We start from the raw sequence: 243,116 nt of genomic DNA, 5'->3' as shown, positions 1-243,116 counted from the left end.
TGTTAATATTATCAATATTCAATATCATGAATTATGATGAATGATGTGATGATCAATGATCATTGATTCATCATTTTTTATTTTATTTTAATTTTTATCATAATTATTTTTGGCCATCACCGATGAACGCGCTCCTAGCGACCATTTCTTGAACCCCTATTGAAGATAAACATCGATAAACTGGTTCGATCAGGTTCGATCTTTCGATTTTTGACGGTATTTCGGTCGAAAACAACTTGATGATTCTTCATTATCAATTAATTCGTGCGCAATTTTATCAAAAGTTTTACTTTTTACTTACGTTCTCATTCAAGTTTTAATTACTCGCGTGTATCTTTTTTACATCTGATGTGATTAATTATCGTAAAGATGACATAATCCGCGATTTTAATCATCACCCAAACTGTCTGCGATGGTGAATTAATTGGTGTTTTTTTCACGAATATGAATGTTAATTGTATTCGGTAATATGTTCGGTGGAATCAGATGATGGATGCCCTAGATGAAGAACAAGTGGTCAATGCGTTGATGAGCTTGCAGAGTGTCGATGGTGAGTGATTTTAATAGAGAAAATCAACGTCATTAAAGTTTACCTATACTCTACCATGCAACCCCAATTTTCTAGTACAGTACTAGACTAATAGAAATACTGTAATAGTAGGTAAAATGAAACGCTACATAGAAGCAGTAAATTTCATCGTGTCAAATTGTACGCATCGAATTTTTTTCCCTCAAGTATTAAATTAATTTTCAACCGCTCTCCATCGTCTATTGGAAACACGCGAGACTATGTTTTTTATATTCCTAGCCCCGAGTGGAAATGCCATCGATGTTCAAGGGTGTTTTAAAGACGACCAATAGAATTTTTCCCACGTTTTCCCATTCGCAGATATGCTTAGGGGGTTGAAATAGTAAATTCCTACGTTCCTATGGTAACTGGTAAACAAACCATGAAGTGAATAAATTGCTTTTTTGCTGACGACACGCATTTCAAATTAATAATGGTTATTAAAATGATAATATCTTAATTGTGTATCCTATTATTTTCCTCGATTTTTTTACCCGGTCGTATTGGAAAATTTTCCGAAGAAAATACATTATAATTTGTAGGCTATTAGGTTTACATAGCTACGATGTACATAAATGAAATGCCAATGCACGTAAACAGGTTGCTTCGAAAAGGATGGGATTATGTTTACTTTACAAATAGATAGATACTTATTCCACGTGGAAATAGTTTCATGTGCCCTAGAAACAACGAATGAAATGTAAAATTGAACATGTACGTAGTTACCTACCTAGTAGGTATTTCTTTGGGTGGAATTTGAAATATATTGGAAAATATTTTGGATTTTGATCCTATGATGGACCTGTACTGAATAAAGTTTTTTAGTACTCGAACGGAAAATGTACTCATTTGTTTTGCAATTTTATTGCTATTTATTAGGTTTGCATTTTGATAGGTATAGGGGGTAGGTGCATTGAAATGCTCTGTGATTGGCATTCAGCCTGCATCCAAATCCAAGTATTTATTCCATAGAAGGAAAAAATTGCTATGGAAGAGATGCCTATCGTGTAATTTGAAGGCGCGGTGGCTTATCAACGCTGTCTTAATGCTTTTAAGCGCATCAAAGGCCATTTTATATTTTTGGTTTTATTTTACAGTGACTTGACGGAGTTGAAAAACCAAAAACTGATAAAACTTATTGATTTTCATAGAAAACTTTATTAAGTGATATTCAAATGCAAATTTTGCACCAACCTTGAAAGTAAAAACCACTACAAGTGACATTTTTGGATGCAGGGTGTCAAATTACCCTCTAAAGTGCAAAAATCTCAAAATTGATTTTTTTGAGATTAATGTTATTACTCCGAAGGTGCGATGCAATGTCTTTATTTTTAAATCATTAAGAATTGACTTTTTACTTTTGGCTTGCTCAAACTATATTTTACAGCTTTTCACAAATCATCAAAAATCACAATCTCCCAATTCTTTCAAAATCTCGGTATTGTAATCTCAAATCTCGATACTCTGCGCATTATTGTTTCATCTCTGATCCATGCAGAGGGGCCATTCCACGTTAATTGGACCAAGAAGTAGTGGGGGGGTTCGGCGATTTTTTTGAAATTTTTCCTGTGGAAAGACCTTTTGAAGGGATGACCAATGGCACAAATCGTAGTCCTCTAGCCCATTTTTAAAGGCAGCCAGGGGGTGTCAAAGTTTTCAGTGAACCTAAAATATCATCCATTTCAGCAGTGGATTACTCGATAACCGCGATACCTACCAAAATGGAACATTTTCTCATAGTTAGGGGTTTTGAAAGGCTTTTTGGTAATATCTTAAAAATCAGTGTTGCCACTTTTTTTCGTACAAAAAATTGGCTCAAAAAGTTTCAAAATGTAGTTTTTATATCGTTCCGACTCTCAAAAATTCTGAAAAAAATATATTACACACAACTTTTCATGCTGAACAACATATCAAAAAATTGGGATGGTACCATGTTGCAAAGTTGATTCAAAAAAATTTAAAATTTGCGAAAAAAATGCGATTTTTAAATTTAAAACATGAAAAAAAGTTTTGATAGGTGAAGTTGACCCATTTGACCCCTATTTTTACGTATCTGTTGAAAAAGTTGAAAAAACCCTTTCACTCGATGAAATGAACTCCTCACAAAAAAATCAAAATTCGAAAAGATTCAAAAAATGAACGAAATTTTATTTTTTTGTTGTGATTGTAATTTTTATCAACTTTTGCACGAAATACGTCAGAAAGAGGTCAAAATAAGACAACTGAATAAATTTAAACTTTTTTTGATGTTTGAAATTGAAAATTGAATTTTTTCAAATTTTGACTTTTTTGTGAGGAGTTTATTTCAACGAGTGAAAGGGTTTTTTCAACTTTTTCAACAGATACGGTAAAATAGGGGTCAAATGAGTCAACTTCACCTATCAAAACTTTTTTTCATGTTTTAATTTTAAAAATTGCATTTTTTCTCAAACTTTAAATTTTTTAAAATCAACTTTGCGACATGGTACCATCGCTATTTTTCAATGTGTTGTTCAGCATGAAAAGTTGTCCATAATATATTTTTTTCAGAATTTTTGAGAGTCTGAACGATATGAAAATTACGTTTTGAAACTTTTTGAGCCAATTTTTTGTACGAAAGGTATCGCGGTTATCGAGTAATCCACTGCTGAAATGGATGATATTTTAGGTTCACTGAAAACTTTGACACCCCCTGGCTGCCTTTAAAAATGGGCTAGAGGGCTGCGATTTGCGCCATTGGTCATCCCTTCGAAAAGTCTTTCCACAGGAAAAATTTCAAAAAAATCGCCGAACCCCCCTACCACTTCTTTGTCCAATTGACGTGTAGTGACCCTATATCCAAATCCACGTATCTATTCAATAGAACGAAAAAATTGCTATGGAAGAATGGAATGTCTATCGTGTAATTTGAAGGGGTGGTGGCCTGGTGGCTTATCAACGCTGTCCAATTCTTTTAAACTCATCAAAGGCCATTTTGTACTTTTGTTTTTTTTTTACAGTAACTTGATAGAGTAAAAAACCCAAAAACTGATGAAACTTATTGATTTTCAATTAACTTTTTATTTTTGGCTTGCTCAAACTACTTTCACAGCTTTTCACGAAGCATCTAAAATCACAATCTCTCAATTCTTCCAAAATCTCGGTATTGTAATCTTGAATCTTGATATTCTGCGCATTGTCTCATCTCTGATCCATGCAGAGGCAACTTGAAAAAAATACTGACAGAATTAAATAATTTTTGGAATTTTTTCAAAAATATTGCTTTCTTCTTTGAACTTGATCATTTTCTGAAATCTTTGTTCTATTGAAGAGATCCACAGTGAAAAATTACAAATTCTTCATTCCTTTTGTTTAGTTGCAAATTTTTAATTGAGTGGATATTTCGCTTTGTTTGAATTCTTACGTCAGTTACGCATAATATACATGTATAAAACTTACTTGAAGTTTCAACAATTGGTGAAGAAGTTAAACTCACGAAGAGTTATTGTTTGGCGATAAGATAAATAATTACGATGAATTCTTTGAAGAGCTCTTAAATGCTTAGAGGCTTGATCGGTCTGACCAAGCGTAGGCTATACATATGACAACTTATCACAGTGATAAGTGTATGACACATTCTAGCTTTTTAAAACAGGAAAAAAATTCAGCCATTTTTCTCTAAATGAAGTAGGTATAGAAGTGGTGGTTCTTAGAATTTGAGTGAAAGCATTGCATTAGGTATTCGAAAAATTGCAATTGCAGGAACCAAAAAAATGAAACGACGATTTGTGAACAGCAGTTCTTCAATATTTTCAAATTAGGCAATTTAATTTTCAATCAAATAATAATTTTTTTAAATAATTGATTCTTGAGCTCCATGATGATTTTCCAACAAGATTGCAACTCTACGAAATACTCTTCATTGAATTAATTCTGAATCCTCCCACAGACAAAAAAGATTTCCCAGCAAGTATAAAATAACAAAATTAAAGTTTCGCCAACGACGCAAAACTCACGTGGAACAGCGCAGCATAAAAGCTTTTTCGACAACATGCCTCGTAAAGAGAACCATTAGTATACAAAAAGGAAGGTTAGGTAACGAAATGTTTGATCAATTTGGTTGTTAAGCAAAGTAATTTGGGAAAAATGAGAGAAAAAAAAGACATTCACAACGAATGATAGAGGGATTGAGTATTATTTACGCGAACACGTTAAATCGCAATATTTCCTCGTTCGATGCATAAAAATTTTTCGCTACTGCGCAACAATATAGAAACTCGAGAAATTGGAAAATTACCTACAACTTACCTACACTATCGTCAATCGTGTATGTATATCACGAGAGTAGGGGATACTTACTCAAAATATTTAAACACGATGTGGTTCCCCTTTTGTTAATATTTAACCTCTCGAGTAAATCGTCAACTTGTACACGTAAAGCTCTTGAGATTTACTAATAAACATGTCAACTTTGATACTCACTGATCCACGTATACACAGATACCTAAAGCTTTTTATTAGAATTACTGAAAAACAATACGACCGTGGTAATTTGCACGAAATGAATGTAGGTACCTATAAAAGAAAAGTTGAAACACCTCTTAATATTTCAGTATTTCGTGATACCTATACCGAAGGCGTTTAGTGTTTAAAGGGGATTGACATAGAAGCAAATTCGCATCGTAGAGCTAATAAATTTGAATTTAATCGTAAAATTTATCCTTTCATAACGATGCACGAAAATGTACAAAAATGAAAACACATTTTTATAACATTATGTGTATGTAAATGAAATCATTCGAAGAAATGTGATTTTTTTTTACAGCGTAAATATTGACAAATTTCAGCACAACGTGATTTATATTCTGGATATAGGGATCAATATATCAGATGGAACAGATTTCTCAAATAATAAATCACGAGTTTGCATGTTCATTGTTCATGGCTGATCTCGATACTCTTCAATCATTGATGACTGGGCACTGGGCAGACACTCAATAGTGACTTGAGTTAGAAGCCCATCCACTGATTTGCTTAGTATTTTGGGAGAATTGGACCTTGATGGATACATGCGAGTTTTACGTACTGTGCATTCTCTCGATTTTTTAGGTCCAAGCGAGCATCGAAAACAGAACGAAAATTGGTTTCGGTGCCGGATTTTCAAACGTTTTGATTTTAGTTTGAATTTTGGTTTTGATTTTCTCATTTTAGAGGTTTCAACCGTGAGTTAGATATTCGGTTTGCTTGATTGGGGTTTTCGTTTTTATAAAAATGATTTGGTTTCATCAGTTTTCGATTTTAAGGTCTTAGAGAAACGCAAACGTTACAACTCAAAATTTCAAGCAACATTGTGTTTGGAGTTTAAAATGTTATATCTCAAAAAATATTTTTTTTCTTTTTCTCTTTAGTGATTTTTATACAAGAAAAATTGCAAACAATTTTGATTGTTTTGAAAATTTTCAAAATAGAAAATAGTCACAAGAAGTGTATTGTTCAAAAAGGTTTGTAACCAAACCAAAAAAATGTAAAAATAAAGCATTTTTCAAAAAAATGCAATTTACACTTATCTAAATTAGGTACAAAAATTTGAAATTGGATGAAATATTCTCTAATAACGTGAAAAATTCTCTCAAAAATGCCCAAGTAATATGCTTTTTTATGCTTCTATAGGTACATAGAATATGCAAAAAAAAAAATACTCTAATAAATTAGGCTCATTTTACTGGAAATTTTATAAATTGTGGAGATGATTAAAAAATTCCATGCGGATAAAAAAAATGGGTATGCTGTATCATAAAATATTACATCGCAAATTTCCAAGTCCAAATGAGTATTCAAAAAGAAATGGAGGAAATATATATTTAATCAAATTATTATGACCTATAAGACATTTGCGTTGCATTGAGCAAAATCTTCTCAATAACCCAAAATTACGTCAAAATTGTTCAATTTTTTATAACATTTTGAAAAATTTGGGTTTGAAAAACTTTTAAAATTTTTTTTTATTTGTAATAACTGTATGAAGATAGAGATACCTACGGCTGGTTCTTCTTTCTATACTTACATATACCTACTTATCAGTTCGCTGAAAATTCTGTAGGTATCAAAAAAGTATCAATACTAGAGCATTAATATGTATTATCAAGTATCAATATCACAAATTGTTTTACAGGGTATTCTACCAAAATTTGATATTCAAAAATCGTGACTTTTCGCGACCTTCTTTTCGCGATCTTTTTTTGCGACTTTTTCTTCAATACCATCCCTCCCTTTTTTATCGAAAAAAACTGGGTTTCCAATAAAGTTCACACTTTTTTTTAGGGAGTTTTTGGCCAACTTTCAATAGTTCCCATGTGACATATAAAAGTGTTACCATTGAATAGTAATAAGAGAAGTTTTTAAAATTTGAAGTCGGGACGATTTTTAGCGACCTTTAGTTTTGTGATTTAATGTAATTTGCAGGCTTACAAGAACAGGGCATAAAAGCCAAATGAATATCACTCTCGGTTTTGGTTTTATGTTTTTTGAAAAAATAAAGGTTTTGGTTTCGGTTTTGGTTCAAGGTTTTGATTTCTAAGAAGTTGGTTTCGGTTTTGTTTTAGGTTTTAGGTTTTGATTCTTCAGCTTTTTTTTAAATAAAATGCTTGATTAATTAGTTTTTAAGCATAATCATGACCATACCAGGGGTGAAAATTGTTTTTTTTTTTTGACACAGGGAATCCAATGGTACGATTATTTTTAACCTATAGAATGCATTGTTTTTACTTTATTTTTACCAAATATACAGAATTAATGCATTCGTTACCCAATAATTAGGAAAATTACCTGAGAAATTCTAAACCCAAACCAATTCAGTTTTCAATTGGTTTCGGTTTCGGTTTCGGTTTTGAATTTGAGAAATAACGCTTCCAGTTTTGGTTTTGGTCTTGATTGTGGGAAAATAACGCTCCTGATTTCGGTTTTGAGCAATTTTAATCGGTTTTTGGGGGGTTCGGTTTCGGTTTCGGTTTCGGTTTTAATGCTCTGCACAGGAAGCAAGTAAGTAACCAAGTCCTGCACACATTAGCACTGGGCTGAGTGGGCTGGCCCTGTGTTACTCAAATGAAGTTGTTGGAGACTTGGAAAGTACGCCTGTCCTGTTTGAGAATACTCAGTCCTTACTGATAATGGTGTACGTGTCTTTAAACAACGCCTCTTGACAAATTTTATAAGAAGTGAGTGGAATTCTTTCACAGCAATTTCTGTGCAAGATCATATCATATTCATATCCAAGGCTGAAAAAAAAACAAAAACGGCAAACGACCCTCTGTACTGGATGTATGGATATTGGGACACAGCAAACTGTCGCAATTAAGACTCGAATACAGGCACAGCTTCATAATATCAGTTCAGGAATTTGAAGAGCTTTAATGTGGTGGGAAAATATGAGGCTTGGAACCTGTGGTGTAGTCAGTGATGTGAAAAAATACTTCACATCCCTGGCTATAGTGGAAGAATCATGCAGAAGTTATTTCAATGTGGCATGGAGTGGCCTCCATTATGGACAGTGAAAAACACTTAATAGACACAGGATTGACAAAATGCAAATACAACCTGCATGAATGTTTCCTGAATAAGACAAGTCTCAAATAATGACAAGTGCCTCACCACCTCTTAAGAGTGTGAATCTCTTGGAAAATTTGATCTTGATGATTGGTTAAACAGAATCATTGACGAAAGGTCATCGAATTCCTGAAATATTGGCATGAGAACTGAGAAGAGATTACAAAATATTTTTTTGCCAACCTGATATGCCAACAAAAAAAATTAATTTTCAAATGTTTAAAAATTTACAGATTATACGAAATTTAGAGTGGTTTCATCAATTTTTGAACATACTTCCTTTCTTAAAAAGAACACCAGACGTTGATAGTTTGGGTAGTTCTGTGCAAGCTTTTTGTTCACATCTGTTACCTATGTTTATACATTCTAATATGTATCTAAGGCTGAGGACGGTGAAGACTGCATCAGTATTTTGTTCATTCGAGAACAGCTTTTGTTGAACTTATTTTGAGTTTTGTTTGAATGTTGTAATGATGCTTATACTTTTTCATCAATGATGAGTGAACATTTCTGTAACGTTGTGGTAAGAAAATTCTGGTAAATGGCAAAAAACAATTTCTTAGCGTCAACTCTAGAAATTCGGTGTCGTTTAATACAGGGTTAGGTAAAAGTATACCTTTAATCGATTAGACTCGAAGCGTTAAAAAAAATGATGAAAAAGTGCGTTACCCTTGGATATTTTTCAACGAAAAATCTAGAGGCCGCGTGTGCCTTTAGACGAGCAGTAAATAAAGGGGGACATGCACACGTCGTCGTATATACCATCCGATCATTTATTACCAGCGTTTATTCAAAAGGAAATAGGACAAGGGAGAAGAGAAAGTAGAGGGTAGTGGATTTGGATGGGTGGGTGTTCGGTTGTTGATGTCGTTTTGCGACCGCGAATCGAAAGCACACTTAATATGGACATCCGAAGTATTGAGCTGCTTGTGCGCCGGGACAGCTTTCATTTTTCTATACCTACACAGTACACATGAAGAATCGTTGCAGTATACGTAAGGTGAAAATAAGGTATAAAATAAGGCTGGCCATTAAAGGGTGGCAACCGAATCAGGACGGGCGAACGATGAGGGATGAGGCGAAGGATTCATAAAACACGTACACGCGATCGTCCAAATACATCGTTTAGGAAAGTTGGAAATACGTGAAAATACATTTTATTAATATCCTCAGACCATGACATAGCAGGGTTTCTATATACCCAAAGTTATACATTCGCGTCGCGTCGTCGGTAAAAGTAGGATTTACTAGGTTTCGTGTGGGTTATTTTATTGGCTGAAGTGAAAAGCTGAAAAGCATGGGGGATGGTTTGTCGAGAGTTCGCCGTTGGCTAAAATATTCGCTCCGCTTACTCTCCCCAGTTATATTCACTTTCCTCGTACATTTTTCTAGTCTACCCTTCTGTGTGATTTTTACCATCGTATTGGCGGTTCGCGTTTTAATTACAATTTTAGCCGCGAAGTGCACTTGAAAAAAAAATTCGTGTTTTTTTCTCGCCCGATTACTTAATTTGGTCGAAAGTGTGACGATATTATTTTCGAGATAATTATACAATTTGTTTAACGTAAAATGAGTCGACGGAGGTGTTGTAAATTACGTAACATGTAGTGGAAATTTTATCGTGTAACTAGTTCGACGGACTTATTCTTGGGGCCTAGGTGTTTTTTTTTCTTCGTTAATACGTCATGTGTTTTGTGACGATTTTTCGATGGCGTTTGATCAAGTGTCGAATAAATTAACGCCCGTTTGAAGAAAAAAAATGGAGTTGAACGCTTGGACCCTTGTCGAGCAAGATGGCGAACACGTTTTGCATAATTCAAATAACATGCTACACGGTAACCTAATGCATTCTGTGCAAAATCCAGCTTCCGAGTGTAATCTTATGTCGATGGATGTTTGTCAAGAGGCTTCGTCCAGGAGTATCAATCGTATTGTGATTGACAGAAGATTACATGGTCAAGGTTTGTAGTTTTTATAGGCCTTCTTAGCCTTATACCTACATGATGGGCACCTAGTTTGTAGGTATGTTTTTTTTTCTAAAACACTTCACTTCGAGTATAGGTATTAGTATTCATTTCTAGTACGTGTGCTTGTAATTTTTTACATTTATTATCAACTTGATAAGCAAACTGGGTTTACTTTGTACTTAGACTTATTCGAAACGGTTTGATAATTGTTTGCATCCTCGTCGTATCACATAACAGAGAAGTTCTTCTACGTTTTCCTCTCTCTCCCCTCTTTGTCCTGGTACAAAATGGTACCGATTTGTACGAAAATCATGAAAATTTTTACCTATCTGCACCTCGAGTGTTTTTGCTCATTTTAACGGTAATTATTATTTCATCATCTTAGTAGCTAGTGTCTTGCCTATGGTAATATGTTGATGTGATGTGGTTGGTGTTTGTGATAAGATCGTGATGTATAATTGTACGTACCTAATTTGCGATGAGATTATTTTATATTTTATGTGGTCAAGATACGGCTATGTACTTTGATAAAAGATACGTGCGCTTTATGCATCAGGTAGGTTCAAAGGAAGCTTATAATTAGCCTATGAAAATTTTGGATCAGGCCTACGTGATGTACTTCCCTATCAGGATCCCTGTCACCCTGTTGAATTTAACTTCAATTTCAGAATTCTGTTCTGAAGGCCATATCAATTATCAAGTATGAAAATTGATTAGGAAGGGAATTCAAAATTTGAAGAAAATCTTCAAGCAAAGATATTCAAAACAAAAGTTGTAAAAAATGAGGAATTTTTGGAATTTTATCAAGCCTAAATAATGAACTTGCAGTAGAGAAGTGAATACAACGATTTTTTTGATTTCGAAAATAAATTTTGATAGTTTTTCGGCATCTACTGCTTCTGTTCTGGTCTGATGAAATAATCTGGTAAAAAGATAAAGGTGTCGTAAAAATTATGTAAAAACAATTACCTAATTACAAGAGAAAATGTTTAGTTCTGGTGACGAATTTTCGCCAAAAATTTCTAATATTTTGCGAAAATATTTCCCTATTTAGGTACATCTACATACCTACCAAAGATTTTTCTTTTTTTTTCAATGAAAAATTGATATCAATCATTTCGAGAGAAATTTGTAAAAAACAAAATGAAAATATTTTCGCATGTATTTATGATCTTGTTCCTAGTTCTTAAGTACCCACGTAAGAGTTTTTTTTTTTTTTTTTTTTGTCTTGAATTTACAAGAATGAGAATTTTTTCAAAAGTTGTGATACAAATTGTGGATGTTTTAGAAATTTAATTTCTCTCATTTTTTGAGGAAGTCTTCTGTGACACAGGAAGTAGGATGTTGTAAAGAGATTTCGACCAATCGCCTGTTTTGTTTTTTTTTTGCAACTTTTTATTTCTCCCAAAGCAATTTTTTTAATTTCAATATTTTGAAGAAAAGGTTTGTTGTGAAACTTTATTTTTCATTGAACATTTTGGGAAAAAAATGTTGACAGTTTTTTGTTGGAATTTTAAACCTATCTGTATTGACTACATTCTTTATAGGATGTATGGTACCTACTTTGCTTGCATCATAGTGAAGTATTTGAGATTTTGTTGTAGGCTGTTTGATTTTTGTGCTCAGCCTAAATAATAATACTAGTATGTAGATCGTGAATTCGAACGAAAATACTGTTTCACCCTTTTTTCCCCCTTGGTTCGGACTACGTGATCCATCAATCATGCTTTTGATCTAAAATTGATAGGTTAGGTACATGTATCGTCAACTTGATGATTTTTCACCTCAATTTTCCTGTTAAGCGCAATTTTTAGGCTTTTACCGGGTGACCCAAAAGTTACGCAACCCACAATTTTTTTTTAAAATAAAAAATACGTTTATGAGCAGGCTTTTTCAATTGCGTTGTTATTAATAGTAGGAGGGTACTCCCCCAAGTAATTAAAGTTTCACCCCCCATTCGAATTGCATAGCGCACATTTTGCAGGGGCAGACCAGGCATACTTGAATTATATTACCAAGCAGACAATTATCATAGGTGTACGAAAGGTTGCCTACGTCGGATTATTTTAAGGTGGCTTATGCAACGCTACACGATGGTCTTCACCAGATGATGCACCCCCCGCCATTCGCCGATCGTTATTTAATTTTTCAGGAAAAAAAACTTTAAAAATTTTTTCGTGAAAAATCAAAAATTTTTACTTTATACTAAAAATGTTGTGGAAGAATCATTACAAGGGAACAAGTTTATTAGCTGTGAATCACTTGGAGTCTCTGCTATGCAACGACTGCCATTTCATTTCTTTTTGGCTGTTGATATTTTTTCAAGGAACCAATTTTTCGGTTGCAGGACTTTTAAGTCACCCGGTAGTATACCATTTCTGTTGTGGTATCTTTGTTTGAGTGTGCACAAAACACGACCTGGCATATTATCATTCTTATCCAAATGGCATAAGTGCTTTAGTTGAATTATATACCTTAATTTTAGGTAGAAGTCTGCATTGAACGTAGATTTGCATTATTAAACAACACTGATTTGTCCCGTTTTTAGCCAATCACAAATCACCAAATGTCTTTTCGACGCGTGTTATCAAGTATTTTTGGGCGTTCCTGGTCCATCAGGAAAAGTAATACCTATATGCTACGCTATTAATGCAAAATATTCGTTACTGACATGAAATTTAAAAGTAGATAGTATGTTTTTGGAATTTTGTGATCCTCACAGCTGGATGACTGCATTTTTTATGCCGTTGAGTTTTTTGTATTCTGATAATTAGACCTTGAGATGAAAGGAGACACGTATGACTACTTTACTAGTAAGTTGGTCAATTTCATAAATTGTACTTAATATTATTTGTTAAGAAGTGCAGATCCAAGCATTCTGGCTGGGAAAAAAATGCTCAGAATTGGATATTTATGTATTTTAAAATAATTGAAATCAAACCATTTTAAGTTGGATCTTCACGATCGAATGTACATATTTGAGAAACGCGTGGACACGCTGATAACCCTTCAAATTTGATTTGAAACGATTGGACGTAGCAATTTGTTTTGTAGATTTGTTTGTTTTCTATCTAGCTCTGAATAATTTCGTCCTATATTTCATCGTATAGGTAATTCATCTGTGTCTGCATAGAAATGTAAATAAGGAATTAACAAATTCAGTAAATGGGAATTGGGAATAATACGAGTACCTATATAGTACTGATTTTATTCATGCGTCAATAATTTCGGTACCTACCTAATCAATCATTTGCCTAGATCTCCCAATAATAATTTAATGAGTCGCATGTGCGATATCAGATAAGTTCTTCCCAACTCCCGCCTACAATCTTTTCACCCACATTTTTTGATACCTAAAACTAGAATCTTTTAAAAATTTTATCAAGAAAATAACCGACTTCATTAAAAAAATTTTCATGAAAAAAAGAAAAGAAAATTCGATTCGATTTTTGGCAATTTTAGCAAAAAACCACAACTTTTTAAAAATTACCTAATTGGCAAAAAAGTGAGAATCTTTATTATTTCGCAATGTTTTGGCAAAAAAATGAGACTTTTAAAAAAATATTTGGGGTAAATAAAATTAATTTTTTTGGAACTTCTTGCAAAAAAGCAACATTGACAATGTAAACAAAAAGCTGGACTTTTTAGAAATGTTTGGCAAAATAGCAAGACTTTTTTAATTTATGAAAGAAAATGCACATTTTTCACAACGTCAAATGAAAAACAGAGACTTTTAGCAATTTTGGTAAAAATAAGCGAGAAGTTGTCTAATTTTTCATAAAAAGCTGGTCTTTTTAGAAGTCCGCTGGAGTGTAGAAATTTAAACAGGTTGGCAATAGTCTCTCTGATAATATATTTGTATTTGGTAACTTGAACTTATTTTTAATTCGCAATATTTCGGACAGTCAATTAAAAATGGAGGTTTTTTTTCTCGGAGATAGGCATGTGTGACTTTCAAGTGTCCAATATGCATTTTACGCAGAGCTGTTTCCTCTTGGAGGTTGATTTGGTAGGAGGTGGGCCAGAATTTAACTGAAAGTTTAATGATGCAATTTCGATTCAATTTTGAAGTCAGCACTATATAGACTGGTATGTTTGGTACTAGTTGAAGTGAGGCTGCTTCTTTTGCCATTTTGTCAACTGATTTGTTTCATTCAATGCCTTTATGTCCTGGAATCCATGTCATTGTGACCTAACTGAAAGGAAGTGTTCTTTAGCCAGTGGATGTTGAGAATGATGATGCTGATTCAATAGGCAAAGAAGTGCACTAGCTGAGTCAGTAAGAATGAGAGATTTATTTTGCTTGCTTGAAGTTTGTTGAACTACTAATTTGATTGCAAATAATTCAGCTGAGAGAATTGAGTGGAATGATACATACTAAAGAATATTGAATGATACCAAACTTGTCACTAAGCACTGTCCAATGGACATGTAACAAATGAGCCATATTTTGATCCATCTGTGAATATTTTAACACAATTTTGGTATAATTATGCAGGTATCAATTCTTGATAAGCTCTTTTAATTACATCACTATGTTGGTTTTCCCAAAATTGTGGTAGTTTCACTACTATTTTTGGCAATTTTTGAAATTTGTGGTAAAAAGCGAGGGTGGGACAATTTAAATTTTTGAGAATTTTTTTCCCTTATGTCAGAGCTGTGGGTCTGAAACGATCCTGAAACTGGAACAATTAAATCCAAATTCAAATCCAATCCCAAAACTGAAATCAATTATTCTTCTTGATCCTGAAAGCAATAAAGTCCTGGAACTGATATAATTTTGAATCCAAAACAATCCCAGAACTGAAACAAAATCATTTACTTAGGTTTTGGGATTTCAATTTTTGATTTTTCCTCCAATTTTATTTTGATAAATTGTAATTTTACATCATTTTAGCTATCAAACATTTAGTTATATAGATGGCTGCTCCAACGCAAAATTCTCCTGCTTTTGTCGCAAACTCTGTTGATTTCAAATTGGAAACAAATGCATCTGTGCATGCATGCATGCCTCAGGAATTGATGTAAGGTGCACCCTGGTAAGTCCGAATGAGTTTTTGACAATTTCAACTTTGATCAGCTGTTACTCTCCTACAAATGAACCAATATAGCTCAAATTTATTATGTAGGTTTCCATAAGGGTTTTTTACTTATGGTAAAAATTTGAGCGCGATCGACACAGTAGCTTTTGCTCAGTGGAATAAAATACATATAAAGTGTTTGGTGAGTCAGAACAGGCTCAACTTTGCGGACATGTGGTTCAAAGACAGGAATTTAATTCTCTTTGAGATCACTCTCATCAGATTTTCACTAGAACGTACGGTTCTTCCCATATATGTGACCCCGCCTGACAAAATCGCAGGCTTGTTCACCAAAAAAAATTTCCGGTCAAGGTTACGGTTAAAAATTAAACAAGAAATTCAAAATTTCGGTTAAAGGTTACGTTAAGGTTATTCATTTTTTAAAGTTACGGTTAAGGTCCAGGTTACGGTTATTGATGACCATTTTTTTCAGTTAATGGTTAAGGTTAAGGTTACAGTTTTTGGTGGTTCGGTTAATGGTTAAAATTACAGTTGAAAATTTGAAAATTTCCAAAAAATCTTTCGGAGTTTGAAATTTTGAAGTTTAAAAAATTGAAAAACTGGTAATATTTCATCTTTTGATCATTTTTTAAATTAAAATTTCAAATCACTACAAATCACATTGAAAAAAAACTCAGATAAAAAGAAATGAAGGGCTAATTGTGAAAGTTGCCTTAGTCAGCAGTGATTTTTGTACATAATCAATGAATACATTGTTGTCCTGCTTCAGTGATAATGTAAAAACTTCATGGTCAAGTATTAAAAAAACATGTTCAACTATCCCAGAATGCATTACAATACTCATTTTTCCCTTTAAAATTGATGAAATATGAAAAAAAAATATTTAAAGTTGTGTAAACAAAAAAATGACTAAGGTGACTTTCACAATTAGCCCTTCAAATGAATTTTAAAATTTTGTAACAGGTTTTTTTCTAAACATTTTTCGGTTAAGGTTATGGTTACGGTTTATTTTGATCTCAGAAAACGGTTATGGTTAGTGATATTTCAAAAAAAAAGGTTTTTTGGTTACGGTTAATTTTTTTTTTTGGTCAATTTACCGGTTAATTTGCGATTACGGTTAATGGTTAAAAACTGGTTAACAAGCCTGCAAAATCAACAGTTTCGACAAAATTTCAAAAAATGTTTTTTTTTTTCAAAAATCTGATCTTTCAACCCTTAAGATTCATTTTAAACGTAATTATTTTGGACACTTTTTTTGTCAAAATGGTCGATTTTGTCTGGCGGGGTCACATATGCAAAAAACTAAAAGATAGAAAATCTGTATTTGAAAACAAATTCAAAACAACAACAAAATACAATTAAACCAAAAACATGTGAAATGGAACTGAATTCCAAAAAATTTCATGTCATGGTGAAGAAGGGGTAGTACCCTTAAGTCACTGCTGGGTAGTGCTTCGGAATTTGCAAACCTCTAGGCACTAGAGCAGGAATTTGGACTTACCCCAAATTTGGACTTACCCAGGTGCATCTTATGTAAACAGTAAACATACCACTACCACCACTAATCCGTTCCATTATTTTCTGACACATGCGCACTGCGCAGATGCATTTGTTTCCAATTAGAAATCAACAGAGTTGGCGACAAAAGCAGTGGGAAAATTTCACGTTAGAGTAGCCGTCTATATAGCTAAAAGGTTGATGATTTTATCATCATTCATTCAGATTGTAATAGAAATTCCTAGACAAATTGAGCAAAATATGCATTTAAAACATTGAACTAATTACACCATCAGATTCCTCATGTCAAAACCTCTCATTTTTAGACCCTTTGCAGGGTTCATTAGTCAATTTTGGCTTAAAATTGGTTGAAATGAAAATCCCAAAACTGGAACCAATTCATCCTGGAACCAAAACAATTTTTTCAATTCTGAAACCAATCCTGAAACCAAAATAAAAATTTAGAAGAACAAACTAAACAAATCCAATCCTAAAATGAATAAATTTTGATCCCAAAACCAAAACCCAATCCCAAAATCATTAGGGACTCACAGCTCTGGTACATATAAGTAGACAACTTTAATTCTAAAATTTTGGAAAAGTAAGTTGGTACCCAAAAGTTTAATCAGTCACTTAGTACGAGCTCTGTGATACCATCTCATGTACTTACACAGTTTTTTATTTTGAAAAAAACTGCCCCATGGCAAGAAGTTTGACGTATCGCAAAAAAACTGGCATACACCTTCTGCCGCCTCTGAGCTGAGAGCTCGAGCTATAAAGCTTTCAGAAAAAATGATCTTTTCTTTTAATCTTGAGATCTGTAAGAGAGGCTAGTTTCAGGAGCTCTTATATATGTGTTTCGATCGAGGTCCTCAAAGACAAATTTATTATTACGAATATATTTTTCTTCCAATTCATCGGGCAAAGGAGCGGCACACGAATACACGCCTGAAACAGACGACGATACTACATTGTCCTTTGTATTCAAAATCCACGTATCGTTACGGTCCAGGTATTCATATGAAAATAAAATCTTCCGTTTAGTGTCAATATCTGACCACATTGGTTTGGGCATATTACTTTCGTCAAGAACCGTCGTACTGATCTTACAACTCTCCAAGTTCACAATATGCCGCAGACGTGCAACAGTCCCTATTGGAATTTTCAACACTCGCAAGTTATTCTTATAAGTATCGTCAATCACATGAGGATCTACTTCGACTAAACTATATCGAATACGCAATTCTTTATCCCCTTGACGATTATCAATTTCTAAATTTATGACTACTTGTTTTGCAACATGATGCGCATAACGAATATACTCGTAGACACGATATTTGCCGTACTCATTTATCGAATAATTTTGTCGCAGAAACTCTTGCCTATCCGCAGCGTTCCAACCAAAGCTCCCAACCAAACACCACGAATCATTGGTGGGATAGTAAATGTCTGTAGTTGTTGCTCGAGATTTCAGTTGGATGTAATCTTCGTGATCTGTGGAAAATATTAAACCGTACGCGTATTTAAATTCCGGAATTCGGCTGCTGGAATTCACATGGTATGGAATGCGCGATTGAACCCAGTATTGAGAATACAAGTCGCTACTTTTATCTGCCTCGAAGAAACCAAGACCAGCAGTTACACCCCGCGCAAAGAATCTGCACTGGTGCGCATTGACACGTAAAATTCGAGCTAGTGGCATTATTTTACAACCCAGCAATGCTGCTGAATTAGTTTCAGAAATGAAACTACTACCTCGATTGAGTATACCAGGAGGGCCACGAGCAACGTGTTGATGAAGTAGCAGCGCCGCAGCTCGATTCCAATGCCGTGGAGGTGTATACTCGTATTTCAACGTTTTGTCAAATGCGTACGCGTACAAGGTAATCCTCGACGATAATAATTTCAAATAACCAAAGCCAAGAACAGTTGCGTGCGATATATATGTTCCATCGCGATGAAGTCCTTTCTCCAAGTGTTTTTGACGGTAACGCAAACTAATATCCGATGTAATGTTATCATACACCGCTGATCTTTCGAGTATATTTGTCTTGAATTCTTTTTCATCACAATTGAAAGTATAGATTTGCCCAATGAGCCATGGTCCGAACATACTTATGGCATTTGCGCCATCACGATTAGCCGATAAACTTCTGTACGGTGTCTTAATTATTTTGTGTATATTGGTGAGGATTTCACTAGATTTTATTTGGCGTACTTTAAAAGGAACCATCATATAATAAGCCAGCACATTAGGAAAATTGATTGATAATCCATACCAGTTATTCCAGCTGTGGTTCCATTTAGACATTTGGATATATTCATTAGAAGCTGTGTCGTATGGTATGGTATCGTTCAAAAATTCAAACACCAGCCAGATGAATTCTTCAGCATTACGTAAATTAGTTAATGCTGCAGGTGTTTCAATAGTTGGGTTTTTATCCAAGATGGATATCGTTCGTCGTATATCTTCGGCTGCAAAATGGCAGCAGAAGGAGAAATCCTCAACATTTGTTCGCCATTTGTATACTCGTACGATTTGTTGTGTATCAGGAGTGATCGTATTGTAAGTACCATTACTAAATGTGTAAGATTGTTGATCAATAATTTTTGCAAATCTAGGATCATAATCGCCGTCATATTTCATTATAACTTTTCGTGCTTCTTGTACCGACCAATATTTATTCGATTCATTTTCAAATCTTTCGTTCAGTGCTGCTTCAATAAACGTCTCGAGATATGCCTTACCTGATGTAGTTGTTTCATTGAAGTCCTCTGCTTCTGGCGGAACTTCAACTTTTTGTCCTTGACCATCTTGAAAGTGATCGAAGCTCGAAACTACGAGTACTGGTATTATTATGGTGAGCAGTAATTTTTGGTATAGATACATTTCTTGATGAAAAAGAAGTATACAAGAATAATTTGTAAGGAATTAGTGTGAGCTGAGTTTGCATAAATACTGAATCAATGATTCGTTTGAAGTTAACGTACTCGTAGGTAGGTATATTTCTTACTATGATTGATGTTTGGAAGAGTAGTCCGATTCTGTGGAAGAAAGTTTGTTTATTTAGAAAAAGCGTGTGTGGTTTTAAATTTCATCTAGGTAATCTATAAAAGTTGCAGACATCTTTTCTCAAATGATTTTTTTTGAACTCCCCTTTAAGAGTGTCATTAGACCATTCAGTACCCCCCCCCAGGCCCAATGTGACCCTTAAGAGGGTCCAACTGCAAATCCAACTTCATATTCAGCGGGTTTGATTCATATGATAACGATATTGTCAATCTTCTTTCGTCCCGAAATGGGGGAGGGGGTGCCTAACTGCTTTTATGGGCCCAAAATTGAGTTTTCAAGAAGTTGTTTGGTTTTCTATTGGTTTTGGAGGCTCGCATGCAGAATTTTAGAATTATATCACTGGCAGTCTCGCTTTTCTTGATGGTGCCATGACACAAAAAACTCATTTTTGAGTTTTCAAAGATGACCCACCTGAAGGAAAATCAGATATATTTTTGAAAGGAAAAAAACATTCGTGTGCTTGAATTAGGTTTTGAGATATGGTGGTTTCAAATTTTCTTTTATCAATATCTTCCCCCTGAGGGGACAGAAAATCTTGAAAAAAATCATGTGATTAGGCTCATGTCTCTTCTATAGTATTATGTACTATTCTGAGCGAATTCAAAATTTTTTATTCCAAACTCGATTGAAGTATTTTTTTTCGAAACAAAGCGATTTTTCGCCATAGTAGGCAAAGGGGTGAAGTAGGGGATTTGTTGGCTGCAACATTTTTTTAAAGGTACCTACTACCTACCCAACAATGTCTTATCAAAAATGTAAATCCGAGGACAGGGGCATTTCACCAATTTTACCGGGAATACCCGGTCATAATTTGTAAACAAAACAGGCATCTCATTGAGTAAAAATTGGTATTTCAAAATTCAAACAGTCACAATTTTTTTGTGAAAAAAATAAATAATAAAATAGACTTTTTGATGCACTTATCTGAAATTGAAAAAAGGAATAAAAATACTTACTGAAATCATGCTGCAGATAAAATTCAAATTATTGATCAATAATTTATATAGGTAGCGAGGTAATTATTCGAACTAGGAATTTTATGCACCTACTTTTAAAAAGTCTAGTTACTACTCGAGCTTGTCATAAAATTATGGGTAGGTATATATCAGACTTTTGCATATGCTACCCATTTTTTTTCACTTGCATAATAGCTTGTGAATATGTACTAATACTTTCTTATAAATTTCAGTACATGAGAAATTTCAATTGAATACATTCAATGATTATTAAATTAAAATAATTAAGGAAAAATTATTATTTAATTGAAGCATATATGCAAACGTTGCCTTATACGTAAGCATGTAGTTTAATTACGATTACTCGATTGTGCTTTTACTTTCACAAATTTTTCAAAAATGAGTTCGAAAGGGTTGTTGGCCGTACTCGCTTACATTGCAACATTATTTGAAAATTTATGCAAGCCTTTGGACTTTCCATTGCAATTTTTGCATTATTTATTAGCATTTGGAAACACAATGGAACAAACAAATTTGCATAAGAACACATTTTATTGTTTAACTACTTCGAATGCGAATGCCTAATCTTAAATTGAAAGGGAAGTGATCGAATATTTCACAAAAATACTCGTTTATGGTTTGCGATGTAATTATAATAAATTTTATGAGACCAAATATGTAGTGCCTATTTGAAAAGTGATTAACTTTGAGTACATACAGTAAAGCCAAATTTGTCAGGGTGTTTGACTTCATTAATAGAATTTCACCACTCCAGTACTGCAGCTCACTAGACAGTAGATATGCTGAATACCAACTTTGTCCCCCAAAACGGGCGATTGGAAAAATTTTATTCCGCAAGTTTTCAGAACTGCCTTACTCACGAGTTAACGGAAATCACCCTGACCTCAGAACCAAATTTTCAGCTGCCGAAATTGATGTATCGAAAATAAAGATGAAAATTATACTGATTTATAAACGCTCACTGTCAGCTATATAGTCATACTTTTCTCCAGCAATATTACATCGTTCCAGAAGACGTCGTCAATAATGTCTGTACCTGAAACTTTAATCCATGTCATGAGTTCTTTACTGCAAATAGATAAATTGAGGTGGATAAATCGCAAATCTGGGATGGCGAGTTGAAAAGTGTATTTTTTTACTGGTTGAAAAATTTCAAATTGAAAAAAAATTCCGATATTGTAAATTTTTAAACGGCTGACAAATTACTCAAAACTGTTTCTATCCCCTGAAATCGATTCCTCCGAATCAATTGCAACGATTTTTTGGTCGATCAAAAGCCTCCAGCATGAATTTACTTTCTCTAGCACATAGCTCTATTTTAGGGGGAGGGGGGGTGAATCGGGCTATAATCACTCCACAGGGTCAAAGAAATCCGCAGATTAGAAAAATTTCTCTCTATTTCTTGCATTACAAATTTTCAAAAGGTACCTAAACCTACTTCTTACTTGTTTCGTTGGCCAAATTGTGTTTTACAGCAGTTTTTTCAAATTTTAAGAGTGGAAATATCGAATCACATGAAAAAAATAACGTTGTTTTTTTGTTTCTTGAATAATTATGAATTTCTAATGCTTTTGACCACGCTTCGCTCGGCCAAATTTTTTGAAATTGAAATTTCTGAAAAGTTCTTATTCAAATCCGAGGAGTGATAAATCCAGGAAAATCAATTTCACAATCAAAAATGATATTCTTTTAACCCTCTGGAATGAAAAATTTCGAAAATTTTTGCCCTCACTCCGCTCGTTCCTGTTTAAATTTCATGAAAAATATAACCTATTTTCTGGAGAAATTCCAAAAACCTCACTTAAATCAATACGTTTTTAAGCTGGTAGAAGATGTCAGTGGTTGATTGAAAAAATTTGACATGGAAATTTCTAAAAAAAATCGCCTACTGCGAGTATCTACAGTATACCTACAATCTATAGGTAGGTACTAGGTACAGGGTGGCCAGAAATATCGGGTACCCCTACAAAAGTTTTCTGCTAAAATACTTCGGTTGGTCACAGTGAATGATAATAATGATAGCACATGATTGGTTGTTTGACTGGAGAGATAACATTCCACCAATCATATGCATCTATTTCGCGTTGCCAACCTATATTTTTAATGAAAAACTTTCTTAGGGGTACCCGATATTTCTGGCCACCCTGTAACTAAGTTTGCATTTTTTTTGATACTTTGGAATTTTTAGAGGAGACAATTGGGAGTGTTATCTTTTTGTCCCTTGGAAAAAAGTTCTCCGCTACCTGACTGTACCTAACTTATGACTCATTTATAACCCCCCCCCCCCCGCAAAAACTCCTGGAAACTGGCTGCTCCAGCAGTTTCAAATCGCTCACAATGCTGCGCCAAAAACTACTGAGGGTAATTCCATCCCCTCGACGTTCATTTTTTGATTCAGTAAAAAAATGTTCTTGAGTTGTGCCATGATTGAAGGTGGTCGACTTTCAAGGGTAGAAGAAGTTTTGATACACACCCACTGATTCAAAATGGTGTCTGTTTCTACCACTGGTTTTTTACATGGGTTTGAACACTACCACTGATTTAAATGGTGTCTGTCACTCCCACTGGCTTTCTTCCTACTTGGGTTTGAACACTACCACTGATTTAAATAGTTTCTGTCACTACCACTGGTTTTTTACTTGGGTTTGAACACAAACCCACTGATTCAAATGGTGTCTGTCACTACCACTGGGTTTTTACATGTGTCCACTGATTTAAATGGTGTCTGTCAATACCACTGGTTTTTTACATGGGTTTGAACACTACCACTGATTTAAATGGCGTCTGTCACTACCACTGTTTTTACTTGGGTTTGAACACTACCACTACTTTAAATGGCGTCTGTCACTCCCACTGGTTTTCTTCCTACTTGGGTTTGAACACTACCACTGATTTAAATGGTGTCTGTCACTACCACTGGTTTTTTCCTTGGGTTTGAACACAAACCCACTGATTCAAATGGTGTCTGTCACTACCACTGGGTTTTTACATGTGTCCACTAATTTAAATGGTGTCTGTCAATACCACTGGTTTTTTACATGGGTTTGAACACTACCACTGATTTAAATTGTGTCTGTCACTACCACCGTTTTTACTTGGGTTTGAACACTACCACTACTTTAAATGGTGTCTGTCACTCCCACTGGTTTTCTTCCTACTTGGGTTTGAACAATACCACTGATTTAAATGGTGTCTGTCACTACAACTGGTTTTTTCCTTGGGTTTGAACACAAACCCACTGATTCAAATGGTGTCTGTCACTACCACTGGGTTTTTACATGTGTCCACTGATTTAAATGGTGTCTGTCAATACCACTGGTTTTTTACTTGGGTTTGAACACACACTCACTGATTTAAATGGTATCTGTATTACTCAGGTTTGAACACAAACCCACTGATTCAAATGGTGTCTGTCACTACCACTGGATTTTTACATGTGTCCACTTATTTAAATGGTGTCTGTCACTACCACTGGTTTTTTACTTGGGTTTGAACACACACCCACTGGTTCAGATGGTGTCTGTCACTACCACTGGATTTTTACATCTGTCCACTGATTTAAATGGTGTCTGTAACTACCACTGGTTTTTACATGGGTTGTAATGTAACACTATCTCTGATTTAAATGGTGTCTGTCACTACCACTGGTTTTTTACATGGGTTTGAAAATGAAAACTACCACTGATTTAAATGGTGTCAGTCACTACTACTGGTTTTTTTTTACATGGGTTTGAAAATGAAAACTACCACTGATTTAAATGGTGTGTGTGACAACCACTGGTTTTCTACTTGGGTTTGAACACGCGCCCACTGATTTAAATCGTGTCTGTCGCTACCAGTGGTTTTTTACTTGGGTTTGAACACTACCACTGACTTAAATGGCGTCTGTCACTAACACTGGTTTTTTACAAGGTCGAACTTATGACAAGATCAACTTTTTCCAACGCCTTCTGGAGCCATTTAAAATTGCTGAAAAGAAATCAACTTTAGCTAGAAGCTCAAGATCGGTCTGCAAATGGTTGCAATCGATTCGGGGTGTCAATTTTAGTGGGCAGACGATGTTTTGAGTAACTTGTTGCAGAAAATTACGATTTTGGAATTTTTCAAATTTGAAATTTGTCAACTTGGAAAAAAAATACACTTTTCAATTCATCTCTTCAGATTTGCGATTCAGCTGCCTTAATCGATTCAGAAGGTCTAACTTATACAATTTGATTGGGTTTTCAGCTGCCTAGGTTGAGAACAACTCCTTCATGGAGCGATCTGAAATCTGCTATCGAAAAGTTAGCTTATGCCGGAAAGTCCAAATCGGCTTGAAAATGATGATAATTGTTTCAGGGAAGGGGGGAGGGGTAGAATTTTGTGTATAAACTGAGTTTCTGATTTTCATCTCTATACCGTATTTAATCTTTTTGTAGAAAATTAATATACCTACACGTACCTAGGATACCTATAAGTATAGGCTATTTCCTCCATTTTCAAGAATTCGTCTAAAAATGAAAAATCAACTTTTGCAGCTGAGAAATTTCGTTCTGAGATGTGGGTGACATACTGTTTCAGTGAGCTAAATTTCAACTTGATCGGAGCTGACAATAAATTTTAGAAATTCCCCAGCTATGTTTTTCTAAGCAGTTTTTATTTATCAGAACATAAATCAAGGCATTCAATGTTTTTTCTTGATTCAATTTTACCCCATTTCATGACAATTCTGTGGATCTGCTGCCTAGTTGATGTTGAAGCGATCTGTTTTTGAATTTTTTGGATGTCCTAGCATCAGGAAAAGTTGAAGAGAGAAACATATCAGGCATAGGGGGCGAGTCCCTCTTTTTCTAAAATACTTGGAAGAATTTATTTTAAAACGAGACGTAATAAATTAATATTTTCAGCACATTCAAATTTTAAAGTTTGAAAATGAGTTAGATACCTAAGGTAGGAACCCATCGATGAAAAAGTTGAGAAGTTTCACATGTTTGATATTTCTTGTCTAAAATTGAACAATGAACATATTATAAAGAATGAAACAGTAAAGATTTTCTTGAACATGATTAATACGCAAATATATGAGAAAATAATTTGTTGAAGGCTTGAGAGCTCATGAGTTGTTAGAAGCTGTAAAAAGAACTTTTTTTTGAGCTTGACATTCCAATGTACATGATAGTAAAACTCAAAAATTGGGATGGGACTTCGTTCAGTTTAATGCAAAAGACATCAAATGCACCCTTTTGGCTTGTAGAGCCATGATAACCATCTAAGTAAATGGCACTTAGCGCTGGATTTTTTATACGTGTAAATGTTTTGATTTTTGTCAAAAACAAATTTATCATCGCGAATCGACTCGTTTTCCATTTCATTAGGCAAAGGAGCAGCGCACGAATGAATACCAGAAACAGAGGACGATATTACATTGTCGACTGTATTCAAAGTCCACACATCGTTACGGTCCTGGTATTTATGCAAAATTAAAGTCGTCTGTTTGGTATCGATATTTGGCCACATAGCTTCGGGCAAATTCTTCTCCTCGAGAATTGTCTTGATTGTGCATTTCGCCAAGTTCACGTCATGCTGTAATCTCGCGATTTTCCCTTTTTCAATTTTCATCACTCGCAAGTTATTCTTATAATTATCATCCATTTTATTAGGATCTACTTCGACTGAACTATACCGGATACCCAATTCTTTATCTCCTTGGCGATTATCGATTTCTAAATCTACGACTACTCGGTTTGCATCACGATGCGCATAACGAATGTACTCGTAGACACGATATTTGCCGTAATGAAGTATCGCGTAATTTTGTCTCAGAAATTCTTGTTGGGTTTCTTCGTTGGTACCTAAACTTCCAACAATACTCCACGAATCATCGGTGGGGTAATAAATATCGGTGGTTTCAGTGCGGGATTTTAGTTGAGTATAATTATCGTGATCTGTGGAAAATATCAAACCATAGGCGTGTTTGAATTCGGGAATATCAGTTATGGAATCTCCTCTGAATGGTATACGAGATTGAACCCAGTACTGGGAGTACAAGTCGCTGGAGTGATCTGCCTCGTAGAATCCGATACCAGCGGTAACACCGCGCACGAAAAATCTGCAGTTGGCCGTATTGACTCGTAAAACTCGAGCTAGTGGCATAATTTTACTACCCTGAGTTGCTTTCGGATTTGTATCAGTTCTGAAGTTATTACCTCGATTAAGTATTCCCGGAGGACCACGAGCAACGCTCTGATGAAGTATCAGAGCTAGGACTCGATTACATTGCGGTGCCGGTGTATCTTTCAAAGTTTTGTCAAACGAGTACACGTACATGGTGTACTTCGAACACATCATTTTCAAATACCCGAACCCTAGAACTGTCTCATGCGATATGTATGTTCCATCGCGATGAAGTCCTTTGCCGAAACGTTTTACGCTATAGGGTAAAGTCAACTCTTTAACAACGTTCTTATACTCTTGGCTGCCATCGAGTATCGTCCTCTTGTAAACTTCTTCGTCGCAATCCGAAGAATAGACTGTCGCTATGAGCCATGGTCCAAACATGGCGACGGCATTTGCCCCATCACGATTGTAGGATAAACTTTGATACGGTGTTTTGATTATTTTCAATATAAGTGGAATGATTACATCGGTAGATGATAACGAGCGTGATCCAGAAGGAACCATCATATAATAAGCCAGTACATTAGGAAACACGATCGACAATTGATACCAATTCTTCCATTTATTTCTCCATTTGTTCATCCGGGCATATTCTCGGGTCTTGGTGTCAAATGGTATAGTTTGTTTGATAAAATTTAACACGAGTAGGATAAAGCTCTCAACTTGTTTCAAAAGCATAAATGTTGTGTCCGCAGTTGGTGTTTTTGTTTGCTCTTCTATCCTCCTACGCAGATCTTCGGCTGCTAAGTGACAGCAAGTGCCGAAATCTTGAACATTCTCTTTCCAATTATATTTTTTCGGTGTAGTTCCTGTCGTGTAGTAAGTGCCATCTTTGAACTCGTACGATCTATTTTTAACAATTTGTTGTAATTCGAAATCATAATCGCCGTCTTGGTCTATTATAGCTTTTCTTGCCTCTTGAACCGACCAATACTTGTTTGATTCGCGTTCAAATATTTCATCCAGGTTTCTCGTATCGGATCTTAATTCATTGCGTGGTGCAGGAGGTTCGCAGAAGTCCGCTGATTCTGGTGGGACTTCGACTTTTATTCCTTGATCATTTTGAGGCTGATTTAAGCTCGAAATTACTGGTATTATGATGGTGATCAGTAATTTTTGAGATAGGTACATTTTACAACGAAAAAGAAATCAGAATGGTTCGTTGTTTCTTTCAATGATGGATGTTGGGAAGAGGAGTCCAGTTCTGCGGAAAAAGTTTGATTTTTAGAAAAAAATTGTGCGATTTAAAATCTTAACTAGGCAACGTCTCAATATTACCAAATTCTCTGTTGAAAAAGGCTTTTTGATTTTAGAATTACCTCCATATTTCAAAACAATAAAAATGAAGAATTATTGAGGGAAAAGGATGACGGATTAATTTGAAATTTTGAAGTGAAAAAAAGGATTAGTATCTTTAAAAAATAGCAGAGAACCTTTTTGAATTGAATTTGATGAAAGTACCTACCTACATACGTATTTAAAATTTACTTAAAAGTAAAATAGAAATACTTACTGAAATCATGCTGCAGAATTAATTCAAAATATACTTGAACCAAAAATGTTAATCCATAATTATTTAAATTAGAAACTCAATACTCAGCATCTATTTGCCATAAACTTATGAGCTGATGCCTATCAATTCAGTCTTATACAGCAAACCTAACCACATGTAAGAGACTAAGAGTATACTTCCAATTTTCTTCACTTGCATAATAGCCTGTGAATACTTTCTTATGAATTATTTGGATACATTCAGTAATCATTTAATTAAAATAATTATGGAAAAATCATTGTTCAATTGAAGCATAATTTCGTGATGAAAAATGCAAAAATCATACGTACATATGCAAACGTTGCCTCATACATATAATTGAATTATGCCTACTTAATTACAGTCAGATATCGATTGTGTTTCTATTTTTATACGTTTTTTAAAATCGTGTATAAAAGGGTTGTTGGCCAAATAGGTACCTACTCGCTTAAATTGCAACATCATTTGAAAGTTGATGCAAGCCTTTGTACTTTCCATTGCAATTTTTGCATCATTTATGTGCATTTGGGAACACAATGTAAACGAAAAATTTAGCATAAGAACACATTTCAATATTTAACTATATGTACTTGGAATGCGAATGACTCGTACCACCTGATTTAAATTGAAAGTGAAGTGATCGAATATTTCACAAAAATAATCATTTATAGTTTGCGATTTAATTAAGTATAATAAATTTTATGAGACCAAAAAATAATGATTCTTATTTGAAAAACGATTAACTAGGCAGATTTAAATATGTGTAGGTACAGTAAAACCAAATTTTCAGGGTGATTGGCTTCATTAATAGAATTTTGCCACTCGAGTACTGAGCACGCTAGATCTGATGAAATACAAAGTTTGCCCTTCGAAACGGGTGCAAAAAAATGCTTATTTTTGCATGTTTTAACACATTTTCAGGTCCTACGCTACAGGAAAATTTTCTTCGTCATTTCCATTGACCACACCATTGCATTAGATCATTTACTTGTAGATGAACTAACATCAAAAGCACAAAAAATAAAAGACATTTTTTTGAAATTCATTGCCTAGGGAGCGATCCTAACCGTCTCAAAAAAATTTATACCGGACAAAGAGAATCAAAAAATAATCTCAATGTATCCCATCAGCCTAAATTTCAACTGCCTAAATTCATTGCTCGATTTTTGGCAAATTTTTAAAATTTTGCAAAGGCTTATATTTCCGGAAAAATCAAAATTTGATCGATAAAGGTAATTACAATCTTCCGAATCGACTGGCGAGTGTTTCAAGGTATTCTAGAGCCTCTATCAAATTTCCAAAAAAATAAAAAGAACAGGGTGTCTGTCTACAGGTACTGAAAGTAGTGAAAGTGTAAAAAGGCGGTGATTTTGAAAGTCGGTAGTGAAAGTAGTGATTTTCAGCAATTTTGCTTAAAAGGTAGTGAAAAATAAAAAAAAAAAGATGGAAAATCCAGTTGATTGATAATTTGAAAAAGTAAGTGCCAAAGTTCATTTCATTGAACTGTTCTTAATAAAATCTTGTGGAAATCTGATATTTCCAAAAAAAAATGTCTGGAGGTTTAAAAACAGCTTAAACCCATTTCTAGTTGAATCGGGTTCCTAAAAATTTCTCCGCGTGCACTTTCCCGGATGAAAAAATCTCAAATTTCCATTTTTCCGAATGATGAATTTCACGAATTAAAAAACGACAATGGACGAGAAAGTCATGTTTTTTTTGGAGAAAATTGCCAAAACTGTCTACTTTTTTGTCAAAATTTACAAAAAATGTATGTTTTGTAGATCAAAAAAAAATGCTGTTTTTTTTACCAAAACTACTTAAAAATGCTGTTTTTATTGAATTTATGAAAATGTTTACTTCAGTATAAAAAATTACAAAGTCCAACACGAAACAAAAATGAAAAAATTATTCGGGGCCGGGGGGGGGGGGGTTGAAAAAATTTTTAAAAATTTGAAAGGTAGTGATTTTTTTGAAAGGTAGTGAAAAAGTAGTGATTTTCGGTCAACAATTTCCTGTACCTACACACCCTGAAGGGAGAAAACGTGAATAGATCATTTTATCCATAAAAATTTTAACGCTGTAGGAATTTGGACGGGCACAAATAGTATTCTGAAAGTATGGACTAAAGTCAATCGAAACGCATAGAAAGACAGTAAATCATGATTTTGAAGATTACTGAATTTTTAATTTTAACCCTCCAAGGGGAAAGATTGAATCTGATGATCTGAACTGTTTTGAACCGATGCAATCCGATCAAAACTCTGGTCTGATTAAATGTGACTTGATCTAATTGGATCCAGCGGCCGTCCAGATTTAATAAAATCTGATCAGATCCAATTTTCCGCTATAGGTAGGTAACTGGTACCTAAATATGTAAATTATTTATGGCATTTTTTCCAAAACAAGAATCTAAAACTCGACTTGAGCCTTCAGAACGGTTCAAAACTATCCCATCATCAATAAATTCGTATAGCCAAAGATTTAAATTCTGAAAAATTACTCCAAAAAATATTTTTAAAAAACCATTTTTCTTCCTGAAAATTCTTTTAAAATTTACGAAAACTCAAATCTTTTTTGAAAAAAAAATTCTAACCCCAAAAATAATTTTCAATGGTCACTGCAAGTCGGAAGTGGTCGCAATATATAACCTTTGCGATTGAATGTGTGGCCAACTATCTATAATTTTAACGGATGTTTCCATATCAGCGACTAGAATAATCGGGGAAAAGTAAACACCTGGCGCAGAACTCCAGTCTTACAAGTACTAGATTTACATTCGAAAAATGTACTCGTAGGTATTCAAAAATGAAATGTCGCTAACGCATCAATGAGTTTTGAAGTTTAAAAATAAAGTAGGAAGGTATTTATAGGTAGATTTTTTTTTTAATTTTTGGAAATTGATGTGATATAAAAAGCACTGTAGGTAAATAATCTGAATATATTTTTTCTTTTTTTTTTGAGTACTGCCTGCAATGAATTATTTTCCTGTCAGTTGCTGAAAATGCTAGTATTAGGCCTTCCTTCGGGGTTTATTCCGGATTTTTGGTGAAATATGCGAAAATTATTTAGGTAGGTAGTAGGTACGAAATAGAATAGGTAAATTATAGGACAGTTATTAATTATGCTGGATTTTCTTGTTTTCCAAATTGTTTATAACCAAAAATTGTAGGGAGGCTATTAATTTAATTTGAAATGAGTGGGTACGTATAAAATAAATATTTATTCGTTGTGAATAGATATTTCTTCTATCTGTGTTTGTGACTGACTATAGTGTGTTTTATTTAAATTTTTAAATTTTTTTAATACATTCTAGATCAAACCATTATCACTCACAGAATATACTCGTACTTATAACGAAAATAAATATCCCTAGAATAAATTGTCTAGAGCGAATCAATCCAAATGGAACCAGACAACGGTACCATCGGCTATTGCTGTAAGGGTGTTTTAGGGCTATTACCATCTCGGTATATGTATATGTGCAAAAGCGTGATCCAGCAGTTAATTCAAATTGTCATTACATGGGCAAATTACCCTTTGCGTGCGTTTCGGTCTGTTTATCACGTAAACGTTTTTTTCAAGCTTGAAATACGATAAATTTCGTACCCTAGTTTCCCCTTATCTTCACCTTATTTTGTAATAGTATTTTTATGCTATCTATGTAGTTGTTTCAACCACGCGTCGTGTACATACACACCCTCCCTTTAAAAGCACCTGTATTATAATACCTACCTACTGTGTACACCTTTCGTTAATGCACGGTTAACCTTTGTAAACATGTAGCTCATTTAAAGCTCGATTTGTAAACTAATTCGATCACCACGAATGTGTACATAGATAAGGGAAATATTTAAATAATCCGCCAAAGACATGAGAAAAAATTTGTTAAGTAGGTGAATATAATATGGTACCTATTACCTATAGTAACTAACTTATGGGTATTTTTTGTTCGCAGAGGAACGAAATGATTATGTTGGAGGAATCGATAACGAATCTTTGGATTTTAGCCAGTTGGAAGATTTCATCAATAATGAAACTGATTCGGATCCGTCGTAAGTGTAGCAAATATATTATTCTAATTGCTATTGAATTAAGGTATAGATAAGGGGGTGTAATAAAATACAGTTAGCTTTAAAGCCATTGTTTCTGAATTTTTTAAAGGTATTTTGGAGACACATTATCCCATGATAATACAGCTTCCTCTCATTTGCCAACAAATGTGAATGGAATTCCTGGGAATGTTGATCAGAATCCTGCTAATCGTACTTTGCATCCGCATCATTTGGCTCAGTCGTCCCATCAGTCTCATTTATTGAATAAAAATCAAGTGGTTTCTGCCAACATATCAGCTGTTGCGTATAATACCACAGTACCCAATATATCACTGGATTCAACGTATACCTACGCGCATTCACAGTAAGTCAAAAGCCTAAATCAGATTTTTTGTTTGAGAATAATAATGAGTGAAATTTGTTCTAATGGATAACATTTTTGAAAAAAAAAAAAAAAAAAATTATAAACTGTTTGGCTGATTCAAAGTCTTGTCATGATGACATCTTTGCCTATAGTGATTGATATGATTGGCTTATTTTTGGCATTGCCTAAAACATACTTATCAATGTGTTTATGTTTTTTTAATGCATTACAGTCACAGTTTACCAGAAAGTCCTCCTGATTCGGGATCAGAACCTCCATACTCGCCTCCTGATGGTAATTATGAAATGTTTCAATTTTTATTATTGGTATCTCTAGGAATAGTAGGTATAAGCTTCAATTCTAACTTCATCGAATAATTTTTTTTCAAAAGGAATCACATTCTGATGAAATTGATTGATGCATTTTGGATTTTAGAATTGGTCTACTGAAAACCGGATCCTTAAAACTAAAAAATTGATAAACTGTCTTTTTACTTTCAGTACAAAAAACGACAAATAATGCCAACATTCAAGAAATTCTCTTACAAACTAATGGTTCGACGACTCCGAATGGTTTAGTCAGCTTACCATATGTCAAATCTCCTCTACAACATGCCATCCAAATGCAAAATTCCTGTGGAGAAACCATTCTACTTCAACATTCTACCATTCTTACTCCATTACTTACCCAACAACAGCAACAGCAACAACAACAGCATCAGAATGTATTGGCTTCACCGATATCTCCAGGTAAGAATCATTACAAAATAGTACATACCTAATTACCTACCTAATTAAAAATGATTAGATCTGATCAAATCCGGGCATTTATTGGATTAAATAAGATCTCTTCACACATGTTAGATCCAATAGAAGAGACCTGATTGGATCTTGCCAGATCTGAATAGTTGGATATGAATGAACAGACTTGAATAGAGCTGATCTCAATCAGATCAGATCTGACCATGATGCGATTAGATTTGTCAGACCTGATTAGATCTGATCATTTTTTCCCCTCTGGATATGGCAAATAAAACGTAGACTATTCGCTTTCGTTAACTATACGAATTTATTAAATGCTCAAAAATCACGTCCATTTTCAGGTTTATCGAATAGGGAAGGCACTACTCCTACTCAGCTTAGTAATTTATCTAACGGCGACACGTCACCCTACTTGAACCCTCATAATCGTGCCAAAAAGAGGAAACTGTCACAAGATTCTTCAAACGTGCATGTTAAACAGGAACCAGGTACTTGAATAATATTGATTAAAGAATTATTCATTACAAATTTACAATATTGTATAACCAAAGTACGGTATTTGAATTGCAAAGAATTACCATCAGATGCTGCATCTAGTCATGCTTCTGCGTTAGCAGCTGCCTCAGCGATAGCCACCTCTAAGGATGACGATTATGGATACCAAGATAGCAATAGTAACGGCCCTGGGTCGGTTAATAATGATTCTGGAGTTTACCTTGATTCCAGTTTTCAGTGCATACGATTTCAACCATTCCAACAAAGCTCGTGGCATGCATTATGTGACCAAAATCTGAAAGAATTGTAAGCATTTTGATAAGAAGATTTGATTTACAGAAATTATTGTAGTTAGATGTGAAGTGAAGATGATTTAACTGGATTTTCATTCTTTTAACAGGCCAGTTCCTCATTATCGTGTAGATGCTGATAAAGGATTCAATTTTTCCAACGCCGACGATGCGTTTGTGTGCCAGAAAAAGAACCATTTTCAGGTACACATTGTAACGTCATCTTCTGTCCTGATATTTCTGATTTGCTGACGTGGAGTTTTGGCTAACATGTTGGGGATTTTTTTTTCAGATTACTTGCCACGCTCAGTTAGAAGGCGAAGCGCAATTTGTAAAAACTAGTAAAGGTATTCGTAAGATTTCAAGTTTTCATTTGCATTTTTATGGCGTCAAAGTGGAATCACCTTCGCAGACGATTAAAGTAGAACAATCGCAAAGTGACCGCAGTAAAAAAGCGTTTCATCCTGTGCTGTTAGTGGCGTTTTTTTCTTAATCAAGTTTCAACTCATATTTTCGTAGCAATAATCTTCTAATTCTTTTTTGAGCGATTGCAGGATTGATTTGAGATCCGATCAAGTAACTAAGGTAACCGTAGGACGGCTGCATTTCAGTGAAACTACCTCGAATAATATGAGGAAAAAAGGAAAACCTAATCCGGACCAGCGGTATTTCTACTTAGTCGTTGGCCTACACGCTCATTGCAACGACAGTAGTGATTATCCAATTGTTTCGCATTCTTCGGAAAAAATTATCGTCAGGGTAAGCTAATTCAAAAGTTGTGCCTATTTTGAAACTGAATCCTCACAGTGAACATGACTAATTAATGATTAAATGGTTTAGGCATCAAATCCTGGCCAGTTTGAAAATGATGTTGAATTATGTTGGCAACGAGGCAGTTCCCCTGAATCAGTGTTTCATGCTGGCAGAGTCGGTATTAATACAGATCGCCCCGATGAAGCTCTCGTCGTTCATGGCAACGTTAAAGTCACTGGTCACATCATGAAACCCAGTGACACTCGAATCAAAACCAATATACAGAAAGTAAATGGCAATAATATGATTCCGTAACTTTTCAATGATATTTTCTTGCATGGTGTAATAAATTGTTTATTCTGTTCTGCTGCAGTGTGACCACAAAGAACAACTTCGCAATATTCAGCAACTTAACGTGGTCAGATTCACTTACTCTCCTGAATTCTCGACCCATTTTGGACTTGTAAATACTCAAGATACTGGTGTCATTGCTCAAGAAGTACAAAAGGTTTTACCAGAGGCAGTAACTAGTGCTGGAAGCATCGTGTTGCCTGATGGAACCAAATTCGAGAATTTCTTGTTGGTTGATAAAGTAAGTTCATTAGAGCAAGGAAAAATGTGTATGTTTGATACATAGATACCTGCCTATGTGCTTTACAAAATGGCATTTAAACAGATTTAGGTATTCAAGTACAAAACTGAGAATTTTATTTTGTGTAGGAACGAATTTATATGGAGAATGTTGGTGCAGTTAAAGAATTGTGTAAAGTAACTGATAATCTCGAGACTAGAATTGACGAACTGGAACGTATGAATAGAAAATTAGTTAGACTAAGAAGACATGACAGCACAAAGTCGACATCGTCTTATTCCACTGGTAATTTTTTTATCTGCATTATATTAAACTGTTAAACGAGTTGGAAAATCCAACGTAGAACTTAATTGATAGGTTGCCTTTAATGAGTTAGCGCCCGTTTTTTGTGAATTCTGTTCAAGTGATGCTACAACCTACTTACCTATATCTACATAATATTCTTTAAAAGATCTAGAGACCGTTTACTTTTATCATTCTGTTAGAAGCTTTGAATATTATCTTGTACAAAATCTGTTTTATGATACAAAATCTAATTCCTATCAATTTTTTGCAGTGTTGAGTGGTAAAAGTAGAAGTAATTCCAATATTTCCGGAAAACACAAGATATCATCTTGTGCTGATATCAATTTGTGCTCAAATCACTACTTGCAAGTAATAATTATCGGCCTTGTCTTTGTCATTGCTGGATGGTTGGTATTTTTTCTTGTAAATTTTATTTACACCATTTTCGCAGCTGAATTTATCCCCATTCTTTTTTGTAATTTTATAGCCTAGCTTCCATAGCAACCTTGTATTTCTTGGAGTTCCGAAATGCGTATACTGCAAATTTATCGTCTTATTGGAACAAGTGAGTTGAGAGTTGGTCCTCCAATTTATTGAAATATCATCTCGCCTCATTGCGTTATTTGAATACTGGATGAAATTTTCAGTGAAAAAATAAATCGTCTGAGAAGCGAGTGGTCAGCGAGTACACCACCTCAATGGAGTTCGATAATGCAATCGAATGAATTCGGAAGACACAATATTACAGACTTGAAATTGATCCATCATATGCCGAATAAATTACGCAGCAAGGATCGTCAAACTTCGTCATTCAGTTATCAACCCAGCGTCAGTGATTATCCTTTAGATTCAGATTCTGTAATGACTAATTTCAATCAAAAAATCACCAAACAGTATGTCTCATTAAAATTTCATGTATTTCTTGAACGATATTTCTTCTCGAGATTAATTTCGATGGCATTTTTTAGTAAATTGAAACCATCTTTGCAAGTTAACAATTTACCACATAATTTAAACCCAGAAGATAAAGTCGGAGACAGTTACGCGGTGAATGACCTTTTACCTACAGCTCTTGGTAGACCGTCGCATTGTAATACCATATTTTCATCGCATAATTCGTTACTTCATTATTGGGATACGCCTTCTCCTTGTCAGGTATACCTACTTGTTTTGACATTCGATGAAACAGTTAGAATCAAGTCTTGAATAGGTATATAATTTGTAAACGTTTTTTCGACAGTCGTTTTGTTGCTTTCCTGGAGTTTTTCATAATTCCGGAGATGAAAATGATCAAGCTTCACAAGATTCGTTAAAAGCCAAAGTACAGGATCAAGGACAAGCTTCAACCGATTTCATCGGTGGGTGAAATGGCATCATTTTATTTTATTTTTTTTTCGATTCTCATCAAATGCTAATTGGGTTTATTTACCTATAGCAAATATTGGGCAAATGACTCCTGCTGCTAACACCCTCGAAGATACGCAAATTATATCAGCTCTAGGTTATACTTCAAAAGATTCCATTTCCGGATTGGGACAAGAACAACATTTTATTAGAAAAGTAAATCGTCGTTTTTATTTTTAAATTTTCTCGATGAATATTGTGTTATAATTCAATCCTTTTTTCCATTTTTCTTTCCAGGAATCTAAAATAAAACCTTTACCAGGTAATAAGAATTCCATAGAATTATTAGGCGTTCAAAGACGACGACGATACGCAGCCGAACCATGGTCAAGTAACGGATATTCAAATACAGATCAATATCAAAGTAATCAAGGATTTGCATTTGAAAAATAATAATTTATTCGAACGAATTCGTAATTCAATTTTCAAATTGAATTTTACAGAAGGTATCAACGATGGAATCACTGTCAGCGTTCATGGTTCCAATTTCAACCAAACGATCAACTCTTCGTACTGCAATATTGACAAACCTCATTTTATTCAATGCAAACATGGATCAGCAGCCAACATCAGTTACATTATACCTCTTAGCAAATATTTATCAGACAATCACATTTATCTTATTTTTCAGTAAGTTTATCCACCACAACTTACAAATTTAAAAAAAAATGATTTGATGCGAACCTTTTTTTGAATGTTTACAGATTTTCAAAAGTATCCAAGTATCAAAAAGTGACACGTTGTTTGAATGTACCGAAAACAGCCAATGTAGAATGTCCGGCTAAAAATCTGGACGTATATTGGATGAAAAGCGAACAAGATGGTCCTAAAGTGCCTAACGAAACAATGAAAAATTTCTCCCGCACCGACGCTTACTTCCACGTAGATATATCCAATTCACTGGTGCTGTTGGAAAAGTATCGTGTATACACCGATAATTCTTCGAATTTGGTGAGTAGTCCATAAATGTGATTTTGAGGAAGTGTTCTCGATGAGATAGGTAAAATTTCCAGAGTCCTCAAATTTTGAAATAATTCTTGAAATATGTTTAGTTACTCAAAAAAATTCCCATTTTGTATTTATGAATTATTTCATAATTCGAGAACTCCAACTCATCGCAGTTATTTTTTGTCGAAGAAGATGAAATAACAGAGAAAATTTATTTTCAGGATATCTGCGAAGCTTCATCAGAGAAGTTGGGGGTTTCATACTTGGAGTATAATTTCTATTTCTTGCGCCATTGTGAAGAGTGAAAATCATCTTGATGGTTGTCCCCTCAACACGTGTTTTGTTATTGTTGTTGTTTTTAGTCAAGTTCTTAGTTGATAGATGTTGTAGTGAATTTTTTTTTTTACAGTATTACGTTTAATGAATTGTGAATAGTATTTTATTTGCTTTTAAAAAAGTGTAATACCCGTTTGGCAGCTCCAAAATGTAAATCCCGGGCCATTTGAAACATGTTTTTGTTATTATTATTTTTTTTTCTAATTTTAAATCTGTAAGTTGTACCTTTACATTATTGAACAATATATTTTCATATAGTATGAGTTGGTTTATTTCAGAAATTTAATGTTTTTTAGGACGAGTATTTCGCTGCTCAAGTTATCTTTTGATGAAAAAAAAAAGCGTGATAATAATGAGGAAATTATTACAATTATTTCACAATAACTAGGTAAAATTCTTACCACACCTGACTACCGCTCTTCAGAAAGAGTAGGTACTTAGCTGATACTTTTTTTACACTTCGAGTTCCATCAAAAAAAAAATATTTGATAATAATAATAAAAAAACAATTTATTAGAACAAACTTAAAAATACATAAATGCTGACATTTTATACTACTCAACGAACTAAATACATTGCACAAACATCATAAAGACTATTTGGTCAAACAGAACTTGGGACAAATGAAAATCGTAGGAAGCAAATGTTCAATTATGGTCAATATTTCACTGACATATTTTGTCGCTTCAGGTTTGTTAGTACACGTTATAAAATGAAGTAGATGATCATGTTTTGTTCGATGATACATCCTCAATGCTACGTTGAAAAATACTTAAAATAAATTAAAAAATTAACAATTCATACAAGTGCTTAGTTAAAAAAAAAAAAAAAAAATACAAAACAAAATTGCGCTTGTGGTGTGATTTTGAGGTAATTTTCGTATTGTATAAAATCACTGATGTGGTTTTGATTAATTTTCTGTATCAAAATCACTAACACTTATATATGAGGAACATATTTCGAAAAGAAAAAAGATGCGTCTTCGATGTGAAAACAAATTCAATAAGTACCTATACTTGTACAATTGTACGTACATAGGTAAGCAAGCGATCAATCATTCTTCGAAATTAATACATTTTTGAAACGTAATACTGTTCGAAATATCTTCTAAGTATAGCAATAGGAACAATTTTATAACGTTAACTTTACATAAGATATCGACCTACAAAAGTTCTACAATGCCTACATTCTTATACTTCGGGAAGGAAAGAATAAACCATGTAAGTGAACATTTTCTTCCAGAATACGAGCGTTTTACAAAGCGTAAAGAATCACTGGACAGTCATTACTGAGCCTTGGAAAGGGCAGACGAACTTTGCCCTGTTAACAAAACAATTACATAGATAACAAACTCGTCATCGTGAATTTCTAAACTAAAGAATATTAAAAGCACGACGCGACGTACCTGTGGTCTTAAATTCTCATATACTCTTTTCATTTTTGATTTTCTACCCTCTTTGACTTCAACATAAAATTCGTGAGCTAAATCGCCATCTTCGTCGAAAAACATTGACCTGGAATAAAATTATCATCAATTTCGGAATTTGCGTTTAATTTTATTGTGTGACGTAATACAGCAGACAAGTAGATAATTTTAATATTCATCTATATGGAAATTATTTGCGTATGGGTAAATTGAAGCTAAAAGATACTGAAGGAGAGTTTACGTAGGTAGTATTGTAAAGATTTTAAAAACTATGTACCCTTGTCTGTACATAACTAGCGAAGATCCCAACGAAGGAGGTATCCTGGCAACGACATTCTCCATGCCATCGAAATCTTCTTCGCTCAGTGCTGACGAGAAACTCGGCCTTCTGCGAGATTCTTTGGTGTTACTGGAGGGTCCGAAAATTTTTTTCACTAGTTTTGAGCCACTCGAACCCATTTAGGTAGAATATTCAGGAAGCTTGAACACTGGTTTACATTAAAATGATATCCAAGAAACACCTGTTTCTTTTGAGCATAATTCACAAACAGAACTTTGAAAGTGGAAAAAACTGGTGGGAATAACTAAGCTCTGAAGTTCGAGGTAAATGGAACTTTACATCATTTTTTTGTTCCTAAATACAATTTTTCTTGAGCTGGGAATTTGTGAATTTGGAGTGAAAGTAGTGAAAGAAGACGAAGTTGTAGATAAGAAAATTCACAATTTTGATAACACAACGCAGCTTTATTTTTTCCTGATAGGTGGCGCTGCGGAATTTCAGAAAAATGTTGCCAAAACAGGATTCTTTTCTCTTTTATTTTACCAAGTTCGTACAGTACAATTTTTCATTTTCAAAATTTAGAAGTTTTCTAATTTTATTTTGGGCATATTTTTGCGTAAAAATGCAAGTTTCTAACTTTCAAATTTTTATAAAGGAGTTTCATCTGGTGAAAACCTTCAGTAGCTAATAATCATTTTTCCGATTTTCATCCTCTAAGAGAAAATTCTTGCAGTGTTGCTTCCCACGCGGTGATCTGATTCAATTGATTGCCATCGCATCGCATACGCCAAATTTTTTTCATTTGCGAAAGTCAACAAGAATTTGAAGCAATTTCCACTTATTTTGGGTGTTTTCCTGTTTTCTTAATTTTTTTCTAGCGTAGTTATTCAATTGTATCGATTCTCTTATTACTCATCTTACAAAAAAGTGATCTCTGTGAAGTATAATCTACGCAAGTTTCTGAGTATAAATTTTTTATCAAAATTGACAGGTCAAAAATCCTCTATTAGTGATATTATCATTAGATACACACGAACGAACGCTATCGCCGCATTATTCATAGCTATCGATTAAATTGTGAGTAATTCTTTAATTTATTATCTTTTTCTGCAAAGTTATGTCCACGAATTTATTCCAGTAAACAACTCGAAATTGGTTGCAGGATTGAAGCTCGAAGAAATGGCTTACTCAAGTCATCTTATATACAATGGTTAAATCAGTCCGTGTTTGCGTCAAATCTGACGTAAATACAACGAATTCATGAGTCTGTGCGTGTTCCTGAAACTGTCTATATACTCGTGCTTGTGATAAAGCTCGTCAAAATGAACGAAACGTTTAATCCGGAGGATAGATCAAGGTAACAAAATGGAGCTACTCCCTTCGTTTTTAGTATAATATCAGCCTCTCAAACTGTGTCTTTTACAGTTGGTACGTTGGCGCAATGTCCAGAGACGAAGCAACGGATATATTAAATAATGAAAGAGAAGGCGGAGTGTTCCTAGTCAGAGATAGTTCTAGCATTCGCGGTGATTACGTTCTATGTGTCAAGTAAGCATTCCCACTCGCAAAATAGACCATCGGTCGAATCTATATTTCACTTATCGACGATTATTTTACAGAGAAGATTGTAAAGTTAGTCATTACATCATAAATAGAGTACCTAAAGATAACCAGATCAGGTACCGCATCGGAGATCAGTTCTTCGACGATCTTCCTTCGTTGATCAAATTTTATAAATTACATTATTTAAATACAACTCCGTTAATTAGACCAGCTCTAAGAACATCGCAAACAGTAATCGCTAAGTATGATTTTAATGGCAATGTAAGTCACTATTTGCATATGAAATTTACACAATTTTTCGTATAATTTCCTCATTAACTGTTTCGGTGTTCATTTTTTAAAAGGATCCGGATGATTTACCCTTCAGGAAAGGTGACGTACTGACCATTGTGTCCAAAGACGAAGAACAATGGTGGACAGCTAAAAATAGTCAAGGAAAAACAGGATCTATTCCAGTTCCTTACGTACAAAGAGTAAATATCGAGTTTCATTCATCATATTCTGTCTCGATACACTGACACGCGATATGTTCATATGGTATGATATCGTGTTATTTTTATTTCCAGTACGAAGGTCCAATGCAAGTAGCCGAACTAAGAGAAACTACCATCCAAACAGCACCAGTTATTCCTGTATCAGAAAATACTACCAAAAAAACCACTCTTCAGGTAAATTTGATAATTCGATTCCATTGTATAAATTTATCCCAATATTAGTCATTATTTTCATATCAACGTTTTTGTTTTATTTAACAGAAAAAATTACCAGCGTTTGCTCGAGTGAAACAACCGCGCGTACCAAACGCATACGATAAGACCGCTTTAAAACTGGATGTAGGTGACATAATAAAAGTAACTAAAACAAATATCAACGGTCAATGGGAAGGCGAACTCAACGGTAAAGTAGGTCATTTTCCATTCACGCACGTTGAATTTTTGAATTCCGATTCCAATGAAGGAGAAGAAGAAATTTGAAAATCGTCGACGTATGTCGCTCTATCCAGCTTACAAAAAAATTCACTTTTTCCTATCGTTGTTAACTGGTTTATGCCTATATAAATATGTAGATAATTACTACTCTTTCCCCCCTTCCCCATCAGTATGTAATTATCGACTCGAAAAACTGGTTTAACAATCACAATGATAACATAAATCTTTATTACATGAGTGAGTATATAAGATTGTATATAATGAGACAAAACCATATTTATTTATTAATTTTCTCCTCGCGTAGTAAGTTGCAATCGAGGTTGTATAAATCAGCTGATTCGGTTAATGGCGAATTTTCAGCAGTCTTTGCTGGAAGGGGCTGTGATCGGTACATTTATAAATCCGATTAAGTCTGGTAATCTGGAGATTATTTTTTCAAGATTTTTTTTTCTCAATGAACAAATTTTCAGGTGCGTTTTTTCTCGTTCGTAAACGTAAATACTCATCTTGACGATGAAGACAAAAAGGTGGATGAATTTCAATATTTATATTTGTTTAATTACGTAGTAGATTTTATTTTAAATGTAAGTAATTCGGTTATGATCGTAATTTTTTTCTACGTGACGTATTTAATTGGACTGGTACCAAATTCGCGTTTGAAAATATCTTCAAGTCGAATAATTTCGTCGTATGGTTAATCCAGGGTGTCTAACAGGTACTGCAGGTACTGCAAGTACTGTAAAAGTACTGCATTGAAATCCTCGGTACTGCAAGTACTGTAAAGTACTGCATTTTGCCTGAAAAGTACTGCATTTTTTCTCAAACTCATTTCAGTTTTTGGTGAAAATTGTGCTTAAAATGGTTAAAAACCACTATTTTTCAAACAAAATTCCACAAAATTTTTTTTCGCCCTCACTTTGCTCGGGCAATATTTTGGTTTTCTTTTCATATTTCTCAATTTTAAAAAAACTCATAAAAATCACATTATGTTTGGTCAGTTTTCATCTATGTATACCTTTTAATTTTTCCAACGGACCACCTACCCAAAGTTGTCAAATTATAAAAAGTCAGCAAATTTGCCCAAATGTGCTGATCGTGTTGGGACTCGTCAATGTCAATAAATTTTGAAAATTTTTAGTCTTAATAAAGAGGTTTAATTACCAACTTTTGTGAGACTTGAATAGTACATTTTAAGAATTTTTCGCCCTCGCTTCGCTCGGGCTGACGAATGCGGTTTCTCTTTTTCTGAATTTCTAGGTCTATTGGTTTTTTTTTTTTACAAAATCAAACTTTCTAAAAATCCATCATTCAAACTCAAAAAGATGTTTGAAACAAAAATAAACTCCTCACATGAAAAAAATTTTTTTTTATTGCTCGAAATACGAAAATTTTGAGAGCTTATGCCCTTACTTCGTTCGGGCTTTTTTTGCTTTTCTTTTTTGGAACTGAAATTTATTAAAAAAAATTGTTCAAATTCTGAAATTTTTAAGCCAAAAAAAATCAATCTCTTCCTATAAAAAACCGTGTTCTTTCATTTATCAAAACAGGAATTTTCAACTTGTTTACTTTTATGGTTATTATTTTATTTTTTTTCAAAATGATAAAGTTTTTATGTTTAAGGCCTCTAAAAATTGAAAAATGAAAACGATTTTTTTTCAGTCATGATAGGCTATGAATATATACCCTTATTACAAATTATAAAATTCAACTTATTCGGATTTCTTCATAATTTTAGCGTTTGAAATTTCAAGTTTTTGCTGCCAAGTAGCAAATTAGTGTTTGAAAACTCCTGAAAAAATGGAATTCTTTTTAAAAAAAATTTTGGAACCTCAAGATATGAAAGCTGAAACTGAATACTGAAAACTGAAAACAAACTGAAATTAACAAGTTTTTCCATGTAAACTAAAAAATTACTGCTTAATTCCAACTGTTTCAAAAAGATTTTTTTTGGGGGGGGGGGGGGTCGGTGTAAGCTGGATTAAAAAAACAAGGTACTGCAAAAAGTACTGCAAAAAGTACTGCAAAAGTACTGCATTTCTTCCGAGAAATTTTGTTAGCAACCCTGGTTAATCTCAGGTTGTTTGCTTTTCCTTTTTTCTAACGCGTCTGTGTTTTACTGATGTTTGTGAATAATTCACATCGTCAGAAGAATTAGAAAAATGAAAATTAGTCGTGGAATCGAATATTGCTGTAGGTAGTTATTTCATGACATTATAATTTCATCGAGGAATATAAACGTGAAAATTCATCTTTTTAAACATTGGTTGTTGGTTACTTACTTTTATGTTTTGTTATTGAAAAATTATTTGATTTTTTAAAAATATCAGTTTCAATAACATCGAAATTTAATTTCTTAATTCTAGGGGTTATGGTGCCTTTCTGGGTAGAATCCAATAATGGAGCTTAGAAGCACGATAATTTATAAAATTATCATGTTTTTCAATTTTCGTAGCAGAAAGAGCTCTAAAGTTGACCTAACTGACGAAAAAGCATGAAAATTAAAACATGAATTTTCAAAAAATTCCATGTCATGGTTGTAATACAAAATTTACTTTTTAAATTAATTATTATGTCACTGGAACATTCCGGGAGTGAATTCTTACATTTTTTTTTCTAATTCAACTCCGAAAAAAGGATTAGTAACGTCGTATCAACATACTTTAGCCTTTTAGTAATTTAATTCGCGACCAAAGTTACAATTTACCAAATAATTGTACCCTCCTATTAGCTATTCATTTCTTCGAGTACCTATTTAAAAAAGACATTAGTATCATTTTTATGTAAATAATTGTACAGATAAACAATCTTGTACGTATGTGAATTGTATACAGCTTTATTATTTGTTTTTTGTTTTTGTTTAAAATCAACAATAGAACACCATCCGATAACTATATAGTTTATGACAAGAGATGGAAGACTTTGGACTCGAGTGATTTTTGATTTTTTTTTTGTACTTTTGTATCGTTTAGAAAATATAATAAGAATAGCATTGTATTATTCTTCGTACAAGAGAAATGATCGAATTTCGGCGTGTACTTATAATATTGAATGTCTTTCCATAATTTGTATAATTTTTCTATCAAAAATCGAGCTGATGTGATCAAATTTTACTGAAATCAGAAGACAACGAATAAACTAAGAGCTTAGTTATCGTATGATAATTTTATAAACAATCAATATAGATGTAATGTGTATTTAATTTGAATACAATTTTTTACACGATACCTAATAATAATTATTGTTTAAAACGAAAACTTCAACAAAATATCCGTTAAAATGAGAATTTTATACAAACGACGCATGTAAGATGAGTTTTTCTGGTACTCGCGCATAATTCTTCGTGACTAGTATCGTATTTTTATTACTTTTTTTTTTATTTTTGAAATATATTTTAAATACTGTTAAAACTAGGGTAAACGTAAATAGAAAATTGAATTGTAAGCGAAACGATGAAATAACTACAGAGTAACACGATATGGGAACTTGACGTAAGGATGATGAACAACGTTGGTCGTGTAACCCATGGATGCGTTCTTTTTCGGGCTGAAACATCAAAATAGTTCGATTAGTGATGGAATAAGACTGAAACACGTACTCCAATCGATTCGAAATAATCACATAGACAATGCATGATTGACGAGTGCATTTATTCTCCCCGAGTGTCTTACGAAACTTGTGAAATATCGAAATCGAAATTGTTTCACTCGATACTTATCAAATGTGAGTTTTTAATCCTGTATAAGGTAAAGTGCCCAAATGTGAACACATTAGGATTTTTTTATCATACTTACTGGCTTCAAAAATCATATTAATCGAAAGTAAAGAGAATCTTGCATTTTTTGAACACCTTACTTTTGAAAAATAAATCAAAATTTTCTGTCGAAATTTCGTTTAGAAAATTTTTTTTTTTACTCAACAAATACGATTTTAGGATAGATGGTCATATTTGGGTACTTCACCTTACAATAATTAAAGAACTTTAGCTTTGAAAGTGAAACATTCTCGACTAACGTGAGGTGCAGTAATAAGAAGTGATAAAATTATATTAATTGGTATAGGTTAGTTCACGAACTACTTTTTACTCGAACACAAAACTACACACCATCATTCGTGAACATGCAAAATAAAGAAAGATTCTAGTTTTCGGAAATGGAATTTTGACTTCTACATATGTAAATAAAGAGAAGAGGGAAAAGTTGAATCGAAAAATTGAACTTGAAATCTCTATTATAATTGCACGCTCACAATTAGGCTACATTAGGTAATCTATCACCGCATCTACTACTGCCAAGCATGATCAGTGAATTGTTAAACAGATACGGATAAATAATGCTAGCAAATGCTTCAAAGCAGCACATCACTGAGATTAGTACACAGCACTCGGGGTATACATAAGTACTTACTCGATACTGAACCGTAATTCGCAATCAGCATCGTAAAATCGCGACAGTTCTGTAAAATTATAAAAGCAACGTGTATTTTGGAACTCGTATTCTATTCGTATCAAGTCCAAATTCCAAAATAAAAATCAACTCTACGGGGGGAAGGAAGACCTAAGCTAAGCAACTAAGACCTATTTGCCTACTCGAAGGATTAAAGACAACTTAGTACTTACAGATCCTAAAGATGAACACTGTAATCAAAGTACCAATAATGAATATTTTTTTACTTTAAAGAGACACTCAAGTTGTAGATTGAAATAAGAAAATTTTTCCATATCAAAAACCCCATCCGAACGTACTATCATTCAATGATTTCGTGACATGTTTTAACTTACCAATTGGCAGATAAGGTTTGAACATGTTTGATGATGTTCTGGACAACATCGAGACTGGTAGCGCTTCCTTTCAGGTCTGTTGGAAAGAAATCCACTCCATTATAAAGGTACACTGTACAGGTATCGATGTACAAATAAAATGAAATTAGTATTACCTGAAGTATGAAGTAAATCCTCGTTCATGGTTTTTTCAATGGCCATTTGAATTGTCTCAGCGTAACTTCTCAATCCTAAATGGTATAACATATCGACCGAAGCACTCAGCATTGCGACAGGATTAGCTATATTTTTACCAGCAATGGCAGTTCCTGTATTTCTGGTACCAGGTTCGAAAACTGCGTACTGCGGATGAAGATTTATTTTAAAAATATTTCCTCCGGTAATAGAAATTTTCTATGTTGGTACTTACGTAATCTCCGTAATTACGACCAGATAATAATCCAGCACCTCCGATTAAACCACAAATCACATTGGAAACAATAGAACCGTATAAATTAGGCATAACCATGACGTCGAATTGGCGAGGGTTTGATACAAGCTGCATGCAAGTGTTATCGATAATCATATCGTTGTGTTGAATTTCTGGATAATCTTTGGCTACTTCGCGGGATACCTCTAAGAATAAGCCATCCGATAGTTTCCTTGAAAAATAAATAATTATAAAAATGAAAAATTAAGTAGATATGGAAATTGAAATTTTTAAAGTTCAACTGAGTCAGGAGATGGAAACTTACATGATGTTGGCTTTGTGAACAGTTGTAACCTTCTTGCGACCATTCTGTCTAGCGAATTCAAAAGCATATCGAGCAACTCGTTCCGAATTTTGGGCAGTGATAACTTTCATCGATTCTACGATACCTTGAGCGCTCTATAAAATATCGTTAATTAGGTTACGAATTCGCTTTAGGTTGCGCAAATAGAGGTGTAGGTATACTTCGTGTTCCAACATGGCGTATTCGCCTTCGGTATTCTGTCGCACTATTACGATATCTATGCCTTTTTGACGGCCATCTATTCCAGAATACGATTTGCAGTGAACCACGTTGACGTATAAGTCGAGTTCGTTTCGAATGGCAACGTTACGAGAGATTACTCCGGTATCCAAACTTTTCGTTTCAATGTTGCCTATCACAAGGTGGAATTATTGTAAGAATCTAGCAGTAGAAATGAAAGAAAATCGTAATAAAATATAATATAAAACCTTTGATCGCTACACCGTTTCTTCTAATAGATGTAATGGCGTATTCTAAATCTTCGTTGCTATCGCTAGTAGGGTCAATTTGGACGATTTCAAAATCAACAGGTACACCGCCGTATCTTTGAAAAGAATCAGTCGAAGTAGTAATGGAAATTCGGAGTAGTTTTTAAATGAAATTAGAATGGTCTTACTTGAAAACTTCTTTCACATAGCTCATGAGTTCGGGGCCAATGCCACCTCCTGGTAACATTGTAACCGCATGTCGACCACCATAACGGGCTTTGGGTAATACAGCCTTTAAAATAAAAACAGGTAGGTATTAGTATTTTCGTATTGCAAGACATTAACTAAGTTGGATATTTTGTGGAATTTTTTCAATTTTTAAAAGTCAAATTTGGACTAAAATGTAAAATAAAAAAATAAAAATTTGACCAAGTTGACCTAAAAATGAAAAATCAAAATTTGACCAAGTTGACCTCAAAATCAAAAATCAAAATTTAACCAAGTATACCTAGAAAGCTAAAATTTGGTATGCACCCTATTTTCGAACCTCCGAATTGAATGAGAACAGTTTCGATTCGAACCGTTGTTGTGAGCAGGTCTGGAGCTTCCAGCAGATTTTTGATAGGTACAGGGTGCCCAGAAATATCGTGAACCCCAAAGAAAGTTTTTTATTAAAAATGTAGGTTGTCAACGTGAAATAGATGCATATGATTGGTGGAATGTTATCATCTCAGTCTAACAACCAATCATGTGCTATCATTATTATCATTCACTGTGACCAACCGAAATATTCAGCAGAAATCTTTGTTAGGGGTTCACGATATTTCTAAGCACCCTGTACTTGAAATTTCAACAAAGTTGCAAAGCTAAAATTCACTTTATATCGTAATTAAAACATGCTCAATCTACTGAAATGGTTTTAGGCCACTTTGGAGTTTGGAGCTGCCAACAACTTTTTTTTTGTTGCAAATTTCAGTGCTTCAAATCTATCGGAATGAAGTTAAACACCTATGAACGTGTTCAACGCACGTTAGTAACCCATTTGACCGATTACACATCATTCTTCCTAGCTTCACCTTCCACCAATAGTACTCACCTGTTTCTTATGTTGAGGATGCTTAATTAGCTCATGGGAGACCACTTCATGAGAAAGTGTTGTTTCCTGAAACACAACAGAAACATGCTCGAATACTCATTTGCCTTATATTCAATAGTAATTCTCTGCATAAAGTTAATCGACGCAATGAACACCCAGAAAGGAATGTTATTATAGAAGTGTAGCTAAATCGTGCAAGTGAACAAATCCGGATTTTAAAACCAGATATTCGGGATAAGGAACGATTAATTTGATTATCTGACATCTTAACTACAGGAAAATTATCGTAGAATTGTTATACCTGCCGAATACACTGAAATATCACCTCCTTCCTGCCTAAATTACCGAGGAGCTTCAATTTGCTGTACCCGAACATGATTGAAGTTTATTTGAATAACAGGAACGACTGTATAGTACGTGTTGAAAGTTGTATTGCTTAAAATCAAGTTGTACGTGCAATTGCAGTAACCAAAGGACGAATTTTAGTTCTAATTTTAGTAATTCATCACCTTATCAGTCGACGAGCTGAACTGAAAACACAGCAAATTTGATAAAATTTATGGATGTCCTTGAAATTTTTGTCCCGGACTCAGTGTGCATGTCTTTACAGCGCGAAGTTTCTCTTTACCGGATTTGCATTTATTTTTGGTTTTTAAAATTTAAATTCGAACAACTTGATCAATAATTTCTTTCTTTTGCAATTAAAATCAGAATCAAATTCAAATTCTGCTTCTGCGGCTCCATATTAATATTTTCGTGCCTGAGAATTCGATTATTTATTACTTAATTTTTTTCCTTTAGTGGCAACAATGAAAAATTTTCGTTGATAACAAAAACATAAACAAGTCAAAAAATTTATGAATTCGTTACGAGACGAAGTGAATTGTAAAATTTCTACAAGTTGATTTCGATTTGATTTTACATACAATGAAGATTCAAGAAAAATTGAATGTTTTTTTCATTAAGATACTTCACTCTGTAAACTTGTAATCGCGATAAAATTCTTGCAGTCTTCCGCCTGCTGCTGGTATGTTTTTGTTGATGCATTAATCGAACCGTGTTTGTCTATTAGATACATCTTTCGAGCTTATCATCATGGGTGCTATAATATCAAGATTTCGAGTAAGTTTTAGTTGTACTTATGGTCAATTTTTCATTCGAAATATCTCTTACATAATATTATAACAAAGTATCGTATTATTTCAGAAAAAGAAAACTACAATCGAGCAGTTGGATGATATCGAACAGGTATGTTAAAGTACCAAGTTTCGAGTGTTACGTCGATGGATCTATCTTTATCTTTTGTTCTCAGAACTGTTAGTCACTTGACATGTATAATTATTATTCGTTTGTTTTCGCAGAAAATCAAAAGTATTGAAAAATTTCAAAAAGAGACTGAGCAACAATTTCGTAGAGTTATTGGAAAATTAGTTTTATCGTCTATATTAGTGTACATAGCCGCATTAGCCGTATATTATTATTATTTCTCACCGGATACGTTCAAAGAGAACATCTTTAAATTTATGCCACTTTTAATATTCCCAGTAGCGTAAGTATATTCAAAATAATTCATTCTCAATAGTTCTTCTTGGCGATAAAATTAATATCAACATGTTTATGTATCTATTGACAGGATATATTTAACGAGAAGAATTTTATCTTGGTATTATAAAAGAAAATTAGCCAAGAATGAGACTTCATTGAAATCACTGAAGGTGACAAAAAAGAAAATGCTCGATGAAGTAATGGATAAAGAAGTTTACAAAGTAGCCAAAGAAATACTTGAGAAATTCGCTCCCGAGCAGTTGAATAAAGACTCGGTGGTAAGTAATATAAATATGGCTCGAGAATGTAATTTCGATTTGGGAACATTTATCACAATAAAAATCAAACTCGGGAATACTCACCGAGGATGTGATAATGAGTTTCAAATTACACGCTCTGATGCTTTTGATGCTGGTTTCACAGAATGTTTAACCTTGTTGAGACGATATAAATTACCTACTTTCTTTTTAATTAATCATCTTTAATTAAATACCTTGTTATTACTTTTTTTTTATTTGGTTTGCCATTTTTTCCTGTTTGAGTCGTTTCAATGTTCAGCAAATATTATTTATGTTGTCAGAAAATAATTGTTCGATTATCTAATCAATGTTTTATTTTTAAAATGACAATTTCCATTCAAACGAATTGATGTTTACTGTAGATTTTGATTTTTTTTCATCATTGCAGAAACCTATAATTAAAAATGAGAAAAGTATTGTACCGATAAATTCAAGAAGCGATATGGTTGCGCGTCAAAGAATAGTTCCAACACCAGTGAACCGGTTCAATGGCACGACGCCTCTTCCAGACGTCGCTTTTCAAGCAGTTCCGAATTCCAATCAGTTACAACCAAGTACATAAATGAATTACCATATTTGGTTTAAAACCGAGACATGTAATTTAAATTTCGAAAATTAATTTTCAGGATTATCTCTACCGAGACCTGTATTACCACGTAACAGAGGAGCATTCGATAAATTAATTGATATGGTGATCGGAGATGGGCCTGGGAATAGGTATGCTTTAATTTGTCGCATGTGCAGTTCACATAACGGTATGGCTCTAAAACACGAATTTGAATACCTAGGTAGGTAGTTTACAACACGTCTTATGGTAATTTTGTCCTTAAACGTACACGTTCTGTGTGCATGTTAATTTCATCTATGAAGAATAAACATAAAACATGATGTCTTTTAGCATTTCGATGTGCGTATTGCCTGCAGTGGAATCCGGCTAGAAAGCAAAGACCTCACGCTCCTAATTTACGTTCGGATACAGGCTCCCAAGATGAATCCGATGCTAATAATTCTGAAATAGGTGAGTAATTAAAATGGTTCGTTTGAACTTACAATTAGAATCTCTCATTTAAATTTTAATAGGATTTTAAAATTCAGTTTCAATTCATCTTTAAGGTTTAGAAAACGTTAAATTGCCCGAATGATGTTTTTAAATAGAAAATTACCATTGATGAAAAAAAAAAAATGGTTTCAAATCTATATTTTGTGCACTTAACACGTTGGTTTATTTTTATTTTTTTCAGACCTAGTGGATACCAGCGGCGTGAGCTCTGTACTAAAATCTGATCGTAAGCTTTATAATCATTGATATCTTACACATTGTTCATTTTGTCAACTTACAAGCTCATCATTATCACGTTATCATAATTTTGCAGATGATGAGAAATCAGTTCCGCAATCTGATGAAGGCACAATAAATCAAGATCAGTTGTTAGATAATTCGGAAAAACCTGAAAACAGTCCCACCGACGCCGAAAAAGAAACCGTCGAAAGTGTACCAGATCTTATTGGTTCTTTCGACATGACCACTTTGAAAGCAGCAGTTGATGAGGCAGACAAATCCCCACTAGAATCAGAAAATGAGTCCCAAGCAATCGAATCGGATAGCAATACTTCGCCTGATTCCAAGCCAAGTCTAAGATAGCACGTAACTCGTCCTTGGATATTCAAATTAAACCTTTTTATTTATTTTGTGTTACTAATGGTTTGAAATTCCTTTTGAATCACTAAAAATGTTTTTTCTCCGATGTTCACGCTTGATTAATGCTAACAAAATTGGCCCATATTTGTTTTACAACTAATTCTTTTTTCTTTTTCTTTTTTTTTTAAATTTGCAATACGATTTAATTATCAGTCATAATAATTGCGATAATGCTGGTGAGAGATATAGTTGTAAGTCTCTAGTCTTCTTTTTAATGATCTTCCAAGCGAACTTTCTTTTTTTTTAACCGATATTTTAATTGCTAGTCGGTATAGGTATTTGATTTGTAATTTTTACTCATCGCGATTTTAATGGAATTACTATCTTGTGTGTTGATACATTAATTTACTGTGTTATTTTATATCTCAAAAGAGAATTGTATCATCCAAAATTATTTATCATTTTAAATGTGTTATTCATGTACGTAAAAAAAAGGATCTTAAGTAAGTATGTATCTGTGTTGCTGATAATGGATTATAATATTTTAATGTTTATTAAATGCGGTTTTTACAATTTGGCTTTTTAATACATAACTTATTCTTGAAGATGAGTAGGAGTACATATTGCGCATAGGTATGAAGCTGGATACTTATTATAGTATTGTACCAACTGAATCTGAATGGAACCACTGAATATAAAAATTACAATCTTGCTGGTTCATTTTTTCATATTTTGAACGCAATAGGTAATGTGGTTTCTCACAAAGGAAATTCTGAGGACCACGATTTTTGGAAAAAGCAAGGTCTGAAATCCTCGTAACCAAAATTTCAGCTGCTAAAATTCATTCCTCAATTTTTGAAGAATTCTTAAAAATCCAAAATTTGATCTGATGTTTCAAAATCCAGTTTGTAATTACATTGAAACTCCAACATGATTGGCCCCTTCAAATTTAAAGCTAGGCAACACCTTCACACAGTGATAGCAAATCTTTTGCATTTCAGTTTCAGGCTTCAGCTCTTAGTTTTTAATTTCAGTTTTGCTCATTGAATCTTGTCAAGTAAAATTACGAGTTTCTAAAATGAAATAGGACTTGGGAGCTGATGAAATGAAAATTTAAAATTTTACCAATTGATGTAATACCCAAATTAATGGTTTTTTTTTTTTTGAATTTATGTAAGTTTCAAATATGGAATTTTTTTAGTTTAAAAAATACATAGAAACTGCCCCGAGTGAAACGAGTGCAAAAGCGTTAAAAATTCGTACCTATTTCAAGAGTTGAAAAATGTTGTGTTTTTAAAAAATTTGTTCATTTTTTTGGCTCCCAAATTTTAGCAGTTGAATGTTGAGTTTTCAAAAATTTCAATTTTGAAAATGGAAAGCGAACAGACCTGAGCAACGCGAGGGCAAAAGCTTGCTTTGAGAAGTAATAAAAAGTGTATTTTGTTTGGTTTGAGCATTTTTTTAAATTTGAAAGATGGATTTTTTTCAAAGTTCAATTTGTAAAAAAAACACAAGAGGGCCAAGCCAAGCTAGAGCAAAGCTAATCGGTAATTAAAAATTTCAATTTTCAAACAAAAGACAATGCAAATAGGCCCGAGCAAAGCGAGAGCAAAAGCTCGCAAAAAAAGACCACGAAATAAGATAGGTAGGTACTCGTATTAAAAAATAATAATTTTTCGTTCACAAACGTTTTACAACACCTGAAAAATATTATACAGGAATCCGGCAAAACTGTATAGGTACGATGATTGATGATTCACAAGATTAACTAATCACATGCTCAGATATCAATTTCCTTTCATCTCAATGAACCATGCGTTAGTTTGATTAAATAATTCAGCTAATCTAACCTACAAAGTGATTTTCGGTCAGTTCCACATTCTCAAGACGGTCTGACCTGAATTTGTGAGCAAAAATACCAGTAATTTTCTCTCTATGTAATCCGATCCGATTGACATTCCCGAGGCCTTGCACAACGTTCGGGTAAGATTAGCGAAATATTTACTGTTTTCCGAATCTATTCAATAAAACTCTCTAATCACATACCATTCGTAGGTAGGTATAATATTCTTATTGAATATGCTCAGAATGAGGATACATTTCGGATGCGACCATAGTCATTTTCTCTCTAATGTAAATTGATCCAAGCTGATCTACCTTTGAAGGCGAAATAACAAGATTCGGCAGGACCTTATCCAGCATCCTGTGAGATTTCATCGAATACCTACGTAACAAGAAATACAGAAGCGTAAAGATATATCTACTCGTATGATTTTAAAATCTCATAATAATGGGTAGGTACTCATAACCTACTTATAAAAATTATTGAGTGATGAAAGCAACGAAGGAGAAGAAAGCAAGTGCGAATTTCAAAGGTTGGTAGCGCTTTAAATTAGGTAGGTAACCAGCTAGTAACAGATTTCAAAATGCTGACTATAATTTCGGCGATATCATGTATTCTACATCTCCTACCCGCAACATTGGGCGATCCGAAGTTCGACATGGATTTTGTAAAATCGCCTTCGTTCGTCGACAAATCAGCCTTACTAGAAGCATTTTTCGAAGAACGTTCGGGCCATTATAATTTCATCTGTTGTCCTCGATTTTTCGGCAAAACGATAAACATGCAAATGCTGAAGACGTTCTTCAACATCGAAGTGGACTCGACGGGCACAACGATAGATCCGATAGGATCATCGGCTTTTAAGATAATCCAACAACTAGAAATCTATAAAAACAGACCATTTATGAGACAGCATTTTGGCCGACATCCGGTAGTACTACTAGATTTGAAATACACCATTACAGGAACTCCAACGGAGGATGTGGTGTTACCTTGGTTGATCTCTCGTGTACAAGAATCATATCAAGAATACCACTGGCTGTTGAAAAAAATTCGAAACGATTACGCTAATTGGAAAACATCGGTTAGCGAATACGAACTTCAGTATTTCGAACAAGTGCTGCACGGCGATCTCAACACCACTCAGATTTTCGAAGCTTTAATGGTGCTGCCGAAACTCTTGTATAGATATAACAAGTATTCTAAAGCTATAATATTGATCGATCATTACGATCATTTTCAGTTACATGCTGATCATTTATCACAATCTGTCGTCGATTATGCGTATTCTTTGATAAACGAAATGCTCATGTACCCTTTCAATCAACCCTATCACTACTTCTGGTACGGTTTTGGAACAATAACCAGCTCGCAGAAGTTACCTACCGGACCGAATGTCGAAGGTCGTTTACGTAACTACGTTTTCTTGGACGATCACATATACAGCGATCATTTCGGTTTCACTGCGGAAGATATGGAAGGTCTGTATACCAAATACAATTGTTCTAAAGAAGAACGAACATCGATCAAGAAATGGTATAACGGGTACAGCACCTGGGTAAAACCTAAAACATTCTATCAGCCTTACTCGGTTACGCAATACTTCCGTAATCGAAATACGTCCAACGCTTTACGATGCTATTGGCCCAAGACTATACCATCGCATAACTTACTTCCATTCCTCAAAGTGCCCGAATTCCGCGAAAAAATAATCCAACTGGTTACTTTTCGAAGAGCTTCCATTTTCATACGTAAATCACGCTTCGAATCCAGACACTTGCCACGGTTCGATTCGCTTTCGGTGAAATTCGATCAGGTCGTAGAGACTACCGAATTGCACGAAATGTATTCGTTCTTTTTCGAAAACGGATATTTGGGTCAAACCGCCAAACAGACAGAATTCAAAATACCAAATATGGAATTAAGACAGTATTTCGGTAAAGTATTAGCTCACGTTTATAGAACCAAAGGTATTCCGATCGACGCCCTCAGAGATTTATTTATTAGAACTTTCCAATCGACTGATCGCGATCCGACAGTAATCGAAGAGGAATTCAGGATACAATTCGAACAAGCGTACAGTTTGGCTCGTTTACCCAAGTTTCGCTCCGCTGCCAAATTCGAATACTATTGCATACTGCATATTTCTGCTCTGGAGATCAGATCTATTTTACCTCAGATTAACGTCAATTTCAAAGCCACCGTAGGATTCAGAGGCGATGTGCTGATAATTGAAAATAATAAAGTGTTAATTGTTAGTTTGCATCGCGTTAAGAAACTAGAAGAAGAAAAGGAACTGCCATCGACGTTGAATTACTCTCTGCCTGTGAAAGGTATCAGTCGAGTGATATTTATAAACGTGATGATTACAGACTACGGCGATGTCAGGGCTTCGTTAAGGGATTACGGATCGGATTCGGCCGGCGAAGAAGACAAACAAGTTTATCGTAATCAATGGGATGAGAATACAGAACACGAACATTCGCATTCGGGTAATACAGCAGAACTGCAACAAAGTGATCAGTATGAGCTGAAACAGAAAGAGGAACAGGGATATCAACAAAATCAAGAAGCTTCTTTCGAGGATTTCGAAAATAATCAGGTCTCGTCTAAAGAATCAAATTCGTTGTATTCACTTCCTGAAATTGAATGAGAACTTAGATCTGCTAAATCCTACGAACTTGAAACGAAATACCTATCTGTCCTTTGGAATTCGATCACAAATCGTTATTTCGTTATCGTTGGTAGGTGAAGCATTCCCTTCAAACCAGTGCGTAGGCATCTCATTTCTACAACGTATCCACGTAGGTTGCCTATCCCTGAAATCTCAAGGATACATTATGATGCTCAATGGATTTTTTTTCATCTCACCAACTCGTAATTTTAGACTTAATTACAAGCGTGGTTTCTTTTAGTCATGTTGACAATGTAAATATGAATTTTACTTTTTAATAAAAAAATACGTAGATATAAGTCTTTATGAATCAAATGTAAATGTTTTCTTCCTTTTAAATCAAATAATACCTACGTGATAATAAATTATTAATATGCATAAATATGGTATGTAGCATGTACTTGTACATAATTATTAAATCTTGTTTTCTTTTTTACAATGAATTAGTTTTCATTTCATTACACTCGTTTCTGTAATCTGATGAACGATGGGTTCAAATTTAGATTAATTATGTAGGTACCGAGTACCTATTTTTACCAGTAGGTAATTGAGAAAAAATGGTCACTGCATTCGATTTATTTTTTTATAGGTACCCATAGGAAAAAAGTTACAAAATATTTTAATACAAAAAAAATCACCGAAAAAAAACTGATTGAGACATTGACAAATTCAGTTAAAACTTAAAAGTATTAGGATCTCTTGAAAATTTATTCGCAAAAAACTGATACTTCGAGGTAAGGAAATTTTTGTCAAAAAAGTTGGCTTTTTGCAATTTTTTGGTAAAATACATACGTAGAGAGACTTTTTGGCAACTTATAGCAGAAATGTACACATTTTTGGCAATCCCTGACAAAAAAAAAAAAAAATGATACTTGAACCACTTTTGGAAAAAAGTAAGACTTCAGGAGCTTTCTAGCAATTTTTTGGAAAAAAGTGAGAAATTTTAGCAATTTCTGACAGAAAGCCGGACTTTGATTATTTTAGCACAGAGCTGGGATATTTGTCAATTTTTGGCAAAAAAAAGCGAGACTTTGGGACATTTGGAGGGGCTACAGGCTGTCTGAAATATTGAAAAAACATGTAAAAATCCACTTTTTTGACCCTGGAGAGAGGTCAAATAGGTTTGGAAGATTGAAACCTACAATTATCACTAATGGGGCACCCTCCCATTGTATGCTGAAAGTTTGGACCCCCTAGTTCAATTTTAGGGGTGAGGGGGTCAAAAATTGTGGTCAAATGTGGTTTTTCCCACCTCAAGTGGGGTGGGGATGACCTGACCTAGGAAGTTGAAATTTAGATATGTTCATCACAATGAAGGTACTGACCAGTGGTATGATTTTGGACCTTTTTCATTTATTTGGGGTCATATTATGCCCCTTCAAAAAAATGACCTTTCTGTAAAAATGGGGGTGGAAGGTTGAAACATGCCAAAGGCACTTTGGGTACATCCTTCCATTGTACTGTGAAAATTTGGACCCTCTAGGTCAATTTGGAGGGGGTGTAGGCTGTCTGAAAAATTTAAAAACACGTAAAATAGACCAAAAATCCACTTTTTTGACCCTGGAGAGAGGTCAAATAGGGTTGGAAGATTGAAACCTGCAATTATCACTTGTGGGGCACCCTCCCACTGTATGCTGAACATTTGAACCACCTAGATCAATTTTAGAGGTAAGGGGGTCATTCCCCACCTTAAATGGGGTGGGGATGACCTAGGAAGCTGAAATTTGGATATGTTGGTCACAAAGGAGATACTGACCAATGGTATGATTTTGGACTCTTTTCACTTATTTGGGACCTTTTTATGCACCTCCAAAAAAATGACCTATCTGTAATTTTCAACCTTGACCCTCCCCGCTGCAGGGGTCAACTCTAGTCCCCAAAAGAACCCCATTTCCTAAGTTTGACTTTATTTGATCAATTAGAACAGGTTTCAAGTAATAAAATGTAAAAATGAAAAAAATTTCCATTGTGCTGAAACTTATAAAGTTATTGTTGATAAAACTAAAATTACCGTTGCCTGATTCAGATTTTTTAAAATTTTATTCTACTAGATAATCGTGCCAATCGATCAGCAGAAATATCCATTAATAAATAAACACTTGGAATCGTTGGAATCGCAGCTGAAAAGTTATGAAGAAATTAACGAAAAAGGACTCAAAAGTGTGTACTGCAATTTTGAAAAAGGCCAATTTCGAATTTTTAAAATAATAAAAATGTGTCATATTTTAAACATTACATGATTGCAGTTTAATTTATTCAATAACTTTTTTTTTGCATCCACATCATCATTAGAAAATTGATAAAATAAAAAAATTCGTGTGGGAATATTTTGAAAAATTTCAACAAAAACAAGAAGAAATAATTAATTTAGTAAGTAGGTAGGTAATTACCTAGAATTTTGAAAAAGTAACCAAGTTATTTATTCCTTGTTTTGAAGAAGCAGAAGCAAAAACCTAACGGCAAGGCAATTCAAGAAAGTACTTTCATTCATTTCTTTCTTCGAAAGTGAAGGTAAGCTATAGTTATTCGTTATTCTCACACCGAGTTTCACGATTCTAGTATACCACCTATCATGTTCATTCAGGCTGTCAAATTAAGTGATACCTATTGGAATAATTTTAGAACAATTAAAATTACCCCAGAGTTTATAAATGGAAAATCTCACTTTCGTCACATTGGATTCGACGTTCTGACATTTCAGCTGACCCATCAAACGAAAATTATTCCACACGACCTTCTGCTCTTATCATAGATACCTTCTCAATGAGCTGGATCCGATCGTTATAGATAATCTGACAGGCTTTTCATTTCACCTAAATTAAGGCAAAAAAATTTAGGCAGCTGTTTTAATGAAAATAAGTCAGTTAATAACGCTATCCGTTCTGATAAGTGTAATACTAATATCCATCCAATATTATAGGCACCTACCCAAATTAAATAATTAATAGATATGGCTGTTTCAGTTATATTCTTTACTTATTCGCTCAATGTTTCGTTCGTTTGGTTCAGACTGAATATACTTCAACGTGAGAAATCATTTTCGTAAGTATTATTTATTTTTTTGAATATTTTTTGTGAATGGAAATCGATAAGAGGTTCATCTCAATTAAAAGCAAGTAATGCATGGGTCAAATGATGGGCCAGAGGTCCTCAAGCAGCCTACTTCATAAATCTCTATCTCACAGAGGTTAAGGTCATTATGTTAACGGTTCTGAAAGGGAAAAAATGAAATGATCTGGGCGAAAAGATAATACCTACTAAATAAGGAAAGGAATCGTCTGCTTACTTAATCTAGAAACAAATTAGGTACAAATAGAGAAAGTAGTACTCTTAAAAACTTTACTTTTATTTTCAGCTCCACGACAGACTCCTGCAGATGGCGATCTCGATCTCGATATTTCTCCTATTCTTGATCTCCTCTATTAAGACCGAAACGCTGGCCATCTTAGACTACAATGTCGACTTCATCAAAACTCCTTACTTCGTCGATAAAAGCGAACTATTTTTGGAAATATTTCGATCGCGTTGTGGCAAAATCGCCTTCATTACAATTCCTCCGAAATTTGGTAAAACCACAAACCTGCAAATGTTGAAAAAACTAATACAGTTTGAATTAGATTTTGACTATCGACCTAAACCAATGAGAAGAACTAGCGCTTATCACTTGGTACATTATTTAAAACTTTCCCAGCACGAAGAAGCATATTCGGCTCATTTGGCTCAACATCCGGTTATCCTGTTCGATTTAAAGTACGACGTTGATGGAGAAGTTACACATGAAAAACTAGTCACTGGTTTGGCTAGCAAAGTGCAGCAAACATTTAAAGAGTACGATTGGTTGACTGATAAGCTTCAAAGTACTGTTCTTCATCACGGCGACTTATTTCAGAAAGCTTTACAAGCTAACCTATCTGAAAAAGAATTACTAGATAGTTTAGTCGTATTAAGCGAGATATTATACAAATATTTCAACGAATCTAAAGTGGTTCTTTTGGTCGACAATTTCGATTACACTAGTAAATATGATTTCGTCAAACCTTACGTAACAGATCCGTTATATTTCATGATCCATTCGATAATACTGAACGTCACCAAAAGTCCGTATTGCGTTAAACGTTCCTTGATTTTAAGCGTAAGTGATCGAAAAGTAAGCGCTCCACTGTATGGAAACATTCGTCAATTCCCTTTCCTGGAAGAAGATTATTACGCTCCTTTTTTTGGAATACTCCCGACGGAACTGGATCTGCTATTTGAACGATACCGATGTTCAGAGCAAGAAAAAATTAACGTTAAGAAATGGTACGCTGGGTACGAAACTAATCTCATATACAGACCAATTTACAATACTTACTCAATAGTGGAATATTATCGCCATCGAAACGAATCGAACGCTTTACGACCGTACTGGGCTTCTGCTTTTGTTCAGAATACCGCATTCATAACGCAATTCCTTCGTGTAACCTTTTTCCGAACAGCGTTCAATGAACTTCTGCGATACGGGACCATCTGCAGCAGGTTCAGGAAGCGTCGTTTACTCAATGATAAGAAATTCTTACCCAATATGACCAAAGATAACACAGACGTATACATAAGAGATGATAAAATTAAAGATCTAGTAGGTCTATTGTTTGAACAAGGCTACCTCTGTCACAGAAATTACATCAAGGAAGAGAGTTACAAGATACCAAATTTGGAAATAGAAAACTTACTAGTATCCTTGGCGATACAGTTCTATCAAAGTCGCGATATTCCGGTGACGAATGTGAGCTTTTATCTACTATCTGTACTAGAGGAAACCGAGAGCTCGACAGCCAGTTCTGAATGGAATGTACTTTCGATGATAATACCAATACAAAGGGCTAGATTCAATTCATCGACGGAGTTCGAGTATTTCAACATTATTCACTTGGCATCGTTGCATATCAAATTGACCGTCCCTGGAACTGAAATAATTATCAAGTGGTTAACGAGCACAGCACAAGAAGACATCGTATTTATAAGTAATGGTAAGGCTATGATGATCAATATGGATTCAGATTCGAGCCGTATTGTTCATGTTCCTCCGGATCCGTACGTGTGCGGATGCATTCAGGGAAGAAATATTTCAACAGTGAGACTCCTATCGGTGAGAATTAAGGGACCGAATCTAGTTAAATGTCAAGTACGTACCGTCAAATGTGATTCTAAGTCAATCGGACGTGGAAGTTGATGGAAAATCTTCTGTACCTGTTGTTTTCAAGTCCAAAGCTGATAAAAGACATTAATAATTCTATTCTAATGATAAGTACACACTTACACAAGGATGAAGGACAGGGTGTTCCAGGAATCGTCTTTCCAACGAAACGAACGTAGAGAATACTAATTGTGGAGACGGAGACTGGAGACGTAGCCGACGTAGAAAGACGAAGACGTCGAAGACGATGACGAACAAAAAACATGTATGACTGGTTGACTGGTTGACTGGTTGCCTGGTTGCTTATCTTGTGAATTGAAGGAGCCACGTGCTTCGCATACTCGAAATTTACCAATTTTGGAAAAAAAAATCCTAAAAAAGAAGGAAAAGTTTTGGATTACTTAGATCATCAGTTGACGAACAAAAAAATGTTGCTATGATAAATTGCATACCTTCAAAATTGAAGGGGAACACTTGATTCAAAAACCAATTTGGGATGATTCAAATTTTGACGATTTCATACTTTCAAATTGTGTTTGCTTTTTATTCGTCAATTTGAGCACTGTGGGTTATTGACGACATTTTAAAGATGCAAACATTTTCTTACTATCTGTGAATATAAAAAGTTACACCGTTTGAAGGGCTAATGGTGAAAGTCTGAAAGTCGCCTTAGTCGAAAGTGATTCTTGTACAAATCAATGAAAACGTTGTTGTCCTATGGTCCTACTTCAATGGCAGGCCTAATGTAAAAACTTTATGGTCAAGTATTTAAAAAAAACATCTTCAACTATCCCAGAATGCATTACAATACTCATTTTTCCTTTAAAATAGGTAAATGAAATATGAAAAAAAAATGTTTAATGTTGTGTGAACAAAAAAATGACTAAGGCGGTTTTCATCATTTTTGTGCAAAAATTTACCAATTTTGGAAAATTTGCCAAAAATGAGAAAATGTTTGCATGTGGAGTGTTTACTGTTTTATTTTGACTTTTGATTCACCTACCTAATTCAGGAGTTTTTATTCATTTATTTATTTTTAATAAATGTAAAAACAAAGAATGGTTTCTTAGTTTGTTTATTGTTTTCCCTGTGTTTTTTCCGAAGCTTTTTACGACCATTATACTTAAATGAAGCAAGGAGAGACTTAATTGTTCAAAATTAAATAAAGTGTATCACTATTTTCTTCGTTTTTTAAAATTAAAAAAATAAATAAATTTTGAATATCAATGGTATAATAGTTAGTATTTTTACTCACTAAGGTTGATTTTTAATAAACATACTTAATACTTGCTGAAGCTCAGACAAAATTATTATTGTTAATAAAATTCAATCTTATTTTTGTTTTTTTTTGTTTTCATAAAATTACTATAAAATCTTTGGTTTTGAAAAACTTGATTTGCCCCTATAAAGATATGCTGAGGAACATCGAACATCTGGATGAGTATGAAACGAATCTAAACGAAACTAAATGCCAGGCGAGTTGAATTTTGGGAAATGTTCTTTACTATGGGTCGTTCTAATAACTATGTATGTACGTATAATAAACTGGCATTCAGCAGGTATGCCAATAGAGCCTACACTTGTTAGTTGTTGGTAATGATTGAATAGTCACCTATTTGTGAGTACATAGGTAGTTTAATTAATGAGGCAAAATCGCCCTCGAATTGAGGACTAGGTATTATAAGTAGCTATAGGTACTAAAAATTTTGTTCTTTTTTCTCATGTGTAGTACCAGATTTATATTTTAGCGTTAAATTGGTCATAAGCCAAATCCATTACCCACTAATTAAAATAGTTAGACTTTATCACTCCTACAAATAGAAACATTATTGTATTCCATGAAATGTAATAAGTTATTTCGTACATAAAATGCAAGTTGATTAAATAATAATTTAAGTAATTAAAGATACCTACATTGCTAAATTTACCTACTTAATGCAAAGTTATACATCGGTTACATTTCCGTCAATTTTTCTGTGTTGTATTTGTATACACGCGCATAATTCAAACAGTGAATTAGGTATGTATTTTTATACAACTTTTTTCATTGGAATCTTTCTGATTTTGCAAACTTCGTTCGTGATTTCAATACCTTTACCGCAAGAAAAACCGCCCAACAGCGACTTACGAAAATTATTTCAGCTAGCAGACACAAACAGAGATAATAAAATAAGTATTTACGAATGGGCAAACATCTTGGGAAGATTGGGCCTTCCGCTTCCCGAGTCATTTGAACAAACGTTCAAGGAGATTGATCAAGATAAGGATGGATATTTAAGCTTCGATGACTTAACGCGGTTGACGCTTGACGGAAATGCCTTCAGTTAGCAGACACCTACGGGGACAATAAAATCAACATATTTGGCGAATGGGCGAACGTCTTGAGAAGATTGGGCCATCCGCTTCCCGAGACATTTCACACACGTTCAAGGAAATTGATCACGATAAGGATGATCAATTATGATATTTTTCAAACATTCCTTTTTGAAAATGTGACAATTGATTTTTCTCAACTTCCAAAAATGATGAAACAAACAACTTTACAAAAACATTTTACCTCGGTAATAAATAAAAACAAACATACATCAAATAATTATTATAATACACTCTTGTTGAAAGTAGGTACCTATTTTACGGTTTAAAAACATCTACCGGATTGACGATGAAACTCTTTTTCTTCATTGTAGAGCATGATATTTGAACATTTCTCAACTTTCAGGATTGCTCAAGGACAATAAGAAAATTTCCTCTGCGATTGTAGCATTCGTAATTATATAGTCTTCTATCATCATATTATATAGTCTTTTAACGTCCTCCATTTTTCCGAACATCTCAGACCACAAAATTCTTTCACTTAAAATCCGGAATTTTAATATACCCTATAAATAAATTTAAAATATCCATGAAATCATTTTTTGGTAAACAATAATTTGAAAATTGAAGATGGATTTTATACAAACTAACCAGTCGTTGATCTCTAATCGAGCAACGAAATTTTTCGAATTTCTTTAAAATTGTTTCAATTAAGGAGACGACTCTGTCAGTGTAATCCATCACGAGATGTAATTTTACCACTAAAGTGAAACCATTCGCGTATTGTTTCTTTAACGCGGAGATACTACCTATTCGTTTCAAAACTCCGTTATGTAGGACAGTCACACGGTCACATAATATTTCACATTCCCTCATGCTGAAATAAAATATACCAGTATAATTTTACAAAAACTTTTCAAAATATTAGTCGCAGTAGAGTGCTGTGATCATCTGCAATTACAAGGGCATGAAACGTAATTTTGGCTAGACATGTTAGTAAGTAAAGACGTACTTATGAGATGCGATGACAACAGACTGACCAGCCAGTTTTTTGCTTTTTATGATTTGATACATGGATTGTCTAGCAACTGGATCCACACCAGAGGTTGGTTCATCCAAGAACACGACTTTTGGATCACCGATCAAGGACAAAGCAACGCATAATTTTCTTTTACCTCCGCTGCTGTATGTTTCGATCAAGCTATCTTGAAAGTGCTCCATGTCTAGGTGAAAACATATTGAACGATTAATAGTTTAATTTGCTGCTCAATTAGATTTAAAACGTTAAAAAAAGAGAAAAAAAAGTAAAAAACATCAAATTAAAACACAAAATCGTAGGTAACTACTCGTATCAAAAAAAATGGTCTATCTCGTCTTGATTTTTAATAAACAAACATCACATACTTAAAACTGATATCCAGTTTTTCACATGTTTGTCAGCGTCTTTTAAACCTCTCAAGGTTGCATGCAAATGCAGCATTTCTCTTGCAGTCAGTTCTTCAAAAGTCGTATTACTCTGAGGACATGATCCGATCATCGATGTATACTGTAAATCATTAAAAACAATTTCAAATCAGTCGCTCATTCTTATCATGTGGTTGCATTAAAAGCCATATGGATTAATCATGCTACCTTCTTCAATTGTTTTTGCAAACTTATATTATGAACTTTGGCATCGCCATCAGTCGGAAGCATAAAAGCGGTTAAAATCTTAAAGGTGGTTGACTTTCCAGCTCCATTTATACCAACTATACCGAAACAACTACTTTTATCAACGTAAAAATTCACATCAGCGACTGCGGTGAATTTGTGAAATCCGGGAACTATTATATTTTTTTTCAAATTGTGTACCATCAGTGCATGATTACTCGCTGAAATCATCAGAAATATTAAATAGGTAAGTGCCTACAATAAACATAGGGAAAAGTGGAAATATCAAGCATAACACGATTATAGGAGTACCTACAGTTGTTGAGTTTTTTAAAATGGGAAAATGATTGAAAATTATTAATAATACATACATAATAATTTTAAAAATGAAATGAAATAGGCAAACGTTTACTTACGTTTGTTTCGATCGAATATATCTTTAACGTATTGTTTTTCAGCTAACACAAACTTATCTTCATCTCTTTCATCATTCGGATCAATGAAGACTTTTTTACCAAAAATAAAACTAGTCAAAGAATTACACAATTTTGCCACCCACATCGAATTCAGCAAATATAATAAAATTCCGTAAAGAAGAATATCGACGTATAAAAACTTCATGAAAATGATCGCGGAATCTATATGTTTATCTTTGGTCATCTGAATGTCGTCGTCCATTCCTATTTTAGTCACAGATTCTGTAAAAATATCATAATTATGAGTAAATAAAATACATAGACGATAGTAAATTTGAATCTGGTACCTCTGCTAACCTCGACAGTCGCTCTTTTCGAAATCTTGGCAATAAACACAATGGTTGTTATTGATCTCGATGTATAGAAATCGCGCGAGAAAATTCAAAAACGAAAACGGAGGCAGAATCGCGGTCAAGATTTTGAACATGGGAACGAAACGTGAATTTCTCATTTCCATCGCGTAGAAAGAAACTAAGCAGCATATATCTGGAACATGAAATAAAAAAATAAAACTTTTAGTTAGGTAGATTTTCCTACATAAATAATTATGAAATTTGAAAAGGAATAAGGAATCCAGAATAAATTTGGGTTCCTTCGTCTACGGCGGTTTTTGGAAAACCAGAACTTCCAAAAAGTCGCTATAGAGCCTTCAAAACAGCTCGAAACCACCGCCAGTCGACTCAGAACGTTCAGCTGTCCATCTTCATTTGGTAAAATTTAGTGGAAATTTCGAGTTTCAAAAATCTGCTGGAGGCTTCAGAACTGTTCAAAATGGCTCGAAATTGTTTCCAATCGATTTTTAATTTGGTAAAATTTCAATTTTTTAAACATTTCGAGCCAACATAAATGTTTTTTAAAAATTCATCTAAAATCGAAAAATGCACAGCACCTGAAATTTTGAATGATGGAATCCTATTTTTGCATGCTTTTGGAAAATTCAAGTTTTCTCGAAAACTACGAAGTAAAGATTCGAATTAGATGTAATTTTTGCGCTTGGCGACCTCGAATTAGTCGGAAAACGTGACAAAAACAATGCAATTTTTGAAAAAGATTTTTTTGCTCAATTTTTAACCCTAAAATTGACAATTTCCAGTAGAAAAAAGCGCTCTGCAAAAAATCTAGAACCGGAAATGAATTCTCCACACAGAAAAACTGAATTTCCATATGCGATTCGCCTTCTTATACTCAAAGGTTTTTTTTTGAAAAAAAAATGCACATCGTATAATTACGGCAAACTGGTTATGCAATTTTATTAACGTCCAAGTTGCTCGTCGTGACGTAAAACTGAAACGACTTTAAATCTAGTTCCAGTTCAATTTAATTTTTAGTTTCAGTCCTATTTTCAGTTTTAGGTAGTTCCATTTTTTTTTTAAGTTCCAGTGATAGTTCCAGTTCTAGTTACTAGTTCTACTTTTCAATAGCGCACCATTTTTTTGGGGAAAATTTTTTCAATTTTGGAAGCTTATTCTTAGGGCTAGGATTTTTAAGCGCTATCAAACACGTTTTAAGCGCTATAAAAAAACAATAAAAATGTAAGAAAAAAGCAAAAAAAGCGCTATGAAATCCTACCATGTTACATATCAAAATGAAGGTTTTTTAAAACCCAGCAAGATATCTCCCTTAAATATGTGTACAACTTGAACCAAAATGAACGAAAAGAAGAAAATGAAAAAAAAGGAAAAAACTGAAACTAAAAATTGAAAAAAAAATTAGTAAAATAAAAATTGAAAAATGAAAACTGAATCTGTTGTTTTTCAGGTTTTCCTCTCTTGTTTTTTTGAAGTAATCTTTTTTCAAATTATTTTTTTTCAAAAATGTGCAAAAAGTTGATGAATTTTTGTATTTTTAGAACTATAATTTCTTCAACTTTACCAATTTTTTTTTATCAAAAAAAGCGCTGACGACGAAGAAAAGCCCCAAAATAGCAAAATTTCCGCCTTTTTGGCCCAAAATAAGCATTTTAAAGCATTATCACCCAAAAAAAGCAAAAAAAAGCACTATCAACTTTCACCATTCGCCTCAGAATCGAATGAAACGCAAAGAAAATATATTTATGACGTATAGGGTTCTGCTACAAAAAAAAAGCATTATCATAAAAATCCTAGCCCTAAATTCATTAAATACAAAGTAGCCATTAAATAGAATAAATTTTATGAGATCATTGAATAAGTTGAAATTATGTTTAAAGAGGTTCTGTAGAATAGTCCAATTTTTGATGATGATTTGATAGATGTAATTTTTTTTTTTTTTTTTTTTTAAATACTTAAGTACTCCTCTATAAAATACTGAAACTTGGTTTTTTAAATGATTTTTTTTTCAAAATTCTAATGGAAAGAAATGGTAAACGCATATAGCTTTCAAGTAAGTGGTGAAATACTTAATTAATTGAAAGTTTTTTCTCATAGATTCACGTACCAAGGTGTTGTAATCTATGATCAATAATATTAGAATTACATGTAATTTCAACATGTATAGATTATTTGTACCGAATTTACCCAGCTTACCTATCTGTAAGGTAGTTAGGTTGAAGTTTCAATAGGTACTAGCTTATTGTCATCATTTTCCAGATCTGTCGAAAAATCCACTTCAAGTGGCTGCACTGACGATCCACTTGAAAATTACCAAATTCAGAGTTGGTAAATTACGTGGTAATTACCCGTAACTTCTCCCCCTCGATTTCAGAAGGATAGTGACCTCTTTGGAAGGGTGACTCACCCTATGAGTTGGTCAACTCTTAAAATGGCCACCAAAAATCCTCTTTGGGAATGACTCAGGCCCCCACAATAAACTTCTATTCCTCATAGCTAAAACTCTGCCATTTGCCCTTTGAATTTTAAACTGCCAACAGTGTGTTCTTTGTAAATTTATTTTTGACCTTTTCTCAAATTAAATATTATTCAAAATTTCCAATATGCCGGAGACAAAAGGAGCAGGAGACTCTGCAATGGAGCAGCATGAACCTACAAAACCTACAGTGAGTTAATTTGTATTTTTAGTGAAAATGTTAGATTCGTCAGTTGTGCATATGGTGCACTCAAATTTACTAGAGGTCTTTTCCTGCTCCCTGGGTTAAGATTCCCCCTTCTGACCATTTTTAGAAATTGCTTTAGGACCCCAAAAACGCTTCCACTAAATTCCTCTGACTTTTTTGGTCTAAATTACACTCACTTAGTTTCAACGAAACTAATTGGGCCCTGTGTTCTTTTTCTGCCTACCTCCCCTTTAGGTTCCGGACATCGGCGTCGTGGTAATTGATCCAGTCAATTACCTCAATTTATGCAGAAGTTAATTATTATTTAGAAGAACGATTAATTTTATTATTTATCTAGAAGATATATTATTTACCAGGCAGGAGTAAATTAATTTTAACCAACAGGTAAATTACTTAGAAATTACCATTAAATTATGCTCATTTCGAGAGTCAGAATGTCCTTACTTAATTCTCTTTAAAAATCCCTTCCCACAAGATCTACCTATCACACAAATAGGTAGATAGATCATTTACATATTGTAAGTTTCATTCATTTACATACTATATTGAAAAATACATATGTGTTACGAAGTATGTTAATGATGATTTTTAAATAGTGTACGTATACATACATAATAAGTAAATAGGTGTTTTATTTATTACATATGTAACAACCTTTGAATGTGTATAGTTATTTTAGGAAGACTACCCCTTCTGAGCTATCTAGGATTTAGGCAATTATTCACCCTATAGGGAATAATTCTCAAATTAACCACCCACAAAGTCATTCTTGTCCTTCCCACCTTACTTCAGTCCTTCTTATCTGAACTACATATATCAACCTAGGTATTTAAATTTTTGCAAAAATTTTCAGTTTTCTCAAAAACTTTTAAGTATGAACCAAAGATGTAATTTTTGGTTAGGATACCTCATTTTTCAGTAAAAACTATATTCAGTTCTATCTTTGAAAATTCTCATCATAGTTATTTTTCTTTATCCACATGTCCTCATTCCATTTTTCCAATCACAATTTTCTTCACTCACAGAACTATCGAATGTTCAGATTTCGCATAAATGACATTAGGTAAGGCTTATAATTATGATGAATTATTTCAGGTATTACGGGTAGGTAGGTACTCACTTAAAACCACATTGATCAGCATAAATATCGAAATTGAATCGAACAAAGAAGAAAAAACGTAGCAATACAGAAGTCCACTGACACCATACAATAGTAATGCCTTGATTAAAAACTCTGTAATTCGAAAAAAAAAAAAACAAATAGAAATGTATCTGATGCAATGGAACTTCGGTAGGCTAAAGTTCAAGTAGGTATAGATATAACACATTTTCATACTTAAATCTTCTATGGGAAGAAAAGAGTAATTATCCATGATTTTCATAAACGATACGATGATTACAACTATGAAAACGTAGAAGAGAAAATCAAAAATGAAATTTCCCAACCAGTAGGTCCATTCGCTGAGATCAGACATCGTTTGAATGTGTTTGATGCCGTGAACTCGTTCAGAAATCACGAAAGAAATGAAAAAGACGAATAAAGCCAGCAACGCTGAATGAAAAATGAAAATCCACCAGAATAAAGGAAGTGTCAAGGATGATATATCTGACTCTGCACAGTTAGTGCTACGCTGAATAATGCAAAACAAAAAAAGCTCAAAAATTCAAGTAAAAAGAGAAACCTACCCAGGAAAAAATGATTGGATTTGATCCGGAAGACTTGAATGGATCTAACCGGATCAGACCAGATCAGATTTGGACATTCTTTAGATCCAATTATTTTCCACCCGGTATCAATAATTATTATGCAAGAATTGTACATATCATTAAGATACCTACCTGAGTCGCTGATACCGGCTCGTAAGCCGCCTGAATTGATGACTCATTATAGCTGGTATTTTTCAATAAATAGCGTAACAATGCATTGCTATAAATGTTCAGTGATATCGGTGGACTATGTGGTATCAATTCATTATACAAGACTTTTTTCTCAGTTTTGGTTAGTACCACTCCAGCGACCAAATTATCACGATATTCGTACAAATTATGATTGCCATATGCTGAAATTTCTGGAAAATATTCAGTTTGTAATAATTTGAATCTTATTTCAGGGATAACGAGTAAAAAATACCCAATCGAATAACACATGGCTCAGAGCTTACTTTCAGCAACATCTACATTATTTTCAATGCGCACATGCGAACCTCCAGATTCGACCACCTCTTTGTATAATTTCTTGAATTCGGATTGATCATCTCCCAAATGAAATATGATGGATTGCGAATGCGGATATGTTTTCAACTCAAAATTTATCCAAGGATACTGAGTACTGCCAAAAATTGAGTAATTCCACGTGAGAATGTAGATGTTTGCGCATCCTAAAAGCACTGCTAGCAAAATCTGTAAGTTGAAGGGAACACAGAGAAGAAGATTTCACTACTAGTACGTCACAGTGAGAGCATATATAGGTCAACTAGGTCAACTCACATATATTAAGAAACGATTATGCCTCCTGTATGCAAGCTTAAATTTTTTCATAAACAATGCTACCATCTGAAGGACGACGAGTGATATACCACTCCGTAATTCAATCGGTAAATCTGCAAGCAAAAATAATTATTAACAAAGTGAGTTCGGATTTTTGCAAAGAATGTCACTAAAAATTTGATCATTTGATTTCTACAGCATCTTCAAAAAAAAATCTAATTCACGATACTGATTTAAAAACCATAATCGATCAGTCAAAATCAGTTCATTATGCACGGTTCGAATCGAAAATCAATTTTTTTTTCTTTTGATTTTTTCGACACCCTGTATTATGTATGTGAAATATTTGATCCGTCCATCAAAAATAATATGTACATTTCGTAGTGCTGAATTCCACTGTCTGATCAACCTATAGATTTATGTTTTTGAGGAAATCATGGATTTTTACCTTTAGTAGGTAGTTGGGTAACATTCGAGGATTTTTCCGTATTTTTATCCGCGAGGAAAGTTACACTACGAAAAAAAAATGAAGAATCTACATTTATATGCATTTGAAAATATTTTCAATGCCTACCTACGTATTGGTCTGAATTAAAAAATTAAATTACTTCAAAAAAACTTGATCCATTGTAGTACAAGACATCTGAATATGAGTTATGGATAAAGCAGCCATGTTCTCTTCTATAAACCTGAATAACGTAGAAAATGAGTTGTTACCCAACAATGGTAAATTATAGTCGATCGTCGATTCCGTATTGGAAGTTACACTAGCAGATGAGATTACACTTTGGATGAGGTTCGTGGTATTTTCTTCATCAAAATCATACCCTTTTGACAGTGTCAAGTTGTAGCCAGTGCCTGTGAAAAACAAATTCATAAGACGAATGCGAAAACCAAAATGAATTAAAAATTGAAGCTTGCTACAAACCGAACAGCTCTTTTAAAAAATTAGAACGCCCATAACAAAAGATCTGCCCATCGTGCATTATGGCTATGCGATTTCCAACCACATCTGCTTCTTCCATATCCTGCGTTGCCATGATAATGATACGATTTCTTTTTATTTTCTACAAACATTTGAATATCTAGGTAATTAAAACAGCTGTTGAATTTCCTACCAGCAATGCTTCACCGTCAGAAAATTTAAATGTTAGAACAAAAGAAACTGATATTTTACAATTCAAAAAAAAATCTAGAAAAAAAGCACTCATCTTGATAGGTACATAATAAATTTACATAGGTAGGTAAGTACCGTCTCATGCTTTCTATTTTGAACGTACAGGAAGTAGACCTACTTTTAACACATCCCACGTCATGCGACGACTATTCACATCCATGCCACTGGTAGGTTCATCTAGTATCAGAATCTAATTAAAATATTTAATTATTGGTACGTTGCGGAATTAGGAACGTGCTTTCACAAATAAAATAGGTAGGTCCCTGTGCATTCAATTTGTCTCCATACCCAGGGGCAAATGATTGGATCAAGAAATTCTGGATTCAATTTGACCTGATCAGAAAGTTTTGATCAAATTGGATCTGTTCAGATGGCATACTCACATTGATCAGATCTAACAGTAGAGACTTGGTTCCAGATCTGAGTAAATCGCTGATCAAATCTGGACAGATCTGATCGTGATCATGACCACTGCAGATTGGGGCATTCCACGGATCTAGATATGACTTCTTATAAGTATCTGATCAAATGTGACTGGATCTAGGAAATGCCCGAATCTGATTAGATTTAGCGTGATCTGATCATGGCCAGAATCGGATCTGGTCAGATCTGTTTCTCTCTTGGTGCCGTTTTACCCCTCTGGGGATATTGTGATTATGATGCAACGGCAGCCGTTTCTGTGGCAGGATACACCAGCTCCCTCCAACTGTCTCCATTTAGGGCGCTCCTGACGCAAGCTGGAAAGCCGTGTCCAATGGCTTTCCAAATGGAGTCCGTCCATCTTGTGGGGGAGCATCCGCGCCCTCTTGTTCCCTCAACGTTGTCTAGCATGAAAAGGGACTCCATGGCATTAGCCCTTGTGACGTGCCCAATGTATTTGAGGATTCTGCTGAGCACCACTGCCGACAATCTTTTCCAGACACTGATTTCCCCCAGGACAGACACGTTGGTCCTCTTCTCCACCCATGGGATCTGAAGCATTCTCCTCCAGCACCACATCTCGAGCGCATCAATTTTTCTTCTGTCTCCCTCACATACCTACTGTCCAAGTTTCTAAAGCATAGAGAAACACTGAGAAAACCAGAGCGTTTACCAGCCTTATCTTCAGAGTCTTGCTCACTGCTGTGTCTGACCATATCTTCTTTAGACAAGACATGGCACTTCTTATGATCTGCACTCTGCATCTTATCTCGGCTTTACTACCTCCTTTGTTATCCACGATGGATTCCAGGTACACAAACTGGCTCACAACTTCAATTCCCTCAATTTCCTGTACTTCAGGCGAGTTGTTCTCAGGCTGGTTCACAATCATGATCTTTGTCTTTGCTTTATTTATTAGCAAGCCATATTTTGCACTCATATATTCGACACTTGAGGCAATGAGGGGGGTGTTGTCAGTGTAGCGAAGGTTTGACATTTGTACACCTCCAATTAATACTCCTCCTTGCCACTCACCTGAGCTGTCATCATTGGTGCTTTCTGATAGGATTAGCTGCAATGTTTCCCGAATTATATATATTCTCCATACAGATTAAACAGGAGTGGGGATAGAATGCAGCCCTGTCATACTCCTCTCTATGGGTGGAATTTCTCCGACATTGTCTCTCTGTTGATTCTGACATTTGCCATGCTCCCGTTGTATAATTGTTTGATCAGCCACACCAGATGTATTAGGGCACCCATCTCAAGAAGAATTCTCCACAGTTTTTGCCATTGCATGCAGTTAAAATCTTTCTTGTAATCTACAAAACACATCACAGTACTCACATTGTATTCTCGTGCTTTCTTGATCAGCAGCCTGATGTTGAGGATCTGCTCCCTAGTTTCTCTTCCTCTCACAAATCCTGCTTGTTCTGGAGGGATTTGACTGTGCATGAGTGAGTATAACCAGTTGTACACAATCTTCAATAGTACTTTGCTGGTGTGACTTATCAAAGAGATTGTTCTGTAGTTCTCACAATTCTCAGGAGATCCTTTTTTGTACAGAGTGACATTAGTCGACTGTAACCAGTCCTCTGGCCATTCACTGCTCAGCCATATCTAGATCTGTTTAGGTTTCCCATATTGGATGTTATCAAATGTGTCTGAGCAGATCTAATTTCATAAGGTATGGTCAGATATAATTTAATCTGGAGAATGCCGGATTCCATTAGACCTTAAGATCCAATTCAATCCTTTTCCCCTGGGATGTTCAGTTCGCCTTTGATCAGATCCGGATATTCCTTAAATGCAATCTGTTCCGTTTTTTTTTGTTTTTTTTTCAATAAAAAAATACTTAGGTACTTACGAGTATTGATTAATTTATTGGGACATAATCTATTCAGATTTAATAAAATCCAATAGGGGAGACTTTATAGAATGTGACCAGATCTGACCAAATCTAATTAGATCTGATCAATGATCATATCCAATCATTGTGACCTGAGTAAGTAGGTTTAAAATTTAACAGGGAAAAAATTATAATAATAATTTTGTACCAACCTGAGGGCGACCAATTAATGCAATCAGTAATCCCAATTTTCTTCTCATTCCACCAGAAAGTTCATACACAAAATTACTGTTTTTTTCTTGCATTTCAAAAACATTCAATAGATACTTTGCTTCTCTAGTTGCTTTAGTTTGGGTCAAACCTCTCGCCTAAAATTATCAATTACTTAATTAGGTGAACAAATTGTACATATGAGTAGGTACATATTTTATGATTTAAAAAGAACAAATTACAATCTGCAGGGTGTCTCGACACCAAAAAAAATTGAGGAATTCGCGTAAAAAATTAGTATTTACCATTCCAAAAAATAAGATATGCTCCTCCAACGTTAAATAATTAAAATAGATGATGTGTTGCGGACAGAATCCCAATTTTCCAATGAGTTTGTGAGTGTTTCTCAGCTCACCATCGATGTTTTGATATAGTTCTCCTCCAGTTTTTGAAGACATGCCTGAAAGTATGCGTAAAAAGATATAGTACCTATGTACGCATAGGTACCTACACAGATACACCCACTTTTAAGGGCTTTTAGAGGCTGAGATGAGATTTTGATTAATTAGGCATAGGTAGTAGGAATAGAATTTTATTCCCTGATCCTTATGACTTCGGATTCGGATTCCAAAAATAGGTACCTACTTACGTGAATTTATCAAAATCTAGATTCAAAATTTTATGAGTAACAAGGTTTGAAATTTTCAAATTACATGCATGGATCATTGGATCTACGATCTAGATTTGATTTTTAGTTGATCCTCTCTTTATCATTTCGACTCACCACAAATAGCATTCAATAAAGTCGATTTTCCAGCACCGTTATGACCTAAAATAACGGTTATTTCACCTCTGGGGATATTTAAATTGACGTTCTTCAAAGCAGAATGCTTGATGAAATACCCGAAATGCTTATGTAAGTCCTGAATTTGAATACCAATTTCATTTTCATCCAATGGTTCGATAAATTGATTGGCCAGTGAATCACTATCTTGCATGTAGATTGATTTTTTCCTTTTACGAAAAAATTTGAAAATAGCCTGTAATTGAATAAACAAACATAATTAGTAGGTAAGTACAGGTAGGTACCAATCCTCGTGATACTTAGTAATTACGAGTGAACGTAAAACAAATTAAGTGAAATTTACAGTGATGAAGAATAAAGGATGCTTTCCATAACCAAATCTTCCAGGACGAACGGTACTAACGTAAATTACTACGATACTATTCAGAATTATATTCAATACGAAATAGGTTAAAATTGATCTCAACGAGTATATCTGCGGATCATTGATATCAGTAACAACCGATGACCAACTGGTATTCTTCTCTAAGAATGAATAAACATCTTGTATTAAGTAGGTAAAGTAGGCAACGCAACAATTAAAATCATCGAAGAAATTAATTTATTAAAATTTAATAAGTCTACCAGTACTGTATTTGAGAATTCTACTGAATAGAACCCAAGTGCTTGCTTACCCTTTAATTCGAAATATTGCAAAGCTTTCAACGAATTATACAGCACGAGATTCGGACAGAAACAGAGTAACGCGTGACGTACATAGTTCCATCCTTGATCATCGTACGCGTTTGTAAAAGATGTTAGCCCAACTGGTGCCGACGAAAGGAAACTAATCACCATACTGAATACAATAGCAACCCAATCTATAAAATTTTAATGAATTATACTTAAATCATAAATTAAATGAAAATTTATAGTTCGCCATGAAAAATAATTTGATTGAAACTGGACTTGAGCAATTGCATACAGAAGTTATAATTACATAGGCTACTCACGTTTTGTTATCACACTACTAATAGCAAACAGAAACACCATATTCGCTATAGAATACAAAATTAAAATCATCCACACCAAAGTAGGATCAACATAGTTGTAAAATGGATCAGATGTGACACCAGTCTTTAGAATTATGACGATAATTATTGTAACGAATGGATAAATCATCAGGGAGTACGTAATCCATCCAAACCAAATGGTCAGTTCGCTAATTCCCGTCATTTTCATCATTTCCTATGAGAATAAATAATTATTCAAAACATGAGAATTATCTTTGTCACAAATTTTATCGAGATTTTTTTTTTTTTTTTTTTTTTATCAAATTACTTTCATGCCCGAATGTTTTTCTGTGGCAATGTAGTATGGTATTGTGAGGGCTAAAAAAACAAATCCAATCAGAGTCAAATGATATATTAAATTTTCAGGATTCCGCTGAGCCAAAGAAATCGGATAAGGTAGTTTTTCAATTGTGATCTAGTGCAAAAAAAAATTATGAAATACCTAGTTGGGTACTTCTGACCGACACATAAAATAGGTACCTATTTACCTAATATGTAGCATTTTATCAACTTACATCGTAGTATTCTGTCCATTTAGCTTCCCCCTTCTCCTTCTGTCTTATTAAATCAATGAAAGCTCTATCCAATGAAAATTGCAGCCCTAAGAATCCACTAGTTAGATACCCGTCTTCAATACAAGAATGTCATATCGTGGCAAAATAAGTAGGATCCGAAATTTGAAAAATAGCAAACATAATAATCAAGATTATATCAATTAGGTATAGGATACCTAATTACCTGCTTATTTTTATAATATTCAACTCTTACTCAGCTAGTATGGATCGCATAATTCTTTACATACCTTCTTTCTTGTCTTTGGCAACTTCGAATGTATCAGCAAATATTCTTCGTGAATCTTTCAGCAAATAAGGATACAATGTCACAATCGTATATTTAAATTTTTTATCATTATTAAGGTCCGATCTGAAATACACGCCAAACATTTTTTGCAATTTCGATGTAGTACGGTTCAACGAATCAGTTAGGTGACTTTTCAATGCCGATACATCTGTAGTGCTCTCATAATGATCAACGCCTGAAAAATAATAAAAATTTAATTTTTTTTACGAGGCAATTTTTCACATAACACAAAAGTTTATAATACCAGCCTAACAACCTTACCTAATCTTTTGGCGACGTCTTCGATTATCTTTAAAGTAGACGAATTTTTAGGCGTGTACACAATTGTAATGTTGAAATTCTGATGAGATGTTTTATTCAATGCGAATTTTCGAGTTGATGTTTCATTTTCATTACTGATTGGTTGAAGTAGTTCGCGGAAACTCAAACCTTCGTAGAATATCAAGATAGGCACGATGAATTCCAAAAAGGTTAGCACTCGGTTATACCTACGGGTATGTATGTTTTTCCATAATGCAACTTGAAAATGAGCCAAAGACATAATGATTTGATTACGTTATATCATTTTGAGGAGAATATACCACACATCGAAAACTATCAAAAACCGACGCATTTGGTTTCCAAAACATGCAACCACTTTACATAAAACGTGAGAATTTGGGAATCAAAGAGATAATAAAAGATCTAACCATTAGTTTTTGATTTTTTCACGGGAAGAAAACATACCTACTCATGCTTACCTATTTCTCTGTGTCGGACTTTTATTCAAAAATTTAAGATTGAAATAAAATGAATCTTCCTCAGAAAAATCCTCAACAAGTAAATTCTTCTGAAAAAAATACGAATATAAAAACGTTTACCTGAAAAAAACTTTGGAGAAAGAATTGAAATTTCCTCGAGAAAAATCAAAGGAGGCGTTTAATGTTAAGTGACGGCCTTCTCTGTGATTGGCTAACGCGGTTGAGAGGATCTAAATTCTGTAAAATAAAAAATAAAATAATGTGGGTATGTTTTAAAACCTTTCGAGCTCTAATTTGATATATACCTAGGGGAGAGGGAGGATGTTTTGGACAGTTGCTGGTTTGACAGGGTTTTCACTTTTCACTATTATGTGGCAATGGCGTATCACAACTGATATTTGACAACATTTACCGGATACCAACTCGTGTGATGAAAATATTTCAGCTTTTGTTTTGAAGTGCTGTTTTTGGAAAAAAATTTTGTCTCACATTTTAAGCTCCTGAAAAATAACCGTGAGGAATTTCGTCAAGAGCCCAAGTAAAATGAAATCTCTGATTCCTTCTCGTCTATAATCACTAATTACCTTTTCGTGAAAAGCTGATAAGGTATTTTTTCCCACAGCCAGTTTAAGTAGAAATGGCATAGTGGGGATGTTTTGGACACTGCGATAAATTCGTGTTAATTTTCAATGTTTGGGTGTAAGAATGCCTCAGTTTTATCCGACAAATCCAGGAAAGACTTTTAATGAGTCTGGAATGATAAATGCTAATCAAGAACGATTTGAAGTTGCCTCCTGAAAATTTGTAGATTCGAGCAGGCGAGCACTGGCTGAAAAATATGGCATAAAAAAGTCAACTCTTCAACATCGCCTCACTAATATTAAAAACAATCCGAGTCAACTGAAATTGTGTGAAATTATGGACAGATACTGACAATTGATTTCTAATGGATTGAAATTTGGGATTTTCAAAAATAAACATTCAAAAAAACATCTTTTCTCAGCAGGGTCATTCCACGTCAATTGGACCAAGAAGTGGTAGGGGGGTTCGGCGATTTTTTTGAAATTTTTCCTGTGGAAAGACCTTCCGAAGAGATGACCAATGGCGCAAATCGCAGCTCTCTAACCCATTTTTAAAGGCAGCCAGGGGGTGTCAAAGTTTTCACTGAACCTAAAATATCATCCATTTCAGCAGTGGATTACTCGATAACCGCGATACCTACCAAAATGGAACATTTTCCCATAGTTAGGGGTTTTGAAAGGCTTTTTGGTGATATCATAAAAATCAGTGTTGCCACTTTTTTTCGTACAAAAAATTAGCTCAAAAGTTTCAAAACGTATGTTTTCATATCGTTCCGACTCTCAAAAATTCTGAAAAAAATATATCATAGACAACTTTTTATGCTGAACAACATATTAAAAAATTGGGATGATAACATGTTGCAAAGTTGATTTTAAAAAATTTTAAGTTTGCGAAAAAATGCGATTTTTTGATTTAAAACATGAAAAAAAGTTTTGATAGGTAAAGTTAACCCATTTGACCCCTATTTTTACGTATCTGTTGAAAAAGCTTAAAAAACCTTTTCACTCGATGAAATTAACTTCCCACAAAAACATCAAAGTTCGAAAAGATTCAAAAAATGAACGAATTTTTATTTTTTTGTTGTGAGTTTAATTTTTATCAACTTTTTCATGAAATACGTCAGAAAGAGGTCAAAATAAGACAACTGAATAAATGATGAAATAAAGATCACTTTTACTATAAAAACACTATATTTATTACGAGAACTGCGACGGCCGTTGTGATCTTTATTTCATCATTATGCAAAACACTAAAAGTGATAACCTCCTTAACAAATCAACTGAATAAATTTAAACTTTTTTTGATGTTTGAAATTGAAAATCGAATTTTTTCGAATTTGGATTTTTTTGTGTTGTACCAATTGCCTTTAAAATAAAAACCCCTAACTATGGGAAAATGTTCCATTTTGGTAGGTATCGCGGTTATCGAGTAATCCACTGCTGAAATGGATGATATTTTAGGTTCAGTGAAAACTTTGACACCCCCTGGCTGCCTTTAAAAATGGGCTAGAGAGCTGCGATTTGCGCCATTGGTCATCTCTTCGGAAGGTCTTTCCACAGGAAAAATTTCAAAAAAATCGCCGAACCCTCATACCACTCCTTGGTCTAATTGACGTGGAATGACACAGCATGTCCAAAACATCCACCTATCGTGTCCAAAACATCCCACTACTGTCCAACACATCCACCCAAAATGTTTTTTTTTTTTCAAAGTCCAATGGTTTGTTCAGTTTGCAACTTGAAAATTTTTCTAGTAGGTAAGTCAAAATGTGCGCATTGAGATCGTCTTTCAAATGAGACCAACCCCACCTTTCTAGGTGTTTCCTATCGCTTGCAATTTCAAATCGAAGAGAAGTGTCCAAAACATCCTCCCTCTCCCCTACATAATTTTAGGGGGGAAAAAGGCAAAAAAGGCTCTCGATATGGTATCAGAGATGAATTTCATTCAGCAAAAATTAACAAAATAGAAAAAAATACCCAAATCTAATGCGATAAATCATTTTAATAAAAGGTTGTACATTCTTATACATCACTGCGCACAACACAATATAATAGTATTTCCATTGTTAAAATAAAACTTCCAACTTATCAATATAATAAAAATGCTCAGTTATAGTTTAATAAAATGATACTAATAAAAAAAAAAGGGCAAAAAAAAGAGAAAAAAATAAAACGAAATGAAATATAAAAAGGAGGAAAAAAGTAAAAATTACATATGCCACAAAATATAAATACATTGAAAACGTGTGTCGATATTCTTTGGTAAAATATACAGAAATCTCGATTCTATTATGTATTGCGGATTGGATACATTTTGGCACTATACAAAATGAAGGCGATAGAAAACCTACTTTTGTACCATCAAAACATCATTATTAATACATGTTACCGTTCACGATGATTTTTCAGTCAAACTCGACTCTAAAGTACTTATATGTATAAAATCAGTTAATGTGGAGTAGGCCAAAAAAAGAACACATTAATATTTAAAAAAAAAAATTAAGCACATGATTGTGTCATTATTTAAGAAAATGGACTTCTTGGGCAGATTTTTGAAAAAGAAAATAAGAATTTTGGATGATAATGTATGAAATTATGCTCAAGATGAGACTTCAATGAGGCCATTGCTAAATCGGTAGGGCTATTTGAACTTTTGAATTCTAGGTAGTTTTTCGAAAAACAAAATCTATTTTGACTAAAGAGTGTCAGTTGATTAAGTCGACTTTAACTGAAAATCAGCATTAACGCCTAACGGTAACATAGGTAAATATAAAAAAAAATCGTCGCGAATGTTGGGCTTTTTTTTTAAAAAAAAATATGAAGGAGATTAAATAAATCGACACAACACGTAAGAAAATAAATTCATAAACAATGAGGAGGAAAAGTATAATAATAGATATAACCTAAACACACATAACTCTCTCTCGAACCCTCATATAAACAGAAAACCAGGATCATCGAGACTGATAAAAAGAGAAAAAGGTCAAATGAGTCCGCGAAGAAACGACGTGAAATTTTCTTGGCACTAACCTATTTACGACATCGCCTCGACTCGGGTAAAGAATAAAAAAAATCATCTCTCGATCTTTGGTTGACTTTTTATCCTTATTAAAGGGCTCCAAAAAAAGGAAATACTTAGAAAATAAAGACAATCGAGCCGAGAATTCGCGACGTCGCGATAAAAAAAAATGCATATTTGAGCAGGACTCTCGGAGTCGAGTACGCTAAAATTTTCATGGTAAAGGTGCCTCTATCAACAGTGGACTCCGCGGTTCCCCCTTTCTCTCACTTGAAACGCAGATAAATATATCGTAAGTCGCGACCACGTGAAATCTCGACTCGCTGAAAAAGGTGTATCGAGGTACCAACCTGGGTTGGTTTTGATTTTACGCGTCGAATTTACACGGCCTCGCCCCGCAATACACGATTCTCTGGTACATAGTTAAAATTCGCAGTATACATAGCAAAATACAAAAAAGAAAAAATAAATAATTGGAAAAAAATGCACGAAATTATACCTATAAAATAAGATGATAAGACGAGACACGTATTAAATACTCTTATGTATAAACGACAATTCAATCTCACACACACATTCACACATTCACTCACTCACGCTCGCGTACACTCATTCGTTCGAAAAATAAATAAAATTATTCGATAATTCTAAAGTGAGATTTTTTTTTACCAGTGGAGAGACTAGAGAGAAATTTACAATAAAAATATCCAAAACGCCGGTAGAAAGATAAAGCGTCTCGGAAAAACCCAACACACAGAGGTGATGCCGGATCTCCGGATATAGGTATCTTTCTGCGGGCGTTTTTCTTTACTTTTTATCTCTGATCCCTCCATTTTGTATTTAATAAAAGAGCGACGTACACGCTAATGCACGGAGATACAATACGAGGGGGATGAGGGGGGAGAAGGGGCCACAGTTTTATTATTTAAATTGCTTTTCACCGTTTGAGAAAAAGCGATGCTGAACCGAATGGCTGTATCTGGCTCTGTAACACATCACCGTTAATGCTAACGTCAGCGAACACAATATTATACAGCCTAGAGACGAGACGGCGGCCAGCAGACCTTGTCTGATGCATACAGAATTTGTATTCGTGTAAGCGCTCGCATGAGGAATGGTTTCTGAAATAAAGTTGTTGACTTGATTATCATTGTATTTCAATATAAGTAGACAGTAACAAATAGTATTGTGTATTTCAATTCATATTTTTAGAGGAAAATTGTTTTGAAAATGAGAAGAGAGTAATTTAATGATGGATCTGAGTGCAACGTGAGATTTCAGAATAAAAGACTCTGGAGCACTTTACTATGCATCTTTATACACTTGAACTGAATCGGTGAATTTTTTACAAATTTACGGCCGAAATAGGCCAAATCAAGATATCTCCAGTCGTTATAGGAGAATCGATCCTTTGCATGAATTTTAAAAATCTCAAGTATTTAATTACAAGTTTACTGAGGACATTGATTTCGATTTCATCAACCATTTTGCTCTTTTGAGCAAAAATAACCCAACTCGATAGGAAGGGGAAAGTACAAAATTTAAAAATTTTGAAAAATGCAATACGAGTAGGTAGTGACGTTATTGAGTGACCGGTTTTTGGGACATGCTTTCAATTTGGAGTCAAATGGTTTTCAAAAATGAATTTTGGTTGTTAAAAATATGTAAAAATCGAGATTTTGATATTCATATTATATTTTTTTGAAAATTTTCAATTTTGACTTTAGATACTCATCAGTCATCTTGTGTTTCATGAAAGTTTTCAATTTTGCACCACCCTTTTGGGGCCAATTTGGGTTTTGGGATCAAATTGTCATCACATCAGAAATTAAATCGCCGCCCTTAAGAACCTTCGTGACTGAAGTTTCAACTTTTGTATGCAAAACTCTGGGTTTATCTGGTTTGAATGTCACAGATCATTTACTCAGCTCCCATGAAAGGAAGAAGTAGCGTTGGGGGGGGGGGGGGCGGAGAGCCTTTGTTAAAAATCGTAGAAGTATTCCTTTTGATTTTACAGAAAGAAAATTTGAATTGATTTCAGAAATAAATTTTATAATATTTCAATTTCAAAAAAAGTTGGCAAAAATTAAAATTTTTTGAAATTTTGTTAGAATAATTTACCCATTACAGTTTTACGTTTTTGTGTTTGAAAAAATTTCTGCTCCGAATGAGGCAAATTTTTGAGCAAGAAAAAAGTGTAAAAATTTTGAAAATCTGTTGAAATTTCATTTTGGAATTTTAAGGAAAAATTAAGGTGTAAGTTTCTCATTTCAATGTACGAATTGAGAAATTACTAAACTTGAAAAAAAATCAAATTCAAAAAAAATTACCTATAGGTAAGTAAATAAGATCGAAAATTCGAAAAGATACATACTTGTATATTTTCCATACAAGTTCAAAAATCTTGTAAAATGTTTTTTTTTCTTTTTTTTGAAAAATTCTGACACTGTATAGAAACAGCATCAGTTTTTATGCTTCAATCGAGTTACATAAAATTCCAAAATGAAATTTGATCAAAATCAATAAGCTCGGTATTATTTTACTTAATTTTAATCTAAATTTGTTTACATGAATTTCTTTTGAGCTGCCAAAGTTGTTGAAAAAAGAGCGCTTTGAAGCATTAAATTTTTTCTTTGCAGGCTTTATGAAAAAATTGAGCTCAACAGCCACAAAAATTTCAGATTATTAAATTTTGCAGAAAATTCCCTTCAACTTAGCTTTTTGTTTTCATTTGCATCTGTAAATTTGGCATTTGTAAATCAACATAGCCCAATCTTTTAAAGAAAATTGAAGGAAATTCTCAATTTTTGAAATTAATGATCACTCCAATTCAATTTTTTTTTCAAATATCACAAACTGACTGTTCAGTTTAACTTCTCTCATGAAAATTCTCGAAATTTATCAATTGAACTTCTTCCAGGTGTTGAAGGGTTGAATTATACGATTTCTGTAAATTTTTTTTTTCAAATAAAATTTACCACACGTTTTTACGAGTAGGTACCAATTCTAACTAGCAGAAAAAATTTTTGCACTGGAAACTGAACGAAGAACGGAAGAAACATATAAAGAGCAAGCAAAATCACACCAGCAGGTCAAATGTGAAATTTCGGGTGCTACATTTTACTTACTTCTTGATTTTTGACAAAATGTTTGAAAGATAATCAAATTTGAAACATTTTCCACAAAAAAAAAAAAATCAAAAATAGGTTAAATTTAGAAAATTGCAGAACTTTTGGATTTTTAGTTCCTAAAAAATATGTATAAGTAATAAGAAAATAGAAGAAATTGATTTTTTTTTGTTAAATCGACTGGAAAGGTGATAAAGAAAGTTATAATTTGGGATTTTTTTGAACACCTTTTCCAAAACTAGAAAATCCAAAAATCTACTGGAGGCTCCAGAATTGCTCGAAACTACCGTCAATTGATTCGAAAGGTCAAAAATAATACATAAGTATAAGAAACTTAGTTTCTGTTGTTCACTTTAATTTGATTAGATTCCAACTTTTAATTTTCAAAAATTCGCTAAAAATTGGAAAATGGAATCCAGCATCTGAAAGTTGACCTGATGGCAAATTTTCGAATGCTTTTCCAATTTTTTGTGCATTTCAAGAGAATTATTGCAGCCTGTTGGGATATTCTCCCGACTTCTTATTGGAAATGTTTCAGTAAAAAAAAGAAAAAAAAACGAAAAAAGTTTTTCATCATTTTTTTTTATTGTGGGTTTCCTTGATCACACACGAGGGTAAACAACCACACCAAAAAAATCTTTAAGAAATGCACTTCTTGACGCAGATTCCAATTTATCGCCTATCATAGCATTCGAACTGTGCCAAGTTGAGAATTATACAGATTTGAATTTTTTTTAAAATGAGCCCACTGTCACCCCTGTGGCTTGAAAGCTAGACAAACATGTCTACATAGACTCAGCATGAGTTGCATACTGCACAGTAACGACAATGAGTAAAAATCCTTATAGGTACTTCTGCCCTGAAACACTCATCAAATATTCCTATACTCATAGATTTGGCGAATACTCTAGACTCACCATTGTCGTAGCCTGGTTCGCCGGGTTGTAATACTTTCAATGATTGATGTAAATTGATGTTTTGAGATATAGCAGGTGTTTGCGATACAGCTTCATCTTCAATGGCTTCTCTTTTCTTTATACCGGAAGTTAATGGTAGATTCTTAGCATTCCTCCAGTGGCACGGTTGACTCTGTAGTATAAAAAATAAAAAGAATATGTATTAATTCGGTAATATGTATTTTGACCTTTTATGAACTAAGTAGGTATAGGTATAGGTAGTTCTCTGTAAAAATTCGATGATCTTTTCGCCTATGCGATTTTGTGGTCTAAACACGTCGACCGTACAACACTATGATCTCTCGTCCGGCCACTGCGCGACCGACACAGATGGCGGACCGAAACAGCACCGGCTTAAATGACCCATGTAATCGTCATCGTTTACCAAAATTGTACGCGTAGGTACTGGGTAGGTACTGTGCGCTTATAATTTCATTACTCGAGTATCCATAACCTTCTCCGGTGCCTTTATATACGCGCTACAGAAAAGTCACCGAGTTCACACCGCAAGGTCAGATAATTTAATATAGATTATGCTTGAATTATTTCATTTTATACAGGCTTCGATCACGTTTTTCTTTAATTTATCTTCTTCCGTCTGTTTTTCCCTTCTATTCCCTTCTTCCTCTGTCTCCGCGAACATTTAGCTCGCTAATTATCGCCGCATATTTGAAGACTCGCTAGGTAACATTTAGTCAGCCACATAAACGAATTAAAAAATATTTTTTCCGTATTTTCGACGTTTTTTTTTATTTTTTTGCTCTTTTTAAAATGTAATTAATCGAGCCGACAATTCGTCGCGGGCCAATGATTTCGAGAAATTATTTTACCATAAACGACCACCATAAAACGTGCGGGTGTATGCGCCCGACCCATGGGCTAACGAACTGATTCGTATATTCTTTTGTAATTTTTGTGCCATTTTCGTCGATGGCCGATTGCTAAAAAGCTTTGGCAGAAAAATTCCGAGAAAGTGTCCAGTTAATGTAATCGTAAGAGTACGTACCGGACATCGCCCGTGACACATTCGTACATCGCATTCTATGTATAGAGCCGGCGAACCGGTAAATCTGAATGTTTTCATGTAAGCGTATACTTGGGTCTCGAATACTCCGGCCTCACTCCATGATCCTCTGAATCTGCTGATCAATTTATCGTCGACTGGACAGCTAAAAATGTAAAAAATTTATGGCATCAGAAACTAAGTCGGAGAATTAAGATCAATAGGATTATTATGACGATTTAATTCTTTATTGAGTAGAAGTAGGCGAAATTTAGTAGCACATTTCGGGTACATTCAGAAATTTCAATCTCCTAATTATTAAAATTCTTGTATTTTCAAGTTTCCTATTTTTTACTTATTTTTAGTAATTTGTGTTTTTTTTTAAATTAAAAAATACCTAAAAAAGAGATTTTGATCAAAATTTTAGCATTTTTGCAAAAATATCTACGTATAGGTAATCAAAAAATGATGATAGAGGAATTCATAGGTCTGAGTGGCAGTTTCAAGTCGTTCTGAAACTTCTAACAAATTTTTGGATTCCCTGATTTGATATTGAAAAATTACGATAAAGCTAACCAAAATGAAAATTCAGCACTTTTTTTATGAACTCGGTTTATCGCCTTCGTGACCCATTTCGATCAATTTAAACGCAAATTTTCAAAAATCACGCTTGTCGATTTATATTTATATTTTAATTGGATTGTCTTTATTGAAAACTTATAAATAAAAAAACTCGCAGGAGACTCCGCAATGATCTGGAAGAACCACCAACTCATTTTGAAGGTCAAAAACTTCCATGATCCAATTTTCAACTTTTTATATATAATCACATTTTAATATGAATGACAAATTTTTCATTTTTTTCCAGTTCAAAAAAAAAAGATTTGAAAAATTGTGCTATCTCGATCGTAAGAATCACAAAGACGTTTAATTTGAGTTTACAGGTGATGAATTTCATTTCGAGTTTTTTTTTATTTTTTTTACATTTTCCTCCCAAAGTGTAAACTTAAAATCGGTTGAAAACTTCAGAATGGCTCGAAACCATCACCAAATGATTCGGAAAGTCGAAAAAAAAAAATTATAATTCAAATTTTAACCTTCTACCTTAATTTTATCAAATTTTGATTTTTTTCTCATGAATAATAAACCGAATTTGAATTTTTAGAAATTTGCCAGTAATTAAAATTCAAACACTTTTTTGATTTTTGAAAAATTTTCAAAAACTTGAATTTGATCTTTTTTTAAAATTTAAATCTTGAAATTCAATCAAATGGTAGTGGAAAGCTTAAATTGTGTTTTTAGCCTACTTTTAACCTCCCAAATTGATGAGTGACGGTTTCTAGCTAAAATTTTTGCATTCTGTGATTTTCGAAAAATTTTCATAGGAAGAATCAAAATGAAATTCAGCACTTTTATGAACTTTTTATCGTCTTTGAGATCGTTTTGATCAATTTTGCAGCACAAATTTTTAAAAATCATTTTTTTTGTTCCAAATTTATATTTTAATTGAGTGACTTCTTTAAAAAATGAAAAAAAAATTCGCTGGATGCTTCACAATAACTTGGAAAAAGCATCAATTGATTTTGAAAGTCAAAAATGAGGTATGAACAAATGAACCAATTTTGGTTTTTTATGTTGATACATATTCAAAATTTCAAATAAAAAAATAAGATAGATTTTTTTAATTTTTAAAATTTTTTTTTAGTTAAAAAAAAGTAAGTTATGAGAAATTTTGGATTTGAATTAGCAGAGATAAGATTTTGAAGATTTTTGCCAACATGAATTGATCGAAAGAGCCACGAAGACGTTGAAAATTCGAGTTTAGAGGTGCTGAATTTAATTTTGACATTTCTTCCGAAAGTGAAAAATAAAAAAAAACACTGAAGACTTCAAAATGATTCGAAGCCATCACCAATTGATTCAGAGGTAAATCAAGTTTCAGCATGCTACTTCAATTTGATCACATTTTTATTTTTTTCATAAAAAATGAACCGAATTTGAATTTTTAAAGAATAAATTAAAAAACAAAATTCAGCATCTTAAATTCAACTTTGTGATATAAATATTTTAGATTTTGTTTTCCATGCCCGTTCCTAACATTTTTCTGCGGTTTAGAATCGGACCCCCCCCCCCCCCTCATCAATAATATAATTTGATCATCATTATAAATTTCCTTCAAATGTTCAAATTTTAATTTAGTACCTATATTTTTCAACTTTTTGGTGCAATCTCATTTTTCTCTAAAGTTATTTTTGAAGTTGATTTTGCTCCTGAAAAACAAAAGATAGGCAAGTATTCACACTTGAATGCATAAATGTACTCAACATGAGTCGCCTATGTCAAGTAGGTAGAGATGCAAATCTCATTTTCTTGTACCCTGAAGATCATTCCAAAACTTTATTGGAATCTAATTCAAAAGGACCGACTAACTTCATTTGCGACCCATAAAAAGGACACTAATGACAACTTATAATTTCAACCTGAATCTGAATGCCACCATATTTCACAAAACTACACCCAATTACCTACTAAATACTATATCGCATTTTCCTTGACAACTTCCTTACCACATTAAACATTCACGAGACCATATCTCGTGATAATTAAACTCTGGAAGGAATGAAAAATAAGAAAAAGAAAAAAAAACTCGACAAATTGTTTAATTACCCGTATTGATCGATAAGTTGAATTCTTTTGTTGGCTCCATTATGCGCGTAACAGTCATTTACTACAATATCAAATCCATCTGGAAGAAAAGCAAAACAGAAACATGTTCAACAATTAGTATACGCATCAAAGTAGACATCTAGACTATTTTTATAAATCAAATAACGGTTTTGTAGGCAACGGGGGATCATCTTTGCCGAAAAAAAATCTTAAAAATGATAGGAAGAAAAACATTATACCTATGGTACGTTAAAAATTATAATAACACCAATGCTATGAATGGAAATATTTTTTCTGTTCAAATTTTTACGTTTTCAATGTATACCTATTAGAACCATTATCTAACAAAATCCAGCCAATGAGCTTACCATATTTGCTTCTCATGTAAATAATCAACGTCAATGGATCTCCAACTCTTACAGGACCGACGACTCTGTTTCCAGTTGGAACATATCCGTGTCTTATTTCCATATAACATTCTGGTGGCGATAAAGTGAACACTACTGGATTGCCCGTGGCAATTCTGCAAATAATCGGAATCAAGTTAATTTAGCTGAACCCAAGTACTTGGCAAAAATTACTTGCAATTTGCTAAAAAGCAGGTTCGCGATCACTTACTCTACGTCGAGAAAAGGAAATGTCACCGTCTTCCAAAAATCATAACCGTATTCGCAGGTTACTTTGAAATGCTCATCCCATTCTTCTTCAATTAATGGATTGTACTGAACGGTTACCGTATTCCACATCAAGTTTTTCTGTAATCAAAATCCATACACGTAAAAATTTACTAAAAATATACAACCAAAATACGAGTAACTACATATGCTTTAAATCTTAATTAAGTTATCTATAGATATCGTTAATGTATCGTTTTCGATCAAATTGCTTATAGATACAGTCCAGCGACTCCTTATGTAATTTTGTATTTTTTCCCTACCCTACTCACTACACAGTATCGAAGACCAATTTTATCGCTTATCTTACTCGACCATCTGTCAACTATTACGACGATGATGCGGCACGACTCAGTATGGCGTGCGAATAACGGCGCAATATACTTTTTTTTTTACAGGTAATATAGCAAGTATTACCTTATATACCTAGCATACAGTAACCATATAGTACACACATGCCATCTTTTAACTGATCGCGTCTCGGTCTAATACGATGATTAGCTGTAGATTACTCAATTCCTTTCGCCCATTTTGCCACTGTCATTGTCCTCCTGGTCATGGGCGAAATCGTACAAACGTAAATACTTATAGGTATCTAGTTATCTACGTACACTAGGTAGGTTCTGCAGATACCAAAGATACACCAGAGTGTACCTACTACACGCAGCTCTCGTCTCTCTATGGATTTCCAGCATTTAGTGAGTATTTCCCTCTTCCTTTCCTCTTTTCCTAGAGCTGTTACGAAAATCCGTTAGCGAGTTCGCGGGTATACTACGAATATCATTGGTAGACCTATACCTACCTATCTACCTACGCATCTATGTTCACGTCGTCATAGTCATGTTGGAAAAATATTTTGTGAAAATCCGTTACACTTTTTATTATGGTTTACGGGTATTTATTATATAGAATGATGTAATCGATATGATGACTGCTGTAGAGATGAATCGCAGCATGAGAACTAACCGAGATGGAATTGTTATTTTTTTAATATTTTTTTTCTTCAATTTTTTGTGGATGGAAGGAGAGGAGAGGAATTCATAAGCATCAACTTGTTTTTTTTTTCAAGGCAAAGGTGGACAGATTTATGCAACAGGCATTAAAACTATCAATTAGGTAGGTACATTACAAAAAAGTCAATTTAGATTTGAATCCAAAAACCATTCTCTAATCACTAAAATTCAAATTCCACTCAATCGCCTCGAACTTCAATAAAATGATACCAATACATAAGCACCAAAGCAAGTTGAACTGAATTCCAAAAGTATACGTACTTTTTTGAAATTTTACGTTTCCAATATGTAATTTATTTACTTTTTAACAATTTTTGCCAGTTAAAGCAATTTTTACAGCATTTTACTTGGTTTTCAAGGACATGTGTTCGATAAAATATTCTGAAGTTCTCCATATTCTTACAATTTTTAATCGTGAAATTTCAAAAATACTTAATTAGGTAAGTACTTATTGTATCTTCATCATTTGTTCCCTTTGCTGTATATCTCCACCCAGGGCCGGACCCAAGAGCTCGTGGCCCACTGAGATGTCCCATTTTAGCTGCCCTGATTTTGGACTTCTCAATTAATCAGCCAAATTTTTTTCTCCTATTTTTTAAAGTGCAGGACACTGAGCATAAAAATTCATTCAGAAATTTTTTAAGCAACCCAGTTTTTACGTAATCGGCCCAAATACGTCGCAGCCCACCGAGATTTTCTCGGCAACTTGGTGGGTGGGACCGGGCCTGCCTGTCTCCACCACATCTCCCACTTTGGCACCCTTTGACTTTAGAGTGTCAACATTGCCAAAAGCTCTCCTGAATAAGAGTGCGATGCCTTTACTCATCTCAAAGTCCCCACTAACACAATGCGCCAAGGCGTACTTCGGGATATGCAGCATTAGGTTGTCTTCTAGTTCTTCTATTGTAAATACTCCATTTGATCTGACTGATATACGTCCCCAGTTGTTCCTCTGGATCTGTGCGTCACAGTTTTTTCGATATGTTCAAGTATACTCTTCACCTGGGTGAGGGTCAGTTCGCCGGTGTGCAGTTCACTGATGCTTAGGTACTCCCTGTATGGAAGCAGGGAGGACACAGAAGCTGGCCCCACTGGGTGGTAGAATATCTCCTTTAAGCCTGGTACACGCTACACACGTTCCAATATATTTGACAAACTCGATTGGTCAAATATATTGGAACTTATCGTTCGATGGCTTGGTATAAAAACTTCATAAGTCCAGATTTTTTTGAAAATGCTTTTTTTTGTGGTTTCTTTAGTAAAAAAACAACGAGGAATCCAAATTTAAAAACCTTGTAAGTCTAAAACGCATCCTAGCGCTCTAATCGGCGAAAATCCAACATTAAAAAACACGTAAGTTTGACTTACAAGGTAAGTACATGAATTTCATCAATTGAAAAAATTTGAAAACCTCGTAAGTCCCTGTTAAAAACCACTTAAGTCGTACGTAAGTATGATGAAAATCTCGTATGTTGTCTCTAGAAACCTCGTATGTCCTTCCAAAGCGCTTTAATCAACTAATTCTATTTTATCAACCTGTAAAATATCATCAGGTCATACTTACCATTAAGACCTCTAAAACATAATAATGCAATCTAAAACTGCAAATAACAAAATATGAATGTTTTAAACGTTTTTTTGTTCTCCTGAAAAAAGTAGGATTTTGGACTACGTATACCAAGCCATCGTTATGTACCAGGCTTCGTTATGTACCAGGCTTTATGGCTCTGAGCACAAGATATTTCATTGAGTTGGTGTGTCTGAGGTTTGTGAAGATCAGGCTGTAGAGTGTAGGAGTGTCGCAGATTGTCGGATACAACTAGCTGGTCCATGGCCCTATCAACTATCCTACGCGGTGCACGCTACATTTTGGTATTTGATATCGACGAAGTACTTCCCCAGAATGGACTGAGGGCTGATCGGATTGTCCTAAAGAGTCGGCTTTTTTGTATGATTGAAGAATGACCTCACCACTAGAAGTCTCGAGTTGACATCTTCCTCCCTGTGGTATGACCCTTGTTCCAGACACCTGCCCCTAGGAGGAGCATTCTTCAGCTTCCAGTTTTTCTCCGACCACTGATCCCTAAGCCTCGTGCCTTTCTGCACTACTCAACACGAAAAGTTGGACTTACGAAGGTCTAGCCAGACCAGATGCCAAAAGAAGTAAATTTCAATGGGGGGGGGGGTGCAAAAATCAAAAATACTCATTAACATTCAATGTTAAAAGTTTGGGAATTTCATCCAAAAATTTTTAGTCAGGTGATTAGGGGGGAGGAGGAGGGAAATTTATGTTGATAAGTATGAAAAACGATGAGCTCAACTGAAATTTTAGATGGGTAAAAAAGCGTAAGTATCTATGGTCCAACTCATTTTTGCATATTGTATGTACATCGTTGAAAGTCTTTCCAACGAGAACAGCCAAAAGGACATTTTTTTAAAAGATTTGCTTATTGATTGAAATCACGAAAACATTTTTAGAATAATTTCTTTCATCGTGTACGAACAAGACATTTACGATAATCTTCAAAACAACCCATCAATTCAGAAAGAGGTTTAATAATTGTAAAGTACCCCGAACTATTGATCATACTTTTTGCTCCTTGATAAATATTCCAACCAGAAAGACTTTGAGCCATATTTGGTCTGAATGAAGCAAGACCTTTCATGGTTGTTGAAATGCCTGGTTTACAAATATCATGATTTTCTGCAAATTTGAAATTTTCTATATTCAAATTCAGAGAACTTCACCCTACAACTTTGATGCACTGTTGCACATTTTGATGCAATTATACCAACGTTGGTACATTTTTTAATGTCATGAGTTCACTTAGAGTAATGTTTCATAATTTTCTTTCCTCGTTCAAAATTTCAGATTTTCTGTATGAAAAAAATTTTGGTTGTGTATTCTAGGGCCGCGATTCTGTTCATTGCATGATCTAGAACGAAGCTATCGAAGTTCGAAGAAAAATTCATTGTACCAACTAGTTAAGGTAATGCTAGGTATTCATACAGTAACTCCGGTCGTTGAAAATTCACGTCGAGTACACGATGGAAATTGGCGCTAAGTAAAAATAGGTAGGTAATGTCAATGACGACGATGATGATGGTAGTACCTTTGTAATACATTATGTACGCAGACCATGTTAGATATATTACGTACAGTACATTGTATGTATCGTACACATACAAGAGAGACGTTATTTAACGTACGTAGAGACGTTTACAATACATAAATTCATAGATCGCATGGTACCGTTGATCGAATACGTTATGTGTAAAGTGTGAATTGTTGAAAAAAAAAAGGAGAAAGAAAAAAGCAAAGCAAAAAAAACCACAACTACAGCAACAGCATCAGTGTAAGTACCTAGGGAAGAAGACGAGAAGAAAAATACCACGCGGAAGAGAGAAGACGCATCAGGTACCGATGACTATTGTTATAGGTAATTCTCAACTTCTTTGATCGATGCGGCGAGGAGAGGTGTGCAGTGATATACAATAGAAGAAGTAGTAGGCGAGTGCGTCGCACTACTCTTAGAGTTAGATCCTTCGATCCGTTGGTATTTACTGCACAACTCGAACAACACAGACCCAAAGAGGAGACAGACGAAAACACTGGATGGAAGCGACGCGTTATAAAATGGCAAAAAAATTACAACAGAGATGACTAACTGAGGAAGGAGAAGTGGAAATAGTGGAGGACGATTTCCAGGTGTCAAAGAGACGATCTGTGTGCAACAGATTCACGTAATGGAGGCGGCAGAGACGTGACACTGGAGGAACTCGGAATCGGAAAATCGTTCGGATGACCGCAGCTGTTCGCTAGCGCGGGAGGGGTACGCGGTTCAGGTGGAGGTGGAATCGAGCTGGAAAATCTGCCATATAACTGCGCGACGACGACGACAAACGCAGGTCGCAGCTTCGCCGAAAAGACGAGGTGAATGAATTCGTCAACCGAACGAGAAAACGACGACGGCGACGCTATAAAGTCCCTCCAACGCGAACCAATGTTACGTCGACGACGTCGAGATCCGAGATCGTGGTGTGAACGCACCGAAATTCTCTGTATCTTCCGCATCAAACCGAGCCACTCTGCCAGCAACACACCAGGTGTGATGCTGCGGCGACTAAAACCGCGACGTCGTCAGGCGCCACATATTATACCCGTCATTAGCTTCTTGTTCGCCATCCCTCACCTCTACCTCTACCTCTTGCACCATCTGTTGAGTTTTCCGCATATCCGGTGCCAGGTTTTTCTTCACCATTGCGTCTTCATCGTCCTCCTCATCATCATCGTATTCTCGTTCCAAACCATCTAATCTTTTCCTATATAACTTAGAGTAACTCGACCATCTTCTTCGTCGCGATCAATTTTCCACATATTTTCCACTACCTATTTTCTACTCCTTCCCTTCATCTGGTTATTTTCACGACCGAGGACGACGACGGCGAACTTGGAGTAATTTTCTTGTTTCTTCTTGCGTCTGTATGCGGCCTTCTGGCTCTTATACGTACCTACGTTTTTTTCCCCTTATAGTCTTTCTACAAAGCTGTAAGAATTACCAGAGTCACATAGCAGGGAAGTATTTTCCATCGTTGTTAAATGTACTACAAAGGACACTAACCCCGCTATAACATCATCAATCTTACAATTCTCACTAATCCGCCAATAACGACTTCCACCAAATCCACCTTTTTTGTACTTATTGGATATTTTTACTTTTCAATTGCTGGTACGCTGGTAATTGTTAAGATGAAATATTTATTTATGGGAACTATAGTTCTCTTTTATGCACATTTACTAATTATGGAGATGCATCATCCTCCTTTGATCCGATTTCCTTTCTCTTCGGTTATCTTGAGATAGAAAAAGAGTTGGCTCTCCTTGAACTGAATTGGAGAGTTAAAATTGAAAATATCCCATGAAAATTCTAGCTTTCTACTTTCAAGGGAGAGGTCCACGAGCCCTCAAGATGTGACCATTTTCAGAAATCGCTTTCGAGGAGTTGGAACGAACATGGATATTTTTTGTAAGTAGGTATTTATGTACTGTTTTTCGAATTGAAGTTTTAGTCTTTTTTTTAGGGAAAAGTTGACATTATAGCATATTTTTCATTGCCCTATGTGGCAAAATTTTAAGATTCAAATTTCATTTCATGAAATTTACACTTTTTGAAAAAAAAATTGAATTCTGATTTTTTTTAACCCCACCCACCTAGTTGAAAATTTGAAACCATTTTAGATCCTTCTGCGAACTTTTCGTCTTTGTCTTTTTAGTGAGAGATGAAAAAGGAAATTTTGAGTGTTACAAGCTCGCATCAATATGATACTTTGAAGCTATTTTGCGAAATTTTGATTTTCATTCTGAACACTATTACGAAAAAATTCAGCTATCTACGGTCCATATTTTTTCACAATTTGTGGGGGGAGGAGGGGGAGGGGTGTCCATCACAATGTAGAAACATGTGTTACACTTCCATCTTCTCAGTGAGGCGTACGAAAAAATCTCAAACAGACAAACACCAGTTATTCCTGAACACTTTTTCTACAATTTTACTTCGCATAAAAATTTTATTTTGAACCTTCTGCCTTGAGACAACCCTTATTCCTGAAATAGGGAAAATATATCCTTCAAAAATCATTAAAGTTGAGTTTTCTTCATTTTCAACAAAACATTTCACCACCAGAGCAAAATGTATTCTCACAAGTCACAAAAAGTGTTCAGAACATAATTTGTTCTCAGTGGAGTTGTGAATCATGGATTTTTACACCTCCCCACCCAAAAATATTCAAGCAGAAAGTTTTTTTCAATACCTGCCTGTGCAGTTTCGATTAATATGAAAATTCAATTTAGGCACAACTCACACACCTTCAATCATAGAATATATGGATACTTTAGATATGAGTATGTGTATCGTTGAAATATTCAGAAGATTCATACTTGAATTATTTTTCAAAAAACTTGTATCAGCTGCATTCCAAGAAATTTTTATTTTGAAACCTCTCCTCAACTCTTAAAAAATCAAAATATGTATTTAAAAAAGAGCAAGGGCTATTTTGAAAGTTCTGCTTTCCCTCCCACTTTTTCATGTTGTTTTGCTTGTTTGACAATTTGAACTCTTTTGTTTCACTCTTTTAATCATCAAAAATTTATGTATTTATTCCTTTTTTTTTAGAATTTTGATTTTCGTAAGTTTTTTTTCTTTGAGTGATGGAAATAAAATGTACAGGCAAAAATATCTAAAAATTGCATCTAGTAGTTGAAAACACCCAAAAAATCCCAGTTTTCAATACAACATTGAAATTTTTCGTTTAAGTATTTTCTTCTTCTTTTGGAATTTTGAGTTTTTCTCTAATTGAAAAAAAGTCGCCAAATTTCGACTCCTTCGCTCTTTGGAATATTTTTAAAAATGCTTCATTTCTCCATATTATGAATCAAAACGTTGATATTTTTCATGTTCCTAAATACATATTCTTTCGTTTTTCCAGAAATTTGAATTATCAATTTCTTTTCTTGAATAAATTGGTAGGTAATATGTATATTATACATTATATAAATTAGGGAAAACATCTGAAACTTTCAGAGTTCGGAAAAAAAACTTTCTTTTTTTTTGGTTTAGAAAAAAAACAAAAGATTTTTTTGTTTGAAACGTTAATTTTTTTGAAATTTAAACATTAAAAATGTTTCATTTTTATCCCTTTTTTTAAATTAAAAATACAAAAACTGACCGAGAAATTGGAAAAAAACATGTTTTATACATTATGTCTTTTTTTTTGGAACTCAATCGATTTTGTTTTGTTGTTTTAAACGCTGTTTTAAACATCGCATTGTTCAAGACATCCAAATCGTTTTTTAATTTTTTAAAAAATTTTTTGGGTTCTGTATGACATCTTGGATTCACAAAAAATATTATTAGTACGTACATAGATTTCTGAAGGTAATTTTCGGATGTTAATCAGACTTCAGCTTTCTATCTACCCCATTTAGTCAAATTTTGACATTTTTCATCACATGATCGATCAAATTTAAATTTTCAAAATTGAAACAAATTCAGCTTTGAAACAAGAATTTTTTCAAAAACAGTGCTCGAAAAAAATCACGAACAAAAAACTGTCTCTTAGCGTCGCCGTCGTCATCGTCAGTAAAGTATGATTAAATTTCCATCAATGGCGAACTTGGGTGTAAAACACGAACAGATACACAGCGACCTTAACACGAATATCTCGCATCAGATCAGACGCCAAGATAAGCTGATATAGCGGAACTGAACACCGGACGCTGCGAGATAGTGCATACTTATGCGAATGTAGGATAAGTTTATGTAACATACCTTTTATTATCTTTGTTTACAACGATTTTATGACTACAACAGTATAACACGCTTCTATTCGTCTTCACCTTTTTCCTCTCAAATCTTCTCCTGTTTTTCCAGTTCGATTATTTTCTTTGAATTTATATTTTCATTCTGTAAGATCGGTATTTGATGGGTATACTGGCACTAGAGGTAGGTAGTGAAGAGAACCTAGTTCTATATGAGATCACCCAGCTTCCCAAAATATTCCTCGCACCATCTTCATCTAGCGAACGTATCAAAGTAAAATAATGTCCAATGTCCACCTCCACCACCTTTCCCCTGATAATTCATTTTAATCGATTCTCTATACATTGGTAAGTAATTCGATTAAACACACTCGTGCTCGGGTCTATTACACTAACGGGACCATGGCGGAAGTATCTATATTTTTTATTAAAATACGCATCGATCTGCATCCTCCGATAAACTCTCCCAAACGCAATCCCATCCGTTGACTGGTTCATCTACACAGTCCACTAGATTCCAGATTCCCACTGTTGAAAACCTTGACACAATCACAACCATCTTACGTTATGGTATGAATTCTCGGACCATTTTTTTTCTCTTTTTCAATCTTATACTTCAACACCCCGGAAAAAGAAACTGCGTCAGAGCGGGAGGAAGAAAAAAATCGTATTCGATTTAAATCCACTCTAAAAAAACAAAAAAGAAAGAAAGATGGAGAAAATATATCGCCGAGTAAATTTTCGATAAATCATTCGATTCGATTGTATACCGAACACCAACACAATAAGCGCCGTTTATCATTGGTAATTTTTCATAGTCGTTTTTTTGCCTTCTCTTCTACCACGTCTCCGGTCCTCTTCAACAGCACTGCTAGTTCGACGTTCATTGCCAATGAACCGACAGTAGTGAACATTCTTGCTACGCATCTGCGTACAGTTATTTGGCGTTGATAAAATTGCCTAGATTGAGAGTAGAAGGCAGTCGTAGGTGTCGTATTTCGTGCATACATACAATGCATACAATATGTGTGAAGATGAAAAACACCTCTACTGACTGCACCATCTACTGCGGTGTGTCATTACACGTGTGTGCTAGGTGTGAATCATGGTATGAACTTCAAGGTCGAAAGTGATAGATTTTTGTATCAAATGGAATGAAATGGAGAACTCTGAGTTCAGTTCACTCGCAATAAGGTACCGCATACCTATTATAGTGTAAAATTTATCCTTGAAAATTTGTTAGCATTTTTTTCAAAATTTTGACAAAATAACACTTTTTGAATTTTTAAATATTTTTTTCTTAATAATATGGATTCATAGATGGTATAGCTCTATCTTTTCAAGAAATACGAGAAACAAACTCATGAAAAAATTCCAATAAGAAAAGCTTATTTTCTAAACATTCTAAAAATTTCCGAATTTACGTTAAAAATGTGATCTTCCAAAATTTAACCTTCATCAGAAAAGAATGATAAAGCCAAATAGGGTTCAAAAGAATTTGAACTTCTCTTTAGAAAAAAAATGGATTTAACATGGGAAGAAAAAAAATTTCAGGCTGAGAGAAGCGAGGACGTAAAATTTCTGGAACATTTCCGGTTGTAAAACTACATCATCAAAATAATTTTTTTGACAGAAAAAAATCGAATAAGTATGCAAACTCGAACTTTGAAAGTTACATTCAAAAGAAAAGAATAAAAATTATTAGAAAATTTTAAAAATCAAAAATGCATTTCATGGAATCACCAAAGTATTAAATTTTGTCAAAAAATCAGTCTTTCGACTTTCAAAAACACACATTTAAAGAATAAAAATAGACAAGATTTTTTTTTGGTGAAAAATATACTTTTTTGATACTTTTATATCTGGTGGTAATCCTGAATGACCTAGAGTAAAAAATCTCATCCAATGGTATAAGTTGAACTTTTTCCTGAGTAAATAATTTTTCTTTCATATTTTTTCAAAAATGCCAGAAAATTGAAAAAAAATCTGTAAATCTTTTTAACATTACAGAATGGGATAGGAAAGGTGAAAAGAGGTAGATTTTAAACATTTTTCAAGAAAAAATTCCATAAAGTTTGGAAAAAGCTAAAGACAACTTTTCATTGATGTTTACTGCATATCTGAAAATCAAAACTCAAAATTTCGAAAAAAATTAAAATATTTGTATAAATTTAGTTCCAACATTCTTCGCTTCAAAACCTTCTGAATTTATCTTCTCTTCAAAATTAAGACGTTCCATAAGAAATTTGAGCTCTTGAAAATAATTCATAAAAGGCTAAAAGGGTCTTGGTGAGGTTGGAATTTAGCAAAAAAATATTTATTTATCAAGTATTGAATTAAAATGATACCAAAAAACTTTACTTTTTTATGTATGTACTTGTATAGTGAAAAAAAGTACAAAAAAATTCAAATTTTTGATTGATTGATTGAATTTTTTCTCCTTTGATCCAAGCAAAACATTTTGGGAGCATTTTATGAAAAACCAAGTTAGATTCCAGATGTTTGAATTTGAATGTAGTAAAAAATTTTAAACTTTACCAAATATTTCAAATTATTCGTTTGTTTTAGAAATCGAAGAAGCTCAAAAAATCTGCTTTTCTCTTACTACAGGGATGCAAAAAATGTTGTATGTTATGTATACCTTTGTCAGATTAAGAGACAAGTCCAAAAAAATATTGAACTTTGAATAAATTAGGATCCAGACATCTTGACTTTGATTAGAATAGGTACATTGAGAGTGATAGGATCATTTTTTTGAACAATGAATGAGATTTAATTCAATACTGCAGTTGAAAAAATTAATTAAAATTTCGATAGAAGGAAAAGAGGAAACCTCTCAAACTGAATTTTCAGGAGCAGAAATACATTTTATGATTTAATGATCATTTGCAAATTTTAGTCTTATTATTTAAGGGAAAAAATGTTCAAATAAGTCGAAAATTTCGATATTTTAATAACATACTTGTAGATTAAAATGATGAAGACGAGCTAAAAAAACAAAAAAAAAAAAAAAAAAACTAGTCTAGGTGGAAGTCAATTTTTACTCTCTAAATCAGCTGCTAAATCAAGTTTTCAAGTGTTCTGGAATTTATGTAGGAAAATTTTTATTTAAGATTCAAGTTTGACAAAACAAACAAAAAAAAAAACTTAGATTAAAACACTAATAGTCAATAGTTTTCAGAAAAGAGGAATAAAATTAGTTCAAGGTTTTTTTTGGTACAAAAATTAACTTTTGCATACTCCTCGTTCTTTCAAAGTTGCAGGGAAAGTGAAGAGCAATTGAAATTGTCCAAAAACTCCAAATCGTATACCAGGTATATGTGAGGGCGCATACGGAAAGGGACCTACCGACCAAAAAAAAAAAAAACAAAAAAGTTCTCTGAAATTGTTGTAGGAACCCTAAAAGTTCTCTGAAATTGTTGTAGGAACTCTGTAAAGGGTTCCTACAACAATTTCAGAGAACTTTTTTTTTTTTTTTTTTTTTGGTCGGTAGGTCCCTTTCCGTATGCGCCCTCACATATTATACCTATCTTTGATTCTGACAAAAATCGAAATTATCGCTGAAATTACACGTAAATTTTTTTCCTAGAACGTTTTTTTTTCACCCCAAAAGAAGGAAGGAGTTAATTTTTAAAAATTCGTAAAAAAAACAAAAAAATCAAAATTTTTGAGCACTTGAAAACTTGATTATATTTTTTTCTGCATTTTTTTTTTTTTTTTTTTTTTTGTTATATCTTAGCTCTGATAGTCAATTTCAATCGATTAATTTGGAAGCATTAGGCATATTTTTGTGAAATCCTAGGGATGTTTAGAGTGACAGAACAGCTGATCAACCTAGAAGATAATCATTCAGAAAGCTCTCTCACCTACTTATTCAAAATTTAAATAATTCATCGTTCATCGAACTATATCGATTACTATACTCGATTCCACTACAAGAGATCCCATTCGGTAAACCCACTTCCCATGGTATCGAGGACCCCTGTGATAGCACATATTATTACTCGTATATGCGGGAGATACATAAAAATACATTATGCATATTCATCTAATACGCGAATTTTCCGCACACGAACGCCACCACTGCAGAAAAAAACTGCTGAGTTGTATCATATACGATCGTGATTACGATACACGGACCTACATATACATTCGCAATATAGGATACGAGAGTAAAAACCTGCAAATTTTTTTTTCTGTCGTGTGAAAAATACCATTTAGGTATCTGGCTCGACAAGAATAAATTTCAATAGCTCGCGTACCTATCTTGTGATAAAAAAAATAAGGACACTTTGCCACACCATCGCCATCGCGCGTCTTCGTCCCACCAAAATTCTAAACCAGACTGATCTTTGTATTCGTGGATCGTGGTACTCGTACTTCGGTTTACATAGGATGATAGGTAAACGAATCCGGCGATTTATCTATAGTATTTATTTTCGCATTCGTTACAGCGATTTTGTTTCGCGCTTCGTAATTATTTAATTATGAAACGGGTCAATCAATAAGCTGGTCCAATTCAGTAATTCTCATTTATACTATCACCTATTTAGCTACTATAGGTATCTTAACTAACGCCGCTCTTTATTCACCATTCGCTTATATGCGCGCGTTACACAGGTAATTTTTTATTCTCGTGTTTTTTTCCTTATAATATCTTCGGTATCTTCCTTTATTTTTTCCTCTTCCATGCGGTCAAATCATTGCCACAGGCCACTATTAGGTCAGCGAGTCTCCCTGACACACATCCAGATGATTTTGAAAGGTCGTCGATGTGTATAAGTTTTTCTCGATTTTAATCCTTTTTCTATACGACTCTTCTTCCGGTGCTTTTCTTATCATCGCTATCTATCGGGTTCCTTAACACCTTATTATCAGAGTCTCAAAGTTCAACTGGTTTCGTGTTTCTTGAATTTTATAAGTAGGTACCTCGCGCTCTTCCTGACCAATATTCGTCGTCTCTACTCGTCGATAAATTATCATCACGCGAGAGAATTCGCAAACGTCGTCATCTTCGTCGTCGCGAGGAAATGTCGACGCGTAATTGCGTTAAATTTAACGTAATTGATTCATTCTGTCTTCGTTGCTCGCGTGTGCGACGAGTCTCTCGTCGTGCTCGTCTCCACAGCACAGTAGTTCGCGGTGGTGTTAGTGCTGATTGTAAAAATTAGGCTAACTTGTTAACTGTACTATATTTATACACGAAAGAACGCAATGCGTAAACGATACACAGCCAAGGCCCGGTATTGCTGCGGTTAATGATTTTTATTCTCTTTCTATTAGCGAGAACTATTCCAACGAATATTTTATCAACACGATGACGAACTATGTAGGTAAACGTATTCCTTCAAAGTGACAGCGAGTTGCTGATAAGATAACAATCGAGCTTGTCTTTGATGGAAATACTATGGAATTTGCATAAAATTTGCACAGAAATGAGCTGGCGTGCATGTGTCTTAAAATTAAGATTGTAATCAAGAGTTGTCCTATACCTATTAAAATTTTACGTTTTTTTTTCTTTTTCAAGAAATTTTAGTCAACTTGCCCTCCCGTTTTCACCAAAATGTGATAATTATGATCATTGAAAAAAAAAAATCAAAAAACTTGAGTATAGGTACATATAAAATTTCTAAAAAATTTGGAGAAATTGAGCGAAAATTCCATGAAACAAATATGATAGAATTTTGGCAAAATTTGGTGAAATTCAAGTGTCAAGGAAACCGGTTCGATGTAAGAACTGCAATATTCAAAATAATAATGTAGTTTGATGACCTTACTATCATCCTCCAACTAATCCAGAAAAATGTCTCAAAATGAATTGTACCTATAGTAAAAAATAGCTTCAAAAAGTCCTAATCAAAGTCATGTAAAAATAGATGCAAATGTGTAGGATCGATGAACTATAGAGCAGGTTCAGGGGTTCTCAATCATGCTCATATGAAAAATTTGCCATCATTTGTAAAAAAAAAATAACAGCCAGAGAACGGGTTCAGGGATTCCCAATTGCAATCGTTCATGTTTTCATGTAACTTAGATGAAAATTGAAGTAATAGTGGAAGTGAATTCGGTTCAGGGGTTCTCAACATTGGCAAGTTGATAAATTTGCTATCATGTGTCTTTTTGTGTAAAAATGAAAGCGGAAAGCGTAAAACAAAGAAAATTTGGTTTAAAGGTTCCCAATCATAATCAGTTTGGAAACATGAAATCATCTACCGAAATGAAAAACCAGAAAACCAGTTTAGGGGTCCCCAACCGTGGCCAACAAAGGGAAAATTCGCAACTATTTGAGGAAATAATAAACGGGTATGATTTATCGTTACGACAAAAAAGGGGGGATGCACGACAAAAATAAGGGGTTTAAGCGACAGAAAAAATAAATACCACGGCTCACAAAAAACACGACAAAAAAATTACTTCAAAGACAGGAATTTTATATTGCACGGTAAAAAAATGCATTCAACGACAAATAATTATTTTACACGACAACCGGATAAGCGAAATTCACGACACAATAGTATCTAGGAACGACTAATTTTATGATTAAATAACGGCAATTTATACAATTAAAAAGAGACTATACAGACTACACATTTGCAAATTGATAGAAAAAAAAAGTTTCATTGCACCAATAGTGCCCTTTTGGATTTAGCTGGCCTCCCACGTTTACGTTTTTGGTCGAAGGAAATGGATTTCGCCTCGGGGGGGGGGGGGTCGCCGAACCCATTTCTGACAACTTTGCATTCCGAGTACATGTTTACATGTTGTTCTTTTCATGAAATAAGGGCATGAGCAAGTTGATAATTTCAAATTGTTCGATACAATGCTGATTTTCCAAATTCTATGTGTGAGTTTGAGGAATTCGTCAAAAGTTTTCCGATGTTTGTCTGCAGATTTGAAGGTTTTGATCAATTTGGGAGTAATTGAGTGTTTGGCTGTGCTGGAGATGGTGAGAAAAAAGGAAGCAGCGCTGGAATCGCCTGGAATTTGAATCACTTTTTTGTTTTGAGCAGCCCATTGATACCCAGAGATCCACTCCTTTAAAGACACATCTGGAGAAGTGGCAAAATGTAGACAGTTTTGAATTGTAACTTTATCATATTCCATTGAACCAATTATGTGCAGTTCAAACACTATACCCAAGTACAGATGTAGTTGTCGCTGAGAATCATACTTTGTCGTTCTAACGCTCATATCTGTCGGGAGAAGTAGTCGTGATTCATAAACAAAAATAGTCGTGATGACTACCTGTTTAGTCGTTTAAAAGCTTCTGTTTTTAGCACCTAATTTGTCGTTAATACCCCTCTTATTGTCGTAAGACTTGCCTGTCGTTCAAACCACCTTTTTTGTCGTTCGATTAAATATTTCCCATAATAAACTAAGAAATCACTCTAGTCTAGGAGTACCAAATTATAACCAGTTGAAAAATTTGTCATAATTTATGGAAATAAACTCTAAAAAACCGGTTCAGAAAAATTTACAAACCGGTTAAGGGATTCTTAATCACGACCAATTTTTGCGGAAATGATAGGTAAACTGAAAAGCCAGTTTAGAAATTTAAAATCATGTAACCAAAGTAAAACCTGAAAAACCGGTTCAAGGGTTCCCAAATTATCACTCTAAATTGAGACCAACTGATTCTTTTTTCTTTTTCTTCTCTTTCATTCAGATAACATCTGCAGTAAATCAAAGAAAATTCGTTTCAGGGGTTCCTAATCATAGTCCATTGGGAAACATGAAATTACCTATTATTGAGGGAACTAAAAACTAGAAAACCAGTTCAGGGGTTCCCAATCGTGACTAGTTGAAAAATATTGCAATAATGTGGATGTGGAACCAAATAGCTGAAGAATTGAGGTTGCAACATTTGGAACTAATACCCCTATTTCAACTAAACGACACTAGCGCGGCACCTGAATTTGCATTTAATTGAGGTGGCAACTTTTGGAACTATACCCCTATTTCAATTCTAAAACAATGCAAACACACTAGCGCTGCACCAGGGGTTGCAGCCTCAATTGGTTCAGGGATTCTTAAACAGAGTAAAACCTGAAAAACCGGTTCAAGGGTTCCCAAATTATCACTCTAGATTGTGAGCAACCAATTCCTTTTCCTTTTTCTTCTCTTTCATACAGATAAAATCTGCAGTAAATCAAAGAAAATTCAGTTCAGGGGTTCTTAATCATATAGTCCAGTTTGGGAAATATGCAATTGTTATTGAGGAAACTAAAAACTAGAAAACCAGTTCAGGGGTTTCCAATCATGACTAGTTGAAAAATTTTACAATTATGTGGAACGCCAATAGCTGAAGAATTGGTTCAGGGATTCTTAACTAGAATAAAATCTAAAAAACCGGTTCAAGGGTTCCCAAATTATCACTCTAGATTGTGAGCAACTAATTCTTTTTCCTCTCTTTCATTCAGATAAAATCTGCAGTAAATCAAAGAAAATTCGATTTAGGGGTTCCTAATCATAGTCCATTAGGAAATATGCAATTATTATTGAGGGAACTAAAAACTAGAAAACCAGTTCAGGGGTTCCCAATCATGAGTAGTTGAAAAATTTTACAATCATGCGGAAGCAAATAGCTGAAGAACTGGTTCAGAGATTCTTAATCACGGCCAATGAAAAATTGGCGATCAACATGGAATAGAATTTGCTGAAGAACCTGTTTAGGGGTTCCTAATCATGACCAATTGAAAAATTTACAATCATATGTGGAACCGAATAGCTGAAGACTTGGTTCAGGGGTTTCTAATCACGATCGAGGGAGAGGTCGCGTCGGTTTTCAAAAGCTAGAGGAGAAGAGGAACTATGAAACTAGTCTGGGGGTTCCCAATCTTGCAATAATTTATAGAAATGAATATTAGAAAACCAGGTTTAGGGGTCCCAAATCCTTGAATTAAATTGAGGAGAACTTATACCTTCAATCCCTTCCCTTTTCATTTTAGCAAACAACGAATTTCTTACAAAATTCACGACTAATTTGGAGCCACTAAACCAGTCCCCAGTTACTGGTACATTTTTCTCTGTTTTTTTTTTTTTTAAAAAAAACATATTCCAGCTTAAAAATCAGTTTGTAAACTCATTTTCATCTTCTGAATGGGCTGGGAATCAATTTCATGATGATCTAGTGTTTCCAAAGGATTTTTCCAACAATTTGGATGACTTAAAAATAGGCAAAAATCAACTTCAGCAAGAACCTCCCACCCCTCCAGGCCTCCACCCATCACCAGGATTTTTAAAACATTCTTTCAACTATGTAGTTCAGTCTTCAGTCTTCTTTTCGAGAAATCCATGACTGTCAATCTAATAGGACGACCTTTTCCAACCTTTTTTCAGAGATGAATTGAAAACATATTCATAGAAAAATTCCAAGGTTGAAAAACTACAGAATATTGACCTCTAGAATCGACCAGAACCAGTACCAAGGCAATCTAAAAATTCCAGTGAGTATTTTTCTGCAAAAACTTCAAAAGACTTTAAAAAAGGGCAAAAATGAAATAAGTACACTTTCATCAGTTCCTAATATTGACTATCAGAATCAATTGAAATTACTCTTTAAAATTCTTAAGCTTTTCACGGATTTTAATTTTTTTACTGCACCTATGAAAAGACTGCGAAATAAGCAAATATCGATTCTGTACCCAAAAAACACTTTTGTGTAGGTGTTGAATTGAACCTTTCCTCCAACCGATTTTAACCTCCTATCACGAAATTTTCACCATTGCAAAGAAATACCACACTTCATCAACATTTTTCATTAATCCCTGCAATTATCTTCAAATTAATTTAGAAATTCCGCGACCTATCCGATCGTTATACCTATCATTTCCTTACACCTTCCAATTCTACCGACACACATTCGTTGTTCTTATAGCACCTGTCAGTTATTAGTGCAACAAAACTGCATTTTCCTTGTAATTTTCACCTTCTAGGTAATCTTTTTTTTCGTCGACAATTTGACTTTTACTCGCGTACTCAAAATACTCACAGGACACTGGTACCTATACCTAAAAAAACCTCTTTCAAATCTCTATGATCAATTTAGCACGTTAATGATTTAACGTGGTTAGGTTAAGCTCGCCCGAGTCCATCGATGATGACGACGTCCCATCCCAAATGTAGATCAAACTCATCAAATGCATTCTTTTGTCATGTTTACCAGCGCCTATTACGCACGTCTTGGATGAAAATCGCATCCACAATACGCACCCAACTCAACCCAGCCTACCTTGACTACTCAACTCATGTGTTGTATCTATGTACTCAATTTGGGTAAGATTTTTTTCCTTTTTATTCGTCTCGATCTGATTGAATAAATGAAAAACAACAACAACAACAACAACAGTATAGTGTCGATAAAGAAATTAAAATTCGCTACGTAAATTATCGCGACGACGACGTGTGCATGTGTATCAGATGCATCGTATATGTATAGTAGTATGTGTACCTGTAGACCTACAACTGTTATAATATATTGCTGAGAACATAGCATAGTTCTTCATTACATTAGCTATGGTATAAATTGCGAATATAATTTGAATTTTTTTTCCTCGTCGGTTGTCACGTCTTGTGTGCGAGCTGTGAGCTATTCTTATAGGAGGTAAAACCTTAATTACGACGTTGCTGTCTCGTTATAATATGTACCACATAAGTACCTACGAATATTTTGTGCAACACGTACTCGAGCACCTAGTCCTAGGTGTCTTCCCATTCAACATGGTTGAAATGTAAATACACCTCGAAAGGTTGGCTAACCTATATGGATGGCCAATCGAGGGAAAGTTGTCCGAGACCTTATGCTCGCGAATGTGTAAAAATAATGCTTAACATTTACCAATTTTATGGTCCGGTTTTGAAAGAGAAAACATTACAAAACTACCCGCCGACGATACACAGTTTTGGTTTTGATAATTGAACTTGAAACATCCAGTCCGAGATCCAATTAAAATCCACACAGATAAGCATAATATACGATCCTATCGTTAGATAATCTTTTCCAAGATGAACATTTTTTGACACAATAGATAAAGAGCGATGCCCATTCCATTGAATGCCATTTCAAAGATGCAAGAGTGGAATCGATAGGTACAGTAGGTATATATTGCATTGCTCGATGAGAAGAAAATATATGATTGAAAAACTGCGAGAGATGGGTTAAGTGATTGTTATGGATGAGTTTTCATTTACACTCAAATACATCTACAGTATATACCTACATGACGATATTTATTTATTATTGATATTTTGTTATATACGTGTAAGGAATAAGTGTCCATATAGCGCACACACATCGTATCGTATACATACATTTATACGACTATATGGGTTGATCGAATTGATTAATTCTGTGGGAAAGTTCATCGGTGTACGTTGCCCGATTTGGTTTATTGAAAAACGCCTCTATACCTAGAAATGTATTCTATCGAATATAGAGAAGAGATGCTCATCGTACGAGGAGCATTTCGATGCGACTTTCTGCTGAGGGAGGTTTGAACGGTATACTATGACCCGTTTCCCATGATGCGTTCAATTTTTTTTTACCTCCGTGTATTAAAAATAATATCTACAGACAGAGGTGCCTAATAAAAAAATATATTGTTTCATTTTGCCACCAAAAGATGCGACCACGACCGCGTTACCTCGAAAATTCAATATGAAAAGCATAGAGAGTAGACGATAAATTTTTACACGATAATTTAATAAATCGTCTAATACGTAGAGTAATTTCCCCTCCCCCCGCTCGACGTCTTCGTCTAATTAGATATCTTGAATGGTCGTCTCTCAGACTTGAGATCTCATCTTGACCAAATCGTCGGCGGGATTTGTAATAATCAAGCTACATGCACCTACTTCCGAAACAATAGAGTGACAATTCGGACTCATCAATTTGTGGCTGAGCTTATACATATATAGGTAGACCACCAGACATCTATCTGATAGTCGAGTGTCTATTATAGATCTGTAGCAAGGTAGGTAGAGTACAAGGGAAAATATACAGAGCCAACTTGTGAAAGGTACTGATAGAATGTCTGTACTAATTTCGAAATGAACAATGAAATCTTCATGTAGAAAAAAGTACGATACTTTATTCGATAAGGGAGGCATCCCATCTCGCACAAAACAAATTTGAACGGGATGAAGCTAGATTGAGAGATCATGCAAATATCACCAGCCAACATTTCAGGTGCTAAAGTGCATTTTTCGATTTTTAGGGAATTTTTGAAAATCAAATTTGCACCAAAAATAAGAAATTTTACAAAATTGGCCTAGAAATCTGAAATTTAGGATGTACCCTATTTTCGACTCAAAAAATTGATTGGGAATATTTTTGAATTCTTTTGAGCAATTCTGGAGTCTTTAGCAGGTTTTTGAAACATAAAATTACCTCAAATTTTCACCAAATTAAGTGGGAAGCCAACATTCACTCAGCAACATAATTTAAACGTGTCAAGTTGAATTGGCTGGGAGCCTGTGGGGGGGGGGGTTGGTGGTTTCAAGTCGTTTTTGAGCCTCCAGCGACGATTTAGAAACTCCAGTTTTCAAAAAAAAAAAAAAAAAAAAAAAACGCTACAAAAAGTTTCTAAATTAACTTTTAGCACCTATTCTTACAATTAGTGATTGTTTAGTGACCAACTTGATTATTAAACCCTCATTTTTCCAAAATCACTTGAACACACCTACTTAGAAAGTGATTTGAAACCATTTCCAGTGGGCTCAGCATGTTAAAATTGTGGTGCAGAATGAGTTTGGTCTCTCCAGGAAAATTGACCATCTTCAAAATTTCAACTGGAGCTTTAATGTTTCCAACCCATTTCTTTAAAAAATTATTTGATTGAAAAGTCACAGACTACTTTCAGTTCTATTGAACTCCAATACAAATATTTCAAAGAAAAAAAAATAGTGTACCTACCAGAAAAAATTCAATAAAGAAATCAACATTTTCGACATAGGTAGATGAGGAGATTCCACCCCCTCCCGACCCTCGACGATATAATTTTTGAAAAAGAGTACATTCTGAAACATCTTGGTAGGTACTGTACTAATGAGAATCTGTGTCATTATTCGTGTCAAGTCTGATTAAAAATTCCAATTTTCACCTAGATCGTTTCTTTTGTCGCTAATATGTTTGCGCGATCGTGAATCAAAATCAACGATCGATGGACCGTTAGGACACGTCTTGGAAATTTTCTCGCGAGTTGTACATAGCTGAACATGTTGTCTGTATCATTGTGTTTACAAATGAATCAGGTATACCTGGACCAACCCAAGATGATGTACGAGTGTTTGTACTGTGGGCACTTGATATCTTCGTGCTCCAATGACTTGAATACTTATTACTCGTATTTTTGAGTTATAATTTCCGACAATTTTTTTCTTCAAATAGGTACGCAGTTCTAAATAAATTTCGAATTAAATTGAATCAAATTATTAAATTATTTAAAAATTAGCCAGATGTGTTTTATACTTGGACATTGATTTCGGAAGGTGGTCAACAAATTGTGACTTCGTAGTCAAATTTCCACCACTTCGAAAAAAATTAATCAATTTCCAAGAACCATCCTATAACATAGGTTATTTGGAAGGATTCTGCCCAAAAATGAAAAATTCATAACACATTTGAATAGACTTCAATTTTTAATTTTTTTCAAAAAATTTTCTCAACTTTGGTTGGGCCCCATACTGGAGAACCATCATTCGGAGGTCTCAATATATATGTAATATATTATTTTTTTAAAGATGGTTACTTGGAAGAATTTTGCCACAAAAATTGAAAATATTCAAAAAATGTTCATCAACCGATTTTAATTTAGGTATTTCATTTCACTTAATTTTTTCAATGGGGATGGAGGCAAACATAGCTTGGAAGATCGCAAGAAGTTTTTTTTGAGAAGGAAATTATCTAGAAAAATTCTGACGTAGAGCTGAGGAATTTTGAATTTTCAAAATATTGTAGGTATCTAGAAAACAATTTCAGCTTCTGGTTAGATTATCTCAGTTTTAGCCATTTTGAAATTATAATCGTAGCATACCTTCATTGCCTTCGTTTTTGTGTAAATTTATGAAAAAATTTCAATTTTACTTCAACTTCAAAATACTTGAAAAGTTGAGAAAAATTGAATGGAAAATAAATTGAGAAAATTTGAACAGGAGTCCCCTTCAACTCATTGCTTCGTCTCGCCGGTCTCACCCCTGCAACAGATAAAATTTGGCGACCCAGAAGATGTCATTTTTCAATTTTTGTCAAATTTTAAAAAATGAAAAATTGATCACAATGAGGTAGAAAACAGAACTCTCTCCTCCTCCCAAAAACGTGAGAATGAAACAGAAATAAAATACAGTTTCTTCTTCAATTTGACTAAATTTCAATTTTTTTTGTAGGAATGAAAACGAATTTTTAAAAATTTGTTGAAAATCGATGTAGTGGATTTTTAGAAAAAATTTCAATCGAAAAGATTGCCAATTTTCTCAATAGCCCTCCTCCTCCCTCTCCCAAACTCAAAAATGTCCACTTGATGAAAAAACTTGAATTTTGAAGTTTTGAGACATTTTTCACTCTCCTATCCCTACAATCCTTAATTTCTATTTCCTCGAAGGTTCTGTTTTTTCTTCCATTTTCACTTAATATTTTTTTCGAATTATAAATTTTACTCATTTTTGTGATCATTTTTTACTTTCAATGTTTGATAAACCTACAAAATATTCCCAATTTTTTGCATTTTTCTCTTCAAAAATCTTTATACTCTGCAATCATAAAATCATCACAATTAGTCCTACCCTCACCTTAACCCATTTCGTAAGAACATTTCGATTAATTAAAAGCCCATTCCTCTGCCGGCCTCGTACGAGTACATCCAACGAGTTCCTAACCTATACCTTCCAATCCAACATACCATAATCCCTCGGCACCGGCACCACTACATAAAATTAAATTAGCCAAGAGAATACTCGTATATATATTTTTTTTACGAGTGTAAGCAAATTCAACCATGCGAATATCCAATTCTAACACACATACCTACTTAATGATTAAAGCGCGTAACCGACATCACTAAAAACATTTCACAACTCGCTTATTAATTGGTTCTCGTTGATGAATTAATTCCTTCGCGTCTACGGCGTGTGGCGTTAAATTCGCCGGACACCATTACCGTAAAAACCCCTCCTTCTATATTCCTTTTCCTATTTCAATTGTACAGGTATACGTACTCGTAATACGTATAGTCTGGTACAAGGTAGAGGCAAGGAGTAGAGGTACATGTGACCAGTCTACATATCTACGTACAATTACCGAGTACATGTGTTTAAATGAATCGCGGTTCGCGGCGCATCATCAGAGACCGGCGGCGGCATTGCTTCTTTTTAATAACTAGGTAACCACCCCGGCTTCTTTATCAGCGGCCGAGATCATAAAAAATATGACATCATAGGAGTAATATGGTGCACATAATGTATGTAGATTTCGTCAATAATCTCCATAAGCTTATAGTGCATGTACCAGTGATAATATTACACATGGTTCGAGTGATTCGAAAATACGAGTGAAAACGTAGGTACCATATGTATGGAAATCGTCAAGGCTACAGAGAGAATAGAATTTCCGTTTGCTTAACATTCGAGAAAGATGTAGGCAATATTTTTATGGTATTTGGTAGTTCGGCAATTGGAGGTTTGGTGAGATGATTTTCGAAATTCTACAATTTTTTATATCTATTTCAAGAGTGGTGAAAAACCGATTTCAATTCCCAGAGGGAATTTGCTGATTGCCTAAGCCAATTTCTGACTTCTCTGGAGGAATTAAAATTTTTTTAGCAAAGTAACACTGGAGACTCCGGAGTCCAAAAAGGGTGAGAAAGTGATGAAAATTGACAGAGAGTATCCGGTATGAGGTAGATATGTAGTAAGCATTTTCAAAGAGTATTGTCCAAAAAATCGAAAAATCACTTCCAGCAGGTAAGAATTTGCCACCTTCCACAAGGTCAAAGAGCTGCCTACGTAGGTAGAGGTACATACAATTTATGCAATTTCTTTCATCAGTTTCCTTCACCACAACAATAAGGAAAATTCGCTCAAAAACCCAATTCAATGCTACCTAAAATTTTTCCCAGTTTGCAGAAATTATAGCTCTCGACTCTCGGTCTCGGAAAACTATAAAGTCATACTGTCGGGTACACAAACACAACTCGATTCGTAGTATTTGTGCGTTGTCTCATCTTTACAAACAACCGAATATAGTACGTGCAAAATACAAATGCGACAAGATAGTAGGCGTGAAGATCGAGAGCAAGACAGAGAGCACAAGCTGACGTACAGCGTGACTCCGTTGCCATTATCAAGAATAAGAGAAGCGTCAATGTTAAAACAGTTTTCTTAATTGTGTAGCTGGTAAAGAGATTCCCGTTATTCGATATTCCATTTGTCCTATTGCGAAAAGACCTACTGTACAGAAATGAACCATCTCATTCTCGTGTCTCTCTTTTTCGCTCTTGTACCAACACCATGCAACCTCTCGCTTCTTGCCACTCTTCTCGGCTCACTCACTCTCCTTCGCATCTTCGCGAGTCTATTATTTGTTTCATTATTGTCGTTACATATTATGTGTATGTGTGTATTACATACCGAAACGACGTAAGAATTCGCCAAATATATATTTTATTAGAGATGCTCCATTGTCGTAATAACGTTCATCATACACAATACCTTCGCATAGTTACATACGAGTATAAGTACCAACTATGTACCTACGAGTATATCGAATGACGTGTAAAATTCCTCCCGTTTCGCGTAATCGCTTCACACAACTGTACAGTGTATGGTTCTCCGAACTTTGTGCTCCCTTCTACCTCCCTCTTGTCCTAAACCAAAGTCTGGAACATATTATCTTGTATAGTTTTTGAATTCTGGCGAATTTTTGAAAATTCAAGATTGACCATTTCGGCGATTTATGCTCTCAAAAAGAATAAATAATTAATTATTCAATAAAAATAATGAAAATTCGTCCTGAGACTAAATAATACAGGGTGTCTACCAAAATTTGATATTCAAAAATCGTGACTTTTCGCGACCTTTTTTCAGTACCCCCCCCCATTTCTTAACGAAAAAAACTAGGTTTTCAATAAAGCTCACACTGGGGGGGACTTTTTCCATGTGACATGAAAGTATCTAAGGACATGGCAAAAAATTTGAGCAAATCCGCAGTAAACTGCCCTCTTTCCCCCCCTCTCAACAATCCTGCTCCTCCAGCAATCAAATGATAACTTCCAGAAAATTATAATAGGTATTTTTGAAAATACCCATAAATGGCCCGAACGAATTGAGAGCAAACGCACTCAAAAGACAAAAATTCACAATTCATTAGAAGTGAAAAACATCATTTTTTACGTGAGAAGTCAATTTTTCTACCTTCAAGACTCAACTTTTGGCCAAAAAAAAAGAAAAGAAAATGAAACGAGGGCAAAAGCTTTTGAAATTTTGAATTTTTATGATTATTTAAAATGCTAATTTGGCCTAATTTGGCATTTGACAGTAGAACCACCATTGAGACATTGAATAATCATACGAAAATATTATTAAATCCAAAGTCTGGACGTTTTTTTGCAACTTTTTGGTAATTTTTGGAAGAAATCGCGACTTTTTTGGACTTTAGCGACCTGGTAGACTAGACACCCTGTCATACTGATTCCCTCAGAACCCATTTCAACAAGTCCAAAATGAGTCACAACTCCATTTTTAGCAACCCAAATTAAGTTATTTCTTTATTTTCATAGAGGAATAAAAAATCGTGCTGGAGGCTCCAGAATGACTCAAAATGGCGGAATTCAGATTTGGGGATTGCTTTCAGAAGATAACAAAGCCATTCGTGCAAATTTCATAAATTTTCCTTCGAACGCATAGATTGTTGATTTTTTGAATTTTTTCTTTCCAAAATTGACGTCATATACTTAAAGCATTTGAGGAGGTGTCGGCTTGAAAATTGAGTGAAATTCAGATAAACTCGTTAAATAAGTCAAAAATAAGCATGCATGCAACTCCATTTTTAGCTGCCCAAGTTGTCTTCCATGTCTTCCGGAGTAATTTTAAATTTCCAGAGAAATCGAAAACCATGCTGAAGGCTTCAGAATGACTCAAAATTGTGACATTTGAATTCGGGTATTCATTTGGAACGAGATAAAACCATTCCTGCAAATTTCAAAAATTTCCCTCGGGACAGAAAACTTTTGATTTTTAAAATTTTTTCTCATAAAAATACTCGTGAGTATTATGGTCAAAAAACGCACTTAATTGAAGGCCTGGAAATTGAACCAAATACAAATAAACTCACTAAATAAGTCGAGAATAAGCTGTAACTTGTTTTTAATCGCCCAAGTTAATTTCCATGCCCTCTGGAGAAATTAAAATTCATGCTGGAGACTGAAGAGTGGAAATGTTTAAATTCGGATTGAAGTTTATATTAGTTTCAGGACAGATTTTTGTAATTTTTACCGAATAAAATACCTACTTTTAAAAGCATAAATTTGCCTAAAAATATTTAATTATAAGTTTTTAAAAATTTGTCAAAAATCGATTTTTTTTTTTTAGGACAGCTAACATTAGGATTATATAGGTTTTTAAACCATGCTCTTTCCAAAAAATCGTGGTTCTGTTCAAATCAGAGACGGTCACCCCAAGAGGTTCCCTAGTCTAGTTGGGTACAAGGGAACCTTTGGAAGTTTGAACTGGCACTCTCCGATTTGAACGAAACCAAGCTGAATTGAAAGAGTATGTCTTAAACCCCCGCAACCAAAATTTCAATTATTAAAGTTCTTTTTTGGATTTTTGGGAAATTTTTGACAGTTAAAAAAGAGATCAAAAAAGCTGATTCAGGGACAATTTTTGAACTTTTATACGAAAAATATATTTTTTTGAGCAACGTCAACTAATGTGAATCATTTTTTTCAATTCAACACCCATAGATCGACATCTGCCAGTTCTGGGTCATTTTGGAGTCCCCGGGGATTTTTAAATTTTCTACATGCAGAAACTTCAAATCACTCTGGAAAGGCCAAAAATGAACTTCGGTACTAATAACTTTTGATATTTTGGCAAAAAATAATTGTTCGTAATGTGACGTTTTTGAAAATTTATTTTTTAAAATCTTTTTTCTGAAGTTTACAAATTGGTCATATCTACTAATAAATTCACTTTTGAATTGGCATCCCTGAAATTTGACGGCAACCACCTAAAACGATCGAGAAGATGCCCAATAGGCGTCTACCAAAGTTATAGGTAGGTCCTCAAGTTCGTTATTTGACCCCTCTACAGTGATTCAGGATTTCTGGGAAAATTCGAAAATTCGTTTAAGATTCCAAAAAAGCCAAATTTAGATTTTTTTCGAGTCGAGTGATTGTGTAGATCACCAGATGATATTTTAACGAAAAAACATCATAAGGAGAAAGGTACCAATTATCGACCCCCTAGTTTATTTTTTGAATTTCTCGGAGCCAAATTGAGCAGGAAATGTCGGTGATGGCTTAAACGATAGCTTGACATGTCTACTTCAACATCCCAAAGCCCCAAGACCCAATATTTTCATTTACTATCTTTTTTTTTTACATTTTCCGAAAAAGTTCAAAAATTAAAAGTGACCTAAATATCGACCTCCTAAAAAAACGTGTTAAAAATGAGTAAAAAAACACCGAAATCAAAGTCTGAAGGCGTTAAAACAAATATTTATTGCTTAATGCCTTTCACAAATTATGAAAATTGGCCACTTACCAAAACAAAAAATTGACCCTAATATCGACCCCCTCAAAAACCATGTTAAAATTTTAAAATGAGCAAAAAACACCAAAATCAAAGTCTGAAGATGTTAAAACAGATATTTATTACTCGACATATCAACATAAAAGTACCTCAGAACATTTTACCGAAAACTTCGGCCCATTTCTTACGATTTTGGTTTATCTTTTGGCATGTCTGCAGCAAAAAACGAAGTCTTGAAATTACCAAAACAATGGGAGGTCGAATTTAGGGCACTTCATAAAAGTAACTTTGACCAGAAATTTGAAAACTCGCCGTATCCGCCAAAAACTATTTTCACAAGCTCATTTTGAACAAAATTTAAAATTTAATGTTGACTTTCTGATTTTCGTTTTTTGCTTGTCATTTCTCACCATTTGGCTTTACAGCGGTGATTTTGGTCTCATTTGCTTTTTCTGTGAAAAAGGAATAAAAGAAATGTCTTTCCAAAAATGATGTGGCATTATCACTTATCAGACGAATTAGAGGGAGGGGGGTCGGATTAAGGAGGAGGTCGATAATTGGTACTTTTACCCTTTCATTTCGTGGAAAATTTACTTTTGAGTTGACACGCTTGGAATTTCGTGATGATCATCTGAAACAGTTGAGAGGGCGCCCAATAAGCACCGACCCATGTTATAGGAACTAAAGTTCATTTTTGGTCTTTCCAGAGTAATTTGAAGTTTCTGCAGAAGATTGAAAAATCGCTGGAGGCTCCAGAATACCCCAAAACTAGTAGATTTTGATGTGTGGGAGTTGAATTCAATGATGAATTATTCACATTTGTTCACTGTGCTCGAAAAAATTTACATATTGCGCATTGGGGGGGGGGGATAGGTATTTTGTAATTTCGAAATATTTTTAGAAATAAATAAATATTGATTGAAAAAAAAAAGTTGGAAAATCGTCCTTAAACAGTTTTTTTGCATTTTCCAAAATTTGCCAAAAATCCAAAAATGAGCTTTAGGACCTGAAATTTCTAATTACAGGGGTTTCAGAGCATGCTCTTTCGATCTAGCTTGATTTCGTTCAAATCAGAGAATGTCAATCAAAAGATTTTTCTGTGAGGAAGTAGGTACTTAGGTACACCTACAAATGTCGAGTAAGATAAAAACATCGTCATAGCAGAACAGTCTATAATCAGAAGGCATTTCTAGAGTAAGTAAGCAATTTTTTAAACCCGAATTTCTAGATACCTTTTGACGACGAATTTGCTACTACAGTGTAATTGAACTCATCTCGGAAACATCATAAATTTAATTTCGTATATTATTCATATCTTTAACTCCATCTGTCCACCAGTTCTTTCTACCGATACTAAGTAAATTATAATCACTTACCGCTGGATTCTTTCGAGCATCTTCTTGCCTGGAGTTTTTCCCCAACGTACCGCATCGATTAAGTTGTATGAAAAATTCATAATAATCTCTTCCACTTCCGGTGCCGTTGATATAAACACAATCTGGATCATAGGAGTAACCGGAGGAATACAGCAATCCTCCAAACGATCCGTTGAATCCGATACGTATCTTCATATAGTCATCTTGACATTCGGCTTCAATATCTGCAAACGCACAAAGAGTAAAAATATGTAAGATGGAAAAAAATATGGAAGTTACGTCCTGGCAAATTGCTCTTCTGGCTTATCACTGTGCACGATCGAAATGTCGTAACGATGCGTGTGCCTTGCATCGCTCATGTAACCGCGACGACAATAGCCACGCGATTTTTATCATAGTGTTATGCTGTACCCTGACACTTGCTCCATGATGAAGAAGACTCTCGACTGGATACATTGATAAACAGAGCAATGCTAATTTCATCATTCTAGCTGCTTATCTCGCCATTCATTCGATGGATTTCGTATACCTAGGTAGGTACCTTTCTTACATACTTACGTCTATGTCTACCTCATCGTGTAACTTGCGTAGATCACGGAGTGACATTGACATTCTCTATCACGTGTAACTATACATACACTGTACACGTCGAGTAACTCGTTGTGACGGAAAATCTCTCAACCCAAAATACCTAGTTACCTAGGTACATTAATTTAATCAAAATCTGCCATCTCTTATACCGCAGTCGAGCAGTAAGTTTGCCTATTCCGTTACAGCTCTGTTCAGTTCACTAACTTTTTGTATACCAATGGTGGCAAGTAGATCGTAGATCAATCGTTTTTGACCTTGTTCTTCCTTTTTTGGTTCAAGTCTTTTTGGAGACGAAATGACCCAGTCACGGAAAACTTCACAAGTTGCGTGCAAATTTTTACGACATTGCTATCATTTCTATTTCTCCGATTTTGACGCATGAGAAAGACTATATCCATCATTTCATTGCACAAAAGTAAATTTTTGTGATTTTGACGTCTACTTTTCGATCCCTCAACTTACCTATTAAGTTGAAATACCTAGATATTGGACATGATTGGGACAGGTAAGAAGTGAGCTAGTGCAGAAAAATTTCGTACTATTTGCGAAGTAGATACCTAGTACCTACCTAACCAATATTTTGAAGAGTAATGAACTAAATTTCAAAAAACTAATCAAACAAAATAAGATCATAAACTTTTCTTTCGTAGATTGTAAAAGAAGTGAAAAGGATGAGGATCCCTCAAAGTCAATGAGCGATTTAAACGTTTTTGTTCATTTGTTGGTAAGTATTTTTATTTCGATTCTTTGAATAAGCATCTGTGTTGTGGAATACTCAAGGTTCAAGAGTTGGTGACCAAAATCAATTTTTCCAGAAAAAATTTTAATTTTTAATTACTTACTTTATAGCTGGACATCATTTCAATGAGGGTTAAGTATCGGTAAGTATTAGGTGGGTATTTTAAAAAGTTTCAAAAGTCCGAAAATTTCAACTCCTTTGAACCAAGAACAAATTACAGTCATCTAAAATTGGTCAGTTTGGTCACCATTTTTTCAAAAATTAAAAACATGACAAAATTATGGTTTATCAGCTTTAAAATGCTGCATTTTTTTCAATTTAAGACAAAAAACCGAGTAGGTACCAGATGAGTTAAGATAGGGAAATGGAAGAACGGTTTTCAAACCTCTAAGTAAACATTGATTTTTGGTCATTCTCCACTTAATACCCAATAAACCTTATTCTATGACACATTTCGGAAATTAATGGACATAAAATGTTTCTTTCTCTCCCCTCGCCCACCTCTCCATCCATTTCAAGTAACTTCTTCAATTACTGATTTTGAACTTCTATGGTCAGAATGGGTGGAAAAAATCTGACACGTGTACTGTCTAATTCCAATTTCAGTGAATATTTAATTTTGAAAAAGTATATCTACTTCAATTTTTTTCTTAGAAAATTGGAGACAATCTATTTTTAGCAAATAAGAATTTTTCAACATCAAATTTAATCCTTTCCAATAATTCTGAAGCTTCATCCGGTTCGAAATCCTGCCAAACACTAAATTTTCAATCTCCTTCTTAAAATATTCATCGAGTTAGAAAATCTCACTCAAGAAGTCTGGCTGAAATCTGTAAGATCAGTGGATTCAAAGACGAGACACTTGAAATTTAGGTGGAACCGGGAACTCAATTTCTTCTTCAGTGACCCAAATCAATTTCAGCGTCTTCCACGAAATTTCAACGATTCGAAGTGAAATCCAAAATTCTAATGGAAGGCACAAGATAAGCTGAAGAGTCACGTAGATAGAAATGGTCACCAAGTCTACACAAGAAGGTACTCACATTTTTGTTGAAAAAAAATCAACATTTTAAATTAGAAATGGGTTTTGAATGTTCAAAAATACTTTTTTTAAATCCTCAGAGGCTCAGAAATGTGTACTTCAGTACTTCGAAAATTGAAAAATTAGTTTAAATAGTAAAACTGTTGATTATTGAGGAGGAGGAGGAGGAGGAGGAGGAGGAGGGGGTATAGAAAGAAAGGATTCGTGTGATTTCTAAGAATCCAATTTCCATTTGCAATCCAAATTTCAAGTTAAAAAATAGACAACCTTCAAAAAGACGACCACAAGGGAGAATATTCTTTGGGTCTCAACTTCCTGTACATCTTAAGAAATATCTAAGACTTGACATTGATCAGAAATTCAGCCTTGGGTACAAGCATTGAATTTCCAAAAATTTTTCATTTATATTTTTCGAAAGAAAATTGATTAAAAAATTATGATTTGGTAAAGCAGGCAAAAATGAGATTTATTATGGGATGGATCCTATTTGACTATTATGTGTACCTACCAGTATTCCTAAAATTGAATGAACAATTATTTTTGAATTCCTGTTGACCAAAAAGTCATAATCCTATCATTTTAGACAAGTATAAATTTCAATTTTAATCGATATTTTTCTCATTTTTTTTGCGTATTTCTCTGATAAGAACTTTCTTTGGAGAAAAAAAACCCATTTTTTATGGCATTTTCTTTCAATTTTCTATCATGAAAATCGTGTTTTTCATCATACTGCCAACTATTCAACTACTCAAAAGTGTTTGAAAATATACTTAATTAGAATTTTACAAATAACTAAGAACATTTTTCATTAGATGGTGATGATAATGACAGAGACTGATGGGTTTGAAATCTAAGTTTCCCCTCTCCTAAAAAAAATGTTCATCTTTAATTAAGAAAATTCGGAGTTAGAATTGAAAATTTTAAAGGCTAGCTCAATTCAAATGTGAACATATAAAATTCAAAATTATGTTACAAAAAATTCGAAAATTTGTAGAAAAATCAAGAAAAAATTTCTCATTTCAAAAAACTGCTTCTAATGCAAAAATCATGAAAACTTTTCTCACTATAATATTGAAATCAAATAAGTCGTAGTCTGGTTGAAAATAGACCTATTTTCGTCCATGAGAAAAGTATGAATTCCACAACAAGAAAGTCCAAATTTTCATGTTGGAATCTCACGAAAAATCACCAAAAAAAAAAAAGGTTCCAATGATTTCAAAATAACCCCATTAAACGATGGGGAAAAAATATAAACGGGCGAAAGATCCCCCAAAAATTCAAAATTTTTAAAATTGAAATCGAATGTAGCCTTCTATCAAACTTCAAAACGTCACTAGTACAAGGAAGCAGTTCGCGTGCCGAACAATTCTTTTGAATTTGAGGCCACCTAAATCTAATCCATATTCAATAAAGACTGGAAGAGATCGAATCTACGACAGGAAATCCTGGAATCGGGGAACTGAGGAAGGATGTGCTATGATATCAGATATCAAGATACGTACACTTCCAATCTACAACCTTCTTCAAGGTAATATCATTCATATTTCATAACCATAGAGTCGCTTTTATTCATTCATCTCTCTCTGTAGGTATGCGTTCAACACTTGGATCACTTTATCAAATTTAGACGCCTACGTACGTACAATTTATGGAGCACTAGAGTCTAGAGTATACCTTATGATTTGATATTCCTATTACATTATTTACATATACCTACCATAAATTCAAGCAGGTTCGTAAAAAATTGTATGTATGTACCTATATCTATCTAAGTAGGTATTTCATATCACCAACTGATACTTACGTTGAACTCTGGTATTATTGTATCCTTGCCTTCTAGCGTCACCCCAACCTTCAAAAGTCTGCAATCTCCAATCGATGGCTGGCTGATCTGCCGTCGATATGGGCCTCGACCTGAGCTGCGTCGTCACAGGAACATACGTATCGCCTACGAAAGCCACCTAAGCAAAAAATTAAGGGGAAATTACAACACTGTTACAACTTACAAACCCCATATTCAAATTTTCCATATCGCTACCTCCTTGACCTATAAATACTCAATTAGCAATGCCATCTTAATTGTTCGCGTTCATCTTTTTTTTTTTTAGTGGTCATTGCGAAGTATCCAAGGTTAATGAACAACCAAAAAATAAGAAAAAAAAACCGCACGAAAAAAATTTCGTACTCATATAACATTTTCCTTTTCTAATATACGAATACGAGTACATAGTGAAAGACAAACGTTCGTATATATATTGTATACCATATCGTCAATATTCCATTATCGAGTTTACAGTTAAATAAAAAAAAAAGTTCACCAGATTCGGCGTGAAATTACATTATTAAATCACAAATACACTCGGTCTACGTACTACAACGTCCTACATTTTTCTCGCCACTATGCGGCCGCCACCACCGCCACCGCATCGTCCTACTACTGTATACAAAATCGACTCTCGTTATTCTTCGTGTACTCGTGATTAACGCCAAAATGCCTAGTAGTCAATTTAATTTATCAATTTGATTGAATCGCTCGCCTCTTCCTATATTTTGTGTCTTTTCCCACTAAATCGTCGATCGTTCGTACAGAATTGAGTAAATTAAAAAAAAAACTAGATAATATACACAATACCTATTACCTACCTACGTTAAATTAGCCAGTGCTAGGTGTACAATGATCATTGGTACTGTCGAGGTGGGAGGAGGGGGGGTCTCATAATGAAAAAAAAAGAACCGGAGAAAAATATTTATAAGTACTTAGGTCGATGCAAATGTGAACACAGTACTAAACAAATGCACCCACATTGTACCTATAACAAATTTATACGAGTACAGTTCATAGAAATTCCCCACAGTCACGTTGGACCGCACGCACCAGCTAAAGAACATGTCAAATTCGCGTCAGAGGTTTCAAAGATTCGACTCCATTGTCTTGTTTGTATATGTACAATGTACAACGAAGCCAAGAGCAGACCATGATCGATGTCAGACGTAATGAAATGTAGTTCAACGGTGAAAATTCGCTTACGAGTCGTAATAATTAAGGCAGCCAGCGAAATACACTCGTATACTAGCTCGCGTACATTTGCATAGCCTTGCCCTACAGACTCCGCCAGACGTCATTTTTGTGTAACCAATTTCAAAATCGTGATGTGAAATGACTAAGCAAACCGACGTCGTCGACGGAAAAAATATTTTCATAACGGGATCGCAATTTTTCTCTTTAACTTGATTTTCGTCGTGTTTGTAGGTTTGTTCGAGGACTACCCTGACCTTCACCTTTATTGCAAGTGTTCATCCATATCAAGCGAATAAATGGAAAAGTAGAGCGAATTTTTTCGCATTTGGGATACATTTTTTTTTTTTTGTGAAGATCACATTGCCAATCTGACTCTTGTCTTCAGATTTTATACATTTTGCAGAATGAAGAAAAAAAGGTGATGGAAATTAGGTTAATGTTTAGAGGTTTAGATTTCTCAAAAAGGGATGCTTATACCTTAGGTATGTAGGTGTTTTTCTCAATAATTAAAATGTGCGAAAAAGGTGATCAAAAATACATGAAAAGTATGAAAACAGTTATGAGACATTTAAACATCGCTCATTTTCTTCAGCTTGGAGAAAAAGAAGAGCGTTAGCTTGAGTTGAATGCGAGCTTTCCTTTTCACTATAAAAAACAAAAAAGTTGAGCAACAAAACATGGTTCAATTTTGTGACTCTTACATTTTTATTCCTAATTTTTTCCATTCATTTCTAGCCATTTTCAACCAATTTAAATTTCTTGAAAAAAATTTCGTGATTTTTGGGTCAGCTTATGGATGATTAAATCTGAAGTATCCGACTTCTAAGTTGGAAGAAGTACTCATAGAAAATCAAAAAAATTTTAACGGCTTTGTTACCTCTGTCAAGAAAAAAAATTAAAGCCATCGAACGAGACTCAATAAGACGAGGGCAAGGGGGGGGTCATTTCGTATTAATTCTTCTAAATTTTCCCCTCGAATCTTTCAATTATTTGCCAATTTTTAAAAAAAAATATGGCCTAAGAAAATTGAAAATATCAACAAACAGTTTCGGTTCTTAAGGCAGGGAGGTGCTTGATTCATTTTTTCAAACAAAAAAGTCAACTAAAACAAAATTAGTGTAACACGAGGTGTTTAAAAAAATTTCAAAACGAAGAAGCAAGACTTTAGCAGGACTATCGGAAAACCTTTCTTTTTCAAATATCTTGGAGAATATTTCTATGAAGAGGGAGGGGGAGGGGTTCCAAATTACACGTCAATTTTTCGCTCTCTCAGCATCTTCGGACACTCCAATATTTTTTCAGTGGAGGGAGTGCCAAGAATTTTTCGTGACCACGACTTCTTTTTGGCAGGGTAGAGAGGGATAAAAATTTTGCAAATCAAATTTCTCGTTTTTTTCAATGATTTCGGACATTTTTTAGATTTTTATGAGGGGAAGGGGGTGTTATAATTTTTCAAATTTTCAACTTCTTTTGAGCTTTTTCACATGATTTGTTCTAGAATAAAATGTAAAAATCAACTTTTTAAAAAAATTATTTTGAAATAGGGAAGCGAACCATGTTTTTGATCCGTTTTCATAGTTTTCTTTCAAAGGGTTTACTTATTTCAAAAAACGAACTCATTCTTCGAAAATGATTTTCAACAGAGGAAAGGAATGAGAATTTTTTGAAAATTATTTTAAAAGTTGTGAAATTTCAAATTTACAGTTGTGAGTTGGGAGTTGGCAGATGAAAAATTTCGCAATAAAATTTAAAAAAACTTCATGATAGGTGGAATAAGGGGATGTGAATTATTGAAAAATGAAAATTCAAATAGGTAGGTACTTAATCTTTGTTAGGTTCGAAACAAAAATAAATGCAAGTACAATTACATACATAAAAAAAAGTACTTCTAGTTCTAGACACGTAAACAAGTTACAGGGATGGTCTCTCAGATCAAGTTTTTAAAGAAAGAGGGACCAAGTCGACAGCAAGAAATGATGCATGAAAATTATGATGAATTTCGAAAATTCTGACAATGAGTGAAATTTTTTTCAGTGAAACCAAGTTGTAGTTAGTTTGGCTAAATTTTTGGAAAATTTTTGGGATTTCACATCAAAACAACAAGCGATTCTATACTTGATATTTTCTTCAAAATTATTTAAAAAACGCAATTACCTCGGTGATTTTTAATAAAATTTCTTGACTTGACTTTTCATAATTTTTTTACCAATCTAAAATTTGTTTTTTCGAGGAATTTATGCCCAGTGAGTTGAATCAAAAGAAATGTTTCTTACTGCTGGAACTCTTCGGTAAAAAAAAGTTCAAATCAAAATCAATGTTCTTCTCCACGATCAAAGTTGTGAATAGGAAAATTTTCGGTTGAAAAGGCCCAGTTCCGGTGAGAAAATAAGGTGAAATACTGTTTCTATTCTTACCTACTCTTGATACTCTTCGTAAAATTTTTCAAAGTTTAAAAATGAATTTTTCCACAAAAATTTCAATCTCCAAGAGTAAGGAAAAAAATTCTTACCGTTGAAAAATTGATAGAAATGGGCTATGATAAGTTCATTTCGGTGAGAAAATTTATAACACTCGATAGGTAGTCGATTTTAATCTATTTTGAGAATTTTTCAGGAGAAGTGGGAATGTTTTTAAACCAAATTTACAAATTGGGTCAGAATTTCAAAAAAAAAAAAAAATCAACCATACAGGATGCAACACATCGTAATATTTTTGAAAATCAGGTTGGAATATCAAGAACCTTTTCGAGTCTCCCCCTCTCCTTTAGCCCTCTCCCCTCTCCAAAGCTTATTCAAAGATCAAAAACACCAGAAAAACATGAAAGTAACTCACGTTTCACGAGCCCTTCGCCTACCTACTTTTTGGAGCACCGAGCTTTTTGAATAATTTTTCAAATTCAATCTAACTCATTCACCCCCCCTCCCTGCAAAAACGAACAGATTTCTTTTAATTCAAGAAAACTTGAACATGAAAATTTTTGAGATGTCATACCTATATTAGAAGGAAAGGGAGAAAATAATAAAAAAAAAAAAAAAAAAAAAACAGTTCATGTTCTTTCATGACTGCAATGTAGCTAACTAGTCTGCTTAAGAGGTCAAAAAATGGCTGAATGAATCTAAGTTGTTGAAGAAAATTTACTCCGAAGCTTCAAAGATGCAAAACATAGGTACTGAAAAAATGTGTGGTTAGATTTTGAAGGCACGTGTTTCAACTTCAGGCTGAATGTTTGCACTGACACGTTATAAAAATGGAAAATTTCAATATAAAAATCTAAATTTTCGAATATAGTAGGTACCTAAAATAAGTTACATCACTACCTATTCGTTCATCATGTAGCAAAGATGCATTTCCTCATCACCGGAGTCTTTTCCCATCTCGAAAAACGTCTCAAAACTTACACATCTCATACAACAGTATGACAGACAAAGGGGTAAGAGGGGAGGAAGCTATCATCATAACCGCGCAAATGAAAATCACCTCAATTATACGAAATCAGTTCCAGCCGTCGAGCGTCGTTGCACTGGCGAAATGACTCGTCACATAACGATCTTTTCACAAAGCCTTTTAATCGTTTTCTTCGTTCGATAACAACACAGTCTACGTAGAACGATTACTCGCTAAAAATATGCGGCAGGTGTACAAACAATACGAGCACGTCGGTGCATTACACTTGAAAAATTTGTCTATCGTTCGACACGGTCATTCGCGATTCCCATATAAATTCATTTGCTCGTATACACAACTACTAATATGTACATGTACCTATACCTATATCAAGCTGCTCTTCGCAGAAGCGCTATTTAAAAAAGGCACATACGCTCATTTTCATAGTTGACCGTTTACACAACGTGTCGTGTCCATGGAGGTAACATAATAAGAAAAACCTATACGTTGTCGCGTCCGTACGTCGTACACCACATTATGGCAAAATTTATTAAATGCTTTTTAAAGAGTAGGACGTCTTCAATTACATACACACGTACACGTTTCCCAGGCATTTTGCTCTCTTTTCATCCACACGTTGTCGTACCTACTCTTGGAAAAAAGAAGAAAAAATACCAATATAATTATCGCAATCGACTCGCTCGTCTCATTTTAGCGCATCCGCGGCGCAAATATTGTGTAATTATTTGGCAAATTCGCAGACACACGTTTTGGAAGTATTTTTATACTCGATGGCATGTTGGTTTTACAATCCATTGCATCGATTCATATATGCACCAAGACCAACAGACCAAGTTCTAGAGTATAATGACACAATGATGGTAATTTTCCGTTTAATCATGTCCTGATGTCCTCAGGCTTCAGTTTATACACAAATAGATAGGCATTGATATTTACTTCCAATGACTACCTAGTTTATCTTTCAACCATTTAAATAGCCTGACGATAATGTATTGTGCAATTCTATTATTATACCTTTGGAAGGTAATCTATTTCCAAATTCTCAGTCCTCGTGATCAAATCATCATAAGTGACAAATGAAAATGAAATCAGCAAAAATCGTTAATCACTCGAGTTTGATGAGAACGAACACTTGATGAATTCTCTTCGACTGCAACTATACCCAAGCAATGTGAGGATAGTTTTCACTGAACTAATCTTACTCACAGAGAGGATAAGTAATTGATTAGGCAGTTCGATACGTATACAGTTCAATGACATCATCATCCAATAGAATTGTTTGGCAAGTATCTTGTCACTTTCTCATAAAATTACTCACGTGAGTTTAATCTTTTACTAAATGGTATCCCAAGATCAATAAAAACTGGCATTGGCACCATCTTGGCTGTTTTTAAACTGCAAAATCAATACGAATAGTTTTGGCTCGTGAAATAGATGTATGTACTCAGGGTTCAATGACATGTCTGTTTGTCAATTGAGTACTTAAAACCAATCACTCTTATTTTCTCGAATCTCGATTTTTCACGAGAGAATCTAGATTGAATATCCAGCGTCAAGTTGACAATGTGACGACCGCAACCCCAATCGTCACCTTCCACACATAAAATCCAACAAACAAGATCGGATTTTCTCCTGGACTTGGAATAAAGTCAAAGCAATAATCTCAGCTACCTCAGCTCCAAAGTCCAACCTTAAGCTCATCCAGATCTTACAATTTGACCAGGGCACATGACCCTGTTCAAATTACACCAGAAGAACAAGATAGGTACGAGTAGAATCTGCGAGGATTTTTTCTTTCAACGTCGAGTCGTCGAACATTTCATTTTATAAATGACGTTTCCGGGTAGTTTTTCTCTCTTTTTAGTATTTCTTTCCTTTTCATTCTCGTCGCGTTCATTCTTTTCCTCGCCAGCTGCTACTTCGCATTCAATACGTTCGTTCTGCATCACATCTCTCGACGCTGTGCCTGTACCTGTGCGTCTCTTCGTCTCTTCGATGCATTGAGATGCTATGCAGTCTGTTGTCCTCCAAATCGTCGTGGCAACGTCAATCATTTTCTTCTATGCGGTATACCTAGGTAGTTTTCCTGATTTTTTTGTTACTTTTTTTTTTTGAAATAATAATGAAAAGAATGCGATCAAACCAAATGACCGGAATTCCTAATTATTTGATAATTTTTTTCCTAAATTTTTTGATTCATTTATGACATAGGTGAATGGAATTTAGGTGCTAGGGATGAGGAGAGTGAAATGAACCTGTGTGATGATTGATGAAATTAAAAGAGATGGATGATGGATATCGAATTGAAGTGTGGAAAATTTCTCATATCGTCTCGAATGTTCGCGTTCAAAAAAAGTGAAACCAAGAAAAGATAATGTGAAGGATGCTGGTTTAATTTTTTGAAAATCCAGTAAAAATAAGTGAATACAAGTACGTACGTATTTTTGAAACTTGATTACAAAAACATGAATTTTTAGAACAATTTTAACATTAGGAATTTTTCTCGTCGAATTTTCTTTCGAAAACTGTAATTTAAGGAAATTGTAAATTCTGACATTGGTGATTTTTCAAATAAGGTTCTCAATTGTTCTTTCGAAAAAAATTACTCAACAGCAAATTTGCATTCTACAGTTCTCAATTTGCCACTGTCAGCATAAGCAATGTACAAATTCACATTTTTCAACAAAAATTTTCATTGTAAAAATTTTAAAAATCACAAAAAGAGCTGACCAAGAATATGAGAATGTCTCTATAGAGTAATAAATGTCATGAAGAATGCTTTAAATAACCCCCCCCCCCCTTCAAAAAAAGAAATAATCGTAGGTAAGGCATCTACCTAAAAAGGACGGTACTATTCGTAAAAATTTCCACGGGATATTTTCCGGAGTCCTTACTCCTTTCTTAAAAAATTATAGCCACGTTTTTGCAGAAAAAAAATTCAAAGTTGCCACAAAATGAAAGCCACCAAACAAGAATATTTAATTTTAAGTAGGTACTTAATGCAGCTAAGTGTATCTAGATTTTTTACCATTAAGGCATTAACAAATACATTTAAGGGTAGGGGAGAATTTTGGGATTCTGCACCAAATTTAGAAATGTTCAACTCACACTAGTCAGTTTGATGCGGTTCGAAATATGAAAATACATCTATTTTGAAATTTTGTAGGTGGTCCATATTAGGCGTCCAAAATTTTGAACTGTAATTTTGACACTCGTCATTCAACCATAAAAAAACAATGCTCGAAATTGACCAACATCCCTGACATTTTGTATGTTGTTAGAGGAAGGATAGAACTTCATTTTAGGCCTTTGTGGAGGTTTCTGCCTTTTTCAAACGGCAATCCTCCAAAAAAAGTGGTCCATATTTGGTGCCTCTACCCTTACAATATCCACCATGCAAACAATGTGTTTAACAGATACGAGTATAAGTACATAAGTACTTGAATTTTATTACAGAAAGAATTGAAAAAAATGAAAAAGCATTGAAATCATTTGACATTATCAAAAGGCAAAAAAAAAATGAAATTTCTGAAAATAGATTTTGTTGAAACTGCTAACTGATTTCAAACGCATATAAATTGGCTACCTGTATTGGAACATTCTACTCAAGATGGGTGCACCAATACATCTGATGTGGCTGATGAAACAATTGTATGAGGGGAGCATGGTAAATGTCAGAATCAACAGAGAAACAACATTGGAGAAATTTCACCCAGAGAGAGAAGTAGGACAATAGTCTGCATTCTATCCCCACTTCTGTTCTGCATATAGAGAATTTATAATTCTTGAAACACTGCAGCTAATTGTAGCAGAAAATGCCAACAACAATGGATGGCTCAGATGTATAGCAGGGAGGAGTATCAATCAGAGGTGTACAAATGTCAAAGCTTCAATACGCTGACAACACAACCCTCATCACCTCAAGAGTCGAAAATATGATTGGTTTTCCGAAATGTGTGGAAGATGTTTGCGCAAAATATGGCTTCCTGATAAATAAAGTGAAGACAAAGATCATGATGGTGGATCGGCCTAAGAACAACTCACCTGAAATCCTGGAAATTAATGGACTCGAAATGGTGAATCAATTGGTGTACCTGCCTAGGATCCATTGTTGATAACAAAGGAGGCAGTGAAGCTGAGATAAAATGCACAGTGCAAATCACACAAAGCGCCATGTCTCACCTAAAGAAGATATGGTCACTTGGACAGATACAGCAGTGAGCAAGACTCTGAAGACAAGGCTTGTAAACGCTCTGGTTTTCTCAGTTTTTCTCTATGTGTCATAAACCTGGACAGTGCAACAAGGAGACAGGAGAAAAATTGATGCCTCAAGATGTGGTGCTGGAGTAGAATGCATCTGATCTCATGGGTGGATGGTGAAGAGGACTAATGTGCCCATCCTGGGAGAAATTGGTGTCCAGAAGAGGTTGTAGGCTGTGGTACTCAGCCAAATTCTCAAATACTTCAGACATGTCACAAGGGCAGATGTAATGAGTCCCTATTCATTCAAGGCAAGGAGGAGGGAGCAAGAGGGTGCAGATGTTCTCCCACTAGTGGGACAGACTCCATCCGGAAGGCCATTGGACAGAGCTTCCCAGCATGCGTCAGGAGTGCCCAAAACAGAGACACATGCGGACTATGTGGAGGGAGCTGGTGTATTGGGTCACAGAAGAGGTGGCTGCGACATTCTAGTCACGATACCCTCCCAGTTGGATGAAAATCTGCCCTTCTGCCAATAAAAACGCCTTAAAGAGCAGTTTAATTGGTGTTTTATACTTAAACGCTAATTCACGGGTGTAATTTGAAACAACTATTCAGGTTGTTACATTTTCTGCACCACAGAAAAAAATTTCTGCTGAAAAACATGCTAGTCGCTACAAGAATATTTTGTAGCGTATTTTTGTCGCGTAAGGCCACTACGCTTTTAAATTAAGTGGCGTATTTCTGCACGTCGAAAGAAACCGGCTACAAAATATGCTACGAGAATGTTTCGTAACGTATTTATTTGCGTACTCACTGAAAAACGCGAGTGAATGTGGCATTTTATGCGTGTGTTTTAGCTTAGTATAGGTACTTATAAATATTTATTCTCTTGATATCATCTGCCCTGATGGTGAGGATATGAGAGTTCTCGCTCTCTGATCCGGAGACCTGAGTTCGATCCCCGGCTGAGCCAAAAAAATTTCATTAACTAACAGCAATGGCAGATTTTTATAATTCTTCATTTGATTTTTCCTGCTACTTTCAAAATTGAGCTATTTTGGGACAAATTACGAGATTTTACTTCGTTGAAATCGTGAATACGTAAATAAACATTTTTTCAAAAATTTGAACTTAGCTTGATTATATTTCAATCGATCAAAAGGATTCAAAGTCGGTATGGCTGAGCTTATAGATGCTGAATTTACTGTCGACCTCCCCTCCCACTTATGAATTCTTCCAAAATTGGAAAATTGTGCCGGAATTCCTGCTCGCGTTTTTATGTTGCGTAAGGGCAGATTTTCACCCAACTGGGCCCTTAGGGGTGAAACGGCACCAAGAAGAAGAATTAGAATGGTGGTGTTGATTTCTCACTTTCCTTGCACCTTCCCTTCCCCGCCACTCATTAAATTTTCTGAAAAGATACAACAGTACAGAGGAAACTTGGAGACGAAAAAAAAGGAATGCAGTTAATTGTATAAGGATTGCATTCTACATAATACATACATATGAAGATGAACACAAATTTCTTGCGGTTTTTTCATCAATGATCAACACCATGGAAATCATTACGACAGACATAGGTATGATGAAGGATGAACAAATTTTCAAGGAAGCTTATATTTAAAATCCGAAAAACTGACAGTGAAAAGAAAATTTTATTGTGACATTAACATCAACTCGTGCATCTTTGATTATATCATCCTCTCGTCTTATAAATAAAGTGTTTGCTAAAACTCTTCAAACCATCTCCACGGTTGACAAAGTGTACTTACACCTACCTATGTGCGAAGTTCACGTACCTGTATATTTAAAATGGTAAAGATAGATGAACGACAACGCGATATATTCATTGAAATACATATTCGATGCCGATGAGATGATATACCTACTCGTACGAAGACGCACGTAATTGAAACAGTGTACCGAGGTATTGTCATCGCGGTGGGAAAAATTTCCGCTTAATGCTAATATTAGAAGACGTTGTCGAACGGTTCTCTACCTCTCCGCCTTCCTATGGTGTTATGATCGCATCGTCCGTCCAGTGTCCACCTGTAAATACTCTCAAACGCGCACATCTAAAGCCAAAGCATACCATTGGCATTGGCCATTGAACGGTATACATAGCTGAGAGATATTTGCGACGTGCATCGCGCAACGAATGCTTTCTTTTTCCGATCGGTTACATTCGATTATGTATCGATGGATGGAAGCTGTGTCATTTTTATTATTACGAAAGAAGATGGCAAAGCGGATAGAAAAGTAAATTTTTCATTACGTCATGCGTTATGGAACATAGAGATATGTGTATTAAACTCCTGCGGGTAGGTACTTTATTTAAAAGGAAGATGTTACGAGTACGCTGAAGAGGTGATGCTATATATTCGTCTAAATTAAGCTGTACCTACTCCTAGGTATCTATCAAGTGGCTACTTAAATTCTGTCGTATATTTGCACGCGTAGCTATCTATTATTTTTGTAATACAGTTTTCTGCGAAGTGAAAAATTCAACTGGTATCGCGTTATATGAACTGAAGAGCTAGTATTCATTTGTTGTAGGTATTATTGCTAAAGGTGACGAATAGGTGTTTGTTAATGGGAGAATAGATACGCTACGAGGTACTATTTCACTCGAGTACCGTTAAATTGATCGTTTTGAAATTAACAAAGAATTTTCCAACGTGCTACCGCGTGATGTTTAATTTTAATTGGATATCTATTGGGAGTTTATTACTGAAAATAATGCCAATGATTCGAGTTGGTATTTGGTGTTGGTAAAGTGAATCAGTGTTAAGCTTTTATATAGAAAGATGGTTTGAAATGTCGTGTTTTTGATGCTGGATGAGTGATGTGGTTTTTTGACACGATCCAAGAATTTTTTCAAAAAAGTTCACTCTCGATTTTTACGAATTTTTGAATCAATTCTATATTTATGAAATAAATACCTATTGATAGAAAAAAATCCTAATTAAGTACCTATGGGGTCATTCCACGTCAATTGGACCAAGAAGTGGTAGGGGAGTTCGGCGATTTTTTTGAAATTTTTCCTGTGGAAAGACCTTCCAAAGGGATGACCAATGGCGCAAATCGCAGCCCTCTAGCCCACTTTTAAAGGCAGTTAGGGGGTGTCAAAGTTTTCAGTGAACTTGAAATATCTGCATCCATATATCAGCAGTGGATTACTCGATAACCGCGATACCTCCCAAAATGGAACATTTTCCCATAGTTAGGGGTTTTGAAAGGCTTTTTGGTGATATCATAAAAATCAGTGTTGCCACTTTTTTTCGTACACAAAATTAGCTCAAAAATTTCGAAACGTAGTTTTCATATCGTTCCGACTCTCAAAAATTCTGAAAAAAATATATTATGGACAACTTTTTATGCTGAACAACATATTAAAAAATTGGAATGATACCATGTTGCAAAGTTGATTCTAAAAAATTCAAAGTTTGCGAAAAAAATGCGATTTTTTGATTTAAAACATGAAAAAAAGTTTTGATAGGTGAAGTTGACCCATTTGACCCCTATTTGTACGTATCTGTTGAAAAAATCAAAAAAAGTTTAAATTTGTTCAATTGTCTTATTTTGGCCTCTTTCTGACGTATTTCATAAAAAAGTTGATAAAAATTAAACTCACAACAAAAAAATAAAAATTCGTTCATTTTTTGAATCTTTCCGAATTTTGATTTTTTTATGAGGAGTTCATTTCATGGATGATATTTTAGGTTCACTGAAAACTTTGACACCCCCCGGCTGCCTTTAAAAATGGCTGCGATTTGCGCCATCGGTCATCCCTTCAGAAGGTCTTTCCACAAGAAAAATTTCAAAAAATCACCGAACCCTCCTACCACTTCTTGGTTCAATTGACGTGGAATGACTCTATACAGTATGGCACAAAAGTAGTGCCCGGTGGCTTTTATTTCTAAGGGGAAAGAGCTAGAGAGATGAATGAAGCGACGTTGAGCATAGAAAAATCAAGGCTTTCAAAAGCGACCTTGAAAATTTCCGACCCATGCACAGGGTGTCCAGAAACTGAAAAACCGGTTTGGTCAAAAAATTCAAACCAGTTTTTACTGGCGCAATGTATTCTACACACTAGACGACAAAAACGTTATATGAATTTTTTGAAACCGGTTCATTAATTTGCAACCAGTCAACAAAAAATACCCAAAAATTGTAGATAGAGAAAAAAGCTTGGAACAAAAGTTGTAGGGCGTGAAAAATTACACTATTCTGTCTAATCACATTTTAAAACCGGTTCATTGGTTCGCATTTAGCAACCAGTTTTTGACAATCACCGAAAAGTTGGAGATAGAGAAAAAAGCTTAAAACAAAAGTTGTAGAAGGTGAAAAATTTAACGTTTTTCGCTGTTTGGATTTTGAAACCGGTTTATCAATTTGCAGCCAGTTATCAAAAATTACCCAAAAATAATTGTAGTTGGTGAAAAAAGTTTGAACCAAAAGTGGTAAGGCATGAAAAATCACACAATATTCTGTTCAGTCACATTTTGAAACCAGTTGATTGGTTTACATTTTTAGCAACCAGTTTTTGACCATATTTTGAAACCGGTTCATTAAATCACAGCAAGCTATCAAAAGTTACCTGGTTGCAAATTGATTAGCCATTTTCAAAATCTGATCAACAAAAATGGTTCAATTTTTCACGCTCTACAACTTTTATTCTAAGCTTTTTTCTGTATCTTCAATTTTTAGGTGATTGTCGAAAACTGGTTGCGAAATGCGAACCTATGAACCGGTTTTAAAATGTGATTAGACAGAATTGTGTATTTTTTCACGCTCTACAACTTTTGTTCCAAGCTTTTTTCTCTATCTACAATTTTTGGGTATTTTTTGTTAACTGGTTGCAAATTAATGAACCGGTTTCAAAAAATTCATATCACGTTTTTGTCGTCTTTGTTTGTAAAATACATTGCGCCAGGAAAAACTGGTTTGAATTTTTTGACCAAACCGGTTTTTTCAATTTTTCGACACCCTGTGCATGGGTCGGAAATTTTCAAGGTCGCTTTTGAAAGTCTTGATTTTTCTATAGGTACTCAACGTCGCTTCATTCATCTCTCTAGCTCTTTCCCCTCAGAAATAAAAGCCACCGGGCACTACTTTTGTGTCGTACTGTATGCTAATTTTCTGAAAATTTTATCATCAGGAAAATATTCTCGTGGACAGTTCTGATGCTGACGAAGAAGTGTTTGGTTTTTGGTTGGGCAGCTCTAAAAAATTCTTGGAATAAATATTTACTCTCTTCATTTTTGGCTCTGGACAGACTACCCAACCTCCACTTTTCATCTTTGCACAGGAAGAACATTACTACCCTTCAACGTCGATCTGTCTGAAATTGGGTTCACTAAAAGGGCATGTGTTACCCACAACTCAGAACCAAATTTTAAGTTGCAAAATAGCAGACTTTTTTCATTTTTGGCATGACGAAAATATCCACCCTACAAACGCGTCTCAAAATTATATTTCACCAACTTTGACACCCCCTCACCCCCCCCCCCCCCCACATCAAATAGCATTGATCAATTATTGCACTGTGCATAAAATTCAGGTTGCCTTCTCAATACAGGCAAATGCGTAGACTATTTTCACGACATACCTATAAAGAAGTTCATCTCAAAGCATACACCAACTGCTACACTACTTTCTTTCATTACACGAGGTTTCAGACACAGCAGAGTTGTTTTCATTCAAGACTTTTAGCATAGCCTAAGGCCAAGGTCACTTGGAAAGCTCCGACCTGGCTACTCTTGCTCATAAGCAATGGCAAATCAGTCCGTATAAACCTATAAAGTTGAACAACTGCCACATCTGCCTACAAACATTTCTATTGCGAACACGATGCAATCGATGACGGATGATAAAAAGACCGTTCGTTTTTCGTGAGCGCGGTGTACTTCGTCGTCGTTGCTTCTTCGCGTTACCTACCGTGAAATGAGAGCAAATGATTGATTGGACACGAATCTGGTCAGCGTACCTATTCTATTTTTTTCTTTTACCCTATATACAAATTTACATGATGTGTATAATGTACGAAGCAGCTCATCTGCATAACTCATACGTGTAATAAGAGTCTCTTCCAGTTAATTATTCGTAAATATGGATGACGAGTTCATTTTTGTATAGGAGTGGGAATCCTTCTTCAATCTCAAGAAGAACGTTATCTTGGACTATTCTGTAAAAATTTCTGATTTCTGAGGGCTCGGAAAAATTTGCGAAATTTCACATACATAAGGTGCTCATCATTCACACATAAAATATTGACGATTTAAATTCTTATCAGTACCTACTTACGTGAACATCATTACCTATCCTTCAATTTGACGTAATCAATTCGCAATTGCCTTGCAACTCCTATAAGCTCATCCCACTACCAACACAACCTTTTTTTTTTTAACATCATGGACGTAATAAAATCGCGTAAAAAAAAGTTCGCCTCTTCATATACTCGTATCCTATCCTTTACAGTATACAGGAAAACTACTAATAAAGTAATAAACGCTTGGATGCCTATACCGCTAAAATCATGCACGTTTCGCATAATAATTTTATGATCTAGTGCGTTCGATTATAGGTCATCCAGTTTACTTTTGCTATCTTTAGGTACACATAGGTAGCCCATATACTTATTTTCCACTTTTTTTTTTTTGCAAAAATCAACAACAAAAATACACATATGATGAACTCGGACTTACCGGACTGTGTTCCCTATCTTCTGGTACATATGATTCTTTGGTTTCGCTGGTATTTAACACGTCGTGAGGGCTTTCTTCGTCTTGGTTTACGGCCACTGTGTAAAATTCAGTTTGACTAGCAACACTTTCGGCTAAATCTGTAGTTATATCTTGAGCCATTAATTTAATTAACTGAAACAAAAAGAAGAAAAAAAGGAAAAAAATTAGAGAGATGAAAATAGTGATGTACGCAGTCGTCATCTGTGGCCGGCGAGGTAATTGCGTAATGATATTAGAGCAAACGTCGACCCCGTTTAGCCGACTTAAAAGAGTACCGCGCCAGATTGCGGTGACCACAACGTAATACAAGAGTATAAGTATACCCACCTCCTCCCTCCCTTCCTTCCGGATACCGACGACCTACCGAAATATAGCGTAATTTAAGTAGGTACTAGGTACTCCTTCATTAAGCCGCGATACCGTCAAGATAATCATTTTTCGCTCATGACGTCGTCGTTCTCGATATTTTAGATACCTTACCTAGACCTACACAAGTGGCAAGATGTAGTAAGTGTTTTTCCCCCTCATCTTTTATTGTATTTAATCATCGCACTACCGCGTTATACCTAGACCTACGCCTTCGCTCGAGCCACCTTCGCGAGAGACTTTGCGGAGTGAATCAAACGTTAGGTATTTGTATCGAGTTGGTAAGTTCATTATTAAGTGGATGTCCTGTAATATGTTCGCAAAATGTTCAATGTACACAGACATACTATACAGGGACTAATTGGGTACTCGGAATAGAATAAGAGACCGTGAAGAAAATCTTGGATCATTACGAACATTTTCAGATGAGTGTAGAGACCAATTTATGATGTAATAATTTTGATATAAATTGTGTAATATAAGAGTTTTCGTACTATGTACTTGATAAGGCAAACACAAGAGCCACGGTCAATGTCAAAAGGGTGCAAATTCACGAATTCTTCAATTTCAATGACATGAATTTACGTATTAAAATGTCAGTTATTTTGCATTTTATTCGTATCTAGGTAATATTTTGATTTTTCCAAATTCAAAGGTACCTATCTAATTGATTTTTTCGCAGCCAAATTAAGAGCTAAATGAGAGGAAAAGTCCTTTGCCTCTCAACTTTTTTTTGGAACTTTTCTGCAAAGCAGTGAGACAATCCAAAGTCTACGCCCGTAACTTAAACCATGCAATCAAAGCTCTGTTCTCGTCAAAAAATTTAAAAAATCATTAAAAGTAAAATTTTCTTCATTCTAGACTTTCCCAAAATATTCATGAAAATATTGTTTTGGCAGAAAATAGGAGTTTCAACAGGAAACAAACAAAAAATTCGAAACTGTGGACGAATTCAATCACACTGTGGGTATGAATATTTGATCACAAGGAGCAAAACAGAGGTCACCGAACCTTCAGAGAATCATAGCTAAGTTTTGGTTCAGCTTTGCTCACTTTGAATGGAAGGAAAGAAAAAGGAATAAAAGGAAACTAAAAGGAAAATTTAAAATTTCTCTAAACAAACTGAATAAAGAAAGGCATCCGATCAATTTTTGTCATAGGTAAGTACTGATTTTTAACGAATTTACAAAATCAATTTTCCCAAATTCTTTAAATTTTTCAGAAATACTGAATGAAGAAAAGAAGGGTGGAAGAATAAGCTAGTTCAAAAATTTTCATGAATATGTTCTTCTTCATTGGTAAAATAATGACACTGGTTGCCTTGAGCAAACTAAAAGTGAAAAAATAAGTCATTTTCAAGAGAAAAAAAAATTATTTTGAAACAAATCCCCAAAATTGATTTTTCTTTGATTTAATGCCAAATTTTTCATCTTGGTTCAGTGAAAACCACCAAAATTCAGTAAGATTTTAACGAATTAGGAAAAAAAACTTTATCAGAGTGAAATCAGAAAGCAAAGACACTGTAAAATCGTAGAAAAATCATGAAAAAGAGACATTGAGTTGAAATTGACAAAGTATGAGGCCACAGCCAAGTTTAACAATAAAGACAATCTATACGCTGTAGGTGATCAAAATTTTCCATTTTTTTTCGACATGTTTTCAGAGCTGAGTTTTTCGATGGACGTGGACGAGACTGGAAAAATCGAAGGTCGGAAAAAATTGGAGAAAAAAATGATAAAAGTGATTCCATTTTTTAGGGATTTTTTGGGTTAAAAAATGAAAAAAAAATGAAAATTAGGCATACTTACTACTCGTAGATTTTACTCTAAAAAGTACCGAATGAATGTTCATTGTTTCTTTTCTCATTAATTTATGTTTAAGTTTAAAAGTATGAGAAAAAGAAATTTGCCTTAAATAATAACATGTTTCTTCAATTTTTGTTCTGCATGCAAGTATCTTTTCTTGATGAAGACAATTTGTGGATGTCATAGGTTTTTTTCTCATTGAAAGAACGTCCTAAAAATACCACCAGACCAAATTTTCAGGTGTTGAATTTCATTTTCCAATTTTTGATGAAGTTTTGAGAATTAAAATGAGTTATTGTTCCCGAAAAAGATAAAAATGTGATAAAATGGAGTCCAAATCCGGCTTACGTCTTATTTTTGATCTCTTAAATCGATTATGATATTTTCAAGCCCTTTTAGAATATCCAGAAAACATAAAAATCAGCTTGGGGTTGATCCAAAATGGCTTAAAAGCACCACCAATCGATTTGTATTAAGGTGAAAAATGAGATATGTGTCTTTTAGTTTTCTATCTCGATTTTATCAAATTTTGATTTTTCTATTGCAATTTAGACAGTACATTTTTGAAAATTAGCTAAATTCACTATGAAATTGAAAAATCAAATTTAGTGACTGAAATCTGACTACATATGATTCAAAAGGACTACTAGATCAGTCAAATTAAACTTCTCAATTTTTTCATACTTAACTTAATCCAACTTTTACTTTTTGAAACGGTGAAGAAAACAAGTTTTTGCCCAAATGAAACGGATGAGATGCAAAATTTTCTAAAAAAAATTCGCACTTATGGCATTTTGAAAAACGTTTTTAAAACATTTTAGATATGCACCTTTCTATTATTCACTAAGAGGGCATTTTCCGCCTAAAATTTGATTTTTAGACTTTCTGATTAACCCTGTAGCCTCTGAATATTTTCAACACTTTTTAAAGGTGCAATTAAAAAAGAATTTCTATCAAATTTTACTGAGATGTCATGATGATTCTCAATGACTTATAGGTACTTACCTATTGTATACTCGTATATATTTTTTTTTGCAATTTCTGCTACATTTTGCTATTTTTACAAAAATTTGTATCATTTTTTATTAATTTTCAATGATTTTATTTTTACCAGTTTTTCTGATGATATTTTTCATAATTTCCCCTTCATTGTGCTAAATTATGTCAAAATTTCATCAATTTTTGCATATTTTTTAAAACTGATTTTAATGCTTTCCTTTAAGTTTTAAGGGGTTGACCACAACAACGATGAGGAGTTACGTTGCAAAAATTTAATTTCCAATTCACGTAGAGTCATTAATTTTTTCTAGTTTTATTTTTTCTAAACTAAATTCTGAAAACATGATCTGATTTCATGTTTAGGAGAAGGTAATTTAGAGTGATAAAAACGGTCTAGATGAAGACGTATCGGGGAGGGAGAAAGGGCACCAACCCGTATGAAGTCAAAAATGGCAGAAAGGAGAAATTTGCACCTATTAATAATTTTTAGAATTTTTTAAAATTATAATCAAGTGCCATAAAACGACCCAGACAAACTGAGAGGGAGAGGGGACAGACAATTAAAAATTCAATTCTTCGATTTCAAGTCACAATCAACCGAAGGATACAGACAAGATTAGACATTGCTGCAGAAAATTTGAGGTTTCCTGTCAGAATCAAAATAAGATATCCCATAAAAAAAATCAATTGCTAAAGAAGTACAAAAAAAACACCATAAGTACTCTGAACTAAATTAGGAATAAATCATAGCAAGTGAAAACTATATAGGTAGGTACTGATGCAGCATAAGTGGAAAAGAAAAACTACCTACTCATTAATAGGTAATTGTTAATATTTTATACTTTGTGTTTCAGTTTCTTCCATACCCCCCCCCCCCCCAAAAAACCACTGAAACCAGAAGTAACTGCGAACCTGCCTAATCTCGATAGGAGAAAAAAAACAACAGATAACTTTGCAGAACTATGTACCTAAGTATCTAGCAGTTGGTATTTTTCCACATGAGTTTAAAACCATCACAGATGCAGCATGAGGCATGAAAATACACAAGTACATAGTTGGGAACAAACACGATTTGCAAGAATCAAATGAACTAGATATTTTAAAAATATTTTACGCCTAAATAGGACATCACCAAAACATCTTCGATATAATATAAGCATACCAACTGAAAAAAAAACTTCGATACATTCCTCGTTTATGCATGATACGAAGATCGATATGAAAACTGCTACCTCATACCCGCAGACAATTTAAATCAATACACCGGTCATGATTTAAGCATTTCTCTCACCCATCAATCACACGACCAGTCAACATTTGGATGCGCGAACAAGCTATTCAATGCGGCGACCACCATTTACATAATTAATCAAATATTTCCGCACCTAGCCAGAGACGCGATTTGTCGATTGAAAACAAGAATACTACATATTTTTCTTCGGATACTTCTGGACACAAACTACAGTTAGTAAAATTACAGCTTAGAGGTAGGTGTAGACAGACGTTGGTTCGAACAATGCTGCACATTTCAAAGTCACGAAACGACGACAATATCTACGGAATCTTGACATTTTATATTTTTATCAACGAATTCATTGCGTAATAATAATTGTAGTCTAAGGTGAAGATCGCCGTTCGGCGAATTCGAATTGCATACTATAGTGGACAGAGGAGACCTGGTGCATTGTTGGAAAACTACACGTCTATCAAAGTAACTGACATCTGAGAGATGACACACCACGATGGTGTTTGGTATATGTTTATGGGCTCCGGCCAAATGTCAAGTTCGTCGACTACTCTCATTGTCGCGCCTCGTCAACATTATAAAGTAAAACATGGCCGGCGATAATTTAGGTGATATAATGTATCAGACCAGGAAACCACACGCTGTGGTGGTACTCATTTCACGCGGTAGAGAGTTTTTTTTCCCTAATATAAATATTTTTTACATAAGTTAAAATAGTATCAGAAGAGTGAAAAAAAAACCGCATACTTCACAGCCTATTTAATATTTTATATCATCGTGTTTATTATTAACTCTGTGTTATTTTTTTTTCTTCATCGCCTGGTACGTTTATCTCTATCGTGTTTATGCGCCATCGATTCGGCCGCACACTGGAATCCAGATCACTAGGCCTTTGGGACTTTTGATTTTCGTACTCGCGTATTTTCGCACGCATCTGCGGCCATTTTGTTTTGTTTCTTTGCTCCTCGAGCACGTTGTTGTGCGAACACGTGTGATGCGTGTGTTAGGTATATACAGGTACAAGCACGTCACTCACTCACTCTCGTATAGGTATTGGTAATTATTTCAGCATGTCTGGTCGAGTTCGACTTGGACCGATCAAAACACCGTGAAAAGCCCGCCGACGAAAAAATTTTTCACCATGGTTAATTATAGGTAACTGTGTCATTACTAAAACTGTAAAAGCGTGGTATTATTTACATTTTAAATTAGACCATTTGCCTGCAGATCTCGCGGTCCGTGTAACAGCTCGAAGGCCAGTCCAGCCGTATTCAACCTTCGTACATTTACGGATTAACGCGCCATGCATCGTGTACCTTACCTGTGTATGTACATAGTATTTTTAGCTATAGGTACACAGAGCATTGGCCATTTGAGCAAGAGCAGACCAAAGCGAAAAAAAAAGACAGATCTGTCGACTCGACGAGAAGACTCCCTTTACTTCGTGGTATACCTAGTACAACAACAACGACGATGATGACGACGACCCGTTAATACTTTTTGTAAACGGATTTAATCGCATGGTGATCTTATTCCTGGCGGAGATGCGTTTAACGCGGTCATTATTTATCACAATTATTCATCCGCTTGGTCCACCATCTGGTAACAATGAAGCGTTCAATTTACACCGACCAAGTATGCCTCACTTCACCTCATCATCATTCTCCTTCTCGCATCTCAGAAACACTATGCCTACTGCCTATCTATATAGTCTCCATATCACCATCTTTGCTGCCTGCTCTATCATCATTTATAAACATTATAGGTGTACAGTATATAATAAAGAACACCGGTTCATATAGCTGGGCTTCGTTTCTAAATCATTTAACCAGCAAAAACGTTTACGTACGCGTTGATGCGAACACATACTTAGTGGCCATAGAGAGGAGCAAAGTGGCCATTCGCTAATGAGAAGACTATTATAGTCAGAAATGCGTTTGTAACTTCCGCCGCGATGTATTTTCAATGGTCGAGGATTTTATTCCGTATTCGCAGTTTTTTTTAGCCAAAAAATATCGTACAAATCTCAGGTTATGGCAGGTACCTGTATAGATTGCAATTTGAGACTGCATATTGAATAAGAAGAGCTAATGACACCATCATGCTGGTTTGGTTTCATTATTCGATAATCGATTATTCGCTTTAATTAGGAATTAATTATGGCTTCGATTACCTACGCGTAGCTGGCTGCCTTACTCATTTGGTGGATCTATTGTTACAAACAAGTTCAATCTACTAAAAAGCACATTGGATTATTTGTTCGCGGAATTTTAATGGGGCTAAAGGTATCAATTTTCTCACAGATGGGAATAAATTTCACACGATGTGATCAAACTCCAGATTTGCACTGTTTTTTGCATCCTTGTTATCGATATATAGAGTACATCATGCACGAGTTCATATTTTAATTCCTGGTAGCAAAAAAATCTCTCGATTCTTGGTGAGAATTTACATCAATTCTGCTGAACCATGCTTTTATGGCGAACAGCCCCTGCAGTTGAAGATGCCATTACCAGTGCGGAAGTAGATTTCAACACAGACCATGTCGATCCCAAAATGAATCAACTTACAGATTTTCCAACATAAGTATGCCTAGAATTCGACTGTATAGGTACATGCAAACAGCAAACTATACTTACTATGTAGTTAGCTCGAGGTTCGTGCTCGTAGGCTTCTAAAAATTAAAAAAAAAATATCGGACTCTTCATCCAGCTGCGAGTTTTGCACAGCAATTGAATTTTTTTGTACTTAAGTATAAGAAAATTGATGGGTGGATCGAATTATCCTAGACATTTATCAACACTTCTGCAGACATTCGAAACGATATTTTCATTGACAGGTGTAGAAAAATAAAGGTTGGGGTGGGTCAATTTCTATTTTTTTTTTTTTTAGGAATTTGACGAAGCCTTGCCAAAAATCTTAGTCTAATGATCTTAACAAGATGTGAGAAAAATTTTAAATTTTTAGGTGCATTTTTAACCCCTCCTCACCTGGCTTCAGCTAAAAATTTTAACATTTGTCCAAATCTTAATTTAGAAAAAAAAATTTCAGATGGTATTTTGATGTTCTTAGTAGGTACTCAGCTTTACGTTCATTATTGTCAAGTGCAAGAGTCCTCAAAATATTAATTTTTCCCTTTAAAATATGACAATTTTGTGATTGTTTCTTCAAGGTAGAAGGGGCTAAAATGGATCTGAAAATTTGAAATTTTTCGCACTTTTTGTTGAAGTCATTTGACCCAAGATTTTGTGTTGGCTCTATAGAATTTCGAAAAAGTAAAAAATCCAGATCGACTTTTGGTGATTCGCAGATTGATTACATTGAAAGAAAATTCCTTGCTTGATGATAGAGGGGAGATATGCCGGACCTGTAAGGGTTATATAGGATTAAGTATATGTGTTGGTAACACTGATCACGCGTCGCGACACAGGGCTACAAGCCCACGGAGCGGCGCTGCGGCCGATTGTTATATTGTTGAGGTACGTAGTGATCGGACGTGTCGACGCGGTATAATCTCGGTGGTGTATTATAGCCATAATTGGCAAGAAAGCGTATAATATTAGTTTTAATTATTGTTTAATTAGTTTAAGTGTAAGTATCGTGTTCATACATATAAACCTTCTAAAGGTATTTAATTGTGTTTGTTATTTTACATTTAATACAAAGTGTCTTACACGTGACTACATTTTACTCATTGTGTGATATAATTGGTATAGCCTTTGGCCGGGGTAAGTAATATTCTCAGAGTATTCAGCTTATGCAAGTATCATCTAGTGGTACTTAATATCATTATATTTACATTGGCGCCCAACGTCAAGTACTTTTTCATTTTTTGCTTATTGTCTACAGACAAATAGAGAGCCGCTAGAGCTCGTACACGCTTGCTATTTTTCTTTTTGGTGGTAAATCCGCAAATAAAAGATTAAAAAGTGGCTTTATTAATAATCTAGACATAAGTAGGAGCTTTTATTTGCATTTTCGCGTAGGTTAATTTGAGAAAATTAGCCAAGAAGAGGCGAAGCAAAAGCACTCGAATCAACGTGGTACGTGCTGCCACCGCCGCCCCGTCCAGCCGCCGAATCGGAAAACGGAGCCGTTGTCGCTGCCGCAACCTCGGACGATTATACTGTCGCAGCTGCCGCTGCACCTAACGTATTTTACAACACGAGGTGTTTTCGCGCGTTTTTAAACAGCGTGATCTACCACGTTGCGTATATATACGCATTTAATTATACATATTATTATTTGTGACTTGTATTACTTGTAATAAAATTTATAACTACACAGTAGTGAATTTATTTTGGCGCGTATGTCAAACTTGAGAAGTAGTGAGAGAAGTATAAGCCGTGTAGATTACAACGAGGTAACTCTACAAGGGGGAACTCATAGGCGCAGTCGAACACAAAGTGTTCCGAAACCAATTTCTGAAAAGCAAAATCAGAAAACTTTGGAAAAATCCGATATCGTATCAAACGAAAACATGAACGACAAATACACCTTCACTCCTCGTAGCACGAATATTCCCGCCCACCCTCCCGGTGAGGACGATGATATAAAACACCTACGTAATTTATTACAAGAGTCATGGAAATATGACAATACACAAATGCAAACAATTTTTGATAATCAACGCGAATTAGCATCGCATATCGAAACAACAAAATCGGTAGCAACTGAAGCGAGAAACATCGCTCAAACCGCAGCTGAAAGTGCGTCGACATCGGCATCACACGCACTCGAAGCTTGCAATCAAGCGCAAGACGCAGCTACAAACGTACAATACGTACGCCAAAAATTAGATGAACTGAACGATTGGGCAATTAATTATTCAAACAAATATACGACATTAGACAAAAGCGCTAAAAAGAAATTTATAGAAAACGACAACAGAATGCAAAGCATCGAACAAAATGTAGCTGAACAAGTACAATTAGTGAACAATTGCACTATCAACCAAATGGCACTTACAAATACAGTATTAAAAATTCACGATTCGCTACAAGCAAATCCACACCAACGTGCGATCACAGGCGCAGACACGCGACCAACGAAGATCGACTACACAGCTATGCGTAACGCTGGCGTGTTCTTTAACGAACAGCGACGTTATTTCCCATACGAGTACATTAATGCGTTTGAAGAATACATTCTTGGATTTAATGTGACTGAATTTATGAAGGCCGCAGCCTTCCGTGCGAACATAGACACGAAAGACCAATGGGCTTTCAAAAGTATTAACTTACAAGTTCATGTATATAACGATTTACGCACGAAATTTTTAAATTTCTACTGGAATGCAAAAGCACAGCAAGATGCTGAAAACTTTTGCGATGACGCAAAATACTGCCGTTCGTTACCAGAAATCATTGGATTTATGATACGATGGTTGGAAAATTTCAAAAATTCCACTATTAGAGATGAAAAATTCATCGTTGACATGATGAGAGATAAGACACCAAAAATGTACGCATTATATGTCCAAAAACCGGACCTAACGATCGACGAATTTATTGAAATCTTAAGACAAATCTCGAAAAAAGAACATAATCCCAAACACAAGGAACTAAAATATACACCCGAAAAATTTACGACACAAAATACTAACATACCTGATTTACGCACAGCGCAAAATAATCTATTGATGCAGCAACAGCAAATGCTACAACAGTTCCAATCTAGATTTACACCAGAGCAATATGCTCAATTCTACAATCAACAAATGAATCAAAGATTCAACAGACCTCAAAATCAAAATAATTGGAATCAAAATGGTCAAAGATTTCAAAGACAACAAAATAATAACCAATCAAATGGCGGCCAACGCCAACAACACAATAGATTCCAACAAGGTACACAGAGACCACCCCTACCAATACAAGGTAGGCAACAACAACCTAATACAGATACAACAGTAGCTATTTACAAACCCCCACAAGGAGGAAATCAACAACAAACATTACCAGTGAAACAAATGGAAATGGATGGCGTAATGCCAGACTACGGTCAAGAATACACCCCCGATTACGGGTATGATAACTACGGCAATTATGTCGATTTCAACAACACAAATTATGATAATAATTTGGATGATAGCTACCCAGACACAGCCTCTAATTCATCGCAGAATTATTGCGATACATCGATGATTCAAACACAAGCACCTATGACATATCAATATCCACCGATATTTCAAACACCTGCTTACTACCCCTACCCGTTAATGCAAATGCAAATGCCAACTTTCATGCCACAGGTAGATCCAAATGCGCTCGCAGCTCAACAAGCAGCACTACAAGCGCTAAATGAACAACAAGCTGCGCAGCAGCAACCATCGAATGTAACTCAAGGTACACTCACAGCGCCGGTAAACGCGCTAAACCAAACAAATGCGCAAACACAAGCGCAAATTACGATTTTACCTCCTCCGAAGAAGGAAACTGAAGAGGAGAAGAAGAAACGTTTAGAAAAAGAAAAAGCTGACAAACTTACGGGAAACAAGTAGAGCTAGGCGACGTGGAGGCTTCGTCTAGCAAAATGCGTCCTCCACCGATTATGCAAAAAAATGCATTCACAGAAGACTATATATGGATAGGCGACGGCATCGTACACTTTATAAGACGAGGAACGGTACGCAGAGCCAAACAACTACCAGAATATATAAGGGACCAGATCGACATTAGAACATTACTAAAACTAGTTTGCAAAACCAACTTTCCAAAAAATGCCAAATACATATTGTCCGCAGGACAAATTGAATTTAATCACTTTAATGCGCCTACTGAAATGGTAAAAGACAAATTACGTTTAATCGTAAACGCACTGCTAGAAAAAGGAGCGGAACGAATAATACTATTAATGCCAATAGCAAAACCACCGAAAAAAGGTGAACAAGGCACGAGCCTACATCGATACAAAGAGTATCGCAAGATGTTCCAAGAAATAGCAGACGATCACCCTAGAGTGACATTTCATAAGCAAATAGCTTACGAATTTTTACGCACTGAAACAGTCGAAAGTAACAAAAAAGGATGGTTCATTCAACCCGAAGAATCACCCAACGGAGAGGTTATGCCGATTGAGACTACTTTTCACTATTGTCAAGCATACGACAGGTATTATCCTGACATGGCGATGTACCCCATAGTAATGGACTTATTATGCAAAATATTGCTAGATGTAGACGATTCAGGCGAAGAAATGCCCAAAACAGGTAGTCTATTGAAAGAACCAATAAGCTACGTACGAGAAAATAAATTCAGCGAATGCTGTACACAAAAAACTCAAGACAAAATACAACTTAATCGCAACATGATGAAAACTTTGGTAGCTATTTTAGCCCAAAAAGTAGACATAGATCCAGCTACGGGAGAATACATGCGAAGAGAATTTCGATCACAAGAAAACGGAAAAGCCGAATTCGTAAGAATAATTTACGATCCACCTACAAAAAGTGCACAGCTTTCAAAACCTTATAATACAGAAACGGCAATGAAGCCGAAATCAAAGAAACATATCTTAGAAGAACAAAAACAGATCGAAAATGACGATAAAACCGACATTGAAAATGAAATAAAAACATTTGAGGTAAAATCCTTGAACATGAATGATACTAGACCACCGGACAAAATTGTACACTATGACTATTACGAATACGATTCGATACTTGGAATGAAAAAAATTAAAATAGACAACCTCGGAAATCGAGAAATTTACGAAGACAAAGCATCACAAATGAGACCAAATGATCGTCTAAACGAGGCAATTTTAATGATGCCTGACATAATGGACTTAAATGATGTACAACTATCATTTGTAGACAATTTAAAAGACGATCCATGGATCAAAATATCCAAATATGAGCCAGACGAGGATGAAGAACATCCAAATCAAATCAAAAAGATTGAATTGACATTAGAGCAAAAAGCTTTAGACATTTTAGAATTTATGAAAACAAATGAGAGTGAAGCTCGTCACGAAACAAATTTACAACGACCAACAATAAACACAGAAGATTACTACTGCGCAATCCCCATATTTATAGACAATGTACCTATACCAGCGCAGCTGGACACGGGGGCATTGCCTAATGCAATGACAAAACCGGTAGTAGATTACCTATCAAGAGAGCATCCTCAATGGATCAAATACATAAAACTGGACCACCCAGTAAACTTAAAATTAGCTGATAATAAAATCATACGAGCAATGACACATATTGTAGAGGTATGTGTACGCATAGGCAACCATATGCTAACAATGCCATTTTTTGTACTAGACACTGACGGATACAGCGTCATAATTGGTAGACTATCACTAAGATACTTAGGTATAAAAATTGACTATGAAAATGGTCAAGAACGAGCTATCTGCAACCCTAAGAATGGTATACCGTTCACAATACCTTTCCTCACAGAAGATGAACGTTTTGAACTAACACCTAGATTTGGTTATGGTAGCTTACCATTGAAAAACATGATGGTATGTCCACAAAATGTACATAGTACAGTACGAATGATAAAAAATCATACACAATACCTAGATGAAGATTGGGCTCACGAACAAGAAAAAGCCAGAGAGCTTTACAAGAAAAACATGAAAATAGACTTAAACAATCTCGTAGTTAAGGGATGGATTACTCTTGAAGAAGCGAATAATGCTTGGAAAGAACTAGAAGAATATTGTGACATTTTCAGCTTTAATGCTGGTAAATACAAGGGCGAACAAGTCCGATTCAAATTTATAAATGACGGTAAAGAACCTGACTTGAAAAAATGGAGAGGAGAAAAATTCCGACCCTCACAAAAGATAATTGAATCTTTACGACGAGCAATATCAAAAATGCTGAAATTAGGCATAATTAGACCTTCAAGGTCAAACTACATAAACACCACAGCTCCAGTAATTAAAAAATCCGGAGACATACGTTTATGCCTAGATGCAGACGAATTAAACGCAGTTTTACAGAAAGTACTTACTGAACCAAGTCCGATAGAATGGATAATTTACGAAAACACAAGTGACAAATATTTTTGTACTCTTGACTTTACGTCAGGATTTTGGCAACTTGTTCTACATGAAGCTTCACGAAAATTCACAGCGTTCCAAGTATGTGGACAAGTTTATGAGTTTTGCAGACTCCCTTACGGTTTGAAAATCTCAAGTGGAGAATTCGTCCACATGATGAACCAAGTTATTCCTGACCAGAAAGGAATCACAAAATTCGTCGATGACGTGAAGGTATCTGGAGCTACATTCCAAGAAACACTAAAAAGACTACTACACGTATTCGAACGCATTCGTGAAAATGGATTAAAATTAAACCCTACAAAAACACAATTTTTTCGCGAATACGCGGAGCACTTAGGATTTGTAATATCCAAAGACGAAATCTCCAAACAAAAGGATAAAGTTACCAAATTTATGGAATTTGTGGATAAACATACAAACAAAAAAGGTAAATTTAATATCACGACAGTAAAACAATTACTACAACTAATTGGACTAACAGGTTTATATAGGAATTTTATTCCTAATTACATGCAATTATTGCGACCAATTTATAACTTGACTATAGGTAAAAGTGCTAAAGATGGCAAAATACTGTGGGGCCCAGCCCAAGAAGAAGCTTTTGAAAAGCTGAAGACAGAATTCTGTGCAGATTTTACACTGAAGCCACCACCTCCTGACGTCGAGTTATATCTCGATACGTACGTAAGTGAAGATGCTATGAACGCAGTTCTATTTTACATCACAAATAAAGATAAAGATGACGAACAAAAGCATATATGCTTATTTGTATCGATCGCATTCGAAGCTCACCAAAAGAATTTCACACCTTTTGATAAGGATATGATGGCGTTAGTCCAAGTACTTAAACGCCTACAAATGTGGGTATTCGGACGTGTAATTCACGTAAAGAAAAACCTATTAGCCACAATAAATAAATATAGAGACATGATGCAAACGCATCGCAAAGCAGCATATTGGATTACAATGCTCAACTGCTTTGACCTACAATTTTCAATGACCAAATCAAATAGGATGCTCTATATGATGAAAGCACCTGAACTTGAAATAAAAAACTTCGAAACGATGATTTCTACTTTTGACTTAAAATTTTTGGACGAAAATGTCCCAAGACTTTTCGACAAAATGTCAAATATATCCAAATATCAACAAACTGATGAAAACTGCATCGCAATGATGAAAATAATGAAGGAATATATACCTGTGAAAAACAAAAAAGAATTAGACAAAAAGAAACGGTTACTAAACCGATACAAAATTGTAAATCAATACAATACGAATATCGGAGAACGTACTGAATCCGACACAGACGAAGAGATTCAAGACACTGTAAAGAAAAAGGAAATTCTTATGAAAAGACTTGATGACGATACATACGTTCCCTACTTGCCAACAGAACTCTTTTATGACACAGTCGATTTTTTACATACTGCCTATGGCCACACTAGTGCAAATAAATTAGACGCAGCATTTCGTCGCATTTATTACCATCCAAAATCACTCGATTACATTCGAGAAATCACTAATGCATGTATAATATGCAAACTCAATAAAAATTACGCTCAGCCAAAAGTGCTTGAATTCGGAAAAATAGAAGCCTACTCAATGGGAGAGGTACTCTCTGTAGACATTTATGGACCAGTCCCAGCCATACAAGGGGCACCTAGATATCTACTAGTAGCCAAAGACATTTTCACGGGCAGAAATTGGCTAAGATCGATGCCAGAAATCAAAAAAGAAAACGTTTGTCGAGAGATGAAAACAATCCTAGAATGGATAGACAAAAAGGGTATTAAACCTAAGAAAGTAATCTCAGACAATGGGAAACAATTTATCAATGACGACTGGTACAACCTGCTGGAAGACAGGAATATAAAAGTGGCACACACGAATGCCTACAATCCACAATCGTCGTCGGTTGAACGCACGATGCGGATTATTGGAGACAAACTCCGGACTAAAATTAATAAATTACACGATCCCTTTACAACGCACATATGGTGGCATACTTACGTTCAAGAAATTGAAGACGAAATTAATAACACACCAGGTCCTTTTGGATTTAAACCTAATGAGGCCTGGGGCATACAAGACTGTATTACTGACAAAATGCCACACAAAGGGGCCAAGTACGATTTTAAACATAAACTGATAAAGTTGTTACATAAATTAGCAAAGATTAAATTACCTTCGATGACAATCGAACAAAATCACAAAACAACATTAATCCCTGAAAAGGATGTATACTCGGATCCGGACGGCTATGCGAGAGTGACAGCTGATGGAGCCTGCTCCAAAAATGGAGACGAAGACGCCGTAGCAGGCATTGGAATTTGTTTTTCAACTGACAGTACAAAAAATATTTCACAGAAATTGGAATTTGACGGTGAATTTAGTCTATCTAATAACTATGCCGAACTAAAGGCAATTATAGTCGCACTAGAGACAATGTTAAAGAACAACTTTAAGAAAGTAAAATGCTTTTCGGACTCCAATTATGCGATCAAAGCATTAAACTATACTGTCACAAGATGGCAACAAAACAACTGGCTTAATTCTCGTAAGAAGCCAGTACACCACAAAATTTTATTTGAACGAATTCTGGAATTAGTGAAAAAATTCACAAGTGTACAGTTTATACACGTCTATGCTCGTAAAATCGAGTACACAAACGTAATCGCAGATCAATTGGCGAAAAAAGCAGTCTACACGACTGAACACATGAAATCCAAAGTGGATTCAATGACTCCTTCTCAAATAATTGAGAATTACATACGCGAAAGGCGTAGACTACAACGTATTGAAGAAGAATACAAATACAATAAGGAGCATCCTGATCCTACTATCTTGAAAAAAGGAGACATGGTTCTACTCACGAACCACAAACAATCCAGTAAGGACAAGTGTACTGGAGAAAAATTTTACCCTAAAAAAGTGGGTCCCTACCTAGTAATAAAACGTACAGGAATAAATTCCTATTTACTAGAGCCCACAGACGACTCAAACATCAATCGTGTAGCCAACATAAGGCAACTCACTCTTTTCCTAACTCAAAAGGAAATCGACAGAATGGAAAAGGATGACAAGTTACATTCATACATTGATCAACGAAAAATGATTGACAAAATCAAAGACTTCCTAAACAAACATAAACATGATGATCAAAAATCATCAACAACGGACTCGGAAGAGGACATGCTTGAAAGAATTCAAGGTATACCATTAGCAACTGATGCGGAAAAGAAAATTTTCCACGAAGGATCAAAAATGGTCATAAAAAAACTTATTGACGTTGCTAGAGAGCAAAGACTTCAATTACGTAATAAAAAGAAATTAGAAGCGCAGCTTCAGCCAAAACAAACACAAAATGAGGAAAAAGAAAGTACTCAGGACAAAAATTCGACAGACGAATCAACTGGGGCACAAAAAGCTCGAAAGCTACGCAAAAAATTATACAAAAAGCGTAAACAAGAAAAATCAGACAATGAAGCTAAAAAAGCTGAAATTAAAAAGAAAAAGCGAGTAAAACTTGCAGCGAATTTTACGAAGCAGCCACCTAAGACTGACGACGAATTAAAAAACAAAGAAGTAAAAAACCCTACCAAAAAGGAAATAAAATTACCCACAACTACTCAAAATCCAGGGACACAAAACCCCCAACCATCCACAAGTGGAATCAAATTACGTCGATCAGAACGCATGGCCGCTTACAGGCAAAGAATGGGCCCTACAAAGCCTAAAAAACTTAAGAAAACACTAAACGTCATAGACGTAGATGCTATCGACGTAATTGACTACACTGATGGAGAATACATCAACTATTTTGCACCAGATCCTTGTGAGCTAATCAAGGATGAAACTGAAATCTCCTCTGACGAATCTGAGCTTGACAACAGCAGCGACGACGGTCAATCGATCATAATGTCGCTAACAGACGACGATGACGTAGATCAGTTAAAAACTGAACAAGAAAAAGTATACGACGCATCGTCAGACAGTAGCTCTGAATTAGACTCAAAAGACGAGACCAAAAAACACAGCAAAAATGCGGAGCTGAAGAAAATTTCAATCCTAAAACGCCCTTCACAACAGGAAATAGAAAACATGATCAAAAGAGATCTCGACTTTGAACCCACAGAGGTCTACGATAAAGCTAATGAAGCTGAAAAACACAAAATTAAACAAAAATTCATTGAAAATTACTCAAACTTATCAAAAAAGATGAGACCAAAATTAAACATATGCGTAAGTAAGATCGTAGGTGACGCTTCAGTAAAAAAATACCTAAGAGATCAAGTACAACTTGAAAAACTAAAGAAAAAAGAAAATCACGAAAAATTACGCCAAGACATGGCGGAAAGACGAGAAAAACGAATTACATTGGAAAAAGCTAAGAAAAAGCTTAATGACCTACGAAAAAATGACGCTACGTAAAAAGTTTCGGAAAAATCGCGAAATTTCGACTAAATAGGTAACATACCTACCTAACAAAAATATGCATAAAAAATTTTCTAGACAATTTTCATTTACTCCTGAATATAGCACACATCCAACGCCGTTGGAATTTTTCAAATCGAATGAAAATTCGCGAAGTTAATTTTTCCCTCAAAATAAGGTAAATTCCCTTCGAGGGAAAAAGGGAAAAATAACTTCAAGTGAAATTAAGACAAACGAGAGTATTTCGAACGTTTTTCGTGAATAATCGAAATCGACGTATTTTTCAAAGAAATTAAACTACGTGTGATACAAAGTATCGAAAATTGTACACCGATTGATCTCACGCGAATTTGCGACGTAACGCGAGTATTCAACCTATCTTTCGTGATAAAATTTCGTGACAGTTTTACACAAATTCGTACAACGAAAATCGAAATGGCAATCCACAGCTTTACCCTAGAAGTCCGTCAAAGACGACAGGAGGCGACGATCAACATCGATTACATCAGTGATTTTGGAGACGCGAACAGACTTATACGAATTGCAACTTTTTTAAACTGGATGCAAAGACTTCGAATCTTCAACGAACCGGAAATCGCCAGCAACGACGGATATGTCATCACAGTAACTCGAGTCGCAAGACGTGGAGACAAAATAAGAACGACGGTGAAAATAAATGGACAAATACGTAAACGACCAGCGATACCGATAGCCACGTTCAGAGAAATCTCAGGAGCTTTTGGAATACGACGACCTTAAATAAGACTTAAAATTTACCTACGAAGAAAAAATCTTCAATATCGAGTCGAAGACTTAACATATTGCGACACAGTCGCTACTTTCGAAGATCTTCAGCCAAAAGGCTTAATTCAATTAAGATTGACTAGAATAATAAGACTAGAATTAAGATTGTAAAATATTTGAATAAAAATTCTCCACGACGTTAAAATGACTAGACTTTTATTTAGGTAAAACTTAAAAATAAATAACAAACCAAAAACAGGTAAATAAATTTATTTCAACAAGAAGAAAACCGAATTTGAGAAATTCGCATCAAGACTACAAGTTCGAAACGTAAGTATTAGGTACAAAATAGGTAAGTAATACCTACGTAAATGAATAATTAAAATTCAAATACTCAAAACTATTTTCGCGTAGCGAATACCTAAAACTGACTTTTCCAAAATTTTGAAACACATTTCGAACCAAAATTGAATTTTTAATATTGCGACAAGCACCACTTGTTGACTTGAAGTCAAAATTTTTCCAAAACCGACGAATAAACAGAAGTAGACGAGTTTACTTTGGAAAATTCATCGAACACGATGAAAGTGACATTTGGCAACATAGCCAACACAAACCGATTCGATCGAGCTGATTGTATCAGCCGATTACATGACTAGATTTTTTCACATAAAACAACAAGTTTTTATTAAAATTACATAACAAAGGAAAAATATTCTTATACTAAAAGATGCACAGACTCATTAGGAACATTTCTATCGAAACAGAATTTTGAAATATTAATTAGCAACTGAAATATGACGTAAAATTAATCGAAATCGAGCATAGCTCGACACGTTTGCAATCGGACAGCAGAAATTCCTAGAACTTATCGTAGTCACCACTACAAACACATCACTTACACGATCGGTTCGCAACCAGCCGCCCGACCGGCGCCGTTTTCGCCAACCGAACGCTACGAACGTAGAAGAAGTAGGTAGGTGGGGGACTCAGATAAGCCGATACAACCGGCTGCATCGAGCGACACGCCGTACTTTACGAATATTATTGTTCTGTTCTCCGTTCGGGTATGTGCTTACTCGTGTACTTTTGCGAATTTCTGCCTTTTTAAACTGAAAGTTTTTCATAAAACGTGTCTCATTTGACGTGTAATTGTGCGAATTACTTCGCGAACTGCTTTTTACTGTGATTTATCGAAAAATCCAAACATTTTTCGCGACTTTGTGCGAAAGGATTTCGGAATCCAAAGTGCGCTCGGTAGTGAGACGTGCGATTCAAGTCACGATTATACTTTTGTGTAAAGTGCGATTTATTTCATACTCTTAAGCTCGAAAGCTTAATTTCTAATCGCGAGTGCGAATGTCGGAAGGTGAGAAAGTATACGAATTTCCACCGATCGAAAAACGGCTCGCGGACATAGACCCACAGTGGAAAGTGTCGACGAATCCGAACGTTGACGAATCCGAAGTGCTAGCGACGCAAAATCGCGACTTTTGTGCATATCACACACAACGATTCGGACTTGCCACCAAACCTGGTGATTGGATCAGAGTAGCGAGAAAAATCGTGAAAGAGGCCAAAACTGGACCAAACGAGCCAACTTCAAGTACGAAAAGTACAAATAACGACGAAGACGGTGAGTGTAAATAATACCACACATTTATTTTTGCTTTTTAATGCATGACCTTATTTACGTAAAATCGAAACATCCGTGAACAAGTGCCGAATTTACCGCGTATTTTTTTCGTTTCATTTTGCTTCACAGATGTCGGCGCTTCCAGCATTAACGTGCGAAAAATGCCACCTCGTAATCTTCAAACCGGCGATCACGGCAGACCTAAAGGAAGCCGCCACCGTACTCGCAACAAGTGATTGCAAACACGTATTCCACGCAGCATGCGTAAGAGACATGTGTACCGAGGCAAGCGCCAACGGACAACAAATGGTCATCTGCCCTCGTGATCAGTGTAACATGACACTTTACGCCTCACAATTTCACCTAATGCAGACTACGCTACAAGCGCTAGACTTACGTGCGCTGGCAAACTCGACAGTGGAAATTGAAGCTCAATTCTGGCAGGATAGCCACGCCACTAGTGAGCAACAAATCGCGCAAACCCAAGCTCTAGTAGCGAAGCTACAGGCAGAACTTACGAGTACGAAAACTCAACTCGCTAAGACTAAAAGTCTTTACCAATTAGCTTTATCTAAAGCTAATGAGAGGCGATCACGATCAAGATCGACTACACCAGCGAGAAACGCTGACGACGCATCCGTTATTCTCAGCACAGCTGCGAACGTATTATCAGTTCAATCTGACAACACAAACCAACCTGGTACATCAACATCGACACCAGCGTCCTACGCAGCTGCAGCCGCAATCCAACCGGACTTCGAAAATATTCAACGTCCGATACATGAATACAGACCACCGCTAAAAAGTACACAAGGTCAAAAATTGCCAACAGGCAATATACAGAAGAGCTTCGCACCAAACCCAACGATAAGAGGCCGAGCTCCGACTCCAACTTACAATCCACAACAACAGATGTTACAACATCAAATGCCGCCGCCACGGCTACCGAGAGGAATATCCCCCGGCAACATTCGAATGTCGAAAGCAAACCAACATTGTGCCGCAGCAGCACAGCAGCAAATGGCACCAAATGCCAACGTAAATCTGGCAGCAGCCAGACCTGACCAGGTACCTCCTCACGTTTCGGTGATGGACCAGGTACCACAATACGACGATCAAGGCAAATTGATACCACCTGCGTTACACGTACCTACAACTGAGAAACGTAGCATTTACCGCACACAACAGACAAAAAGTCGAAGCAAATTAGAACGTGAACGTAAAGGACCTTTCGCACAGACGAAACGAGAACACGATCGATTTTTTCGACGATATGCGATAAAAGCAACGACGTTATATCCATTCTTTCCACTGCAATTTTACCCGTGTCGATACACACTCCTCGCGACGTTCCACAACCAAGCCGCGAACGGCGTATACACTGCAGTTGCAGCTCAAGACGTCCTAATGATGGGAGATGGATATATTTGGGGAATGATCCAATATATGCTTCGACTTAGACAAAATATGCTACAAGCATTACACCCAGGACTCTACCGACGTGATTTGAGCATTGTCGACCTGATCGACTGCCTAACTAAGTTAAAAAACTTACCACCTCGAGTCATGTACTCAATTGGAAACTGGGACATGTTCAATGGCATGTCACCGACGACTTTCCGCGAACATTATGCGGAACTATTAAGACTAATGCGAAAATATAAGGTTAGAGAAATCTACCTTATGCCACTAATGTATTTCCCCGACCAGAATGAACAGCTGGTAGCAGCTTATACGAAAGTTTTCACGGATTCCTGGTCGAGAACCTACAACGGTATCGTAGAGATAATGGGACCTGAAAACTTTTTCGGCAACATGCGACCAAACATGGACGACTTTGGACCCTGGTTTGAACCAGAGGTCTATCACGATTACGTATTCGCAATCCGCGACGACCTCATCATGCCGCCAAAAGATCCGAAAGAGCGGGAACGTGAAGAGAACGAAGGGGAAGAAGACGCCTTCCAATATTACGACGATGAGACTTCTTCGGAATACTCGCAATCATCTCAACATTTCGTTCAACAGGACGATGAATTTCCCGAAAAACAAGCCGAATTACAATTCGAAAGTCCAGGAACGGATTACATACCGATTGGTCAGCAACAAGCTGGAATTAACGACAATACACTCGTAAACGCGGGACTTAGTCAAGCTAACTTGGAGCAATTTAACGCTCAACAAGCGCAACAAACGCAACAACATGTTGCAATGGAAGGTATCGAAACCACACCGGAAACGGTACAAAAGATGGTTGATATACCTGGAGGACAACAAATGATGAACATTTCGACTACCAGATTCAATCAAGCTTGCGACGAATTGAATCAAACTATTCAGCAACATGCTCCTGAAACAAAACAAATGCAACCATTTGGAAATAATCAAGTTGCAAAACACCAAGGGCTACCCCCAACGATCGATAAACCAGCTTTCACCATTGTAAGAGATGGAAAAACTGAGTACACTGGACACAGTCCAAAAACACCTGAGAAAATGGAGGAAGGAGTGGAAACGACTGTTCAACCAGGAACGGTTCCATTTTCAGAATACCCGTCAACATCAAACCCTGGTACGCCACAGGCGCCGATAAACACGACGCAAGGATCCACAGGACCGTCGCCGAATAAGTCGCAAAATGCAGCAAACTTCCTTACTAGTACGCCGAAACCTCAACGCCAACAAGGCGAAGCGAATAGCAACAAAGATAGCGCAAACGCTACAATCAACCACGAAGATGCTGACATGCCAGAGAGCTAATACGATACAATCGTAAACACGACTTAGACACAGTCTAATACATAAAATCTGGTGAAAAATAACAACTACGTACGACTCAGAAAAGATAAAAATTTTGGCCATTTTTGTATTATAATTTCAACATCCAAATTGTAGGTACCTATCCGAATAAAAGTAGGTACTGATAAATTCAAAAAAGGTTTGAACCTAGGGTCCAATTTCACCAGAATTTTCATTAAAAAATCTTCCACTCGAAGTCTTATTCATTTTTCGTAGTTTTGAACTTTGTCTAATTTGCCAAAATCGAGTGGACTAACGTAAAAATTGCAAAAAATGAGTCGAGATTATTTTTTAACATAATCGCGCAACGATGTCAAATTGACATTTCATAAAAATTACCCACAGGGTACCTTATTAATCAACTCTCTCAACAGCAATCGTCGAAATATCATCGTAGTCGCCACTGACTTGGCATCATCGCAACCAAGGCGAGGTAACATTCCGCCAACGTTTTATTTCAACGTCATTATCTGTATTCGAAGAAGTCAACTTTAACATCCGACGATAATCATCTGCATTTTGGTTCGATAATTCGATTATTAATCCGCTACGTTGCATTTTTCGATTGATATATTTGTGCTGATTGTTATAATTTGATTACATGTAACTTTATTCGGTCACAGACTGATTAATTTTTGTTTATCTATAATTCGAAAGGACTGATTAGATTTAGTTTTATTTTGTAAGATTTGACAAATTGTTTTTACGATGCGTATTTTTGGACAATTGTTTTATTTTTAAGATTTGTATTCTCGACGCATCGATACAGTCCTATTTTCTTTTGTAAAATGTTTTGTAATTTCTTCATACTCGACGTACGACGCGACTTACTACCACAGGTAGACGACACGTACCTTCTACGTTGGTTCACAGTAACCAGACATTCGGTTCGCTAGTCTAATTTTTGTCTCGTCTATCCATTTTGATTCGGGAGTTTGAAAAAATTAGTAGAATAGGGAAAAAGTCTTTATTTTTGTATTCTGTCGCTAGATAGTACATACTTACCCGATGTTTTCAACTTCGTGTATTCTGTCCTTATTCGTTGCTCGTATCTTCGGATGCGACAGCGGGTGGTGCAGGATCGCGAAGGGGAGCTTCGGGGGTATTGCTACGTGCACAGTGGGCTAAAATTGGATTTACTCTGCCTCGAATTTCCCGCAGTGGAACACCACGAGGGGCAGAGACTGCTCCCACAGGGACCAGCCTTACAGCTTCGACATATCTTTCTCTCTCTGATCCGTGCTTTCCACGACTGGTTATACTCATTGAGTAAAGCCACGAAGGGGCATATGATAGAGGGGAGATATGCCGGACCTGTAAGGGTTATATAGGATTAAGTATATGTGTTGGTAACACTGATCACGCGTCGCGACACAGGGCTACAAGCCCACGGAGCGGCGCTGCGGCCGATTGTTATATTGTTGAGGTACGTAGTGATCGGACGTGTCGACGCGGTATAATCTCGGTGGTGTATTATAGCCATAATTGGCAAGAAAGCGTATAATATTAGTTTTAATTATTGTTTAATTAGTTTAAGTGTAAGTATCGTGTTGATACATATAAACCTTCTAAAGGTATTTAATTGTGTTTGTTATTTTACATTTAATACAAAGTGTCTTACACGTGACTACATTTTACTCATTGTGTGATATAATTGGTATAGCCTTTGGCCGGGGTAAGTAATATTCTCAGAGTATTCAGCTTATGCAAGTATCATCTAGTGGTACTTAATATCATTATATTTACATTGAAAAGAAGCATATGGCTATTCATACATTTTATAGTTCCTTAAAATTGTAAAAAAAAAATCGTTTAACTACTTGGCAGTTTGGTTCCTCAAAAAAAATGTAGGTACAGAAACAAAATTATCAAGCATAAAATCACCAATTCCTGTGTTGCGATATTTATATAATTTGTTTTCTTAGAGGCCATTTTTTTAAAAATAGGTTATTTCGAATGGAAAAAAAACTTGAATTTTATTGAAAAATTTTTAGTTTGAATTCTTATATGAATTTGGAAATTGAGCTCCAAAATTTGTGTGCATGGCAAAAAGACCCCCTCTTTCCCCTGCTTCTTACAGACTCTTCAGTAAAAAAAAAAAGTTGACTTTTTTATAAACTTAACAGTTTCAGAAAGATTTGGAGCTTTCATCAGAAAACAGTGAAACTCTGAGTTCAACTTTTCTTTCAAAAATGAGTCAAAACTCTTTTGCAGCTCTTTTTCCATCAAAATAGTTCAAACTATTTTACGAGTCAACTTATCTCAAAAAGTTTGAAACTCTTTTCGACTCCTTTCCATTTTTACTTTTTTCAAATCTATTTTGAGTGTAAAAAAACTTCTAAGGTCAAATCATGTTTACCAAAATCAAGATACTCGTATCAGAACTTGAGAGAAATTTTCCAATATTTTGAAGTTTTGATAAGTCCAATCAGATACTTCGCTTGAAGGATAAGTAATTGACGTCAAAAAAAAGTTTTCACTTGTTAGAGGAGTTTTTGAACTCTTCAGAACTCTTTTTTGAAAAGTTCGAACTCTCTGACTCTTTCAATTTATTTTTGAAAAAGAGTATCCTAAGACTCTGAGTTGAACTCAAAGTTTGACTGTAATTGTGAAATTTTTACAGAGTAGGAGCTTCCAAATTGGAACAACTTTGATTACCTATTGTATCTAGTTTTTGTATGTAAAATACGTGGATGCAGCTTGCAAGGGAAACGGAAAAAGAGGGGAGGATGGAAAAATTGATAAAATATTTCATCAACAGAATCATACATGTCATGTTTTTTATTTTATACCTATTTTATAATGTTGGAAAATTTTTCAGGGTCTTACAGATTTTTGTGGGAAATTTTAAATGACTACTTTTTCACTACCTTTTTACAGTATTTTCAAAATCCTTTCAATTTACTTTATACCCCCCTCGCTCCCCACATCTTCTAGAAAATCAAAGGTCAAATTTATTTCAGATGCGTTTTAAATTAAAATTTAAAATTATAATATGTAAATGAACGGTTGTGCTTATGAAAAAATAAGTACACCCTACAGTGCTGCCAATTCAAAATATATTCCCAGTCTTTTTTTTAATTGAAAAGTTTTGTAATTTTTTCAAAAATAAGTACATATTTTACTTTTTTTACAACTTTTTTTCTACCAACTTTTTTTTGTTGGAAATTTTGGCTACTTAATTCAAATACTTCTTGACAACTTTCACTCCCTGCCGACTCATTTTTATTTAAAGTCTTTACTTGTTCAATTGTTATTTTCCATTTCTTTTTCAACTTTTTAAATAATTTCTCTTATTTTTTTAGTTTTTTTTTTTTTTTAATTTGAGAAAATAGAAGCGAGTATTTTCATGTGCAAAGTTTTGATGATTAGACATGGAGGGAGGGGGGAGAGTTAATTAAAGTGTGTAATTTTTCTTTTCTATTATCATTAATAAGTTGCGATTCATACCAAAACCTGTGAACTTTGAGAAGATATCATGAATTCATGAACGGATATTTTAGGAATTGAATTTGAATTTATTTTGTACTGAAAAAATTTGAAAATATAGCGGCTATTAGGTATATCAAAATATATTTGACTTATACCATTTCATGGATGATATGATTATGGATGGCAGGATGGTATGGGACGAACTTTGATCCTCTAATCTTCCATTGACAAGCAAATCTAATCACAAAGTGTAAAAATTGAAAGAAATTTGAAAATTGACGACGAAACTTTTTCAGAAAACTCAAATTTGAGAGGATCGCGTGGCACGCAAAAGCACAAGGTAGATTGAATGAGCTTTCCAATAATGACAGAATTACATAATTGTGATAAAACAAAATACAATTTATTTTATAGTTTTTTATGCAAACGATTCCCTCATAAGAAGTCCCAATCTGCATAGAATCAAAACCTGATCAAAAAATTGAAAATTTCAAAATGCTTTCTTTTCACGGAAATGGTCCGATACATTTCTCTCAATAGACGGTGGACACATTTTTCTCGGTAAATATGCTCCATTAATAAATACATCATCGTCGATCCATTTACACACAGGTTATTGCACTTTGATCGTCTGATAACGTCGTTCGCCGTACTTGGGCGGTTAATTTGATAGAATATCGGCAAAGGCTGCATCCATTAGAGCGGTTCGCGTTCATTCTCGCATGTAGCACATTGTACACAGACACATGTGCATGTGCGCGATATTACGTACTGTACATATTGCGTATTAGAATTAAATTCTATATGTCTTACACGTCTCAGAATACACTGTAAGTACATATTATTGTTACATAAATAAATTCGTCAAAATAAAAACGTGCTAGCACCTTTGACATTGTAGTGAAAACGGCAGCCAGGCCAATATAAACGTCAATCGGACATGGAACACGTACATTGAGAAATTGTCATCGCGGATTCTCCATTATAAACATTCAATACAATTGAGTGGTAACGGTCAATGATCGATGGTTGCCGCGATCAACAAACTAAGATGTACTTTGATTCGTATCCTCCTATAGGTATCTACTCGTATCTGCCTGCTATACACCTGTGTATATGCTGTGCTGGATGCTGGATGGCCGTCGTCGTCGCAGTCGTCGCAATAAAACGCGGAAAACTCGAAACTCTTTCGTATATCACGTACGTTTTCGCCTTCTTGCGAATTATAAACTGTTGAGAAAGCCATCTTCTGTAAAATCGATTTAAATATGCGATGTCGTTGCGCTATGTCGATACCGCCACCGCCGCCGCCGTCATCGACAATTTATATATCATTGCTATTGCTATGGCCATGCCTCCCGCTGCATGCCACAGTTGTTTCAGTTATTAACCTCGCTGTGCGGCGCACTAACCGTATACATATTTCCGATTGTCCAGATGTCGCGTTAAGTGCAAAGCCCCCTGGATGTCTGGTAGCAGTTTTTTGGTCAGTCATATTTCTGCAGATGATGCGGATTAATGGCGATTTCAAGATGTAACTATTTTCGTATCTTTGAGTTCATTCAGATCGATGATTTCAACTTACAGAAGAGGTGCCCTAAGTGACATTCGTAGCTTTCAATGATTCTTGGGCCAATGGTTAGAGGGCTCGAATATAGCTAAATTCCAAAATTTTCAACTCCTGAAGTTGATATTTTGATTTTTCGATTTTCACGTGGCATTTTTAAAAATTGAGCAAAAATAATTGACACAGGTCGCATACCCAAACCTCTCATGATATTTAAGCATTTGAATACGTATGATGAGACTAGCCCATGGTGAAATTTTTTGCTGCTGAAGTTGATATTTCAGCTGTCCATGACAAATTTTTGATTTTTCCACTCTCATCTTCAACACAAATATGCCACATACAAACCATCTGGATGTAGAATAAAAGAACTTATAGTTTCATTCAGACTTAATCCACTTAACATACCTCAGATTGAAAGCTATTATAAGCAGTATCAATTTATTTTACCAACTAAAAATAACTAGGTACTTCCTACATGATCTAATAGAAGAGAAGAGGCGATTCTACCCAGAATCCGAATCAGACATACTGCATTGACACACAGATCACTTTTCACTGAAAATCCGTCAGAAAATGTGACACATTTAATGTGAATGTGACAATCCAACACATTGTAGAATCATGTAAAGTATAAATGAGAAAATCATAAACAAAACATTTGGGGTAAATTTTAAATAGGTAGGTACTTACATATAAGTACATGAAGATGAAGAAGAAATGTATGTAAAGTTGTGCATGTTCCTAACTCGTGCAGGGATTTAGATTTGTTATAAAATGAACAAAAAATCCGGTTGTTGGCCAAAATTTCAAAAATTCCTATTTATTCCAAACTTATCAAAAAATCTTAACTTTTTGTAAAAATTGCCAAAAAAGCACTTGTATTTGTACCAAAACCCATGTAGCACAAGCAATGCCAAAGTCAATTGGAAAGACTAGATCTCTAATCCATCACTTGTCGACACAACATTTGTTGACACCAATGTCGATACATGACAAGTGAAAAGTTGATATCAAAATCGACTGTTGTCCCTCTTCATTTTTTGTCTTGACAAGGTCTCGACATTGGTGTCATTTTTTCAAGTGTAAAAGAGGCAAATGTGATTGAAAATGTGCGAAATGTACCCAAAACTCTTTTTTTGATTCAAGTAAAATTATTCTCAAAAACATTTCACCCTAAAAAAAAATTTTGAAAGAAAAAAATTTGACCTGGGTAGGGATCAATCCCAGGTCGCCGTTGTCCTCTTCGCTTTTGTTGCATTCTCTAACCACTAGACCATTGCCCTTGTTGAGTGAAGAGGCCTTCAACGAATATTCAGTCCATTTTATTATGGACTTGGAAAATTTTTCTTATTGTGTTGTTGACTCAGACATCAACAAATGAGTCGGCAACACTTCAAAATTTCTAAAAATATTTTATAGATCTTTTAATCGACATCAACTTCCTCATCAATATTAACCAGATGGTTGATGTCAATTACAAGATCTGCAGAAGTATCTACTTGATGACGACATTTTGTAGATACTTTTGTAGACCCTCCAATCGATATACAAATTCAGGTCGTCTTGCCAATGCCAAAGTTGATGGCAATTATTAGGTTGACAAAAGTAACTAAACAAGATCAAAATTTTGTAGATGCTTTTGTCAATCTTATAGTTGACATCAACTTTGTCGGATCAACAAGACAACCTGAATTTCAATATAGATCATAAGGTCTACAAAGGTATCTACAATATATTGAAATCTTGCACATGACTGTAGATACAAATGTATGTAGACAGTAATGACGATCATCAATCAGCATTTCCATCATAGTTTTTGAAAATAGTGTCAATTTTTAATCAATTATTGCAAACACGGAAGTATTAGCAAGAATAGGAGAGGAGTGGAAAGTCGTAGTTGAAGATATCAAAACTAGAAAGCTAAAGTAGGTATATAGCTCATAAAATACAAGAAAACGGTATTTTCATGCTAGCGGTACAGGGGAAAATCCAAGGAAGAACTACAAGAGGGAGGAAACGATCGGAGCTCTTAACAACAAACTCACCAGCCAACTCTCCCTGCAAGACCCTGAAAGATGGACATATACGCTATCTCCTGTAAAGGAGCGCGACTACAAGGATGACGAGTTAGATTAACCCCTTTGTGGATAATGTTCCGACTTTTTTCAATTAACAATCATGTAAAATCATGTTGATACTTTTGTTGAGGCCACTGACAATCTCATCAGTGCTAAGCGGGACCATATTAAAAAAGTCCCAATATTTTTTCCACAAATAACCAAAAAACTTTGTTAGTATATAGCCAAAATTTTAAAAATTCCTGCTTTTGCCGAAATTGTCCTAAGAAGTCAAAATATAAAAAACTAACTTTTATAAAAATTGCTAAAAAAAACTCCTTGCTCTTTGCCAAAATGTTCAAAAAATGTTGTTGGCAAAAAATCTTGCTTTTGCCAAAATTATCCTAAAAAGTCCTGTTTTTTGCCAAATCATTCTCAAAATTTATTTTTCTCGTAGTTATCAGAAAAAATCCTGTTTTCTCTGTCGAAATCAATAAATAAATTATTGTAAAAGAAACTTCCGTTTTTGGCCAAAATGTTCATAACCTTAACCCCTGCTTTTTGTCTGAATTGTTAGCAAGTGTTACTTTTTTGATGAAATATTGTAGGCAAAGACCTTTTTGTGACAAGTTATCCAAAAAATTCTGTTTTACATCGAAATGGTCAGTAAAATCTTGTTGTTAGCCGAAATAGTCTGAAAGTACAGCTTTTGCAAAAATTGTCAAAAAGTCCTGACATTTTGTCAGAATTGGTCTAAAAAGTGCTGCTTTTTCCATTTTTAAAATCAATCTTCATAATTTTATATTTTTCCCCTCGATTTCCTTTTCTATTCGTTTTTTCTAGTTCTCTTTAAAAATAGAAAAATTCTGACCCGGAAAAATGTGCAATTATTCTTGTAAATAAAATGATAGGTCTACCTATATTTATCACATCTATAGATAAGATACACAACATAAATCTTTTCAGAATATTTAGCATGATTATGTAGATGAAAAGACCTTCAAAAATGCTAAAAAATTGATTTTTCATACAATTTTTGGTCGATAAATTTTTTCTTCTCGCTGTCGAGCCAAATTTGGATTAATTTGGTCAATTTCTTCATTTCCATTGAAAAATATGAATTGTATAATTTATCATTCGGCTATTTTTGGAATCACTTTTTTTCATTCACTTTCATGAGATGTTGACCTGATTTTTCTATAATCGCGTAAATTACCTCTTGATTTTGGGACAATATGTAATCTTGATCTAGAACGAATTTTAGATTTTGGGATTTTTTTCAGTTTTTAAATTTTGGTAAGATTTGTTGAACACGTTTTAGTTTCACATTTTTCGCATTTGGAAATTTTTTTAGCAATATCCTATCAATGTTTACCTACTTAGTTATATCTACACTCATAAACACACGAATACGTAGAATATATTTAGCGTAAAATCACAACTTTCGAGCTTACCTGTATGAGAAATAACCCGACTGAACATGACAGGTTCCACCTGTAACATATGCAAATAAACACCACATTAGAACATTATACCAAATTCCACGCTAAAATAGACGCATCAAAATAAAACGCCCTCATTTCAGGGCCAATACTTCGTATTATTTTACAGATACAGAATCGCGATGCGCGCTCTTTACCAAAAAAAAGTAGCACCGAGCGTAAAAAATCACAATATGCGTTGTTTTTTAATTACTTAATCATGGGAAAATGTCGCTTTGTCCTTTATTATCCATGAAATCATTTATATTTGTCGCAGATTTGTGTAACGAATACGTGTCGTACGAATCTCGGGGGCCGGGCCGAGCTGGGCCATGCCAGGCTGATGTTCCATCAGGTGCGACGTGTACGCAGGCGTACCTTTTTACATTTTCCGAAATATTTCTATTTACACGTTGAATAGAAAATGCGAAATCACGCTCGAAGAACTCTACATAGGACGACATTGCTGCCGGTTTCTGCATCGAAAAACGACTCGTAGGTATTGCCATCAACATACAATCTTGGTTCTTTTCATTGTATTAAATAATCATTCCAACGTGTGCGAGGTGTGATGGTTATTTTGGGCTAAATATGTTAAAATGTGTACTTATTAGTTTAGAATATCGAGATACCTACTTAAGCTAACTCGACGTACATACATGAGAGATGAGAGTATTTAAAGCTAGACATGTGTAGTAAGGTCTCTGTTTCACCTGTTATTTAAATGATCGATGGATAGATCGGTTTACACCACGGAGATGACTCAGCAATCGAGAGTCGAGGACGTGCTGGTAATTGGGCTACACGGGTATTTTATTCCAAATGTGGCAACTTATGAACTTAGCAACATATGTAGGTATAGTATAGGTCACTCATCCACAACATGACCATATTTTCGTACCCTTTATAAGTGAATTAAAAAAGAAAACCAGTAGCACGGTATTGTTACCCATTGAAGTACACGAACGAGGAACGACGATGAAGACGACAGCACAGCAGCAGTCATCATAATGTTGTGGTGACAAAGGGGTGGGCGGGGGCGCTTATCAATAAAAACTGTTATAGTTGTCGCGATTATACAAACACTGGTGTATTTTCGCGGCTCCTCGACGAAGAAAAACGTTAATCTCGACGGTTGTTGTAGTTTTTTTTTCACTGAGCAAATTCACACTTGAATGAATTAAGAACGATCTTGCGCGGCATTACTGATCGAACAGAATATTTTTTTTCTCTCTTAATAATACCAACACTATGGTTCTTTCTTCCTCTCTGTGTAGTATTTCGTAACGCGACAATCATTAAAGTAAACAACTCGACAGATAATCGCGCCATCGGGTTTCATGTCATCGCCAAACTCGCCATAAATCTCGGCATACCTATCGGTACCTACGTAGTCCTTGACTTTGCCAGCATCCTCGAATCTATAATGTACATAGTTCATCTGTCTGTTTCCTATAGTATACACAGCGTAGGTACTTGAAATATCTATGCATTGCTCTCTCGGCCGCCCAAAAGTGGGGAAAATTTGGTACCTAGATGAAAAACCTCGTCATGTGTATTAAATGATATGAAGACTGCCTAATGTGAAATAAAATAGGGCATTTGCGAGTACAGCATGGCCATCAAGGTCTTCCACCAGGCAAATTTGATCGTACTAGATTTGGAATTTTCATTTTTTTTGTGCTTACAGTGATACTTATTGATACAACTTTTACAATAAAAATGTGGAAAGAGCCTTGAAATTTGCCCTCGAATTCCACCTAAAATCATGACTTAGGCTGATGAAAATTTAATTCTGTCAGAAATTCGACATTTCAAACCGATTGTAGGGCAAGTGAGTCACAAATCTTAAATTGCTGGTTGAAAAGCATGTACAAATACCTATTTTTTTTTCACAAGTTGAACATCTCAAATTTTAAAAAAATTCCCAAAATTCTCAAATTTTGGAACAAATTACTCAAAACTTCTTCTACCTTTTGAAGTCGAATCTCCAAATCGATTGCCACTATTTTTGAGCCAATCTGGAGCCTCCAGTAAAAGTTCGACTTTTTTCAGAAAAATTAAGCGTTGTAATCAACTTTACATAGGCAAGTGAAAATTTAATTCTGTCAAAAGTTCGTCAATCGGGATAGGTGAATTAAAAATCTGAGCTTATGGGGTGAAAAAATATATTTCTCACATGCTAAAAATCTCAATTTTTTTTAAAAATTTCAGAATCGTTAATTTTGGCAACAAATTCCTCAAAACTTATTCCTAAATCGATTGCCATCATTTTCGGGCCAATCTGAAATTCCAGCAAAAGTTTACTTTTCTCCAACAACTTCAATTGCTCAAGAAAGCGAGGTAGGTAGGTAATCAAATTCTGCAAGATAAATAAAAGAAAAATGATCAAGCTGCGCTCAGAATCAATTACTTGACACTTGGCAGGAGTCACAAAGGGCTGTCACACCCCTCCCCTTACTCTTACACCCAAAATATATCTGCAGACATTAAATGGGATCATTAAAGGACATCACCCAAATATTGAAAAATGGTTCCTTAATAGAGAATGTGATGAAAGTGCTGAAAAATCTAATACCTATTTGACAAAACTGTACAAGCTGCCTAAAAATGAAAAAAATTGAAAAAAATTTGATACAAAAACTTTGCATTTTCCTTAAAAAATCAATCTAAAACAACACTTGAAAAACGACAGCAAAATCAAGTACATAATTATGTAGTACGAGATGTTACTGTTTTTTTTTCTTTTAAACATTTTTCAAAACTCTTTCCTAACCTTCCAAATTAATGAGCTTGTTAAGCAAGGCAAAATCTTTAGAACACTTTGGCATTGTTTTTCATTTCAAAAAAGGTTTCAGTTAAGCATTGGTAAGTCAATTATCCAGCCACAAGGCATTGATCTGCAATTTCCAGAAGACTGATTTGTTCCTGGAATTCTATCTTTATAATCTACATACATACATGTGAGAAACCATACACATATTAGGATGCTACACGTACAGTAGCTAAGTATATAAACCATCGAATTTAGCAACGCCGCATATTTTCTCTTAAACAAATTTTCCAGCGAACGTGATTGAATAATAATAAAAGAACTGGCGAGATGATCCGTGCGACAGCTCCACATACACTACACTTATGTACAGCTCCCTATCTCTCCATCTTTCTCACTACTTTACACCGCTCGTATTAAAACACTGACCATACAATAGGCTTTTATGATACGTATTTAAACCTTAAAAATAGGTTGTTAACGTGCGTGCATAAATACAATAAGAAATTTGCTCGCGCCGAATTAAAACCTATCTTTATACATGTACAAAATACCTATTCTCGCTTCTGTATTTCGCGCCAAGTCATTAAAGGCGTAAATTGAAAAAAAAAATACACTTGGTAAATTCTTCCGGCCTTTTTCGACGAAAATGATTACCTAGATGGGTATTGGCGATATACCTTTCAACGTGTAAAATGTATAACGCGAGTAAATACGTAAGCTATACTGTGTGTAGGTCTGTAGAAGAGGAATATACTATTAATTCGCTGTGATGGTTCTTTTTCATACAATATTTACCTACATAGTGTGTATAGAAGAGTCGCGAATTGAACCACATTTGTACATTTTTAAATTAAAACCAAATCTATTCTCGACCGCACATAACTGTACTTTGAGCCTGGATGGCACGCGCATCATTCTCGGTTACGTTTCAATTTTCTTTGTACACTTCCGCGCTGACAGTTCGCTATATCCTAGGTATATTGGAATGGAGAAGAGAGAGATACCTATTCGGTGTCGCCGAATCGAATAAGCCGTTTGATCATTGAAACCATCGCGTCGTCGTCGTCGTCCTTGGATAATTCGGTAGTGAACCTATTCTTCCGAGATACGCTAATGACGGTTGGCAAATATCTTTCTGATTTATTTTATGGTTCTAATTTTTTTAGAATGGATAAAAGTTGAATGAGATGACACAGTTTTGAGGTTTTTTTGAAAAAACGTTTTGGAGCATACACAATATGTACAACATGGTATGTGGGTATGTTTTGACTGTTGAAGTAAAACATTGTTTTCATGGTATGTAGGTACATATATTTACGTGGGACTGAGCCTATTCGATTTGATTCAAGAAAGGTATTGATTTTTCATGGGTACCTAAATTTGAATTTTGGATGATTTATTCAAATTAAAAGACATTTTGAATTATGAAGTGAAGCACCAAGTACCTAATTATTTACAAGTTAGGATTCATTAGAAGATTTATCCAAAGTTCATCAACTTTGGAAATGGCTGCCCAAGTCCAAGCACTCAGGGCGCCAGTACAAGACTCATTTACAGGAGTGATAGGATGTCACACAACCTTAAAGGTTGATAAGCTGAAATGAGTCCCACTACAGTATACAGTAGAATTCGCTTAATGTGATTGTGATTGCGTTTGCCCAAACCAAAAATGATAACAAAAAACAATGAAACTGAAAAAATTAAATTTCACATAAAAATTTTAAATTTTTTTACATGACAACACCAATTAAATTTTCAAATTTGGTACAAATACTGAAAAGTGAAAACCAATACTAAAAATTATTTTGAAATTGGTGTTTTGGTATTTTCAATTTTTTTCGGAATTTCTTTCTTTTTAACTTTGACTTTTGCAGTTTGGATTTTTCATTTTTGAAGAAATTAACCTGACATTTGGAGTGTTTTCATACTAAATTGCTGAATCTTGCATTTTAACTAAGAAAAAAATGTCAAAAACTGCCAAAAAGTCTCAATTTTTCAATTAAAATAACTACGCTGAAAAGTTTCATTTTTTTTCCAAAAATTAGCTTATTTAAAAGTGTCGACTTTTTACAAGAAATTCCAAAAAGACTCACTTTTCTTCCAGAAATTGCTTAAAAGTTTCGCTTTTTCAACAAAATTGTCAAAATCTACACCTTCCAGAATTCTACGTACCACATGCTGAAGTCACGCTTGCAGTACTGCTACTGTAGGGTAGGTACAAGTAGAAGGTAAGTAAGGGTAGAGGCACCAAATATGGACCACTTTTTATTGGAGGATTGCCACTTGAAAACTATAGGAGGTAGAAAACGTCCTCAAAGGCTTAAAATGAAGTTGCATCCTTCCACTAACACTGTACAAAACTTCAGGGGTGAAGGTTAACTTTAAGTATGTTTTTTCTAATATGGACCACCTATAAAATTTCAAAATAAACATACTTTCACATTTATTTGTAGAAATGAACAAAAAAAACTTATTCTAAGCAGTTCAGGTTAATTTTGAATATTTTTTTCAAATTGTTGAATGACGAGTGTCAAAATGACAGTTCAAAATTTTGGACGCCTAATATGGACCACCTAAAGAATAATTTCAAAATAAACATATTTTTACGTTTCAAAACATCATATTTATTAGTAGAAATGAGTAAAAAAAAAGTATTTCAAGCATTCCCCTTTTCAGCGGCTGTAAAAAAATGAGTAAAAAATTCAATATCACAGGTGGTCCATATTAGCACACCCCATAAAAAAAAACTTTGCACCAAAAATTTCTGTACATACCCTCATTTTTAGCAAAAACTTATCACTCCAGCAGAAACTACATCCTTTTTTGATATTATAAACATCAATGACATTTAGAAAATTACACCACATATATATTTTAATACATAAAAGTTGAAAAACATACTAAAAAAATTTTCAGTGTCTCAAAACAATTTTTTGTAAATTTCTCAGCGAGTTTTGACTTTACAGTTGTAATTTTTGTCTCATTCGTTTTTTTGATGAAAAATACATCAGAATACATTTTTTCCTGACAGATTGCGCTAATTACCAATGAGAACGGGCGCTGGTCCATATTGCGGACTGGTCCATAATTGGTGCCCTTACCCCTAAGTATTCTCAATATGGGCGAGTACAAGCTGGAGTTCCTCAAGGAAGCGTTTTGGCTCCTTTCCTATATGTGACCCGCTCTGACAAAATCGACCATTTTGACGAAAAAAAGTGTCCAAAATAATGACGTTTAAAATGAGTTTTAAGGGTTGAAGGATCAGATTTTTGAGAAAAAAACATTTTTTGATACACTTCTGACTTGCCAACAAACGAAGATGTACTAACTGCCACATTCACAGATGACACTGCTTTAGTTCCCGCACTTTCTGATCTGACTATTGCTACAGAAGGACTGCAAAGTGCCATTGATGACATTCACTCATAACGTCAGTTACATGCCTGTATTCCAAAATGGGCAAATGATACCAGAAAAACCAAGTGTGAAGTACCTTGGTATGCACCTCTAAGACAGAAAATTTACATGGAGAACTCGAATTGAAAAGAAATGAGATGAAGTCAACCTAAAACTGCGTAATATGTCATGGCTATTGAGTAAGAAAACATCGATTCAGAATAAGCTGTTGATTTATACAACAATCATTAAACCAATTTGGACCTATGGAGCACCCTTCTAGGGAAAAAATTAACATTGAAAAAAAATACAATGCTAGAATAAATGGCTGCATGAAGTCACCTGTGCACCCTGGTATGTTTGCAACGATCAAATCCATTGAGACCTCTAGACACCTAGCATAATAGAAGAAATTTGTACAGGATGCCCAGAAATATCGAGTACCCCTAAGAAAGTTTTTCATTAAAAATGTAGGATGGCAACGTGAAATAGATGCATATGATTGATGGAATGTAATCTCTCCAGTCCAACAACCAATCATGTGCTATCATTATTATCATTCACTGTGACCAACCAAAGTATTTTAGTAGAAAACTTTTTTAGGGGTACTCAATATTTCTGGGCACCCTGTAAATTTGCAATTAAGGTAGGATACCACCAGCAATTACTGGACTACCCAAACATTGAAGCAAGATAGGTAGTGAATGTAAAGCACATGACCTAATAATATAAATTTAAAAATTACTTTATATAGCAATTGCTAGGAAAAGTAATAAACTGTTGATGATGATGATGATGATGGTTTCATTTTTAAAAAGTTAACTCTAGAGGTGGAAAAACTTGATAACTTTTTGAATCAATTCCGATTAATAATTTTCCTCATAAGATCAATTAAAATCAATAATAATTTCACCTCAAAAATCTGGAAACTCAAGAAGAAAAAATGAAAAAAATTTCCAATTTTTTTGAAAAAGCTTCAGTTTAATTTTATTGATTACAAACATAATTTTCCCAGCAACAAAAAAAAAATGAATGATCTTGAAATTATTGTTGTCCAACATTAATTTAAAATATCGTATCTCATATTCCTAAAAATTGAGTTTCCATCTTGAAAAATTGATTAAGTCAACTTTGGAAGGAAGTTCCCTCTGCCCCTTCTCACTCGCAACTTCTCAATGTTTTCAACTCGATTTGTAATTTCTCTCAACTTACTCGTCCGTTTTGAGAATTTTATGATAAAATCTCAATTTTGCAAACCGAGCAAATTTTTTCAACCTCAAGAAAACAAGCTAAGTATCTTCTATCTCCCTTCTCTTTTCAACTTTACGTGTCATATTTTCAAGAATAAGTTAATCCTCGGATAAAAAATACACAATTTAAAAACTTGTACAGAAAAAATACCCAATTCTTTGACTGTTCTCAATCTCCTTCCTTTATCCAGTCGAAAATCTTCTCTCTTTTGGCGAAAATCAAAAATGGTAAATAGATGAATTTAAGATACCTACCTATTGTATGCTCATTTGCTGATCAGCGGATGTCGCTATACTCGCGAACAACCTCTCATCAACTCGACATCATTCAAACAATCAATCTTGTCCTTCAAAATCTATCGCATTTCAAGTTCAATACACCTCACCGCAGTTACAATAAACCAGGAACAAATCTACCTGCGTATAGCCAATGTGACGGCGTATTACACAACATAGGTAGTCAGTCGCGATGAGTTCAAGAACCCATATAACATATCGAATCACAATAATTCACACACTGTAGGACAACTATGTTATCAAAGAAATGACCAAACATCGATAGAGGAGAAGGGAATAAGAGACGAAGAAAACCTTGTACGATATTTTCCCCGAAGATGCGACATCAAATACCCGTTAAAAGTGCTACGAAATTAAACGGTTTCATACTTTTATAATACTCGATGATATTAAGAAGCTAGGTAGATACACTACACGCGGTATCGAGGTTCGGATATAAGCACCGGACCGTAAAATAGTTTCGTAATAATCGAAAATACCTATAGATATTCCGTATTAAGCGGTCGAAGATGAAATCAATTCTATTGGTTAATAATTTTTAAATTTTTATCCATCCGTTTTTAAAAAAACAGTTGAAATGGTTTTGTTCGCAAGTACAATAGGTGTAGGTAGGTAAGTAATATAATGACCCTGGTAAGATAAAAATTATGAAATACCATAGAATAACGAAATGAAGAAATTTTTCAGAGAATAAGGTAGCCTGGTAGCTTCGGGAGTTGCTTGTCGAATTTTTTGGAGAGCAAGGTGGAGCAGGAAGGGAAGGTTGAGTGACTTCAAAAACGGACTTCAAAGATCGAAAGCTCGCTTTCTGATATCAGATACAATTTTTAAAAATTTCATAATTAACTACTCAGAGTCTCCTCATTCTGCTTGATTTTTTTGGAAGGAAGGAAGGAAGGAAGGGAGGGAAGGAGGGGGGTTTGAGTTGAAAATTGTACGTATAAGAAATAAATATGTTTTTCAGAGCACTAAAAATTTCATACACATGAAAATGAATTTCACTAATTTCAAAAAGAAAGTATTAAGTGCCAAATGTAAACATTTCTACAAGATATCACTTCTGCACTGAATTCTCCAGCTTAAGATTTCAATAAAAACAGAACAATTTTTTATCTTATAGATTCCAGTATAGACTGCAAAATTTCAATTGCTATACAAAAGTTCTAATAAAGAAAAAATTCATCATACCTGGTAAATACCGAATACTTTGCACGCACGTGATAAGAATTTTGCGTGAGAAACGGCGCTGAAAAAATATTTTTTATAGCACGTATCGTAACCATCATTAAGTCAAGTCTCTAGGTTGAAAACACGCGGTTCTATGCACTTAACTAGAACGAAACATTCACCTAAATTCATCGTCATCGCGAGTTCTTCTTCTTGTCCACAATATTATGCGGTTTTCAAGAATAACATTGTCGTGTGTGAATGCTCGATTTTTTTCAACTTATTCTCTCGACACCCACCTCTTAGCAGCTTCGAAATACTCGAGAGTACGGTTCATCTTCATCTTATTGCGTACCTACCTATAGTTTTCATTCGAGTCGAGTTTTGCGGTACCTACCTTCCTACCTAGACTTATGTACCGCTATCGAGATTTCAAAGTGTGAAAAAAAAATACGAAACTAAAATGTGTGATATGTATAAACATCTAACTGAGGAATTCTCGAGTCTAGAACTCAACTCTTGTAGATGAAAATTTCAAATTGTGAAATTTATTATTTTTGTAAAAATTATTCGTAATCGAATGGTCAAATCATTCTGAAAAATTGTTTGGATCAAAAACATGATTTTTAGAACTTAACAAACAAGAATTCTTATATGAAAATTGTTCTTAAAAAACACCGGATTAGATGATATTTTCAACTAATTTTTGAAAAAAAAGTAGTGCTGGTTTTAGGAAGGAATTGGAGTAAGAATCTCCTCCTCCCCCCGAGTCCAGTAATTTTTTGAAAAAAATTGTCAATGATAAAAAGTGGTAATTTTTTAACCAATTTCACACTCTTGTTTCACTGGGACAGATCGATTACACACAATATGTATAGCTTGTTCTAAAATTGTAAAAAAAATGAAATTATTTAAATTAATTTATTCGCGTCCTTCATTCACTTGGGCACATATATCACTTCGTTTTTTTATTTTTTTGAGACGAAGGGCCGGATTTTTCTTCATCTTAAACCTACATTATGGGTATACCTATATTCGTGTATACTAGCTATTTACTCGAAATACTACCTTCCAGACAAACTTCAGTCTTTGAAGTTCCTCCTTTTTAAAAGTGAAATAAATAGGTAAGTGAGACAGCTATGTGGTTTCTGCCCCCCCCCCCAACAGAAACCTTTACTTTATCCATCACATCTCCTCACCCAAAAAATGAGATGATAAAATTAATTGATTTGCACCCAATTATCCCCCCCCCCCCCAAGGAAAAAACCTGACACCGGCACTGAAAAGGAGTCAAACTGAGTTCAAGTGCTCAACCCTGCTAGTACTGATCAGTGATCAGTGAAGTCCATTATTTTTTTATATGACGGAAGTATTTCAAAAAATGAAAAAAATAAAATGACTGATGAAAACAAAATTGAAATGCATTCAGGGTGTTACCAAATTACCTACAAGCCGAGTTTCTCAACTTTTTCTCCGCAATTTTCTGATTTTCTTCCTCAATTTTCAATTTCTGACCATTCTCTTATTTCTCCTTTCTTCCTCAAAAAATCGACCACATTTTTTCAGGTTTTGCAAAAATTACTATGAGTACGTACATAAAATTAATATTAAGTACTAAGTAGTCATCTACCCAAAAATATAATTTTGCTTTCTATTCAATTTTCAATTTCGAGCCATTTCTCGGATTTTCATGATTTTTGAGAATATTCTACACGTTTTTTCCATTTTATGACCTCCAATTCAATTTCTCTTTTTTTTGACTTTGTCAATCAGTAGAAATCCTGAAACAATAGGAAATTGAAGGAAGAAAGCACAGACTTAATTCTCCCCTTCTTTCATTTAAAATTGACAAAATTAATTCGACAGCTTAAAAAATCCAATTACAGATAAAATGTTCCTCCTCAAAAACTAATGTTTAAAAAAAAATGTTTTTAAAAAATGAAATACAATCTGAATTCTGTTTTGGGGGGGAAAATTTGAGAGATTCGCGATTTCAAACTAATGGCAAGATTCATTGTGAATGGTATTATAGGTAATAATGTCCAATCTTAACGTCTGGTTTGCAATAGAATTAGGTACATACAACAGGAATTTGCAAAATAATTATCCATTATATTTCATCACACTTGACTTTTTTGAAAAAAGAAAATACCTAAATGAATATTTTCAAAATAGGTAAAGTATGAATTGATGAAGTGAGTATGTGAAATCTTTGAAAATAAATTACATAATAAAAAATAATAGTAATAAATTTTAAAAAATAAATAAAAAAACTGAAACAATTTCATCAGTAAAATAAGAGAGACCATGACTCCAGAAGGTAAATCTTTCTCGCCTTTTTCTGAGAAAATGACCCAAAAATTGGATTGCATTTTAAACTGTTTCTGAAGAGTGAAATATATTTTTTTCAACATTTTACAAAAATAACCAAAATTTTGAAGAGTTTGAAATTTGTAATTTGTTGTATTGTTGTACTTGTATGTAGATGGCCACAATGGGAATTTACACGGTTGATTTTTTGCATAAAAATGTATATATATGAATTTTAAAATGGTCAAATTTCAATAGCTTTATGTTACTAAACCTTACTGCCCATGTGAAAATTACGTGTGTGTACTTCAATTTCACTCTCATTTCATAGAGTTTTTGAAAAATTGTCCCTTTTAGAAAAAATTACTCATCAAGAAATAGGTAGGTAGTCACTAACATATCGATTACGAATTCAAGTCTAACATTTTTGGGCTTAAAATTGATCGATTTGAAGGTGTGTAACAGAATTTCAAAATGAAAAAGCAGGATTTTATTTTAGTTGAATTTTTAGCAGAAATTTTTCAATCACTTCAGAATTTCTTTCTTTGAGAGAAGAGGGGAAGGAGTCAACATTTTACGCATCAATTTATCGCTTTTTCAATGTTTTCGAATATTCCTTTTTTTAGGAATTGACAATACTTTTACCATTACAGTTTTTCGTTTTAAAAATTTTTCAACTTCTTTCAAGCGTTTTTATTGACCTTTTTCTAAATTATTAGTTTTCAATGCGTTTGTTCTTTTAAAAAATCGAATCGATTCTTTGAAGATTACTCATTTTTGAAAAAGGGAAGAGATAGCATTTTTGAAAAAGTTGTTTCAGTTCAGAATATCAAAACAACGTGTTTATTCGAGGGGGGGCAATTTTGTTTTTTGTAAGTTATTAGGAGAAAGGAATGTGAATTTCCAAGAAATGAAACATAATTTCCTATTTTGAAAAGTTGAAAAATTTTTAAGTTGAGTTGTAAGGCAAATCTGAGATTTTACCATCATTTTTTTCAAAATTCTACATACAACGGGAGGATAACGAATTGAAATATTTAAAGTTCAATTGGAAAAATTGAAAAAAAACAGGAGTTTTTAATTTTAAAAAAAAACTTTACAAAAAAACGACATCAGAACTCGAAAAAAGTAGGATGGGAATAGCAGGATTACAGGAATGTTGGACAGTTGGACACTCAGAATTTTCATGATTTTTTTTTTTGTTTCTAATTTCTTTCTGCTTTAAAAATTATTTTGATAGACAAATAAATTTATAGGTAGATACAGCTGAATACCAAACATAATGATTTTTAAAGCACGCGCCTTTTTTAAAATTTATTTATTTATTTTTTACTTCATTCCACTTATGTAGGTACTTAATTCAAGTTGAATAAAATTTTTTAGTTTTCTTTTAATACTTACTTTATTTATTTTGACTTCTTCTTTTCAAATGAACTTAATCATGCAATCTAAACCATCATTCTCTCCTCGTTTCATTTCATTTTGTAAATTTTTCTCACAAAATAATTCAATACCTGGTCCAATTTTAGATTTTAATTAGTTATAAAAATTTATTAAAAGCTTTAAATTCACATTCCCACACTCCGGAAAGTAAATGAATCACTGCACGCAAATTTTAAATAGAGTACCATAATCACGATGCATTCGAGGTGATTAAAATTATTCACTTCAATTAATTCAGTGTCTAGTTTAACTAGAACGCGTTTCAAACGCATATCCAAGTACGTTTACACTTTAAACACAACCTAACCCAAAAATACCAAAATTTATAAACCACTAAATTTCATTCAATCATTTAATCCTACAATATTATTGCATTTTCCTAATTCTAGTGGTAAAAAGCATATCTATCTACCCTACAAAACGTGTAAATTTCATTCTCACACACGTCGTGCAAGCACATGTTAGGTATACTACGAACCATATCCCTATGAAAACATAACGATACACGAGATGGTAATAAAATTGCATACTCATTCGCCGCAAATACGATATTTGTACCGCTAATAAACAGAGAGCAACGAGAACGCTGAAGAAATTCTAACTGGTTTTTCGTCGCGTTTGCAAAACCTCGACGAAGCGTTTCGTAAAGATTTTCCAAACGGTTACAATTTCATTGATGTGATTTTTCATTCAGTAGGTTTGATTCATTTTTCAAACGATTAATATTTTGATTTCGAAAAAAATAGTTTTTCTTGTTCGTATGTACAACTCTTATAAAATGGCTCTATTACATCACTGGGATCGAAAATTGGGTCATGTTATGCCTTATTGTAAAATACATATTTTTCGTTAAAAATCAACTCTTATTGAACAAAATAAGAAAGATATTTTCGACGAACTTGCATCAAAAAATTAATTAAAATATATAAAAATATTCTATATCAACTCACCTTAATTTACTAATTGTTAGATGCATTTTGATCTTATTTAAACGTAAAAATCCGGTGACAAGAACCAAAAAAAAACAACAAAAAAAATCGAACACAATTACACTCGAACTCAAGTCTTAATCAAAGTTCAGCGACCGAGGCGATCATACGATTCATTCGTATTCGAAACTAGGTATACGATTTTACTTCTCAAAGATGACGAAAAAACACCCGAGAGACGAGTTCACTAAAATCTAAAAAGGAAAACAAAAAAAAAACGAAAAATATAATCACTATCGATCGTTTACGAAAAAAATACCCGTACAAGAGACTATATCGCTTCGGATGACCTAGATCGATCCAAACTTGGAATAGATCACCGGTACCTATGGTATAAGCGATCAGCAAAAAGATGACCAAAATATTCACCTTATACGAGTACTCTTCGTATACGATAAATCGTGCATCACCACTGGAAAAATGAAAATTAAAAAAAACAACGTAACGACCGAAAAAGCGCAACTCGAAACAGCGAAAAATTAAACAAAATCCAAATCGATAGGTACACTTTGTAGGTATAACGCCGCAACACCGATTTTCCCGACAGACTAGGTACACAAAGCGATAACTGCACGTTTTTCCTTAGCGATATAAAACCGTTTGTTGGGCCGCAGCAGCAGAATGGAGAGATGGTGAAAAATCGTAAAAGAAATGTGCACGATGGCTGCGAGAAGTATACGAAGACTGCAGTGTGCAGGCTGCTGGTAAAATGCTGGGTTTGCACGCACACACAGGCAGATACAGGTAGCTGGGTAGAGGAGATAGACGGTAGCTACACGTTAGGCCAAATCTGCCAACATTTTCGTACCATAAAGCCGTAAATAAGTAAGGTAAATTGAAGAGCCGGCCTTACCACCCGCACACCTCTACTTCTCCTACTACTCGCGTATACTTTGCCAAAGTGAGAAGAAGTGAGAAGAAAAAAACCTCACCACTACGACCGTCTGCTTCTAGGTAGCTGCCGACTCACACATACAAGAAGCTTGGCTGCTGGTAGATGAGCGAAAAAGTAGGAAAAGACGACGACGACAAGAAGATGCTAAAACCATGACCATGACGATTACGTCAACAATAGAATAGCTACTCGACGCTGGTCGTTCTTTTGTTTAGCGCGCGCGAATAAACCGACTACGACTACGCGTTACTCTTCGCCAATCGTATAATTCGGCTGGTAATCGAAAGCCAATCAGATAGTCGGGAAAAAGGTTTCCCGCGCTCCTGCAAATCTTTCTCTCACTCTACGACGTGGCGCGGCAACATCTTTCTCCGCATCGATGGCCAAGGAGAGCATCTCTCCGCGTCTTGGCCGCCGCCTCCGCCTCCGCCACCTCCTTCTTCATATCATCGATGATGCTACTAGTGTACAGGCACAACATCTTTCACTCTATCACCTCTTTCTCTCTTTCTCTCTTTACTAGCACGTTGCTACTCTACGTAATCATTCATCGTGGTACAAGATTACTGCACAACAGATAGGTAGAGGTACCTGAACGACACAACTGCGAATTGTCATCGACATCCCACCAAAAATACACCGGCATAAATAGATCCTGATTCTGAACGACTATGCAACTCGCAGCATCTCTCTCTCTCACTCTCTTCCTATACTCACACAGAATATCTCTTCATTTCTTCTCTTCATCTCCTTTATCGCCACTTCGGCTAAATTCCTTCTTTTCCCCCTTTCTTTTTTCCTACCTATACCTACCTAAAGGTCTTTCTCCTCTGCTGCACTGGTGATGAGTTTGCTCGTCGTATGTATGTGTTTGTCATACGCGAGTACGTGAAATTTACTTATTACTTAAATGGGAAAATAAATAACTTCCGAGCATACTATCGCGTTTACCTGACCAATCTAACCATCATTTGTCGCTTATACTGCAGTAAATGCACGTAGCTAACATTTTTCTCGTAAAGCGCCTTCTTTTTCTTCTATTTTTTTCTTCTTCTTCTTCTTCTTCGATGAGGTATTATTAATATTTTTCTTATTTTATTTTCTTTCTTTCGCCATTTCTTTTCATTTTCTTTGTCATATATTGGTAATTTTACACACTACACGCGAATAATTTTCATTTCGCAGTGATACATTGTTGATGTAATTTTGCGACTTATAGGTATGGGTTATTATCGAATGTCGTACCGCTATGTGTTCGGAAAACGGTATCGGTGAAGATTTGTTCATAAGAGTAGAGCCTAGAGGAGAGAGGAGGGAAGACTTTTTCAAAGGACAAGATAAGAATACGTTTTGTCAAGTTTTTCTTTTTTAATTAAACCGGACTTGAAAATATTTTTCGCAGTAGATTCCGTTTGATGACACCTTTTTCATCACCTAAGAATCTGTGTGATGTCATCGTGACTTTCTTCTGTGTTTTAAGAACTTGCCAACCATTTTCTTACGACGCTTTTCCTTCCTTTGCAGAGTGTCTGAAATGAGCAAAACTTATTTTTGGTTGATCATTTTTTTCCTAGAAATTTCCAAAATATTACGAATTTGATGGGAAAAACAGTTGAACTAGAATGAAACTTGAATGTAGAAATTGAAACTAAAACTGAAACTGAAAAAACCAAAACTGATTTTTGGTAGTTCATTTTTTCCCTTAAATTTTCAAAATATTACGAATTTGATGGGGAAAAAAGTGGAACAAAAATGAAACTGAAATGATTAAAACTGACTATTGAAACCGAAAAAAGTAAAACTGAAACTTGAATGCAAAAGTTTTGCCATCACTGGGCATGACTGCTGAAAAAAAAACTCAAAAAAATTCTTACTCATCGAAAAATGGGCATTGCATAGTGGTTAATACAAGTTGAGTAAATTTCGATTACCTACTTTTTACCTTCAAGATTTTGAAGCCGATTACATTGATAACGTCATTGTTGAGGAAAAAATGTGTTTATCAACTTCATGAGAGAATTTTTGCTTTCTGAGAAAGGATTCTATAAAATCTAAATAATCCTGCCATGGTGATGATTTGCCTAAAGCAAAGTATAAAAGACCACATTACTTCAAGGAAACATGAATTAGATATTCAAAATTCATTCACATAAAATGTCAACTAGATACGAGCTCTGGGAGGGGAGGGGGGATAATCACGACGATCGTAATGATTTTTTCATAAATAAGGAGGGTATCCTAAGCAGGCAGAAAAATATCGAGTCAAGATTTTGAAAAATTGAAAGAGCACATAGAAAAAATATAATATACGCTGTCTAAATTAATTTCAAAAGCTGAATTCCTTGTTTCAAATTTCGAAAATTAATTATGATCCAATTTTTGACTCCGAACACCCATTTCTAAAAATGTATTCTTCTTAAACGAATATATTGTGCTTATTGCGATTCCTTCTATTTTTGTATAAGACAAAAAAATTATCCTCACGAAATTTACATAGTAAATTTTCAAAATCTTACACCCTTGCGCAAGAAAGGTGAAATTTGACTCTTATGCACCTCTATTTTCAACCTTTTAAATCGATCAGTCGCGATTTGAAACCGATCTTGAGCCACCCTGGTCCCTTCTTCAGATTATTGGATTTTATATATTTTTTAAAAGTTTTAAAAAATTAGCATGTGACTCAAAAGGATTATGTCATTCAGAAGATTCGAAACATTCAAAACGTGGAAAAAAAGTAAAATTCGAGCTTCGTTAACTATAGTTGAATCAAAGAATTGCCATTGGTTTTTTTTTGCATCAAAAAAATCAAAACAGCTTCTAGGAGATTTTTTGAAACATATTTTCTGACCCTCCCGTGATCCGCAGCACTCCAAAATCGATCGATTTGTGCCTAATTGAGAGGAAAATCAACTGCCGAAGAAGTATTTTAGTGATAGGCAATCTCACTGGAATTCTAAAGTCTACCAAAAAATTGTGAAAAATCAAATGTAGAATTGTGCCAAAATTGATCGAAAAGGTTGCCAGAACGATAAATTCAACTTTCTCAAATGTCATGATGGTTAATTTTTTTAATAGCCTAAATTATACCTACCTAGTTATTTTTATGCAATTTTTCAAAATCTGGTAAATCTGAAACTCCGCACAGGGCTTCAAAATAGTTCAAAATCACCATCAACTTGAAACTCGAAAAGAAAATGGAAATCAATTTCAACTTTTAACTTTCATTTTGTTCACATGTACATGCTTTTTGCAAGCAAAATTGAATTTTCAAAAATAAAGTAAACTAAGTATGTAGGTACTTTATAAAATGAAATTCAGGGCTCGTATCATTTTACAACGATGACATGTTTTTGGATACCTTTTTCATTCCTACCTGTATCTATTCTCGACACAAAATTTTTCTACCAGGCCTTTGAATACTTTCTCGTAATAGTTTTTTTTATGCATTTACAATAACAGGCTCTCTAAATTTTGGGTTGAACAAAATAATAATTAAATCACTCTACGCCAAGTCTTTGAAGTACACACTAATTTCTTTTCTAATGTGAATTTTCCCCTTCGATTTGTGAATAGGCAACATGTTTATCTACCAAAGTTCATACATAAATAGGTAGGTGCACCTACGTCCATGTTTTCAAGTGGTGCTGGCTCAAGTACACCTGAATAATTTTATCTACATTTATGCGTCTGTGCACTCATCATATATTCTGAACAGTCCTCATGTTTCAAAAAAATTGAAAAATCAACGAAACTCGCTCAGGTACCTACCTAATTTATTGATTTGAATCAATTGTCGTACAATATTACAAAGTGCGGTGAAGGGTTTCGACCGAATTCAGCAGAGACCTTCATTTTGAGATGAAAGTTACCCACAAAAATTTTTAGCTCTGGAGATGCCCCAGCAGGAGAGATTCAGGCCCTCAAAAAGGGGACATTTTTTTAAAAATCTTGTTTTTTTCGCTCCTATCGCTACACAACATGTTTTGGGGGAAATGGTTCAGCCTCAAATGAAAGGATTTGAGATTCAGCGTAGAAAAAGTTTTGTCAGTTTTTGGATATTATTTTTTTCGATTTTTTGAAAATATCAAAAATGATCGAAAAAATGGCAATTGGCATCACTGCGTTCTGAACTATTTTTCCAGTTTCAGGAATGATATCTTTCAATATTTTGGTATACTTAATTAATGCGAAATATTTACAAAGAAAAAATTTTCAAAACATAACTTTATGCATCCAAAAATAAACGATTTGCAAATTTTCAAATGCTCATGTAATATGAACATTGCTTCTTAGAAGATCCATAAAAGTGGTCTTGAATTTTGACAGCAATTGCATACATCGACGCAGAATCTCAAATACTTTTATTTGAGACTGAGTCATATTTTCCAAAATCGGTTGTGTAGTGACAAGCACGAAAACCAAGATTTTTTCGAAAATACCCCACTTTGAGAGCCCAAATCTCCCCTCAAGGAGCACTTCCGAAGCTAAAAAATCTTCTGGATAACTTTCAACTCAACTGAATTTAGTCGAAATTCGCTGATTTTTTTCGCAATCCACTCTCTACTGGATATACTCGAATTTCTTACATGGAAACCACTGAATTGAAACTCTCCGATTTCAACAGAACCAAGCTAGATCATTAGTGCATGGCTCAAAACCGCTGTAGCTAAATTTTAGAAGTTCAAGTTCATTGTTAGATTTTTGACGAATGAGGCTTGAATTTCAAAACTATAGCAAGCTTTTAACTTTTTCATAATTTTTTTTCAATCGAATCCAAACCAAATCAGTGCAAATGACTTCCTCATTTCAACCCTCCAAACTTGAAAACAACTTTTGAGAAATTCTGAAGCCCACAGCAAGATTTTTAAATTTTCACCAGCAATTTTATATTGTTTACGAAGCTAGGTCATTTTGATTTTACTTATAGTGGGGGTAATGGCCCAGTTTTCTTACCCCTTCCCCTCTCCCACTCGCCAATAATTTTGTGAAAAATAAGTCCCCAAAGCCATAAATCGATTTGAAAACTGTATTCAGGGTGTCTACCAGAACCACTTCAACAAAAAGTATGACTTTTGCATCACCAAGTTTGCATTTTTGTATAAGTCCTTTTTTAAGGCTGAAAAAATTGGTTGTTATTATAAAAAAGAAAATTTTTAAAATTTTTTATCAAAACTCAAAAATGTATTGAAAACATAAAATCGGAGCGAGAACTTTCACATCAAATGACTAATTTCGTCAGAAAAAAAATTCAAAAAAATAGTACATATCTCGTGAAAATTAATGTGTATTCATCTGATGCTTTAGAAATCTTGAAGCCCAAAAAAATGCGTCTATTACATTTTTTTGATGAAAATTCGAGCAAATAACCATTATCAACTCTCAATTTGATTTTTCAGTCAAGTGAGAGAGGGATAAAAAATAGTTGCTCAATTCTTATTTTACCACCTTGATGAAATAATTACAAAAATTATCGTATTTTGAAGGAAAAATTGGGTATCATTTTGAGAACTCCTGAACTTGACAAAAACTAATTTTGAGCTTTACTAATGGCCTGAAAGTGATGATATGCGAATACTGAAGACATCGAGAAATCACTTAATCTAATTTTTTGTTGTCTCAACATTGGAAAATTTTTAAAATTTTTACATAATGAAGGTAGGTAGTGGAGGTAAGATTTAAACATGAACTTGAACGTTTGAAATTTTTCCTACATGTATAGTTGAGCTTTAAAAAATGTGAAAAAATTGAAGAAAAAAAGACTTGGAAAATAGGCAAAAAAACTACTATGTTCGTATGGATAATCTCATAGATATTATAAGGTACTAAAAACACAAGAAATAAACCCAAGTTATTTAAAAACATCCCTAAAATACCGATAATATTTACGTTCGATATTCTATGTATCAAGTATCAAATTCCCATAAAAACGAATTCACCTCGCCAACACTTCTACGAACCGCACATTCCACAATTCACAACGGTCATTGTCATCTGGCCTGGCGATGGCGAAAAAATTAATACTCGTATGTGTCCGGATGATGATCACGATGATGATGATGGTTATTTCACGCCGTGAAATTATAGTTATGCAATTATTTCGACGAATTCTTCTTCGCACAATAGTTCAAACGCTTGTTTTATCGCATCTTCTCACATCTTTATCGATTCTGGTCCATTCCTTGAATACGTAAGTTCATTGCACACGTCTCATTAATTAATTTCCGATCACTTTTTTTCTCATTTTTTATTTTTTGAAAATAATTAAGTATAGAAAATACTGCTTGTTTTGGGTTCTATTCTTCGAACGCATAGGTAGGTATGGTAATGTGTTTTCATAATATAAGTATAAAAATCTTCAACTGGTTTATATTGTCTTCACCCTCACGCCGTTGACCGAACGAACAAGAAGAAGAAGAAATCTCGTGATATATTTTTTAATCTATTCGATGCATTTTCGTCCTCATCATTCTCGCACCAGTACTACAAATGTCTTCAACCGGCCGACAGAAAGAATCCGCTATTCGTGTACACGATTATATGGTCATCGACAATACACAGATTGAAAAATTTCTTATGCATTATAACTGAATCGCATGAATAGTTACAGTTTTTCTGGTTGTTTCCTTTACTTTTTTTTGGTAATTCGACCGTTTGCGTTTCTCTGGCCGTTTTGGAAGCGCGCGACCACACCACGAAAGAAATGAGAAAAAGGTGAAACAAATCACAATATGCAAATCCCCCTCCGGCCGGGATACGTCAATGACACAAACGCATATACACGTAGGAGAGAAATTATTCTTCTACGATGACTCGGCGAATTATAAGCATCCAGAAGCGATTCGATCTGTGCACCTTTGTATATACAGAATTATACAGGATAGGTATAGGTACCCTCACCCGTCCCAGTCCAAAACATCTTGCATCTTGCTCGCGTTTATACATAACTATTTAAAGAACAAACGACGCGACGCGACGACCTAAGATACTACGCGACCAACGCCGAAGACGCGTACTAAACAGTTAAAGTTTCAAAAGGCCATTACACCGCGAAAAATTAACATTTTTTAAAAAACGAAATCGTCTCTCTTTTTACCGATAATCGTCCGTGAAAACGTACACGTTTAAATTAATACCTACCGCGACATTGACTTTTCCTCCAGCAGGCTCCAGTACGACGAGTGTATAGTTTTTGTTTTTCATCCGTTTCCTCTTCCTTATTGCCGATTGTGTCGTATTAGATTAGAATAGTGTGATGACAAATCTCCATTGATCCGATGATACCAACGAAAAGTACACGTACTGATGTACATAGGGCGAATGTACATTGTACGAGTACTTTGTCGTCTGAATGATTTGGTTGCGATAGCGAATGATATGAATAAAATCGAGAGCTCTCGGAGTAAGATGCTTATAAAGGATGGCTTCCGGAACTTGAGGTTAAATTTTTCATAGAAGTATGCATTTAATGCTGGATAATACAAATTGAAGAAATATCAATGGACATCACTTGACACCAAGGGCCGTATTCATAAACGTTGCTTAGGGATCACGTGGTCAAGAGGTGATGAAATTTTTATTTGTTTACGAGCTGGAACGTCCTCTTGACTCTAGAAATCTTTTTTGAATGTCTGGTGAATTCTAGTGACTTCTTGGTGACAGATTCGCCAGAAGTCACCAAGTGAAATTTCGACTTTTTCTTAGTGAATTCATGTTGAAAAATTCACCAGAATGTTCTCAGAGCCTCTGAAAATTTTCTCGAATGCCTGGTGACTTCTTGGTGAATTCTGGTGACTTCTGGTGAAAGATTCACCGGAGGAGGTCACCGAGTAAGTTTTCGACTTTTTTTTGTGAAATGTTGAAAGAAGTCACGAGAATGTCTTCAAGACCTTTAAAGATTTTTTAGAGTGCCTGGTAGTTTTTGAATTTTTTTAGGTAAATTTATGGTGAAAAAGTCACCAGATTGTACTCATGGCCCTAGAAATTTTTATTGAATGTCTGCAGGTGACTCCTTGGTGAATTCTGGTGACTTCTGGTGACCAAAGGAGTTTTTGACTTTTTTTTAGGTAAATTTATGGTGAAAAAGTCACCAGATTGTCCTCATGCTCCAGGACATTTTTTTTGAATGTCTGGTGAATCCTGGTGACTTTCTGGTGACAGATTCGCCAGAAGTCACCACGTGAGATTTCGACTTTTTTTTAGTGAATTCACGTTGAAAAATTCACCAGAATGTCCTCAGAGCCTCTGACAATTTTCTCGAATGCCTGGTGACTGCTTGGTGAATTCAGGTGACAGATTCACCGGAGGAGGTCACCGAGTGAGTTTTCGACGTTAATTGTTTGGGTGAATTTACTCGTATGTTGAAAAAAATCATGAGAATGTACTCAAGGCCTCTAGAGATTTTTTTTTTTGAATGTCTAGTAACTCATTGGTGAATCCTGGTGACTTCTTGGTGATCGATTCACCAGAAGTCACTAAGTGAGATTTCGACTCTTTTTTGGTGAATTCATGTTGAAAAAATCACCATAATGTCCTCAGAAGGTTCTGAAATTTTTTTGAATGCCTGGTGATTCCTTGGTGAATTCTAATGACTTCTGGTGAATGATTCGCCAGAAGTTACCAAGTGGGTTCATTGTCTTTGTTAAGACTAATTTGTCGGTGAAGAACCCACCGGAATGTCCTCATGACCATAGAAATTTTTTTTGAATGTCTGGTGACTCTTGGTGACGTCATGGTGACGATTCACCAGAAGTCACCAAATGAGTTTTGACTTTTTTTTAGGTGAGTTCATGATGAAAAAGTCACCAGAATGTCCTTAGGGCCTTTGGAAAATTTTTTGAATGTTTGTTGACTTCTTGGTGAATTCTGGTGACTTCTGATGACACATTCGCCAGAAGTCAACAAATGAGTTTTTGAATTTTTTTTTTTTTGGTGAAATGTTGAAAAAATCACTAGAATGTCCTCAAGGCCTTTGAAAATTGTTTTGAATGTCCGGTGACTCCTTGGTGAATTCTGGTGACTTCTTGATGAGAGATTCGCCAGAGGTCACCAAGTGGGTTTATTGTCTTTTTTAATCTTTTGTGTTACGAATGCTCCGACTTTGTAGGTAGTGAATTTGAATTTTATAAAAGTAATGACTGGAAATATATCACAAAACATCCCACAAACACAACTCCAGGCATAATAGAAAAAACATCAGTCCCTCTTTTCGTGAAGAACAAGCAAAAAAAATTGAAACATTAGTGTTTTACAATAACTTGAATTTGATGAAAATTGATTATCAAGATGATAATACAATGAAAAATTTTCACGTTCTGAATGATTATTAGTGTTGAATGTTTCTCCCTTTTGCCTCAGATTTGGTCTCGGTTCATTTCTCTTCCCTCCTCTATTTCTTAGAGACCATTTTTACTACAGAAAATCGAATTTTTTCAAAATCTCAATGGATTATACATTTTTCCGCTCCTCGGTGTGGATTTAATTCGACCCTGAACTCATTTTTGAAAATTTACGACTTATCTGGTTCTTTCCCTGAACCCTTCATGTATTGTATTATATGATCTAGGTAGGTATTATGAAAATGAAATAAATAAATATGTAAAACCAATTTAATCCTTAAGAAAAAGCATGTGAAAAATTTGTCTTTCAATGAAACAGTGTGAGGCAGTGGTTACTAAAAAAAAAGTTCTTGCTCTCTTGAGAAATCATTATGCAAATATCCTCCAAAAGTCTAATCCAAAATTATAGACAGTGTAGAGGAAGACGAAAATCTTCAACGGGAGAAAATTCAAATACCGTCCTCCAATGTGTAGCTCGCTTGAACTAATCCGACAGAGCGCGTCAGATCGAAATGCGTGCTAAGAAAACGTAAACATGCGAGTAAAACAGCCGTAGACGCATAGGATAAATGCGTTTTCTCCCATTTTTCATGAAAATGAAGTGGTTTGGAAAAATTTTTTTTGGACTTGAACTAAAGAAGATGAAATTTCCTATCGATTGGTATACATTTTTTTCAATTTCACACGAAAATGGTGATTTTTAATATTCATTTTTATGGACAAATTTTTATGCATGTCAATTTTGAATTAAAATTACGCGAAATTTTCATCAACTACATCGTATTTTAATAAACCAAAATTTGCAGAATTTTATCCTCTTCAAAATGAGTTTTCATTCAAAACGCTAGCACTAACAGTTCGAAACTTATTGAAGCTCAAAGTCGTAAAAAATTGTTGCGCGCGGTAAAAATTCAACAAATTTTGAAGAGGATAAAATTCTGCACGTTTTGAGTTTGGCTTATTAAAATACCTATGTGTTTTCTGAAAAATGAAAATTAAAGTGAAAATTTCACATAGGTAATTCTAATTCTAATTCAGAGTTGACAATTGTATATAAATGCACTTTCCCATTTTTCCCTCATTTGTTTGGACATGAACTAAAGAAAATTAAATTTCCTGTTGATTGCCTGATTGGTAATATTGATTATTGACATACATATTTTTTCTCAATAGTCAATTTTGTACAAAAATTGTGATTTTTAATTTTAACATTATATTATTTTTTATGAACAAATTATACGAAATTTATCATACAATTCTATGGCTGTATTCATATTTCATATTCATACCTACCCTCTTGGATTTGGAACTTGAAAAATTTTTTTTACTCAAAAAAAAAAAGAAAAGTCAGCAAAGCTCCAAAAAATTTACATCTTGTCATTTACTATCGAATTGTAATTTTTTCCGTTGGAAAAAATGATTGATGATTCTAGGACAATTTCAATTCGAGATTTTTTTTTCAACATTTTTTTATTGAGTTGATGAACTTTTTAATTTTTTTATTTTAAAAGTTTTTTAGGAGAATTTTTTCTTGAAATTTTATTTATTTTACATAAATATTATGAGCCATGATGCCATGAATGATGAAATTGAAATCGGAAAATTGAAACATCGGAGCTAGCATTCGGAGGTAAGTATTTTCATTATATAAAAAAACTTATGTCCGAATGCTAGCTCCGATGTTTTTTTTACAATATTATAGAAATATAACAATAAATAAAATAAAAATATAGGTAATTTGTTTGATCAAATTATTATTTTTCAAATTTTCATTTCTGTTGTAAAGTCCCGATGCGCAAAAACGTCGACACAATGTGTCTGCTGTGTCCGCGGATTTGTGACTGCTTGTGTCTGGTTTTTCAGACACATTGTGTCCGTTTTTTGTGTTTCTCCTAATGCATATACGTGTAGGCAAAATATTTCACCACAGTAGTTTTCATTATGTAGCCTAACAAAAGAAAATATTCTTTTGTGTGGGACTACAATAACAATAAGGTGAATTCCATCCCAAAACCTGGCCTGTACTATAAACTGTTTAGGGTAGTTGCACAGAAATGTATAGTGACAGAACCGGTTTTCTCTGCTCTGCATCTCTACTTTCTCTTGGATGTATACTTATTTAAATAGTTTGGTTGATGCTAGTCTCCTCTACCCCGCGCGTAAGGGATGTTTCATAACTTCATTTACAGGAGTACACCACTAGTGAAGGTTTAGAAATAGGTATCAAATTGTGCATATATGCCAATCGAGCCTCATTAAAGGAGATAATTTTTTTTCATCAATTTTGACTTATTTATTCCCCCCAAAATATGAATGTGTAGCGAATAATTTTTCAAATTTATTGATGCATGTTTGAGCAGTGTGTGATGAGTTTATGAGGATGAACTATTTTTTGGAAAAATAAAAAAAATAAAATTATGGGTGATCTGACAAAAATTAAAATTATAGTGTGCTGAACAGCAGTGGCGTGTAAGGGACCAGGTTTTTAGACACAAAAAAATCGAAATTTTTGGTAATTTCTCTTGTGATTACGGAAGTGAACATCAATTTAAATTTAGAACATCTATTTTTCTGATCTCCACGTTTTTCAAATTCAATAATTATACTCGTATGTTTCTTCAATTTGTAACTGGAACAACATCAATTTTAATGTAAGAATTCAGTTTTTCTGATCTTGACATTTTTAAAATTTTGGTTTCTTGCAGAGTTGGCGCGATTCCTCGGTTCGTCAGAATCGGATTCCTGAATTACGATTCTCATACTTGGGAGAATCGCGATTCTCCAGTCTCGATTCTTTCACAAAGCGAATCCGGTTCTGAATCCGATTCTTTAGCGGTTCTCGATTCCCTCCGATTCCGATTCCCAAATACTATTTTTTTTCAACTTCAGGACTTCACAAATGAATCTGAAATGAAATGAGTAATTTCCCCAACTTGGTATATGCTCATTTTGCATGTTCTATTCTTTAGTTTGTTGTTGTGAGCAGGGAATCGCAGGGAATCGAGAAGGCGCGATTCTCCATTAAAGAGGATCCGATTCTTACGTTGCGCGATTCCTTCACTCTATAGAATCACTGATTCGTGATATTTTCACACAACAGCCGACCTTTAAAAAAATGTCATCAGTCCCGAATTACAAAATGTAAATGCATGACTTAAAAGGTATTAAAAATAGTACATTTTACTGTTTTAACACGTGAAAAACATCTGCAAGGAATCGCAGGGAATCGAGGAGGTGCGATTCTCTATAAAAGGGAATCGGATTCCTGCATTTTCCGATTCTTTTGACTTGGGGAACCGCGATTCGAATCCGATTCGAATCGTGAGAATCGGATTCTTTCTCGATTCTTTCACGCGATTCGAATCGCGCCAACTCTGGTTTCTTGAAATTTTAAGCGTGAAGAAGAAAATGAAATTGATCCGAGCAAAGCGAGGGCAAAAGCTTTTGAAAATTTGTTATTTTTATGTGACAAGCCATTGTTTCACCATGGACAATTTAAAAAGTATGAAGTAAAATACTTTTCAACTCTCAAGCACCATTTGAAAAATTGAAAACAACAATTTAGCTCAAGCAACGCGAGGGCTAAAGCTCGAGGCCTACAAAACATACCTACCTAAAAAATTTTAGGGTACATTGATGATTTTGTTGGAAAATTTACTATTTTGCCGACTAATTTAGGCCTATACTCCCCTCTTTGAATCTTCTCCCCCCCGGCTATTTCACTTCACTAATAGTAACACGAAAACAAACTGCAACTTATACATTTAACATTACTATACTCGTACCACGTAGCATGGTACTCGTATAGGCAACCATTCCATCAGCAGGCGGTCACATTGTGAACGTTCCGCAGCCACATTGTGTCTGTTTTTCACAACATAATGGGTATTGTTCTGAAAACAGACACAAAATGTCCGTTTTACTGGATTTGTATACTGTTGTGTCCGATTTTTACGGACACGCTTGCACATCGGGAAATGAATTAAAAATTTAAATGAAAATAAAAAATGCAAAAACTATGAGAAATTGTTATTTTTATTTCAAGTATTAGGTATAGGTAGGTACATATTATTTAATCATGTACTGAAATATCACTAGGAAAAAAAGGTAAGAAATGAGAAACTGAATTTATTTATTTCTCTATTACGATGAAAAAAATCAAAAAAATATAAAATAATAATTTGATCGATCATTTTACACTTATTATTATTTATTCTTACGAGCATATATTTCTATATTACTATATTGTAAAAATAATTACCTCTGATGTTTCAATTTTCCGATTTCATGGCTCATATTTATGTAAAAGGAATTTAAAAAACATTAAAAATCATTTATTTCAAAAAAAAATTGTCCTAAAAAATTTTTTAGAATAAAAAAATGAAAAAATTGATCGTGTACAATGTGTGTTTCATATAAAACTCCCTATAATGTTGCGAGAGAGTAACGCGCATTTCGCCGCGAGCGCTCTCTATAAGGCGGCGACGTCGTTACTGACGTTTCTGAAAGTGCTAGATTTTCGTCTTCCTCTACACTGTCTATATCCAAAATGCTCAAATGTGATTAGAAATCAGGTTTTCCGAGATTGTAACTCACCCTTCGAGTTTGTGCGGTTTTTGGGCATTTTTGAAAATTTTGAAAACCCTCATAGAACTTATATAATTTTTCGTTTGGTCAGCTGAAATTTTTTGTATCTAGAGGTACCGACTGTGTCGGTTCTGTAGATAAGCACACCACATACACTCTTTTTTTTATTATTGTAGAACTTTTCAAAAGTAGGTACCATTGAAAAATGACAAATTAACATTTTTCTACGAAAATACTTTTAAAAAATTTCTTCAAAAATTCCCAATAAACATCGCTCCGAAAGCGTCTAGAATAAAAATACCTACCAAAAATAAAAATTGTAATTTTGCCTCTCTTTGAAAAGGTCAAGGAAAAGGTCACGATTTAAGAAGTTTCATCATAAGCAGTATAGGTTGAATACCTATTTGCACTAGTCAGTTTCAGAATCTCTGCTCCCAACCAATGCCAAATCATCACTATACCTATTCTTTTTTCTTACCCAGCTAAGGTACTCGTATGCTCTTTCTGATTGTTTTCTTCATTCGAATTCTTACATTTGCATTACATCTACGAGTACGCCACACTTGACCAGCTGAGAATAATAGCGAAAAAAAAAAAAAAAACGCATTAAATTAGGTTACCATATCACACACGAAACGCACACAGGTAGGCATGTAAGTTACTATGTAATGTGGTAAAAAAAATCAACTCGAGTCTATAAGCCATGTCAATTCTAACAAGATGCAAGAAACATACGCTTCTGCGGCAATATTGACCGTTATGCGTAATTTTTATACGTATTTCCATACGTAGACGTACCTAGCTATTTAGGCTGATGTTGACATATGATCGAGTTATACTCGTACGTAGTGCTACCTACGTAAAATACATGATTCTGACCCACATTTTTTTCGAATTTTCAGCTATTAAATGAATTGTTTCAATGGTTTGAACTTAGATATCAATTTTCTTAAAGGATTAACTAAAACAGTCAACAATCAATCCTTTTTATGAAGAATAAAAATTTAAAATTTAAAAAAAAAACGTGTAAGTGAATAAAGCCAAAAATGCAACATTTAATCCAAGCAAGCAAAACCACTTTTAATTGCGAATTATTTAAGGGTGAAAATCATTGAATGTGATGATTGATGAACATGGTTTGATTTGATGGTAACAGAGCTCAAAATATTAGGTGGGGTAATGTAAGTACTGTAGGATAATTTTTCTGACCGGGCTACCCATAAAATAACTATTCATTTACTTATTACTATAGAAAATCTAAACACAAAAATATGGGTCATAATCGGGCATTTTATACACTCTACTCAAATACTCATTTGTGTACTTTTCAGAAACCGTTGGTCGTACATTCGTGATCTTATTTGATTAAGATCACTGGGTAAATTCGGATACTCGTGTACTATATGCTACAACGATCACAATTAGCGAACAAAATAATACGAGTGTTAGAAGAAGAGCAAGAGGACTGCGACAGACACGATGACACAACTCATAACCTAATGCAATTTATCGCTGTCGCCGTCGTTAACAACTTTCCGTTGGTATGGTTAAGTTGACGAATTTTTCCAAAATATCGACCATGTAAATTAGAGCAAAAAATTCAACCGCCGTTCATAAATGCACGACTGACCCGAAAAATGAAGCCTGCATTTCATAGTGCATAATTTTCATTTATTTTTCACTCCTCGCTGCTTAGTCGTCAGTTAAGTAACGTTATTTTGCACAAAATAAGATCTTGGAATTTTATCAGAAATGAAATAATGCAACGATACCTGAATAATATTTAAAAATAATGAAAAACTCGTCAATTTGAGAATGTTGATTCAATGCCAAAGAAGGGGAACAGATTGATTAAATAATCAAAATTATTTTCACCCTTCTCTTTCTAATCCATAAGCAACTGGGTGTCTTGGAGAAAACTTTATCCTAAACGAACTGCATTCCACGTTATAAACAATCTGAATCACGTACTCCTACTTGTAATAAATATGCAACTAGTACAACTTATTCACGAAGCTTCAGTATAACGTACTAATCGCAGGCATTGGTCGTTTTCAAGCGTTTCCTTTCCTCAAACACATTTTTCAATTCAACGGACCAACGGTTGAATTTCTGAGCGGATGTTGACTTCTCCAGTGTACAATTTCTCCTGAGAAAAAAATCACACTGTGGTCCAAGCACAAAAAGTTGAAATAAATGATCTATGTGCCTGAAAAAGAGTTGAAAACATAATGAAATTATACTTATAAAAAATACTCGAAAAAATGGAACCGTTTCAAAACAGTTTTTCTGCAGATCAAAATACAGACTTTGAGAGTCCAGACGACCTTGGGAAGCCATACCGGTGGGTCGATGACCTCAGGAGACCAGATTGACAGACAGACGAATTTGGGAAGCTAGACAGGTAGACCAGTGACCTTGAGAGATTACCCCAAAAAATGATCAAAGCTCACTAAACATGCTAAAAAGACTCCAAGAATTTTCAAAAAGTCGATGGAGGCTCCAAAATGACTTGAACCCATCCTGAAGTCGTCTTCAGAGAGTGTTACAATTATTGGAGTGCAGAGTAAATTTCGGCATTCCAGCTCCATTTTGATGAAATTTTGTGAAAATTTCAAGTTTCAGAAATCTACTGGAGGCTCCAGTAATTTTCGAAAAGTCGCTGGAGACTTCAAAACGACTTGAAATCCACCTGCAGTCGACTTCGTAGCGTATTGAAATTAGTTTGCAGAATGAATTTCGGCTTTCCAACTCCATTTGATGAAATTTTATGAGAATTTCAAGTTTCAAAAATCTGCTGGAGGCTCCAGAACTACTCTAAATTGTTTGAAACTGTTTCCAATCGATTTGGCAGGTCGAAAATAGTGTGCATCTCAAATTTCAGCTTTCTACGTCAATTTGGTAAGATTTCAAATTTTCCCACATAATTGGCCTAAATTTTATTTTCAAAAATTCACCAAAAATCGAAAAACGCACTTTAGCACTTGAAATCTTGACAGGTGATAAATTTTTACCTGCTCTTTCGATCTTCATTTGTGCGGCAGCCTATAAGTTGCTGTATATGGCTCATTAAATAAATAAATAAGAATTCTGTTCGATTTAGAACATTTCTTCTGGAAGTTCAGAACAATTTTTCCCCGATTGTATTCTGAAAATAGAGGGGAAGTGATAAATTAATTAAGGATCTCATTAACTCTTACGCTATGGTGCCTCCCAATCCTTATTAGTTTTCCAATTACATTAGAGAAATTCTTCGTTCAAGAAACTGAAATGTAAAATAATAATTGCATTAATCAAACACTTTTAATAATTATTAACCGATTTTTATTTTCGTTTATCTCTCAAATGATCTAAACAACGGAAAAAAATACACATTAACAACGTAACATAAAAGCTATAATCAAGCTTATCGGTAAAAGCCGAGCTATGTATTACATAACAAAATATTATATTTTTACTGATGACTAACTCATTCTAATATTAAAATGGTCAATAAAATAAGTAACAATGACAATTTTAAATCAATTTGTACACTTTACAATACAGAATTACCAAACATCTGTAGTTTTATCAGTAAAAAAAAAAAATACATAACACCATGTTTCCTAGTTTTTTTTTCTTTTCTACTTCAATCGAACGCAGAGTCGCAGACTGGCTTAGATTATAATTTTATTTACAATGGAATAAATTATTTAGCTGAAAATATTACATTTTATACAGTTTTTTTTTTGTTCGTGTGTAGGTTTTTAGGTGCATAAAGTAAACAAATGTGTATGTTTCAATACCGAACTGAAGTTTGGCCTTCTTATTTTAAATAAAACGAAATTCATAAACCACGTGTTCAAATAACTTTCTAAAGCGCTGCATCGTTTTCCATCATCAACACGTAATGTATAAGTAGTAGTATTTTTCAATGTTCAACGAGGGCCTACAGTTTTACGTAACAATTGTCGATCATCCTATACAAACGAAGTCCAAAAGATTACAGAATAGAAGGGTCATTCGGGGTCATTAATCATCGCCGAATTCTCCATTTCATTACAAATCGTTCGTCATTGATAAAAGAACAGACGCTTTATCTTCACAATTACACGCGAGTTGTAATCGGTCTGAAAAACTGATAACAGCCTCCGTTCTCTTACTCCTGATGCAAATGTCGGAATTCTGTTCAAAATACAAATTTCATTACCCACACGACTTAAAATTGTGATATACGATTCGATTAAAAATAATGTCGAAACTTGACGGCAAATGGTCCATATGATAAATAATCATTTGTACCGATAACGCGTATGCAAATGAGTAATTTCAGTACGTATACATGCAGTTCTATAAATGGTAATACGTTCGACTATCTAAACCGTTATTCAATAACGCGAAAACAAATCAATTTGTAAGAATTCCGTGATATTAAATTCTTAACACATATTAAAAAATACGACGGACATAGTATGTGATTACGAATGGGCTAATAATACTGAATAAACAATAAACGACTAAAATATACGGCAAGATGGATACCATAAGATAAAATAATTAAAACAAAAACGCTTATAAAATAAACGACTATTCGAATGAATTCATCACAACGTTCAACGATCCCATAAAATCGTTACAAAAGCCATCAAGTTTCTCAAAAAAAAAGTCACACTCATCACACGTACACTTTCACCGAAAAACAATTAAAATCCGCTGTAATAATTAGAAAAAGAAAACAAACACCTTCACGAATAATTTAGAAACAAAAAAAATTGAAAAAAAACACAATCAATAACGTAAACCTCAAATCACCTTAATATTAAAACCTCGCATTTCGGCGTCTAAGTCGCTTAAAACTGCGCATGCTAACATAATAAAATTTATCAATTTTCGTCCAAAAATTCAAAGAAATAGTAAAAAACATTGCGAGTATTGTTGCGGCTTTACGCTTTGAATAATAGGACGTAATTTCAAAAAAAAAAAAACAAACAAAAACAAAAAATAAAAAAATTAATCGACACATAGTACAAGAATCATTTGCAACTAAACACACGCACACAGGAACTAGAGAAATAACTAGTCAATTCGGATACGTTTTTCTCCATTATATACATTTTTGATGGAAACGAAATCAAAGAAAAAAAATAATAAGTTAAAACAAATTGAACGAATTAAACAAAAAACCTCGTTTATATGAATCATAATTTTTTTCTGCGGAATTTTTGACCGTTCGATTGTACTTTAGAATCATTCTGACTAATATTATTTGAATTTGAATATTGCATCAAATTGGCCGACGATGATTGGCTCTGCACTTTGATTGAGTTCGAAATACTGAATAGTCTTATATGCAGAAACTGGCATATTTCAACGCATACTCGACAACAGTAACATAACAAATCGTACAGCGCCCAAACCTGTAGAGGACAAAATTCGATTAAAATACAAATCAGTAGACAAAACATGTGCGCTAGCGTTATAAGTAAGTAGATGTGTCAAAAGACTCGATCTACAGCATTGCGAATATTATTTATTTTGTATTCTTTCGGGTATAATTTATCTTTCTTTTAATACCGTTTGAAATATGAATAATTGAATACATGTATAATACCATCGTAATAATGTAACGTGTACTATCAAGTACATACATTACATATGTTAGAATGATATGATATAATGCGGGTATTCTACTTCCGTTACAAATTAACACGCGACACGAAAAAAAAATAAAGATGAACTGAAGAGAGAAAAATATGCCACCAAGATAACGTAATACTTATAGACGTGAGTAACGTTTTTTTATTTTTATTTTTTTTTCATTTTTTACGGTATTAAGTATTAATTATGTTTGTAAAGAGTATACTTACTAAGGCAAACCACAGTACGATGTACTCGGATACTACACAATTAAAATACTGATTTAAAAATAACGCTATCGCTCCCAGCATACTAGAATCGAATAATTCCATCTCACTTCGCGTCATATGTGCTACCTGTGTTGGCAAAAATGAAAAGAATATAGAGATTAATTTTTTAACGTGTTACAAAGAACTTATGCTATAACTTAATCCCAACAAAAATTAAATCTACTAGATTTTTAATCTAAGATTAAGCAGACAATCGATGGATGAGGAGAGGAGCACGTAAATAACCCACTTTTAGAAAATTTTCAAATCTGACGTTAAGTAATATTCAAGAAACCAGTTAACGTTACAGATTACTTTTTTTCAAAAAAAAAAATTGCTTCAATTAGGTAGTAATCAAAAAAGTTTGAAACAATAACCAAGAAGCAGCCATAAAAATGACAATTCGTGAGTACACTTGAATACAACATTTTAATGCAGGGTAAAATGAACAAAAATAATAAGTTTCAATCAAGTTTTGAAAAGTTGAAACTATTTTGCAACGTTTTGCCAAACAAAGCGAGACTTACAGGAAATTTTAGGCAACAAAATAAAATTTTTGTAATTTATGGTGAAAAAAAAATAGGGAAAAACGAGACTCTGACAATTTTAGCAAAACGAAGAGATTTTTGGCCATTTCTGGCTAAAAAGCGATTTTGGAAATTATCTATGTGGAGCTGTCAAAATCCAAGTTCAGGACTATTTTTGAAAAAAAGTGAGATTTTCTGAAATATTTTGCAAAAAAAAACAATTTTTGGCCATTTTGCTAAAAATCAAAACTTCTTATCAATTTTTTAATAAGCGAGAATTCTCAACTATTTTTGGCAAAAAGAAAAATGATTGACAAAAGCAGAAAACAGGACTTCTTAAGAATTATGTGCAAAGAAGTGATACTTTTTGACGATTTCTGGCAAAAAAGCGAAACTTTTGGGTAGTTCTTGAAAAAAATATGACTTTCTAGCAATTTTGCCAGAACGTGTATTTTTTTTCGGTCAAGAAACAAGAATAAACGAAATAAAAATTGGTAAAAAAAACCTTTTTGGAATTTTCTACAGCAAAAAAAAACATTTTCCAGCAATTTTGATGAAAATCAAGAATTTTTTTCCATTTTTGAAAAAGCGAGAACATAAGATAATTTTAAACATAGAGCAAGACCGACAATTTTAGCAAAAGGGAAGGGCTTTATGACAATTTCTGGCACAAAATCTGGGCTTTGAGCTTTTTGGAAATTTCTGGCACAAAATCAGGACATTTGAACAATTTTTGGAAAAAAGTAAAACTTTTTGGAATTTTTTAGCAATTACACTGGAAAGGGAAAGTTTTTAATTTTTTTTTTCGAAATGCAAGCCTGTAACAATTTAAACAAAAAAGCAGGATTTTTTTGGAAATTATGTAGGCAAAAACACGATGTTTTGGTCAATTTTTTATTTTTGACACTTGAGGAATTTTCTGGAAAAAACTAGATTTTTGGACAACTTTGACAACTTTACTAAAAAACGGGATTTTGAAACCGTAACGCTGAAAAGGTACATAGCCAATTAGAAAAGAAAAAAAACGTGTACACTTTCGAAAATTATTCACTTATAGATACCATCAACTTTTTCTTCCATAGATGAAACAATTTGTAAAAAAAAAAGTTTAGAAATGCTGTTCCACCAAGAGCGATTTTTTTACTTCATCAAGAAATATAAATTTGTTAGCAAAGTAAATTAATGTGAATAACTGCTTCAATTCAACTCCTACACATCGACAACTATTAGTTTTAGACCGTTCTGGAGATTCCAGCGATTTTTTAGTTTTCTCTAGAAATTTCCAATCGCTTTGAAGGGGCTAAAAATGAACTTTAGAACCTATAATAACTTTGGTCTGTTCTTATGGAACACCCTCTTGCACGTTTTAGGTGATTAACGCGAAATTTCAGGAAAACCAGTTCAAGAATGAATTTTTGAGTTCGTTAATTCCAGAAAATTGAAAAAATCACATTCAAATTTTTTGAAATATCATTCAAGATAAGTACCTATATGACCTATTGACTCAGAAACAATCGTAATATGACCTTTTTGTAGCCTCCAACGAGTTTTCTGATTTCTCCAGAAAACGTTCTGGAAGGGTCAAAAATGAACTTAAATACCTATAATTTCGGTAGAAATTCATTGAGCACCCTCTTATCAGGCAATATCTCAATAATAAAATCTACTCGTTACATAGGTATATTCTTTGAAGATTCAATTTTTTTCACATTTTCAGAAATCTAAAAATTGATCAAAAATTCACTTTGGAACTGGCCCACCAGAAATTTCGCAGTAACCATCTAGAACGGTCAAGAGGGTCCTCAATAAGCACCGACCAAAGTTACAGGTTCCAAAGGTCATTTCTGGCTTCTTCAGAGCGATTTGAAATTTCTGAAGAAAGTTGAAAAATCACTAGACTCCAGAATGGCTCAAAACCAGTAGTTTTTGATTGAAGAGATCGTTTGCATTTATACCTACTTCATGATGAAGTTCAAAAATCGCCATTAAAACGTGTTCTTCAATTTTTTATACATCAAGAATTCACCAAAAACCACAAAATATAAACTTTACAATTTAGGAATTATGGTTACATAGGCTTCAGAACATCCTCTCTTTTTACATTGCATCATTTTCAACATGGATTATAAAATAATACACTTGATACGATTAATACACGCCATTTTCATTTTTTCTTTTTTTAATCTTCATCGCATCGTCTACATATAATTCTACAAACTCGACTCGAAGCAGCCGATTTTCCTAATTACACACACACACAACGTCGATCGTAAAAACCCGTCATAAATAACAATTTGCGGCAGGCTTCGTCAATCAAACGAGTGCGCATGTTCGTTAGTGTGTAAAAAGAGAGAGCGAATACGTACCACTAATTTATTAGTAACTTTTGCGGCAATTACACCGAATGTGACGATGAAAAGTACTGGATGATTTTCATACATCATCGTAACACTTTTTTGCGAAATTACGTATCCTGCGATAATAACGCTGACTAAAGGTATTCCTGGTGACAGGACGCTAGTACCCTGCAGATAAAACACGCGATTAAAGTCGTATATTATAACCCAGAGTAAAATGGGAGCACATGTAGAGGGTATTTACCGCCACAGTGGATCCATTTTTGCCACTGCCGCCTGAAAGTATAATGCCGAATACATTGTACATCATAACGAAGCATCCTAGCATAGCTCCGAGACAAACGATGAAACGTAATTCGATTAAATCGAATATCTGCGAAAAAAAAAAGTTCTAAAATTAATAACAATGAACTCTACAAAAAATGTCAAAACAAGTTCAAAAAGTGCAATAGAAATTACCCTTCTACTCCACAATTGTTCGCCGCAAATTGAAGTCAAAATGTGAGCAAAAATTATGGTGACTTGTGCTTCCGTTACGTCAACTTTACCAAATCTAAATGTACCTAGAAAAATGAAACAAAACACACGTTATAGCGCGTTGGTAACACTGTGAAAATATTTGTACTTATTTACGAATACATCAAAGATCATTATCTACTGCATTATTTCATTCATAAGCGTACGAATTTCCTGTTGAGAAATTCTTCTGATTGTGAAGTTCTCCTTGATACTAGAATAGAATACGTTCTCGAACGACGCATCAATTAATTATTTTTTCTAAATTAATACATTTATTTGAAAAGAAATCGTATCACTGGACCATACGACGACGTATAGAAGATAAGAATTGTAAAGATCATTGACCTTAAACAAGTATACCGGAACGACGACCACAGGTTGCCAAATTATTACTCTATTTTCTAGGATTATTTGCCAAAATACGAACGTTATAAAATGGGTAAAATTTAGGTGAAACATTTTCCCAACAAAGTCACAGCCAATGTCAACGCTGACTTATATTTAACCCGAATTCGAACTCGGCGATTAATGGGATAACGATGAAAGTAGAAACAGATTCAAGGTTAGTATTCGACTAATTATGGTAGTGACTTATGCGATGCAACGAGACGACAAAATTATGAAAATATACTCAAAAGCAGAAAGCAGCGACCTTGAATTGAGAATCGTTTTACTTAATACAGTTACTTAAAGTTGACAACAGATGAAGTAACTCACCCGATACATATGTTTGCCAGTGTGAACAGTAAAACGCGGTTATTCCACAAAAATAAAAAAAGAACAGAAATCTAGGATAATCTCCCAACTTCAACGTTATGCAAACTGACATTACGACGAAAACTGTAACAGAATATAATGATCGTTATTAGCATAATGATGATACTTTACGTCGAGTAATTGAAAATCTTCAATAGCGAGTGTACAAATTAACATTGGAGGGATTTTCGTGTGTTCTTCGTTGAAATTTGAGAGATATCGAATGTGACTCACTTGAAGATAATGAATCACAGCCATGATCAAATAATTCTCCGAGTGGAGACGATGTTCCAGTTCTGCGTGCTTGTTTACCGTCAATAGCGTCAAGTGTTTGATAAATAAATAGACCTAGAGCGCAGAATATATGTGACCAAGACGGCACCTGAAAACATTTCAAAATTCAAATTACTCAATTATATGAACTAAGAGATGGTTCGTAAATTAATGATTAGACAATCTACGGTGAAAATATCGAGTTCAAAGATCAAATTGAAGAGAATACAACGAGTGGAAGGAACATTTGATTAAGGTAGAACGAGCAACACTCAAACACGATAATGAATTCAAGTAACACTCAGTACAAAATAAACTGACCAAAACTGTTTCGATTTTGTACTGTTGGACTCATAAAGGTGGACAATACATTGGGAAAAAATCATATTTCGATACTAAAGTACTTCAAACACGTTACCATCACAAGATAGATGAAATTATAGTAGAAAAAATGAAGCATGGTGTTTACCTCTGATAAGCAATCTGGACTGTACCACATTACAAACAGCGTAGTCACAATATTAACGATTAAACCGGCTAATGTAATTAAATTAGGAGCTATCCACATCGGTATCAATTTTACAACGAAATTCCAGTACGGCTGAAGATACGGATCCATGAGACTGCTATCAACGGCATAATACTTATGATCACCCAGCATCTTCAACTGGCGGTGATTCAGGATTTTTTTCTTGATGATAGACATGGCGTAAGATGAGATTTTTACAGGAAAAATATTATGAAAACTTAATAACTTAGCGAAATATCATTTTAATATAATTAAAACTAACATCACCACACTCCGGACTTTACAACATCGATACCACAAAATCATACGATTTTAGTTCCAACTGATTCAATGTGATGTTTTCAAAATCTGTGTTGAGCCAGGTTCGGCGAAATTGTTTTTTAGCTTTGAGCTCAGAGAAAGGAGACAACACATGAGTCATGACGTCATGTGGACTGGATTTCACAACGAACACGAAACATTACGCGATTGTTTCATCATTCCTGTGAGGACAAGTTTGTTGATTTTTTTTCGCCGGAAAAAATGATGAAACATTCATTATTGTGACTTGTGATTCGATCAACTGTGAATTGATCGTCGAAAACAAAGTGCTGGAAATTGAAAATTTCGGAGTCCTGTAACGTAAACGTAGTCAAAACTTCAAAAGTCCGTGTCAATTAGTGGAGTACTTAATCGAGGATTACAATTTACAATTTGCATCAATTTATTCATTCCGACCATCGTTCGTCAGTCGTGTCCTTTTACACATCTCGATTAGGTTTTCGAATCGTAAGTAAGCCGGTTATTTCGTATTGTTTTAGTATCCTCGATCCCTAATCTGTATTATAAATCAGCATGTAACACATTTGACACTTTCCTTCATACGTATATCCTCATGTACCTATCGTGCCTGTGCTTTGTGATAATCCGAACCATTCCCAAACTCTTAACTCATCTGTTGCATTCTTCATTAGTTGGCATACATTGGGCGTTACTTTGTTCTAGAATCATGTCATCTAACGTGTCGCCGCCGCCATTCTACGACGATTTGGGTAGAAGCGCGAAGGAATTGTTCAGCAAAGGATATTATGATAATACATTGGCATTAGATATGAAATTCAAAGCTGCCACGATTGGCAACTCGTGCTTCGGATTTTCTAGTTTCAAGCTCGACAGCAAAAAAGGTGTTGGAATTGGAACGTCTCAGACTGCGATGGGATTCCCAAAAGTCGGTAAGTTGACGTTGATGATCAGCTGTTATGCTAAATGATTCAAATTTTCACCTGATTTGTTTCACTTTTCACAGGTCTCAGTATTACGAAAACATGGAAGGCCACTAATACGCATTCTGCTGAAGTAAAGTGCGATGGTGTAGGTGTATTCAAAGGTGCTGCATTAACTGTGGATCATACTACGTAGGTAATATCGCCCTCAGATTGGGTAAGAGGAGCGAAATTCTTACCATTTTCTGATAAATTAAGTTTTGAACACGAGCCAATTCACGTAGAAATAATGCTTCCTTTGTTAATTCCGATTTCTTAAAAAAAGCTTGTTCGAAAATTTGAAATAGTTCGATACGTATGATGATTGATTTTACTCTTGTTTTTTCAGCGATGACGATCTGAAAGTAAAAATGGCATACAAAAACAATCGTCTAGCCTTGAACACTGATTTGGATTTTTTAAAATCAGCTAGACCTCAGCTTATTTCGGGTTCCGGAGTTTTTCAGTTTTGTGACGGTATGTTTCCTCATCGTTCCCTCGCACATGTAGGTAGCTGCGTGTTTGATTAATGTTTCCTTTCTTCAATTAATCCTCATAGGTGGCATCATCGGTTTAAAGTCGAAGTTCGATATGAACGATTTCAAACTGAAGAATACCAACTTCGCTGTAGGATACAATACTAAAGAATACGTTTTTAACTTGAACATGTAAGTGTGTTTCAACGAACTGATAAAATATAATCTTCGATGAATGATTATAGTTCTCTCATCGTAATATCATCTTGTCCGCGGTTTTAGGAGCGATGAAAATTCATACAGCAGTCACATTTATCGAAAAGTGAATCCATTCCTCGAAACTGGTGTTGAATTGGAATGGTCGTCGATAAACACAGATACTAAATTTGGATTCGGTTGTAAATACGCTTGGACGAATCGTGACACAACTGTTCGAGCTAAAGTGAATAGTTCTAATCAAATTGGTCTCAGTTTGACCGGTAAACTTATAGATGGTTTGTATCGAATCTATTGAAAATTCTCATTATTTTTTTCGGATACGTTTATTCACATACCTACGTATGTTTATTCTCAGGTGTTACCATTACGTCATCGGCTCTGATCAATTGCCAAAATTTCAATCAAGGTGGATATAAATTTGGCGCGGGTATTGAATTAGAGGTATAATGTTCACACAGCGTCGTTGTGTAGCGTTAAATAACATCTATTTTGTTAAGGAAGGAGTTCCTATTGAGATTTATTACGTGGTGCTGCCAATCTTATTTTATACCTACTTTTTTGTTTGACGGTCTGGTCAATTTTTTTAATTTTAATAATGTTTTTAATTATTTTTTATAAGTTTTTCGATGTTTATCGTATTTCCTTTTAATTTTATTCACTTTTATTGGGTTTTACTGCCATTACAATCTATTTTTGACAAGGTGCCTTTTTTTACTTGTTGCATTTCAGTCAACTTTTTCATGTTTTCGTTGATTTTATTGTTTTTTTTTTTTTTTTTAATCAATGTTTCAAGTGAATTTCATTTGTCTGGATGGCTAAAAAAAGGGTCTGTTTTTTTTCATTTTTCTGCAAAATTCGGAGGTTTTATATTTTTTTTCTTCTATCAGACACACCGAGTGCTATTCGCCCGCGAAAATCGCGGAGGAAAAAATCACCTTCGATTCGCAGATGAATAAAATGTAAAAATCGCACGAAAAATCTTGTAAAAATTTTTCTCTTTCTATTCACGTCCTATTCTCAAGTTACCATAAATTATTTGTTTTCAGGTAATAATTTCGTATCATTTTTCAAATTTCCAGTTTCTAAACAATTTTATCATTCTACGATCTCCGAGGTATTACGCCACCAGCAATAACAAGGATATTCGAGAGACGTTTTTGTAAGAATCTATCTTTCCTCGTTCATTTATTTGGTTAATATTAATCCTTCGTCGTATCTGTAATGTCTTTCGAGAATTCAAAATCCAAAAATGATGATCTGTTTTTGAAGAAATGACATCTCTTTCTTTTGTTAGGTACAAAAATCACCGCTGTATCCAAGAGGGCTGAAAAGAAAGCCGGTATTTCAGCATCAAATCAAATAAATGAAAGCTTCGATGTGAACGATAAGATCTTATTTTTCGTCAAGATGAAGGTAGGTACCTACATATAACGATCTTAACGAGAAGTAAAAAGAAAACGAAGTCAATTTAACATTTTTCGGATCACGTTTACTCGAAATAAAATTTGCAATTCAAATACACTTTGACAAACCGCAAAGCAATTTGTAGTAATCTCATCAGATCCAGAATAATTGCTTCATTTCCCTCGACTTGATGAGCTTTCGAAATTTTAAACAACGAACGAAAGCTCTACGTTATGAACCTGGTATCAGTTCGAACTTTCAGCTTTATCCGTTTCATCCACTGGAGGCGCTGCAGAGAAAGGTACCTATATATTTACAAGCTGATGAGACAACTTGGAATAATTTCTTTTTTAAACGCTTTAAAAAATACAATGAACCTATTATCTACATGAGAATTATCCTAATTATATTCTAATTAAATTGGTCGCTTGTGTTAAATGCCACGTGATAAGAACTCTATTATGAATAGAGACGACGAGTGGTGCATATTATCAACGTCACATTTAATCGATATTTTGTTTCCTACAGATTGAACAGTAGAGCTTGGTGGTTCAGTTCACATTTACCGTTACAGAATAGTGTTGTGCTTTCGAAGCAGCTACTTGTCATTACCAATGATGGATAACTTACGTGTATAATGTAATCGTGAATAGTTTTTTCACATTTTAAACGCATAGCATCAGCGTTCATTGAATTTACATTCTCGGTGAGTTTCTTTCGTTTGGTTTGCATGAACTTTTAAAAATTCTGTAAAAACGAGATCTTTAACTGTAATTGATTTTTTTAAGTTACCTAGGTATATTTAGTGAAAGGATGTAGGTACATCTTATTCAGCATTTTTACGATATTTTCAAACATGCGTTTGATTTTTCATCAACTCGAAGCTTTATTAGTGCTGTTCAAACACCTACACTATTTTTATTAGTATTTTAAACGTCACAGTTTACGATATCTGAACAAATTTTAAAGTTAATTCAACTCTGCGTGAGGTGAGTCGACGCGCACAATGCGCCTGTGTATCTCCTGAATAATACACGCGTTGACAAATATCTGCTGTTCATTAGTAAACACTTCAACATCCCCAGAAGTTGTCTAAATGTAAATCATATTAAGTATATTATGTTAACGTCACACACGTGAAAAAACCCATCCATTGTTTTGAGAATAACCAACTTGAAACTCACTCGTGCATATGAGCTTGAATAGGTATATGTACGCAATTCATCACATACGACTCTCTGGTCAGATTATTCCTTATAATACCTACTTCATGGCATTATATAAGAAAACAACTCGAGACAAAAGCATCCTATACTTGACGCGTTGAAAATTTCGCAAGCCAAGAAAAGCGCTCCTGATGCTCGTCCTCGATTTCACCCTTTGCCATTTCAGTCGGACGTAAGGCGTGACCTAATTCCGGTAAACATCATTTTTTGCGATGGAAAACTCGAGCGTAAAATCAATACGTAAGCGTTATAGGACGCTATGTGGAGTTTTTCCTCAAACATTATCAAGGTCTCGGCCAGTACAGACGATACGCCCTACGTTCGTTCTTATATAGCTCGGAAAATTATATATTTTATATTCGAGATTTGTGCCCGTGTGTGCGTGTGTTTGCTCATCTGTCGTAAGTACGCTGTATATTTTCTCTTTTAAAGTCGTCTTTTAGATGATGAGAGGCTGCAGAGCGAGTTAAATCGAGCATAGGGTAATTTTCGTTTATGAGAGCGAAATGCTCGTATATTTCGACTCTTTGGATGAATTGGCGCGTTAAAATGGTTATTATTTTTTCGTTGCGAATAAACTTTTGTCTACAGTGAAATAACCTCCTATAGCGTCTGTTTATTTTAGTATCAAATTTGATTTTAAACTCGTCGCTTTCGCGTACCATATAATCGCATTAACAATTTACGACGATATTTCAACGTCGGATTTATGATTTTTTTTCCTTGTTTCAGTAAAATTCGTTGCGTGAAATTTTCCACACCGAAGCAATGCTATCCTGCCATTTTTCAAATCTCGTCGTCGTGTAATACCTTTTTTGAAATATCTAGATGTTGTTTTCGAATTACCTTCGCTCGTATTCGTCCTCAACGAACGTGTCTTTCTTGTTCCCATCTCCGTTGATGAAGACGTCGAATAATGGTAAATGAACTGCAAGAGAAGTTCTTCTGCCCTCGTTTGATTGACTACATAGTCGTAGTCGGTAGTTATTCGCCTTTATCGAAACATTCGTCGGCTCCACCGACATCGGAGTCGCGAAATAAACACAATGCGCCGAAAGAAGAAAGCGCCCCGCTTAATCGGAGCTCATCGGTGGCTACTTCGAAACCAAGACAGAACCGATCCAGCCGAAGTAGCCGTAAAACATCGCTGTATTCTGTTGGAAGAGCTTTAACATGTTCTTCGTTTGGAGCATCCAATAGCAGTATTTCGCACATACAAGTAAGTTAAGATTGTATTCCGACGAAAATCTCACCTATCTGAGCTGTAAAATGATGAAAAATTTCTCTCCAGAGTCCAGATTTACTTCGAAGGTTTCCTGAAGAAGACCATAAGGACTTTGCTCTGCCCAAAGATGTGGTTTGCTTTTGTCAACCAGAAGGATGTATCACGACTTCTGGTCGACTTTCTGAGTACAATAAAGTATCATCGTTTGTGTTCACTATTAGCGATAAGGATACAGGTAATTTATCTAATCGAATATTCTATTTGAATTCCCCACTAATTTGACCCAATTAGGGGGATCCTTCGTAAGATGGCGCATTTGACTCTTTTTAAAATTTTAACCGTTGACAAAAAATAAAAGCTCCAAACTGCTCATAATTTTGAGTATGTGTAAGAGATAGTTGAGGCCACCTTCCATTAAAATTCCACGCAATTTGGTGCATTCGGGTCAAACCAACGAACGTTTAAAAAACTAAGTGCGCCATCTTACGCGAAGGACTCCCCTACACCTCGATTACCAAAGTATCGATCGACCTACTATAATTATACCAATTCGAATACATTATTCATACATTTCATACGATGATGCAACTTTTTTTTTACGCAGTGAGAACAAGATATGGCGTCTGCGTCAATTTTTATAGACCCGTTAAGCAAAAGTTGAGACATTTCAGATCTAGAAACATGGAAAGCGTTGATTATTCGTCTAGTTCAGAATCATCATCAGATAAAGAATCTAAACCACAAGGCACCTAGTACGTATTTTTGCTTTTCAGAAAATAAAAACGTTGGTTGTTATTTTGTTTCAACGATGAGATCTTGTAAGCAGTACATATTCAAGATGAGTGGCTGTATTTACGGCGCTCGGTTATGCCACTTTATTAACATCAAACGTCTTGTCCTTCATCTACTTGAACTTGTCTTCTGCTCGTTCTCGCTCTAGAACGGAGCAGGGTGGGAGGGTGAATGCGAGTGTTTACTTCATCGAGCTGTTAGCACTTACCGCTTGCAATGTTGTTTAAACAATGTTCCATTTTTTTTTTCAAGTTGGACATTTTTTTAGGTGAACGATGAAGAATGCATAATATGAATTTTTTCAAAAATTAAATACTGATAGTGAGCAATTATTAAACATCCCTCCGCAGAGAGGAAGTGGCATAGTTTTTCAAACATAGTTTTTGATGATGTGAATAAATCAAGATTTTAAAAGTGAATTAAGAATCGAGAATTTTTTTGAAAAATTAAAAAAAAGTGCATTAGTTGAAAAACTTAATTTTCCTGAAATATTAAAATTTTAATGAACAAAAAACGCCGTTTCAGGTGGATTTTCTTCAATTTTTTTTTTCAAGTCGTGAGAAGGAGGGTTTGAAAATGAGGTTTTTTTTGAAAAATTTTGTTCTTTCCCAATCAGCCTGGAAAAATACTAAAATTCAGTTTTCTCCTCCTTGCCATGTCTAAGTCCCGCCTTTTTAAGAATCGCAAAAAGTCTCGTATTTTACAAAATTGTCAAATAGTCTCGTTTCTTGCTAAAAATTGTAGCTATTTCGTAAAAAAATTCAAAAAAGTCAGATTTTTCACAAATTGCCCAGAACTTTCAAAAGTCTCATATTTTTGTCAAAAAATGCCAAAAGTCTCGCTTTTTCAACAAAAGTTGCTAAAATGGCATTATGTGCAAAAAGTGCAGCTTTAAAATTGAAACAATTTTTGTCTTAAAATTACTCAAAAGCCTCGATTTTTGCCAAAAATTACCAAAGAGGCTTTCTTTTAACCAAAAATTTGCAAAAAAAAAAGTCACGTTTTTTCGATAAAAATTGTGAATAAATTGCCAAAAAATGTTAGCCTTGCTTTTTAACAAAAAATTTTTTTAAAAATTGTCAAAGATTTGTAGTTTCTTTTTTGCAAAAAGGTTCTAAAACGTATCAAGTTTTTTACAAAAAATTGTCCCACAGACTCGCTTATTTTCCAAAAAAAAAACAGCTCATTTTTTACGTAACGTTAAACTCTGTTTTTAAGTGATTTTTTTTCACATTAAAATGCTTTGCTCACTTTTTGTCACTTTTTTGGCGACCTTTTTCATTTTTTTCATTTTTTTTGGTTTTGGTTACTGAAGTTATTTATTATGGAAAAAATTGAGTACGAGCCATGGCAATTGAAAAAATTTCATTTGAAGTTCTGAGAAAAACTTACGCTGAAACTTTATGAATTGAAATAAAGAAATTGATTTTCTGAAAATTGAAATTATAAAAAATATAATTTTTACTTCCACTAGTTTTTTTTTGAAAATAAGTAGGCGATGATATTATTTTTATTGAAACAGAAAATTTTAGAGATCGGGTGACAAAAATTCAATAAGTTTTTTTGTTTTGATTTTCCGAATAACCTTATGAAAAACACTACTCGTTCAGCATTTCTGAAGCACACTGTACCTTTGAATAAATATTTACTCATAATTAATGAATATTTCACCAACACCAATTCACCCTCTTCCTCTTTCCTTCCGCCATAATACTTACATTCAACACGTTGAAAAAAAAATCGATTTTAACTAAATCGTGAATTTGTTTCACTCTATTTACTTATAGCGAATACGGCACCAGCGAATTCCACGAACATTACCCTCAAGATAAACAAGGGCAGCAAACACCCCGAGGTTCGTGGACTGGTCAAACGCCTCCTCCGATCAGCAGCAGGTCTCGAAACGTAAGTAGAAAAAAGTTTTTTCTTGTTAATGGATATCCCTCTTCGATCGCCCATTTCCACCGCCATTAAATAATTCGTTTAAAGCTTTAATATAATATAGTACCGGAGAACTTTGAAAACACGTTTAAGTTACTTTAAAAATGAATAATGGAACGACATTGTGTGGAAAGGAGGTGGTCTCGGGGACACGTAACGACGTTTTCTAAAACCCCTGATTACGACATAATGTGTACTTGCGGTTATACCCCGCGTTCTCGTCTTTTAATCTATTCTCGGTAATGATTTAATTGCTTTTATTGATTTTTATTTTACAGAAAACACGATATAACACTTTAACGTCGCTGTGCCTGATATCGCATCATCCTTTTTTTATGGCTTTTAGAGAATGTTTATTTTATTTGAAAAGTTTAATAGATGTTTGTAACGAGTCTGTCACCAAAGGTCCGGGACGTCATAGGAGAAGGTACCTATATACTTAGATTGTACTTAATGCGATATTTTATATCGTTTTTATACGCCTCGATTAATTTCATTTTTATTTTCAATTTATAAAAGGGCGAGCATTTGGGATGTAATAATACAGAAATCCAACTCAGAAACTCCTCTAATTCGGCATTACATTAAAGAAATAGAAAAATGGATCCTACGCCTGTTAAGTGCCCCCGTTCCTGTACCTGGAAAAACCAGAGTTGAGGTAAAATATAGACGCAGTTATGAAATACCTACATAAATTGAAACTGTCGCAGAAAAATTTCGATTAATGTTCGCACGTGTTTTCTATACAGGTGGAGTTATTTGCTCCCGAGGAGAACAGACCGCCTTTATTGTTCGCTTTACCAGATCATACGCGTTTTACTTTATTAGATTTTCCAATTCATTTACCTTTGGAGTTGTTGGGTGTAGAGAGCTGTATACAAGTGTTGTGTTTGATATTATTAGAATATAAGGTATGGTAAATGACGCATAAACGTATTGAATTTGAAATAATACTCGTAGGACGAGAAAAGTTAATGAAGTTGATTTTTTCCCCTTCTGTTGCGTGTAGGTGGTGTTCCAGTCTCGCGATTATAATGCGTTATCAATGTCTGTGATGGCTTTCATTGCGTTAATATATCCTTTAGATTATATGTTCCCAGTCATACCCTTGTTACCAATTAGTATGGATCTTTCAGAATGTGTAAGTATCTGTGTAATATTTGGGTAGAAGGGGGAGGGGGGACTTGAGAAACAGGGAGAGGGAGAAGCATTCTCGAAAATAAAATACGTTGGTTGATAGTAATTTTCATTATATTTTTGGAAATCGAGTAGAAATTCCTGAAAAAAGCAATAGGTAGATGAATGTGGTCCTTATTTACACTTATGAACTTTTTTTTGTTCGCCCCCCCCCCATTTCCCCTTGGGCGGTTTATTTTTTTTTGAAAAAAAAATCCTGAAAATTTTAGTCTCTCAACAGGAAATTGAATCGTGTCAGGAGCCTCCTCCTCAAGCTTAAAATTTATTTTAAAATGTAATTAAAATTTTTCAGTGTATTTTTTGAAGTTTTCTTTTATTGTTATTTAATTTTCTTTTTTTCTATCCAACTTTTGATAAATTTATGCTGAGGAAAGAGGGGGACATTTTCATAAAATGAAGACTATTTAGAAGAATTCTGACACAAAAATTAAAAACCTTCAATAAAAAATTTTTTTCTTTTCATTTTTTTGTTTTTGTTTTTTTCTCAACTCGGCTGGCTCTTGACACCAGCTCTAGAAACTTTGGTATGATTTTCCAAGATTTCAAGACTTTACTTAGTTCTTTTATTTATAAATAACCAAGTTGCTACCTAAGATAGTTCTGTTTACTTTTTTCAAAATTTTGGCTATCAAAGTTGGGTATTTTCTTTTTAAATTTCCAAAATCCATTTTTTTCAAATCTTGGCCCTAACTCGCGAAAAAAATCTCACTTTTTGGTAAAAACGTCTAAAAATTGTGGTTTTTTGTAAAAAAAATCTCAAAAAATCCCATTTACCTCCCCTCCCCCCCCACCATTAAAAAATCCCAAAATTCTCGCTTTTTTGGCAGAAATTGTCAATAGATAAAAGTATTGTTTTTTGGAGAGAAATTACAAAAAAATATCATTTTTCTAATGTCAAAAAGTTATTGCTTTTTGCAAAAAATTGACAAAACATCTCGCTTAAATTGAGCGACCCCAGAGTTGACTTTTTTCTCCATAATTTTCCAAAACGTCTCCCTTTTTACCAAAATGTTGCAAAGTAGCCTTGCTTTTTTGACAGAAATTGCGAAAAAATATCATCTGGCCAAGAATTGTCAAGAAGTCTTGTTTCTTGCTAAGATTGTCAACGTCTTTCTTTTTACCAAAAATTCTCACTTTTTTGTTATAATCTCGCTTTATTCTCATAAATTACCCAACAGTCTCGTTTTTCGTCAAAAATTTCCAAAAGATAACACTTTTCATCAATAATTCCCAAAAAGTTCTGTTTTTTACAAAAATTGTCAAAGTCTTGCATTTTGCAAATTTACTGTCAAAAATTCCCGCTTTTTAGAAAAATTGTGAAAAATTGTCAAGTTGAAATCTTGTTATCTGCCAAAAGTGGTAAAAAGTTGTCTTTGGCTAAATTGCCAAAAATTGCTAAAAATCTCACTTTTTTCAAAAAATTTGTCCTAATGTGTCACTTTTTCACCAGATTTTGCTGAAAAGGCGATTTATTTTGATGAAATTGTCAAAAGTTTCGCTTTTTGTCCAAAATTGCGATACTTATTCTCACATCATTGTCCCAAATTGCCAAAAAAATTTTGATTTTTTTTTAATCAAAAAGTTTCAAAATCTTTTTTTTGCACTTGTCAAGAAGTGGGTACTGTTTTTTGCTAAAATTGTTGAAGTTTTTATCGAGTTCCATTTTTAGATTTTAATTAAAAACAAAAGGTTTTAGTTTTAAAACTAAACAATTTTTATTACTTTATTTTTGTAATTTGGGAGGCTCTTGGCAACAGGTTTAAAAACTTGGGTGAAAATCAAAACATGGAGATGAGAATCATTTTTTAAATAAAATCCAACAACTTTATGAGCAACTTGGGAAAGTAAAAATTCAAAACTTCAAAATACTACCTATCTTTGCCTACCTACCTATGATTTTCCTTGTTTTATAAATTAATAATTTTCATATTTCGACGATTTTTCCTCAGATTTTATGAATGCTTCTTCCAGAATGTTCAAGTTATTAATAGGGAGGGAGAGGGAGGTATTAAAATTACTGTATCATAACTTATGTCTCCCTAATTCTGATTCAATTTCTGTTTTAGCTGTTAGACAATCCTACTCCTTATGTGGTTGGTGTTCCTGTAAATTTCTTTCTATTGAAGAAACATTTCACGTGAGTATTGATTTTTGGCTAGCACAATCAAAGGTAGGTACCTAATAGCAAACGATTGAAAATAATTACACTTAATTACAGGTTACCGGATGACATATGGTTAATAGATTTAGACTCGAATAAAATCATATCTCCTGACAAAGCACGAACCATTCCTCCATTACCACAGCCAGATGGAACAATTTTGAAAAATCATCTTAGACAGGTATATCATCAGCTCTGTTTTTTCGACGATATGCTCTTAAAATTCCCAACGTGTTCTATTCCATTTTTTAAAAATAATTTCAGGCAATCAGTAGTCTGTCATCGTCGATGCCTATTTTCTCACAATCATCAAGTTCTGCACATCGTGAATCAGATGCATTAACTGAAAGCAGCGGAAGTGGAGGACCTGCTTCTAGTATGAATGAAATTTTAGAACGAGCTAGTCGAGAAAGCTGTGAATCCATAACTAAATGGATAGCCGAACAGCAGCAAGCTGGATTAAGGTACCTATACCTACTCGTATTTTACTCACGAGCAAAATTTAAAAAAAATATTTATACATATTTCAATTCATTTGTTTGTGATTTTTTTTTTCATCAGCAATGAAATGCAAGAGCTTCAAAGACGAGAATCGCAATCGAATCAGTCCAATATACCAAACCTGTTCGTTTATGGGAACGATGTAGATTCCGTTGATATCGCTGTTCGAGTAGCAATGGTCAGATTTTTCAACAGCAACAACATGTTGGCAAATTTAGTGGAGCATACTAGAACCATACGCTTATTTCCTCGGCCTGTAGTGGCTTTACAAATTAAATCATTCTTGCAATCTCGTATGAAAACGACTCCTTTCATTGAAGAATTCTGCAAAACTCAGGTAAATAAACCTCAATTGACTGGAAAAAAATGTCCACTATTGGTCTTGGATCCTTCATTTAATTTTGATCTGATTCTTCTTCAGGCTGTCGAATATTTTGCCGAATGGTCTCTGACGCCGACTAATGTTGTATTTCAACGTATTCAAACTGGCGTTCACGATCCAGCTTTAATCGGAGATAAACCCAAGTGGTTCGCGCAAAATCTAGAACCTGTGACGTTTTCTGTTTGGAGTAAATCTGGCTCTTTGGAGAATATCTTGAAACATGTCAATAATGAACACGAAGAGGTTACTGGTGAGTTTAGATGCTGATTTCAAATTTAAAAATAGGCTATATAGAAAATTAGGGTGGAATTAATCGATGATGTTTCGAAATTTAGATGAAAGTGGAGCAGATTCTGATATCGAAGATGACAACGTATCACCTGCTTCGTCAGTAAATGATAAAAGATCTGCGAGCTCTCCTGAGCCGGATGCTGAATATTTAGGTTTGTACACTTGATCCATTTTTTCTTCAAACCTGCTGATTCATCCAATTTTTATAATTTTGACTATTTGTACCATAGGAACTGAAGAGGCTTCAGAATCAGTTTATGATCCTCCGTTAGAGCTTAAAATTCCATCGGCGATGGAATTATCAGATAGTCCACTGCCATCACCAGCATCTTCACCATCGACGGAAAGTGATCTAAATTCGCCGGAATTCCAGCCTTCCTCCATAGTAAGTATATTTGACCACTTGAATTTACGACCTCTAGATATTGTATAGAGCACCCCACCACCGTTGACGTTTGTGAAAAGCACCGACTTGCGAACCCTTTGCACCCATCTTTGTTGATCGGATGCTTCTAGTAGGTATAAATATTTTCAAGACCCCCATATACTGTCCACAATCCCTCTCGAAAAATTTCCAAAACCACTTTGAAAACCTCTGTCCCCCTTTTTTTGTACTATATTTAAAAATTACTTTCAGTGCCCGCTATCGGTCGCTCCTCCCTTACCCGCCTGCCCGAAAAAACGTACCAGTTTTGATAGCAGTAGGAACGATAGTATTTGTTCGACCGCCTCGTTAAGTCGTCAGTCTAGTCGAGGAAGTGGACAAGATATGGTAGTCGGCTTAAGTAGAGAATTAAGCTACCAAAATTCCCAAGAAAGGGAATCCGCTTTGTCTCCGTGTAGGAAAAATAGCCAAGATGGATTTTTAGCGCAAATGGATAAAGTAAGACCGATCCGTGTAGTTTCCTAAACATCCACATTATTGCTTTAGAGGTAATTATCATAACCTGTCGATTATTGAATTTGCGTAGATTACCATTCATGCTAAACGAGCCGCTGGTGAGGCTTCGAAATCGGTACAGGAAGTTAGTAGGAGCGCTTTAGAAGCTAGTAAAACCGCAGCTGGAGTTAGTAAAAGTACATTCGAAGATTTAACCTATGTTGGAAAGAATACTTTGGGAGATTTGACTAAAAGTGCTAAGCAGGTCGCGTCCAAGACTGGTTTTTTGAAGGTGAGTTGTTGTACTGGAAGGTATTTTCGTGTTCGACGGTATCGTCCTGATGTACGTATACCTACTTTTCTTCAAAAGTGCGCGATGAACTTACAATTATAGACAATAATTTACCTATATTCTTCGGTGATAGGAATCTCCTGCTAAACAGGATAAAGTTTCAACAAACTGGTTCCGCAAATTTACCTCTTATTCGGTGAGATCTCTTGAAAATATTGGTGTTGGGAACTGAAAATTTTCATGTGTGTGATTTTGATGTCTTTGTGTGCGTTTTGTGGGAGTTTTATTTTCGTGTCGACACATGTTATGTACTTTACTTACTCATATAGGGTGATTCGAAAGGTAGGTATCTAGTTCCTTCTAGAAAAAAGGCAATCAAGTAAATTTTTTGGTACCTAGTACTTGGTTTTTATTTTTGAAGATGTAAATTAAATATTTTCGGTGGCATTCTAAACGAAAAGCACTTTGAATAATGTCCCTAAATTTTTTAATAATGTACGCCAATTATGCGAATATGTAATATAAGTTGCCTAAACACATCATGAAAGGAATTAGATCTTTGTTTTGAATCATTTTGCTCTTGTAAATGACAAAGTACATTGTTTACATTATGATATTGCGTTGATCTCATTGCATCGTGTTTTTCCTCTCTAGGCAAGTCTGTTGTCCGAATTATCATCGGGAAACAAACAGACGCCTCAAAGTTCACAAAACGTAACTTCGTCTTCCGTTATTCAATCCGATATCAATCGTTTATCCGGTAAAGAATTCTTGTCCAATATTAGTCAAGATATCAACGGCATCGCAGCCCAAACTTCCAATATGTTCACCGACTTCTTCGGTAAGACAGAATTGATGATTTTTTCAAGATAAACCACTGCTTCAAAATATTTTCAAACTAAACCAAGCTATCAAATGTGTTATTCAATCGCAGGAAGTAAAAATTCCAAAAGCAATGAAAACACTTCTCCTACAAGAAGTAAATCCAGAGGATCAATTTCCAAAAGTCCGATTAAAGGCCAAAAAGTTCTAGCTGAGAAGTCTCCTTTAATTAGACACTCTAGTCCAAAAAGACCCGACGATGTGCCCAAACAACAAGGATCAGATAAGGCTTTGAATAGTGCTGAGAATCAGGGCTTCTTAAGAGATGTGAGTATTTTTCTTAAATTTGAGTAAAATGATTTGAATTTCGACATTGTGATTAATTCTGATTTTATTACTTAGCTGGCTCATCAAATATTGGAAGGTGAAAGTGTTGGCTGGTTGAAAATTAACCGTTGTAAAAAGCTTTTGGAAGATGAGGGTAACAGATGTTTACTGCTGAATAAACTCAATCGAACTCTGGACTGCAAAATAAATCCTTCAGATCACGTAGAAGATGTGGTAGGTGTTTTAATCACATTGTAGGTTTCATTTTACGATCCTGAAATAATTTTTAGACTGCACTACAATGTTGTAAATTCTTGCAGTATGTGAGTCGTACGACGTGGAAATCAATGCTGAAGCTTTTACAAGCCTGTATTCATGGATTAGAAGTGAGCTTTACAAATTCCAACTCTGGAGGATTGGCTTCTGTGTTTTACCTGCTTGAAATCGCTCATACGCATTATTGGAGTAAGGAAGGATGCGATTCATCTACGTCAGGATTCGATTCGCAGGTTTGTGTAGCCTCTCGTCCCACTTTTCTTGAATGATTTGCCTGGATGATGAATGGCTTTGATGAATATATTTACAGATGTCGAGTCCTTTTGGAAGCCATGAAAATCTGAGAACGCCTACTTCTCCCAGTGATACTTCTCAGTTTCCAGACTCGAGGAAGTCTTCGGAAGCCAGTACATTTGGTGAATTATGAACACTATCGCCTACAGGGTGTCTAATCAGTCCTGAAAATCGTTTTTTAAAAAAATGAAAATTTCCTACTTTCGACAACATGAAGCCGAATTAGGCTCGAAAGTCTAGAATTTTTCGTTAAAAAATCGTTGAAAATACATTTTCCTCACTTTCCAATAATTCATTATTCAAAAGAAGGACAAAAAAAAAACTCAGCCCGTTACAATTTGAGGAAAAGTAATATTCGTATTGTGAGGTCCCAAATCTTGAGATATAAGTAGCATTTTTCAGAAGAAAGGAAAAAATTTTAAAAATAGTTTTGAAATTTGGAAGGTCAGAGTGCATTTTTAAGAGGAAAAAATTTTTTGAAATAGGTACTCCTAAATCTTGAATAGGACGTTTTTGAGTGAAAGGGATGTAAAAAGTGCATTTTTCAGGGGAAAATTTGAAAAATTCGAAGAACACTTCCAACCCTTTACAGTAGATTTTTTGAAAGGAGGAATTGGAGGAATATAAAATCTCATCTTACAAGGGAACCTCTTGAAGTGTCACACTCCGATTTGAACGGAACCGCGATTTTTGGAAAGAGCACAGTCTAAAACCCCCGAAACCAAATTTTCAGCTGCCCAAGTTCATTTTTCAATTTTTGGCGAATTTTTGAAAATTCAAAATTGACTGTTTTTTGGCGATTTATGCTTTTTTTTTAAAAAGTACGTACTTGATCAATAAAAATGGTCAGAATAAGTACTAATATTGATTACCCAAATCCAAATTTCGCCATTTCCAGCCATTCTGGAGCCTCCAGCGCGATTTTTCAATTTCTCCAGAATTTTTAATTTGCTCCAGAAGACGTGAATATGCAGTTGGGCAGCTGAAAATCGAGTTGTGTGTCATACTCGACCTGTTTAACGAATTGATCCACATTTGAGCCGATTCTGGAGAGGACACCTCAAGAGTAGTTTTTTGACCAGCTTTTTTTCAAAATAAAAAAATCCCAAAAAAAAGTACTCTTGAGGTGTCACTCCCAAAATCGTCTCAAATGTAGATAAACTCGTTAAACAGGTCGAGTGTAATACACAACTCGATTTTTAGCTGCCCAACTGCATATTCACGCCTTCTGGAGCAAATTCAAAATTCTGGAGAAATTGAAAAATCGCGCTGGAGGCTCCAGAATAGCTGGAAATTGTAAAATTTGGATTTGGGTAATTAATTAGTTTTGGAACTTATTTTGACCATTTTTATTGATCAAGTACGTACTTTTTTTAAAAAAAGCATAAATCGCCAAAAACAGTCACTTTAGAATTTTCAAAAATTCGCCAAAAATCGAAAAATGAACTTGGGCAGCTGAAAATTTGGTTTTGGAGGTTTCAGACTATGCTCTTTCCAAAAATCGCGGTCCCGTTCAAATCGGTGTGCTGAAATTCAAGAGGGTGTTGAAAGTAAATCTTTGGATGGAAAGGGGGAAAATTTGAAGAATGCCTTCAAGTAACTGCTCAAAAATGGTGGAGGGATCCAAAAAACACTCCCGAATTTTGAAAGTGTATTTTCGAGGGGTGAGAGGGGACATTTCTAAAATACACTAAAATTGTTAGTGTATTTTTGGAAAGAAGTGGGGGGGGGGGTGTTGAGAGAGTATTTTTAAAGTGGAGGGAAAAAATGAAAAATAATCTCAAATCTTGTTAATGGTGCATTTTGTGGGGAAGTTGAGATTGCATTTTTTTAAGGGGAAGGGGGAAAATTTCAGAATTTGAAAAATACTCTCAAATCTTGAAAAATTACTTCTTGGAGGGAAGGGGGAATGAAATCTGAACAAAGTTGGGCAAAGGTGTCGGGTAGCTGTTGAGAATTTTTTTTTCGAATGGAAGGAGGGAAAATTGAAAAATGCTCCCAAATCTTCAGAGTGCATTTATTGATGGAGATGAGGTGGTAAAATCTGATGTGCTTTGAACTGAAGGTCTTTTAGAAATTTTGAGAAGGTCGTACAAAGCCCTACAAGAGTCCTGCATTATGACTATAGAAGATTTTATTGGACACCCTATGAAAGAATAAGAAAAGTTTTGATCGTTTCTTTTTTCTAACGTGATATTTCTTCACAGGTGAATGTTCTTCCACCATCAAACTAACCACGAGTTCGGTTACTGGCGATGAAGAGAGCACAACGCCAATCAGTGACGTCAGCACTTCCGCTAGTGACGTTCTGAAAGATTTATTCAACCAAAAGAAACAAGCATTCATATCAAAACTATCATCCATCGATGCAGAAGTTCGTATTTTCTCTTTCCTTTACAATTTGACCTCGACGATAGAATATTTCATATTTGTGATTTAAATTTTCAGGGTTTAGCTGAAGGCTTATTACGCATGTCACCAGAATCAGGAAACGTTTCTGAGACTGGAAGCATGGTAACCAATCCTACTTATACGTTACAAAGGATGCATAAAAATAACGCCTCGTTCAGGAGTACAGTTTCCGATAGCGAAATTGAACAAAATTCGGTAATTAAAAATTTTAATTGATGTACTTTCACGATGTACGGATATTTCTTGTTCTTTAATACTTGACGTATTTTTAATACTGCAGCTTTCGAGGTACTCGAGAAATCGTATACCGAGTGCGTGGTCGAGCAAATCTTCCCTAAGTGCCGGATTTCGGTATCATGCCGGAGCCATTCATAACACTTTAGGTTTCAATAGTCCGGAAAGTAATCGAACTTATTTATTCGAAGGTTAATATTTTTTTGTTGAACCTGCACGTGTTCTTGAATTATCACGATTTTGAGAAATTTTTTTTCTCTGCAGGTTTCCTGGGTAAAGAAAGATCATCATTGTGGGATAAAATGCAATTCTGGGAAGATGCTTTTATAGACGCTGTTAGTCACGAAAGAGATATCGTTGGAATGGATCAAGGACCCGGGGAAATGATGGACAGGTGGGGGTCAATCGTCTATATTCATTTAGACCTATGTATATTTTCAACCACGAGCCCTTCAATTCATCTCCATATTTGATTTTTTTCACTCGATAGGTATAAACATTTAAGCGAAAACGAACAAAGAAGACTGGCTCATGACGAAGACCGTCTGCTATCAACAATGCTGTACAATTTGACTGCATTCATGTTAATGATGAACGTGAAAAAGAACTTGATCAATTCCAAAGTGCGAAGTATGCTGGGTAAATGCCGAATCGCCATTTGCTACGCCGAAGAAATAACTTCGCTGTTGTATCGTCTGAATAATCTAGTCGGTGTCCATTTTTTTAAAAGCTGATATTCACTTAATTTCGAACTTGACTTATTTTACCTACTTTTTGAATTTTCATTTTAGCACGGAAACGATGTAGACTTGAAATGTGTAGCTTCACGTCTGGGTCACGGGCAAAGTTTCGCCGTTCATGTTGGTACCGATGCATCTGGCCTGTTGCTTTTTGTCGAAGTTCGAGATGACGGTCTGGTCATGAGATCGATAAACGGTGTAATATCGGAAAGATGGTGGTACGAACGTGTCATCAACATGACGTACAGTCCGAAGAATAAAGTTCTCTGTTTATGGAAAAAAGTCGGTGGCCAGACTAGTTTACATAAGTACTTTACCAAAAAGGTAAGCTAGCTTTTGCTCACATGTCTAAAGCTTTCGTCGAAAAATTATTTTAACTTGTAAAAAAAATTGAAATGAAATTGTGCTCGTATATATACGACTCGTTCACACGAGTAAATATTTGTAGAGCTTGGCGATTTGACGCAACAAAATCACAAATCGATCATAGAGAGTATTGCTTACTTAGCTTGGTAGCTTTTTTTTTCTCAAATAAAATCGTAGGTATATGCAGCTCTTTTACACTCGGTTCTCGCGATCCAGTGGTTCTCATTTCGTATTTTGAGGACCGATTCACGATTCACTTACCGGTTAATTTCTTCACATATAGAGCAAACAATTATATTATTGCATCAAATCGGCAATGGAACGAGCCGTAGCCCAAGGCCAGCATCTAGGACAGACTGTCGAATTAGGTGGCGAATTTCCAGTCAAAGATATTAATACTGGCGAAGGAGGCTTACTTCAAGTTTGCATGGAAGGAGTTGGTTTATTATTTTCTGGTAGTAAGGTGCGTATCTACGTTTGCGTTTCTTTTATTTTCCTTTCATTTTATTTTGTATTTTCTTTCTCTTCTTTTTTTCTTGATTTTTTGATTTCATTTTTTTTCGTCGTCGAGTTTCACATGACTCTGAGTGTAGGTGATTACAATAATATCGCAGAGCATAATTTGTTTTCGTGAATCGTTATACGGCTAGAAAATTTATAGGTGTCGAAGTATGGAAATTTATAAAAAATGTTTAAATTAAATTCCAAAATTTTTTCAAACAGAAATTATTCTTGTTAGTTGATTGAACGTTAGGTACCTATCTGAAAAGGTGAAAAATAGTAGACTGTTTTTTGAGTAAATAGGTTTTTATTTATGCCAGTAACATTTTGAGTGAATCAGTTGAAGTAATTCCAGCGATGTTAAAGTTATATCTACAGAATATTCAGAAAATTGACGATTTTGTCGATTCAGTGGTTCTCAACTGTTTTGGATGGTTAGATAATTTTTTTAATTTTCAAAGAAAAATTATTTTATTGAAATTCCTACATTTTTGATGTTAGAAGCCTGAACACAACATTTTGTGCCCCTTTCTCCACCACTTGGCTCTTTTTTTTAAAAAAATCAGAAGAATTTTTAATTTGATGAGACTTTGCAAAACGATATTGCTAAATTATCTAAAAAAAAATCTAACAATTAGAAAAACAATTTTTTTTTAGCTGCATGATTTTTTTGGGCTTTTTTCAATAAAATTCATTGCTCTTATTGAAAATGAGCCTAAAAATGCTACAAAATCGTTTGAAAACGAAAATGCAGACAGTCCCATCAGATTTTTTGCCTCTTTGAAATGATGCATTACCATTCACTTCAAAATAAGTATCTTCATTTATTCAAAAGTTATTGGCATCAATAAAAGCTTTTAAAATCTAAATGCATGTGGTATAATGGTATATATTATCTATTTCTTAAAAAAAGGTAGCCATATCTAATATGACGAATTAATGGATACATTCATATCATAGATTAAATCGACTTTTTTTTTTTACTTTTTAATATTTCGCTTTGGCTGCATTATCTAGCTTTTGTTTTTTGAAAAAAAAATAATAAATACATCATGTGAAACAAATAACTTAAACGTATACAAAGGTGTAAAAGTTCTCATATTCGAGCCTATCAGGGAAATAGGGAGAGAGAAAAATTAATTATATTATTTGAAAAAGAAAAAGCCGTAGACAATAATTTAGGCTCTGAATCTCAATAAGATACACAATTTGCGAAAATTTCACGTACTATTTTATAGTAGTCCTATTTTATGTACTGGTAATATAATTTTCGCCGATTCAAGGACCTCTCAAAACTTTCGATTTAGGCTTTTTTAAAACTTGTCGACCGTTTGTAGTAGCTGTGATGTTTATCGAATAAATAAATACCTATTTTATTAAAATAATCATCACTCTAATGTAAAAATATAAAGTAATTAAAATAATTTATAATTTTAAATTACCTACCGATGTTTTTCCCCCTATACCTATTTGTTAGAAAACTATGCACTGCGCTTTAATTTTACTCAATTCGAAGTTTATTTCGATTTATATACAGCAATTTTTGCGCGAATTTTTTTCTCTTTATTACGCATGCTGTTTCTAAATTTTTTCCTTTTTTTTTCATTTTCCATTTTTCATTATTACGTCTTTTTTTATGTTGTTAGTGTAATGAACTCACTTTGTATACTTTTGTTTTTTTGTGGGTTTTTTTGTTTTAGTATTTTGACTTATATAAATTCACTATTTATTGAGCGATTTTTTTTCAACCCGTAAAGTCTTTTTTTTGCCTGTTTTTTACCTTTTATTTTTTCCTTTCTTATGCGATCCGGATGTTTTGTAATTTCGTCTTTCGTCCAGAAACGATGTGATAATAATTCGTCTTATTTATTTTATACATTAGGATACTATGAAAGTTATTTAGCATGTTATAAAAAAAGTTACCTATATCGATTTGAAAATTGTACGTATTTACGTGTAGCCAATAGCCATAGAGAGATTTTATAATATTATACTGTAGCGTATATTGCGATGGAAATGTGGTAGGCATATTAGGTATTCAAGTAAGGCTTCGAAAATTAAAAAACCCCTCTCTTCTCAACATAATTTTGACATCTCAATTCAATATGCATAGGAAGAGTGATATTCCAAAACTCGCTTTGTCCATTTTCACAACTTTTCAGGAAAGAGGAAAAACAGTTTCCCTTTAAACGGGTAAATTGGCTTTTTAGGCGAGTTTTGCACTTTATTTGGGTGATTTTATGATGTAGGAGTGTTGGTATACACTTCATCCACTAAATACTGCTGAAAAAAATTTCAATACAAATGGACAAAGCGCATTTTGAAATAATATTTTTTTTTTTAATTTTTAGTGAATTGGCTATTGAGATGAGTTTAATACCTTATTTTGGTAGGTTGATGATGTAGGAATGTGAGTTAATACTTCATCTACCAGGTACCGCTGAAAACCCAACTTTGATAAAAATGGACAAAGCGAGTTTTGGAATATCACTCTTCATAGGTATTTTGCCTTAATACCTACGTTGAGAGGTAACAGTGAAGGGGGGCCGAGATGGCAGTTTGCTTCCTTCAGCCTTACGCTGAAAATTTTAAGAAAATACACACAAACAAATAAAATAGGTGCATATTTTCGGGCTTCTTTGGGAAATTTTTCACTTAGGAAAGATTTGTTTTCCCGTACCTACCAATACCTACTTATTTCTTGGATCAAAAATTTCAACTTTTCCCTTCCTTCATCAGCGTAAATTGTTTTTTTTTCAGAATTGTTTCGTGTAGGTAGGTACTTGACAATTTTTTTTTAAGAATCAAGGATAGAAAAATATGCTTACATTAAAAATGATGTTTTACTTCTTGATTATGAATTTTCAAAAGCTTTTGCCCTTTTTCCTTCGCTTTGCTCAGGTCAATCTGCGTTTCTTTCAACATTGAAATTTTTGAGTGATTGCCTACTATTCAAATTTGAAAAATGCTTAGTTTGGCAAAATCAAATCAACCTCTCAGGCTCTCACATCAAGTACAATGTTTCATAATGTTTAATAGTCAAAATCTGTTACCCTCGGTTTGCCTTTGCTCAGGTTATTTGCCAATTACTAGAATCGATGATGCTGCTCAACTTTCAAAAATAAGTAAAATGACCAAAGATGGGTGGCATAAAAGCGCCGTGAAAAAAGAGGAGAAAGCGAATCAAAATTTCTAGTCAATAATATGAAAATTTTCAAAATAGGCTTTTTGGTGATTGAATTAGCGAAGTAAATTTACTGTAATTTACAAAGTAACAGGTCATTTACCAAGTAATTACGGTCATTTACCCGGTAATTACGATCATTCACCCGGTAATTACGATCATTCACCAAGTTATTACCGTAATTTCCCAAGTAATTATTACGGTAAATTACCAAGTAATTACGGTAAATTACCAAGTAATTACGGTAATTTACCAAGTAATTACGGTAATTTACCAAGTAATTACGGTAATTTACCAACTAATTACGGTAATTTACCAAATAATTACGGTGATTTACCAAGTAATTACGGTAATTTATCAAATGATAACAGTGCAGTAATTTTCAAAGTTTTTACGTTAATTTACCAACTAATTGCGGTATTTTAAAGAAGTGACAGCGGTAATTTATAAAGTTATTTCAATAATTTACAATTTTACAAAGTTATTACGGTAATTTCCCAGGTAATTACAGTAATTTACCAAATAAATACGGTAATTTACCAAGTAATTACAGTAATTTACCAAGCGATTACAGTAATTTTCCAAGTAATTACGGTAAATTACCAAGTAATTACGGTAATTTACTAAGTAATTACAGTAATTTACCAAGTAATTACAGTAATTTACCAAGTAATTACAGTAATTTACCAAGTAATTACAGTAATTTCCAAGGTAATTACGGTAATTTACCAAGTAAATATGGTAATTTACCAAGTAAATACGGTAATTTACCAAGTAAATACGGTAATTTACCAAGTAATTACAGTAATTTACCAAGTGATGGTGGTAATTTTCAAAGTTACTACGGTAATTTCCGAAGTTACTACAGTAATTTATCAAGTAATTTATGGTAATTTACCAAGTAATTAGCTACAATTATTTACCAAGTGATCAGGGTAATTACCAGGTTATTACAGTAGGTAATTTCTGAAGTACCTAATTCTTTTTCTTAAGACCACTTCTTGAATTAGTTCCCCAATTGAATTACTATCTTGGTGATTACAAATTGATTTTAGGTACTTCGCACTTTTTTTATCACAAAATAATTCAGTTATAGGTACCTACAGGTACTTCTTGAACTTGACTGACGTCTTTAAAGTTGATTTTTTTCATCTTTGGCAATTTTCGAAAGTTTAGATAGCAGTAGGTGGTACCTACCTATCCTGATGTAACAGTTTTTAAACATTTTTATAAACAATTGCGTAAACCTGGCATTTCTTAAATAGATATTAAGCAGCGTTTTTCAATAAATTTTCGATTTTGGAAAGAAAACGCAAATCAGCTTTGCAAGAAATTCGATGTTCCTTTTGATGTTGAATTTTTAAGAAATTTCTTATCATTTTTTAAAAATAATTTATGAAAGGGAATAAAGTGGAGAACTTCCGAAACGTAATAATCTAGTAATTATAAACACCAAAAAAAATTTCATTTACCTTTAAAATCCTCAAATTATGAACAACACTTTTTCAAGGTCGTTATTATACGCCCTACTTTTCACTTTAAGTTATCACTGGAGTAAATTGATCTCGAAGACTGAAGTTTGGTTTGTAGACTGATGCAGGGAGTAGATTGGGAGGGGTTGCCCATGATACACTTTTTGGGTCATGCGGAATGTCCTGTTGAATAATTCGCTCAAGCTTCTTCAATTTTGAAATCAGGTTAAAATTGAAAGAATCTTTTTTGTGCCTCAAAGTTCTACAATAGGATATCATCAACTAGGTATAAAATATGTGCAACTTGAATGATCCAACACTCTTCAATTTCTGGGGTCTGCAAACTTCCTATTTAACACTTGGAAAGCTTGAGTTGGCGCATTCTCAAATGAAATAATTATTCTAAACTTGTAATGGCACACTCGCGGTACATAGCTATTTAAACAGTTCCATCATGCTGAAAAAAATTGTATTTGATTCATTTTAATTTTCCTCCTTTAATTCTTTAGTCTGGCAATCGCATTTTCGCTCATGTGTAGTAAGGGTTACAGCATCATCAAGGGAATTCGAACCCAAAGTTGTGGCAGAATACTCAGTACGACGATTGATGATTTTAAAAGCTACGTGAGCGTTTTATTATCGCTTGATAATCTCAGAAAACTTGGGAAAACACGTGTTCGTTGCCACTGAAGATTTTTGCATCATTTTCGCGAGTGTTGCAGGCAGATGAGAATGATGAGTTAATTCATTACTACAATATACAATATTTATGATGATAGGTGTAGGTAATAAATACCTACCTACGTAACATCAGCATACTCTTGGTATTTGGATTGAAAAATATGTGCTACCATTTTGTACTATTCGTATACATAGGTATAATGATCATTGTACATACATTTTTTAAATAATGCTAAATAACTTTCTTACCTCAGAATAAATAAGTAGGTACCTATTTCATTATATTCAGAAGTTCGATGACAAATTACAAAACATTATCGATTGCAATCTCTTTCTTTTACTCTGTTTTATAATTTTTTTTTCAATTTTTTTTTTCAATATTCTATCTTTATTTTTATCTTTACGCTCCTTTGCGAGATTTATTTCTTACTATTCAGTGTACGTAGTTGCGAAAAAAAAAATTAATATCTAAACAAAAGTTTAAGAAACTTTTGAGATGGTCCTTGGTACATATGAAAAAAAAAAATACTATTTTATTTGTAATAATATTATACGTAAAAATACATCATCGAATATGTTTTTAATCATTTCGTTATGTTGTTCTTTAACGATTTCTTATTTGGCGGTGGAATGTGTTCACATTGCTGCAATCCAGGATTTTGAGGTATCACATTTTTTTCCTAATAATAAAACAGAGCATTATAACTTTTTTGTTCGCTTTACACTCGTTGACTGTAAAGCATTATTTTGTGTTGATTTGTTATTATTTGCACCATTGTGTAGTGACCTGTGTACATGTCCAGTGTTAACTTTAGCAGTATAGTTTTTTTTTCAAATTTTTTAAAAGCATTGAATAGCTGGTTCTATTAAATCGCATACTCGTTTGTCATTTTTTTTCTCAATTTTTTTTCCGAAGACCGATTTTTTTTTTTGTTAAATGTTTATATTCGTATGAGAATAATGTACTGTATTTACGCTCGTGTTTGCTTTATCACTATTCATTACCTGACTTCTTAATTGTAATTAATAATGTTTAGTGTTTAGTTTACCCTTGCCTGGCCATCTCATTAGTATCTTAAGCTTCAGTATGTTGCGCTTTAATTTCTTTGAAATGAACCAAAAAAAAAGAGTCCCGAAAAAAAAGTACATGTTAAATTTTCACGTCTTAATTAAAAGGTTCTCTTATTAGATTATATTTTTGTATTTAATGTACTCGAATACCTATGTATGATAAGTTTGTATTATATATGCTGAAGCATTTAGCATACTATAGTAGTGGCATGGCTTGGCTCGAATGCTTAAATTTTCACTGATTCTGCCTTATTTACGTAATATTGTAGGTAGTTGAACGCACTAGACAGATTTAGAATACCGTAAAATTATTGTTGTGGAAGTTTTTTCTGCGTGGTCGTACATTTTTTTTAGTGAAATGTTATTTCAGAGATGAAAGATGAGTTGCAGAAATATAATGAATGGTTTTTGCAATGTGTAGGATAGGTTTTTTAAAATTCAATACCTACCGAAGCCCAAAAATGGTATTGTATTAACCCCCATTGTTTTTTTCTATTTTTTTTTTTTTTTGAGAAAAATTTGAATGTTTGTCTAGTGCGATTGTTTCTGGCTGAAAAAGCAGTAGGTATCGAGTTGGAGTTGCTTTTTGGATTTTTTACTAGCGTTTTTTGGCGGAATGATTTTTTTTGGGTCGTTTTTGCATAGTTTTATTTGACTTCCTTCCTACCTATTTATCTATCTAATCGAGTTATGGAATTTTTTCCGATTTTTTTTGTTTTCATTCTAAATGCTGAAATTTTTCTTATAAAGTAACTTTTAAAAAACTTGAGAGAATTTTTTAAACAAAATTTTTCCAAGGTGATGGATTTTATTTAATGAAAAAAAAAAGAATTTTTGACTTTGCATGGCTTATACCCTGCTTTGAGTGAATTTTCCGGTTTAATATTTCGGATAAAATGGTTAACGACTTGGTTTTAATAGCTATAATATCTAAAATACCATAAATAAAAAAAAATATTACCGCGAGTTGAAGACTTTGTCTATAAAAATTAGGTCATTTTGGGGTCTTAAATGTAATGTCATTTTGTTAATGCTCTTTTTTTATGTTTTGTTTTTAGTTCTTCGTGAAATTAAAAAGCATCAGGAAGTGTTTCACGGTGAAAGGACGATACTTCGTTTTAGAAGAATACAGTAAGTGGTGCCTTATAAAGCCTCTGAATCGTTAAAATACGGTAATAACGATATCAATGAAATTTCTAATTAATTTTTTTTTTCGTTTCCAGACCCAAAAACAAGGATGATTGTGCAGCGAAAATACGAATCTTCTTTGGTCTGTTTACCTTAAACATTATCGTGTTTATTGCGAGAAAATGTTCGAGTAATTAATTTTAATTTTTTTCCTCAGGCTGGTCAAATATGTTACTCGGTCCTGTGCGTGTTTTCGTATACAGCAGCCATTCATCACCATAAAAGAAAAAGTCAAAGCACGTCGGAAAATCCATTAGACTTCAAGCCACCGCCAAAAAGTTCAGTCATGTCTTAGATATAATATTTTAATGTTCACATATAGTCGTACTGGTACTATACCCATATTACCTATGTTTCATTTCATTCTGATTTTCTGTGTATTTTGTAACTCTATTAGCTTCAACTTTTATCAATTGTGAATATTGTTTAGCGTTTTTCGTTGTACGTACTTACATATTATTTTTATTTCAATTCATTGATCGTTTTGTATTTTACGTTTTAAATCTCCCTCGTTTATTCTTATTTAAAAATTTGAATACACATTTGAAAAAAAAAATTTTCTTTTGTTGCGTTAATGGACTGAAAATGATGAAAATTCAACCAGTTGAAGATAGAAATTTTTAAATTGCGCAAAATGCTCATGATGCGTGAAAATTGTCATTGATACTTGACATCGCAAATCTCCATTCTTCAGATAGATTTACAATCTACAGGTGGGTTGGGTATGTACGCTTTAGAGCACATTTTGAAAAAATTTACGAAGTCATGCCTGATTGCCTGTTATCAGATAATTCCATGTATTACTGCGAATGCATAAGTACTAATCGTAAGATAAATACATTAGTGCTCTGATACAAAGTAAATAATTGTTTCGAAAATATCTAAAAAATACAAAACTTCATATTTTCAGGTCATTAGCTACCCTCCACCCCCCTCCCCAGGCGAGAGTTCAATGCTGAAATTTAAAAATTTTCATAAGTCCCAAAAAATATCAAAAGACCATTTTTTCCCCCGAAAATAGGCAGCTCTTTTAATTTTCAGATAAGGCTAAAAATGCATCAAATCTTGTTCAGTTTTCGATGTGCTACCCATTCCATTTCAGGAAGCTTTTTATTTCTTAGGAGCCAACGTTTTTGAGTCATGTCCTTCAATTTCGCTATTTTTTTTACAATGTCTACGCACCCAATAAGTAAAAGAAATCCGCAACCAGTTTGGTCTCAGCCCCCTGAGGGGTGGGTGGGGGGGGGCTCTTCAATTATTTTTACATTGTCTCGAGATACTCAACTTCAACAGCGCATGCCTCCAAAGCTATGATACTTTGATCAAAAATGATTTCACAGTTCAAAAGGGCATTGCATTTCAAACTTTTTAAGCATTTTGAAATTTTCAAAAGTTGAAAGTTGAACTTTCAAATTGAAATTTCAAATTTCAAAATAGTGCTGTAAGTGGGAGCTACCATTTAAATTTTTGAAAAAATTTCCATAGATGTATCTTTTGATTCTTTTTCAAAATATTTAATTTTCAAGATGGAATCTTTCAATGGAAGAGGAGCACCCCCTTCTCCAAATTTGGGAAAAACTTTCAAAAATAAATCTGGGGCATGTGACATATCGAGTTGTATGTTTTTGGTGACGCTGAACACGAATATGACGTCAAATTTTTGATTGGACCCCATCTGCGGCCCCCAGCATCTCCCCAAAGGGGTTAAAAGTAAAAAAAATGGTTTCATTCGTATGACACATGAAATACAATGTTTTCGATATCGCTGAACACGAATATAGCCTTAGTTTTTTAAACTGACCTCACCCATGGCCTCCAGATCCTCCCCTTTGTAAATGTCCAACAAATGGGTAATGATTTCCATATATGGGGTCTAATCAAAAATCTGACGTCATATTCGCGTTCAGCGTCACCAAAAACATATTATTTCATGTGTCGCACAAACAAAACACTTTTTTCAATTTTTATCCCATTTGGGGAGGTGCTGAGGGCCATGGATGGGGTCCAAACAAAAATCTGACGTCATATTCGTGTTCACCAGTGCCAAAAACATACAAATCGATATATCACATGCCCCAGATCTTTTTAGAAAGTTTTGCCCAAATTTGGCGGAGGGTGCTCTCCCTCCATTAAAAGATCCCATCTCGAAAATTAAACATTTCAAAAACAGTTTCTCACTTATACTAGTTATACTGGGTGCGTAGACATTGTAAAAAAAATTTGAGCAAAACCGAAAGACATGACTTTAAAAATCGCATTTTTATGGTCGAATTATAGCCTAAGAAAATTAGCATTGAATATGGAAACGCTAGAGGGCAAGCTGAATTTTGGTATACTGACCCATTTTTATACCCTAAACACGAATCCTTGGTGTCCCCACCTGTCCCTAGTGAGCTTTCCCTCAATTGTGGATTTTAGCCCCCCAAATGAGGTTTTTTTCGCCTTACTTCCCGAAATTGTGGCGCTAGCCCAAAAATAGGGGTCTGTAAAAGTTGTTCTAAATTAAATTTCCTATCAGATGAGCTATCAATCAACTTCGTCCCCCTAAGGGGGGTGGACCTTCAGTCCATTTCAAGAAAATTTGCGTTGAATAGGAAAATGCGGGGGGGGGGGAATCTGAATTTTGGTATACTGGCCTATTTTTGTACCCTGAACATGAATCCGTGGAGTCCCCACCTGTCCTAAGTGATTTTTTCCCCAAAATCATGACTAAGATTCAAAAACCTCCTATATTTGATTGAGTCCAGCTCCACCCCCCTTAAGGGGACGAAGTTGGTTCATAGCTCATCTGATAGAAAATTTGATTTAGAACAACTTTTATATACCCCCATTTTTGGGCTAGGACCACAATCCCGAGAGATAGGGGTACAAAACCAAATTTGGGGGGGGGGGGCTAAAATCCACTTAGGGGGATCACTAGGGACAGGTGGGGACTCCACGGATTCGTGTTCAGGGTACAAAAATAGGCCAGTATACCAAAATTCAGACCCCCACCCCATTTTCTTATTCGCTAATTTTTTTGAAATTGACTGAGGGTCCACCCCCCCCCTCAGGGGGACGAAGTTGGTTCATAGCTCAT

The 243,116-nt window shown here is 34.5% G+C and overlaps 14 protein-coding genes across 28 annotated transcripts; 7 read left to right on the top strand and 7 right to left on the bottom strand.

The window, feature by feature from the left end:
• Positions 1-246: 246 nt before the first annotated feature.
• Positions 247-38,911, top strand: LOC135843754 (myelin regulatory factor-like protein). Of its 5 annotated transcripts, none has more exons than XM_065361759.1 (23): positions 247-550; positions 32,327-32,423; positions 32,533-32,787; positions 33,020-33,081; positions 33,288-33,536; positions 33,890-34,036; positions 34,121-34,349; positions 34,444-34,537; positions 34,626-34,804; positions 34,879-35,092; positions 35,174-35,374; positions 35,460-35,678; positions 35,807-35,963; positions 36,235-36,370; positions 36,451-36,528; positions 36,611-36,856; positions 36,932-37,118; positions 37,204-37,321; positions 37,399-37,523; positions 37,605-37,731; positions 37,811-37,997; positions 38,072-38,318; positions 38,537-38,911. In XM_065361759.1, the coding sequence occupies exons 1-23, from the start codon at positions 487-489 to the stop codon at positions 38,618-38,620; spliced, it is 3,702 nt and encodes a 1,233-aa protein (XP_065217831.1). In that variant the 5' UTR covers positions 247-486; the 3' UTR covers positions 38,621-38,911. The 5 variants fall into 5 exon arrangements, with proteins under 5 accessions (XP_065217831.1, XP_065217830.1, XP_065217827.1 ...); XM_065361758.1 differs by lacking the exon at positions 247-550 and adding an exon at positions 9,551-10,089 and having other exon boundaries at positions 34,133-34,349; XM_065361755.1 differs by lacking the exon at positions 247-550 and adding an exon at positions 9,552-10,089.
• On the bottom strand, positions 16,807-20,775 carry LOC135845258 (uncharacterized). Its single transcript, XM_065363724.1, has 2 exons — positions 20,664-20,775; positions 16,807-19,679 (listed from the first exon to the last, which is right to left on the bottom strand). The coding sequence occupies exon 2, from the start codon at positions 19,522-19,524 to the stop codon at positions 17,440-17,442; it is 2,085 nt and encodes a 694-aa protein (XP_065219796.1). The 5' UTR covers positions 19,525-19,679; positions 20,664-20,775; the 3' UTR covers positions 16,807-17,439.
• On the bottom strand, positions 25,698-29,084 carry LOC135843755 (uncharacterized). 2 transcript variants are annotated; one of them, XM_065361762.1, is made up of 2 exons: positions 28,816-29,084; positions 25,698-28,044 (listed from the first exon to the last, which is right to left on the bottom strand). In XM_065361762.1, the coding sequence occupies exon 2, from the start codon at positions 27,969-27,971 to the stop codon at positions 25,893-25,895; it is 2,079 nt and encodes a 692-aa protein (XP_065217834.1). In that variant the 5' UTR covers positions 27,972-28,044; positions 28,816-29,084; the 3' UTR covers positions 25,698-25,892. The 2 variants fall into 2 exon arrangements, with proteins under 2 accessions (XP_065217834.1, XP_065217833.1); XM_065361761.1 differs by lacking the exon at positions 28,816-29,084 and adding an exon at positions 28,354-28,783.
• A 224-nt stretch (positions 38,912-39,135) lies between the features above and the next one.
• On the bottom strand, positions 39,136-40,807 carry LOC135843763 (tumor suppressor candidate 2-like). Its single transcript, XM_065361774.1, has 3 exons — positions 40,355-40,807; positions 40,057-40,165; positions 39,136-39,971 (listed from the first exon to the last, which is right to left on the bottom strand). Exons 1-3 carry the CDS (start codon positions 40,534-40,536, stop codon positions 39,906-39,908), a joined length of 357 nt encoding a protein of 118 aa, XP_065217846.1. The 5' UTR covers positions 40,537-40,807; the 3' UTR covers positions 39,136-39,905.
• A 333-nt stretch (positions 40,808-41,140) lies between these two features.
• Crk (Crk proto-oncogene, adaptor protein) lies at positions 41,141-46,073 on the top strand. Of its 2 annotated transcripts, none has more exons than XM_065361771.1 (7): positions 41,141-41,434; positions 41,520-41,714; positions 41,783-41,905; positions 41,977-42,181; positions 42,265-42,393; positions 42,487-42,588; positions 42,676-46,073. In XM_065361771.1, the coding sequence occupies exons 2-7, from the start codon at positions 41,680-41,682 to the stop codon at positions 42,892-42,894; spliced, it is 813 nt and encodes a 270-aa protein (XP_065217843.1). In that variant the 5' UTR covers positions 41,141-41,434; positions 41,520-41,679; the 3' UTR covers positions 42,895-46,073. The 2 variants fall into 2 exon arrangements, with proteins under 2 accessions (XP_065217843.1, XP_065217844.1); XM_065361772.1 differs by having other exon boundaries at positions 41,496-41,714.
• Positions 46,027-50,468, bottom strand: Idh3g (Isocitrate dehydrogenase (NAD(+)) 3 non-catalytic subunit gamma). Of its 3 annotated transcripts, none has more exons than XM_065361768.1 (11): positions 50,225-50,468; positions 49,924-49,989; positions 49,016-49,119; positions 48,828-48,943; positions 48,561-48,751; positions 48,361-48,494; positions 48,036-48,267; positions 47,782-47,968; positions 47,627-47,702; positions 47,465-47,482; positions 46,027-46,392 (listed from the first exon to the last, which is right to left on the bottom strand). In XM_065361768.1, the coding sequence occupies exons 1-10, from the start codon at positions 50,297-50,299 to the stop codon at positions 47,470-47,472; spliced, it is 1,194 nt and encodes a 397-aa protein (XP_065217840.1). In that variant the 5' UTR covers positions 50,300-50,468; the 3' UTR covers positions 46,027-46,392; positions 47,465-47,469. The 3 variants fall into 3 exon arrangements, with proteins under 3 accessions (XP_065217840.1, XP_065217841.1, XP_065217839.1); XM_065361769.1 differs by lacking the exon at positions 47,465-47,482 and adding an exon at positions 47,253-47,301 and having other exon boundaries at positions 50,225-50,467; XM_065361767.1 differs by lacking the exon at positions 47,465-47,482.
• Positions 50,469-50,770: 302 nt separating this feature from the next.
• Lnpk (zinc-ribbon metal-binding protein lunapark) lies at positions 50,771-53,979 on the top strand. Its single transcript, XM_065361770.1, has 9 exons — positions 50,771-51,045; positions 51,130-51,171; positions 51,285-51,472; positions 51,557-51,746; positions 52,156-52,321; positions 52,394-52,555; positions 52,666-52,785; positions 53,009-53,053; positions 53,141-53,979. Exons 1-9 carry the CDS (start codon positions 51,019-51,021, stop codon positions 53,407-53,409), a joined length of 1,209 nt encoding a protein of 402 aa, XP_065217842.1. The 5' UTR covers positions 50,771-51,018; the 3' UTR covers positions 53,410-53,979.
• A 1,253-nt stretch (positions 53,980-55,232) lies between these two features.
• Positions 55,233-58,362, top strand: LOC135843756 (uncharacterized). 2 transcript variants are annotated; one of them, XM_065361763.1, is made up of 2 exons: positions 55,233-55,389; positions 55,462-58,362. In XM_065361763.1, the coding sequence occupies exon 2, from the start codon at positions 55,833-55,835 to the stop codon at positions 57,900-57,902; it is 2,070 nt and encodes a 689-aa protein (XP_065217835.1). In that variant the 5' UTR covers positions 55,233-55,389; positions 55,462-55,832; the 3' UTR covers positions 57,903-58,362. The 2 variants fall into 2 exon arrangements, with proteins under 2 accessions (XP_065217835.1, XP_065217836.1); XM_065361764.1 differs by having other exon boundaries at positions 55,239-55,389; positions 55,466-58,362.
• Positions 58,363-60,784: 2,422 nt separating this feature from the next.
• LOC135843586 (uncharacterized) lies at positions 60,785-65,689 on the top strand. The gene is made up of 2 exons (XM_065361518.1): positions 60,785-60,965; positions 61,279-65,689. Exon 2 carries the CDS (start codon positions 61,300-61,302, stop codon positions 63,130-63,132), a length of 1,833 nt encoding a protein of 610 aa, XP_065217590.1. The 5' UTR covers positions 60,785-60,965; positions 61,279-61,299; the 3' UTR covers positions 63,133-65,689.
• On the bottom strand, positions 65,678-79,929 carry LOC135845154 (retinal-specific phospholipid-transporting ATPase ABCA4-like). The gene is made up of 25 exons (XM_065363617.1): positions 79,650-79,929; positions 79,330-79,563; positions 78,796-78,845; positions 78,468-78,702; positions 78,150-78,335; positions 77,819-78,000; positions 77,455-77,710; positions 76,976-77,130; positions 76,673-76,828; positions 74,310-74,381; positions 73,943-74,081; positions 73,623-73,872; positions 73,463-73,527; positions 73,015-73,127; positions 72,690-72,927; positions 72,367-72,596; positions 71,864-72,158; positions 71,648-71,761; positions 67,833-68,021; positions 67,476-67,757; positions 67,042-67,280; positions 66,814-66,955; positions 66,422-66,632; positions 66,061-66,286; positions 65,678-65,975 (listed from the first exon to the last, which is right to left on the bottom strand). Exons 1-25 carry the CDS (start codon positions 79,927-79,929, stop codon positions 65,805-65,807), a joined length of 4,710 nt encoding a protein of 1,569 aa, XP_065219689.1. The 3' UTR covers positions 65,678-65,804.
• A 2,770-nt stretch (positions 79,930-82,699) lies between these two features.
• LOC135843757 (uncharacterized) lies at positions 82,700-187,461 on the bottom strand. Its single transcript, XM_065361766.1, has 12 exons — positions 186,948-187,461; positions 186,540-186,772; positions 172,924-172,963; positions 141,313-141,483; positions 125,783-125,939; positions 121,607-121,830; positions 92,101-92,237; positions 91,851-92,005; positions 91,483-91,561; positions 88,819-88,981; positions 87,774-87,945; positions 82,700-84,849 (listed from the first exon to the last, which is right to left on the bottom strand). Exons 2-12 carry the CDS (start codon positions 186,563-186,565, stop codon positions 84,650-84,652), a joined length of 1,524 nt encoding a protein of 507 aa, XP_065217838.1. The 5' UTR covers positions 186,566-186,772; positions 186,948-187,461; the 3' UTR covers positions 82,700-84,649.
• Positions 187,462-204,774: 17,313 nt separating this feature from the next.
• On the bottom strand, positions 204,775-212,563 carry bbc (choline/ethanolaminephosphotransferase 1 bbc). The gene is made up of 8 exons (XM_065363071.1): positions 212,182-212,563; positions 211,674-211,821; positions 211,401-211,523; positions 210,624-210,727; positions 210,409-210,537; positions 210,174-210,332; positions 207,242-207,367; positions 204,775-206,791 (listed from the first exon to the last, which is right to left on the bottom strand). Exons 1-8 carry the CDS (start codon positions 212,416-212,418, stop codon positions 206,573-206,575), a joined length of 1,245 nt encoding a protein of 414 aa, XP_065219143.1. The 5' UTR covers positions 212,419-212,563; the 3' UTR covers positions 204,775-206,572.
• Positions 212,564-212,702: 139 nt separating this feature from the next.
• Positions 212,703-214,877, top strand: LOC135844740 (voltage-dependent anion-selective channel-like). The gene is made up of 7 exons (XM_065363072.1): positions 212,703-213,009; positions 213,226-213,452; positions 213,527-213,635; positions 213,832-213,959; positions 214,042-214,150; positions 214,241-214,452; positions 214,533-214,877. The coding sequence occupies exons 2-7, from the start codon at positions 213,230-213,232 to the stop codon at positions 214,622-214,624; spliced, it is 873 nt and encodes a 290-aa protein (XP_065219144.1). The 5' UTR covers positions 212,703-213,009; positions 213,226-213,229; the 3' UTR covers positions 214,625-214,877.
• A 1,241-nt stretch (positions 214,878-216,118) lies between these two features.
• Positions 216,119-240,574, top strand: Rab3-GEF (Rab3 GDP-GTP exchange factor). Of its 6 annotated transcripts, none has more exons than XM_065363065.1 (34): positions 216,119-216,287; positions 217,540-218,026; positions 218,099-218,267; positions 218,637-218,784; positions 220,612-220,729; positions 221,044-221,192; positions 221,285-221,423; positions 221,515-221,676; positions 221,775-221,906; positions 224,029-224,099; positions 224,181-224,304; positions 224,388-224,587; positions 224,685-224,961; positions 225,046-225,256; positions 225,342-225,449; positions 225,528-225,682; positions 225,935-226,180; positions 226,269-226,469; positions 227,124-227,310; positions 227,404-227,618; positions 227,694-227,852; positions 227,939-228,127; positions 228,205-228,310; positions 230,396-230,562; positions 230,637-230,795; positions 230,881-231,025; positions 231,099-231,228; positions 231,325-231,541; positions 231,626-231,898; positions 232,224-232,403; positions 238,434-238,442; positions 239,908-239,980; positions 240,073-240,119; positions 240,195-240,574. In XM_065363065.1, the coding sequence occupies exons 2-34, from the start codon at positions 217,724-217,726 to the stop codon at positions 240,330-240,332; spliced, it is 5,307 nt and encodes a 1,768-aa protein (XP_065219137.1). In that variant the 5' UTR covers positions 216,119-216,287; positions 217,540-217,723; the 3' UTR covers positions 240,333-240,574. The 6 variants fall into 6 exon arrangements, with proteins under 6 accessions (XP_065219137.1, XP_065219141.1, XP_065219139.1 ...); XM_065363066.1 differs by lacking the exon at positions 216,119-216,287 and adding an exon at positions 217,089-217,208; XM_065363069.1 differs by lacking the exon at positions 225,935-226,180.
• Positions 240,575-243,116: the final 2,542 nt, after the last annotated feature.

This window comes from Planococcus citri, chromosome 4 (genome assembly GCF_950023065.1).
Source record: "Planococcus citri chromosome 4, ihPlaCitr1.1, whole genome shotgun sequence".
In the NCBI taxonomy this organism is placed as follows: domain Eukaryota; kingdom Metazoa; phylum Arthropoda; class Insecta; order Hemiptera; family Pseudococcidae; genus Planococcus; species Planococcus citri.
This window is presented reverse-complemented; position numbering and strand designations above follow the sequence as displayed.

Coding starts and splice junctions, on each gene's coding strand:
- Lnpk (XM_065361770.1), top strand. CDS start 51,019: ATGGGTGCTATAATATCAAGATTTCGA. Junction 51,473..51,556: donor CTTTTAATATTCCCAGTAGC/GTAAGTATATTC, acceptor ATCTATTGACAG/GATATATTTAACGAGAAGAA. Junction 52,556..52,665: donor ACACGAATTTGAATACCTAG/GTAGGTAGTTTA, acceptor GATGTCTTTTAG/CATTTCGATGTGCGTATTGC.
- LOC135843755 (XM_065361762.1), bottom strand. CDS start 27,971: ATGTACCTATCTCAAAAATTACTGATCACCATCATAATACCAGTAATT.
- bbc (XM_065363071.1), bottom strand. CDS start 212,418: ATGTCTATCATCAAGAAAAAAATCCTGAATCACCGCCAGTTGAAGATG. Junction 211,524..211,673: donor CTGTGATTCATTATCTTCAA/GTGAGTCACATT, acceptor ATTCTGTTACAG/TTTTCGTCGTAATGTCAGTT. Junction 210,728..211,400: donor CTGGCAAACATATGTATCGG/GTGAGTTACTTC, acceptor TCATTTTTCTAG/GTACATTTAGATTTGGTAAA.
- Idh3g (XM_065361767.1), bottom strand. CDS start 50,299: ATGTTCGGGTACAGCAAATTGAAGCTCCTCGGTAATTTAGGCAGGAAG. Junction 49,120..49,923: donor ATCCTCAACATAAGAAACAG/GTGAGTACTATT, acceptor TTTATTTTAAAG/GCTGTATTACCCAAAGCCCG. Junction 46,393..47,626: donor CAAACCTTATCTGCCAATTG/GTAAGTTAAAAC, acceptor TTGATGTTTCAG/CCCGAAAAAGAACGCATCCA.
- LOC135844740 (XM_065363072.1), top strand. CDS start 213,230: ATGTCATCTAACGTGTCGCCGCCGCCATTCTACGACGATTTGGGTAGA. Junction 213,636..213,831: donor TTAACTGTGGATCATACTAC/GTAGGTAATATC, acceptor TTGTTTTTTCAG/CGATGACGATCTGAAAGTAA. Junction 214,453..214,532: donor GACCGGTAAACTTATAGATG/GTTTGTATCGAA, acceptor GTTTATTCTCAG/GTGTTACCATTACGTCATCG.
- LOC135843757 (XM_065361766.1), bottom strand. CDS start 186,565: ATGCATCTAACAATTAGTAAATTAAG. Junction 87,946..88,818: donor TGTGTCACGGGCGATGTCCG/GTACGTACTCTT, acceptor TTTATACTACAG/AGTCAACCGTGCCACTGGAG. Junction 84,850..87,773: donor CGAACCAGGCTACGACAATG/GTGAGTCTAGAG, acceptor ACTTTATTTCAG/AAACCATTCCTCATGCGAGC.
- LOC135843586 (XM_065361518.1), top strand. CDS start 61,300: ATGGCGATCTCGATCTCGATATTTCTCCTATTCTTGATCTCCTCTATT.
- LOC135845258 (XM_065363724.1), bottom strand. CDS start 19,524: ATGTATCTATACCAAAAATTACTGCTCACCATAATAATACCAGTACTC.
- LOC135843754 (XM_065361755.1), top strand. CDS start 9,888: ATGGAGTTGAACGCTTGGACCCTTGTCGAGCAAGATGGCGAACACGTT. Junction 34,805..34,878: donor AAAGCGTTTCATCCTGTGCT/GTTAGTGGCGTT, acceptor TTCTTTTTTGAG/CGATTGCAGGATTGATTTGA. Junction 36,371..36,450: donor GTCTTTGTCATTGCTGGATG/GTTGGTATTTTT, acceptor GTAATTTTATAG/CCTAGCTTCCATAGCAACCT.
- LOC135843756 (XM_065361763.1), top strand. CDS start 55,833: ATGCTGACTATAATTTCGGCGATATCATGTATTCTACATCTCCTACCC.
- Rab3-GEF (XM_065363065.1), top strand. CDS start 217,724: ATGGTAAATGAACTGCAAGAGAAGTTCTTCTGCCCTCGTTTGATTGAC. Junction 218,785..220,611: donor TCTAAACCACAAGGCACCTA/GTACGTATTTTT, acceptor ATTTACTTATAG/CGAATACGGCACCAGCGAAT. Junction 231,026..231,098: donor TCGAACTTATTTATTCGAAG/GTTAATATTTTT, acceptor TTTTCTCTGCAG/GTTTCCTGGGTAAAGAAAGA.
- LOC135845154 (XM_065363617.1), bottom strand. CDS start 79,929: ATGTCTTTGGCTCATTTTCAAGTTGCATTATGGAAAAACATACATACC. Junction 66,956..67,041: donor TGCAAAAACAATTGAAGAAG/GTAGCATGATTA, acceptor AATGATTTACAG/TATACATCGATGATCGGATC. Junction 66,633..66,813: donor AAACTGGATATCAGTTTTAA/GTATGTGATGTT, acceptor GTTTTCACCTAG/ACATGGAGCACTTTCAAGAT.
- LOC135843763 (XM_065361774.1), bottom strand. CDS start 40,536: ATGGGTTCGAGTGGCTCAAAACTAGTGAAAAAAATTTTCGGACCCTCC. Junction 40,166..40,354: donor CTAGTTATGTACAGACAAGG/GTACATAGTTTT, acceptor ATTTTATTCCAG/GTCAATGTTTTTCGACGAAG. Junction 39,972..40,056: donor ATGAGAATTTAAGACCACAG/GTACGTCGCGTC, acceptor TTTTGTTAACAG/GGCAAAGTTCGTCTGCCCTT.
- Crk (XM_065361771.1), top strand. CDS start 41,680: ATGAACGAAACGTTTAATCCGGAGGATAGATCAAG. Junction 41,906..41,976: donor GATTACGTTCTATGTGTCAA/GTAAGCATTCCC, acceptor ATTATTTTACAG/AGAAGATTGTAAAGTTAGTC. Junction 42,394..42,486: donor CAGTTCCTTACGTACAAAGA/GTAAATATCGAG, acceptor TTTTATTTCCAG/TACGAAGGTCCAATGCAAGT.